The sequence below is a fragment of the Lissotriton vulgaris genome, chromosome 1_2 (genome assembly GCF_964263255.1).
Source record: "Lissotriton vulgaris chromosome 1_2, aLisVul1.2, whole genome shotgun sequence".
Lineage (NCBI taxonomy): Eukaryota > Metazoa > Chordata > Amphibia > Caudata > Salamandridae > Lissotriton > Lissotriton vulgaris.
Genome location: NC_141686.1, coordinates 337,477,272 through 337,765,629, shown reverse-complemented (window position 1 = coordinate 337,765,629; position 288,358 = coordinate 337,477,272). Strand labels below are relative to the sequence as shown.

General features: G+C 46.3%; 1 protein-coding gene across 1 annotated transcript; it reads right to left on the bottom strand.

The window, feature by feature from the left end:
• Positions 1-69,018: 69,018 nt before the first annotated feature.
• Positions 69,019-206,945, bottom strand: LOC147736700 (lectin-like). The gene is made up of 5 exons (XM_086952673.1): positions 206,858-206,945; positions 156,391-156,581; positions 70,629-70,769; positions 69,441-69,552; positions 69,019-69,122 (listed from the first exon to the last, which is right to left on the bottom strand). Exons 1-5 carry the CDS (start codon positions 206,937-206,939, stop codon positions 69,019-69,021), a joined length of 630 nt encoding a protein of 209 aa, XP_086808799.1. The 5' UTR covers positions 206,940-206,945.
• Positions 206,946-288,358: the final 81,413 nt, after the last annotated feature.

Genomic DNA, 288,358 nt, shown 5'->3' with positions numbered 1-288,358 from the left:
CACGTTTGGCACGTATCCCAGGTCCTGGAGAGACTCCAGGAGCACGCTCTATACACTAAGTTGGAGAAGTGTTTTTTCCACGTTCCTGAGGTTGAGTTCCTGGGTTACGTCATCAGCGCCAAAGGGATATGTATGGATACCCGGAAGGTGGAGGCCATAACTCAGTGGAAATCCCCCAAGAACCAGAAGGAACTGCAGAGCTTCATTGGCTTTGCCAATTTTTACCAGCGTTTCATTAAAGACTTTTCACTGGTTCTGCAGCCGCTGTCCTACCTCCTTAAGAAAGGAGTCAAGTTTTTTTGGTCTGCACAAGCCGAAGAGGCCTTTTAGGTTCTGAAGAACCGGTTCACGGAGGCTCCCATTTTGAGGCATCCAGATGTACAACAGCCTTTTATACTTGAAACCAACACCTTCTACCATGCCTTGGGTGGAATCCTTTCACAATGACACCCTGACACAGGACAGCTCCACCCTGTGGCTTATTTCTCCAGGAATTTGACGCCGTGTGAAGTCAACTATAGCATCTCAGACAAGGAACTGCTTGCCGTAAAAAGGGCCTGCGAAGAATGGAGACACCACCTGATGGGGGCTCGCCACACCGTGGAAATATTTATGGACCACAAAAACCTGCTGTTCCTGAAGACGGCCAGGGCTTTGACCTCTAGACAGTTGCGGTGGTCCCTCTTTTTCGCAGATTACGATTTTGTGATTAAGTACCGGCCTGGGAACAAACATGGCAAGGCGGACGCCTTGTCCCGGCCCAATGACATCGTACGGATGGAAGACATCACAAACATCGCCCCCCCCCCCCAGTGCTCACGAGGGCCGTATACCCTGCACAAGAGATTGCTCTGGTGACAGACTCCGACTTTCTGAGGGACCTTAGGGAAGAAGTGAGAGGGATGGACGCACTGGCCTGGATACAGGAGAACCCTGACGACAGACGCCAGGAAACAGCCCTTCTGTTCCATCAACAGGCCCTCTTCCTGCCGTCTACCGCCTTGCAAGAAAGGGCTATGAGGTGGGCTCATGATTCCTCTCTGGGGGGTCACATGGGAATACACAAGACCACCTCCCTGCTGGAAAGACACTTCTGGTTGCCCCGGCTGAAAGAACAAGTCCGTCTCTACATCTCTGGATGTGCTATATGCGCCCAAAGCAAGACTCGATACACCAAACCAGTGGGACTGCTGCGGCCCATTCCGGTGCCAGACACCCCTTGGCACACGGTCTCCATGGACTTCATCGTTGAGATGCCGTCCAGCAACGGACACACTGTAATTCTGGTCCTGGTGGATCACTTGACCAAAATGGGACACTTCGTGCCCTTGAAATCCATCCGTACGTCTGCCGAACTGGCCTTGTCGTTTTGCAAGATGTGGTGAGGGCTCATGGAATACCGGCAGTTCTCATCATGGACCGCGGTTCTAAGTTCACTTCTCGATTTTGAAAGGAGTTGTGTTCTATCATGAAAATAGACACCCGTCTCTCATCTAGTAACCATCCCCAAACGGACGGCAAGACGGAAAGACTCAACCAGACCCTGGAGCAGTACCTGCGGTGCTTCACCCTGTACCACGATAATGAGTGGAGTACCTTGCTGTGGACGGCGGAGTTCACCTATAATAACAGCGTGCATTCTACTCTAGGCTGCTCCCCCTTTTTCTGCGTGTATGGATATAATACGAATATGCTATCCTTCAGTTGGCCTGTAACCTCTAAGCACCCATCCATACAAGCACACCATGTGCATCTACGTGCAGTTCTCGAAGACGCTAAACAACATCTGTTAAAGGCTCAAGAGACTAGTAAGAGGTATGCAGATAAAAAGCGCACCCCGAACCCCCCTACCAGATAGGGGATAAGGTGTGGTTGTCTACGGCTCACCTGCACCTGAAAGGCTCCAAATGTCTGAAACCAAAGTACGTAGGGCCCTATGCCATTACAAAGATCGTCAATCCTGTGGCAGTCAAACGGCAACTCCCCCCTATGTGGAGAATACACCCCGTGTTCCACGTCTCCCTGTTACTTCCTTGTTCGCCAGGCTCAAGACTGACGGCTGGGCCTGACCCCATAGAGGTAGAGGGGGTGGAGGAGTACGAGGTGCAGGCTATCCTAGACTCCAAAAGAAGTAGGGGTAGGTTGTTTTATCTCATACACTGGAAAGGCTATTGCCCGAAGAACGCACTTGGGAGCCCCTAGCCAACCTACTTTGCCCCCGACTGTTGTGCCTATTCCATGCGCGGCACCCAACCAAGCTTGGCAGTCCGCCGGGGCGGCGGCCGCCGTTGCGGAGGGGTACTGTCATGGTCCGACGCGTGTAGTGGGGCTGTGAGGACTACGTCTCCCAGCATGCACACGGACATGCACCGGTTAATGCCTGGAGGACTGGCGACTATTTAATACCGGCCACCAGGGGGATCCAGTGCTTGTCACTCTTCTCGCCAGTGGAGCCGAAGGTGGCTCCTTGTGTACATGCCCCGTTCCTGCTCCTGTTTGCACTGAATGCCGACAGAAGACTCGTGTCCTCACGTCTCCTACGCCTGCCTACACCACGCCGACTGAAGTCTCGGCATCTACACACCTCCTGCTCCTGTCCGCACTGAACGCCGACAGAAGATTCGGTGTCTACGCGCCTCCTGCGACTTCCACATCTTCACACCTGAGTAGCGGACGTTACGCTACTGCCTGCTGCACTACGAAGAATACCAGGGCCGCTGAAGGAAGCGCCTCGAGGTACCGCTACACGCGCCAGCTAGGCGTGCCTGAATTGCCTGTTCCTTTGCAATATTGGAGGGGGCTCCTGCCTTGGTTGAAATCGCGGTAGGAACCGGGGAAACCTCACGGATGCCCAGCTCCCCGAGGTCCGGCTCTTCCCCAGCTCCGTATCCTGACAGAGGTATTTGTTTGTTACTTGATTTACTTACTAAGGTCCTTGCCGACCAAGGGGCGGGTCAACGGTAGGAACAGGGGGAAGCTCACGGATACCTTGCTCCCTGAGGTCCCGTTGGTTTCACGCCCCCACTCTGCGCATGTGTTCCAGCGCAAGAGGGTCGCAGAACACGCTCTCAGAAAAAGAGCTTTGCTATCCCTGAGTGAGTTCCACTGTAGGACGGCTGGTAGGGGGTTGTGGGGAGGTTTCTTTCTAATGCAGGGCTAGCTGGACTCACCTGTCTTTTGTGTTGCTTCCCCCCACCTGCAGGGACTGTCAGAGACGTGCTCCTGAGAAGTATCATGAAGGTGACGACAGACATTCCTTTTGAACTCTCCTACACTCCCTGTTTTGTGTTCCCCAGCCCCTCCGGCCCTGCTCTGCTGTAAGGAGTCTATATCTCCTCTGGTGGGACAGTGTGAGGGGGGGGCTTCGAGAACTAGTCATCACTCCCGCTGGATCTCGCTCCCAAGGGGACCACGACAAGGCCTACCTGTCCCACTCGGGTTGAAAAATGCAAAATAACAATTGATCGAAAGCATGCAGAACAATGTCGTACATTCAACCCATGAGGCACAGGGTTAAGACTGATTTGCATATGGCTTGGTCTAAACTCGGGGTGTCACAGTGAGAAAAAGAACGATGGATTTAACACAGATCGCTTGACTTTGGGTGAAGGTTTTGATTTGGCCTGCATTTCGTCCATCATTTGTATGTGTTTTACTATTTCGTCATAAGTGTGTCAGGTATGCCCACATGTGAGTCCTGTGCTCTCCATGTCACTGGAGTCAAGCTAGCCTGGCTGACGAGGGATGAAACTTTGAAACTTATCCTAGGATGCTTGTTTCTGGTCCATTGAGGATCTGGCTTGGCATTTCGGGCTGGACTGTTCCCATGAGGCGCAGGATCTAGACTGATTTGCATATGGATGGGTCTAATATTGGGTGGCATGGTGAGCAAAGGAACAATGGATTTAACCCAGATCTCTTAACTGGGGGTGAATGTTTTGATTTGTTCTACATTTCATCCGTCATGTGTGTGTCTTTTGCTATTTCGCCCTAAGTGCGCCAGGTATGCCGAGAACTGGGTACCAGGCTCACTGTGACACTGGATTCCAGCTAGCCTGGCTGATGAGATGGCTGTGACACTGGATTCCAGATAGCCTGGCTGATGAGGGGTGAAATCCTAAAACCAGTCCTAGGATTCTTGTTTCCTGTACAGGAATGGCCTAGTTTGGCAGTTCAGGCTGGAGTGTTCACATGAAGCACAGGGTCAAAACTGATTAGCATATGGCTGGGCCTAAACTAGGGTGGTATGGTGAGCAAAAGAACAATGAATTTAACTAAGATTTTTTGACTAAGCGTGAATGTTTTGATTTGTTCTGCATTTCATCTATCATTTGTATGTCTCATGCTTTCTCCCCCAAAGTGAACCGGTATGCCCAGAGGTGGGTCCTGGGGTCACTGTGCCTCTAAATTCAAGCTAGCCTGGATGATAAGGGGTGAAACCCTGAAACAAGTCCTAGGATGCTTGTTTCCAGCTCGGGAGGATTTGGCTTGACAGTTCGGGCTGGACTGTTCCCATGAGGCACAGGGTTAAGACTGATTTGTATATGGCTGGGTCTAAACTGGGGTGCCATGGTGGATTTAACCCAGATCTCTTGACTGGGGGTGTATGTTTTGATTTGTTCTGCAATTCGTCCATCATTTGTGTGCCTTTTGCTTTCTCTGAGAGCAGGCGGGAATACAAAGCTGACATCCCAGCTATTGTGGAAGTCCTGATGAGGGCTCATTTGCTTCCTCAAGCTCAGGCAGGGCTCCAGGAAGTTGGGAATGATTGTGCCGGCAAGTCCCTCTGTCACTGTTCCCCTGGGGCCTGGGTCTGTGTCTGCATCACAGCCCTGCCTAATGGTCCTTTCCTTCAAGTCTGCCTTCCCTAACAGCAGCAGGGACACAAAGCCAATAGCCCAGAGGAGGCTGGCCTGGCCAGCGCTGTATACTCTGATCGATTGGGCATGCTTGGTCTGTTTATGGATCGACTGCTTGGCGAGCCTCAGCCGTTGTGTGAAGCAAAGAGCTTCCACCCCACCAGGGATCTTGTGATTCAAGGGCCTGCCATTTGCGGAGGCCCTACCCATCAGTGCGAAGGCTGAGCAGCCTTGGCAGCTTGTGCCACTGTTCTGACTGACTTTTTTGGCCCTTCTTTGAGGGAAGGTGATTGGAGGTGACTTCAGTCTACTATCATTCTAGTGTAAGGATTAGAACCGTAAATAGGGCCTATTCACAAGGCATGTTGATATATTTCCGTACCCTTTTCTTTAGATCAGGGCTTATGAACTTATGTTAGGGGATAGATTCATTAGTATTAGTGATAATCCGTCCTTTTGTAAGGGTGTTAGTATACCTTCTATGGAGTTATGCTTATTTCGGGCCTTGTAGGCCTCAAATGGGAGAGACTCCATCTTTCTTTCTGCCCCGGCAGCTTGAGATGCTTCTAGGTCAAATGTAATGTTTTAGTTATGAGGTGTTGTTTGCTTGGAGAGAACCGGCTCAGGCTGGCCCTCATCGAAAGACTGTATTTTTCTCCACTCCGAAGACACAACATCAGGCCGGCCGGCTGGGAACGTGTCCTTGGTATGGGGAGGTACAAGAATTTGGTGGGCAGCAGGTTACTGGCCGTAACTTTCCATGAAGGAACAAGCTTCCATATTAGTGAAAGCATGAGGCAGTTAGTGAGTCAGTCCGTAGGCGGCAGTTAGCCGTTAGCATCAATGCCATTAATTATTTCAGGGCAGACAGTCGCCATTTTAAAGTCCGAGAAAGACCGAGGAGCTGATACTCTCCTAGAAAGTTTGAAGATACTTTAGCTGGAGCGGCTGGCGAGCTTTGACATTAAGATCAGAGCATAAAGAGTGAAGCAGTTAGTTAAGAGAACAAAGACCCGAGTGGCTGAAACTGAGTCATAAGATCGAAGCCGAGAAGTGAAGGTGGTCCGTGATTGAGAGGAGAGAGGAGTAGTGCAGAACAGCCAGAGAGAGAGAGAAAAAAAGAGCAGCTGATGAGAGGAAGGTTCCAGTGACTTAGAGGAAGGTGAAGAGAACAGAGCATAGCGGTGCAGACGTGTATCCGTGACTGCAGAGGTGTGACCTTGAGACGAGCCAAGCCACAGACAAGAAGGGAACCTAGATGACTGCTGAGTCCAGACTTCATATTAATAAGGTGACGTCGACCCTTCTTACTAGTGTGCACATTCTTACCTTTCATTTTCCTTTGCAGGCTATATGTTATAGTATAGTGTTATATTGCTATTGTTGTTTTGATAAATAAAGTACCCCAGTTCTTAGTGAACCGGCATGTGCCTCTTATTCTTGTACAATCAGGGTAACCTGTTCTTCTAGTCAGGCACTGTTTTTGGTGAACGGACGCAACCCCGATCAGGTAAGCAGTGGTTGAATAATGAGGGAGAGAGGGGCCCTTGAAGTGGAGGATAAGTTGTACATCATCTAATTTGACAATCATTGTGTGATCTATAATATTGTAGTAGCATATCCCTAGTAGATACTGAGAGATTCCTCAACATGAAGAACTAATGCTATTCATAGGAAAGTGATTGTCGTTGGTAGGCAGCGTTAATGAGAACACCAGGGGGGACACTGGTGCGTATACCCACAGGATTGTGGCTTGGTTTACCCACAGGATCGTGGCTTGGGTGAGCACTGATTGCGATCAGTGTGTAATGGTAGCTAATCAGAACTGCCCTAGGGTAGAATAGTCTGGGCCCGGGTTGCCGCGAGACTAGTTGGTGTGAGTGTGATATTGTAGAAAACGTAGGCATGTACATTGCTAATTCCCCATCCTTGGGTAGGAGACATAGATACCTGTTGTAAATAAGTCCTAAGGAGCGAGGTGGTTACGTTTCGGCTGGGTTGGTGGTGCTCTGATGAGCTGATTCTATCTGGTCTGAGAATCCGGTCATTACAGCCACTTCCCCTGTGGTCTGACCAGAGTGGAAGGGGGACGGCTGGTACCATGTCCCATATGCCTGCCTGGCAATCCAGACCACCACGTGCCATGCCATTGCCCTTCTCCACCTAGCATATTTATGCACAAGAAACCCCATGGAATGAATATTCCAAGGGGTACCCATAGCCGTCCAGGTCTGCACCCATGTGTCTCAGGCTGCACCTAGGTCTGCTTCTCCCTTCTGTGGAGATGGCTGGGCCTGCAGGTGCCCGTGTGACCAGACCTGTCACCCCAGGAAGCCCCGTAGGTGCTTGGGCTTCCCCAGTAGGCTTCCGAAGGGTGCAATGGTCGGTCTGAGATGGGCACACTGTTCCCAACATCTTTTCCAGCAGGTGTGGCTACCTGGTTGATTCTGCCAGTAGCATATGCCTGTCTCAAAGATTAAGCCGGCTGGATAACAACGCACACAACTGCAAGGAACTCTTCAACATCGTGAAAGAGCTCTCCAACCCCAACGCCGGAAACAACGACATCACCCCTTCGCAAGACCTCTGCAACTCCCTCGCCTCCTACTTCCACAACAAGATCGCGGACATACACAACAGCTTCAGCACCCATCCGACCCACGCCACGACCACAGCAACGCCGCCCACCACCACCCTCCGAGCCTGGACCCCGATCAGCACCGAAGACACCGTCCGCATGATGAACTCCGTCCACTCCGGATCTCCGACCGACCCCTGCCCTCACCACGTCTTCAACAAAGCCGACGCTGTCATCGCACCCCACCTGCGGGACATCATCAACACCTCATTCGACACCGCCACCTTCCCCGAGAGCTGGAAGCACGCCGAACTCAGCGCTCTACTCAAGAAACCTACGGCAGACCCCACCGAACTCAAGAATTACCGCCCCATCTCTCTACTCCCGTTTCCAGCCAAAGTCATCGAGAAGATCGTCAACAAACAGCTGGCCGCCTTCCTCGAGACGAATGGATCCCTCGACCCCTCGCAGTCCGGATTTCGTGCCAACCACAGCACCGAGACCGCCCTCATCGCCGCCACCGATGACATCCGAGCCCTGCTGGACAACGGAGAAACAGCGGCCCTCATCCTCCTAGACCTCTCCGCGGCTTTCGACACGGTCTGCCACCGCACCCTAGTGCAGCGCCTCTGCAACGTCGGAATCCAGGAGAAGGCACTGGAATGGATCGTCTCCTTCCTCGACGGAAGAACACAGAGAGTCCGCCTACCACCGTACAAGTCAGAGGCCACCGAAGTCATCTGCGGCGTCCCTCAAGGATCCTCGCTGAGCCCTACACTCTTCAACGTCTACATGAGTCCCCTCGCGGCCATCGCACGCCAACACAACCTCAACATAATCTCCTACGCCGACGACACCCAGCTGATCCTCTCCCTGACCAACGACCCCGCTGCCACCAGAGCCAACCTGCACGAAGGGATGAAAGAGGTAGCCGAGTGGATGACGACGAGCCGCCTGAAACTGAACTCAGACAAGACGGAGGTCCTCATCCTGGGCTCCTCGCCCTCCGCCTGGGACGACTCCTGGTGGCCCCCCGCCCTGGGCACCGCACCCAAACCGACGAACCACGCACGCAACCTGGGCTTCATCCTGGACTCCTCCCTCTCCATGACCAGGCAAGTCAACGCCGTCTCCTCGTCGTGCTTCAACATCCTGCGCATGCTTCGGAAGATCTTCTGGTGGATCCCCACGGAGACCAGGAAGACCGTCACCCAGGCCCTCGTCACCAGCCGACTGGACTACGGCAACGCCCTCTACGCCGGAACCACCGCCAAGCTCCAGAAGAGACTCCAGCGGATCCAGAACGCCTCAGCCAGACTCATCCTCGACATCCCACGGAACAGCCACATCTCCGGACACCTGAGAGACCTGCACTGGCTCCCCGTCAACAAAAGAATCACCTTCCGGCTCCTCACCCACGCACACAAAGCCCTTCACGATCAAGGCCCGAGCTACCTCAACAACCGAATCAACTTCTATGCTCCCAAACGCCACCTCCGATCTGCCAGCCACGCCCTCGCCGCCGTCCCACGCATCCGTAGAGCCACAACAGGAGGAAGGTCCTTCTCCTACCTGGCCGCCAAGACCTGGAACTCCCTCCCGGCCGACCTGCGCCTGACCCAAGACCACCTCTCCCTCAGGAAGAAGCTCAAGACCTGGCTGTTCGAGCGGTAACGGCACCCCCCCCCCCCCCCCCCCCCCCCAAGCGCCTTGAGACCCTATGGGTAGGTAGTGCGCTCTATAAATGTCTTTGATTGATTGATTAAGCCATGCAGATGTACGTACACACGGCTGGTACAGTGAAACTGTGGATGGCTCATTAAACCAGTTATGATTCCATTGATCGCTCCATTTGTTAATTTAATAACTGTGGTCATTCTAGCGCTAATACCTGCTGATGAGTACGCTGACCTCTTGCGTCCAATCCAGGCTTGCGGGCCATTTTTGTGACTCTAGATGACCTTGGGTCAATTGAACATCCCAGTGACTGCAACAATACATTTGTATGCCTACCCTATCAACTTACAATGGTACTTTCTGTGCCTACCATGGTGACCATGAGTAACAGGAATCAGGGTTCGATTCTAGAGAGTGAGCCTGAGAAACAGCTACCCTATTGAAGGAAGGCAGTCAGCGTGCAAATTAGCCGCCCCTCGATGCTCTTGACTCTGTTGTAGGAAGCTGGCTCTGTGTATACTATATCAAATGAGGTCTATTGTGCACAGAGTCCAGTGGATCCCCAGAGGCTTTACAGAGCCTCAAGTAGATAATACTAATGCTCTCCTTTGTTGTAGCGTCGGCGAGCAGTTAGGCTTATTCGAGGGCAGTGCTAAGAAATTGTTGTACACACGCAATGACTAAATCCAAAACCAAGGGTTTGTAAATATAATAATTTTAGTTTATTTATTCATAGAACCAGAGATACTTTGTTGCATGTAAAAAAGTTTAGCAGTTTCAATGTTTTTCAATGTAAAAAGTGGACACAGTGAATTTTTCAACCATACAATGTTATCCTATTGGAGGAAAGACAGTCAGCAACATGCAGGTGACTAAACAATTTACAATATTGAGTTTCTGGATTAAGAATCAGTACCGATCAGTTCCCAGTTTCATTTCCTCTTCTTGAGGGTAATACAACTTTAAGTGTAACCGGTCACGCCAAGCATTTGATTGCGGAACAGCTGCTCAACCGACCATTAACTATTGATGTCACTCCTATTATAACCCCAACGGAGTCTGGAACTTACATGTGTTACCCTCACTGTACTGGTACTGTACTGTATATACAATAATCTTCTAATAAAATACTTGAACTAAAAAAATAAAAAAATAAAAAGAATCAGTACGGAGAAAAGTTCAGGTAAATGACACAAGTGCACCACCAGTGGCACTGGGACGGCCGGGTACAGAGGTCAAACCCGGTATCTTGTGTAACCCTGGGCGAAGCACTACACTACGCTCACGGAGTTTGCAAAGTTTGCGCAACTTCGCACTACGGGAGCTGCACGTAGCACAGTGTGAACACGCGTAGTGCAGCGCTCATTTTTTGCTTGTTCGCGGTCCTGAACGTCACGTTTGCGACCGCGAGCAAGCAAAATGACATCCCGGCGAGATTCTCAATGCGGGGAGGTAAGGTTTCTCATTGTAAGTGGTTGTGCATGCTCGCGACCGCTCTCAATGAGAAACTTCCAGTTCGCGTTGAGAAAGCTGCAGCTCGAGTAATAATCTACTCAAGCAGCAGAAAACTACAGCTCGCACTGTGCAAGATGCCGTTTTCAATGATTGCACAGTGCCGGATGCTTGTCCGCACTGTGCAATCATTGAAAATACATCTTGCACAGTGCGAACATGCTACTACGCAGCTCGCGTAGTGCTACGTGAAGTTCGCGTAGTGCGAAGTGCACTTCGCGTAGCGCTACTTCGCGAACTACGCCCACCCTTAATCTTGTGCCAATGTTATCCAATGGAGAAAGGGGGCAATCAAAGTGGTACTACTTACAGGTAAGTACCACGGTTTGATAGCTTAGTCTCCATGGAGTTATGGTGAGCGCAGGATGGCCACAAGGCAGCACCAAACTTACACCTCCAGCGGCACAGTGGCAGCCGGGTACAGTGTGCCAGCACAGCGTTTGGCACCCAATACAAACCAATGGAGAATCTCGAAGTTTAAAAGGAGGGGGTCACTTCAGATTAGGGCATTTTAGGGGTGGGACTGACTTAGACGGGACACACCTGTCTTGTTTACAAACTGTCTTGCCAACCTTGCCACCAAAAATGTTATGTTAAACGTTATAGTTTTATTATGCACATGAATACCCGAGGGAGTCTTGGCTCTGGCTACAATGTGGCATGAAGTGTCAGGGTGGCAGAATTTATAAAGAATAGAACAACTAAGGGCCTCAATTATGAGGTTTTACCGTAGAGCAGCACCAAAGGCCTCCCTGGTGTGCTGCTGTATGGTAAGGGAAAATGGCTAGAATGCGCCATATCCATTAGAAACGGCACATTCCAGTCCTTTTTCCCAGTGCTGGTGCACAATGGGCTGCTGTGTACCAACATAGTAACCTTTACACCATGGTGCTAGGGAGCATGCTTTGAGGGGATGATTATTTTTGTACAGAAATCAATCAATCAATCATAGCATTTATAAAGTGCACTACATAACCGTGAGGGTCTCAAGGCGCTGGGGGGGGGGGGGCGGGGGGGGGGGGGGGAGGGTGCACTGCTACTGTTCGAAGAGCCAGGTCTTGAGAAGTTTCCTGAAGGTCTTCGGTCTGCCGCAGGTGTACGGGGAGGGTGTTCCATGTCTTGGCGGCGAGGTGGGATAATGATCTGCCGCCGGCAGTCACTCTTCAGATGCAGGGGATGGTGGCGAGGGCGAGGTCTGCAGAGCGGAGTTGGCGGTTGGGGATGTAGAGGCTGAGACGGCTGTTGAGGTACGCTGGCCCTGTGCTGTGGAGTGCCTTGTGTGCGTGGGTGCAGAGTTTAAAGGTTACCCTCTTGTTGATGGGGAGCCAGGCTGGGCTGAGGGATGAGCCTTGGGGTTCGCCGCAGATGATCTCGGTGGCTCGAAAGGGTGGGAGGCGGACGCTTTGTGTTCTGCTGGAGAGGAAGGAGGTGGTCCAGTCCAGGGCCTTCTCTTGGATTCCGGCGTCGTAGAGTTGTGTTCATAGTGTGCAGTGGCAGCCGTATCGAAGGCAGCTGATAGGTCAAGGAGAATGAGGGCTGCGGTTTCTCCGTTGTCAAGCAGGGCTGATGTCATCGGTGGCGGCAATGAGGGCAGTTTTGGTGCTGTGGTTGCTGCAAAACCCGGACAGGGACGGGTCCAGGATGTTGTTCTCCTCGAGAAAGCTGGCCAGTTGTTTGTTGACGCCCTTTTTGATGACCTTCGCCGGGAACGGTAGCAAAGAGATGGGTCGGAAGTTCTTGAGGTCCTTGGGGTCCGCCTTGGCTTTCTTGAGTAAGGTGTTGATCTCTGCGTGCTTCCAGCTCTCCGGGAAGGTTGCTGTCTCAAAGGAGATTTTGATGGTGTTCCGACATGGGGTGCGATGGTGCTGCTGGCTTTGTTGAATATGTGGTGTGGGCAGGGTCTTCCGGGGATCCGGAGTTGATGGTGTTCATGATCTTGATGGTGTTGTTGTTGTTGATGTTGTTTCAGGCGAGCAGGCGGTTGGTGCGGGTGGTGGTCGTGGGAGCCTTGGTCTCAGCAGTTGCCATGGTGGTGGCGGCGTCGAAGCTGTTGTGGATGTCTGCGATCTTGCGGTGGAAGAAGGTGGCCAGTGAGTCGCACAGGTCTTGTGAAGGTGGGATGTCGTTGGTGTTAGAGCTGGGGTTGGACAGTTCCTTTACGATGTTGAATATCTCTTTGCTGTTCTGTGTGTTGTTGTCTATGCGGTCTTTGAAGTAGGTCCTTTTGGGCGATCTGATGAGGTGGTGGTGTCTGCGGGTGGCATTCTTGTGGGCTGTGTAGCTTTCCGGTGTTTGTTCCCGGATCCAGTTTTTTTTTAGTTTTCGGCAGGTGCGCTTAGAGGCCTGAAGGTCTTTAGTGAACCAGCTGGTTCTCTTGCTGTTGTGGGTGCTGGAGGGCTTCTTGAGCGAGGGTGTTGGCGCACTCATCGATCCATTGTCTGAGGCTGCGGTGTTGGGGTCGGTCGGGCCTGCGGGTGGGTTCTTGGCGAGGGCGGTGGTTAGCTGGTCCTCGGTTACTATGCTCCAGCGGCTGCGAGGCATCTACTGGGTGCGGTGGTGTGTGGGGGTTTCCAGAAGGTGAAGTGGATGCAGCAGTGGTCGGTCCAGTGGAGTTCGGTGGTGTGGTCGAAGAAGAAGTGGTTGGTAGCTGAGAAAATGGGGTCTAGTGTGGGGAAACCTTACTGGAAAACGAAATCACAATCTGCTTTTCCCTGTTAAATGGGGAGAAACATAGATATTTCTCCTCATTGTGCCTCCCTTGCTCCTCCCCTGAGGCGATTTACAAAAGGGGGTGGTGATGAACAGAGTGTCTGAGTTAAACAGACCACTCTTACCCAGTCCAAAGATCAGGGCTTGATCCATCACCGTTATTTATCTCACTGCCCCATCCCAGCTCAGAACCTGGCTATATGCAAATCAGTCTGTCCCTGGCCCAGTGCATCATGGGAACAGGGCAGACTAAACTACCAAGCCAATTCTTCACCAGAAAGGAGACAAGCTACCGGGGACCGGTTTCTGGCATTTCAGCCTTCTTCGGCCCGGCTTGCTTGAATCCTGATGGAGCAGTGAGAAAGGGACTCATGTCTGAGTATACCCTGCCACACCTATAGTGGCCAAAAACGATTTACAAAAGGGGGTGGTGATGAACAGAGTGTCTGAGTTAAACAGACCACTCTTACCCAGTCCAAAGATCAGGGCTTGATCCATCACCGTTATTTATCTCACTGCCCCATCCCAGCTCAGAACCTGGCTATATGCAAATCAGTCTGTCCCTGGCCCAGTGCATCATGGGAACAGGGCAGACTAAACTACCAAGCCAATTCTTCACCAGAAAGGAGACAAGCTACGGGGGACCGGTTTCTGGCATTTCAGCCTTCTTCGGCCCGGCTTGCTTGAATCCTGATGGAGCAGTGAGAAAGGGACTCATGTCTGAGTATACCCTGCCACACCTATAGTGGCCAAAAACGATTTACAAAAGGGGGTGGTGATGAACAGAGTGTCTGAGTTAAACAGACCACTCTTACCCAGTCCAAAGATCAGGGCTTGATCCATCACCGTTATTTATCTCACTGCCCCATCCCAGCTCAGAACCTGGCTATATGCAAATCAGTCTGTCCCTGGCCCAGTGCATCATGGGAACAGGGCAGACTAAACTACCAAGCCAATTCTTCACCAGAAAGGAGACAAGCTACCGGGGACCGGTTTCTGGCATTTCAGCCTTCTTCGGCCCGGCTTGCTTGAATCCTGATGGAGCAGTGAGAAAGGGACTCATGTCTGAGTATACCCTGCCACACCTATAGTGGCCAAAAACGATTTACAAAAGGGGGTGGTGATGAACAGAGTGTCTGAGTTAAACAGACCACTCTTACCCAGTCCAAAGATCAGGGCTTGATCCATCACCGTTATTTATCTCACTGCCCCATCCCAGCTCAGAACCTGGCTATATGCAAATCAGTCTGTCCCTGGCCCAGTGCATCATGGGAACAGGGCAGACTAAACTACCAAGCCAATTCTTCACCAGAAAGGAGACAAGCTACCGGGGACCGGTTTCTGGCATTTCAGCCTTTTTCGGCCCGGCTTTCTTGAATCCTGATGGAGCAGTGAGAAAGGGACTCATGTCTGAGTATACCCTGCCACACCTATAGTGGCCAAAAACGATTTACAAAAGGGGGTGGTGATGAACAGAGTGCCTGAGTTAAACAGACCACTCTTACCCAGTCCAAAGATCAGGGCTTGATCCATCACCGTTATTTATCTCACTGCCCCATCCCAGCTCAGAACCTGGCTATATGCAAATCAGTCTGTCCCTGGCCCAGTGCATCATGGGAACAGGGCAGACTAAACTACCAAGCCAATTCTTCACCAGAAAGGAGACAAGCTACCGGGGACCGGTTTCTGGCATTTCAGCCTTCTTCGGCCCGGCTTGCTTGAATCCTGATGGAGCAGTGACAAAGGGACTCATGTCTGAGTATACCCTGCCACACCTATAATGGCCAAAAACGATTTACAAAAGGGGGTGGTGATGAACAGAGTGTCTGAGTTAAACAGACCACTCTTACCCAGTCCAAAGATCAGGGCTTGATCCATCACCGTTATTTATCTCACTGCCCCATCCCAGCTCAGAACCTGGCTATATGCAAATCAGTCTGTCCCTGGCCCAGTGCATCATGGGAACAGGGCAGACTAAACTACCAAGCCAATTCTTCACCAGAAAGGAGACAAGCTACCGGGGACCGGTTTCTGGCATTTCAGCCTTCTTCCCAGTGTAAGAATTGGCTTTTGTAGTTTGGTTTGCCCTGTTCCCATCATGCACTGGGACAGGAACAGACTAATTTGCATACAGCCAGGTTCTGAAACTGGGATGGTGCAGTGAGCTAGAAAACGGTGTTGGATCTAGCCCTGATCTCTTGACTGGGTGAGAGCTTTCTGCTTAATTTGGAGACTCTGTCCCTCACCACCCCTTGTTGTAAATATTTTTGTCCTCCCCTGAGGCGGCATACGTTTTTGGCGCTGGCTCAGATTAAAAATTTGTCATAAATCTGTGTCAGTGTCAAAATGCCATGGATGTGCCTTGAACGCCCCAAGCAACACCCATTGCTGGCCCTTTTAACGTGGAAAACTGCATTAAAGGGGACAATAATTTCTAGGCAGCATTAAGAAAAAGAAAGTGGCTTAGTGCTGTCTCGTAAATATGGAGCATGCTCCTGCGCCACGGAACATCAAAAAAAGTGATGTTCCGTGGTGCAAGGGGCCTCAGAAATGAGACCCTCAGCCTTGAGGGCCTTCCTAAACATCAGGAGATTAGAAGAAGTTTTAATGTGCAAAGGAAGCTAACTCTCGACTTTTGAAGCTACCAGTACTAAGCTGCGACCACCCAAAGCCACATGTTTAAATACAGGCACAATCAAAGATTTGGCAGATGAGGATCTTCAGGGTCTGTTAGCAGTATACCAGTTGAAATAATTTTTTAAGAAGACATGCCTTAGATTGTGTAATGCTTTGTACACGATGCACAGAGTCTTAAAAGAAATTCTTTGCCTGATGGGCAGCCAGTGCAATGTTCTCATGGGTTTGGACACAGAGTGGTGTTTAGAGACTTTGAGTAGGAGATGGGCAGGGGTGTTTTGTTATGTTATGTTATGTTATGTTATGTTATTATCATTTATTTTGCGCACAGATGCTCCAGCTAAGGAGCGTCCTGGCGCAAGGAAAAGGTGAACATAACACAACGCAAAAGAAAACAGAAAAGTGCAGACAGTCAATATAAGAAGAATTAAAACAGGTGAGTTTTCACGGGCCTACAGAATGCTAATAGATCCTCTAACAGGCGGATTTCCAAAGGGAGGGAGTTCCAGAGAGCCGCGGCTCTCACACGAAAAGAGCGACCGCCCATCCGGCTGAGCCTGAAACGCGGAATAACCGCAAGGGATTGCCCAAGAGATCTAAGGGAGCGAGTCGGGACATAGGCGGATAAGAGATTATTGAGAATCTCAGGTGCCGACCCTTTTAAAATTTTGAAGGCAAGGCTAAGGGCCTTAAAGTGGATTCGACTTTTGATCGGTAACCAATGTAGGGACCGCAGAGTGTTGGAAATGGGGCAGGACCTCGGCAGACCCACCACTGCTCTTGCAGCCGCGTTCTGTACGCGCTGCAAGCGAACAATCTCACATTGGTTAACTCCCAGCAGGAGCGAGCTGGCATAGTCCAGCCGGGAGATAATCGTCGCTTGGATAACCAACTGTCTCGTCGGAGCATCAAAAAATTTGAGCACCGGCCTTAGCCCACGCAGGACACCAAAACAGCATGCCGCCACTCTCTTAGTGTGGGTAGTGAAGCAGAGGGTGTGGTCTAACCACACTCCCAGGTTTCTGAGTTCCATCACTGGTGTAGGGGCCGGCCCTAACTCCAGAGGCCACCAGTTGTCCCCCCAGCGATCCGCTCCCCTTCCAACGATCATCACCTCATTTTTTTTCGCGTTCAGCTGGAGACAGTTGTTGTTCATCCAGCTGGCCACCTCTCTCAGCCCATCTCGGAACCTGGGGGCATCCTGTTCGACATCCCCGCTGATCGTGACCACTAGCTGTGTGTCTTCGGCATAGGAGACCATGGTTAGGCCCCTCTGCCTGGCGACATCAGCCAGCGGCCGCACGTACAAGTTGAAAAAAGTGGGACTCAGCGAGGAGCCCTGAGGGACCCCCAGGTCCAGCTGATGGAATTTGGGCTGAAAAGGAGGGGTGGCAACGCAGAAGGAGCGATCGCTAAGGAAGGAACGGAACCACTGCAGAGCAGAGCCACAGATGCCAATGTCTTCCAGGCGGTGCAGAAGGATGCGATGGGACACCGTGTCAAAGGCAGCGCTAAGGTCTAATAAGATGAGCGCTGCCGTTTGACCTGCATCCAACACACTCCACAGATGTTCTACCATTGCCAGAAGGGCGGTCTCCGTGCTGTGACCAGCACGGAACCCATTCTGCGTAGGGTCGAGGGCATTGGCCCGGGCCATATGCTCGGAAAGAGCCAGGTTGACGTGAGCCTCCATGACTTTGGCCGGCCAGGGAAGCAGTGAAATCGGGCGGTAGTTTTGCGGTTTTAAAGGATCCAATGATGGTTTTTTCAGGATCGGGGAGACCTCCGCCTGCTTCCACTTGGCAGGGACCGTACCTGAAGTCAAGCAAAGGTAAATCAGGGAACACACTACAGTGCGTCCCTGAAAAGCGGGATCTCTAATGAGGGCCGGTCTGAGCGGGTCCGTAGGAGAACCGGACTTGACTCGTTGTGCCAACTTGACAAACCCATCCCAGGACAAAGTAGGGAGAGAGTGTAGTGCCGGGCAGCTGCGAGGAACGACTGATAAATGGTCCCCCAATAAGCTGGGGAACGACTGATAAATGGTCTTGACTTTCTCCAAGAAGAAAGCGGCCAAGGTCTCACAGTGGGAGGTAGAACCGTCCACTTGCGGATCCGCTCTCCTAGCCATCAGATTTTTGAGGGCTTTGAAGATGGTCTTCGATGGATTATGGCTGTTACGGAATTCCGTCGCATAGAATGCCGCACGGGCTCTACAAATAGCTCGATGGTAGAGCTTGACGGAAGCCAAATACGCGGTTTTCTTGGCGACATCATACGTCTTCCTCCACTCCCTTTCTGCCCGTCTACATGAACGCTTCAGAGCGCGGAGGGCACTGTCATACCAAGAACTCGACTGCCTGGAGCTGGATTTACTTGAGATGATGGGCACCAATACGTCGAGCGCCTTGGTAATCCAGCTGCAGAATTGGTCGTAGCCCAAGGTGGCGTTGAGCAGAGGGCCTAATGGCTCTTCAGCCATGATGTAATGTAGGTCCTCTAGCCTAAGCTTATTCCAGTGCCGCCGAGGGATCCACTTAGGCGATGGAATAGTGGGGGTTTCGGGGAGCGGTAGCCAGACGGATACCAAAAAATTATCGGTCCAGCCCACGGGGGAGTTAGCCAGGACTTGGACATCCGGTAAGTTAGTGAAAAACGGGTCCAAAATTTGACCAGCCACATGTGTAGGTTGTGTGACAAGTTGGGTCAACTGAAGGGCCTCCAAATCCGCCAGAAAACCACTGATAGCCGAGGTCTGTTGATTGTCAAAGTGGAGGTTGAGGTCACCTAAGATGCAAAAATTGGCGCAGTCACTAGCTAGCGTACTAACCGCCTCAGGGAAAGCTCCCCTGAATGCGACATCACTGCCTGGGGGACGGTACACGACCATCCCAGACAGCGTGAACTGGGGACTGATGGTGATCTTAAACAGGGCGCTTTCGCACCCAGCAATATGCAGACCCGTCCAAGTGCACGCAAAAGTAGATTTTATAGCTAGGGCAATAAACTCCAATGAGTTTGGAGTTCATTGAGCACATGTTGAAGTGCATTCAAGTAAAGACCATTACAGTAGTCAAGCCTGGATAGCACAAGGAAGGTGACCACTGTTTTTTGAAGGTATGGTGGGATGAAAGAAAGTAACTTGAGGGTGCTTTTGCCCCTAAATTGACACAGTAAGTACTTTGGTACCTCCACAATAGGCTACCGGTGTACCCTTGTAAGTCCCTAGTATTTGATACTAAGGTACCCAGGGCATAAGTCTCATGGGCTGCAGCATGTATTGTACCACCAATAGGAGCCCACTTACACTGTGACTACAGTCCTGGTATTGCAGCATGTGTGAATTGTTGCTTGTACCTCTAACAACAGAAATAAGATTCCTGATATCTGAGCTCACTGCACTTAAAACCTATGTCACCTCTATGGCAGGCGCTTCAGTCCTGAGGGAAGAGAGCTTGGTTTAAGTGTGAGGGTGACCCTGGGTGAACATGACATCCCTACAAACCTCAGAGTCGATTCTCCAGGCTTTATTAGTGTGGTCAGTCATTTTTAGACATATAGAGGACATCAGTCATTATGAGATGTCTAACTATATAGTGGCTGCACCGAACTGAGTCATGTATGGTATCAAACCTGTTGGAATAATACCCCAACAGCGAGTCCAATGTTAAAAGTATGATCTCATGTACTGGGGATCCTTTAGGGACCCCTCTACTCCCTCTAAAAGCCTTTCAGGGTCTGCAGGCAAACTAGGGGTGCTGTCGACCACAGACATGATTCTGCCCGACTGCTGCTGAGCCAAGCTCGACCAGGGGAAGGCAGGACAATAAGTGTTTTGCCATTGGGAGGTGTGACCACCTCCCAGACAGGACTTGGGGTATTGGACTGGGGTGGAGGTTCTTGCCAGTGCCGCCAGACTGCTTTGAAGGGCACATTTGGTGCCCTTGAAGCATACTTCAGTTTTAACCAGTTTCAGGTTCCCTTGGCTCCCGCTGTCATTTGAAACTTGAGTAAGGACATGAGAATTTCCTCCCCTCTGTCTCACCCCTCATCTGGGAGGGACCCCCGATAACCCTAACCATTTTCTTAGGGTATCTAAGAGCTCCTCTGTGGGTGAGTCCTCAAATACGTCGTGGGACAAGACTCAACCCTGAAACTACGTTGCTCTTCAATCATCTGAACACTTGGACGTTGTTGAAAGTAGACTGGAACGGAGACTGCAACAATGAAAATTTCTGCTACTCCAGGTTTTGCTGTTCTTCAAGTCTTCTTCATCATTCGTCTGCAACTTCCAGGTTCCTCAACAGACCTGTGGTCATCAAGGACACCAGAAGAAATCTCCCTTGGAGTGAAGGAGTAACTACCCTACATCTGCAGGTACCGCAACAAAGATGAACATTATCAGGATCTATCACAGGAAATCAGAAAGCTCGCCAACAGTGCCACTGTGAAATTTCATGGATTTATTGTAGGATTTCTGGGTATTTGGTAGGCCTAGGCAGAATTCCGCAAAGGGGTTGAAAACTCCACAGCGCTAAGTGGAGTTCCCTGGAGTTACTTGCTGCTGACTTTCACGCGATACATGCAACGCGAAGGGCATTCTCGTACAGGATAACATCCACAAACTGCACCACACGGTTTGCATGGGTGTGGCAATCTCGTTTTGCTCTGTTTATGGCCTTTTGAATCCCTCTTTAGTCTAATCCTACCCTTCTGAAATGTATCTACCCGTCATTTTTATTTATTACCTAACCCAGTGTCTTTGAGCTTTTGTATTTCAAATAATAATTCTAAAACATTTTGGGGAACATTTACAAACCCAGATCGCCAAAGAAACATCACTTTTAGTTACGTTCCTGTGGCGATATGTGCTTCGCTTTATTTACAAGGCAGCATTAAGCCACTTAACATGGCTTAAAGCTGCCTTGTAAATAAGACAACCTTTCACGCTATGCTTAGCGTGAAAGGGGAGGTCAATGGGTGTTACATGGGCATTCTACCACAACATCCATTGATTTTGATGCTGCCCCATATTTACAAGCGTGGCGTAAATATAGGGCAGTGCCAAAATTAAGCCAGATAAAACCTGGTCCTAAACAGGCGTAACAAAGAGAAATGTTTAATTTCTCCTCGTTTTTGCTTTTTCCATGTGTGCTGCGTTGTGCAGCACACATAGAAAAAGTAAAAGTCCTTTGATTGTTTATGTGCAGGAAGGTGTCCCTTCCTGCACATAAACAATCAATAAAAAATTATGTTTTGCAATTTCTATATGTGCAGCATTAAGCAGCACACATAGAAGTTTCATAACACCATTTGGATATTGTTAATGTGCAGGGAGGGACACCGTCTTACTTTCTTCTCTTCTCCCTACCCAACGCCATGGCAGAGCAGGGGAACGGCAGCGCCAGCCCCCTCCTAACTAGTACCACCCACACCCGCCTACCAGTAGTCGGCCGCGCCATGAAGGGGTGCAGCCCGAACAATACCGTCAGAAGTAGAGGTGGCTGCACTAGTTTTTTATGAGCCGCGCCACCTCCACTCGACCCTGGCAGCAGGCCTGGGAGCGTGTATTTACTCTGGAGGCATAGGCAGGGGTGGGAGAGGGTGCACCGTGCTGTGCACCACTGCTCTGGGGTCCAGCGCACCCAATGACAGCTTGTTTACGCGAGGGCTGACATCTGGATTGCGACCAGGATCAGCTCGACTTTCTGGTTGTGGAGATTGCAGGGCTCAGTAAGCAATAATTATTTATTTGTTGTGTTCTATCAATGTTAAAAAAATACCAAATAATAAGAATGCTTCTCACACTCAGGTAAACTAAGTTTATGTTTCAATTCTATAGTGAAAATTGAAATGTCTTTATGGTTTCAATTAATAGACACCATAGAATATCGAAAATACCTATGCCCTCTATATCTCAAAAAAATTTTGCTGAAGATTTCATAAGAAAATTATTAAAAGGAGATTTCATAGGAAAATATACAATGTTGCTGATTTTCTAAATAAAAACAAGACATAACATCCTTTTAAAACCCATCTGACAACCCTACCTAACATAATAAAGCCAAAAACCTTGTCCAATTCAATTTTTCTGAGAAAAAAGAGCTTCCAATACTACTTAATCCAGGCCCAATATAGAAGACATTTGTAAAATTCCTGCTGCCGCTTCTTATTTGTTCATATCAAAGGGACTTAGCATTTTTAGGTACTTGCAATCACATCGGTCAATGGCATGGTGATTTTTCTGTTCAATTTCACTGTTATCTGATCGTACCGTATCAAAAATGTCATCACCTTACAGTTTAAATGGGGATCCGTTGAGTCCAAACCCTTGATTATTGCAGATCTAAAAGACCTAGGGCCCGATGTAGGTAATTCTAATTTACCACTTCTTAAATACCGAATCATACCGATTCGGTATTTAAGAAGTGGTAAATTAGAGGGGGGGAAATGTAGGTATTTCAGAATCGGGAAATACCGAATCGGTAAGATTCGGTATTTACCGATTCTGTAAATGCATGCCCTACATCTGAAAAACGTAATACCGGTCGGAAACGGCCGAATTCGGCCGTTTCCGACCGGTATTAGGGCACCTACATCGGGCCCTTAATGAGGTGTGAATCGGGGCTGCAGAGCCCCCAGGGCAAGGCCAGGCCCACCAGCAGCCGGACCCTGGAGCTCTTCCCAGAACCGGCGCTAATGGAATGAAGTCATGTGGAAATATATATATTTTTAAAGAATATATATACAAATATGTGTGGATTTAGGACTTTCCTGAATATTAACAGGACTCTGTGGGGCTAAAGTCTTTATTGTGAGCTCGGACACCATTACATTACAGTTGCCATTTGACTTGGTGTGTATTTAACGTTTTTCATGTGGGTACTTTGAGGCATTATGGGACTTGTAGTCCCGCTTGCTTTGACTTGCTGCTCCCGTGTGGACATCACAGTTTCACACCGCACATTATTGGTTTTCTACTATTGATTTTGACCTTTGGCCCCATTTGTGCCTGCATGTGTATATGGAGTTCAGCTTTGACCAGCTTTGCACTCCACTTTAACCATGTGGTGTTCACGGGCCCAGCCTCGAGTGGTTCACAGGTTATTAAAGGGATTAGGGGCCAGATGTAGGTAAATGAGATTTACCGATTTTTAATTACTGAATTTTACCGATTCGGTAATTAAAAATCGGTAAATCTGAGGGGTGGATATGTACGAACATCCAGATGTTCCTTTTACCGAATCGGTAAATATCTGTATTTACCGATTCGGTAAATACCGACCGGTAATGCCCCATTCATTCCTATGGGCTTTGAAGCCCATAGGAATGAATGGGGCATTACCGGTCGGTATTTACCGAATCGGTAAATACCGATTCTGACAAGGGTGCAGGGGGTGTCACTTTGACACCCTCTAGCACCCCCAAAAAAGGTTCGGGGGCCATGTGGCAGGCATACCTGCCCTAAGGGCAGGTCTGCCTCTCATATGGCACAGGTGTGCATGCACACATGTGCATGCACACCAGAATCGGTATTTTACCATCAAATAGTATTTGATGGTAAAATACCGATTCTGTAATGCTTGTGGGACTCAGAAGAGTCCCACCTACATATCAATTTTACCGAATCGGAAAAAATACCGATTCGGTATTTTACAGAATCGGTAAATTTACCGATCGGTAAATTTACAGATTCTGTAAAATACAGGGCCCTACATCTCAAATTGCATTTACCGGTAAATGCCTACCTACATCTGGCCCTAAGTGTATTCTTTTATTTGAGCTCATTGGCGTTCATATTCACACAGCATGCTTTCTGTTTTCAAGTAAGGCAAGAAGGAGGTTTGCGCCATTCCTTTTATCAGAGATAGCTATAGTAGATGTTCCAATACATGGAAATAAGGATAGATTTCCAATATAATCCCCAATTGTATTATTGTGAATGTATATTTGAGAGGTCTGACAATGTATTATGCATGTAATTGAATTATATTAATGCACATTACGTTTTTATATTGATTTTTTTCAGTTATATTTGTGACCACTAGGTATACCCAAGATACTAAGGGCCAGATGTAGGTAAATTAGATTTACCGATTTTTAATTACCGAATTTTACCGATTCGGTAATTAAAAATCGGTGAATCTAAAGGGTGGATATGTAGGTATTTCCAGATGTGGAAATACCGATTCCGATTGGTAAATACCGAATTTTGCAAGGGTGCAGGGGGTGTCACTTTGACATCCTCTGGCACCCCACAAATAGGCATGTGCGCCATGTGGCACACAGACATGCCCTAAGGGCATGTCTGTCTGTCACATGGCTAGGTGTGCATGCACACATGTGCATGCACACCTGAATTCGGTATTTTACCACCCAATAGGATTGTGTGGTAAAATACCGATTTTTTAGGGCCTTTGGGACTCAGAAGATTCCCACCTACATCTGAGATTTACCGAATCGGTAAAAATACCAATTCGGTATTGAACAGAATCGGTAAATTTACCGATTCTGTAAAAGTGTGCCCCTACATGCCAATTCTTGAATGCCGGTCGGAAACGGCCGAAAATACCGATTTTCGGCCGTTATCGACCGACCTACATCTGGTCCTAAATCCCTCTATCCTTCAATGCCTTTTTCAAAAACCACACACAAGTTGATTTTAAACAAGGACATATGCTAATAAGATGAATGAAGCCTTGCTTCTCTGCGCCACATAGTGTGCATAATATAGGACCATTGTATCTCCATTTCGGCTGATCCGTTAGACTTGGTAAGAGTCCAAACCTGGTGGCCATGAGTTTCTGTTTTAGGTAGTATGAATATGTTGTGTTCAGATATTCAGCTGGTCATAATTTTGTATAAGACTGCAGTACCATCTGGGTATGAGACCTCTTTGCAAATTTGTTTTTGTCCTCTAATTGTGAATGTAGTTTTGCCATTTTATTTGTCACCCTACAAAAAACAGGAAAAGAGGGGGACTGTGCCCAGAGATCTTTGGACTTTGTTTCTTCCAAGGCCAATTTTAAAAACTTTCCGTAACTAGACTGCTGATCTTCTTTCTGGGCCCGCCGCAAGGCATTGTGTAGGACATTCGCTCTCAATCCATTGCTGAGTAAGGCCAAATTACAGTCTCACCTGCACTGGAGACACATTCTGTGGTAAATTAATAACGGTTTTGTGTGCTTTCAGTTGTATCTTGTCCAACAGTTTTGATATGTACCATGTAGAACGATGCTTGCGTACTCAATTTCGGCATCAATTTGGCACCTACTACAGCTAACAGTGGCTTTAAGGATGGACCCTTTAACTTTTTTGAGAGGGCACAAAATGCGTAGATTAGGCCATTACATTTTGTTTCCAGATGGTGTTTATGTTTTTGGAAATTTAAACAGTCATCAATGTGCAGACCTATAAATTTGAAGTTATTAACAACACCTAATTTCTCCCAGCCTAACAGGGAATTTGCGTCCTGACCGCTTTTCAAAAGTCATTGTTTTTATTTTCTTTATGTTAATTTCCAAAGCATTGTCATTTGCAAATCTTGCTAACTCATTTAATGATCGTAGTAAGCCAATTCTTGTCAGGCTGCGTAAAACTATATCATTGGCGTAGGAGAGATGTGTTATCGGTAATGGGCCCAGACGTAGTGGATGAGAATTTGTCTCATTTAGTCTTATTGAGAGGTCCGCCATAAAGAGATTAAATAAATGGGGGGCTAATATACAGCCTTGATTTAGCCCTATCGATGTGTGGATTGCCCTTGAAATTCTAGTGCCATCTGCGACTTTTATTTGTAGCCAGGTTCTAGCATACAATTGGATTATGGCACGCAATATTAATTCTGGGAGACCCATCTTCTTTAATTTACACCACAGTAGACCTTGCTTCTAGCTGTAAAATGCTGCTTTAAAATCAATAAAACAAAGCTGTAATTTTCAATTAAAACGTTTCTACCTTTCTGCAAACATGGCCAAAGCAGGTATGTTAATTGTTGTTCCGAACCCCTTATGAAATCCTGTTTGGTTCATAGGAATCAACTTGTTTTTAGTAGACCATTTCACTAGGTGCTCCAAGATGCGTAATATTTTGCTTCCACGTCCATTCAGGCTATAAGCCTGTAATTTGCAGGATTCGATCTATCTCAACCCTTGAATATTTGGTTAAATATTGACTCTTTCCAGCTCATGGGCAGACTATTGAATATTTTGCCTCCATAAAGAGCCCTGACAATGGGATTGCCCAGTAGTCATGGTCACTTGAGAAAATGGCCTGAAGTATTCCATTCGGCACAGAGGCCCCATCCCTTCGACCTGATTTTAATATTTTCATTATCCTATTAGCTACATGAAGTTTGCAGTCCAACATTATTTGGCAAGCCATGATTTTAGACTGATCATTGGTTGTATCAGGAGGTTTAGATTCCAAGCCAATACAACTGTTTTTATTATCACGACCTTTCACTTTTTTAAAGGTGCCACTCAAGTAACTTACCATGGTCGACTCCGTCACACATGCGACGGTCCAATTATTACGTTTGATATTTTCCAAAATGCTTTTCTGTTCGATTGTTTAGTGCAGAAAAGAAGCTTTGTCCAGAACTTTTCCTGGTTCGATTTTTTTTATCCTTCCATATTTGTTTTTTATATATATTTTTCTAATTTTTTATATCATTCCAGGTGCTCACATCATTATTTATCCTATTCTTTCTGACCACCTTTCTAATTTCTTTCCTTAATGTTAACGCTTTGTTTGAAAGTCTTACGGTCTCATTTCTGTGTTATATAATCCTGTTTCTGTCCCAGCCTCATGAGCTTTGTAGTAAACGTTGTCCAGTTTGATAATTGACTGCTTTCTGTAGCTATATTAGTTTCTAATGAATATTTTGCTAACTTTGTTAGCTCTATTAAATTACCAGCCAAACATCTTTTTTTTTTAAAATCAATTTTATTGAGTTTTGAATGTAACAACAAACAGCACTGTTCAGAGTTACATTGTACACTGTCGGAGAAGGGAAAAAACACATCACAGTGACATCAAGGCTACACAAGTAACTCAATAATTACGTATCCACTTGTACCTGAAGAGCTGACCACTCCATATCAGTCTTCTATTACTCCAACCCATTTGCCCCACATGCAGCAAAATTTCTCAGGACATCCCCTGGCTGCATAAGGAGGCCGCTCCTGAGCAGCGCACCAGTCCACCCCCCTGCACCAGAGCCCTGGAGTGGGTGCGGTAGTGTCCAGCCAGTGAGCAGCTATGTCCCTTTTGGCAACCACCAACGCTGTATTGAGGAAGAGCTTCTCAGCCCTGGAGCCATCCAATCCGTTGGTGATGCCCATCAGAACACGTATTGGATCAAGAGGCACCTCCCAGCCCAGGGCCCTTGCCAGGTTTTGTGATAAAGATTCCCAATACCACTGTAACGCAGGACACAACCACACCATATAGTAGGTAGAGCGTGATTTTGGGCAGGCAGCCGCAGTGGGTGTTCTTCTGTTGCCCATGTCCATGCCTCCTAAGTAGTCTCAAAGAAGATGGATTTGTCCTGAAAGACCACACGCAGCCATGCCGGGAAGAGGAGCCTATACTGAATGTTAAGCGAGCGCAGCTTTTTGCTTGTGCTCACCAAAAGAACGATGTTGAGACTGGACTTCCCCGATATAGTCAGGAAAGACCATTATCATCAGGTTTTCATGCTTCAGAGGTTGTTTCTTCCAGGGGGAGAGCACGCCATCGGGCATCCAGAAGCGTATCCGGCGCCCCAAAGTCCGCTGCCCGACCCTGTTCCACGCCCTCAGAAAATCCAACCAGGCAAAGGTTGTTGCGGCGGGCACAGTCTTCTGTATCTTCAGCCCGCCGGTGGAGCTCCTGTTTGTGAGACTGGAGCTGGTTCATCTGAAGTTTGAGCTGCTGGACGTCGTCCTCTACAGCAAACACATAGGACTCCGCCTTCTTAATCAGGGTGTTAGCATTGCGAAGGTCCTGTCAGATCAGTGTTATGTTTTCACAGACCTCCGCAATCTTACCCTCAACCAAGGACTGTGATGTCTGGATCAAATGAAGGATGGTGAAGAGGTCAGGCGCGGTGGGGGTACCCGCACCCGCAGCACCACCGGCAGCCCCAGCCTCAGTGGTGGTAAACCTATCTATCTTGGTTTGGGTTGCAGTGGTCTTGGGTATCTTATCTCGGACCATGGTGACCCTCAGATAAGACGGAAATGAGGTACGGGCCCCCAAGGGTAGTCCTGCCAGCCGGGTGGCAGAGATAGAGGATATAAGACAGGGGCCCAGAGTGCAGCAAGACCTTGTTGCCCCAGGCCACTCTGATCGGACTCTGCGGGGGCCCCAGTGGACCACAGAACAGCACCAGGCTTACCAAATCACCGAGGATGGATGAAGGGGGTGGCGTCAGCCTCCGAGCCTGCATTGTAGGGGGCCAAGGTCAACCACTAAGGCATGAACAGGGCGTCGCAGGTGCAGAGGACAGGAGCCGGTGGTAGGGCCAACAACCAGGATCCCACCCCACCCGAGCCGTGCGGCCGATTCGAAACCCCAGTAAGCAGCTGCAGCCTAGGTTCACCACTCCAGGCGGGTGTACGGGGTCAGGAGAACTGGCCAAGGCAGTCCGGGCCCTCCCTCAGATGCAGAAAGAGAGCAGGTCTGTAGGGCCAGCCACAGGCCCTTGCCGGTCAGCCCAAGCGCCACTGCCCGAGGTGGCAGTCTAGGAACCCCCAACCCTCTGGGACTCTGAGGGCTCGGGAGAGGGAGGGTGAAGCCCAGGTGGACACGGATCAGACCCAGGGGTTATCCCTGCAGCCTGATCGATGGCTGATCCCGCCCTCAGAGGCCCTCAGTGACTTGGACACCTCCTCATCTCACAACTGCCATAGCTGATACCAGTGCAGCACGGCCCGGGCCCTCAGGAGGTCTCCACGGCCCCACCGTCACTTCCAAGAGCCACAGAGTGGTGCCTCAAGGCCTTCAGCTGGGCCACAGGCAGCAGCTCTCTACACAGCCCCGCCGACAGCCAGGCCAGCCTCTGGAGTCTCGGCAACTCGGGGGGCACACCAGAGCAAGGCGACGGCCCCTCCAGCAGGGAGGTGGGTTCACGGGCATGGCGGGGAGCAGCTGAGACAACATAGCTCCACCCCAAGGCCATGTGTTAAGTTTTAACGGGGTAAGCCCATAAAACTACCCGACCTGGGTCATAAAGCAGTACATTTAGATAGGGTCAAGGTAGTCCTTGTAACTTTATATTAGCATCAACAATTCACCACATGAAAAGTTTTTCATAAATTCATCAACAGATTTATTTACAAAACGTAAAAAACGTTAATTCAATGCTCTTGGAAATCATAGCATCCATGTTATTCCATGTATCTTCTTACGACCACAGATTTGTTACCAAAATAGAACATTCATTCTATGCTCATGTTAATCAAAGCATTAATGTAGATCCATGAAACTATGTTTGGTACATTTTATCGCATGTGATATTTACAGTGCTCTCAGTGAAAAATAGAAAAAGAAGGTTTTGAGGTAAATGGGGGTGATTGGATTGGTGGGGGACTGGGTAAAGGTAGTGTGACATAAACACAATTTTACTTATATACAGTTGAACCTTTACAGCCTTATTTTGGTCTTTAGTTCCCTATAATCATAACACATAGGTCAAGATAAATCAATTTCTTCCGTTCCTATGGTTTGAACGTGTGTGGTAGTCTACGTTTCGACCCCGGAGAGTGAAGGGTTAATGATTCCACATTGTGGGGTCTTCGTCAGCACAAGGTAGTATTGTAAAGCACCTGAAAAAATGAATTACGTTCAGTACGTGTGGTAGAGTGTGGTGAATCAGGCAGTCTGAAAATGGTACCTACTTCAGAAACGGCGGTGAATGCCTGTCTGGGGTGGGCAGCAGCTGCTCCTCAATCTCTGTAATCAAATATGTAATCATTGTGTTACACCCCAAGGCCAAGCGGTCAGGGCTCCAGAGCAGATCCAGGCAGGACCTGGGGCTCCCGAGAGGCAGGGGGAGCTCGCTGAGACAGGAGGGCCATCTCCCAAGCCACCACTGAGTCGGTGGTAGGCTGTACTGAACAGCAACAAACCAGGTCCACAGTCTGGCCGGCCGGAGACTCAGCACTCCTCAGCGACGCGGGCAGGGCCCAAGGCCGAGCAAGGAGCTGACGGCCGCTGCGGCAGCTGCCATCTTGAGGCCATGAGGCAGCTCGAGGATTGAAGGGCATCCGCCGCCCTGAGGATCGCAAGGCAGCACGTCAGTGGGGCCCTCCGGACTTCCAGGTGAGCCGGTCAAGGGTTTTAGGGGTCACTAGGGTCCCGATGGCAGGCGATTTCAGAGCTGATGACGGATGGGTCCGTAGCACTCCTGAGGTGCAACCACCATTTTTCACGCTCTTCGCCACGCCCATCAGCCGAACATCTTATACGCTTCAAATTAGTCGTAGTTAGGTAGCCTATCCTTGTGGGGGCTCCCTGGTACTCATGAAAATGTGTTCTTTTTTCCAGATGCTGATATGAATGATCGCTTTGTGTTGTATATTTAATTGTGAATTTCCTCACTTGATTCAATAAAGGGAAAGACAGGATTGTAAAGTCTATTATTGACTGAGAATTTATACCTTGATGTGTCCAACAGGAAGGCGTGTTGTCTTTCATTCTTCCTTTTAATATTCTCAGTCCTAAATGTTCCAAGGCCGTGACTGTTTTTTGTCCAGTTAGGCCCCGTTGTTTTGCCGTTGAGGGTGTTTGTACCGGTACAGACCAGAACACATTTTGTGTAGTATTTAACTCATCCTCCTCAGGGTTGTAAATGAGGTTGGTGTTAAAATCACCTGTTAATATGATTTCATCAATCTGTATTCTGTAATTATCAAGAGTAATTCATCCAACTGCAGTTGTTTTTTTCTTACATTTGGATGAAACTAGACATTTAATATTTTATTGTTGTTGTCATATTTTAACAAATTATCTAATTTGATAACTTGTATGTCTGAAGTTATTGAACTAAGCTGCTTCGAACATATGGCCACTGCAGTTGATATATGTACTCCTAGGCCTCCTTTTGCTCTCCCATGCCGATGGGCTCTTGTAACGTTAACATGATAAAGTTTATAGTTAGTTACTTCCTGCGTATTTATCAACCAGGTCTCTTGAAATGCAATGATTTCATATTTATTCCAGTGTATTGGTGGGACATCGCACTTATGGCCGGGATGCCTGTCACCCCCTCCCAACACAATCCCCAAGGATGGGAAGACGGACGCAGTTCTGAACTTTTGGAAGGCGGGAGGGAGTTACCCTCCCGGCCGTATTTATTAAAATATGAAACAAAATTAAAACATTAAAATAACAGTTTCATATAATGTACAATTTTTCATTTATAACATTATGATGCAGACACGTTTATTGGCTAACCTTAACAAATCTCTAATACAAAGGTTCTCCTAGCCGAGTCTAAACATCCTGCAAATGCATACTTTCTAAATAAAAATTGTACATCCTAACATTACGGGCCAACGGCAAGGTCGTAACCGGTGTCAGATCCCTACTACCAGAACTCCCCCCTCACGGTGTGAGGGGCGGGCGCACAGAGGACTGTACCTCTGTGCCAACTTCCAATTTCCCTTGTCTTAGCGGGGGCCCCTTATTTAACTCGACGCCATCTTAATGGTCGTCCGAGGACTCGTGTGAGGTGTCTAGAAGGTAGCGTGGACCCCCCTCCAAACCACACTGTTCATCACATCCTCCGTCGCGGATATCCTGGCCCCGGGAAATTCCTAGGAGGGGCATCGAGCCGCCTCCTCCCCTGGGAGGGGCCTATGACCGCCTTCCCTTAGGCGACCCCATACTTAGTGGGTGCCGCCTCCCCGTGTGAGGGGCCAATGGCCGCCTCCCCCCGGGCGCTCCCATCCATAATGGGTGGCGCCCCTCCTCTAGGGACCTTGAAATTACTGCTCACCGATCATGACCTTACCGCCCGACCAAAAATAAATACGACGTTTTATGAACCTATTGAAGAAAGCGATTATACTTAACATTGTAATATTTATATTCTTATCTACACATTCAACACATCTTTCAATTAGACTGTGATACTCCGCTCAACTGGGGGAGAAAAATGTTATGAAGCAAATCAATTTTTTTGCACTACTAACGTTGCCATTAGGGGCTGGTGGGTGGGTCAAAATTGCTCCTTGTTCCGTCGAGGGCTCACTTGCAAGGAGAGGGTGCAGCTTCCAAGCACAGGAACAAGAGGATGCTTCTTTGGATTGTTGCTCCTTTTATTCTTCTTCGGGAGGGCGTGTACCCTCCTCTGGTACGCCTACGGGGCGTGGCCAACGGTGTAGGTGTCTAGGACAACCCTTCTTGGGCGGGAAAAGGCGCGCCCCGGCTACGCCGCTTCGGGCATACCAGCCGAGACACGCCCCCCGCCCAAAATAGTTTCCCGGGGGGATCCGGGCCCCCTACCATACGTTCGGGGGGACCGAGTGGTCGCCCCTTTCCATATGGCCGGGATGCCTGTCACCCCCTCCCAACACAATCCCCAAGGATGGGAAGACGGACGCAGTTCTGAAATTTTGGAAGGCGGGAGGGAGTTACCCTCCCGGCCGTATTTATTAAAATATGAAACAAAATTAAAACATTAAAATAACAGTTTCATATCATGTACAATTTTTCATTTATAACATTATGATGCAGACACGTTTATTGGCTAACCTTAACAAATCTCTAATACAAAGGTTCTCCTAGCCGAGTCTAAACATCCTGCAAATGCATACTTTCTAAATAAAAATTGTACATTATACATTACGGGCCAACGGCAAGGTCGTAACCGGTGTCAGATCCCTACTACCAGAACTCCCCCCTCACGGTGTGAGGGGCGGGCGCACAGAGGACTGTACTCCTGTGCCAACTTCCAATTTCCCTTGTCTTAGCGGGGGCCCCTTATTTAACTCTACGCCATCTTAATGGTCGTCCGAGGACTCGTGTGAGGTGTCTAGAAGGTAGCGTGGACCCCCCTCCCACCCCACACTGTTCATCACATCCGCCGTCGCGGATATCCTGGCCCCGGGAAATTCCTAGGAGGGGCATCGAGCTGCCTCCTCCCCTGGGAGGGGCCTATGACCGCCTTCCCTTAGGCGACCCCATACTTAGTGGGTGCCGCCTCCCCGTGTGAGGGGCCAATGGCTGCCTCCCCCCGGGCGCTCCCATCCATAATGGGTGGCGTCCCCCTCTAGGGACCTTGAAATTACTGCTCACCGATCATGACCTTACCGCCACAGGCCGGATAGTTGACCGGCTATACGGCCCCCCCCACACTCCTACTAAAGGTCATGCTTATACAAACCCCTTAACCATGCTATGAAGTCTCCTATGAGTAAGACATTCCCCTCCCGGGACAAATGGACCCCATCTTCGAGATACATGTGATCCCCCCGAATACATCCATGCGGAATACTGTGCAACTGTGCCGAACGAAACAACCTACCAAGCTTGTTATTGACTTTCTTTACTGAATGATTCAAAGCTGATACAGAGAGGGCCCCCCGCCACACCTTCCTGGGAATCATGTGTGACCATGCTATCGTGCACCCCAAAATCCTTTTTGCCAACCAGCTAACAGTGGATAGAACCCGCTCAAGGAGTACTCGCCGACCGAGCGTCACCAAATCATTGCCTCCCAGGTGTACTATGATTATAGACGGCGGTGACCTTGTCCGCCCTAACAGTCCCTCGACAAAACATTGAAACTGGTCAATACAGAGCCCGCCCCTTCCGTGGAAGGTCACCCTGCACCCGTATTCCCCAGCTGCGTGAATCATGTCACCTGCTTTGAATACGTCCGCGGCACGCCTCACGTATGAGTGGCCCACGACCCACACCACTCTTTCCTCAGCCGGTGGTCTTTGACCGCTGGTCCCCAGGTGTTGGGTCGACTGCACAGTCCGCCCCACATCGCATGCTCGCGAAATTGTAAACCAAACAAAAGACAAGAAGCGTGAGTGCATGACATCGGCTTCACAACATGTGCAACCACACATAACTTTTATAACAGTTCGAGGACCATCGTCCCAATTGTTTCACCATTTCCACACTCTGACCCCTGGCTGTAGCTTCTGTAGCAGCCCCTATCCTAAAGGAATGGGTCCCAAAATTGCCCGGGTCCAAGCCCTCTGCCGCGATTGCCATTGTTAACACCCGCTGAAACTGAAACCTTGTCAGTGGGGTGGCGTTGGTGTGTCTCAGCAAGCTTCCCCCCATGCTACCGCCCTTTGCGCTAAATATTCCTCAACGCAGTGCACCGGGCACATGGGGGACCCTCGTATGCGCTGGACAACAATACTGTCCCCCATCGCACCCTGATCAGTCTTAGACCTGGCTATTGTGATTACCATTGAATCACCCTTGATCAGAACGTGTTCCCGACACAGACCTCCCCCATATCCTTCTTATTTTTTGCCACCAGCTCGCTCACCCGCATAGCCCCATGGAATGCTAATGCGAAAGCGGCCCGGAATAGCACTGCCTCGTACTGGGAGGAACATGTTGCGGGGAGTACCGACATCAACAGGGACAACCTTTCTAACCCAATCGGGAGCCTTTCGTCTACTCTATGACCATCGAGGCGTTGCCACCCACGCAGTGCCTTCTTTACCAAAAAGGACGATGTGGGGTCCTTGATGCCATGCGCCTGTGCCATGAATGCAATGGCAGCCCGGTGCCTATTGGCCGTTGCTGCTGATCGGCCTGCCTTGTGGAGTGCTACTAAAAACTTTAGCACATACTCCTCCTGCCCCCAATTATCCCCTCCTGCTGGACCCAAAAATGCACAATAGGAACGAAACGCTCCTTCGTACGCCTTCCATGTCCTGGGGGCTAGGCTTGCTCCCACGAGGTCCTGTAATCCGGGGCACCGAGTAACCAGAGAGCTTCGGGAAATGGTGCCGCCACTAGGTCCGCGGAAGGTAGATAACCCCTGAAGGCCTGCATGTGGGAACGAGAGAGTGCATCAGCCGCCTGGTTCAGCACACCCGGCACGTGCCTCGCCCTAAACTGAACGTTCAGTCTCATGCAAAGTAGTACAATTTCCTTCAATAATCTCAAAATCCACTTGCAGCGTGCTGCCTGGTTATTTATGCATTCAACTACGGTCATGTTATCGGACCAAAACACCACTGAGCGATCACAAAACTCATCCGGCCATGCTTTCAGAGCCACAAAAATGGGGAACAACTCAAGAAACCCAATGTTACCTGTGAGCCCACTGGTGTGCCACCACGTCGGCCATGTTTGCGCCGACCATCGATTACCAAAGATGGCGCCAAATCCTACGCTCCCTGCCGTGTCGATCCACAAACCCAGCTCGTCCGAGGATGCTGGTGGCTTGCACCACACCACTCGACCGTTGAAATCCGCCAGAAATGCCAACCATATGCGCATATCCTGGCGAACCTCTACAGACAGTCTCGTGCGGTGGTGTCCTTCTTTGAGACCGACCATGGCCTGTGCAATAGAGCGGGAAAAGGGGCGGGCCATTGGTATCACTCTAAGGGCAAAGTTAAGCTGGCCCACTGCTTGTTGCAACTGATGGAGAGTTACTTTTTCTTTGCTAATGCACAATTCTAGAGAGGCCCTAAATTTCATTACTTTGTCCCTGGGCAAACGGAAGCATCCCTCCACTGAATCGAGCTCAATTCCAAGAAACTCGAGTGAAGTAGATGGCCCCACCGTCTTCCCTGGTGCCAATGGCACGCCGAATCGTTTCATGAGATTGCAAAATTCCAGTAAAGCCTGTGCACATTCCGTGTCACCGGCTGGCCCCAAGAACAAAAAATCATCTAGGTAGTGCATAACCTGTGTATAGCCTGTAGCTCTGGTAAACGCCCATTGCAGAAAACAACTGAATTTCTCAAAATAAGCACAAGAGATGGAGCAACCCATTGGCATACATCTATCCATGTAGTAGCGTCCTTGAAACACAAAACCTAACAGACGCTGATCCTGAGGGTGTACCGGGAGCAACCGGAACGCTGATTCAATATCCGATTTAGCCATCAGCGCTCCGGGCCCCAGGCGATTCAACATGGCGACGGCCTCATCAAAGGATGCGTACCGCACCGAACAAACTCCTGGATCAGTCGCATCGTTCACCGAAAGACCCCTAGGAGCCGACAAGTTATGAATTAACCTAAACTCACCTGGGTCCTTCTTGGGGACTACTCCCAACGGTGAACAAATGAAGTTAGTGACTGGCGCATGCCCATATGGGCCAGCAACCCGGCCACGGGCAACCTCCTTTGCAATCTTAGTTTGCACCACCGCCGTATTCTGCCGAACCGACAGTTGGTTTTTACACAGTGATTCCCCCCGAAAATCCCCCACCGGGATGCGGAAACCATACGAGAAGCCGTCCCGCAACACCCCGGCGGAGACATGATCAGGGTATTCATTTAGCCAGGGGATCATTGCCAGGATATCTACGGGGGTAGGTAGCGGTACCCCGTGGTCGACATTAGACCTGTTTGGTCCCTCCTCTACCCCCTGTATCACCATTCTTGGCTCTGCACGAACTCTCAGGGTGTGAAGAGTGTCCGCACCCTGCACACTCATGCCTGAACTTACATGTCCCTTGTGGCCTTGTGCACTTGCCTCTGTTAAAGTTCCAACAAACCCCTTTTCTACCCCCGTTCCCACCACTCCTCGGTTGGTGGTCACCAGCGGGGCCTGCTCGAAAGGGCGCCGCCTATTGATGGCGGGAGGGCGCCAACCCATTCCCGCCAAGCGAAGACGACTTCGTCGCGCCCGGAAGGAGCTGCTTCTGCCAAGATATGGAGTCGAGACAATCCCACGTCAGAGATGAATCGTGCTCCTTGGCCTTACGAAACTTACTATCATAACCGAACCATTCATTGCCCTCATACGTTTCATAGAAATCCATTATACGTGTCTGATAGCAGGCTAATTCAGTCAAGACCTCGGGCCTACGTTCCCCCATGATCGCAGTAAACATCGCAAATGCCCTGGCCCAATTTGAGATTGTCTCATCAACCCTGAATCCCGCCATTTTTGCACGCCATACACTCGGGTGCCATAAATCCTTCTGAGATTTAACATACTCCACCTCGTGATGGTCAGTCAGGAGAGAAAACATATTCACATACTTATCAGCCCAAATCAATTCCTTCGTGGCCAGCGGAATATGTTGGACCACCTTTTCCCTTCTTGAAGGTAACACTCCCTCCCTTGCCATTGGCAATGGCTGCTTACCCTAATCCATAGCCAGTCCCACTGTTTTCTCAACGCCAGCCGCCGGTCGTTCTGAAGGAACCTGTGGGGGGACAAGAGGGACATTCGCCTTCGTGGCATCTCGCTATTGCCGCAACTGCTTCATTAGTAACCTGGCCTCTTCTGCCGTGTCTCCTGGTGCCGTAGCACCCTCGGTATTTTTGCCGAGCCATGCGGCTAACTGGGCGGCTAACTCCGGAGGCATATCCCCCTCGTTAGTGGGCGTAACTACAACGGGGATCGGTTGGCCCGCATCCGGGATCGGAACCGGGGCCTCCACCGGACTAACTGGGCTTGTCGGGGGTGACTCGGGAACCGGGGCCTCCCCCCCCTGCCGCCCTATTCCTGGCCCTTTTACCTCTGCCAGCGGGGACTACTCCCGGCAATGCTGGTCCGATGACTTTCTTCGGTCTGCCCGTATTGTTCATTGCCGCCATCTGTTTTTTCATGCTCGCCATATCCTTCATCAACATGCGAAGCATATGTTCAGTCCCTACCTTCTTTCCAGCCTTCTTGCCAGGCATCGTTGTCGGATATTCGATCCTTGCTGCTCAACGAGGTCCTGGATCCAAGGGTTCGGAGTCGCTGAAAGAGAAGCACAAAAATTACAAGTTCTCAAAATTGTTCCTTGTTCCGTCGAGGGCTCACGTGCAACGAGAGGGTGCAGCTTCTAAGCACAGGAACAAGAGGATGCTTCTTTGGATTGTTGCTCCTTTTATTCTTCTTCGGGAGGGCGTGTACCCTCCTCTGGTACGCCTACAGGGCGTGGCCAACAGTGTAGGTGTCTAGGACAACCCTTCTTGGGTGGAAAAAGGCGCGCCCCGGCTACGCCGCTTCGGGCATACCAGCTGAGACACGCCCCCCGCCCAAAATGGTTTCCCGGGGGGATCCGGGCCCCCTACCATACGTTCGGGGGGACCGAGTGGTCGCCCCTTTCCAGAATTCCACTTTTAGCCCCTGCTATGTTCCAGGAAAGAAGCTTTAGACAATAGTAATGAGGACTGTTAGCTTGGTATATTGTTACCATTACTAAAGCCACCCTTTTTACCTCTAGCATTTTGTAGTACCGAATGAACCTGTTTTTTTTCAGGGCCTTGGGAATGATTCTTCTTGGGAGCTTCATTAGTGGTGAGGGGCAACAAGGTCTTGAGGGTTTTTCCAGTATGATACCCCATGCTTCAAATTGTTGTCTGGCATTTATAATAGCTTTGTCTCACACTCAGGTAAGCTTAGTTTATGTTACACATAATATGATGTGATAATAGAAGATACAGGTGCTCTGCAGTGCTACCTATTCGTACTCGTTGGTGCTCGTTTGGCATGTTTATTTAAGATGTGACGCTGGGACTCCTCTGTTCTGTCACTAAGATAGTGGTAGTTATAAGTATTAGTGAGTTAGCATGTTCTCTCACTTCTCTGTGCCTTTATTTTTTTGTAGCTTGTACAGTCCCAACTCGAAGCAATTTCCCAGTGATGTGTACTATGCATGCATCTACACATTGAAAAACACATGCTGACTGAGGTGACCGTCAAATGGGGTTGAGATTGAAAGATTGAGAATGAGATGGGATTTAATAGCAGTTTCAAAATTTAGTTTAAGAAATTTGAAATAGGGTTAGGTTTAGGGAATTAGTAAATTAGGAATAGATCCACAATACTAGTAGTAATACAGGAAAGCTGATTTAGAAAAGTTCAGTGTTACCCTGTTTGCCTTTCCTTGTCAAAATATTTTTGGGGAGATTATTATAAGCTGAATCACTGATTTATTTTATGTATTTATTACATTAGCATCCATGGGCAAGAAGAGGGATGTGCCTAGAGGACCCAGCGAGGCCAATGAGGGAGCTGGAGGTGCCACTGCCTCTGCAAGGGCTTCAGCAGATGGTTCTGAGTCCTCCTGTTGTTAATATTATTATTTTTCTAACTTTTACCACTCCACATTTAGAATTATTTTGCTTTTTTGCTGTGCCTGTCCCCTAATTTTCTTTTAAACTCCTCTTCATTCTATTTGTTTACTTCCTGAATTATTATTATCACTGCATTATCATATTTACCTATTTTCTATAGATCAAGTTACTGTACTTGACATCAAGCTATCTCTATGAGTCTGTCTCCCATTCCCCGATACTCCTCCCTGATGCCTCTCTGATACCCCACCTAAGCCTCTCTTGTACCATTCCCCTGACACTATTCCTGACACCCTTCTTGATACACCACGAACATGGCCCTGTATCATTCCCTTGACACAATCCAATCAATGACACCCCAATACTCCACCTAACACACTCCTGATACTATCCCTGACAACCTCCCTGATACTCAACCCAACACTCCGCTGTACTATTCCCTTTAAGCTATCCCTGACACTCTCCCTGATACTCCACCCAATACTCCCCTGCACCATTCCTCTAACACTATCCCTGACAGCCCCCTATATCCCACCCAGCAATCCCCTGTATCATTTTCGTGACACTATCCCCAACACCCTCTCTTATACTCCACCCAGCACTCCACTGTACCAGTCTCCAAACACTTCCCTTACAACCTCCCTTGTAGCAGGGTTTCCGTTCTCCCACAGAACTCTGCACAGAGATCTAGAACCTGGGTGAGTTAGGGTGACCCAAATCTCACTGTAGTATCAGAAATCCCCTTACCAAGCTAGCTACAGTGTCTCATTGGTCCTAACAACTTCCCAATGACTTAGACAATCCAGAACATGAACTTAGGGTACCTCAGGTATCGTGGAACACATGAACACTCTTTCGCTCTATAATCATTTCAAACAAAAACTGGGAGTCAAAGAACACACGTGCAAGTTTGAAATATTTATTATTCAATGCAAGGTTCTCAAACGCAGTATCTTATATAATACCAGAATACATATTATAAAAATCAGAGTTATCAGCATAGTCACTAATCCATAGTAAGCAAAAGGTGATAGCATATTATAATACAAATTCTATAGAAATCTGTATCACCTATATTTCGCGCACCCTATTTAGCATACTAGATTATATCTAAGAAGGTCTCATTTGGGTTTTTAGCAGGGCGGGCCCATACCTCTAATGGTCAGTAGGAGAAGATCACATCAACAGCTACCAGCTCTCTGCATGCGAAGCATCAAGTGTGTTTTTGCATTCTCAGTAACTCTATCTTAAACTCTTTGTATTTCAGCTGCTAGGTCTTTTGAGGGGTCACCAGGTAGTTTCTTATAACTGATCCCATCATCCAGTTGTCTCATGATCTCTTCCTTATAGTTCCCAACATCTTGTATAACAATGGCTCCGCCTTTGTCTGCCGGCTTTACTATGATCTCGATATTGTCTTTCAGAGATGTCAGGGCCAGGCGTTCAGCTTTGCTGATGTTGTACTTAGTATATTTCTTGTCCTCTAGGGTTTTTATGACATCTTGAAGGACTAGGCTTTCATATGCCAGAATTCTACTAGTCATGGCATAGTTCGGAGGCACGAAAGTGGACGGTGTTCGTTGGCCAGTTGGTGTCCCCACTTTGGTTGGAGGTTTGTTTTTGAAAAAATATTTTAATCGGATTTTTTGAAAAAAATTGTGCAGTTCAGCAATAGTAGTGAAGACATTGGGTAAGGAAGTTGGTACAAAGGATAGCCCATGACTGAGTACTTTGATTTCTTCATCATTGAGGCTATGTGATGAGATGTTATTAACAGGACTGTTGGCTGGTCTCACCACCTGTAATTCTTCCGGCGGGTGGATCTCTCTCCATGTTCTTCCTGGAGGAAGTGGACTTGTTTGGTGCCCCTCCCTCTCCCGTTGTCCCAGGTCGCTTCCACGTTCTGTTGGCCCCTGCCCGTACCTTTGTTCCAGTTGTTCCCTCGTCCTCGTGGTGGTCTCCATCCTCCCCGTCCTAAAAAAGGTGGAGGGTATGCTGGGCCGTATGAATCTTGGTTCCCATAGCTTCCACTGGGTCCGGGTTGTTCAGAATCCTCTCCGGAACTGTAGGATGAATCAGAAAAGGTTGAGAAATTACGTCTGCCTCTGAAACCACCTCGTCCCCGGTTGGTGAACCGTCCTTGGGCGTCTTGTCGGAAGTAGTCCTCCTGTAGGTAGGGGTACGTTTTCTTTTTGTCGCATAATCGCACGTCCCTGGCGAGTTTCTCCAATTTCCTCTTGATAGTCACAGTTTCGAAGTCTTGGAGTGTCGCAACCAATTTTGTTAGGGCTTCCTTGGAGTTAGTGAGTGTGGTATCACCCGCAATTTCTGGTCCACTCAGGTTGGCAAAGCACCTTTAGCCCACTTCAAAGGGTACAGAACTGGGATGGCATGGCATGACTTGACAGGGTAGACTTACAGATGGCAGAGTCCATGTCCAGTTGCAGGACTGTAGGATGCATGTTATGTACCTAAGACTTCGGAGAAGGAGGCTAGCCAACTATCCCTTGGAGTTACTCTGAGGGGCTGGGTTCAAAAGATGCTTGTCCAGTCCTTCTTATCCAGGCAAGAGGGCAGCAGGTTGCAGGTCAGCACAGCAGAAAAGCAGTCCCTTCATGTCAGCAGTCCAGCAGAGTGGCATTCCTTTCAGAAGCACAGCAGCCCTTCTCCTTTGCAGAGTATCCACAGATTAAGAAGTGTACTGAAGAATTGGCATCTGAGGTCCAATATTTATACACAGTTCTGCCTTTGGAGTGGAGGAGACGTTTCTAGAGACACAATTCCCCTGCCTTCCCTGCCCTGGCTCAACACCATGGGTGGGCGGATTTGGAGGAGTGCCACTTTGTGGAATTCCAAGTAGTTTCCTACAAACTCTGTGGAATTCCGCTCTGCTCCACCCCCTGCCTGCATGCAGCATGATGCAGGCAGTCACCTGCACATCTTACCTGGTGCTTCACTACCACGCCATGCCCAGGCTGTCCTCCTCCTCCTGGCTGTCTCCCCTCCAGTCTCCATGCTCATCCAAGCAAAACAAAATGCCTATGATGTATGTCTTGGTCAGACTGGAATTGCGAGCGTGCACATGCGCAGTCCTGCCAAGACGCACAGTGTAGAGGTTTTGTTTTACATGGGCAAGCCTGGAGACTGGAGAGGTGACAGCCAGGAGGAAGAGGACAGTCCAGGCATGGCACAGAAGAGAAGCACCTTGACCAGGTAAGCCACAGCAGCTTTGGAGTGTGTGGCAGGGAAAACTCTGCTTTGCCACAGAATCAGAGCTTTTGCTGAACTCTGCATTCTCAGTGGAGCAGCGAGATAACAAAACTCTTAAAACTCCACTGGTGGAGTGGAGTTCGCCACCCACCCTTACTCCAGACTAACTACAGAGGTATTTAGTCCTTTGTATACGTTATCGTGTGGATTTCAATTTCAATTTATAATCTTTATTCGGTTCTTAAAAAGACACCATAAAAGCACAGATACAATATATATACACAAGATTAAAAAACGATATTAATGATATTCAGTTTAAAAAAGTGTAAATGTTAAAATTTTATGTACTTGAGGGGAGGGCCAGGGTAGTTTTAAGAAATTTAAATGTTCAAATACGTTAAGGGCCAATGTCTCTGGTAGTCCTCAGTCTTGTTGCGATCCGAATGAAGTTTATCGTGCAAAATAGGGTATAAGCGTCCTCGGCTTCCTGTAGGAATCTCAACGCCATTTTCGCGTGCTTGAATTTTAGCTCTTTCAGGATTCCCACCAGGAACTTGCGTCTTGGTATCGTGTAGAATGGACACAGTAAGACAAAATGAAGGGTATCCTGCGGAGATCTATGATCGCAGCCGCAGGTACCCTTCTCCTCCACTGTGTGGGTAAACCCAGATGGCACTGCAAGGATGTGGTGTAACATGTTAATTCTAAATCGGGTTATGAGGTAGCGATCCTGCGCATTGTACATGACCCTCAGGTAAGGTTCCATGCCTTGCTTCGGTGTGAGATTGTTGTAAGAAAGATTGGTAGGTTTATGCCTCTCTTTTTCTGCCCTTGTTGACTTCAGCTGTGTGAGGAAAAGTTTTTTGACCAAGGTTTTACACTCCGGAGTTAAAGAGTCGGGGGCTAGGAAGTATTTAGAGCAGCCAATCTCTGTTAACGACTCATTAACAAATTTCAGCCAGGGGATTGCATGGCCTTTGTCTCTTTTGAGGCAATCCTCGATAATTTGTCTGGTTAGGGCCGCCTCAGGGTTGGTCCATACCTTCACCCAAGCCAGAAGAGGTTTGGTTTTGATTTTGTCCTCTAGGAAGGGTTCTCCCAGCTCTTCATGTATGATGTGGGCCGAAACACTCTGTGGGACTTTTAATATTCTTCGTAAAAATTTGTTTTCTTCCGTCTGGAGTGACTGAGCTTTTTTACCCAGGAAGCCCCACACTTCCGCTCCGTAACTTATACTAGATTATATCTAAGAAGGTCTCATTTGGGTTTTTAGCAGGGCGGGCCCATACCTCTAATGGTCAGTAGGAGAAGATCACATCAACAGCTACCAGCTCTCTGCATGCGAAGCATCAAGTGTGTTTTTGCATTCTCAGTAACTCTATCTTAAACCCGCGTAGAGCCCAATGTTGGCAGCAACATTATTTGTGTTATGTCTAATGTGGTGCGAGGATCAGGCCTCCCAGCAACCTTGTGTTAGGTTATTCTTAGAGGCTATAGATCTCAGTGTGCAGACAGTGTACCAGGCACGACTGATATCAGAGCAATAACATATTATTCTCAATAAATCACATCTTTCGTCTCGGTTGAAAGCTACAATAATAATTATGTGCAGTGTGCAAACTGAAGCCGAAGGAAAATATGTTGTTTAAACATTTAATAAGCTCATGCTAACTCAATATATAGAAAAGCATTAACTATATGACACCCTGATACTTCACCCAACACTCCCCTGTACCATTCTCTTGAAACTTTCTCTCACTCTCCACCTAATACTCTACCCAATAATCCCATGTACCATTCCCTTGACACTGCCCTGACTCCCTCTCTGATACACCACCTAACACTTTACTGTACCATTCCCCTGAAACTATACCTAAGACTACCCCTGATACTACTCCCATTACTTCCCTGTACCATTCTCCTAACACAATCCCGGATACTCCCTCTGATTCTCTACCCAGCACTATCCTATTCCCTGGCACTATTGTGATACCCTCCATGATACTTCACCCAACACCCCCCTGAACCATTTCCCTGACACTATCCCTGACACCACCCCTGAAACTACTCCCAACGTTTCCCTGTACCATATCCTTGACACTATCCATAACACCCTTCCTGATTCTCCACCCAACACTCCCCTGTACCATCCCCTGACACAATCTGTATCACCATCCCTGACAATCCACCATGCACTCCCCTCTACCATTTCCCTGACACTATCCCTGACACACTCTCTGATACTCCACCCAACACTCCACTGTGCCATTTCCCCAACACTATCCATGACATTCCACCAGATAATCCACACAACACTCCTGTGACACTATCCCTGACACCCTCCCCAATACTCACTCAACAGTCCCCTACACCATTCCCTTTCCCTGACACCATCCCTGGCGCTCTCCCTGATACTCCACCCAGCACTCCCCTGTACCATCCCCTTGACACTATCCCTTAGACCATCCTTGATACTCTACCCACACTTCTGTGTACGATTCTTCTGACACTATCCCTGACACTGTCTCTGATACTCCACCCAACACTACCCTGTACTATTCCCTTGACACTTTCTCTGACACTCCCACTAATACTGCAACCAACACTGTCCCTGCTGCGTCTCCTGATATTACTCATAACACTCTCCTGACACTATCCCTGACATCTACCCTGATCTTCTACCCAACACTCACCTGTACCATTCCTCTGACACCATCCCTGACACCCTCCCTGACACTCCACCCAGCACTCCCCCTGTCTACTACTCCCAATGTTCCCCTGTACCATTCCCTTGACACTATCCGTTAGGCCCTCCCTGATACTCCTGCCAACGCTTCTGTGTACCATTCCACTGAGACTATCTCTGACACAGTCCCTGAAACTCCAGCCACCACTCCCTTGTAATGTTCCCTTGCCATTTTTCCTGACACCTCCACTAAAACTCCACCCAACGCTGTCTCTGACGCTTCTCTTTATACTACTCTTAACACTCTCCTGACACTATAACTGACACCCTCCTTGATACTCATCTCAACACTCTCCTTACACTATTCCTGACACCGTCCTTTATATTCCATCCACCATTCACCTGTATCATTCCCCTGACACTGTCCCTGATATTTAATCCAACACTTCCCTGCACCATTCCCCTCACACTATACCTGACACCCTTCCTCATACTTCCAACCCTCTCCATACATGTGTTTATAGCGCTTCGCCGTCAGGCTCACCAACAGTCTCCCTAATACACCAGCTGTAATAAACGGGGTTGGTGTTTGGCTGGGGTGGGAGCCCTGGTCAAGCAGTATTTCTTGTCAGGATAATGAAATGCAATGAATTTGTACTTGTATAGCACACTTATACCCTGAGGCCTTGGCGCTGTACGCATACCGCTGTGGAACCCTTCCTGGCTTTTCCCTGTGAAATGCCCTCTCCTGGGCACCCCCAAGGGCAAGCCAGGCACTCCATCGCTGTTGGGGCCGATGTGGAGATTAAGCAAGCTATTGCCCAGAGTTGCAGAGTGGGCTCCATGATTAGAATAGGCACCGAGGCGAGAATGATCAGGTCTGAGGAAATTGAGCCCAAGACCCGTTGAGGCGGGAATTGAACCCTGGTCCCGGGCCAGAGCTCTGCATCAGGGTCTGCCGCTCTAAACATTGAGCCACACTTCTCAAGGCACAAGCAAACCTCAAATTAAACTGTGTTTAAACCGCTATTATCTTGACACAGAGCAGTCAGGCATAATTTAGAGGCAATGGGGAAAGTATTTGTGCAATTCTTCAAATCAAATAGTAACACAGTAAAATACACCACAAAAGGATCCCACATAAGGTTAAAAAGCAGAGCAATGCTCAATAAATAAAACCAGACCTAAACAACAGAATTCCGATTAGTAGAAGTGGAGATATGCAATTTTTAATATTCCAATAAAATAGCACAAATAAGCACAAAGTGGCAAGTATGGGTATTTGGTTGGGCCGGACTGGGACAAAGTCACAAGTTCAGACGGACCGCAATGTAGTATGGGCCAGCTACAGGGGTCCAGTTAGGATTGCTTAACAAAGTACCTTCAATCCTGGTTTGTGGAGTTTTGCAAGGATCCGTGTTGAAGATTCACCACGCAGCTGAAGGGGTGAAACGCTTCCTAGCTGAGGCGAGGCTGCAATGCGAGCTCCTACATTATTATCAAGGATCCAGTCGACAAGGACTTGCAATGCGAAGTTTGGCATTGAGAATGCATCTTGCAGTTGGGGCCACACATCACTTCTAAGGAGCTGTGAGGCTGCGATGTGGAGTCTGGTGTCATTGTCAAGGCTGCCGTTGATGAGGAATATGAGGGCCTGTGATGAGGATGTGTTGTGCAGTGACATTTTGGAAGAGGCTGTGAACGTGATCCGGGTCCACCCAGCAGCGATACATCAGTTCTGCTCGGGGTGAAGCCACATTGTAGAGGAGATACGTTGGTTCTGCTGGGTCCACTCGGGTTGATATGGACAAAGGGGTCCCGGACTTGTGCAGTGATTTATATACAGTGAGAAACATAGAATAGGAAAAAGAATCAAAGAGGAACAAAAAATGAGGTTACGATGTTTTATTTCACAAAGTACCTATAGCAACCACTTCATGGTTACGTTGTTTTCAGCAAAGTTGTTTACGCTTTATAAAAACACTTGTGCCCACATGGGGTAGGGGGAGGGGAAAGTGCTGTGAGGGAGTTGAGTGAACAGAAATGAAAATGTATAAACAATCGTCAATTGTACATCATTGATAAGTAGTTTTGATACATTCTGAAATGGTCTCCCAAAGTCGGAGCCAAATAAAGGAATTTAATCACACTTTTTACAAAAAACAAAGCAATATCTCCTCTTTTAGGCTGGTCGAATCACGATTAACCTAGGGAGTAAGGTTCTGGAGAGCAGTCTACGTTTCGGCCCTAGCAAGCTGTAGGGTAGTTGGCCCTTACAGATGGGTCTTCATCAGGACAGGGAAGCAGTGGGCAGACCTCCTAGGGAAGAGAAGGGAAAGGAACTCAGAAGGGTATATATTACCCAATTACCTAAGCGTTGTAAACGCTTGGTCATGACATTTGGACATACACTGATAACAGGACTACATGATCACTAAAATTACCTTGGGAGTGGAGGACCGATAGAGTTGCCATCAGGTCGAATCCGTACACCTTTTTGGAATTTCTGAGTGTGAGAAAGACCGTGGTTTAGAAAAACCTGGTTCGAATTAACGATATGGTACACAGTGGGTATCACACGTAACAGATTACGCATTCAAAATTTACCTTTAGTTCCCGTTTGGGAGTCTTGATCGGTGTTTAGCAGATCGTATCTAGAGAAACAAGTGAAAAAAGGGGGGGGCCTCATGAGTATCTGGTCATAAGGGTAAGGGAGCATGTCATACTACTTCTCCTACAAAGTATTCCAGTAGGCTTACCTTGTTAAACACAAGGTCGCATCAGCGAGGTCTCGAGGCAGTCAATGACGCGGCTCTCGTGACCAGGAAGTAAGAGTCAGGGGCGTGGCTACGTTTATATAGCGAGTTACTGAAATCAAGAAAGGACTAAACTTCAGTGTTGCCAGGGAACCAAAGGACGCTGCGTGGTCATAGTTTGTGTGAAGCAGTAATCTATGGAAAGTTACCAAATACAACTTGTCCGCAGAAATTTGAGAATCATCTTGGTGTACCTGACCCACATGTCGGTAAAACCAATACACTTCACATATGCGTACATGCGTGAGCATCATCTTGCATGTACCTGCCATTCAAGGTGGTATAAATGCCTTTTCACACAGAATCGTTACAGTTACGTGAAAAAGACACGTGACAGATTTCAGAAAAATGAAAGAGGAAAGTCAAGATAGTATTGTTTAGAGGGTAGCTAGTTGTGCAAAACTACTCTCAGACTCATTCAATCCGGTTTGCACTGAATCAAAAAATTGCATCCATTTAAGTTCTCTGACGTTTAAGATCGGGCCAATGTTACCTCCCCTGGGACCAAGTCTTACTTGTTCAAGAACAACCCATTTCAGGGTTTCTGGGAGATGGTTCTCTTTCATGCAATGTTCAACTAGTGGTGCACCTGTTACTTTGCATCTTACTCGGCTACAATATTGTAGGAAGCGCATTTTAATGCGTTGTTGTGTCTGACCGACATAGATCAGGTCACATGGGCAGATTATGCAATAGATAACATTGTTGTGTTACAATTGGTGTGAGACTTTAATTTGACTCGATGGTGTTTGAAAATGAACTCCTTGGTTTGAATGGTTGATGGACACGCCTGCAGCTCCCACACTTGAAATGACCCAGGATGGGAGGGAGGTTCCAGAGTGAGGTAATGGTAGGGGAGGGTGCATTATCCAGAAATGAGCATACCACATAATCACGTATATTTTTGGCTTTTTTGAATGAATGTAAAGGAGGATTATGGCAACCCACATCTTCCGATATCATAGGCCAGTGCTTGTTCACAGCTTTCTTTATCATGTTGCTCTTTGTTGAGAACGTGGTTACGCATATGAGTCTTTGGTCTAGAGTGTTGGTGCGCTCATTGGGTTGTAGTAGTGCTTCTCGGGGGTAGAACCATGCTCTCTTACGAGCCATTTTTGTAAGTCTCTTATGATAGCCACTTTCAATGAGGCGGTTCATCAAGTTTTCTGACTGGGCCATGTAGTCCTCTTTCTTGCTACAATTTCTCATAAATTCTAATTCTCAAAAATTGTCCAAAGGGTAGGTTATCCCGGAGGCTCCTAGGGTGGTGGCTAGAATATTGTAGCAGAGAATTGCGTTCAGCAGGTTTTCTGAAGAGGTTGGTATGCAGGGCCCCATCCTCAGATATGATTGAAAGATCCAGGAAATCAATTTTGTTTTTGTCAAATTGTATTGTAAATTGGATGTCCTGGGATTTTGTATTGAGCCAGTTGAAGAAACTGTTAATGCCGATATCCGTGCCAGTCCAGACAAGGAGGATATTGTCTATGTACGCATCCATAGTCGTATATTCGGTCTGAAAGGATTCGAATCGCTGAAAATAAAGGTGGTTTCAAAGGTGGACATGAAGATTATGGCTAAGTCAGGAGCAAATGCAGCTCCCATTGCAACTCCTTTTGTTTGCAGGTAGAAGCAGTTCTGAAAAAGAAAGAAATTTCGCATCATTGCAATTTTCAACAATAAGATGATGAATGTAGTGGGAACACGCACAGGAGCCTCTCGTTTATCCAATGCCAAAGTGGCGACCACTAGTGCTTCTTCCTGAGGGATGCTTGTGTATAATGACACGATGTCACAAGTGGCCAATAGTTCTTTATTGGGATCAAATGGAAGATTGTCTACTATGTTAATAGTGTGGGTGGTATCGCGTTGATACGTACCGGTTTGTTCTGCCAATGGCTTCAAAAAGAAATCTATGTACCGGCATAGCGGTTCCAATATTGAGCCGCATCCTGACACTATAGGCCGCCCTGGAGGGTTCTGTAGGTTTTTGTGGACTTTAGGCAGGGTGTAGATAGTCGGTATACGTGGATTATTTTGGTTAAGATACTGGTACTCTTGGTCCGATAGAAAACCTTGATCCACGCCATCCTTGGTTACTCTTTGTATTTCAGCTGCTAGGTCTTTTGAGGGGTCACCAGGTAGTTTCTTATAACTGATCCCATCATCCAGTTGTCTCATGATCTCTTCCTTATAGTTCCCAACATCTTGTATAACAATGGCTCCGCCTTTGTCTGCCGGCTTTACTATGATCTCGATATTGTCTTTCAGAGATGTCAGGGCCAGGCGTTCAGCTTTGCTGATGTTGTACTTAGTATATTTCTTGTCCTCTAGGGTTTTTATGACATCTTGAAGGACTAGGCTTTCATATGCCAGAATTCTACTAGTCATGGCATAGTTCGGAGGCACGAAAGTGGACGGTGTTCGTTGGCCAGTTGGTGTCCCCACTTTGGTTGGAGGTTTGTTTTTGAAAAAATATTTTTATCGGATTTTTTGAAAAAAATTGTGCAGTTCAGCAATAGTAGTGAAGACATTGGGTAAGGAAGTTGGTACAAAGGATAGCCCATGACTGAGTACTTTGATTTCTTCATCATTGAGGCTATGTGATGAGATGTTATTAACAGGACTGTTGGCTGGTCTCACCACCTGTAATTCTTCCGGCGGGTGGATCTCTCTCCATGTTCTTCCTGGAGGAAGTGGACTTGTTTGGTGCCCCTCCCTCTCCCGTTGTCCCAGGTCGCTTCCACGTTCTGTTGGCCCCTGCCCGTACCTTTGTTCCAGTTGTTCCCTCGTCCTCGTGGTGGTCTCCATCCTCCCCGTCCTAAAAAAGGTGGAGGGTATGCTGGGCCGTATGAATCTTGGTTCCCATAGCTTCCACTGGGTCCGGGTTGTTCAGAATCCTCTCCGGAACTGTAGGATGAATCAGAAAAGGTTGAGAAATTACGTCTGCCTCTGAAACCACCTCGTCCCCGGTTGGTGAACCGTCCTTGGGCGTCTTGTCGGAAGTAGTCCTCCTGTAGGTAGGGGTACGTTTTCTTTTTGTCGCATAATCGCACGTCCCTGGCGAGTTTCTCCAATTTCCTCTTGATAGTCACAGTTTCGAAGTCTTGGAGTGTCGCAACCAATTTTGTTAGGGCTTCCTTGGAGTTAGTGAGTGTGGTATCACCCGCAATTTCTGGTCCACTCAGGTTGGCAAAGCACCTTTAGCCCACTTCAAAGGGTACAGAACTGGGATGGCATGGCATGACTTGACAGGGTAGACTTACAGATGGCAGAGTCCATGTCCAGTTGCAGGACTGTAGGATGCATGTTATGTACCTAAGACTTCGGAGAAGGAGGCTAGCCAACTATCCCTTGGAGTTACTCTGAGGGGCTGGGTTCAAAAGATGCTTGTCCAGTCCTTCTTATCCAGGCAAGAGGGCAGCAGGTTGCAGGTCAGCACAGCAGAAAAGCAGTCCCTTCATGTCAGCAGTCCAGCAGAGTGGCATTCCTTTCAGAAGCACAGCAGCCCTTCTCCTTTGCAGAGTATCCACAGATTAAGAAGTGTACTGAAGAATTGGCATCTGAGGTCCAATATTTATACACAGTTCTGCCTTTGGAGTGGAGGAGACGTTTCTAGAGACACAATTCCCCTGCCTTCCCTGCCCTGGCTCAACACCATGGGTGGGCGGATTTGGAGGAGTGCCACTTTGTGGAATTCCAAGTAGTTTCCTACAAACTCTGTGGAATTCCGCTCTGCTCCACCCCCTGCCTGCATGCAGCATGATGCAGGCAGTCACCTGCACATCTTACCTGGTGCTTCACTACCACGCCATGCCCAGGCTGTCCTCCTCCTCCTGGCTGTCTCCCCTCCAGTCTCCATGCTCATCCAAGCAAAACAAAATGCCTATGATGTATGTCTTGGTCAGACTGGAATTGCGAGCGTGCACATGCGCAGTCCTGCCAAGACGCACAGTGTAGAGGTTTTGTTTTACATGGGCAAGCCTGGAGACTGGAGAGGTGACAGCCAGGAGGAAGAGGACAGTCCAGGCATGGCACAGAAGAGAAGCACCTTGACCAGGTAAGCCACAGCAGCTTTGGAGTGTGTGGCAGGGAAAACTCTGCTTTGCCACAGAATCAGAGCTTTTGCTGAACTCTGCATTCTCAGTGGAGCAGCGAGATAACAAAACTCTTAAAACTCCACTGGTGGAGTGGAGTTCGCCACCCACCCTTACTCCAGACTAACTACAGAGGTATTTAGTCCTTTGTATACGTTATCGTGTGGATTTCAATTTCAATTTATAATCTTTATTCGGTTCTTAAAAAGACACCATAAAAGCACAGATACAATATATATACACAAGATTAAAAAACGATATTAATGATATTCAGTTTAAAAAAGTGTAAATGTTAAAATTTTATGTACTTGAGGGGAGGGCCAGGGTAGTTTTAAGAAATTTAAATGTTCAAATACGTTAAGGGCCAATGTCTCTGGTAGTCCTCAGTCTTGTTGCGATCCGAATGAAGTTTATCGTGCAAAATAGGGTATAAGCGTCCTTGGCTTCCTGTAGGAATCTCAACGCCATTTTCGCGTGCTTGAATTTTAGCTCTTTCAGGATTCCCACCAGGAACTTGCGTCTTGGTATCGTGTAGAATGGACACAGTAAGACAAAATGAAGGGTATCCTGCGGAGATCTATGATCGCAGCCGCAGGTACCCTTCTCCTCCACTGTGTGGGTAAACCCAGATGGCACTGCAAGGATGTGGTGTAACATGTTAATTCTAAATCGGGTTATGAGGTAGCGATCCTGCGCATTGTACATGACCCTCAGGTAAGGTTCCATGCCTTGCTTCGGTGTGAGATTGTTGTAAGAAAGATTGGTAGGTTTATGCCTCTCTTTTTCTGCCCTTGTTGACTTCAGCTGTGTGAGGAAAAGTTTTTTGACCAAGGTTTTACACTCCGGAGTTAAAGAGTCGGGGGCTAGGAAGTATTTAGAGCAGCCAATCTCTGTTAACGACTCATTAACAAATTTCAGCCAGGGGATTGCATGGCCTTTGTCTCTTTTGAGGCAATCCTCGATAATTTGTCTGGTTAGGGCCGCCTCAGGGTTGGTCCATACCTTCACCCAAGCCAGAAGAGGTTTGGTTTTGATTTTGTCCTCTAGGAAGGGTTCTCCCAGCTCTTCATGTATGATGTGGGCCGAAACACTCTGTGGGACTTTTAATATTCTTCGTAAAAATTTGTTTTCTTCCGTCTGGAGTGACTGAGCTTTTTTACCCAGGAAGCCCCACACTTCCGCTCCGTAACTTACTTTTGCACAGCAGATGGATCTGTATAAGGTCAGGATTTGTTCCGGGGACCATTTCCCTAGTCTCTGCCCATACCCCATGATAGCTCCTACTGCGGCCGCCAATTTTGTCGAGTGTTTTTCAATCAAGGGTTTGAACGATAGATCATGATCGAATAACACCCCCAGATATGTGAAAGACTTGACCTGGTCTATTTTGTGTGACCCGATGTTATATGTAAAAGATCCTTTTGTGGGTTTCCCTGATGTCATAATAAAGGACTTTTCCAGGTTTGTTGCCAGGTCCAATTTGTCCATGAATTTGACAAACCCGTCAATTAGTTTTTGCAGGCCCAGGGGTGTTCTCGAGAGCAAAACCGCATCATCGGCATAGAGTAGTACGGGTACAGCTCGATGACCGATTTGGGGTGAATCAACTTTAAGCTTAAGAAGGTCCTGTTCCAGTGCGTTAATGTAAATGGAGAAAAGGAATGGGGCGAGGATACATCCCTGCCTTACTCCACTATTGCAGATGAAGGGATCGGTCTTTTTTCCTTCCTGGCTGTATCTCACGCTTGCTGAGGTGTTGCGATGTAGATTTTGTAAGGTATCAACTAGTGAGTGATCCGCTCCTAAATCCATTAGCATAGCCCAGAGCTTTCTCCTGTTTACGCGGTCGAAGGCCGCTGAGAGGTCCATAAACCCCATGTGTATTGACCCCCTCCCGGCGATGGTGTATTTTGCAATCAGGAGGTATAAATTTAGGCATTGGTCGGTGGTAGATCTGCCTTTCCTGAAGCCGTATTGGATTTCGGAGAGGATTTGTTGCTCCTCTACCCAATCTTGCAATCTCGATAGGATGACTCGACCCAGGACCTTAGCTGTCACGTCGATGAGCGAGATGGGTCGGTAACATTGGGGGTCGTCCCGGTTGCCTTTTTTGTAAATGGGGACTATGGTCGCCGTTGACCAGGACTGGGGGAGGCCTAACTCCACTGCCTCGTTTAGCACCCTCGTGAGTAACAGAGCCCATAGATCTGGTTTGCTTAGGAATAGGTCTAGTGGTATTCCGTCCGGGCCCGGCGCCTTATTTTTGCTCAGTCCGGTTATTCCTAATTCGACCTCCTTTAAGGTGAAGTTTAGCTTAGCGGGCTGATGGGCCTTCGATAACTCCTCTTGGGGTGCCTGGTTTGAATGGTTATATAAACTCTGGAAATGTTTCTGCCATTGCTCCGGCAAGATGATGTTCATAATTTTTGGGGCCCCTTGGTCCTGGAAGCAGGGGGCATTGATCACTTTCCAGAAGGCAATAGAGTCTTTTCTTTCTGCGGCATCCCTTAGGTCTTCCCAAGCCTGATTTTGTATACTCTGCTTTCGTGCCTTCACGGCTTTTTTGTATTCGGCTCTGTTCCTTGCCACCTTCGTTTTATCCCTTGGTTGGGCGTGGAGACTAACCTTCAGGTTTTTCAGCGCCTTTGTGCATTTTGAATCAAACCAGCGGGGGTTTGGGGGAGTTTTGTTATTAACTCCTTTGGTTTGGAGGGAATTATTTACAACCTGCGCGATTTCTTCAAATGCCTTCACCACCGCACCTCCGGTTACGCAGGGGTTGAGACATTTATCGATCGCTGCTGAGGCTTCGAGTAAGAGTTTTTTATAAAAGCTGTTCCCATCAATTTTGGCCCATTTAATTCTTCTACCCTGGTCCACTGCTCTTTCCAGGATGGCAGGTCTCTTTTCAGCTGAAAAGACAAAACCTTCCATTTTAATAATCACCGGGTTGTGATCACTGAAGCTACTGGCCTCTATGAAGATTGTACTGATAAGTCTTTTTAAATTAGGAGAGACTAATGCAAAGTCGATATAAGAATGACAACCTCTGCCTTTGAATGTTGGAGTTAGTTCTCCTTTCTCATTTAAGATGGCAAGGTCCAGAGTTTGGGTAAGGTTGTGCCTTTTCATTAGTCTTTCTAGGTCCCAGCCCTCTGTTGAGTGGGTGAAGTGTGGGCCTTTCATGATCGTGCATTTTGACCAATCGTTATTAAAGGGTATCAGATTTTCGCAGAGGTGACAGTTAAAATCTCCCATTAGAATTAAACTCGTGGGCTTTGGTGTCTTGGCTAAAAAGTTCAAACAATTTTCAAGTTCTTTTATGGCTACGCCCTTCTCCGTTATAGCCGGTGTGTTATACCAGTTCATTAGCAGGAATGTTAAACTTGATGAGGTGAACCTTAGTACTTGAAGGTTACGTGTGACCCATTTGGTATTGGACCAGGTGCCATTAATATCTAAGTGGACGTAGATCGCGAGCCCCCCACTCGCTCTCCCTGAGGTAGCTTTTTTTGCAGGGACAAAGAAGCTTTTATAGCCCTCCATGCTATAATCATGCAGTTCGGTGGCCCAGGTCTCTTGGAGGCATAGAATGTGAAATTTCCTTATGTAGCTGAGCCAGTCCTGAGATGCGAACTTGGTCGCTAGCCCTGCGATGTTCCAGGTAGCTATTAGTAGGTTATCATGAATCATGACCTTGGGAGTGCTTCTTCCTACACCTGGCAAAGGATTTGGTTGTTTGTCCTTTGCAGGTACGGCGGCCCGGCTTGATTGCGGCCCGGGGGGGGGGTGGCGATTCTTCTGTCGGAATTTGTCCCCTCCCCTGTGCCCTGGGTGCTATTTGGTGGTGTGCTCCTACCTCCTGTGGTGTGCACTGGACCCGTAACATCAATTTGTCCATAGGCTGCTCCTTCTTCCGCCCCTAATGGTGGAAGACTTGGCTCATTCCTGTTTTGGATCTTTGGTGGAAAACGGTCCATTCTCTGTCAGTCCACCCCTTCGAGTGTGCTGAACCTGTTCCAATGGGCGTACTGCATTATTGAGGAGTCATAGGTAGGGAATACAGGGTTTAACCTTTGCCATTGGGGTGGGCCATATTGGAAACCCAAGTGCGGTGTTCTATTATGGCCAAAATTCTGCCTCGGCCTTTGAGGTGCCAGGGGGTAGAAATAATATAGATGGACCGGGTGAATTTGTGAACGGGTGTAACTCGGGGGGGCGTTGCAGATGAAGTTGACTGCTGCCATGTCTCTGAAATTCACCGTGATGATGTCCCCTGCGATGGTCTTGGTACCTTTGCCGATCCACTCGCCCCTTCTCACTGAGAGGATTTCCCCATAGATATTTGGGGGCAGGGGCCTATGTGTTTGCAGCCACTGTGCACATTTGTTTTTTAATTCAATTTGTGATTCCCTTTGGCCCTCCTTTAATGGGGGCACTCCTGTAAGGACAACTACAAATGGCAATGCCTCAGGTGGAATATTGATTGTCCTGAAGCGTGTAGCGGTTTTCTTTTCGTTGGTGGTTGTCACGGTAGGGGTGCGGAAGGTCTTAGGGTCCGCCTTCGGGGTTAAGGCCTTATTTTCTTCAAGCGTTTGTGAAAATCCGGGTGGAGGTTTATTGTTGCCGATCGGTGTTTGATTTTTATTTTTACCTGCTTGTGGGGTGGAGGCGACCTTCTGTTTTTCCTTAGCTCCTTTCTGCGTGACACTGGTGTTGTTGGTGTTGTTGAGTTTGGAAACCCCATTGTGTACTAAAGAGACCTTATCTTTTGGTAGGCTTGTTGTAGTAGGGACCTTTGGTTTTGTCGAATCTCGTTCCTGCACGGGATGAGTTTTCGGGCTGATCCCCTTGTTGTTAACCAGTGATGTTAGTCTATCTATTTTTGCTATGAGGGGTTTTAACAGCACCGTGATGGAATGCTCCAGGTCAGATTTAAGATCCGCCACCATGTTGGTTATCCAGCATGGTATTCCCGGTGTGGATGGGTTGATGGGCGTGATCAGATTTTGGTTGCTGGACTTTGCATGACCTTTTTTCCTCCCTTGTTTGCGGCCATCCCTGTGTGGCGTTTTCTCCTCAGGGAGTGCTTCTGTGTCCTTAGTGATTGTTTGAGTGCTTAATTGTGCACCAGGTCTGTCCCTGCTAGTATCGGCGGTCGCCTGGGCACAAGGAAGGTCAGCGAAAGATGGTGGGGTTATGGGCCGGCTAGTGTAGGTCTCCTCTACCAAGTCATCGGAGGCTTCTGAAAGGTTAAACAATGATTCCTGGGTATCTTGGATAATAGTTACCGGTGGTAGAGACATTCTTCTCTCGGTGTTAGCTATGGCATCGGAAACCGCCCCTATGGTCTGCTTGAGCATTTTGTCGATGGCAGTTAGGGTCGGTAAAGGTGGTGGATGATCCGATTTGGCTTTTGTACTCGATCTTAGGGTAGGCATCCTGGTCTTCTTAGCAGTTTTCCTCATTGCAGGGGGTACTGTGTTGGATAGTAACAGCCGGATATAGCTTGTGTCGATGAAGATGGCCAGTAGCCAGGCTAGGTGCCGAGAGACTGTTAACAACGGCTTTTAGAAGGGCAATTTTTAGGGGGCTGGCCCAGCCCGGCCTCTTCTGGCCCCTGAGGGCCACAGAGGGCCCCCCCTTTGCCCGGGCTTCGCTCGGCGTCCCGCTCGCGTCCCGCTACGCGTTGCCGCCCTCTATTTGTGGAGGGTGTTGCGGCCGGGGGCGTGGCTTGCTGGGGGCGCGGCCGTGCACACCTGTGCAGCGCGGGGACTCCTGGTCTATGGAGTCCCTGCCTCACGCGCCCCCAGTTACCTTTCTCCGTTCTTTATTCCTCCCGGGTGATGAGTGCTGGGTGAAGACCTGCAGCCTCGACCCCACACCTTGGCGCCGCGCAGCGGCACCCGCGAAGCGGGTGCTGCAAGATGTTGGCGCAGGCCTCAGGCGGTCAATCCCTCCTGGGACACGGGGAGGCCGCAGGGACGAGTAGCAGATCCCAGGTCAAGGCGTCGGCGAAGTCGGCGTTCTCGGCGTGCTGAAAAGGGTTAGCTCAGGTAAGACGATTTAATTCTCTTGACCTAGTTATGTGAAGGTAGGTCTGTGCTCAGCTCCGTCTTCCCATCCTACCAGTGATGGTTCATCTAGTCACACCCAAGCTCCCCATTGTGTGTGGCTGTCTAGGAGGAATAGACAACGTTCAACTGTCAGCTACACCCAGCTAATCAACCCAGGAACAGGCACCAAATGGATAAGGCAGGAAAATTACAACTTTCTAGCAGTAGCATTTTCAAAATTGTAAATAAAAATCCTATTCCACAGTAAGATGGAATTTTGCATTGGAATTCAAAGACACGAAACATGAACAAATAATCTACTCCCATGTGGAGATTACAGCTTAATAAATGTAAAAAGTTAACTCCAATGTTATCCTATGGGAGAGGAAGGTCTTGCAGTAGTTAAAAAACAAATTTAAGATTTAACATATAACATCCCGATACTGCTCCTTCTACATGCTTGTACATGTCCTTGTACAGCACATGTTTCATTGGTACACTCCGTCGAGATCCCTTCGCTCGGCTTCCGCTCATCTTGCTGTGGTGCCTAAAGTTTTGAGAGCTCGGCTGGGCGGACGATCTTTCAGCTTTACGGCAGCCAGATTATGGAACACTCTTCCGTTGGGATTGAGAAGTACGCAAGACCTTGTCTCTTTCAAGAAACTCTTAAAAACACATCTTTTTCCTAGGACTGCATCTTCTTAATTCCTAAATTCCAGTAGGATGTATAGCAGGATTTTCATCAGTCAAAGCGCCAGGATACCCGTGGGGTGACAGATACGCGCTATATAATAAGATTATAATTACATACATACATACATACATGCTGACACTCTCCCTGATATACTGTCATATATGCTACTTGTCACTCCTCCTGATACTCCCCCTAATACTCTGCCAGACACACCCTCCAGACATGTCCCCTGAAGGCAGTTCACATGGATTCGGTGCTCTACTCTTGATGCCCTTCCCTGTGCTTTGCTCCTTACTCTCCCATTAAAACACTTTCTAGTACCCCTCCTCCTGCTCCCTGAAACTCTCTCTGTTACCCCCTCTACTTAACATCTCCAGTTTCTATCCGTCCATCACCACCCTAGGATGCTTGTTTCCGGTCCAGGGAAGACATGGGTTGGAAGTTCGGGCTGGACTGCTCCCATGAGGCACAGGGTCAGACTGATTTGCATATGGCAATGTCTGAATTGGGATGGCAGAGTGGGCTAAAGAACGGTGATGGATTAAACCCAGATCTGTTGACTGGGTGTGAGTGTTTGATTGGTTCAGATGCTCCGTCCATCACCACCCTCTTTTGTACCACTTTGTTTGCCATAAGTTGGCAGGGTATGCTCAGGCGTGAGTCCCTTGCTCACTTTGCCACTGGGTTCAAGCAAGCCTGCCTGATGACGGCTGAAATGCCAGAAACTGGTCCTAGGATGCTTGTTTCTGGTCCTGGGAAGACATGGCTTGGCAGTTCAGGCTGGACTGTTCCCATGAGGCACAGGATCAGACTGATTTGCATATTGCCATGTCTGAACTGGGGTGACAGAATGGGCTAAAGAACGGTGATGGATTAAACCCAGATCTGTTGACTGGGTGTGAGTGTTTGATTGGTTCAGATGCTCCATCCATCACCGCCCCCTTTTGTACCAGTTTCTATCCCTGACATCCTTCCCAGGTGCTCTGTCGCAACCCTCTCCCAGATTCCCTCCATGAAATTCCATTTGAAACATGCCTAATACTCTCCCTGGAACTCTCCCTGGTGTTGTGCCTCTGATGCTCCCTTGATACTCTCCCTGATTCCCCCATTAGACCTTTCTCTCATAGGCTCTTTAATATCTACCTCATACTCCTCAAGAACTCCCCTGTTGCCCCTCATAACACTTCGCCTAGGGTCCAACGCAACATCTCCTCCACTCTCTGTGATACTTACATAACACTTTCTTGACACACACCCTGAGGCTCTAGAAGATACGCCCCTAACACTCTCCCAACACTCTCCCCAGTGCTCTGCCTCAGACAATGTGAGCATCTTCTCTGGTACTTTCCTTTATACATCACCCTGTGACCACAGCCAGGACACTATCAGACTGTAGGATCTCGGTGTTGTCAGATATACAATGTTGGCAATTCTGATCTGTTCAGATGCAAACCCACACACTCATTGTGTGGTATAAGAGATGGAGTACTACCAGACACTAAAACCTGATGATACACTCTTTGGGTGGTGTAAGAGAAGGAGTACTACTAGACACTAACCCTGATCATACACTCTTTGGGTGGTATAAGAGATGGAGTACTACCAGACACTAAACCTGATCACACACTCTTTTGGTGGTATAAGCGATGGAGTACTACCAGACACTAAACCCTGATGATACACTCTTTGGGTGGTATAAGAGATGGAGTACTACTAGACACTAACCCTGATCATACACTCTTTGGGTGGTATAAGAGATGGAGTACTACCAGACACTAACCCTGATCATACACTCTTTGGGTGGTATAAGAGATGGAGTACTACCAGACACTATACCTGATCACACACTCTTTGGGTGGTATAAGAGATGGAGTACGACCAGACACTAACCCTGATCATAAACTCTTTGGGTGGTATAAGAGAATGAGTACTACCAGACACCAAACCTGATCATACACTCTTTGGGTGGTATAAGTGATGGAGTACTACCAGACACTAAAACCTGATGATACACTCTTTGGGTGGTGTAAGAGAAGGAGTACTACTAGACACTAACCCTGATCATACACTCTTTGGGTGGTATAAGAGATGGAGTACTACCAGACACTAAACCTGATCACACACTCTTTTGGTGGTATAAGAGATGGAGTACTACCAGACACTAAACCCTGATGATACACTCTTTGGGTGGTATAAGAGATGGAGTACTACTAGACACTAACCCTGATCATACACTCTTTGGGTGGTATAAGAGATGGAGTACTACCAGACACTAACCCTGATCATACACTCTTTGGGTGGTATAAGAGATGGAGTACTACCAGACACTATACCTGATCACACACTCTTTGGGTGGTATAAGAGATGGAGTACGACCAGACACTAACCCTGATCATAAACTCTTTGGGTGGTATAAGAGAATGAGTACTACCAGACACTAAACCTGATCACACACTCTTTGGGTGGTGTAAGAGATGGAGTACTACCAGGCACTAACCCTGATCATACACTCTTTGGATGGTATAAGAGATGGAGTACTACCAGACACTATACCTGATCACACACTCTTTGGGTGGTGTAAGAGATGGAGTACTACCAGACACTAAACCTGATCACACACTCCTTGGTTGGTATAAGAGATGGAGTACTACCAGACACTAACCCTGATCATACACTCTTTGGGTGGTATAAGAGAAGGAGTACTACCAGACACTAAACCTGATCACACACTCTTTGGGTGGTGTAAGAGATGGAGTACTACCAGGCACTAACCCTGATCATACACTCTTTGGGTGGTATAAGAGATGGAGTACTACCAGACACTATACCTGATCACACACTCTTTGGGTGGTGTAAGAGATAGAGTACTACCAGACACTATACCTGATCACACACTCTTTGGGTGGTATAAGAGATGGAGTACTACCAGACACTAACCCTGATCACACACTCTTTGGGTGGTATAAGAGCATGAGAACTACCAGACACTAAACCTGATCACACACTCTTTGGGTGGTATAAGAGATGGAGTACTACCAGACACTAACGCTGATCATACACTCTTTGGGTGGTATAAGAGATGGAGTACTACCAGACACTATACCTGATCACACACTCTTTGGGTGGTGTAAGAGATGGAGTACTACCAGACACTAACCCTGATCATACACTCTTTGGGTGGTATAAGAGATGAAGTATTACCAGACACTAAACCTGATCACACACTCCTTGGTTCGTATAAGAGATGGAGTACTACCAGACACTAACCCTGATCATACGCTCTTTGGGTGGTATAAGAGATGGAGTACTACCAGACACTATACCTGATCACACACTCTTTGGGTGGTGTAAGAGATGGAGTATTACCAGACACTAACCCTGATCATAAACTCTTTGGGTGGTATAAGAGATGGAGTACTACCAGACACTATACCTGATCACACACTCTTTGGGTGGTGTAAGAGATGAAGTAGTATCAGACACTAACCCTGATCCCACACTCTTTGGTGGTGTAAGAGATGGAGTATTACCAGAGTACACATTCTCTGGGAAGCATCAGCCTAAGTTTAACATTTTTGGATCCAAAAGCTAGGATCAGTTTCACCAGGAGCAGCAGGTGGACGTGAAAGGATGGGTTATTTGTGACTCCAGTATTTATGCAGTAAGTACTCTCTGGGAACCTTTCTTTGAAGAAAAGATTAAACTATGTTTGAGCAATGCTATGAATTCCACATGACCCAAGTCTTGTCTTGTTATCCTAGTGCTTGGACCAGCCAGGTGAATACCTCATTTCTGAAGTCCAGGTCATCTTACAAGTTTCTTGCACAACTTTCCTTCCTTTAATTGTGGCTCTTCTTTTGCTGACGCCACAATTACCACCCACTCTATGGGATTAGGAAACTAAATTCCAAATCCTCTTCATCCTCGGCTCATATATTTACAGAGTCATTCTACTACTCTACTTTTGAGTAAGAGGAGACAGTATGCTCCTTCTTTTTATCCCACTCCCCGCTTGCGCTTCATGGATAGCTGCAGCATTAAGACACTCAACGGCTGCTCTACGCTGACAGCACTAATGGAGAACTCGCATCCAGGGTGGCAGAGAAGGGGTAAGTCACCTCTGAATCAGCCTTTTGTTCCACAGCTAGCGTGATCTCTGCCATCACCTAAGGGGTCATAAGCTTACCAAACTTAGGTTGGGTTTTAGATGTTCCCAAGTATACTTACTGTGAAGATTTGGTGGCATGATTGGGGCACCTTTTACCAATGCTGCCTACATTTTCCCTAATAGAAGAAGATTAGGTTTCATTTTTTGGTCCAGATCGATAGCGACACTTGAGGGAAAGAAATATGTTGACCTACACACACACTATTTTATGAGCTGGATAGAACCATTACTTCTACTTCAGTCAACCGTTGCCTTTTAATCATAACAAGAGAGCCCTCCTTTTAAATTTAATTGGGTATCTCTTAGCTATTTTTAAAACCACAGATTCACATCTCAACAATCTGCACCTAGAGAAACTCTACCCTACACCTCACATCAACATCTTATGCTCATAAGAACTCCTCGAATGGCCAGTAGGTCATTGCAGCACCGGCCCAACGAGGAGCTGCCCAGTGATAAAGCATTCAGAAAGGGGGTGGTGATGAACAGAGTGTCTGAATTGAGCAGACCACTCTTACCCAGTCAAAAGATCAGGGCTTGATCCATCACCGTTATTTATCTCACTGCCCCATCCCAGCTCAGAACCTGGCTATATGCAAATCAGTCTGTCCCTGGCCCAGTGCATCATGGGAACAGGGCAGACTAAACTACCAAGCCAATTCTTCACCAGAAAGGAGACAAGCTACCGGGGACCGGTTTCTGGCATTTCAGCCGTCTTCGGCCCGGCTTGCTTGAATCCTGATGGAGCAGTGAGAAAGGGACTCATGTCTGAGTATACCCTGCCACACCTATAGTGGCCAAAAACGATTCAGAAAGGGGGTGGTGATGAACAGAGTGTCTGAATTGAGCAGACCACTCTTACCCAGTCAAAAGATCAGGGCTTGATCCATCACCGTTATTTATCTCACTGCCCCATCCCAGCTCAGAACCTGGCTATATGCAAATCAGTCTGTCCCTGGCCCAGTGCATTATGGGAACAGGGCAGACTAAACTACCAAGCCAATTCTTCACCAGAAAGGAGACAAGCTACCGGGGACCGGTTTCTGGCATTTCAGCCGTCTTCGGCCCGGCTTGCTTGAATCCTGATGGAGCAGTGAGAAAGGGACTCATGTCTGAGTATACCCTGCCACACCTATAGTGGCCAAAAACGATTCAGAAAGGGGGTGGTGATGAACAGAGTGTCTGAATTGAGCAGACCACTCTTACCCAGTCAAAAGATCAGGGCTTGATCCATCACCGTTATTTATCTCACTGCCCCATCCCAGCTCAGAACCTGGCTATATGCAAATCAGTCTGTCCCTGGCCCAGTGCATCATGGGAACAGGGCAGACTAAACTACCAAGCCAATTCTTCACCAGAAAGGAGACAAGCTACCGGGGACCGGTTTCTGGCATTTCAGCCGTCTTCGGCCCGGCTTGCTTGAATCCTGATGGAGCAGTGAGAAAGGGACTCATGTCTGAGTATACCCTGCCACACCTATAGTGGCCAAAAACGATTCAGAAAGGGGGTGGTGATGAACAGAGTGTCTGAATTGAGCAGACCACTCTTACCCAGTCAAAAGATCAGGGCTTGATCCATCACCGTTATTTATCTCACTGCCCCATCCCAGCTCAGAACCTGGCTATATGCAAATCAGTCTGTCCCTGGCCCAGTGCATCATGGGAACAGGGCAGACTAAACTACCAAGCCAATTCTTCACCAGAAAGGAGACAAGCTACCGGGGACCGGTTTCTGGCATTTCAGCCGTCTTCGGCCCGGCTTGCTTGAATCCTGATGGAGCAGTGAGAAAGGGACTCATGTCTGAGTATACCCTGCCACACCTATAGTGGCCAAAAACGATTCAGAAAGGGGGTGGTGATGAACAGAGTGTCTGAATTGAGCAGACCACTCTTACCCAGTCAAAAGATCAGGGCTTGATCCATCACCGTTATTTATCTCACTGCCCCATCCCAGCTCAGAACCTGGCTATATGCAAATCAGTCTGTCCCTGGCCCAGTGCATCATGGGAACAGGGCAGACTAAACTACCAAGCCAATTCTTCACTAGAAAGGAGACAAGCTACCGGGGACCGGTTTCTGGCATTTCAGCCGTCTTCGGCCCGGCTTGCTTGAATCCTGATGGAGCAGTGAGAAAGGGACTCATGTCTGAGTATACCCTGCCACACCTATAGTGGCCAAAAACGATTCAGAAAGGGGGTGGTGATGAACAGAGTGTCTGAATTGAGCAGACCACTCTTACCCAGTCAAAAGATCAGGGCTTGATCCATCACCGTTATTTATCTCACTGCCCCATCCCAGCTCAGAACCTGGCTATATGCAAATCAGTCTGTCCCTGGCCCAGTGCATCATGGGAACAGGGCAGACTAAACTACCAAGCCAATTCTTCACCAGAAAGGAGACAAGCTACCGGGGACCGGTTTCTGGCATTTCAGCCGTCTTCGGCCCGGCTTGCTTGAATCCTGATGGAGCAGTGAGAAAGGGACTCATGTCTGAGTATACCCTGCCACACCTATAGTGGCCAAAAACGATTCAGAAAGGGGGTGGTGATGAACAGAGTGTCTGAATTGAGCAGACCACTCTTACCCAGTCAAAAGATCAGGGCTTGATCCATCACCGTTATTTATCTCACTGCCCCATCCCAGCTCAGAACCTGGCTATATGCAAATCAGTCTGTCCCTGGCCCAGTGCATCATGGGAACAGGGCAGACTAAACTACCAAGCCAATTCTTCACCAGAAAGGAGACAAGCTACCGGGGACCGGTTTCTGGCATTTCAGCCGTCTTCGGCCCGGCTTGCTTGAATCCTGATGGAGCAGTGAGAAAGGGACTCATGTCTGAGTATACCCTGCCACACCTATAGTGGCCAAAAACGATTCAGAAAGGGGGTGGTGATGAACAGAGTGTCTGAATTGAGCAGACCACTCTTACCCAGTCAAAAGATCAGGGCTTGATCCATCACCGTTATTTATCTCACTGCCCCATCCCAGCTCAGAACCTGGCTATATGCAAATCAGTCTGTCCCTGGCCCAGTGCATCATGGGAACAGGGCAGACTAAACTACCAAGCCAATTCTTCACCAGAAAGGAGACAAGCTACCGGGGACCGGTTTCTGGCATTTCAGCCGTCTTCGGCCCGGCTTGCTTGAATCCTGATGGAGCAGTGAGAAAGGGACTCATGTCTGAGTATACCCTGCCACACCTATAGTGGCCAAAAACGATTCAGAAAGGGGGTGGTGATGAACAGAGTGTCTGAATTGAGCAGACCACTCTTACCCAGTCAAAAGATCAGGGCTTGATCCATCACCGTTATTTATCTCACTGCCCCATCCCAGCTCAGAACCTGGCTATATGCAAATCAGTCTGTCCCTGGCCCAGTGCATCATGGGAACAGGGCAGACTAAACTACCAAGCCAATTCTTCACCAGAAAGGAGACAAGCTACCGGGGACCGGTTTCTGGCATTTCAGCCGTCTTCGGCCCGGCTTGCTTGAATCCTGATGGAGCAGTGAGAAAGGGACTCATGTCTGAGTATACCCTGCCACACCTATAGTGGCCAAAACGATTCAGAAAAGGGGGTGGTGATGAACAGAGTGTCTGAATTAAGCAGACCACTCTTACCCAGTCCAAAGATCAGGGCTTGATCCATCACCGTTATTTATCTCACTGCCCCATCCCAGCTCAGAACCTGGCTATATGCAAATCAGTCTGTCCCTGGCCCAGTGCATCATGGGAACAGGGCAGACTAAACTACCAAGCCAATTCTTCACCAGAAAGGAGACAAGCTACCGGGGACCGGTTTCTGGCATTTCAGCCGTCTTCGGCCCGGCTTGCTTGAATCCTGATGGAGCAGTGAGAAAGGGACTCATGTCTGAGTATACCCTGCCACACCTATAGTGGCCAAAAACGATTCAGAAAGGGGGTGGTGATGAACAGAGTGTCTGAATTGAGCAGACCACTCTTACCCAGTCAAAAGATCAGGGCTTGATCCATCACCGTTATTTATCTCACTGCCCCATCCCAGCTCAGAACCTGGCTATATGCAAATCAGTCTGTCCCTGGCCCAGTGCATCATGGGAACAGGGCAGACTAAACTACCAAGCCAATTCTTCACCAGAAAGGAGACAAGCTACCGGGGACCGGTTTCTGGCATTTCAGCCGTCTTCGGCCCGGCTTGCTTGAATCCTGATGGAGCAGTGAGAAAGGGACTCATGTCTGAGTATACCCTGCCACACCTATAGTGGCCAAAAACGATTCAGAAAGGGGGTGGTGATGGTGATGCAGTAAGTACTCTCTGGGAACCTTTCTTTGAAGAAAAGATTAAACTATGTTTGAGCAATGCTATGAATTCCACATGACCCAAGTCTTGTCTTGTTATCCTAGTGCTTGGACCAGCCAGGTGAATACCTCATTTCTGAAGTCCAGGTCATCTTACAAGTTTCTTGCACAACTTTCCTTCCTTTAATTGTGGCTCTTCTTTTGCTGACGCCACAATTACCGCCCACTCTATGGGATTAGGAAACTAAATTCCAAATCCTCTTCATCCTCGGCTCATATATTTACAGAGTCATTCTACTACTCTACTTTTGAGTAAGAGGAGACAGTATGCTCCTTCTTTTTATCCCACTCCCCGCTTGCGCTTCATGGATAGCTGCAGCATTAAGACACTCAACGGCTGCTCTACGCTGACAGCACTAATGGAGAACTCGCATCCAGGGTGGCAGAGAAGGGGTAAGTCACCTCTGAATCAGCCTTTTGTTCCACAGCTAGCGTGATCTCTGCCATCACCTAAGGGGTCATAAGCTTACCAAACTTAGGTTGGGTTTTAGATGTTCCCAAGTATACTTACTGTGAAGATTTGGTGGCATGATTGGGGCACCTTTTACCAATGCTGCCTACATTTTCCCTAATAGAAGAAGATTAGGTTTCATTTTTTGGTCCAGATCGATAGCGACACTTGAGGGAAAGAAATATGTTGACCTACACACACACTATTTTATGAGCTGGATAGAACCATTACTTCTACTTCAGTCAACCGTTGCCTTTTAATCATAACAAGAGAGCCCTCCTTTTAAATTTAATTGGGTATCTCTTAGCTATTTTTAAAACCACAGATTCACATCTCAACAATCTGCACCTAGAGAAACTCTACCCTACACCTCACATCAACATCTTATGCTCATAAGAACTCCTCGAATGGCCAGTAGGTCATTGCAGCACCGGCCCAACGAGGAGCTGCCCAGTGATAAAGCATGACACCCACATGGTTGTGTGAGGGCTCCTGCTTCTGAGCAATGAGATCCCTTGATCTGATGTCTCAGTTTCCCTAATCTAGATCCTCCTGTCCCCTCTACCCCCAGGAACTGCATACCTTTTGTATTACAAAGTATCCTATAAAGCCCGTATGCTGGACCTTTAAGTGCTCCTCGTCCTCCCTCTATGTTCAGAACTTACAAATGAGCCTGAATCTTTGTTGGACAAATTCCCATGGCTGTGATTTTGGTTTCACGAGGGCTCACAATGTATATGAAACCAGGAGGCCTTGGAAGAAGGAAGGAAAGCCAAGGATGTGGTTTGGTCAGATGTGGAGATCCTGTCACCAAGCACTGCACCCTTGGCACATCCTGGGTCCTGTACCCTGGGTCCTCTGCCCACCTCACAGGGGTGAACACCAAACCATGCAGCAGGTGCACTAGACACCCTAGATGTGAAAGGATCACTCCACCCGAGTAAGGGTTGTGTCTTTGTGACCAGTCAGCAGGCGACGCCCATTCTAGAGTTAGTCGGTGTTCACTGGGCTTCAAAGGAACACTCACACCCCACCTGCCACATTGTCACTCTTCTGCCTACAGTGGCACCTGCAGATCTTCACAAGCAACATTTATGATGGCAGAATTGAACAAATCCCAATTTTGTGGCCAGGGAAGGTAAAGATTGTATATTAAGCTGTGAGAGTTTAGAACACACATCATGGGTGAACAAAGTGACTTATTTATTTTTATGTCAAGTGCCATTCAAGAGCAAGGCCCTGAGGGTTCTTCCTAGCCTATCCCTGGCGTCTGTGCTTCTATCTCTTCGGAACGGATACCATTGGTTGCTCCACATCTTTACACTCCCTTCGAACATAAGGGCTTATCTTGAGAAGGGTTGGGGGCTTTACAGATGAAGGGGAGAGTGGTATCACACCTCACTTCCCCCCAGAGTCCTGGACCTACAAGAGAAGAAGCAAAAACATTCAGCCTCTGTATTGTACTCATTACAAATATATATTTATCAGTTCAGGAGTAAACCAGGAGTAACTCACACCTACTTCCAGAAACTTTGGCACATAGGGAAAGATAGAGTAGCTGCATTCTGCTTTTCAGAAATTTTTTTTGAATATGGGTCTAGTTTACCAAATTTCCATGAATATTTTAAAGAAAAGGAGAAATATATTCACAAAATGGGTGTGAGGTACTGAACTGCTTTTATGAGAACAAATTAAAGACTTACAGGAAAGAGGATTTAAATGTGGGAGACAAATACCTACCTTTATAGTTGGTGCAAACACAGTGTTCCTTTCCCCGTGTGCTGTAGGGCTCTCCCGGTAGCCAGTTTGTGAAGTTCATGGGACTCCCATCCGTCCACTTAAAGTACTTTATCTGGAAGAAAGAGAGCCATTGCTGTCAAAGAGCTATAGCTACTGGCCCCATGGCTCACCTCATTTGTGGGCTGTAAAGTAGAATAATATAATGCAGGATAGTATGTCAATGCTGGGGACAACATTGGGAAAATCAGCTAAAGATGGCATTTTACTCTTTTAAACATAGACCTTAAACCAGTGCTAGGAATGGAAAACTTAAAGTGAAGGTACCCTAAGCCAGAGTATCTACTTGCTTTTTTAATGTTTCCAATTCATTTCAAATTGAAGTTAAATTGTACAAGTTACAACAGAATATAACCCCCAGCCCTTGCATCTTGTAGGGCCTCAGCTCACTCAACTTGCATTGCTGGGGTGTAGACCCCCTTCCCCACCTGTTGTTGGGTCTCAGCTCACCCCACTTGCATTGATGGGGTGCAGCCTCCTTCCTCTTGCTGGGCCTCAGCTCATCCCACTTGCATTGATGGGAAGCAGCCCCTACCTCTTTTGTTGCCTCAGCCCACCTTGTTTGCACTGATGGGGTGCAGGCACCCCTACCCTGTCTCTTGTTGGGGTTCAACTTACCCTACTTGCAGTGACTGGGTACAGTCTGCCCCCTCCCCCTCTTGTTGTGGATCAGGTCACCCCATTTCCACTGATGGGGTGCAGGCGGCCAGTACTGTAAAATTATTTGCAAAATTCGGATGGACATTGCGTGGTATGTTTGCACCCATTTTTTGTAACAGACTTGAAGGCGGGACAGTTGGGCTGCCATGTGCTTTGTACAGGCAAGACAATTTGGACTTACTGTCAATTTGTAGAGCAGTGAAACAGAGCAATATTTGAGACCTCTTTGGCCCTTAAGACCGCTAGACTTGGGTGCCACTGCACCTGATGCACTACTGATAGCTAGTCCCCCTGCCCTGACTCTAAGCGATCATGTCACATTTGAATTTGTTTGGAGGTAAGTGAGAAGTGGTTGGGAATCTTTCCTTTTCCACATCATGTTTCTACCTCAAACTCCCTAATCCCTGCCCCATTTGTAGTTTTTCCCCCTGGCATCCATTTAAGACCATGTATTGGTACACACTAGCTTACCGAGAAAAGCTCTGATGCCCCCAACCAGTAGGCACGATGATGGTGTGTGTGCCTGTAGGTGAAGTCCTTCAGGTGCTCATTGTCCTCTTTACTGTGTGCAGACGCCAGGTGTGATCCTGGGGCGAGGCGTTGGCAGTACACCTGAAATTGAAAGAGGACAGGGTGAGTGTTGATTGAGCATCCGAGGGCATGTGAAGGAAATTCAAGGACTGGTCACCAGGACTCCTGTGTGCTTTATTGTGCAGTGACTCAGGACTCCTCTCCCAGAACACTCCTAATGGGGCTAGCGCTGCTTCCACACTCATGGCTTCATGGCACAAACACTGTGCGCCAAGTAAGAAGAGGAGCCCGTGTATCTGCACTAGGGTCACCAACTGACATGGAGGCACATTCTGGAGAGAACTGTAAAGAATTCAGGACAAAAGTTCAGTTTTACAGACTCATCGAAGAAGAGACCCTACCTCACTATTTTATCAGTGTATTTATTTACTATGTTCACTATGGTCTTTATGTGACTGCCTCTAGGTATGCCTCATACAGGTGGCACAATATGTCCTTGTTCAATGGGAAATTTATGACTTTGAGGATGGTGTCAAGGCCATCACCCCTATCTAAAATACTCAAACTTTCTTAGAGAAAAGCAACATCAAAATTGCAAACTTTGATTATGTTTCTAAACATTTTAAACTCTAACAGTCTGGGAAATAAGGTACGTGCCCATCTGCTAGTTTAGAAAAGTTGAACAAAAAACAAAAACCATCTGCCTCACCTCAACCTCCAGTCAACCTTAAACCCATAGACAATTCATGAGGAAGCACAGGCGGTGTGGTCGACAGTCTCACACCTTATGTCTGTATGTGATACCTACAGCTTATCTGTTGTCTCTTAGCACTATAGTCTGCATCCAGGTTTCTACATTTAGCTCAGAACTGGAATCCCAGAATACAAGACAAATAGAACTAAAGAGCACGATTAAATCAGGATTAGATGGAATATCCACAGTAACTGCACCAGATTGTTCTTGTGAAGGGTGAGCAGGGGTCAAACCCCTTGGAAGGTTGTGCCGGGCAATCACCCCCTCTGTCCATGTCTTAAAATGATTCTGCAGTCGAGCTGAGGCCAAACCAGTGATCTGGATCATCCTTACGTGCCACCGTCCATGCAGAATCTTCAGAATATTTGGGTAGTAAATTACACCAGCAAAATATCAGAACACGATAAAGGTTGCACATTGTTGGAAGTGTTTCTTTAAGGTATGGCAATGTGCTCCCCTTTCTGTACAATTAGACCCCAGATTGAACGGGGAATCAGTTAACTTCCAATACCTATACTTAGCTCTGTTTTCTTTTTGAACTTCTCTTTCACTTTCAACAATGAGTCACGTGGCGGTGGTGCTACCCCAATTATTGTATTATTCTGAAAACCATCCCCTTTTCATTCACGAGACTTCAACACATCCGACATTTGATTTGGGGACCAGGGAGCCGCCGGGTATCTCTTACCACTCTAAAGCTACCTGTGACTGCTGGCGGATTCGCCCTTCTGGACTTAAAATGCTATTATTTAGCTGCACAGCTCCTTTGGTGGCTCACTGGCTGTCTGGCCGCCCCCCCCTGCATAACACAGGGTTTACCCGTATAGACTGTAAGGCGTGATTACTGCACTACACATTGTTTCCTACTGACCATTCTACCGAACGCCACCCGGTGTTATCCCACACAGCCTCTGCATGATGGGGACTGGGCTAAAATATTTAAAAATCCGCATAAAGTATCCCACGCCTCCCATGTAAGTACATTCAATGTAATAATCTGAACTAAGCCTAACTTACACCTGCTTGAATTAACAAAATATGCCCGCGAGTCACAGCTGCAAGTCCCCCTAATTTTTAATTTGATGCCAATTAGCTTCATACTCTTTGGTCTTGTCACATACTGTCTTCACACTAGAAGAGAGTTCTGGAGGTGCTGTTGACCACAATGGGCAGAGTACTGACACATTCCCAAGGAGCAGTCCTATTGAGCGCATTCCTCCGCCTGAAGTCTGAGAAACCCTCCATCAAGTCCCTCGGCTTGGCTCTTCTGCTAGAAAAACACAATATTACTCTGCTCCTCTTAAGCCCTAGAGTGTATGTTGAAGATTGTCTTATGTATTCTTGCATAACACAAAGAATTAGAAAGATAAAGTGAGTGCTGTGAAAAGCTCCCACAACTAACTTTTGTGTTATAAATGTTGGCCTTCCGATCGTTAAATATCACCACAGATCTAGACTTATGTAAGAGGGGCTATAGTCATAGACAATTAATAGGTGCAGAGATCTTCACAAAGATAGGAAAGGCCATGTATGCAACATATTGCACCATCCGAACTGATACAGTGATCCCTGGATGCATAACACTTTGTGAGTCTCAAAGGGGCCATCCATGAAGGATGACACAATAGATCTTAAATCCCAGCCAAGGTCATCAAAAATTCATGGAAGCCCATCTTGCTGGCCATTGTTAGGGATGCAGGACTGGGCAAAGAGAGCAGTAATATTTTCCATACTACATGGTTCTCTTAAGAGAAGAGGATGGTGGAGTCATGAGGTGATGGGTATATAGTGAGGGAGGCCTGCATCAGAAATCAATGCGGCGAAAACATACATTCCTCCATTGAAAGATCAAAGCAGCGGCACTTTACTTCACCAACACCTGGAATGAACTCTAAGTACGTATTTATTATGCATGATTAATTAAAACCATTGCATTCATAACATTACAGGCTGATATCAAAAAGAATAGCATTAGATAAAACTGTTAAAAAAATTGATACAAGATAAAAAACCTTTGTTTTAGAATAAAGAGACATTAAATTAGTCCAATTGTGCTAGCACTGCTGGCTCAGGTTTGCAGGCCTGTTTGAAGTTATCAATTAAGCTGTATAATTTGAAGCCAATAAAGTGGTCCAGTTCAGTATCTACTGTAGTCTTTAATATGTCTCTACTGTGAAGAGCAAGAGTTTTTCAGTCTCAGTGCTATCAGATCAAAGAATTTTGTTAGACGACAGTTTAGTTGCACTAGGGAGGGTTAACTCACAGCATCCCTGCCTGCCTACAGGACCTTACACCATGCAAGTTAAATAGTGGTTTTAAAAGACTTTTCCGTATGTCATCTAGCTTCTTGCATATGCATATAATATGAATCAAAGTCTCTGTGTCATTCGCACACAAACGTCAAGAGTGAACGGCCCCTCTTCTTTCCCGTGGTGGCATAACGGGTTGATCGGGCCGAGACCCAGCCGTAGCCTTAAAAAAATGTTCTTTGGTCGCCAGCTTAGTTCCAATCTTGAGGTAGGGCTGAGGTTTTAGAACTGCATAGGTGTTCAGCATGATCCAGCCTTGAGCTCTCTGGGATACCGATTTCTTGTCCTCGTTAACCGATATGATTTTAGTAGATTTTGAGACGACCGAAAGGCCCCACCGCTCTTACCTGCAGCGGCTGGTTCAACGAGTCCAAGTTTATTTTCTTCAGTAATGGGCGTCTGTATGACTTTTTGAGTTCTTCTCGAAATATTCCAGTACTTAAGAAATTGAGGATGTTATACGAATTCTCTTGAAGACTTGCGGTGGACACGGGTCAAAAGGGCTGCCGGCAGGCCTGCTTGCTTTGACCAAGTCAATAAATTAATTATGTGAATTTGTTGGAATGAACAGAGATGCTGGGTTAGATAATTCTTGGATTGTTGTTTTGGAAAAGGTATGCGCTGGTGCCTTGTCTCTGATTTAAGTATGAGTCCAATATGTGTGCTATGGTCATGTAATGATTTGCCAGTTTGTCTGTGAAATCTTGAATAACAGGATGAGCTCCTTCTGGGCAATTTGGTTTAAGAAATTAATTGAGAATTTGATAGAATTCTTTAGTTGCACATTTAACCTTTTGAATTCTGTCTCTGAATAGTACCTTTTTCTTACCTATTTTGATGGCTGACTTATGTAATCTGTTAATTTTCTGTAGACAAAAATTGTCTTGATTGGTGTTTGTTTTTAGCCAGGCACTTGGTAGCTTTCTAATTTGTTGTGTTATCTCATTCTTCCCTTTTTTTCTAAAGAGTTCTTATTTTCTTTTGTTCTGTTGTGAAGTTTTTATTGCTATTAGGATATCAAAAGCTTCTTCTAGCCACTCATAGTGTTTTTGAACATTTGTTGTGTCTAGATCTGTACTGGATCTTAGTTGTTTTTTCATGTGTTCCAAATTGAGTTTGTTCCACGGCCGATAGGTGGATGCATGTAAGGTGGTTTTAGGTGCATTGCTTAGTGTTGTTTAATGATGGAAAGCAGGCAAATTGTAGTCTGACCATGTAACTGGAGTAATTGTTTGAAAGATAACTAGTTCTGTATTTGCAGAAATTACATCTAGGATGTGTCCAGAGATGTGTGTCAGTTTGTGGATGATTTGATGCAGGTTCAGTGCATCTAGGCCAGTGGTGATTATTTTCGGATGGGTAAATTCTGTTTATAAACCAAATGTTTAGGTCACCCAGAACGCATACGTTGGGGTGTAGTGTTACCAGGTTTGAAACCGTGTCTAGAAGTGTGTCTGAGAATGTTTTATTGCTAGGTGGAGGTCTGTAAAGACACACAAAGCTACAGGAGGAAGACGGTAGAGGATTTCATCTAGCGAAAAGGGCCTCACAATCTTTTATTGTGTCAGCTTTAGTGGTATGTAATATCCATCTGAACACAATTGCTAGGCCATCTCCTCATTTACCTATTTGATTATTTGTGATCATTTGATAGCCTAGAGGAATAGCTTCATGCAACACTGAAGCCATGTCATCTCCTAACTACGATTCACATATGAAGAGTAAGTCAGGCTGTGTGTCAGTGAGAAAGCTGAAGATGTGATGATTGTTTTTAGAGAGCGATCAAGCATTCATTAGTAGACAGTTTAGAGAATGTACTTTGGTTATAGTGTTGCTTTGTTTTATAGAAGAGTGAGCAGTATTTTGTGGGCTTTTAGCAGGTATGTCCTTAGTGTTGGTATTAGCTGTATGAGAACAATTGTGTAGCTGTTCTATTCTATTCTATTCTAAGGTTTTGGTAAAGCGCAAACAGGCTGCCCCAGCGAAGAGGCGTCCTGGCGCTAAGAAGAGTCACAGAATCCCACCAAGCAGGGGGGAGGGAGAAGGTGAACTAAACAGAGGGGAACAGGAGGGTCTTAATAGCCTTTCGGAAGGTGGGGAAGCTTTCTAGGGAACGGATATTAGGAGACAGAGCATTCCAACGCTTAGGTCCTAAGACCCTAAAGGAGCGCCCTCCAATGCGGCAAAGCTTTGTGCGGGGAACGCTCAAAAGGTACTAGTTGGAGGAATACAGATCACGTCCTGGAACGTAAGGAGTGAGGAGATTTTGTAGGAGAGTAGGACTTCCCAGTTTAAAGATTTTGAAGGTCATGATGAGGGCTTTGAATTGAATTCTGGAGTCAACGGGTAGCCAATGTAGTTTGCGGATGGTAGCTCTGGCTGAGCATCTGGGAGAAGGCCGACCAAAGCTCTTGCCACCGCATTTTGCACGCGTTGCAGTCTTGCAATTTCTCCTTTGTTAGCACCTAGGAGGAGGACATTAGCGTAGTCCAAGCGAGAAAGGATTGTCGCTTAGACGATAAGCTGGCGGACCTTCGAGTCAAAAAAGCCAAGTATAGGGCTGAGACTCCTCAATAGACCAATACAGGTGGCGGCCACTTTCTTGGTGTGAGTCTGATAGCTGAGTGAAGCGTCCATCCAGACTCCTAGATTTTTTACTAGAGACTTGGGGGGGGGAATGGGGCCTAGGGATGACGGCCACCAGTGCTCATTCCAATGGCTGGTATGTTTGCCAAGGAGCAGCACTTCCGTTTTTCCCGCGTTAAGCTGTAAATAGTTATCCGTCATCCATTGGGCCACTGCCGCAAGGCCGTTCCTGAATCTGGAGGCCGATATGGATGGGCTTTCCGTGAGGGTGATGGCCAGCTGGGTGTCGTCGGCATACAACACCAGCGTCAGACCTCACTCTTTGGCCACTGCTGCAAGTGGCTGCACGTAAAGGTTGAAGAGGGAAGGGCTCAGCGTGGAGCCCTGATGGACTCCCTGTGCAATGGGGCGGGGTTTGGATAGAAATGAAGGAGCTGACACCCGGAAGGATCTGTCCTCTAGGAAGGAGCGGAACCATGTCAAAGCAAGGCCAGAAACTCCGGTCATCTCCAGACGCTTAAGATGGATGTCTTGGAATACCGTGTCAAAGGCTGCGCTGAGGTCGAGAAGGATCAGCGCAGCACTTTGACCGGAATCTAAGATCGTCCGGAGATATTCGGAGGTAGCTAGTAGGGCAGACTCCGTACTGTGGCTAGGTCTGAACCCATTTTGGGATGGGTCCAGGATGTTATTCAGGTCCATATGTTGGAAAGGATGCTGTTTACGTGGGCCTATGCAATTTTGGACAGCCAAGGGAGCAGAGATATGGGTCGGAAGTTTTCCGGCTTAGATGGATCCAGGGTGGGTTTTTTGATAATGGGTGAAACCCACGCTTGTTTCCAGACTGTTGGAACCTTAGCGGAGGAGAAGGAGAGGTTGAGTATGGCAGCCATGGGAGGCAAGAAGAAATCGAGCGAGTCCATGAATGAAGTAGGGCTCATAGGATCCGCAGGGGAGCCTGATTTCACCTTTCTGCACAGTTTAATAAGGTCGTCAGGAGAAATATCAGGGATTTGAGTTAGAGGGGTATAGTTAGAGGTGGAATTTATGGGATTGATAGGGTTGAGGGGGTGCTGAGAGAAAGTTTTGTAAATATTTCGAACTTTCTCTATGAAGTACGTTGCGAGTTCCTCACATTGTTGCGCTGACGAAATATTGGGGGAAGGTGACCTAGTGCTCTGAAGTTCTTGAACCAGTTTGAAAACTATTTTCGCAGGGTTGGGACTCGAATTGATTTTGTCTGCGTAGAAAGCTGCGCGAGCCGTGCGGATAGCTTTATGGTACAATTTTTGTTTTGATATATAGTTAGTTTTGTCCTCACTGTCGAAATCTCTTCTCCAGAGACGCTCTGCTTTTTTACATTCCTTGCGCATGGATTTAAGGGTGTCATTGTACCAAGGGTTGGAAGGTGAGGTATGCCCTTTGGTCCATTTAGCTGGAATGAGAGCGTCTAGTCCTCCCGTAATCCAGTCATTAAAGGCGCTATAGGTCGTATTGATGTCTTGGTTGGCCCCCGAAGGAATTCACCAAGGGTGGCGTGGATGTCAGCGGTGGATAGTTTGTGCCATGGTCTTTTAAGGCGGCGGGTTGGTTCAATTTTATGCACTCGACCATTGACTAGGATAGTCAGTTTAATGAGGTAGTGGTCCGTCCATCCCATTGGTATAGGCATCTCTGTTGTGACCTCCTGGATGTTGGTAAAAACTGGGTCTAGAGTATGTCCGGCTAAATGAGCTGGGGCCTGAATAAGGGAATTAAGTTGTAGGGCAGAAAGATCTGCAAGAAGATTTTTAATAGTGGAGTCGCTAGACAGATCAAAGTGAAGGTTGAGGTCGCCTAGAATGGTGAAATTAGCAGATTTGGTCACAAGTGCGTTTGCTACCTTAAGAAGGGCTTCGATAAACCTGGAGGCAGATCCAGGTGGGCGGTAGATGTAAAGGCCAGACAAGGCAAAGTGTGGGCTAGTTATAATTTTAAAGCGGGCACATTCACAGCCAGGAAGATCTTCTTTCGTGAATGAGCAAGAGAATTGCTTTTTGTAAATTACCGCGATGCCACAGCCTCTCGCGCAACGATTTAAAGTTGATATGTGGTAGTTGGCTAGTAGGGTGAGATTGGGAATGGCGGATGTGCCGTCCCGTAGCCAGGTTTCACAGAGGAAAAGAATGTAAGGGTTCTCGTCCAGTATGAGGGAGTTAACCTCAAGATGATGTTTGACGAGTGACCTGACATTGAGTTGAAAAATCGTGAGGGGAGAAGTGGTAGGTGAGTATCGCTTTTCTTGAGTGCGACGAAGGCTAGCAGCGGTGAAATGGCAGGAATTACATTGGATGCTCGTGTGGCCAAGAATGCCTGAAACGTCAACACATCTCTGCCCGGGGTTTAAGGCAAGGAGGTGTTCTCTATCGTAATGAAGGGGTACCTGGGGCAGAGTTCGACCAGGGGGACTGGCGAAAGGCGATGTCGTGGCGATCACGGGCGCAGACGGGCTTGCCTTAGGCACGCCCGCTGCGCCCGTCCGCTTTGCGTACGGTACAAGCACATGTTAAATAAGGAGTGCTAGTGGCCTGGGGGCGTGGCCTCAGAGTGGGCTTGGCCTCGCGGCTCCCCGGCAGGAAATGTTTGTTTGCAAGGGTCCGCGAGCAGCGTTTACTCGGCTGTGCGGTGCGCTAGAGGACAGAGTCCTGAAGTTACAAACAAGTGAGTGCTTTTAAAATCAGCAATAAGTGACAGATAATTTTTAAAAAAACAACAGAGAAACTCCCGGCTTCCGCCTCAGGAGGATTCGTGCTTCTAACTGCAGGCGCAGGGATCGGTGCTTTTAAGCAGAGTGAGGGGGGCGTGGCCTCAGAGTGGGCGTGGCCTCGCGGCTCCCCGGCGGGAAATGTTTGTTTGCAAGGGTCCGCGACCAGCGTTTACTCGGCTGTGTGGTGCGCTAGAGGACAGAGTCCTGAAGTTACAAACAAGTGAGTGCTTTTAAAATCAGCAATAAGTGACAGATAATTTTTAAAAAAACAACAGAGAAACTCCCGGCTTCCGCCTCAGGAGGATTCGTGCTTCTGTAACTGTTTCACATCCAGCAGTCAAAGAAGGTATTTTGATGGATCTGCATGAGTAGGTGGTGGAGACAGTGTTTGAGGGTGAGTTGGTGCGCTGTGTTGTTTTTGTAGTGTAACCTTATTGTGCAGTAGTCCTGGAGAAGCATAGTTGTGATGTGTGGCACATTGCTTATATAATGCATTTGTTTAGGGTGGAAGGTGTATGAGTCAGTGGTGGAGGTGCAGCAGGTGGGTCATGTAGTAGGCTTCTGAATTGTCCAATGAATGAGAGGCGGTTAGAAGAGAGTTGCTGGGTTGCTCTATATGTGTTAGGTGTGGTGAAAGAGAGAAAGCTTTGCATTGGAGTTTGTTCATTTGTGTAGTATGAAAGGTGGGTGCATGTTTGTAGTTTGTGATGGAAAGTATTATGTGTTGCGCTTGAGAGATTTTATGTGCTGGCGTGCGTGTTATATTTTGTTTTTGAGGAGTAGTGCCATCAGTTACTACATGTATCACGGACGACTGACGTTAGGGCTAATGTATGGACTGTCTGTCAAAATTATTATGGGAGGGGAGATGATGTGGGCAGCGGCTAGAGCTGCTAACTAGAGAGCTGGTGTTGCGGTTGGAGTCTCGGCGGCGCAACATCCAGTGATTCTGGGCAAAGCAGTTAACCTCTCTGGACAAATTGTGCTATATAAATCTTCTGCAAGACGAAATAGCAGAAAGAGGCTAAACTTTCTGAAAACATGGTTCCACCAGCGCAGATGTTAGCAGTATTTCAGCTATGGAAAACTGACAGGAGAAGCAGACGAGGAACAAAGATTGGTATATGTACGAAAATATGCAACTGCCAATAGAAATGAAGGAAAAGAATGTGGCTAGCGTATGAACTATTGGAAAGCCAGGAAAGAGAGGGGTCAGGCGTTAAACCCCTTTAAAGTTTATATTAAAAATAGTAGATTTCACAAGCACAAACGCAAGCACTGTGCAGAGGAAACCTAACGAGCACAATGCAAGTGCAGGTGAAACCTAAAAATGATGTTTTGGTACAGTCTTCAGGGCACATCTGCCAAGAGAAAACCCTCTAGATGCAAAGTCAGCTTGTTGACTGTAACTCTGCATGCAGTGAGCTCACTGCAGCCACTGTAGGCAGAAACAGAGAAAGTTGGGCCTCATTTATGAGAAGTGTTGCATCACTGTGTGGAAGCTGCGATGGGACACTTCTCAGTGCGCCCCCCATGCAAAATGATGGGTGCGTCATATTTACTGTTTGACGCATCATGTCGCAAGGAATGACAGATACGTCAGTATTCCTGCTATATCTGTATGTGCAAAAGTGGTCCATTGCTGGGGTGTGTCTGAAAACAGATGCAACTCCAGCATTGAGTCCTCTCACAAGGAGCAAGCCCTGTGTAAAAGGGCCTGTATCACCCTTACACTTGCCATGAGGCAGGCGTAAGGTTTTGACGCTTTGGCGTCCTAGAAGAGGCGCAGTGAAATCTTATAGATTTCACTGCGCCACTCCTACAACCCTTTCTTGCGGGGAAACGCCCACCCTGCATACAATTATACCTGATGCAGGAATAATGTAGTGCAGGGGTTTACAAAGTGACGCATCTGCCTAGATGGGTCCCTTTGCAAATATGGCGTAACATGACACATTATTTATGGCACCACTGCATCACCAAAAGTGACACATTGGTTATTCTAAAATGATGAAGGGGCTCATAAATAAGGCCCTTCACTTCCACTGGATACTTTCGGAGATAAGCTATCTCTTCCAGCTCAAATAGCAACACAAACCTTGCCACTGATAGTGAGGTAATATGAATTTTCATGGTCAAGTTGTGTCCCCTATCGTAGACCCCACCGGCTCCATGTACGTGCTTTAAGTACATGTATGTTCCCTCCACTTCCAGCTATGAAGACGCAAATACATTTGCGTCCAACGTTAACATGTCCTCTTTCAGATCCACCATGAATGGGTCAGATATTCCGTTCCTAAGTGTGCCTTGCCAACGTCTTTATATGGTGCACTTTCATGTATTTCTAGCTCTGGCGAGTTAGGCCCTGATTTCTGCCATCAAGCCTTTTTCTGCCTTCTGTCTCTGAAAGCTGCAGTCTGCTGCTTCCTGACCCTTGACTTACTCCCTGCGTGGCGAGCGGTGCCTGGCTCGGCCTGCCTTGCCTGCCAAGACTGTATTCAACCTTCAAGTTATCTGCTCTGCTCCTCGAAAATACATTCCTGTCTAGTAGTTTACGAAAACATCCTTCCCAGCTGCAGAGCAAAGGGCCCGGCCTCACTGTCTCCATGCAAGTAATTCATAGCTCCCGTTACCATGGTAGGCCCATGGCCCCTCACATCTCATGTAGACACGTAGTCGCATATGCACGCACTAGCAGTCAGTATAGAATAGCCTCTGCCCAAGAGACCTTTCCTTCTAGATAATACAGTTCCTCAAACACAAGATATTAGATATGATTTGGGATTAGGTTGTTCTGACACCCCAGACTTCTGTCTCCTCATGTAGGGCTAAATGTCAAGTCCCCTTCACCCTCCAGTTCCACGTCAATCACACGTCATGCTGCTGCGCGCGCATCTCTGCCACATATTTCTGCTGACACTGCAGGATTCTTCTATGGATCTACCCACCTGTGATACGTTTCATGTGACGTTGTCTAGCACACACCTCCGTGTACGCCTTCATGCACGCCTTCTGTTACGTACATATGTCCTTATCTCGTTTCTCTCAGCTGTTACGCCTTCTGCATCTGCCATTACTGTAATGCATTGACTATATATATGATATCCTGTCAATAAAGTATTGTCTATCCCTTCCTGAACCTTCGTGGTGATGGAACATGATTGCCTGGTTCGAACCAATTCCTTTTTAAGGAATAAAACCCCTTTTAAAACCTCAAATACCACGGATTCTGTCTCTTATTTTTGACTGAGTTATTCTTATTGAACTTTACCGCATAAATTAAGTATAGGTAATTTAAATTTACCACATAATTGGCGCCCGAATAGGGACACCTCCCCCACCTTACGCGCCGGCGGTGCGTTGCAGGCCCGGTCCCCTGCCACAGCCGGACGGACAACTACGCGTACCCGCAGGATTTCCTGTATCTCCCTCAGGCCAACGGAGGTGACTGAGGCTGCGATCAACACCCAGACGAGGCGGTGAGGAGTGCGGAGGATCCCGACCAGAGCCTAGCTGAGAGAGCAAAGTCCGAGGTATTCAGAGGCCCACCAGGTTCCGAAGTTCCGAAGTATCTACGTCACGAGTCGAGTCCAGTCCAGTCCGGTCCAGTCCAGTGTCGAGTTTCCGAGGCCTTCTGTTCCGTGCTTCCCGGTGAGTATCGTTGCTGGGGACGTATCTAGACGAGCGCATTAATTTGTGCCGGTCAAGACGGGTTTGGGTACACAGACCCGGTCTGCACTGTTTTAGCGGTGTATCTGTACTGTTTAGCAGTATATCCGGTCTGCACTGTTTAGCGGTGTATCTGTACTGTTTAGCAGTATATCGAGTATGTAGGTAGCTAGTTTTATTCTAATTATTATTGTTCGTTTTTAAAATGTTTTAAATGTGTTTTAATGTTGTGGTATGAGTGATTGTTCGATCTACATTATCGTGTTTATTGTATTAATTGTGTCCAAGTCCAAGTAAGTATCAAGTAGTAAGGTTCAAGATGCCTTTATTTTCCAAACTAAGACAGATAAAAACTAGAAAAGGGATACTAGAGGAAGCTGTTCCCATTCCACCTAGGGACACTCCAGGGTACTTTATGTACCACAAACACGGCCTAGATGCCGTATTATATCTCGATTTATGGGTGGATTACACCAAAGATTTAGCAGAGAATCAGAGATGGCCCGCTGCTGGGACATGGGATGCTGATTGCATCATGAGAGTAGAAGAAGCATTATGGAAAAAGAAAGCCAGACAGTCACAGAAAGATGCCATTGAATTATGGCGTAAAGAATCGCATAGACGCACAGAGAAAGCACTCAGAAAAGCAGAGAAAAGTAGAGAGGATTCAGACAAAGCCCGAGGAAACGTATTAGTTGAGGAAGGTATACGAGTAAAAGCAGAACAAGTAGACCGACAACGAAACACTCTTATGAATGGTATGTATCCTCTTCTGGCCGAGGGTTTACCTAAGGCCACCCCGGAAGTACCAAAAGATCTGCCACCTCCATTGCTTCCGACTAAATTACACCACAAGACCGCAAAGGACATTTTCCTTTCTTCCTATTTAGACGATGTAGCCCCCGAATATGTTAATATTCCGCCGCCACGCACACCACCTGCTGACGGCACTCCACCCCGAGATAATCTACCGCCACCTCTGCAACAACATACTCCTCCTCCCGTTCCACATCTTCCGCCTGTTCCTCCACTCCTTCCCGCACCTATTCTCCCTACCATTCACCCAACAAATCCTTTTGGACCTGGCACCTCAGGAGGTGCGACAGGAGGTTTTCAGACCCCGCCACAAACACATCGATTGACCTATAGGGATTTAGCACAGCAACGTACACCTCAAACAGCGAGTTACGACATACTTAAAGAGCCTCTTGCAGACTGTAGATATGATCCAGTACCCGGTAAAGACGACAGAATGATGCTATCATCAGTACGTCTACGACGAGTTGCAAACTATTTAATGTTACTACCAGGAATGATTGATCATCTAGACAGAATATATCATTTTGTCCAAACAGGGCAAGGTCCTGAAAGTATTGGCGAGGCCATGGCATACCAGAAAGCTGACACTCAAAAAATGATATTACGTTTCTTCATAAACTGCTTGATAAGAAACCAAGATAGGCCTGGTGTAGACCAGGAGGAAATGAAAGCACTTAACAAATGGGGTCAGAATATAGCAGACGGAAAACATGATAAACAGAGTAGTATAGAAAATATGTACCGAAGGATCCGAAAAGCAGTAGAACAAATACATGAAAGAGCACAGCCTGAAAGAGAAGTAGATACAGACAAGAATGAATCCTCAGAGGAGGAGGAACAACCAGAAACGACAACAGGAACATTGCAGTTACCAGCTAGAGAAATGATAGCATATGTAGGTAAGGGAAGACCCTTCAATAATTCAATGCGTCCGGTACGTCCAGAAAGTAAGAGACTTTTTCAAGCTGCCATGTCAAACCCGAAGACGCCTGAACACCTATTTCAGGCTACCGATAAAATACTTCAAGAACGAATGGGGTACCATGTACTCAATTCTATGGATGAACAAGAATTAGCCAGGTCAGCAGTACAATGGGCTGACAGCTCTGATAAATATAGTGATGACGCATTAGCACAAACTTTTTTAAATCTTTCCCCAGATGAACAGCGTTTAGCTGGTATGTACATGATACAACACCTCCTTATATTGTATAAAAGCCAACATTCTGATCCAGGTCCCCTACCTGATATATTAATAGAACTACTCATGAATAAATGGAGAGGTCTAGGTACCGACTTAATTAAATTAATTCTAGAACATCGGCACAGATATAGTGCCTTCCTGTGTCCACAGTTTGAAACAGCTCCAACTGTTGAAAGAAAAATGTATTACATAGACAGACAGAATCCCTTGCGAGAAGTGCATCCAGTTAGGAATGATGATAATACTCTTAGACGCGTGTTTGTGTACACGCCTATAACTAAAATAGAACTATTAGAAATGAAGAAATTAGTGCCCAGCCATGACAAAGATCCAGCAGGTTTTCACCGTGAAATAAAAGACATGTTACTCATGGGGGATTACACCTATCCCGACATCATGAAAATATTAAAAGTATTATTGCCTGCCGGTATTTACGAGAAACTCAAAGAAAAAGAATGGGAGGTGGGAGAGCAAAAGATTGTTTGGGCTGAATTAGAGAACGAAGAAAATACTCGAACCCCAGGCCTAGGGCTTGGGGACAAAACTAAAGCATTACCAGGATTGTTAGTACAAGTATTGCCACGATTATTAGCAACGAAAAAGGAAGACTGGGGTGCAATCTCAGCCTGCAAACAGAAACCCGATGAAGACACTAGTGATTTTTATTCCCGATTTGAGAAATGTTTTGGTATTAATAGTGGCCTGAAAGCAAGTAGCGAGTCATATCCACATCTTTTTGTAACAAAATTAGTCGAGAATTCCCTGCCCCAGGTTAAGAATCGTGTTCTGAAAGTCGAGAGCACATGGCAAGCTAATACCCCTTCACAAATGTTACAAATGTTACAGTACCACCAGAACAGAATTAGAGAAGAACAAGAGCACGAACAAAGACGTATGAAAGACACGAAAATGAAAATGCTAGTTGCTCAGTCAGTTCCAGCTGACGGTCAGAAAAAGGGTATGACACAGTCCCATAATTCAGCAGCTCCTGTTAAAGGGATATGCAACTATTGTAAACAGCCAGGTCACTATATAAACGATTGTGCAGTTTTGAAACACAATATCTCTACAGGTAAAACTAAAGAGAGACCGCGTCCTCCTAGACAGGACCAGGTCCAACAACAAGTACCACAGAATATCCAGCCTATGCAAGCTTCACAACAGACAGTACAGACCGTAGCAGTCCCACAGCCACAACCCATTGCCGCAACACAAAACACGACACAACAGATGTACCAGTATGCACAGAATGACTATCCCGATTATCAGCGATACACATGAAACAGCCTAGAGAGGGAAGTTGGCTTGCCTCTTATTGAGGTTCCTGTAGATCAAGAAGGTCCTTATGTACATAGTCAAGTATTAGGGAAAGACAGAAAGTTTTTAATTGATACAGGGGCAAGCAGGACAACTATAAGTCACGACGAGGTTCCAGGGGCACCCCTCTCAGGCTCACAGAATGTTTCCCTTGGATTTTCAGGAAAGCCTATTATTAATGAAGTATCGCAACCACTTCCCCTTGCAGTTGGTCCATTGACACGTACTACAGATTTATTACTAACGAAATCATGTCCAGAAAACTTGTTAGGTATAAAGACATTGAAAGCTCTAGGAGCTGTTATTTGCTGTTCTCCGGAAGGAGTAAGACTGTTTCTACGAGACTTCAAAGGTCACTATGTGTTGAGAGATATTGATCCCAGATTACAGAATGTTCCTGCACATTTATGGGCACAAGGCCCCACTGATGTAGGTTGTATGCACATTACACCATATCGAGTCACACTCAGACCAGGAGTAGTCTTACCACGAATCCGACAATACAAGTTACCTTCAGATGCTGTAGCGGCTTTACTGAAAATCATTGACGAGCTCATTGCACAAGCAGTGGTTGTAGAAACCGACTCCAATGTATGTAATTCCCCCATCATTCCAATTCTTAAACGTACGGATCCAAATGCACCTCCTGTTTATCGATTAGTTATCGATTTGCGCGAATTGAATAAATGCATTGTACCACAATACCCCGTGGTCCCAGATATCTCGTCTCTATTGACTGCCATTGATTCCGAAGCAACGTTCTTTACTGTAATTGACCTGAAGAACGTCTTCTTTAGTGTCCCTATTGACCCGGAAAGCCAATACCTTTTCGGATTCTGTTTAAATGGTCGAAGCTTCAAATTTGCACGCGCACCTCAAGGATTCACAGAAAGCCCCAGCATCTATAGCCAAGCACTGAAAAGACAACTAGACAGTATACACATGCCTGATAACACTGCCCTGTTACAGTACGTCGATGATCTATTGATCACCGCCCGCAGCGTACCTGAATGTGAGCAAGCGTCACTGACGGTTTTGCATTTCCTGGCTGACAAGGGACACAAGGTGTCCCCTTCGAAGCTGCAATTCTGTGTTCAGCAAGTTGTTTACCTTGGGCACTTGCTGTCCAAAGGGGGGAGACAGCTAACACCTGACCGCATTCAGTTAATTGTAAACATGTCACAGCCCAAGACACAAAAGGAGGTACGAGCCTTTATAGGCCTCACTTCTTACTGTAGACAATGGATCCCTCAGTACGCATTTCTAGCAAAGCCACTTATACAGTTGACAACCCAGGAGGCAGCGTCTTCGACTGCCCTCCCTTGGACTCAGGAACATACACAAGCTTTTGACGACTTAAAGAAAGCCTTATGTCAAGCACCAGTTTTAGCGACACCATGTTACAGCAAGCCTTTTACACTTTTTGTCACAGAACGCGAAGGTACTGCATTGTCAGTGCTGACCCAAGAACAAGCAGGATCACACAAACTGTGTGCTTATTTTTCTAGTACATTGGCTCCAGTAGCCCAGGCTCTGCCTGCGTGCTTGAAATCAGTAGCAGCAACAGCTCTAGCGATCAGACAAAGTGATTCCATAGTGTTAGGACACCAATTGACAGTACAAGTTCCACACTCCGTGGAAGTTCTTTTAAATCGAACACAGACCCAGCACTTGACTATAGCACGACTGACAGGTTATGAATTGACATTGTTTCAGCCACACATAGAAATCAGACGTTGCAACACATTAAACCCTGCTACACTTTTGCCATTAAGTGAGACAGACCCATTGGCACATGATTGTATTGAAGTTATTACCATTACGACAAAACCTAGACAAGACTTGACAGACACTCCATTACCAGATCCAGACCTGACACTTTATGTGGATGGTTCATGCATGAGAACAAGTACAGGAGAATTAGTGGCCGCTTACGCAGTCACGACAGAAACTGAAGTCATAGAAACAAATTGTATTGACACCCTGTCAGCTCAAGCAGCAGAGCTCATCGCTCTGACTCAAGGCTGTATTCAAGCCAAGAACAAGAGAGTTAACATATACACAGATTCACGTTATGCATTCGGAGTTGTACACGACTTCGGTGTATTATGGCGAGAGAGAGGTTATTTGACTTCTCACGGTGCCAAAATTCAGCACGGTCCCCTCATTCAAACTCTGTTAGATGCAATACATCTGCCTACAGCGATATCGATCATGAAGTGCAAGGCACATACCAAAGTCACAGATATCATTTCCCAGGGTAACGACCTGGCAGACCGAACAGCCAAGTATACAGCTCAGACTCAGACTCACGCAACTGACTTGACAAAGACAATAGTCCAGACACCGACACATTGCATGACAGTTAGGGATCCCGCCCTTGATGTAATTGACATACAGACACATGTTACACCAGACGAAATCAAGAAATGGACTGAACTAGGAGGGGTCCAGACAGATCAAGGATGGATGACGAAGGGAAAATCTACATGGTTTCTCCCTGACTCTATGGTCCAAGTAATCATTAACACAGTACATAGTCCTGCACATTTAGGAGAAAAAGCCATGTTAGACAGTATTCAAAACATCTGGTTCAATAAACATTTACGAGCAGCAGCCAAACAGAAAGTGCGTACTTGCATGATTTGTTGTCAGTTCAACCCAGGTAAAAGCATTCCCGTAGAGCAAGGTGGATTTCATCCTCCCGATCACCCTTTTGAAGTCCTCCAGATGGATTATATCCAGATGGAACGTTGCCGAGGATTCAAATATGTCCTCGTAGTTGTATGTGCACTCTCCCGTTGGACAGAAGCATATCCAGTCCCAGATTACACTGCTCCGACCACTGCCAAGCAGCTGGTTCGTGAATTTTTCCCCAGATATGGTTTGCCCCGCATCGTATACTCCGATAATGGTCAGCCATTCTCCTCCGAGCTAATGAAGCAGGTATCTCTCCTGCTCGGCTACCAATGGAAGTTCCATTGTGTCTGACATCCCGAGGCAGCAGGCCTCGTGGAGCGTCATAATCAGACTCTGAAAATTCGCCTTGCCAAGATCTGTAGAGAGAAAGGAGTCGACTGGATAGTAGCTTTTCCGGTCGCACTCTTTTACATAAGAATGGTCGCACACTCCAGAACAGGGCTATCCCCGTATGAGGTGGTCTTTGGTAGGCCACCGAATATGTGGGGGACGCCTCTGCCTCGTAAAATTACCGATGTTGATTGTATTATGCTGACCGATTACCTTGCCTCCATGATGTCTGCACTACATACATGTCGTTCACAGGTTGCTGCAGCCTTTCCCGACAACACCGAGGTGAAGCCCCATGAAGTGGTTCCAGGAGAATTCGTCTTCATAAGGAATTTCGACCGAAGAAGTCCGCTGGAGCCCCGTTGGCAAGCACCAAGACTAGTACTTTTAACAACAAGGACAGCCGTAAAAGTGGAGGGCCGCAAGGGCTGGCTCCACTCGAGTCATATCAAGAAGTTTCATGGACTGCCTCCAGATTTGAACTCTCAGCCCGGCCCTCCTCCACAGACTGACTCAAAACTCCCCCTGGTCGAGAAAACTTCTTCCCAGGAATACAGACTGAAATTAAGGTCTAGCAAGTCAGACAGTTTAATTGTTTAAGTCCTCCCCTAGGTGAATCGGTTAGACGAGTTTCTGACATGTATCCCCTAGACCCCAATAGAGAGAGAGATAGACAGAAACAGCTCAAGAAACGTGAATATTGTAAATCTCTTCGCAGCCATTGCATCGTGACACTATTGATTATGCTTTTTCTAAGTCTTCTGATTATTGCTGCAAGTATACTGTTACATATCTACTACCCTATTTTCAAGCGTGCACATTCTCCCTTCAATGTCACTGCCGAGCACTCTTTCAGTGAACTGCCCCCGCGTGAATTGTCTTACCGACTTGCGCTGCGCAACAACACATTCATTAGTATGTTACATCACTCCCATCAGACCAGCAATGCTACCAATTGTTGGATATGTGGCCGACTCCCTCCCTATCAGAAATACAAGGGAGTTCTGCCCCTCTTCCCGTACCCGTTTACACACAATGGTTCCTGTGGGGCATGGTTTAGTTTAATAAACTCACTAGATTCCAATTCCGTAGTTTACCAGGGCAACTGGGTATGGGGAAATCTGAATACCGTTCTGCATAAAGTATGTTTCCCTGACAAGGAGGGTCTACCAAAAAGAACAGGAACTGATTTAGAAAATGAAGTATATGGATTAGGTAACTTTACACTTAACCTCATGATTCTGAATGTTGAATCCGAATCCGAACCAGTCTTGCCTGCTATGTCCGTATTACCAGTCAAAGGTGAATTATGTGTCAGAAAGAATGGTTCAGTACACCTGGGTCATAGTAAATGTACTACTGTGATCGAATTCAGTGATAAGGGCAAGTCTACATTTGAAGCTTCACGTCATTCCTACTTCATTTGTGGTCATACCGCATATATACGCTTACCTCTAGATTGGGATGGCACTTGTTACATTGCATTCCTTCTGCCACCTGTTTTCCTAGCCCCTCCTGATTATCATAGAAACACCCATCTAGTACACAATAGACCACAGAGAGATCTCCCGATTGTCGACTATACTGAAACGGCATGGGAACAATATACAGACTTCAATAAAGGTTTCTTTCCCTACTTAGGTGCTGTCTTTAATAGTAAACTGATACGTAAATTAACCAGAACCCTCGAAGCAGTAGTGCATGAAACTACTTCCGCCCTAGGTAACTTAACAGAGGAGCAGTCTGCTATGCGGATTGTTGTTCTTCAAAATCGTCTCGTCCTTGACGTCATCCTGGCCGATAGGGGCGGAGCCTGTAGAGTCATCGGGTCGAGCTGCTTTGTTTTCATTCCAGAAAACGCGCCATCAGTATATAGAGCCATAACCCGTCTTCACAAGATTGCAAGTCTGATACACCAGAATCCAGGCACCTGGACTTGGTCCGGTTGGTTCTGGACCACGTTGTCAGCCTGGGGATGGAAAGTCCTATCCTTCCTAGGTATTGCCCTTCTCATAGTATTCAGTTGCTGCCTATGTCTGCAATGTGGGCCAGCGATTTGCGGCTTGTGCGCCACATCATGTATTCCTCATTCAAGTCCTCATTCAAAACGCCGTAAGAAGAAAGAAGAGCAAATTATGTTACATGAACAGATTGATAGATTAATGAGGATTGATATATCATGAAGGGTCCGTAGGGGACAAGGAGGGAATGAGGTAATATGAATTTTCATGGTCAAGTTGTGTCCCCTATCGTAGACCCCACCGGCTCCATGTACGTGCTTTAAGTACATGTATGTTCCCTCCACTTCCAGCTATGAAGACGCAAATACATTTGCGTCCAACGTTAACATGTCCTCTTTCAGATCCACCATGAATGGGTCAGATATTCCGTTCCTAAGTGTGCCTTGCCAACGTCTTTATATGGTGCACTTTCATGTATTTCTAGCTCTGGCGAGTTAGGCCCTGATTTCTGCCATCGAGCCTTTTTCTGCCTTCTGTCTCTGAAAGCTGCAGTCTGCTGCTTCCTGACCCTTGACTTACTCCCTGCGCGGCGAGCGGTGCCTGGCTCGGCCTGCCTTGCCTGCCAAGACTGTATTCAACCTTCAAGTTATCTGCTCCGCTCCTCGAAAATACATTCCTGTCTAGTAGTTTACGAAAACATCCTTCCCAGCTGCAGAGCAAAGGGCCCGGCCTCACTGTCTCCATGCAAGTAATTCATAGCTCCCGTTACCATGGTAGGCCCATGGCCCCTCACATCTCATGTAGACACGTAGTCGCATATGCACGCACTAGCAGTCAGTATAGAATAGCCTCTGCCCGAGAGACCTTTCCTTCTAGATAATACAGTTCCTCAAACACAAGATATTAGATATGATTTGGGATTAGGTTGTTCTGACACCCCAGACTTCTGTCTCCTCATGTAGGGCTAAATGTCAAGTCCCCTTCACCCTCCAGTTCCACGTCAATCACACGTCATGCTGCTGCGCGCGCATCTCTGCCACATATTTCTGCTGACACTGCAGGATTCTTCTATGGATCTACCCACCTGTGATACGTTTCATGTGACGTTGTCTAGCACACACCTCCGTGTACGCCTTCATGCACGCCTTCTGTTACGTACATATGTCCTTATCTCGTTTCTCTCAGCTGTTACGCCTTCTGCATCTGCCATTACTGTAATGCATTGACTATATATATGATATCCTGTCAAAAAAGTATTGTCTATCCCTTCCTGAACCTTCGTGGTGATGGAACATGATTGCCTGGTTCGAACCAATTCCTTTTTAAGGAATAAAACCCCTTTTAAAACCTCAAATACCACGGATTCTGTCTCTTATTTTTGACTGAGTTATTCTTATTGAACTTTACCGCATAAATTAAGTATAGGTAATTTAAATTTACCACAATAGCCCAAGGATTAGGGAAGGAAACAATACTGTAACTGAAACAGAACGCTACGCGCCACACACATTTTCCATCCCACTTAAAGCACTGGGCACTGCTTTCATGCAGCTATGCAACACTTCTCAGTGCGCCCTCCTTGCGACATGATGGATGCGTTATATATACTGTATTACACATCATGTCTCAAGGAATGACAGATATGTCAGTTATCCTGACATATCTGTATGCACAAAAGTGGCGCACTGCTGGGGTGTGTCTGAAAACAGACGCAACTCCAGCAATTTGTCCTTTCACATGAGGCAAGCCCCATGTAAAAGGGCCTTCATCAACCTTACGCCTGCCGTGAGGCATGCGTAAGGTTTGATGCATTGGCGTCCTAGAAGTGGTGCAGTGAAATCCTATAGATTTCACTGCATCATTCCAACGACCCTTTCTTGCGGGGCAACGCCCATCCTGCATATATTATACCTAACACAGGTATAATGTAGTGCAGGGGCTTACGAAGTGGTGCAGTTGCTTAGATGGGTCACTTCATGAATATGGCACAACATGGTGCATTATTTACGCCGCTGCTGCGTCACAAAACGTAAGTCAAGGGAGGCGCAAAAGGGACGCAGGGGCTCATAAATAAGGCCCACTGTGTGCCATCCTTGGTTAGTTTGAAAGAGATCTAGCATTTTTTCAATGTGCATAATTAATTTTTTTATATTACTAAGAATACATAAAAACTGTAGTCTTGCACCACGCGTGGCACAGCCATTCAACTTAACAAAGCTGGACACTTGCCCTTAAAAACTGCTGAATTTTGGCAAAAGCAGGGCGTGTCAATATCACTTTCCTTTATCCCTGCATGGTACACTTCTACTAATGCTCAACATTAAACATGTCCCTTTTCAAAACACAATGAACCAGTTCCATCATAAACAAGACCTATTACGCGCCTCCCTTTGCACGTCTTCGTGGCTTCCTTTATGAGCAAGCATTGTACCACATAGGCTATCGTGTATAATTACCGTACCCGCCCATCTTCAGACATAATACCTTCAGTCGACTGAATAGACAGAAGCAGTAGAGCGCTCAAGTGTCAAAACAGTGATTTGTTGTTGTGCATAGCATTTTCTAATATTTACGCTTATTACCAGGCTATTAATGCATTTTATTTTGCGTTAAAGAACATACAAATCAAATATTTAAAGCTGGGTTTTCTGCTTGTAATGTTGACTAGGATGACAAGGATAACAAGCATCGCAGGAGTGGAGAGGATGTGGCGCAGTGGCCCGGGCTGCTGACTCGCGAAAAGGGATCGCCATTCGAGTCTCCGCGGTGCAAGATCCTGTGATTCTGGTCAAAACACTTAATCTTTCGGGTGATAAGTTGCCTATGTGAATCTGCTGCAAGCAGAAAGAGGCAAAACTTAAAAAAATTAGTTCCACCAAAGCATATTTTAATGGTATTTCAACTATGGGAAATTAATAAGCGAGGCAGTGGAAGAACAAGCATTGGTAAATGCTGGAAAATGTGGTACAGCCAATATAAATGGAGAAAATGTAAATGGCAAGCACAGGAACCAACCAAAAGCCAGGAAAGAGAAGGGGTGGGATGTAAGTTCCTTTTAAGTTTATATTAAAAACAATAGATTTGTCAAGCAAAGCACAAGTGCCTCGTAGGCGAAACCTACAAATGTACGCGGATTGTGAGTGTGGGGTCAGAGTCAAAGGTGTGGCTAAAAAACAAAATATTGTGGATGTTTTTTAAGTCTTTCATTGTCAGGTCATTACATGTAAAATGAGCGCAGCATAAATGAAATATGAATAAAAAAAATGTTGCTCAGTGAAAAATGCGCAATGCTACATTATGAAACCTCTAATATTCAGTGCACTCCAGAGGTCTGCGTGTAACTAGAGAGCCACAGAATTAAATCTTAGATGGTATAGTGGAGAATAGTGACTAGTGTATCTTTAGTGCTACGAGGTCACAGCCTATGACAGAAAGCACTGTGAATATCGCATGACACCCAGACTGTAAGTAATGCAACAGTTTTTTAATAACTTTCCCTGCAACACCTCTTCAGGGTCGTAAGTGCAATTTAAATACAATTACAATTAAAAGCCCACACTTCACAGCTCAGTTGTTACCTCTTTGCACTACCACTAAAAAATAAAAAGAAATCTTTGGCATCACAAAGCTTCGAGTGAATTGATCAATTAAAGCTTCCACGCATCCTTTATATTTGCAGAATTAACTTGTTGCGCAGATTTGCATTTCTTTCAGGTAAGCAGGCTCCTTCTCACAAAGGTTTGTTTAATTGTGGGCCCGGCTTTGGTTTCACAGCACAGAAGACTCCCTGCCTTACACTGCAGCTGAAGCATTTAAACTATTGCAATTAACCATCATGGGGCCGTATTAAACATGACTGCGCCATTGCTAGTTGTTGCTGTGCACCAGACTCCAGAGTATGTGCCCAATGGCAATACAGAGAATCGATTTGTAATGTGCTGTGATGTTGGGGAGACTTTGAACTCTGTGTTTATCTGTGTTTGCCTCTGTGCGCATATTGGGGCAGATTTATGTTAACTGGCGCATCTCGAGGGGTGCGCCACAGTGCGCCACAGCTACGCCACCCATGGTGCGCCGCATTTATAATGCGGCACACCATGGTGCAAAAACGGCACAGATGCGTGACGCATCTGTGCCGGAAATGTGGCGCATTGCTGGAGTTGCGTCTCAAGCGCGACGCAGCTCCAGCAAGGCTCGGGGGTGCCCCATTCTACTAATGCTGCATCAAGACCTACGCCTACTTCAAGCAGGCGCAGGGTTTTGTCGCAGCATTGCCCTGAATGTGACTGAGTGAAATCTCATAGATTTCACTCAACCACTTTCAGGAGGCATTCCTGCGCAGGAACGCCCCCCCCTGCACAGGAACGCCTCCTTATGGCGCAGTGCTTTACAACGTGACGCATCTCCTAGATGCGTCAGTTTGTAAATAGGGCGCATTGTTTGCGCCGCAGTTGCGTGAAATAAAGTGACGCAATTGCGGCACAAAGAGGCGCAACAGCCTCATAAATCTGCCCCATTGTATTAGCACACAGACGCAAATCCACATAAACACATTCATACTCCTGGCAAACAGAGACAAATAGCGCTGACAGAGTCATTTGTAATACGCGCCCTGGTTGTCTTTTTACAAAAAGTAGGGCAACGGTTTATGATAAATCAAAAAATCGTGCCCCTCTGATTTCACCCACTTGGACATTTGATCTGCACGCATTACACACCTCAGATTTTCACTGCGCTATGAAACAATAGCATTGTCAAGGTAAAAACTACAAGGGCATACCATGAAAAGTTACAACGGTGAGTTAAATAAACAGCTGCACAATGAAAAATTAATGCAAAACAATGTTAGCAGAAGTATAGTGCATGTACGGAAAGTGGCAGTAACATTGTTTACGAAAACAAACAGCAAGGGAAATTGTGAGTGCAGTTAAAACTGAAAGGCTGACAATGGGAACACAATACTAGCAGAGACAGAGGTTTTTGGGTTAAAGTGGGTGTCAGGACACAACTGTTAGTGAAGTAAGAACCCACAGTTAACAGCTGGACAGAGTTAACCATTGTAGGTTTTATTTATGACGCTGCACACTGTTTCTTGTGGGACCTATTCTACTCAGCAAGGGACTTAGAGGCCTCCCATTGCTTATCATTGGTTGGCTTCATTGTCAATCTCATGTGTTTCTTTCTGATTGGTCAGCTTCAGTGTGATTCTTTTCTCTTTGTGTGTTTGCCCCGCCCCTGGAGCATGGACGCATTACTTGTATCCTCCCACACCTCACATTTTCAGGTGCCAATTACTATTTTTGTTTGAGCACTCTATGAAAGTACATATTTTCAGTTATCTCCTTGCTTACCTTTCATCTCTCCCCCAAGTCCTTCCTGCCGTCAAACCTTCATTGTCCATCTGTTTCTCCCCGGACCCTTCCACACAGTTGTACATTGTTGCTTTCAGCGCCCTCTCTCCCTCTGTGTTGCCTCGGTCCCTCCATGGCTCTGTGTTGCCTCATTCCCTCCCTCCCTCTGTGTTGCGTCGTTTCTTTCTTCCCTCTGTTTTGCCTTGTTTCCTCCCTGGCTTTGTGTTGCCTTGTTCCCTCCCTCCCTCCCTCCCTCTGTGTTCTCTTGTTCTTGCCCTCTCTTTGTGTTACCTCGTTCCCTCCCCTCCTCTGTGTTGCCTCATTCCCTCCCTCCCTCTGTATTGCTTCATATCCTCACTCCCTCTGTGTTGCCTCATTTGGTCCCTCCCTCCCTCTGTGTTGCCTGGTTCCCTCTCTCCCTCTTTGTTGCCTCATTCCCTCCCTCCCTTTGTGTTGCCTCATTCCCTCCCTCCCTCTGTTTGACCTCCTTCCGTCTCTCCCGCCCTCTGCTTTGCCTTGTTCCCTCTCCCCTCTGTGTTGCCTCTCCCACTCCCTCCCTCCTTCTGTGTTGCCTTGTTCCCTCTCCCCATCTGTGTTGCCTTGTTCCCTCGCTCCCTCTTTGTTGCCTCATTCCCTCCCTCCCTTTGTGTTGCCTCATTCCCTCCCTCCCTCTGTGTGACCTCCTTCCGTCTCTCCCCCCCTCTGCTTTGCCTTGTTCCCTCTCCCCCTCTGTATTGCCTCTACCACTCCCTCCCTCATTCTGTGTTGCCTGGTTCCCTCCCTCCCTCTGTGTTGCCTCGTTCTTTCTCCTCATCTGTGTTGCCTCGTTCACTCTCCTCCTCTGTGTTGTCTCGTACCCTCCCTCCCTCTTTGGTGCCTCGTTCCCTCCCACTCTGTGTTGCCTTGTTTCCTCCCTCTGTGTTGCCTTGTTCCCTCACTCCCTACCTCTGTGTTGCCTCGTTCCCTCCCTCCCTCTGTTTTGCCTGATTTCCATCCTCTCCCTGTGGTGCCTTGTTCTCTCCCTCCCTCTGTGTTCCCTTGTTCTCTCTCTCTTTGTCAGGCACCACTACTGTACTCATAATCGTTTTCATAACCACAGGAGCAGAATGCAGAATTTTCACAATTCACCAAACAGACCTCCACCCCAGCCCTTATGTCACAAGTGCCCACGTGAACCCTGTCCAAGGTTGTCGTGTATGTTCTATATTACCCATACAGGACCTGCACGTTCGAACAACACAAAGATTGTGGGTTTGGTGGCAGACTGACTCTGAGCACCCCCACCGAGAAATGTTATCCTGTTTGCATTAGCAAGCTCACAGTGCCACTAGTGTCTCCTCTTATCGGGGAGAGAATAGTTTCTGGCAACCTTAGAACATAACAACCCTGATCCCTCAAGATTGTGGAAACAATATACTACTTTTCACTCAGTCACTCGTGCTCACTTATTCGGTCTCAGAGCGTTACATAGAAGAAACAGTCAGACGTGTTACAATAAGCATTTCTTGCACAGTTGTTCTTCTGGTGCAAAATAGATGTTCTGCAACAACCGTTAGACAATGGCAGATATATATGGTTAGCACTACGATGAATATAAAAGGATAGTACAGTTCTACCATTTTGCAATAGTCGCAAATACATACATGAATATAAAAGGCATGATAAAAGTAACCCTGGGCATAGTTTGCATAGCATCACTACACTTAGCTGCACATAGTATACTGTGAACTACACGTAGTATACAAACTGCGTAGAGTGTAGCTGATGGCACTGTGTACTTGTCTGCGCTGTGCAATAATTGAAAATAGCAACTTGCAAAATGCCAGTTATGATAAAATAAGCATCTCTATCTTTATATGCTAAAGAGCATATAGTACTTTCACAAAAGTGAAACAGAAAAATTAGCAAGATGTGCGAGAGGTGATGATTTTGGGATCCTCCCTAACCTAGGGAGAGTACCAAGCAGATGCCTTGAAAACAAAAATCACATCTTGTTGAACGATTCGGTGGTAGTCCTATCCTCTTGGGACCACCCCAAGCACAGTTATTGGCAAAAAAACAATCCCAACCAAAGGCTCTGCAAAGTATTATGGGACAAGATTAGCAGTAGGCAGTGAATATTATAGTATCCAACATCAAAGTAATTCTACAAAGAGCTGCAGTTCACCTAGTCGTTACTAGATGTCCCCCACGAGTCAAATGCAAAAGCATTGAAATTATTCTTTCATCAAGCTACAGTTCCACTAATCGTTTTTAGATGTCCCTCAAAATGTCCCTCAGGAGTCAAATGCAAAAGCTTCATCAAAGGGTTTCAATGCTTTTTAAGAGGAAGGAAGTGCTCTAGAGTTTCCAAATTCCTGTTCCTGTCTAGCTGGCTCGTCCGAGTGCTTTGTCCATATCCAATTCACTTTTCATTTGGAGCTGGAAGGATCATTTTGTGTGGCTGCTGCATCAAATATCATTGGATTTGAAGACTTTTGAAATTGAGATTTCACAATTAAGTTGGAAAATTGGTGTTGTTTCTTTGATTAGGGCATTGCACCTACATTTTTTGGTACTTTTCATAGTTTTTTAAAAATTGTTTGTGGTGGTTGACCTGTAGTTCAGTAGGAGCCTAATCTTTTCTTAGTAAGTAGCTGGCACAACTGCCACAAGATGGCGATGTGAGCGGACGCTTCTCCAGCTCGGCTCTGCCATGTGCCCCAAATATCCTGCTTCTAGCCACCGCAAACCTGCCAGCGGCCCATGAAATTTTTGCGGGACAAGCCCCGGGAGTCCAGCAAACCATTGGTGTGCTCCGGAGAAAAGCGCAGTCAATGGGACGCGAGACAGTGCGGCTGAGACCCGGGCTCCAGGTTGCGGCCATTCCCCCATCGGATCTCTGCTGTGGGCGTGCTCAGCTGAGGGCACCAGACCTGCTGTGAGCGGCCCCTTCCATCCTGATATCAAGCCCGCAGGATTGCAAGTGCAACAGAAGCATGACAAAGCCGGCACGGCTTGGCCGAGCTCCGCGCTGCCACATAGACAACACATTGGTCCTTCTGTGTTACTCCGGGATCAAGCCCACACACGGACCCAGGTAGGCTGTTTATTTTATTTATTTATTTATTTATTTTAAAAGTTTTATTTAGCGCTGGCTAGACCCGGAGGTATCAGAGCGCTTACATGAGTATCAGATCATAGCTACAGGTTATATCGTTACAAAGGTTACACAGTTATTAGAGCATGGCAACATAGTTGTAAGGCCTAGATTAATAATAAGCACAAATACGTAAGGGGAAAAGCAGGCAAGGGGAGAGATTCAGGGGAGGGGGTAGGAGCAGGGTAAGTAGGCAGATAATGAAGGTGGGAAAGAGGAGGGGAGGGTGAGAGACACAGCATGGAAAGAGGAGGGGAAGGGCGATGGGGAGAAATACCGGTAGACGAGTCAAAGCAACGTCCAAAGTCCAGTAAGCTGTGATCCCAGGGGAAGTGGTATCACTGCCCTATCTCTGTTGCGAGAGGCTCCATTTATGCAGTGGACTTTCTGGATCCTTCCCCAGAAAAGGGAGAGGGAGTGCTTTGGCAAGAGGTGCCATACCATACTTCAGCTATGAGGGGCTCCCTTGGTGCAGTGGACTCTCTCAGCGGGTTTGCTGAGACTCCAGAATATAAATATTGGATCTTTCCCCAACAAGGGGAGAATAAGTGCTTAGTCAAAGGGTACAAAGGACAGGGGGCTAGGCAGAGTAGCAGGCAAGGGGAGAGATTTAGGGGATAGAAGATTGGAGCTAGGGAAGTAGACAAAGCGAGAAAGAGTACTAAATGGGAACATGGTTAATTAATGAGTTTTAAATACGCTGGCTCAGTTAGAAGTTACGCAAGTATCAAGAAAAGCATTTAAATAACATGGGGAACAAGGTGGATGGAGCAAGGAAGGGTAAGGGGGACATAGGGGACAAGATGGATGGAGCAAGGAAGGGTAAAGGGCAGATTTGAAGGCATCACTAGAAGCGCTGATGTCGGCTTCAATGTTGTCGCACAGCTCTCTTTTAAAGTCCCTGAGTGTGGCCAGGAGATCATCGCAGGTCAGCCCCATATTCTCCTTTGGCTATTTATGCCCTAGTTCTTGTCCGTCTCCCGTGGCCTAATGTATACCACCGGGTGCTTAAGAGCTGGAGATATAAGGGATTGAGCCGCCATGTTAAGGTCAGGTGGCAAGGTCAGGCAGGCCTTTTCTGGGGGCTTCTTCCTTTGCTGCAGTATCCCTGCCTTCAACCCTGTTGCTAGTGGTTCCACTGGTTCCGTGGAAGAGGTGTGGCGCCGCAGCCAGGGTGCCTGACTCTGGACCACAGGGTTCACTGTTCGATCCCCGGCGCCGGTTGCAGGTCAGCCCAGCACCGTGTGACCCTGGGCAATAGCTCGCTTAGTCTTTCCGAGGGCCCCCAGCGCCGAGAAACCACTTCAGAGGTAGCTGTACGCTTTGCAAATTCCAGGTTATTAATATTATTTATTATTATATTATATTATATTATATTATATTATATTATATTATAATAATTATTATTAAATTATATTATTATTATTATTAATATTATTATTATTATTATACATTACTCAGGCTAGAGCGCCACAGATCGGGAGGTGGAAAGCTCTTGACAGCTAAGTGGGGGTTTATGCCTAATAATCCCCGGAACCCCTCAGGCAGTGTGCCTTATATTGGCAATGGCACTCAGAGTTCAGATCTTCATCCACAAGCACCTCCGCCCACAGAGATGGATCATTTGAACTGCCTCACAGTGGCCTGAGGCTCCATTCCTTGCAAAGCCAATATCCACACAGTGATTCCCATGAGTGCAGTGTCTGACCTTGAGATGGTGCCCGTGTTTTAGAACTTGACACATTTAACGAGTGATATGACCGTCCGTAACTATTTCTTACTTGGCACTGATTTATTGCTGATGCGGTGCCTGTTAATAATAAGGAACACTTCAGTATAAGGTCGAATTCACCATGGCGATCTTTATGAGATCAGTGCCTGTCCCCAAAATGTCGCCCGTGACTCAGACCCAAAACAGTCCCTCAAGACCAGGCCTTTCATCAGGGACGTACTCCATGACTGTGAGGTACATTAGACATTTGCAGCAGCTGCCCGCTGTCTCTCTGAATACAATACACCCATCTGAGCGAGATGACCCCTTACCATTCACCACCGGGGTATTTCTCCTATGCTGCCGCCAGCGATCTCCACATCTGACCTCTGCGAGCTCTGATCCCCATTTCACCAATCCCCCTCTAACTTTTCCCTCAGCATAAGACATGTGTAAGAACTAATTTCTCACATTATTGTGTAATCACATGTTTTTTTTCTCCTATATCTATACTTGGCTATGAAACTATGTAACTGTAACTCGCTGATCCTCATGTAAAGCGCACTTATACCTCTGTGTCTAGCGAGCACTATATAAAACTTTGCAAATAGAAATAAATAAAATAAATACATTTTCATGTTTTATAAAGCAAACATGCTGCACAGTTCACTGCATTTTCTACAACTTTTGAAATTTGCAAATTGTATTTAACTCACTAGCCCAGTAGTCTGCCAATAGGCCTTTCAGCCAGAGCTATACATGGGTGCATGAAACAACTGCTTCTGTTGTGTCTGTTGAATTGAAACATCATTTAGGGCATGGATGGCATTGGCTTGAATTACAAAATGTGCTTTTTTGGGTATTTCACTTTTTTCGTGTGTGTTAAATAAATGCCTTTGTTGGATATGTGTGGTGTGGTTGTTGTGTAATTTGAAAACCTTTTTTGGCCTGGGAAGTTTTGTTTTTGCATTGTTGCATTAACGCTGTGTTGTTTAGCATGCCTCCTTTGTCTGACCATATAGGCCTGCTTTAGTTCATTGGCTGGTGGCCATTTTGTGGTGGTAGTAAGTGTGCTGCTTTTGCCATAGGCCTACATGTCTTTCCTTTGTACCTCTTGGCTTACTGCTTCCATCACCCATTGCGAGCTGCTGCTCCCTAAATTTTGCATCCCACGTGATGCACAATGCTAAATAGGTTACATTACATTTCTATTTTTGTTTTTTTTCTTCTTCTTTCCTATCCTTCCTGAGTGTACAGAGTACACCATGAAAGCCTTTGTTGTCATAGTCCTACAAATGGCTACACTGTTGTTATGTTTTTTTAATAGCTGAGTTAATAACATTTAATAATATTAATAATAACACTAACAAGTGTGACCACACACTGAGTTAGATATTATATTTGTTTGTTTGTATTTGTAGTAATAAAACCACAACAATAAATGCCACATTTCACTGATGTTCTTCTTGCTTCTTTGCTTTTAGGTGCACAAAAGAGGAGGAGGTGTCATCAACCATTGTACCTCCATACAGAAGGCCTGCTGCGCACGACGTCATGTAATATGTGACCACAGACATATCTTCAACTTGTTTACAAGTCTTCTGTTCCTTCTTTATTGATTTCTTTTTTTCTTTCTTTTTAGAATACAGAGGCACAGCCAACGTGTTTCATTCCCTTTCGTGCCTTGGGAATTTCGTCAGGGCTAAAGTGACATCATACTTTTACCTTTATCCACAGGAACTGTTGGCGCGATGGACAAACCCCCCCCCCCCCCCCGGGGACAAGGACAACCTTTCGCTTTTTCTGCAAACATTACTATTCCCTATACACGGAGGAACGCATTTGGACTTCCTTCCAGAAAACTATTTAGAATAAAGGTACCGGATACTTGGGTCCTTGGCAATACATTTATCTTGTGCCTACGGTGAATGCGCAGTTTTTTCTTCGAATTAGTGGATTGAGATGACGTTACTTTAGCCCTGACGAAATTCCCAAGGCACGAAAGGGAATGAAACGCGTTGGCTGTGCCTCTGTATTCTAAAAAGAAAGAAATCAATAAAGAAGGAACAGAAGACTTGTAAACTCTATGAACTTTTTTTGCTAACTACACAATTGAGTGCACCTCTTAAAATCTTTGTAAACTCTTTGTATAACAGACATCCTTGGCAGCGGATGTGGAGAGTGGTTGCACCACAACAACCCACGAAACAGAGGAAGTTGATGTGCTAAACCTTAGTCTGCTGCTGTGTGCTTTTGTTTTGGATATCTTCAACTTGTGCCACTGCGTGCCGCTGACATCTGAAGAAGATGACCCCAAAGAAAGGTCTTCCAGTATCAAGAAAGCTGCCAGTGAGAAGAAAGAACTGCCACTTACCAAGACAGTGTGCCGCCCAAGATATTTTTTGGGAAACAAAAAATTGTGCATACAGCAGCGTTGTCAAGGCAGCAAGCTGGGAGTAGCACACCCGCATCAGTGGAACCACAATAGTAACCTTAGCCAAAGCCCATGTCTGTCACAGAGGCACCCAGTCTAATCACGCCAACAAGCAGTGATGTTGAAATTGACTTATTGTTATCGCAAAGTAGTACCCAATAAACGCAGGAAACTCAGAAAAGTGGCCAACAATGGCCTCAATCACTGCCCACAATAGTAGTTGTTCCTCCTGAAGTAGCGGCAGTTCAGGAACTTCCTGCTGAGGAAGAAGAAGGGCAAGCCACTCTTTTAGAAGATCCACTGTCTTCAGATCCTCAGCAAGGAAAAGGAGGGTTAGTCCATTAACTACTTCTGCAATTCACTCTTCTGATGATCTAGACAGCCACCATCTCAGTCTGAGAGTGAGACAAGGCTAGGGAAAAGGAAGGTTCCAGAAAGCCTTAGAGTATGGAGGTAGATGTTGAAGAAGAGGAGGATGATGATGAGGAGCCAGTCATCATGGACATTAGTCCTGCCACAGTGGAGACCGACATTACCCCATCTCAAATTGCTGTGTGGGATGGTGCACGGATACCACCAACACAGATAACATCAACACCACCTTCAGCTTCCATATTTGCATTTGCAAAGGTCCGGCAGCTACTTACATCCAGCACAACCAGCGCAGTAGAAGTAGGTACTGCAGAGTCAAACTCCATGCCCACCTAACAATTTCTCCAGCATTAAAAGTGCACCAGAAGCTCCAGAGAGTTGACCGTCCCAGTTTGAGACTTCTTTTTGGTTAGCAGGAAGGAGGTGAACATTGCGATGTGCTCCATTTATGCACAAGGTGTTAGTCGGGGTAAGCTTGGAAAAACGAAGTTATGGACTGATCTGAAAAAACACCATGTGATCCAGTGGGAAGCACACCTTAGCGGCCAAGAAACTGCACCCATTGTTGTTGGTAGGGATGAAGGAGTAGAAGATCCAATCAGAGTGAAAGGTGAACAAGAGGGAGACATTTCTCTGGTACCAAAGTAGGGCTGTACCCAGCAGTGCAGTGGTACCGACCAGATACACATCACAACATTGCAGTGGCACAAGAGTAAGAGTCAGGCTGAGAAACCAAGGTGTCCCAGGCAAGAAAGTACAACAACAAAATGTGTGTTGAGCCTAACAACATCTGGCATCAAGATGATGTCACCTACATCAGTGGCACCAGAAAAGAAAAAAATGCAGGCTTCCATTCTCAGCATGTTTAGATTGGAGGGCAGTACTTACACAACCACCCAACGGCACGTATGTACAATGCAAAGCTGACTAAAATTTAAAGGCTGGACCTTCTCCCTTTTTCTTTTGTGTGAAGGGGTGGGTATTACTGAATTGTGTCAAAATACATAGGAGGTGCCCTAATCCTTGGAAAAGGGATGGGTATATGTAAACAACCAACACAAAAGTTCCCTTTTCCTGAACTTGAACTAGTAAAATATCAATACAACTGGTACTATGACCCAACTGACTTACCAACAAAATCAATCAGTCCGTGATCTGAATAAGATGTATTAGAGAAGATTTCCAGGTCGCTGAATTACAAACTCATATAAAACAATAAAACAATAATGTCAAAATACATTATAAAATCTAAAAGGTATTGCTGTATAGAAAGATTTTTATTGTTATTGGCAAAGACAATATTTTATACACAAAAATACCATTGGCTTTGTGCATTTAGCCACATCACATTGGTTGTGCAAGTATTAAAAACACTTGTCAATTCATGAACATTTTAATAAAATACATTATTAAAAACAAGCAAAAGAAAGACAGTTTGTCTCTACACCCACCCACTCTGCCGGCCACACGCTTGACCCCATCTTCTCCGCAAGCTCCCACGTCTCCTTCAGCCACACCACCGAACTCCATTGGACTGACCATCGCTGCATCCACTTCACCTTCTGAAAACCCACCACACACCACCACTCTCAACAGATCCCCCGCTGCTGCTGCAACAAAGTCTACGAAGACCAGCTAAACACCACCCTGACTCAAAGCCCACCCGTCGACCCCACCGACCCCGAGACCGTCGCCCATAGCCTCAGACCGTGGATTGACAACAGTGCCAACACTCTCGCCCTGCTCACAAAACCCTCCAAAAGAAACACAAAAAAAAACCCCAGCTGGTTCACCGAGGACCTCCAGGCCTCCAAGCAAACCTGCCGAAAACTAGAGAGGAAATGGCACCGCAATCAGACACCGGACAGCTACGCAGCCCACAACAATGCCACCCGCAGACACCATCACCTCATCAGATCTGCCAAAAGGGCCTCCTTCAAAGACCGCCTAGACAACAATGCACACAACACCAAAGAGCTTTTTAACATCGTGAAGGAACTCTCCAACCCCAGCTCCAACGCCAATGACATCCCACCCTCACAAGACCTGTGCGACTCCCGGGCCACCTTCTTCCATCGCAAGATCACAGACATCCATGACAGCTTCAACACCACGACCGACCCGACAGCCCCTGAGACCTCCAACCTCACAGCCACCATTCACGCCGATCCCTTTCTCTCCTGGACCAACACCATCAAAATCATGAACACCATCCACTCCGGCTCTCCGTCAGACCCATGCCCACACCACATCTTCAACAAATTCCGAGCCACCATCGCACCCCATCTCCGCAAGGCCATAAACATCTCCTTCAAGACCGCGACCTTCCCAGAGAGCTGGAAGCACGCCGAGATCAACACCTTACTCAAAAAACCCAAGGCCAATTAAAGGACCTCATGAACTTCCAACCCATCTTCCTGCTCTGGTTCCTGGTGAAAGTTATCGAGAAGACTGTCAACAGACAACTGACCCCCTACCTTGAGAAGAATAGCATCCTGGACCCGTCCCAGTCTGGTTTCCACAGCAACCACAGCACTGAAACTGCCCTCATCGCCGCCACCGATGACATCAGGGCTCTGCTGGACAATGGCAAAACCACAGTCCTCATCCTCCTGGACCTATCAGCCGCCTTCAACACTGTCTGCCACCGCATTCTACGCACACACCTCCCCCCTTCCGCTCTCAAGCCACCGAGATCAACTGCGGCGTAACCCAGGGCTCATCCCTCAGCCGGACACTGTTCAACATTTACATGGCCCCCCTCATACACATCGCCTGACTACATAACCTCAACATCATCCCCTATGCCATCGACACCCAGCTAAGTCTCTCCCTCGCCAATGACCTCCTCACCGCCAAAACCAACCTCCACAGAGGAAAGAAAGCCATCGCTGAATGGATGAAGAACAGCTGTCTGAAGCTGAACTCAGACAAGACAGAGGTCCTCATCCTTGGCTCCACCCTGTCAGCCTGGGACGTCTCCTGGTGGCCGACGGCGCTGGGAGCAGCACCAACACCCACCGACCACACATGTGACCTGGGGTTCATCCTCAACTCAACACTCTCCATGACCAAACAGGTGAACGCTGTCTCATCCTCCTGCTTCAACACCCTCCACATGCTCCGCAAGATCTACAGGTGGATCCCCACCAAAACTAGAAGAACGGTCACCCAGGCCCTGGTCAGCAGCAGGCTGGACTACGGAAACGCCCTCTATGCCGGAGCCTTGGACAAACTCCTGAAATGACTACAACGCATACAGAACGCCTCTGCACGATTGATCCTCAATGTCTCCCGCTGTAGCCACATCACACCCCACCTGGAAGACCTGCACTGGCTTCCCGTCAACAAGAGGATCACCTTCAAGCTCTTCACCCATCCACACAAGGCACTCCACAACAGCAGACCGGCATACCTCAACAGAAAACTCACCCCCAACCACCAGCTCCGCTCCGCCAACCTCGCCACAGTCCCCCTCCAAGACTTATAATGCCTCCCCATCCTCCTACGGCAGACTAAGGACCTACTAACCTTCAGGAGACTACTCAAGACCTGGCTATTCGAGCGGTAGCAGCATCCCTTTCTCCCAGTGCTTTGAGACCCTCACGGGTGAGTAGTGCGCTTTACAAATGCCCTGATTGATTGATTGATTCGCTTATCAGAAAATACAAAGGTGCAAAGGGGCATTGTGTCATCCGACCATTACATTTATGGCACAATTCTGGATCCACGGTGCAAAGCTGTACTAAACACTAACACATTGATTCCTGTGGAAGCCAGTCTCTTAGAAAAAGATGACTGGGAATTAGAGGGCTGCTACTCCTACCCACAACAAGTACTCTAGGGCAGCCTGCGTCAAGTTCAACTTCAGACCCTGACGGCAGTGCGGTTGGCTTACAGCAGTCAAAACCACCCACAACACCAATAAAAAGAGCAAGAACAGGATCCTCAGCTCGGTAAAATCGGCACAGGAATAATATGTATGGCAAGGGCTTGTTAGGTCCAGTGCTGAGGCAAAGGCAAAAGAGGCAAAGCACCCTTGAGCATTGAGTGGATGGTCCAGACCTATCTGGATGACCCAACAGAGGTCTACATCGATCAAAACCCATTGGTGTATTGGTATGGGAAAAGGGGCCAATGGCCAGTGCTCAGCAGGCTGGCGATAAACTATCTGGCTTGCCCAGTTGCAAGTGTTTCTTCTGAGCGTGTTTTCAGTGCTACTGGTGCTGTTGTAACAGTGAAAAGGACCAGTCTCTTGCCCCAAAACATGAAGAGGTTAACCATGATCAAAATGAATCAGCACTTTATACCACTGAATTACACAATCTAGGAATGAACGCAGGAAGATGAGGACAGCGACTTAGGTGACGGAAGTAGTGTGCTAGACTACCTACTTCTGGGTGAACCACCAGAGTTTGAGGATGAGACATACTTCCCTCACAACTAGGCTTTCAACGTATTACTTTCTTTCTTCCTTATTTACTTTTATTATTTGTGTGCGTCTCTGTCTTTCTGGTTCGAATCACAACAAATCCATCACCATCTTACTCTTTTATTCCCAGATTAGAGTTACAACTGTGTGCAGTCATTAAAAAAGTAAGTCAACTCCTATGAGTCCTGCTCCAGTCCACTCTTCTTGACTCACCTTAAAGCCATTTCCCTCAAGCCAGACATTGGATGGAGTATAGTATAAGAAATGTGTGCCTGCCTAGTCGAGTCCCTCCAAACAACATGTCTATAGCTATTCTCTTTTCCGAGCCGAGATGGACTGCCCCTTAATAACAGGGCATGATGATGGCATGCATTGTACATTGACTCTGAGTGATTGCTGTTTGTGTTGTTGTTGTGCATAAAGTGTACTATTTAATCTACACACAAAAGTGACTCAAGTCAATGTTTCGCTTCTTGTTGCTAAATAACAAAATTGTACTTCTACTGCTAGTCGATCCATTGCATTTTTGAATATGGAATCTGGACTTACAGTATACACTTGAAAGTTGGACACCATGATTTCCAAACTATTCTTGTTGCAGTCAGTTAGTAGGATCGGAGATGATCGATGGAATAACTTGGGGCTTTTCATGAAGTGGCCTAAAAGGTAAACCAGTCAACAACAATCACAGCAGACCTACATATCTGTATAGTGGTGGAGGCGAGTGTAGAGTTAGTGTGCATTTATTCTACACAGGGAGTGGGAAACAAACTACTCATCCCTATTGTTCTGAAGAGTCAAATGTAGTGTTTTAGGAAGCAGTAATAATGGAATATACATGACAAATATAATGCAGAATGTTGCAATGCCAGAGAAGGAAAATGGTAAAATGAGTTGTGTCTAAGAAAGTGGTTGTGTGTAATAAAGGGATGGAGTTTGAAAATTATATAGAAAGTGTCTTTAATTAAGTGCCATAATTGGACCAACTGGTGCAAGAGCAAGGGTATCCAGCTGATGCAAAGTTGAACCCCTTTTGCTGTATTCAAACGTAAGCTCAGGCATCGGCGAATTGTATATTACATGTTACAGTTGCATGTGAAATAAACAATAGCTATTGCACTTGAATGATTCTACATTCCATAAGGAAAATAAAGGTAGGATACAATTACCACATGTATTGTTTAAGAAAAGAAAGAAATACAAAAGAAATTGAAAACTGTAGTCATCAGACTTTTTAGGTACCTTGGCAGTGCTTTTTTATAACAGAAAATTATCAACAGTGGTATAGTTAGCAATCTGTTGTACAGTAGATTAAATGTAGTGGGTGTCAGAATTGGTACTAGTTCTACCCACATTGAAACTTTTAGGATGAATACAAACATTCCGCTTCTGAGAAGCACATTCGGTACCTTTGTAGTCAAACCGTACATTATTGTCTTCAGCTGTTTCAAAAAAACATTCTTGTGTAGAGAACCAAGGTATCGAGCTGAGACAAACTCCAACCACTTCTGCTGTAGTCAAATTGAAGCTCCTGCATCAGTGAATTGCAAGTTATATGTTAGTTCTATGTGACCTACAGAATAGCTATTACACATGAATAAGTAAATTGTATAATGAAAATAAAGGTAGTTTGCAATTACCACACTGTGCCAACCAGTTCCTAAGCAAAGTTGTCTTTTTACATTTTGATCGTAAGGTTCTGAACAGCGGCTGACTTTTAGTCAAATTGTGTGAAAGGGCTTTGTGAATAACAGGCAGGCAGTTTCTAAATAGGAGTCGGGTTTAGGTTAATTTTGGAAGTAAATAGCATATTTGCATAGGCCATACATCACTGATTCCTGGTTAGAGTGGAGACATAAGGGCAATAATGAAGATAGAGTTCAAATGTTTGACTATACTTAGAAAGTAGAAAGTTATTATATCAAAGTAGTAGGATTGGAGTGTATTATAAAACATTTTAAGGAAAAAGTAAAAAAAGATGGAAAAAATCCATTCAAGAATAATGAGATTTTCTTACAAGTCTTGGAGATTCCAATCCAGAAGTTATTCAGCGGCTTGAGATGCGTAATGTTCCAAGAGGCTATTGTTGCCATCGTGTGAGAAAAGCGAAGCGATTCAATTCATATACTTGAAGGGACAGTAATATTCCTCGAATGTTAGAGCGGTAATTTGAATGGGCAGGCAATCTGCGATGTTGTGAAAGGTCGCACGTTGCAGGAGATCTTTCGCGACTGCGCAGAAGTCCCATTCTGCTGCGATTCCATTTTAAATTGCATTCACCATTTCTCCACTGCCAGAACAATCACGTTCATGGTTTTCAAGATACTCCGTTACTAGCTGGATATCGGGAGCAATTGTTGAGATGTTGGCAAGGCATACATCCATTCGCCAGTCGAATGGGCAAGATTTGCAATCAAACAATGGTTGTACGGATATTGCATAAGTTTAGATAAATGTTATGTTGTAGCTAGCTCCGATTATAGATAGAGGCAGGTAGTCGAAAGGTTTTTCCGTTTTCTTACAGTATTGATGTAGCTTGGCGTACAGGCGTATTCTGTCGGACATAGTTGTTACCATAGAGAGCGTAGCCATTTCTAGAAGTAGAATTAGTAGTATGATGGCCGCAAAGAGGGCGAGAATTATGGGCACTGTTCCTGTTATTCCAGAGATGATCAAATGAATGTCTGATTATAGTCTGGTATTAAAAGAAGAACAGTTTGAAACAGTGTTAGAAGGCTGAAGGAGTCCAACTTCAAAAAGTTTGCCAGACCTTGAGTGTGACATGTGTTAAAAATTGTGTAACAATTCACAAAGTGTAATTGGCAGTTTGTATTTAAAAGGTAGTGCATTTTATTTGAAGTTTGTGGTATCTGCAGTCGATAAATTTCTTTTGCAGAAGTGAGGGAGACTTCTGTTCTGAACAAAGGTGCTTTTAGGTTGGTTTGTTTCTTGAAATTTGTTTTCAAACTAGGATTGAAGGCCAATTTGAAGTTTGGGAGTTAGTTTGTGTGGGTGGGAATAGATATTGCCACAGGAAGTTACTGAGTTTGAAACAGTAAGGACATGCGGTATGCCAGCTCACATTTCGTAGGAGTGTATGTTATTGAGAAGCAGATAACTGTTATTACAAAGCTGTGTGAATGTTGGTGGGATTGTGGGTGTTGACATCCTTTTAAGAAAGGACTCAAGATTTGAGGCTGTAAGCTTAGAAGCGCTGTGTAGTTGGACCTTCTTTGATAGTAATGAATGACTGCCATTGTGGTTGCACTATTCACCTGTGAGAAAAACCTCTGTATGCTCTTTAAGACAGTGATATGTAAATGGGATAAGCCACTGCTCGTGAATAAAAGCGCTACCTTATATAAGGAAATTCAACATGACAAATAACGTGTGCACGTAGTAGACACAATGACATTACATACTGTGGGAACCGTGGCTAGCCATGTATACCAACTAAACATGGCATGGCACCTCTGCCTCATAATGCAGAATGCGGGGAGAGATGGGAGCAAATTATGTGCGAAGGTGGCAAGTAATTGTCGATTATAAAAGTATACAATGCAAAGTCTTGAGGGGATGTGCCGGACAGACTTGAGTATGCAGACATGTGCATGTCAACATACACTGATGTTATGTTATGTTATGTTATGTTATCCTGTATTTCTAAAGCGCACAGCTACTCAGAGTATCCCGGCGCTGCTACCCTGAAACCCTGCCCACCAACACGGCAGGCAAAGCCTCTAAAAGAATGGGCTCAGAAAAATAGTGTTTTTAGGCTCTTTTTAAAGACAGCCGGATCAGCAACCTTCCTGAGAGCAAGAGGAAGCTCATTCCAAGCTAAGCCGGCTTTACGGGTGAAAGAGCAGCCACCTAATCTATGGCGCAAAAAACGCGGATTCTGAATAAGGAGTTGGTCCGAAGATCGCAGAGTCCTGGTAGGGGAATAAAAATGAAAACGCTTCTGCAGATAGGGTGGGCCCAGTCCATACAAGGCCTGTTGAACAATGACCAACATTTTAAATTTCAAACGGGCCTCAACCTGGAGCCAATGAAGGTGGCGGAGATGGACCCGCACGCTCTGCCTGGAAGAGAGGCCCAGTAGGAGCCGAGCAGCCGCGTTCTGGACTACCTGTAACTTTTTTATCAAATAGCCTGGACAACCAACTAAAAGCGCGTTGGAATAATCCAACCGTGAGAGGATCAAAGCCCGGACTACTGTTTCTTTGGCCTCCACAGGCAGAAAGGGGAGGAATTTTCGCAGGGTTTTAAGTATACCAAAACATGTCCCTGTGAGTTTTTGGACATGTGTCGCAAAATTCAGATTTTCCTCAAACCACACCCCCAAGTTTTTTGCAAGGCCCTTTTCTGATTGAGGGGGCGGAAAGTCCGGAGGCCACAGTCTAGTTCTAAAGCCAGCAGTGGAGAAGTGTGGCTCACCGGTTAGAGGCGGCAGACCCAGAAGCAGAGGTCGGCCGGGGACCAGGGTTCAAGTCCCGACGTGGCAGAGTACGGAACCAATGTCAGCCGGCTCAATAAATCTCGCTTCGGTGCCTCTCTAACCATGGGTCCTACGCTGCAACTCTGGGCAATAGCTTGCTTAATCTCCACAACGGCCCCCTCACTGCCGGGGATGCCTGGCTTCACCTCGGGATGCCCAATAGGGACCATCTCACAGGGAAAGCCAGGACGGGTTCCCCAGCAGTACACAGCGCCAAGAAACCCCAGGGTGAACGTGCGCTCTACAAATTCATACTAACATAACATAACATAACAAATGCTCCAAACAGGAGCACCTCCGATTTCTCCTCGTTGCACTTAAGTTGTGCATTGGCCAGCCAGCGAAACACCGCAGAAAGACAACGCTGAGCCGTGATGACCGAATCCTCACCCCTTCTCCAGGTGAACAATAACTGCGTGTCATCCGCATATGCCATCACCTTAGCCCCCAATGACTCCGCGAGGTAAACCAGGGGAGTCATAAAGATGTTAAACAAAAGGGGGCTAAGGGAAGAGCCCTGCGGGACACCAGTGGAGAGAGGATAGGATGACGAGGAAAACGGAGGCAGCCAGACTAGCCCCCCCCGTCAGTTTGCTACGAACCTAGGGGTTCTGATGGATTCTGCACTTTCCTTTGATCGTCAGGTCAGTAGGAGGACCATTTCCACCTGTTGTGGTATCATCAGGGTTCTCAGAAAAATTGCTCACTACCTGTCTCCTGATGCCCGGAATCTGGCCACTGTGGCATTAGTCTCCTCAAGACTGGACTACTGTAATGCCCTCTATGGGGGCATTAATAAGAGTCTTATCCATTGCCTCCAGATGGTTCAGAACGCGGCTGCAAAGATGGTTCTTAACCTCCCTAGACTTGCCTCGGCATCAGCAGCCCAAAAAAGCCTAAATTGGCTTCCTATTCAGTCTAGGACTTCTTTTAAGATTCTCTGTCTTGCCCATTGGGCCTTCTATGGCATAGGTGCTGAGGGTCTCAGGTCACTTATTCATCTGTACGCTCCTAGCCGATCCCTTCGTTCCTCTAGCAAAAATCTCATTGAGGTACCTAGGTTCAAAAAGGCTAAATGGGGAGGTAGAGCTTTTTCCATGGTTGCACCCAGATTATGGAACTCTCTCCCCCCTGAGCTCCTGAGGCAACCCTCTCTTGCATTGTTTCGCAGAGCACTGAAAACGTGGCTTTTCTCTGAAGTGTATCTGTAAGATCCTCCCTGGTTACTACTCTCTACTTGACTAGCGTATGCGCCTTGACGCCCTTGGGCTAAGTTGCGCTTTAGAAGACTGCTTTCATTCATTCATTCAGGTCCCAACTGTGGAACGGTGTCTTGATTCCACAATGGATGATGTCCGATATTACCTGCTGCTTGCTTTTCTCAGAAGTTTGTGTGTTGAGGTGCATCACAGTCTGTGCTTCCATAGGTAACTGCTGCACATGATTATTGGGCTTGGTTGACACTAGTCGGTGGAGTATACTGTGGTACAGCAGGTGCAAACAGTGAAATGGGGTCTTGATTCTATGATTGAGGATGTCATAGGTTAAAGTCTGTGATGATTTCTGTGTACCTCTTCTGATCAGGTACAACCAACTTCGTGCTTTCGAATCCAACGGTAATTGGCTGTGAGTTTTGAATGACCACTGGATTTGGTCTAGACTGCGGTTCGCAGGGTTCACAATTTAGATTGAGTGGTGATTGTTTAATTACAGAATCCAGTAGTTGAGTAATTAGAACGTCTATTGAAACATACACAATATTTTTTTAGTATACTTGCTTCAAGAGGTTTTTTTATATGAGTTATAGCTCATCTTGCAAGTCCAAAGGAACAGTGAATAGTGTAGACTGTGGAGAGATGAAATGCCAATTCGAATTGTTTTAATTTATTCATTGTAGAGTTCTCTGTAATTTATGTTGTTTTATTTTGTAAAGAGGGAGTGAGAAAAAGTATTGATGGTTGTGTGTGTGAGTACTGCCTTCAATTAACAATGCAGACAGTAGTGTTCGCAATTCAGATTGAGTTTTTATTGGAGATGATGCAGTCCTCTAAGATAAGAGATTGATGTAGTGTGCTCTGTCTGCACCACTTATACGCATCATTGTAGGCTCCGCACATGTTTTCTTTGCTTTGCGTATTGCAAACTGTAGAGCTCAAGTCAATGCTACGTGACTGTGGGCGCTTGCTGAATGCTCTCTCTGGCCTATACTGCAGACTTCAGTGTCCACATTTGACATTGAGTCGGTATTATAGATGATGCAGTCTTGTAGGAAAAGACATTGCTCCAGTGCGCTCTGTCTGTACCACTCATATGCATCATTGCAGGTTCTGCACATGTTTCTTTTCTTCCTGTACTGCAGATGATTCAGTGTTAATGGCAACAGATATTGCTCCTAGTACGGGCTGTCTACAGCATGCATTATTGGCGGCTGTGCACATGCTGAATGCTATTGATGTGGTTATGTGAGTGCACTAGAACTGATGGAGCGTTTATGATATAATCTTTTTGTGTATTATTTCAAATCTATTGATTGTGTGTCAGTACACCACAAGTGTTGTTCTTTTACGATGGAATTATTTCTGTATTATTTCACATCTACAGTCCCTACCTTACTGCAGCATAATTTATTGATTCTTTTAATATTAAATCTCTGTGTGTGATCCAATGATTACTGTTGTAGTTGATGCTAGCAGCAACCATTCCCTGAAGGCTGGTTTACACTTACCGCTCACATATTCAGCACAGACGTCACTGGATATGTCACCATGGTAATAAAAGGAGTCAAGCGTACATGCCCGTATCCACTTCTACTAACTATCTGTGTCTGTATGTTCATTATCTATGCATGATACTGTCTCTGGGCCATACTATATTACGTTGTGTTGTGGACAGCGTATGCAACCATGTTACCTGTAGTATTGGAGAACATTTCAGTAATGTAACTTTTAGGTGTATGGCTATCAAAGGTGGAAGGCTACTTTACAGAGCATGAATATTGATGACAATGATGGTTGCATGTTGTATGTAGTGTACAATATGTGTATATTGAAAACATTTTAGAACAAAGCTCTCTAAGCAGAAGAGGTGTGTCTCATGAAATGCAGTACAGATATTGACAAAAATGGGAGGTGTTTTCTAACTGTTACAATGGGAAATGTTATGAAGTAATTAAATGATTTATTTTATCGTCACAGGGCAATCACGCAGCCAGTGCGCAATTCGACCGCACCCAATATGATTTTGAGAAAATATATGTACTATAATATAAGTTTATTGGAGTTAGAAATATATATCTGATTAAAATATTTTTAATTATCGCTTGCTCTCATATGCACTTTAAAGTTTTTTAGATATAGCTTTGAGACAAAAAAATGAGGGAATGGCATATGTGGCGTGACATCGTATGTCTATGACGTAACATAGGGCGTGGCAGCGTGTATTCATCGCAACTCGCAGTGGGTGCCACCCCACACGTACATGACGTGACGCGCCGCTTGGTAGTGTGTACCGGTCGAATACCACAGTAGCAGCTGGCACGACCTCATACGTACATGTTGTTAAGTGGGACGCGGTGTCACAAACCCGTTGGATACGAAATGTGCATCAATTAAATGTGGTGGATAGGATTTGAGTGTTGATCTAGCTTGGTAGACTACCGGTACAGGACTGTAGTTGTCTCAAAAAAAAAAGATATACATATTTTGTGGGGAAGATATAAAAGATTACACAATTTGTAAAGTTTAAGAAAAAGATGATAGAGTTGCAAAATATTAAAAAACAATTTGAACAAATATAGGTTTTATAAATATAAAAATATGAAATTAACATTTAAAAAACCTTCGAAATTCACTGAAAAAATCATAGGTTTTACAGACGTTATAGTTAGGAATTAGCATTTAAAAAACCTTAGGTAGGTAATATATATTCACTGAAAAAAAACATAGGTTTTAGGGACGTTATAGTTAGTTTGACATTTGACTCATATAAAACCAGAGAAAGGTGCCTGTTATAGTTAGTTGAGCTAACTATAACTTGCGTGCCTGCAATGCACTGCTGAAGACGTCGCATAGTACATCACTCATGACATGGTCAGTGACATCTCTCATGACATCACTGATGACATCTCAAATGACACCACTGATGACATCACTGATGGCATCATCCATGTGATAGTCTGACACACCTCTACAAACTCTAATATAACCTTTGATACACACACTCTAAAATACAGACTACCGTTTTGAAAAGCATAGACACACCAATAGCAGATACTAGCTATCCATCCACTGATTCCTATCTATAAATTGTGAGCCAGGTATACGCTGATACAGTCACTCATACATGGTGTCACTCATTGTTACATCAGTATTATATCCACTCATACACCTATATACATGTACACAGTGCTACTGATCCATAGAATTACTCACACATCAATTCAGTCATGCCAAAAATCAATCTTACACCCGTGCACTCTCCTATGCAGAAATATACACAACACCTGCCTTAGTTATACACACATTACTTTCCTTATTTATATAGATACTATCACATACTTACTCTCTTATACAATCACTAAAACATGTACACATTTGTGTATGTAGACACTCTTGCAATCATGTCTCTCACGTAGTCAATTATACACCCCAACACTCACATATACTGTGTAAAAACATATGTAGTTACTCACATATATACCACTGAGACATCAATTCACTAATCAACATACCTGTATACACAGTCAGCTATCTATACAGCCCTTCTGAGATACACTTTTGAATCTATAGAACCAGTGAAAAAATCCATTCAGACATGTAAGCAAAGAGTAAGACACCACCCACACCCCCACATAGACACTCAGACCCCCGTACAGATACTCATACAATTAATGAAAAACACATATACACACTGATGTAGCTACTCACTAACCCATGCACCTGCTTAAACACCAAGTGAGAGACTAAGAGAGACATTCATACAGTCTAGTCAGTAATCCATGCATTCAGTAACATACATCCAATCAGTGACTTTAATGAGTCAGTCATGCATCCCATAAATAATGTATTCGGACACTTTTACATCGACTTATTCTTGAATGGACCTTGGCATAGATATATATGAAAAATATTTAAACTTTACAGAAACACACATTCACTGGATGATGTTATCAGTGATGTCATGAGTGATGTCATTTTAGATGCCATCAGTGATGCCATGAGTGATGTCACTGACAATGTCATGAGTGATGTAATATGTGACATCATCATTGGTGCATTGCAAGAGTGCGAGTTATAGTTAGCTCAACTAACTATAACAGGCAAATTTCTCTGGTTTTATATGAGTCAAATGTCCAACTAACTATAACCTAACTATAACGTCCCTGAAACCTATGTTTTTTTCAGTGAATATATATATATATATATATATATATATATATATATATATATATATATATATATATATATATATATATATATATATATATATATATATATATATATATATTTATATATGAGACAGAACTCGTTCCGGCACAAGCCTGTGCCGCCAATTATATCCGACAATCAGCCAAGAAAGAACGAAGAGTTGAACCCAATTTCTGTGCAATAACAGGGTGTTTATTCAGGTGTCTTGCTGAGCCTGTCCGCCATAACGCGTTTCGACTGTTCCTACAGTCTTGATCACATGGTAAGGTCACATTACCTAGCAATGGATTTTATAATCAAAATAGAGGGTGGACAAATATTTACACGCCCTCTAAACCAATGTCATGAGCTTTTTACAAGAAAACAAACAAGGGACTTCATGTTAACGCCCCAAAGTCTATACAGTTAAAATGCAATTAAACTCATAGTGAGTATATACAACTGTACAGCTATAATACATTGAGTAAAGTATCATATATATAGACATTTACACATTTACAATGAATAAATAAATAAATAAATTCATTATGTTTACTATAAACTGATTTTTTAAGTTTATAGAATATTCTCACAATTTTTCTTTTACAAAAAGCTCAAAAAAATAGGAATATACCCCACAGTGGGGTTATAGTAAAGTGCTTAGTGCTAATGCATATATTCCACTTGCGAAAGATTTATGAAAAGCTAAAATCCAAAGCTAATAAGGTTAAGAGCAGCAATCACAGCATAGTGCAAATAATTAGATAAAGTGTCAGTGCTATTTTTCAGTGCAAAATATTTGGTAATTTTAAAAACATGTAACAAAATCCCAAAAGACATGTTCAATGCACAAAGACATATAGCGGGAGGCCCCACTAAAGTAAGAAATAGAAATCCTGAAATTGACTTGTACACCAAATAAATATAAACTTCTCAAAAACTATGTATGTATTCGTCATGGGATGCAGATCCATAAAGGGTAAAGAAAGTGAAATTACTATAAACATTTTATGAAGGACTGTAAACATCCCAAAAATATCATAGGTTGTTTTATCTAGTTTATACATATGAAGATGGAATTGTGTATAAAAATACAAATCATAAACAGGTATACAAGTCTTCACTCGCATTCACCCCCGCAGGAGTACGACTGTCTAATTCAAGAATATATCTTGTCTCTAGGACCCTTAGTAGTGCAACCCTATTTCCACCCCTTTTCAGGGGCAATACACTATCTATGACATAGTATGTTAAATGTCTAGGGTCACTATCATGCGTGCTTTCAAAATAGCGAGCTACGGGATAAGATTGGTCCCTCGTGCTAATAGCTCGTATGTGTTGCAAAATCCGCCTGTGAGCCGGCAGGCGGGTACTCCCCACATACCGTAGCTCACAGGGGCATTGCAACACATAAACTGCAAATTCTGTCTTGCAGGTGAGCTGTTTGTTGATAAGCTGAGGTTCTGTTTTGAAAGGGGTCATGTACTGTTTCTTACTACAGCCATGTCTGCAGGCCTTGCAGACCGAACATTTTTTGAAACCTTTACTGAGTGCCATAAAGGTTTTAGATGGTGGTTGGTCTAAATGGTTTTTGACCAGTTTATCGGCCATAGAAATAGATTTTCTAAATGAAAATTCGGGTTTTCTGCCAACTAGTCCCCCAATAACCGGATCCCCGGTTATCAGGTTCCAATTGCGACTGAAAATTGTCCGAATTTCCTTGTGCTGTTTGTTGTAAGAGATTATGACCCTGGAAGACTCAACTTTCTTTTGAGTGCTGGAAACAATAGTTTTAGCTCTAGGAATCAGTGCCTCAGTTCTCGTCAAGTTGTTCGAACGAGTAATGGCCTTGTCAACTGTTTTCGCAGAGTAACCCCTAGCCAGGAAGCGAAATTTACAAGCTTCCTGGGCTTTCAAACATTCATCTTCTGAACTACAGATTCTTCTAATACGCAACATCTCCCCAAAAGGGATGCTGCGTATTAGGTGGGGGGGATGTTGGCTTGCCGCGTGAAGAATGGTATTGCCGGCAGTCGGCTTCCTATACAACTTAGTTGCTATCATATCAGACTTTGTGTAAACCTCCAAATCCAGAAAACATACAGACGAAGCACTTATAGTTGAAGTAAATTCTAAATTTAAATCATTTAAATCATTTTTGTTAAGTTGGTTAACAAATGACTCAGCCTCAATCTCAGATCCCTGCCAAATCAAAAACAGATCGTCAATGTAACGAAGATACAGAGGAACATGTTTATCCATGACAGTGCGATGTTTTCCCCAGAGTACCTGTTCCTCCCACCAGCCCATGTGCAAGCACGCTAGGCTGGGGGAGAAACAGGCACCCATTGCTACTCCCTGTATCTGTTGATAGACTTGGTTATTAAACAAAAAATAATTTTGTTCCAAACATATTATATATATATATATATATATATATATATATATATATATATATATATATATATATATATATATATATATATATATATATATATATATATATATATATATATATATATATATATATATATATATATATAGAGATTCCTCCTCAGCTTGCTCTGCGCTCGCAGACACCGCCTCCACGCCAGCAAAGAATGAGGACCGGACCAGACCAGCAAAGTCAGCAAGATGGTAATTTATTGATTAAAACAGAACCAGCGACGCGTTTCGGGCGGAAAGCCCTTGATCACGCTGCAACATGTTTACAATCATTATGCTCTTTTATAAATGTATGCAGTGATATTGACGCCGCCCCCTGGTGGCGCCCACCATAATCACGTGACATGTAATAAACAGTGAAAACGCACTATCGCTGATACATTGTTGCCATTGCTGACTAGTATACAGAAAGTCATATCTGGTTAAATGCAGGAATTCATCCGAATCCATAAAAATATATTCAATTATATTAATATTCAAACACATTTCTTCCATGTTAAATACGAATGAAAAATATATCAATTCTGTGCAAATGAGCAATTTGGTATGTATAGCAGCAGAAATATAAAGTGCGTGAAGAAAAAGTGCATAAGTGATGAAGATGTGATAAAGTGCAGAGGTTAGCGGAAACATATGGAACTACCATTGGAATAGTAACCAGCAATTAAGCACCATATCTAGATGTTTACAAAAGTAAATTCATCAAAATAATCCTATTCCGTAATAAGTTCTATTGAAAAGTTCAAAATAGAAACGAAGAACCTTTTTTCCAAGAAGCTAAAAATGACAATATGTATAAATAAAACCATATTTCATATATATACACACACTCACCCACCACCCCACACAACCAGCCCATTATAACCATACAATAAGTCTGATTGGATTGCAAAGCATATTTTGTCAACCAGAAACGGTATATACACCCCTACTAGTTACTATTTACACACCCATACAAACATACAAACATTCAAAACCCTCCCATTTCTATTTACAAATGTTGGTATCTGTGCAACTCCATATATACACTCCATTGTACCATCTCAAGTTTTAAGTCAATATAATAACAAATCTATACAAATTACCCACATAATGAGATATCTGTACAATTAAAAATTACCTCAAGGTTAGCTATCATAGAACTCTTGTACATGATCTAGGAATAGGATTGTATAAAAATATTGATGCTATTTGCTTGATGATTGCAAAATAAAGTGCATGGATTGTGTCACCATAGGTGAGTATCGATATAAGCTTCACCAGTTGTTACAGCAAATCATGGGACAAGATATAAAAACAAGCACAAGGAACTTCTAATAGGGAACCTAACTAGAAGAACGAGTAGCTGTTGCACAGAAGAAAACAGAACGAGATACTTGGAATTCATATCTCAACTTACAGAAAATGATGCATTTCCTCAATATTGTTGAGCCCATTGGGCCAACGACTATCGAGTTCCAATATGAACCTAGACTCCATTTTTCTGAGCTCCGCCTCACGGTCACCTCCTCGTCTCAATTGGGGTACTGCCCCAATCACAAAGTAGCTCAGACAGTTAAGATCTTTATTATGTGCCCGCTTAAAGTGTCGGGCAACTGGGTAAGTGGGGTCACTGTGAAGAATTGCCCGCAGATGCTGCAGTATCCGGGCGTGCACCTGGAGCTTAGTGCTGCCAACATATCTAAGTCCATAGGTGCACGCCAGAACATACACAGCATGGTCAGTCTTGCAGTTGTAGTTGCCATTGATGGTTTTGGCAACTTTGCTAAACGGGGTAAGGTAGTGAGTGGTAGTGACTCCGAACTTACAAGCCCTACAACTGGAACATTTAAAAAATCCTCTGGAAGGGCGAAGCCATGGGACTTTAGTTTTTAATTCAGGGGCTGCTTTGTCCAGATAGTTGCCCATTGTTTTGGCTCGTCTAAAGGTTAATGTTGGGGAAGAAGGTAACCTGGTGTTTAAAATATGGTCGCTCATTATAATCGGCCAGTTTTTGTTGAGAATTGACCTGATTTTCCTATCTTCCCTACTAAAAGTAGTGATTAGACGTGGACACTCCAGTTGGGGTTCGATATTAAGAGGAGGTTCAGCTACTGGAGTAGAGTCAGGAAAGAGGCTCTCCCTGGATCTTGAAAGAGATTTAGTTATTGCTGCGTTCAATATCCGCTCGGAATACCCTCTAGCTCTTAATCTGATTAAGAGTTCTTCCAAGCAGGCATTAAAATCAGAGGGAGAACTGCAGATTCTCTTTAATCTGAGAATTTCCCCATAGGGGATACCAGAGATTGTGTGCTTAGGATGCATACTGGTTGCATGCAATGTGGCATTGCCAGCTGTCTGTTTTCTATGGAGGGTGGTGTTTAAAGTTCCATTGGAGACATATACCTCAACATCCAAAAATTGGATGCGATTTTTATCAATATGTGCCGTGAAATTGAGATTAAGCGAATTGTCATTAATATCATCAATAAACAACAACGCTTGCTCTTTGCTGCCCTTCCAGATGATGAAGACATCATCGATGTACCTTAAAAAGCACCGGACATACCCATCCATCCACGCCTTGTGGCGAACTTTGAGGACCTGCTCCTCCCACCAGCCAACGTGCAAGCACGCATAGCTGGGAGAGAAGCAGGCCCCCATTGCTACGCCTCTCAGTTGTTTATAAATCTCCTTACCAAAGGAAAAAAAGTTGTTGTAAAGGCACCATTCTATCAGGCCTACAATCACCTTATTGTGTTCATAGTATTGGATGGGTCTGCTTGAAAGGTAGTGTTGTACAGCAGATAAACCCCTGGCGTGATCTATGCTGGTGTACAGCGATTCAACGTCAAGAGAAATAAGCAACATATCACTCTCCCATACAAGTGTAGATATTTTAGATATAAAGTCACTGGTGTCCCGAGTGAAACTGGGGAGTTGTTTGACAAAGTCTTGGAGGAAAAAGTCTATGTATTCTCCAGCTTTTTCTCCTGCACTACCAATAGCCGAAACAATCGGCCTGCCCGGTATTGGTTGCACGGCCTTGTGCACTTTCGGAATGAGATAAAGAGAAGGCAAGATCGGAAAGTTCACATACATATATTTATGTTCTTCCGGTGATATTAAGCCTTCCCTTTTCCATTGGCTCAAAGACTTGTGTAAATGAGATATTGCTTTTTCATATTCCTTGTGAGTACTCTTTGCATAGCAGGCTGGGTCTTCAAGTTGGCGTTTGGCCTCAGCAATGTAGTCTTTTTTAGGCCAAATCACCAAATTGCCCCCCTTATCAGATTTCTTAATCACTATATCAGGGTTGTTATCAAGTTTCTTCATCAATTTGTTATAGGCAATCTTAGTGTATGTCTCCTTTTTGCAACGTTTATTGTTGGTATGGGTGTACAGCTTCTTGATGTCATTTGTGACACAATCGTGAAAAATGTCAATCGCATCTTTTGGCATCAGAGGTACGAATTTTGATTTACTGTGGAAAGGGCTCAAACCTGCTCCTTTGGGAGGAATAGGAATCTGTCTAAGACGATCTTGAGTAGAATCTATAGGATTCGGTTCCATATTATCATTAGAGTTAAGCGGATCATTGGCATCAAGGAAAACATGTGTGTCAGATGCCAATAAAGACGTAGTTTCATCAGATTCATTTCCTCTTATGTCGTCATTTTGGGTATCAAGGTCTTTAGCTGATTGTAAAGCAAAATGTTTTTTTAATTTAAGTTTTCTTATAAAGCAGAAGAGATCCACCCTGGTAGTGGTGTAATCGAAATGTTGGATTGGTGAAAAGTTTAATCCCAATGCAAGCAATTGCTCTTCAGCTTTATCAAGAACCACATCGGAGAGGTTGATAATAGTATTATTGCTTATCGTCGTTTCCCCCATGTTTTTTTCTTTTTCTTTTGCTGATGTTGTTCCCCGGCGTTGCTTCCTTCTGCGCCGTCGTTCCTTCCTACGTTTGTTCCTCCTTTGTTTGTTTGTGGATTGTGTTGCCATGATCTCAAGGTTTGGAGCCTCTCCTCCACTACAAAATCCATTTCCTGCTGGAGATTTAATGTTTCCAGTCCAATTGAGTTTAAATCACTATTGGTAGAGCCAGACGATAGTGATTCCATGCTGGATGCGCTTGTCACCGATGAGTCAGTTTGTTGTGCCATTCCGTTTGCATCAGTAGTGCTAGATGCTGTTAAACCAGAGCTGGTAGTTGGCATAATATTATTGGGATTAGAGGCAGAAGCATTTTTCTTTTTTGTGTATGCCTGCCTTTTAGCTGAATTGTACTTTCTGGAGAATGTAAATATCCTGCCTAAGCGATAATCGTCTGCATCACGGGTGAACTTTGATGCCTTGCGAGTTTTTATTTTTTCTTCATGTTTCCGCAATTGTTCATTCATGTTATCCGTGAGTTTTTTAGTTTCCGCAGCATTCTGGCAGGCGTCAATTTCCAATTCTAGTGCTTTGATTTTTTCCAACAATTTAGCTCGGTCACTAGCGGCATATTTTATTAATATACAAACTAAGTTCATTGATGCGGCCAAGTTACTTTCCCCCCATTCCTGAAGCATGGCTGGGTCTGGGTTGTCGAAACTAGGGGCCAGTAAAATCCTCAATCCTCGTGGTACACGTCCCACTTCTTCGTATTTACTGAGGGATTTGTGCTCCCACCATTTAGTACACTCGGCTTTGCGCAATTTCACTAGCTCTTTGAATAGTTGTTTTAAATCTTTCGTTTGCGATTTGCCATGTTCACCTTGTGTTTGTTCTGAATTACGGTTGGAAGATGTGTCTGTGGCATCGAAGAGTGACAGTGCGGCTTCTTCCCGCTGCTTGTCAATTTCGTCTTTGTCCATGTTGTTAAAGTTCTGTTTATTTTATATTCAATCTCGACGAGCACACATCAGACTCGTTTTCTACTGCTGCTTATTAACTTCGTCACCGGACGACATTGCCTTTGAAACGCACTCACCGTTGGTCAATGGCAGGAACTGCTCCGCGTCCCACGTCCTCCGACGCGAATCCTTGGGGCTGCTCAAACCGCCAAACCAGAGCGGCAGGGTCTCAGTACAACCGGGGACAGCTGCTGTGATTCCCAAACGAGATCCAAAAGAAGTGATTTGAAGCAGCTGTCAGCAATCGACGAAGGGGTCCGTTACGGAGGCAAATCAAACTCCGTCAACAAATGAAAAAGAGATTCCTCCTCAGCTTGCTCTGCGCTCGCAGACACCGCCTCCACGCCAGCAAAGAATGAGGACCGGACCAGACCAGCAAAGTCAGCAAGATGGTAATTTATTGATTAAAACAGAACCAGCGACGCGTTTCGGGCGGAAAGCCCTTGATCACGCTGCAACATGTTTACAATCATTATGCTCTTTTATAAATGTATGCAGTGATATTGACGCCGCCCCATGGTGGCGCCCACCATAATCACGTGACATGTAATAAACAGTGAAAACGCACTATCGCTGATACATTGTTGCCATTGCTGACTAGTATACAGATACTATATATTCACTGAAAAAACCATAGGTTATAGACCATATATAGTTAGGAATTAGCATTTACAAAACCTTATTTTACTCACACAAAACCATTGAAATTCGCATATATAGTTAGTTGCACTAACTATATATCGCGCACCCGCAATCCACTGCTGATCATGTCACATATTACATCATTCATGACATGGTCAGTGATATCACTGATGACATCACTGATGACATCTCAAATGACCTCACTGATGACATCACTGATGACATCTCAAGTTACATCACTGATGACATCACTGATGACATCTCATTTGACATTACTGATCACATCACTGATGACATCATTCATGTGATAATACGATGAACCTCTTCAGACTCTGATATAACCTTAGATACACTCAGTGTAAACAGACACTCATAGACTGTCACTCATCCATGGAGTTACTCACACACCTAGTCAGTCATGCAAAGAATCAATCACACCTCCATTTCCTCAACTATACAGTTATACACACCTTACTTATTCAAACATATACTAACACATATTTACTCTGTTATACAATCCCTGATACAAGTTCACAATGATCCATACAGCCAATCACACATTCACTGGCTCTTATGCACAGTTATTTATATATGTCAACTCTCACATGTACTGTGTTTTACATATGTACTTACTTTGACATGTAGCACTGAGATATCCATTCACTCAACAATACACTCATGCACACAGTCAACCGCCCATACAGCTGTTTCCACATGCACTTTTGAACCCATACATCTAGTGAATCAACTGCTCACACATCTATGCACAGAGTCATACACCTCCCAGCCACCCACACACACACTCAGTCTCCCATACAAATACTTGGGCAACCAATCAATAACCCATATAGTTACTCATATAGCTACTGATCAACACATGCAGCAGTTTACAGAACAACAGACATAATGATGCACAAATTAAGACAGTTTAGTCACTAACCCATGCACTCAGTGAGACACATTTAATCACTCACTCATACAGTCAGTCATGCACCTACTAAATCCTTCATCCAGACACTTATACATCCACTCATTCCTCAATATGTAAGACATATTTTAACTTTACAGAAACATACAGTCACTGGATGTTGTCATCAGTGATGTCATCAGTGATGTCATTTGAGATGTCATCAGTGATGTCACTGACCAAGTCATGAACGATGTAATATGTGACATGATCAGCAGTGGATTGCGGGTGCGCGATATATAGTTAGTGCAACTAACTATATATGCGAATTTCAATGGTTTTGTGTGAGTAAAATAAGGTTTTGTAAATGCTAATTCCTAACTATATATGGTCTATAACCTATGGTTTTTTCAGTGAATTTTCAAGGTTTTGTAAATGCTAACTCCTAACTATATATGGTCTATAACCTATGGTTTTTTCAGTGAATTTCAATGGTTTTTTAATAGCAAATATCAAAAGCTGTAAAATGTATTCTTTTAAAGGAAAAATATATTTTATATGTATTTAATATAATTTTTTTATGTATATACATTTTTTGAGGGAACGAATTTATCAACTATCATGCTGAAGAAGAGTGTGGGGGAAAAAAGAGGAGGACTAAGAGGAAAGAACAATCAGTTCATAAATACAATTGCTTTAAAGCATGAAGTGCTTTTCCACACATTTACATTTAAATAACCCATATTAGAACATACAAAATATCTACAGAGGAGACGGTGTACATTGAATTTTAGACTCTTAATTGGTACCTACATGTTGGTACTTACATCACCCACACAACACAACAGCTCTATTCAGAGCTACCCTACCTCAAAGCATTCTAAAATATTATTTTACTATTTCCCTTGGTTTTCCCCTTGTTACGCTTTCCGGAACGCTACCCGGTGCGCGGACCGAGCACTAACCGTGCGAAAATTTGAAAAAAAAGGTATTTTTTTTTACATGTATGGGCCTCCTCAGCCACCCTCAGAAAACCTAGGGGGTCAGGATATGTCTCCCGTGCCCCCTTATACCCATTCCCAACATTGTTTATCCTCCATCTTGTGACTAAATTCGTCCGAAACACAAGATGGCGGACTCCCGTTACGCTACCGGTGAGCTACCCGGTTGGCGTACCGGGTAGCGCTTCTATCGCGAAAAATCGAAAAAAAATGTATTTTATTTTTTTGCCCCACGGGGCCCTTTAATAGCCCCCACATCAGTCCTAGGGGGTCAGGAGGGGTCTACCTTGCCCCTTTCATTCATTTCCCCCTTTGTTTATTTCCACCTCTTGTCTCTCGATCCTACCGAGAGACAAGATGGCGGCCGCTCCGGACTGTTTAGAATGTTGAGAGTCACCGGAGAGCCAATCCGCTTCTCCTCGCGAAGTTCCGTTACGCGTCTGGTACGCGAACTGGGGCGCTAACCGGGACGCTGTCACAGATATATATATTTTTGAACGTTAATTTCTCAAAATCCACTGGAGCACATATCTTGAGACCTAGCAAAGGCACATTGGGCAAACAGTCTCTACAATTTTGCCAAGTTTCATAGAAATCCATTCAGCCGTTCGAGCTAAAAGTGAGTCCAACCGCCCTATGGAAAACTCAATGTTAAAAACACATTTTGGGACCCCCCTATTTTCTCGGCCCCCGCTTGACAAAACCCCCCCAGACTTTCTGGGGATGCTCAGAAACAAAATGTGCCATTTTCCTGAAAATTTCAGCCAATTCCGTCCATCGACGCCAAAGTTATTCAACATAGAATTTTCAGAAATCCCTATTCAAAAAAATCCTAACTATATATACCTACTGGCGACCGCTAGGAGGTAATATATATATATATATATATATATTCACAGAAAAAACCATAGGTTATAGTGGATATATAGTTAGGAATTTGCATTTACAAAACCTTGAAAATTCAATGAAAAAACCATTGGTTTTAGGCCATATATAGTTAGGGATTTGCATTTACAAAACCTTTTTTTACTCGCATAAAACCATTGAAATTCCATATATAGTTATAAGCGCTAACTATATATCGCGCACCCGCAATCCACTGCTGATGATGTCACATATTACATCATTCATGACATGGTTAGTGACATCACTGATGACATCACTGATGACATCTCAAATGACATCACTGATGACATCACTGATTACAACATCCAGTGACTGTATGTTTCTGTAAAGTTAAAATATGTTTTACATATTGAAGAATGAGTGGATGTATAAGTGTCTGGATGAAGGATTTACTAGGTGCATGACTGACTGTATGAGTGAGTGATTAAATGTGTCTCACTGAGTGCATGGGTTAGTGACTAAACTGTTTTAATTTGTGCATCATTATATCTGTTGTTCTACAAACTGCTGCATATGTTGATCAGTAGCTATATGAGTAACTGTATGGGTTATTGATTGGTTGTCCAAGTATTTGTATGGGAAACTGAGTGTGTGTGTATGGGTGGCTGGAAGGTGTGTGACTCTGTACATAGATGTGTGAGTAGTTGATTCACTATATGTATAGATTCAAAAGTGCATGTGCAAACAGCTGTATGGGCGGTTGACTGTGCATGAGTGTATTAGTGAGTGAATGGATATCTCAGTGCTACATGTCAAATTAAGTACATATGTAAAACACAGTACATGTGAGAGTTGACATCTATAAATAACTGTGCATAAGAGCCAGTGAATGTGTGAGTGGCTGTATGGATCATTGTGAACATGTATCAGAGATTGTATAAGAGAGTAAAGTAAATATGTGTTAGTATATGTTTGAATAAGTAAGGTGTGTATAACTGTATAGTTGAGAAAATGGAGGTGTGATTGATTTTTGGCATAACTGACTAGGTGTGTGAGTAACTCCATGGATGAGTGACAGTCTGTGAGTGTCTGTTTACACTGATTGTATCTAAGGTTATATTAGAGTCTGAAGAGGTTCATGGTATTATCACATGAATGATATCATCAGTGATGTTATCAGTCATGTCAAATGAGATGTTTTCAGTGATGTCATCAGTGATGTCATTTGAGATGTCATCAGTGATGTCATCAGTGATGTCACTAACCATGTCATGAATGATGTAATATGTGACATCATCAGCAGTGGATTGCGGGTGCGCGATATATAGTTAGCGCTTATAACTATATATGGAATTTCAATGGTTTTATGCGAGTAAAAAAAGGTTTTGTAAATGCAAATCCCTAACTATATATGGCCTAAAACCAATGGTTTTTTCATTGAATTTTCAAGGTTTTGTAAATGCAAATTCCTAACTATATATCCACTATAACCTATGGTTTTTTCTGTGAATTTCATTGGTTTTTTAATAGCAAATATGAAAAGCTTTAAAATGTCAAGTACGTGATAGATAAAAACATTTTCGTATTTATGCACGCTGATGTGCTTTGAACGCTGCCCCCCTCCCCTCTTTTCTCTTAGTAGTACTCTCTCTTTGCAGATAGTGAACGGTAGTTAACGCAGGCCTTTACCCCCGTTGTAATCCGTCCTGCCTGCTTGTCTCTCCATTTGATTGATTTCATGAGGGCTGCAAGACAGCTCGGCTCCGTCACCCATCCCGCCCAAAATAACGACAAACCCTATGCAAATATTAAAAATATAGACAACACACCAGCAAAGAAACAGGGTAAAACATTTTATTAAATAACTATTTACATAACGTTGGTTTATAAGATGATGTCAGTAGTGGACCGATGTGTGAATAGGTCGGAAGCAGCACAAGGCGCCAAGATCCGGATGGAAAGTCCTGGATATTCGGTGCCATAGTTCAGAGTTCTGAGTTTGAGCCTTTTTCAATGCCTGTGCTTTGTTGTTTCCCCTCCATCAAAAACAAAAAAAAAATATAAAACTGTGCAAAAATACAAAAAAAACAAAAAATGTTTACAAAAGCAGTGCTTGTAAGACTGTCTGAAGCTTATTTCCACCTACTGCAGCTTCACTATTCTCAAAGTAAGTGAGGGTCGTTTGTGGACCTGACTGCATTTGAAAACAATGTTATATGGTACCTCCCTAAACCGCTTGACGGAGGCCCCCGAGGGGCGGTGTGATGACACGGACTCAGAGAAGACGCTTGGCTCCGACCCCCTCCCCAAGTCTTATAGCACTGGTGTAGCCTGAGATCGCCCCCGACATAGGCGGCCGGCTCCCGGGGTCCGCAGAACTTTTTGCCTTTTGATGACTCCTCTATTCTGGACTTTGTCCCACAATCCGTTTGACCTGAAGACACGCTGTAGTGGGGCGCCCCTTTACCGTTTTAGTTGCCATTCCGCCCGCTTTTGCTACACTGTGCCTCTTCCGCCATTCAGCTGTTTACCGCCCGCTCTTGCGACTACAGCGTCTCGCTCACCATGTAGTTAAGTTGCTCCCGCTCTTGCGGTGCAGCGATAGGCGGCTGCCACAGGACTCTCAAAATGGCGGCCGGCTCTTCGGTTTTGGGCCTGGTCCACTAAAATGGCCCTGGGACACCTTGGAACTCGGACGCTTCCCTGATAGGGCTTGGGTCCCATTCTCGAAAGCGTCCCCTCAGCCGTGAAGATTCTATAAAAGTCTTGGGGGCCCCCGACTCCCGCAGGCTTCTGGTGGGGAGCGGCTGCCATGATTGCTCGTGGAATGGCCACGACGGAGCTACGAGATGGTAGTTGTGGTATGTAGTGCTCTCATGCTGACGCCAGCTTTAGTCTGAAACATCCAGAAACACTGTAGACTACCAATTCGATCAGTTCCGGTAGCGCCCCAACATGACCCGGAAGAGAAGAACTTGCCCTCCCCTCTTTGACTGATGGTTCTTGTTGCCTGTCCCCTCTGTTGTCATTTAACAGAACTTTTTGGACTGCTGAAAGGGGTTGTGTTCCGAACGCTGGTTGGTGGAGACATTTTGACTATATTCTTGACCTACGTTGTCGCGTAATGCGTTATATGACACGCCGCTTTAGCGCACCCGGAAGTGATCCGGGGCGCGGCGCGCAGCGCGTAACGTAAGCATAACAGGTCATGTGACTTGTTAATAAAACTTTTCATTGGTTCATTTTACTTTTGTTATTTTAATGATGAAAAGCTTGGTCATATGACCTAAAAATTACGCTTTTTATTTTTTTCGAACATTATTTTTTTTAAAACATATATGTTATAATATTCCAGGCTAATGTACTTTCCCGGAAAATTTACAACTGTCCTGCAAGTAAAATATATTCCTTTTTCGAGAAAAAGGGCGTTTCTTCATTGCATGACGGAGCCGTTGAGTAAAAGAGACTGGGCCTGCTGTCATAGTCGCCGATACGCCTGATTATCAGATTCTTATCGATCACTTTATGTTGCAGGAGTGGAAAACACAACTGCCCTTGACCATTTATCTTTACTACGTTCCTACATATTATACCTTTTATCCGTCATGTAATTGGACTGCTTTATTTCACTTGCCTTTTACTGATTCGAAAACAGTGACTAAAAGTAAAAACTTTACCAATGTAAATACTACTACCGTGTTTGATTTAAAAACCTTTATTGTGAAAATGTCAGTATACAAATACGGGCCTATAACCACCTGGGCCGGCCACGGAGCAAACTGAAATCGTATATGATGAGGAGACATTTACACTGTAGAGGAACGTAACGAGCGGGCCATTAGGTTGCAAGAACTAAGGTGTCTAACAGTTGCGGAATCGGTGGACGTACATTTTGTAATTAAAATAAGACAGGGCCACTTACAATAAAATTTTCTAGATATACATTTGCGGGCAAGGAGTTACGAGTCCCATTTATACCGGCGCCATTTTGGGCGAGGCCGGGCAGGTCCAAGATATAGTCAAAATGTCTCCACCAACAATCGGCCAGACCAGAACCCCTTTCGGCCCTTTATGCTACAAGATGGTGTCTTCCATTCAGAAAATATTGTTGGCAGCATTTTGAAAGGAAAGATAAACAGCCGTTCTCCTAGTGAGTCTCACATTGTTACATTTAGGAAGAATGTTGAAGAGTAATATGTGGAAAATCTGAAGCCATTTTTCTACAAACTCTCAATCAGCCGAAGTCATGGGCGATCTTTGTCCACACCAGGGCAATAGTGAAGCTGCAGCAGGTGCAAAAGAGCTTCAGACAGTCTTACAAGCACTGCTTTTCTAAACATTTTTTTGTATTTTTGCACAGTTTTATATATTTATTTATTTTTTTGATGGAGGGGAAACAACAAAAAACAGGCATTGAAAAAAGCTCAACCGTGCAGGGCGCCTTGTGCTGCTTCCGACCTATTCACACATCGGTCCACTACTGACATCACCTCATAAGCCAACGGGGCACCCCACACTGACTTTCGACGCAGCATTGTAGGATGGCCACACCAGTGCGGCAACTTGCTGGACACCACCTCGGTGCCATCCGGATCTCGGAGCGTTCGAGTCACTGTACCGCAAGAGTGACCGGAACTCAGCTGGTCACGCCGTCTTTCGGCGCAGCATTGTAGGATGGCCACACCAGTGCGGCAACTTGCTGGACACAACCTCGGTGCCATCCGGATCTCGGCGCGTTCGACTCACTGTACCGCAAGAGTGACCGGAACTCAGCTGGACACGCCGTCTTTCGGCGCAGCATTGTAGGATGGCCACACCACTGCAGCAATTTGCTGGACACCACCTTGGGCAACAGTGAAGCTGCAGCAGGTGCAAATAAGCTTCAGATAGTCTTACAAGCACTGCTCAGAACTCTCAACTATGGCACTCAATATCCAGAACTTGCCATTCGGATCTTGGCGCCTTGTGCTGGTTCCGACCTATTCACACATCGGTCCACTACTGACATCACCTCATAAGCCAACGGGGCACCCCACGCCGACTTTCGGCACAGCATTGTAGGATGGCCACACCAGTGCGGCAACTTGCTGGACACAACCTCGGTGCCATCCGGATCTCGGCACGTTCGACTCACTGTACCGCAAGAGTGACCGGAACTCAGCTGGACACGCCGTCTTTGGGCGCAGCATTGTAGGATGGCCACACCAGTGCGGCAATTTGCTTGACACCACCTCGGTGCCATCCGGATCTCAGCGCGTTGTGCTGCCTTCGGCCTATTGGCACATCGGTCCGCTACTGACGCCGCCTCACGTGCCAACGGATTTTCTACGCTTTTTGTAGCCCTATGCCGCATAACAGGTCATGTGACTTGTTTATAAAACTTTTCATTGGATCATTTTACTTTTGGTTTCCTAAAGATGGAAGGCTTGGTCATATGACCTAAAAATAACACTTTTCATTGGTTTAGAACATTTTTTTTTCCCAAACGATGAAAGCCCCACCTTGTTTCTGGATCATTCAGACTGAAGCTGGCGTCAGCATGAGAGCACCACCATCTCGTGGCTCCGTCGTGGTCATTCCGCGAGCAATCATGGCAGCCGCTCCCCACCGGAAGCCTGCGGGAGTCGGGGGCCCCCAAGACTTTTGTAGAATCTTCACGGCTGAGGGGACGCTTTTCGAGAATGGAGCCCAAGCCCTAGCAGGCAAACGTCCGAGTTCCAAGGTGTCCCAGGGCCATTTCAGTGGACCAGGCCCAAAACCGAAGAGCCGTCCGCCATTTTAAGAGTCATGTGGCAGGCGCCTATCGCTGCACTGCAAGAGTGGGAGCAACTCAACAACATGGTGAGCGAGACGCTGTAGCCGCAAGAGCGGGCGCAACTCAGCTGGATGGCCGCCACCTGGGGAGGCCCGTTCACGCCGCCTCCCCCACGCCCCCCCCCCCCCGGGCCGCCGCACGCAAATTTTCGGAGCAGCATTGTAGGATACCAAAACCAGTGCGGCAGTTTACTGGACATCACCTGGGTGCCATCAACATCTCAGCGCGTTCTGCTGCCTTGGGATTATTCGCACAACAGACCGCTACTGACGAGGCCTCCCCCCGCACCACCCGGGACGCCCCACGCCAATTTTCGGAGCAGCATTGTAGGATACCAAAACCAGTGCGGCACCCAGGCGACATGACCTGGGTGCCGTCCAGAACTCTGCACGTTGTGCTGCCTTGGGACTATTCGCACAAAAGACAGCTTCTGACCATTGTTGCTTTTTTGGGTGAAAAATGTTTAAATGTTTTTACAGTTTTTGTTCCGTTCATTATAGTTAAATGTTAATAAAGTTTTAAAATCTAACTTTGTTGGAGTGCTATATATGTTTAAAAAATCGGGTGAATGGGGCCTTGAATCGGATTATTGTCATGTGTGGGCTTTGCAAGTGTACTGCTACAAGATCGAACATTTCAAACTCAAATGCACGTTCTTTTTCTTACCTTTCCGAAGCATGGAGCGCAATAGCAGGCAGAGAAAGGGTGATGCACGTGTTGAACACTGCCTGGCCTGGCAAGTTGCTGGCAGTGCCCCCCCCGCCCGCTCCTGAAAGAGGGCACACACACACCGCCGCCCCGAGTACTTCATAAATCTTTAAAAGACCATGCGCTTGTTCATGAGGCTTAAATGGTTTATCACCCCTTCTAGAACCCCTGCATCGACCCTCTGACGTTTCCTGGAAGAATTAGCACGTAACACAATACCAAACCCTGTCAGCTGAAACCCCCGAGAAATCATGGGGCATATTATCAAGGGGGGTTATTTCCGCTTTTTTGGCTTTAAAAGCCAAAAAAAAAAAAAAAAAAATTATCTCCCTATTACCAAGCTGTCGCTAACACCAGTTAGTGACAGCTAAAAGGAGATAGCGACCATCTTGGGCCCCGCTTTGCATATCAGTGATATTTATCACTAATGACATGCAAAGTGGGCGTGCCAAAATTTTAGCGACTGGAAACAGTCCCTAACCATCGCTATCTCCTATTACCAACTTTTGGAGATATTCGCGCTAAGCGCGAATATCTCCAAAACCTAACACCTGCCCTGAGCAGTTTTAGCCATGTTATCCAATGGGAAGTGGATAACATGGCTAAGAGCATTTGCTGGATAATGCATGAATATCGCTGACTTTTCAACGATATTCATGCATTGCGGCCGTTTTTTATCGCATTTGCGATAAACCTTGCTAATAGCGAGGTTTATGTGCGATAAAATTCGCCGATGTGCGGCGATAATTTTTGTCTCTAAACAAGTTAGAGACAAAAATTATCGCTAGTTGTTGGTAATATGCCCCCGGGTTTTTGCTTGCAGGAATCGGGAGGCGGGAGACTAGCACTGAAATCAGTAGTCTCACGCCTGAATCGGGAAGGTTGGCATGTCTGGATACTCTACAGCTGGGGCCATAAACTACATCCACAGGGCTAGGTGATAGCCTAGGTCCGGCCTGGACAATCGGACACAGAGGAAGAGGAGTGTCAGAGGGTGCGGTAGTGAATAGGGTGAAAGGGAGGTGTCGGGCGGGCACAGGGTGTGATTCTCAGAGAAGAGCAGCGCAGATGGGGGGAAGTATATGGCCCATGCATGAGAGAAAGAGCGGGGGTGACCAGTGCGTGGGGGAGATGCTTGCGAGGGTGGGGAGCCATGCTGAGGATCGGCGGCGTGCAGAGAGTGGCCCTGGTCAAGGCATCTAAAATGGCTGCCGTGCACGACAAAATTGTGGCATTGGACAAAAACGCAAGATGGCGCAGACAATGTTTATCAATAAGGATTCATTTATAACAAAATATTTACTCGCAGTGACAAAATGGTGGTCAACACTTCCTGATTTCCATCGAATCGAACGTTAACAAACGTGACGCAGCAAAAAAAAAAAAAAAAAGCTCACGCACAGAGCAGTTTTTAGCCATGTTATCCAATGGAAGGTGGATAACATGGCTAAGAGCATTTGCTGGATAATGCATGAATATCGCTGACTTTTCAGCGATATTCATGCATTGTGGCCGATGTGCGGCGATAATTTTTGTCTCTAAACAATTAAAACGAAGCACAAAATGGCGAATTCCCGTTTCGCCACCAGTTTGCGGCCCAGTTCGCGGCCCGTGAAGCGCTTCTACCGTGAAAAATCATTTTTTTTTTATTTTCCCCACGGGACCCTTTAATAACCCCAACAACATTCCTAGGGGGTCAAGAGGGGTATACCTTGCCCCCTTTCAATAAATTCCCCCTTCGTTTTTCACCTCTTCTTCTCTCTCGATCCTACCGAGAGATAAGATGGCGGCCGCTCCGGACTGTTTAGAATGTTGACAGACACCGGAGAGCCAATCAGCTTTCTGTTATCCAATGGAAGGTGGATAACATGGCTAAGAGCATTTGCTGGATAATGCATGAATATCGCTGACTTTTCAGCGATATTCATGCATTGTGGCCAATGTGCGGCGATAATTTTTGTCTCTAAACAATTAAAACGAAGCACAAAATGGCGAATTCCCGTTTCGCTACCAGTTTGCGGCCCAGTTCGCGGCCCGTGAAGCGCTTCTACCGTGAAAAATCATTTTTTTTTTATTTTCCCCACGGGACCCTTTAATAACCCCAACAACATTCCTAGGGGGTCAAGAGGGGTATACCTTGCCCCCTTTCATTAAATTCCCCCTTCGTTTTTCACCTCTTCTTCTCTCTCGATCCTACCGAGAGATAAGATGGCGGCCGCTCCAGACTGTTTAGAATGTTGACAGACACCGGAGAGCCAATCAGCTTTCTGCGCGCAAAGTTCCGTTTCGCGAAAAGTAAGCGGACCGGATCGCTGCCCGGAGCGCTGTTACAGATATATATCTTGTTTTGAACGTTAATTTCTCAAAAACTACTGGAGCACATATATTGAGACCTAGCAAAGGCATATCGGGCTAACAGTCCCTACAATTTTGCCAAGTTTCGTGAAAATCCATTCAGCCGTTCGGGCTAAAAGTGAGTCCAACCGCCCTATGGAAATTAACATGGGAAAAACGCGTTTTGGGACCCCCCTTTTTTCTTGGCCCCCCCTTGACGACCCCCCCCCAAATTTCCAGGAGCTGCTCAGAAACAAAATGTGCCATTTTCCTGAAAATTGCAGCCAATTCCGTCCACAAACGCCAAAGTTATTAGACATAGAATTTTCAGAAATGCCATAGGGAAAAAATCCTAACTATATATACCTACTGGCGACCGCCAGTAGGTAATATATATATATATATATATATATATATATATATATATATATATATATATATATATATAACATTTCTATGGCAAAATGAAACCCCTCATTTTGTTCCTTTGCAAATTAAATGTTTTAAGTGTTAACACTTTATTCCAATCAAGATGACTTTAGGTGTGCCATACTTTTGTCATAAGTAAGACTGTTAGCGCTCTAGTTGTTCTTTAGAACACTCTGGGACATTCTGTCACTGGGCTATAGTTGGGCTACATCTGGCTGATATTTGGGCTACATTTGTTTTTTTTTGTCTCTGGTGGCCATCTTTGGGCTACATTGGGCTACATTTGGGCTCTAACATATATATAGCCCAATGTAGCCCAATATATATTTTTCAAAGGTAATTTTCGTAAAAACCACTGGAGCATATATCTTGAGACATAGCAAAGGCCCATCGGGCTATCAGTCCCTACGATTTTGCCAAGTTTTGTGGAAATCCATTCAGCCGTTGGAGCTAAAAGTGAGTCCAACCGCCCTATGGAAAACTCAATGTTAAAAACACGTTTTGGGACCCCCCTTTTTTCTCGGCCCCCGCTTGACGAAACCCCCCTAAACTTTCAGGGGACGCTCAAAAACAAAATGTGCCATTTTCCTGAAAATTTCAGCCAATTCCGTCCATCAACGCCAAAGTTATTCAACATAGAATTTTCAGAAATCCCTATTCAAAAAAATCCTAACTATTTATACCTAGGTAATATATATATATATATATATATATATATATATATATATATATATATATATATATATATATATATATATATATATATCTCACTCTGCAAAGCAAGAAAACGAGAACACAGACTCCACTTGTTGCTGTAGGTTAAATTTATTTGAAAGATTTGGATGGTAGGTTGACGCGCTTTACTCACCTTGTTGGGCTTGTTCACATATTGAGGTACACTTCCAGATCTGTGCTATATAGTGCCCTTAAAACTCACGTGATAAAACTTAGGGATGGACATGGAAAAAAGAGGCATTTTCAAATATAATGCACAGGACATGCTTCATAAATATTTGTCTTATTACACATAAATACATTGTAAAATACATGTATAAATAACAATATAAATATAAATGTAAAATATTTAATGCAATGTTATACAAAAAAATCATAATTTTGTATAAATCCTTCCTAAAATCATTGTAATTAATAAATCTTGGCTATTAATAATGTTAATATTGAAATTTCTGAACAGTTCTCTAAAATGTACAAATTTCATGTGTTTAGTACTTGCTTAAATGCTTTTACTTAAATCCTAACATATCATAGACTGATGGTATACTGATGGTATACTGGTACCAAACCTTTGTATGGATCCTAAAACTATAAACAGGTTTTCTATTAAAATTATTAAAGTGCAACGTGTGTGTAAACTAAATCAGAAACCTGAATATCATTTGATATTTTCTGTCATGTAATATTAAAGCCTGCAAATTGGATCATATACAAGGTTATAGCCAAGGCCTACTGTCAAGATGAGATGCCAAGAAATTACTAGCCTATAATTAAAGTTGCCTATTGCGAGTTTACTAAGAATAAAGTGCCTATGTGCCCCTAAAAGTGCAGCAGTCCTGTGGTTAAAAATCCCTAGTTGGCCCTGGGTTGGGGAAGCTAGCAGTAAAATAAATATATTAGTTCTGTTTTACCTTGATTCTGTATTGGTGACTAATTCCGTATATGGTCACGCATACTGGTGTATATACCATCACTGGATAATTGGAGGCATAGTTATTGGGGCAAACAAAATAGATAGCTACTAAATTCATAGGATATTCTTAAAAGGTTCATCTAGGATTTATAAAAAGTTGTGCAGTTCTTTCCCATTATTGAGTCTATTTGGTGTACGAGTATCTAACTCCAAGATGAAATTGGACTCTAGTCTCATCAAAAGTTTTTGTCTATTACCCCCTCTCTTGAAAGGAGTAACTGAACCAATGACAAAGTATTTGAGGCTGTTTAGGTCATTGTTATAGACCTTCTTAAGAAGCCTTGCCACTGGGTAGGTCATGTCGAAATTACCAATAGCCCTCAGTTGTTGCAGAATTTGCACATGCACCTGTAGTTTTGTACTGCCTACATATTGCAGGCCACAGGTACTTGTTAGAACGTAAACTGTGAATTCTGTATGGCAGTTGTATCTGCCTTTGAGAAGGTTCGTAGGGGGCCCGAAGACAGAAGCATATTTAATTGTTTTAATGCAGAACTTGCAAGCTTGGCAAGTTTTGCACTTGAAAAAAAGTTTATTGACTCAACCAATTTTTCTTTGATTTATTGTCCACCATGGATTGTTCCGGACTGCTTGAGTTGTGCATTGACCTGGCTCTTCTAAATGTAAAGGAAGGCTCTCCTGGAATGAGGTCACCTAGTAGTGCATCAGTTTTATTAATAGGCCAATTAGAATCAATGATGGTTCTGATGAGTTTGTGTTGACTACTATATGTAGGTATTAGTCTGGATCCCTGATTGATTGGCATGGCATTTTGCTTAACATGTCTCTGCCCATTCTTTCCAGAATCATATGTGTGTGATACTTCACTGTGTGAGACTCTATTGACTTTTTATAGTGCTGTGTGTATAATTTTCTCTCTATACCCTCTCTCTGTAAATCTGATAGTAGCATCTTTAATACAGACCTCAAAGGCTTGGTCTGTGCCACAGACTCTCCGGAGTCTGTGAAACTCCACTGGATGCTTTTAATCAGGTGGTGAGGGTGAAAGCTGGAGGCGTGAAAGGGGGTGTTGCCTGCCGTGCTTTTCCTGTATAGAGTGCTTCCCAGTTTGTTAACAATTACTTGACTTCGACATCTAGAGAGTTGATTACTGTATTGCTGATATCTGCTGTAAATTATAAGTTCAAATCATTGTGGTTAATGCTGTCAATGAAAGCCTGAGGTTGTGTTCCAGTACCATTCCATTCTATACCATAAAGACATCATCTATAAATCTCATCCAGCAAATGATATGGTTATCCCACACTTCTTTGTGTGTGGCCCTGAGTGCCCACTCCTCCCACCAACCTATGTGTAAACACGCATAGCTGGGGGAGAAGCAGGCTCCCATGGCAACACCTCTCGTCTGTTGGTATACTTCCTTATTGAACATGAAAAAGGTATTGTGTAAACAGAAGTCTATCATCTCCAGGATCATCTTACAGTGTCTGTACATTTCAATAGGAGCATTTTCTAAAAAGAAACCTGCTGCTTTGGCCCCATCAGCATGAGTAATGCTAGTGAATGGAGCAAAAACGCCGAGTGGTACTAGATAATACTGGTTAGACCAAGAGATTGTTTTAATTTTGTCCAGAAATTCATTTGTGTCCTTAATATGCAATGGTAGTGCTTTAATGAAATCCTGTAGATAGTAATCTAAGTATTGAGACACATTCCTTAATAGTCCCCTAGCTGATATAATAGGTCTTCCAGGGACTGGCAAGATTTTTTTTTTATAGATTTTGGGAATAAAATAGATTATTGGAGTGATTGAAAAATCTGTCTTTAAGAATTGGTATTCAACATTAGTCAGAAGGCCTTCCCTCTTCCATTTACTAAGATGTTGTTTTAGTTGTTCTTGTACCTCTTTTAGCTTTTGGTGATTGAATTTGGCGTAGCATGTTCTGTTGTCCAAATGTTTGTGGGCTTCTGCTAGATAGTCAACTTTTGGCCACAAGACAATGTTTCCCCCTTTATCTGCTTTGTTTATGGTGACATAATTTTGGTCCTATAATTTTTGGATGAGATCTTGATACTTTTTTGTTTATATCCTATTATTTTCTTTTTTTGTTGGACTTTGGACTGTAGATTTTTTATTTCATCTACTAGTACATCCTGAAAGATGTCGAAAGCATCAGAGGGCATGATGGGTATGATGGGCATGAAGTACGACGGAGGTTTAAAAGGACTGTGATCCAGTTTCCCAAGTCCAATTCCTGCATTCTGTAAGGTTTCTTGTTTATTGGGCAAGTGAATGCACTCACCACTTTTTGATGACAGGGTTGCGAATGTTCGCAGATCATGAATATCTGAAACTGTTAGTGAGGATTCATTTTTTGTTTCTTCTTCTTCTGTTAGTAATGTGGGATCTGAGTTGTTCTTAGATTGTTTAATAGCCTAATATTTTGTCAATTACATTTTTCGTATGAATTTGAAAATGTTCATGCAGGTTTGCACATAATTGAAACTACTCTCTGGACGCTAAGAGAGACCTAGAGATAACAATTGTAGTTCCGCCCTAGTTTATTGCGTTTAGGATATATTGATTATGCTAGTAGTATTAGGATTGATTTTTACTTCCTTTTGTTGTATTGATGTTGTCTGTTCCTTCCGTTTCCTGCAGTTCCTTCAGACACTCGTCCTTTGGTTCTATCTTTGTTTTGAGTCGATATTGGCTTACGGGGTCTATATATATATTGGCCACATTGGCAACAGATTAGATTGCCAAGTGCCCATCATTTCTCAGTAGTATTTGCTCTTCTATTTTTTTCCAGAGGAACATCATTATTAACCCATTATTAATTGGCGGCATTGATTATCATCCTTTCAGCACTAAAGGTTAACCTTATCCACTTCATAGGTCGAGTCAATGTCAGTTTTTTGTAACTTGTATTAGGCTATCCCTGTCACCATTATGTTTTATTTTACTTTAGCATTGCTTATCATTCTTCATTTGGTTTCTTGTTTGACAGTCTTCTTCTTGTATACTTACTGTACTTCTACTACTAGTTCCCTAGTCTACCTTAGGTGACTGACTGTCTATTTTTCTTTTTTTTTACAAATGCAACTGTCTACTTCTGCTACCATCACCCACCATGGCACCTTAGGAAATGAAACCATCAACATGCAGCCATCGCTTCACCTAAACATCAATCACATGTTAGAGAAGATGTGTGGGGGTGTCAATAATGTATATAATATGGGAATTAATTAAATCACACACCTACATCCTTCCAAGTACATACATCAAAAGGCGTTTTAGTTGCAGAATGCTTAGACTAGGAGGAGAGACTGACAGTAGTAGGACAAGTGAAGGTACTGCATCTATCTGTCGGTGTGTTACACTATTGGCAGACTTAAAAAAAACTGGCTGCAGCCCTACAGCAAAAGGAGGACACAAACAATTTGACGTAAAAGAGTAACCCCCAGAAAAGATTTGCATCATATTGTAAAACCAAAAATAATGTATTACCCTAGAAAATATAACCTAGAAGAAAAACCCACAACACCTGATCCACCCCTCTCCCTAACCACACCCAGTGTCCAGTAAATTAAATACATGTCCCTCTACCTTAAAGTTGAAGAAAAAAAAGTAAAACACAAGTTTCCCCAACTCCCAACATCCCACCCACCAAACAAAAGATAAAAAAAATGGCTAAGGGCCGACAACTGAGGTCTAGGGCGTGGGTGCCAGCAAGTTTGCTCCAGGACCTCCTCATGCTTGGCTTCTAGGCACGCCATCCAGAGGAGCATGCAGCGCAGAGAGTTCCCACAGGAACAACAGGGTTGGGCAGCAGTAGATGATGATAAAGTTGATGATTGGCGGGTGGCTGCCAGAACAGGGCGCCGTACCACTGGAGGCACAGGGGATGGCTGGGCCCCGGGCATTGGAGAAAGAAGCTGCAGCTACTGCCTCCTCCCCCACCAGATAAAGAAAAGGAAAAACAGTGGTCCAAAAACCAATTATTTGCACGGTTAAAAGTATACCAAATGAATGCTCTAATTTTGGAGCCAAAAATTAATAAAGCAGATGCTCCTTTGGGGTAACCTTATCCCAGTAATGTAATGTTAACAAATTCTATACATACAGTAAATGTAATAATGTAATCTTATTACATTTACTGTATATATAGAATTTGTTAACATTACATTACTGGGATAAGGTTACCCTAAAGGAGCATCTGCTTTATTAATTTTTGGCTACAAAACTAGAGAATGTATTTGGTATACTTTTAACTGTGCAAATAATTTGTTTTTGGACCATTGTTTTTCTTCATCGAACGTTACCCAGGTCCACAGACTTATTTGGGTCACCCCATACCTGTAACTCCTCCTCCGCCAGGGCAACCAGCAAGTAATATTCATCCTGGATGGCCTGCAGCTCCATTTGCCGGGCCCTGGCTGCTAACTCCTAGCTGGTGGGTTAGGAAGGAGTAGCTATATAAAGAAAGAAAAAAAAAAGACAATTATAACCAATGCTTTTAGCAAAACAGTAACACAAAATGACACCCATAAAAATGATAGTGGCAGGGTAGCACAAGCAATTGTGGTATCCTCCTCACTTCCATAACCCTTAAAATTTGGATGTGATGATTAGACTTTCAGACACTCTGGAGTAGAGTCTCTCTCTTGTTTAGCACAATTAATCTTGTAGGCATGCCAGCTCAGTCCGTTTGTGCCCTAGACAGACTTACTTGTGTCGCAGATTCATGTTACTTCACCACTGTCTGCATGTGGGGCAGCTACACTACACGATTATATATTTTACATTATTGCCATACTCTGTTAAATCAATGGCAAATGCTCAGACAATTTCACTTTCACCCTAACTACTACAATAAGGCACATGATGATGATGACATGCTTTTGAATGATGATATATTCTGTGGCACAACATCATGTCACTCATGTGATGATGGTGATGATGACATAAGTAGTGATTTGTAAGTATTAGTAGTTACCATGCAGCCTATAGGCCACCATGGCTGACACAGTAAAAAATTACATGGGTATGGATGGGAGCAGAAGTGGGACTCGGAGTCAGCGGGAGGTGATTAATGATGGGTGGGTAGGTTACATAATAGTCATGCACAATACATATGTTGTGCATGCAAACTACTGTTAGACAAGGGAGTATTCCATTCTGAAATACAGTACACCTCAGTCCTTTGAATCACAAACCTTGCTAAAAAACAATCCTTGTTCTTCCCAGGGCTTTTTTCATTCATCCTTTGCATTGCTCTTCTACAATTATTATTTTATTCTTCACCCTTGGCTATACTACTCTGGCCCAGTTTATTTTTCTTTTACATTCTCCTCATCTAGTCTGACTCTGTTTTCACCCACTGTATATGATACCCTCTAGGCATCCATTTATCCAAACATGGCTATCATGAACCGACTTTCACCGACAACATACATTTGTTATAGATATAACCAACCACCACCCATGCGTCCTTGCTTGCCCTAGAGTTCGACCCCTCAAACCTGCCAGAGGATTCCTTTCACCCATAAAGTTTCACCAACCCAGGCAGACATCCTTTCTGCTTTGTCTTTCACCTTTCACGCAACCTTCAACTACCCATTCATTCAATCATTTTCATCCACCACATATATGCATCCCGGTGCCCCTTCCTTCACCCACATATCCTTCTCTGCCAGTCACACATGTCGTCTGACTCTTTGTCTTCGTCATAAAACTGACTCCGCTGAGTTGAAGATAGAGTAGGCCATTAGTTATTCAAACCCCACTGCTAATGCTAATGTTAAGTTAAGGGTGTCTTCTTCACCTGTTCAGTGTTCACAACAACTTATTCTCAGCAGAAGTACTGCTGCTGGCTCACTCCCTGCAGTTGATGCATTAGCTCCCTCCGGAGTGGCATGGGCCTTACCGCTGGCCCCGGCACTGATGGTCGGTTGTCTGAAAACTATTTCGATTTTTTTTAGATGCCATATACACCTCCATTATTTTTTTTTCATTAGCAAGATTGAAAATAATACAATTCGGTAGAGTAGAGTAGACACTATTGTCCTGTCAAAAATAACAAAATAATATGGCAATTTTTGAAAAGCCTCTCTAAAAGAAGACAACCCAAAGGACTGGACTCAGTGACTAGAGCTATTGGTGCATCTAATTTTTTGAAAAGACGAAAGAGTGGCCAAGTGGGCCTACATGATGTTTCTCTTATTTGGAAAATAATGGTGCCATCCTTCTACTCCTCATACTTCCTTCCAGCCATGGTGCACGGTAATCAATTGTTCAGTGTTTACCATCAACTGCTCCTCCTAAAAAAAGTACAAGGCCTGGATTGGAAAAAGTAAAATACACCACTTTGGGGTGTCCAACGTGAGTGACCACCATTACTGATTGAGCATGAGGAGAAAGTAAAAGAAACCAAAGCCTTCTCATCTCACAAACCTGCAGAGAATACCTTACTTTGGCAAGCAATCTGCCCAGCAGATTAGTGCTACAAATACTAATAGTAGTAAGGAGTCCTTACTAGTACTAGTAGTAGCCTGCAACCAATGGGTTCTCTTATAGTACCATGTCTAGGCAATCCATATATAAGGGGAGAGGGAAAGGTGAGTGAAATCCAGAAGACAGCAAGACACAGACTAATACATAGTCAGAGCAGAGATTAGTCAGATGAAGTTTGATTTGATGTAAAAAAAACAGACACTAGAAACCAGGTTTAGGACTAGTAGTAGGAAATGGAGCAAAAACAAGAATTTAGAAACAGATTGATTTAAAAGGATTTTGGAAAAATGTAAATTAGGAAGTGGAAATAATGGAGCTGTAAAAGTTAGGGAAATAATATTAATATATAAAAACACTAGGAGGACTTACTAGGACCAGCAGCAGAGCCATCTGCACCTAAGGCTGCTTCCTGCTGCTCCAAGGAGGCCCCTCAAGCTCCCGCACCTGTTGCATTGCCAGCAGACCCAGTCTTCTTTTTGCCCCTGGATGCTGATCAGGTAAGACAAGATTGAAGAGACAAGTGACTTGCATTAAATAAATCAATGTAATTGCTCTAAAAATATTTTTAGAGGGAAATGGCAAATGCAATAACAATGACCTATCCTAAATCAGATCGGCTTATTCGACTAGTAGTAGTCGACTAATATGTATCACAGCCAAGTACCATCCGATCATTATTATTCCACAGTTCAATTCTGATTCCTTAATCCTAAACATACCTAGCCCGACTATTCCAGACTTTGAAAAGAATTGTAAAAATATTATGTGTGCTTCTACTTAGTTCCAATCTCATTACTTATCATCTCCCAGTTTCCAACTCAAACCCCCTTTGACGGGCCAATTACTAAGTCTGCATTTGTATTCTTCTTAATGCATAGATGGACGCATGCATATTGCATATACCAATTTAGTTGGTTGCTATTCTATTCACTCACTAGAAAAAAGAACTAGAAAAGGTAGTATTCGGACTGTATCATGTGAGAGGGTGTGTCACGCAGGCTGCTAAATTACAAAATAATACTAACGACTATCCCTATCTTAGTGGCAGGAGACAGTACAGCCTGACAGGACAAAGGAAAGGACAGGAGTCTTTCCTATATGCATTACCTAACTTAAATTCTCTAACCTCTCTTACATAACCAGCCAAGAGATCGCAAAGCTGCAAACAAGTACGATTAGTTATTAGCGCTGAGCATGAGCACATGTCTGGAAGTAACAATCACATAATAAAAGATTTTTAAACATGAGTTACCTGCATATCAGTAGCAACATCATATTAGCTATTTGCGAAAAAAAGAAATTTTGCAATAACACAGAACATAAGAACACAATAGCAACATAATTAGCAACTCACCAAGCCCCTTGACCTCAACACCTAGCAGGTCCAGAAGTTCATGCTCCCATTCCAGGAGGTCAGACCACTGGTGCATCAATTGGTTACAGGTATGCCATACCCTAGAGCAGTCAAACACACCTTGCTGCCCTGTCCGGCCGCCATTGGCGCTCCCGGAGCCTATACCCAGGCTTGCTGCCTGGTGCCAGGGTTAAGCGGAGGTAGCGTTGGCCAAACAAAAACAGTGCAGCCAACTCCGTCTCACTGAAAAAGGCCTATGGCTGTACCCCTTGTGGGTGTCACCTTCCGCAAGGAAGGCGGTCATAGCTCTCACTCCTCGGCCTTTTCCCCGGGCCCTAGTTGTTTTAAGGCTCTTCACCATGGTTCTGGGTAGGTGGGGGCCTGAAAAAAAAAGGTAGGAAGTAAAAAAGTAAGTAAAAGAAATTAAAAAAGCAAGTAATAGAAAAAGAGTGAAAAACGCACTAAAAACACACAAGAAGTAGGAAAAAACACAAAATATAAAATCAGGACTAGAGAGGGATAGATAATAAATAAAAAAGATTAAAAAAAAGTTTGTAGAAACAAAGAATCGAAAAGATATAGGGAGGATAGAAAACAGGCCCAGAACCATAGCAAAAAGTGAAAAACAAGTTGGCTGCGCCCATTGGCGACCGTGTGGAGAAGTTTGCACAATATTTCTCCCTGAGCACACAATAAGCTTCCCGAACATGCAATGCGCATCCCTGAACAGGAAAAAAAACATCCCGAATGGGCGAAACAAGATACTCAGTGTGCTTGCGGATCTCGCTGATTGCGACTTCACAGAATTCTACTAAGCGCGGCTACGCAAACTCCACCCAGGGTTACATATTGCATTATTTGGTATTCCAATAATCCATACTTGGTTCTAGGGCCGTCTTCCATTCATCTCTTTCACGTACACTAACGATATGATAGGCACCCTACAAATCCAATTTCGTAAAAATATTTGCACCTTTCAGTTGATTGAGACTGAGATCAAGGGTGAGGGATAGAGATTTTTTTCAGTTATACTGTTTAGTGCTCGATAGTCAATATAAGATCTCAACTCTCCCTGACTTTTGGAAACGAGGAAGAATGGCCAGGAGACTTCGAAGGTCGATTTAATCCATTTTCCAGAAATGTTCTTAAGATAATCCTTCAGATACTGATTCTCCACTTCGGTGAGGGAGTAGTTTCTACTACAAGGTAGATTTGCCCCTGGTTCTAGGGTGATTTTACAATCATAAGAACGATGTGGCGGGCATTTCTTCTCCTCCGTTTCATTGATCACATAGGTAAACTCTTGATATTCATCTGGAAGTTTTTGAGTCTTTACAACACACACCATCATCTTGTTCTCGCACAAGGAGTTGCCAGATGCAGGCCCAGTGAGGCATCCAGGCCCCGGGGACTGTCCACACTTTCATGGTTTTGGATGCTATGGTGTTGTAATGAGTGTGCAATGATAAGTGATGCATTACTGCTTTTGCCCAGGAATGTGCCTCTTTTTATGATTGTAGCCCTGAATTTTCTCTCCCCCTGGGACTCTGGCTGGTCATCCTGGCTGTTGGAGGGCTTGGAAGGTTGTTGATCTGTGCTGCACTTGACACTGGCTGCTTCATTCTGCTTTCCATTGGTTTTGTTTCCTATGTTTCATTGGAGGTGGACTTATAGGCTATTTTTGCCTCTAGAGGGAAACAAATCATGTTGGGATGCCTAACTTGAGTTTTTTTTGTCTCTAATGAGTCTTTTGTTAGTTTTCACCTGCTAACGTCAGAATTTGTATCATCATCACGCTATTGTTAGTAAACTATCGACATGTAGCGATGTATGGTAAATACATCGTCACCAGGGCAATAGTTTTTGGTGATAGGCCACGTTAAGAAAACTGCTGCTAACTAGCTTTAGCGTTAGTTAGTGGTAGTTCTTATACATATACCCCCTAGTGAGTTACATATACAACACCCAACAGTTCAAATAACATGTATAACAGTTACATCATCAGTGAGCCAAATCTAAACATTGCTCACCTGTGTGAAAGACCACCTGGTGCTCCTTGGAGCTGTGAACAATAAATCACTCCTGCGCACCAAGTAAGGAGTTCTGCATCACCTACCACATGCCACCACTACATCGGGGTGCACGGAGGAGATTACCAATAGTGGACTGCACCTCTCTGTATCACAGGCTGGAGAATGTTGTGCTGGGTGAGGCCCTTGAGCAGTGCTGAACTTGTATGGCAAGAGCCCGGCACCTTCATGTTTGAGGTAGCCCTGTTGCATCACCTGCATCAGGAGGTTTCCCCAGCAGACTTGGCGGCAACAGCTGTACCCAGGCTTGTGAAATCCCACCTGGTGGAGGCTCCTGGTACCTGAGTCACAGATTTGGAGAGAATGCAGTGGATTGTGCCACTTTGTCAATGTCCAGATGAGGAGAAAGTGGGATGTGTAGCGGAGGAGGCCAGGTGGTCAAGTTGGGCCCAGGCCTAGCACCTGTGTGTGATGCACCCCGAGTGGTGGCTCATCCACTATAGCTTTCAAGCAGTGCAAGAAGAGGAAACATAACATGATGATACCTTTCTGATGTACTCATGCTATGTTTCCTTTGTGGGCTGGTGGGTGGGTGGGGCTGCTCCACTCACGGAGCAGGGGCGGAGTGGTAAGTGCACAATGACTGTTTGGTCAGCCCTCTCAGGCCGTCCAAAGAAGTCATGCACACTTCCTTGTTTCCAATGCATGCTGCATTCCAGCCTGCATGGAGTACATGCCCACCACTCAAGCCCCTGGCTGAACTCATTGTCATGGCACTCAGGAACAATCACAATGCCGCATTGCAGCATTGGTATTGGCTTAGAGGAGGAAAACTGGCTGACTGCTTCCTGTTCCTGGAAGCAGACTCAGGAGAGCAGGAGCACAGAAGACGCAGTACCCTTCCTTGAGGTAAGAAAGTAAAAAATATATATTTATAACCCCTACTCCCCCATATTTCAGCCCCTCCAGGTTCCTTGCCAGTGTTTCCTGCCTCAAAGCTGTCCTGTCCCCACTGCAGCAGTATTTAATGGTGGCCGCTGTGCAGCCATGCACAGCGGGTGTTCCACTGGTATGCCAAATTCAAGCCTGTCTGCAACTGTACACTCCGGGACCTCACCCTGCACCTAGGGCCTTTCCTCTCAGACGCTACACTGCTACAACAACAGAACCCTTCTTTCCATCAATCCTAGATACCACACCACCTGCCAGCTAGCAAGACTGTAGAATTCTCTTGCACCATGCGCCTGTCAAAATTGCAAACGCATCTTCTGCCACATCAGAACACCAGCACCTCCCACAGCCCAGCCGACCAACAGTGCAACCAACAGACTCAATTGCATCCTCCTCAGTGTGTGGTCCCTCCACATACATGCAACAAAAATCTGGGAAATCCTCGACATCACCTCTTCAGACATCAACTTCATGGAAACATATACCAACCTCTGCTCTGGACCATACATCGTCATCACATCCACCTACAAATTCATGAGCACGGACCACCCAATGGGCCCAGGAGGAGGCATTGCCATTGTCTAAAAAAGCACACTTCGACTGACCATGCACTTTAATGACTCGAAGATGATAATGGAACACCTCCACTTCCAGCTCTGGACCAATCCCAACACCACCCTCTGTGGCACCATCATCTACAGACCTCCTGGGCCAGGAACCCCCATTAACTGATGGCATTGTAGACCTCATTGCACCCCAGGCCCTCCCATCCACTGATTACATCCTACTTGGAGACTTAAACTTCCACCTGAATAATCCCAGTGACCACAACACCACCCCCTTCCTGGAGAACCTCGTCAACATCGGACTCAAGCATCTAGTCAATGCACTTACCCTCATAGCCTGACAGTCACTCGAGCTGTCTTCTCCACCAGCAGGAACCTCAACTAAATCCAAAGCACTGGACTCTCCTGTATCGACCATCATTGTTTACATTATTCCTTCACCACGACCACCGTACACCATCGCCATCATTTCCCCTGTCGCAGCTAGATCCACCGAAGAACTTTCTGTCACATCCATCAGCTCTACCACTCCGCCAATGCTTACAGATGCCAACAATGCAGCACGCAACTTTCACCGAAGGATCTCTAAGTACACCGACACCCTGGTTCCCCTCAAGAAAAGACCAGGAAAACAACACTCCAAGAAGGCCAACTGGTTCATTCCCGCCCTCCACTAGTCTAGGCCCACCTGCAGAAGTCTTAAGAAGAGATGGAGCCACAACATCAATCAACTCCGCATCACAGTCATCTTTGCACCATGGAGCAAGGGTGCCTGAGCTTGTGAATGGCAACCATTGTGCACCAACGTAGGGAAAAAAGACAGGGGGCTTATTCATGAGCCCCTTCTGACTGATTCACCCCGCAGGTGCATCATTTTCTTGACGTACTTGCAGTGTCATGTAGATAGGCTTTGCCTTCACACTGTGTTAAGTTAGCATGAGCCTATTAGAAGTTTAAACGCCATTTTTCCTTTCCGGTGCTACTGCACACGGCACATATTGTTATTAATGCTTTGAGCCTAGTAGACAATTTTGCTTCACACAAGAATAATATGTGTTCCTATTGTATCAGCGTTGCTTGGTAAGCTATGTCTGAACAGTGAGTGCCGAGGCCTTCAAGGGTATTTCAACACAGTGGCTGGTGTTCGGTCGGATCAGCGCACGTCCTAGACATAACACATATGCAGCTGTGGCCAACTCTGTTTTTGGCGCGTTTAATAATGCACTACACAGAGCATACATACACACTTGATGAATATTCGCATGCAGAGAGCTGGTGTAGAAGATGATGCAATCCCTTTCTACTAAGACCAGAGGTATGGGGCCGCCCTTCTAAAACACAAAGAGACCTTCTGTAGATATAATATAATATACTAGCAAGGGAGGGTAAGACTGAGGTATCATTTAGCCTTCTTCCCTTTAGCATTTTAATATGCTTTCTCCTTTATATTTTATGGACTAGTATCTATGCTGATAACCTTGTTTCTTATAATATGTTTGCTTGTATTAGCTTAGATACTGCGCCTGAGAACACTTCATTAGAAATAAACATTTCAAACTTGCACGTGTTTTCATTTTCTCATCGTTTTGGACTGGTATGATAGTATAACGAAAGAGTGTTCATGTGTTCCACGTTACCTGAGGTGCTCTAAGTCCATGTTCTGGGTTGTCTAATCATTGGGGGTATTGAAGAACCAATGAGACACTGATTGCTAGTCTGGTGGGGGATTCTGGCTACTAACGTGAGTTTTGGTACACCCTAATTCACTAAGGTTCCAAGTCTCTATGCACAGTTCTGTGTAGGATCAGAATCCCTGCAACAGCAGTGTAATTCTGGCGCCACATTGTGCCGTATTTGCAAAGTGGCCCATCTAGGCATCTGCGTGACCTTGTGGACCCCTGTGCCACATTATACCTGCATTATACCTGCATAAAGTATGATGGATGCAGGGTGGGTGTTCCCAGCCAACTAAGTCTCATAGGAGTGGCACATTGAAATCCATAAGATTTCCCAGCAACAATGGTAGGACGCCACTGCATCAGTATCTTACGCATGCCTCATGGCAGGTGTAAAGGTAACCCAGTGTCATAGGGATAGGTTGGCCCCATGACTTGCTGGAGTTGCATCATGATTGTGACACAACTGCAGCAATGTGTGACTTTAGCACTGACAGATACATCAGGATTCCAGACGTATCTGTCATTAATTGCAACATGGAGCGCCATACAGTGAATACAGCACATCCAGGGTGTCGCAAGAAGGGCATAGTGAAAATTGTTGCAACGCTGTTTCGCCACAGCGATGCAACACTTTTCATGAATTAGGCCCAGGAATGCGCACTATGTTATTGATGGTGTTCATTCCTGCCCTGTAGTTTTGTCAAAGGGCGGCGCAGCAACATTCCTAGCACCATTTTTAAGACCAGCTATTTTCTGGTCTTAAAAAAGCTCCTCTAACTGGAGTTATAGGCAGTTTTTTGGGGATTTTTGTACCATACAAGGAATTCTTGTAAATATCCCAAAGTGGGGTTAGCAGCAGTTTTTGTCTTGGAAGGCCTACCATGCATCTCATTTTCGCTAAGTCCCGCTAACAGAAGTGGCGATCCTAAAAATTCACGTTAATGGCGGAAAACTGCTGTTAACTGCGGTTAGCAGCAACTTGTAAATCCGGCGATAAAAAGGGCACTGTAGATCACGATGAGAGCTTGGAGGCTTTACTGGTGCCTAGTTAGGTCCCTTGGAATCTTGGGGATCGGCCCTGAATTTAACATCAAGGCCAGAATTCCCTTGCCTGACCACAAGATGGCTGCCACAGTGGTGCACACCATATTGTGCTATTACTGTAGGACAAAAAACGGACATCTAACTGACCTTCACCTTTCCCCCAGCAAGACCTAGGATGTGCTGAACTTACCTGCGATCGCGGAGACCTAGCTATCTGGTCGATGCCCGGTGGAGCTACCTGATAGCTATAGAGGAGATGGGCTGTGGACTTCCCCTTTGACCTTCACCTACCCAGCCGGACTTTGGACAGTCTTACTTCGTCTCTCCGTCGTACCACCCTCTCACCTCTTTACACGAACCCCTACCACTCTACGCTCCTTTAATCTCATCTTCTATGCTCTTTAATTGTTTTTCTGAGGAGACCTTGCCATTTGGCCGATGCCCGGTGCAGCTATTGGATAGCTATAGAGGAGATGGGCTGCAGACTTCCCCCTCAGCCCTGACCTACCCAGCAGACTTTCCGTTTATCTCCGTCATATCTCCCTCCTACCCCTTTTACCATACCCCTTTCCCTTTCTTACACTGCATTTCCGAGTCTTCTATGCTCCTTAAATGTTTGTGTCTGTAACTAATGTAATTGCAACTGAATGCAACTCTGTAACATTGTTGAATCTCAAGTAAAGCGCTCTGATACCCTCGGGTCTAGCTAGCGCTATCTAAAACTCTTTAAATAAAATAAAATAAATAAATCGTAGCCTCAAAGAATTGATGCTACGGCACAGTTAACTTCTTCTACATATGCCCCAATATGCTGCTACTTGAACGCCTGGGGGTTGATCATTGTCATGTGAATTATGTGCATGCGAGCAAAAGAATATCCTGAGGGCATAATTAGAGGGGATTGAACTGAGGAATAAACATTTGGATCGTCTACACTGTGGGCTCATTCTTGCTGTGGGACCCTGACCTTTACCTCCTTTATTCTGGCGAAGATGATGGGTAATCACAGTCTTTAATTTTGAACCGAAATCAACTGCAGTGGAATAGTTGCTGGTATTCATCGTTGTAAACTGTTTTGGTTGCCAGATAGAGAGGAAAAGTGTTTGGGAGATGTGCTCCCGTCCTGGGTGGCAGCTGAACCAGATTTACTGTGCGGGTGTAGTGGGAACTCATTTCTGCATTTTCAAAATGAGCGGAGTAGCTTGGGCACGAAATTCCGTTTGCGTCATCTGCAGCAGTTGCCAGACGACAGTGGCGTTAGTGCATTTTGCCAAAAGCTTTTTGTGGACCGGTGTGATGTCATCACGCTGAGCATCAACAACATGGTGCTCATTTTGGGTTGCTTCCAGGTGTCTCGGAGAAGGAAGAGAGTGTCATGCTCCCAATTTATCTAGGGCATTGATGGTGAAGTGCACACCCAGGTGATTCATTTGTGCATTCACAGTGATGTGCACACCTAAGAACCCACTGTTTCCCATGTGTTCCACGTGCTGTGGAACCTTTCCTGCCAAAGCTCCGAGAAAATTTATTGGTTTGAAAGAAGTGGGGGCTGGGGAGAGAGCTGCAGCTGGAGGAAGCATGCTGAGGTGAGTGATCCATCCTCAAATAAAGTGGTTTCCTTTGTACTTCATCGGTGTTTGGTGCATCTGTAAATTCTACATCCACTATTGACATCAGATCTTTTGGAGAGAAATGGATTAGTTGGTATACTCGAGGATGGTGTCACGCCCTATATTGTTTTTAAATCTACGTGCCATGTTTGGTACATCACAAAATACTTGTATCACTTCCTCTACTTCCCACTTCATCCTCCCTTTGTCTTCCTTTTTCCTCTATTTCCCCTTTAAATAGGGAAACACGATTAAGATTCCACACTGCTCCATCGCCTACTCGCACAGCATTTATAAGCACTTCCACAACTTTCACCGCCTGAAACTGCTTCTACGTCATTACTAACCAATGGCATAAATCCCTCTGAATTATTTTTCAGACTCTCCCACTTACCTCTTCAAAATGTTGGCATGTGTGCAATCCAATAAGTATAAAGTAAACTACTGAGCTGTTTATTAGAGTGGAAACCCATTAAGGCAGATACCCTGCAGAAGGCTGGCACTGCAGAGACTAGGCATGTACCGAAACATTGCCCCATACCTCAGCCTCTCCCCAGGAGATCCGGTCAGTGATATATCGATAACAGGAATCATTATGAGGACGCCAGATGGTCTCGCCCTCCCAGCGTAGATCTCCATCAGAGACATTGCTCTTGTAGGTGACAGGGCTCTTGTAGGTGACAGGGCTCTTGTGGGTGGTCTTTCCCAAGGTCGGGGCCACTTCAGAGTCAACTAGGGAGACAAGTAATGCAAGCAATTTTAAAGCAGATTCTAATTATATGTACATTTCGTGGTCACAAAATATGACAAGAAATAAAACAATTTAATGGACTTTGACACGCTGATAAAATAAACGGCAAAAATAAGTATTATGTATGTTGCTAAATGAAGCAGTGTTTAATGTTTTTTATTGTCTGGAGGTGGGCAGCAGTGCAGATTTTATTTAAAAAAATAACAAGTTCTACTTTTTTCATTTCCATCATTATTATTTATAATTTTTTTAATTTATATCTAGGCGCAACAGCTACCCAAAAGGGTTTCCCGGCACCCGGCGGAAAATAGCGACAAAAAAGGGGAATGGAACTACTGATTAAAGAGCCAGGTTTTGAGGGACTAACGAAAGAGTGTGACGTTCATCTGAGTTTGAAGGTACAGCGGCAGAGTATTCCGTAAAACAGGGCCCAAATAAGAAAAAGAACGACCACCCATGCGGGATAGTCTAATCCTTGGCACCTGGAATTTAGCCTGGGTAATGGATCTAAGAGTACGGGAAGGTAAATAGAGATGGGCCTGATTTTGCACATACATAGGAGCCATACCGTACTGGATTCTGAACATATAGTTCAGAGCTGTGAACTTAATCCGATTCTCAATTCTCAACCAGTGAAGATCTCTCAAGGAAGCGGAAATAGAAGCAGTTCTCGGGGTTCGACAGAGCAATCTGGCCGCTGAGTTGTGTACTCTCTGAAGCTTTCAGATAACATATTTATTAGCTGCAAGATAGAGGATGTTACCATAGTCCAGTCTGGATGTAATAAGAGCCTGGACTACGGTACTCTGAGTCAGGCCAGGGAGCATCAACACCATTTTTCACCATTCAACTTGAGAATATTGGCATGCATCCAGGATGAAACTTTGGTGAACCCAGCCCGAAGATCAGAAGGCTCTGAATTATTTCTTGCAGACAGTGAAAAAATAATCTGAGTGTCGTGAGCGTATGAGAATAACGACAACCCCGCTTATTCAACCACCGTTGCCAGGGGTCTAACATATATGTTAAATAACAGCAGTTAAGAATAGATCCCTGGAGGACTCCATATGGGGATGAATGAGTCTTAGAATTAGCCACAGAAGAGAAAATCTGAAACGTGCGGTCCTTGAGAAAAGAGGTTAACCAGCCCAGATCAGAACCAGTAACCCCTATAGATTGTAGAGCATTTATCAACACGGCATGGGACACCGTATCAAACGCCGCACTTAAATCCAGTAGGACAAGTGTGACCGTGTTTCCTGCATCCAAGTTTTGGCGCAGCATTTCGGTTACGCCAAGGAGAGCCGTCTCAGTAGAGTCACCGGTACGAAAACCAGATAGAGAAGAGTGCAAAATCTTTTTCTTTTCCATGAACTGAGACAATTAACCATTGATATGTCTGTCCAAGATTTTAGAAAGTACAGGAAGCAGGGAAATTGCCCGATAGTTCGACAGCACCGTAGAATCAGCATTAGCCTTTTTCAATAATGGAATGACCATTGCATGTTTCCATTCCAGGGGAACAAAAGATTCCTTTAGAGAAGTATTTAGGAGTTCCATAATGATTGTAAGCATTGGCAGGTCAAGCTGCTGCAGCACAGAAATAGGAAGGAGATCGCAAGGAGAACCCGATTTAATGCAGCCCAGATGCAATTTAAGGGACGTCATGTCCAATAATGGCCAATTCTCTACTTTATTGATGGTATTTATATTAGGCAGATCTTTATCAACAGATGGCACTGTTAAATAACTGGAGACTAATGGTATTAACTCGTGGGATGATGGCAAATTCTCAGTCAGATTAATCAATCAATCAATCAATGACACTTGTAGAGCGCGTTACATACCCGTAGGGTCTCAAGGCGCTGGGGGGGGGGGGGTGCCGCTACTGCTCGAACAGCCAGGTCTTCAGCTTAGATTAGAGTATGTTGCTTCCACTTTATTAGTAAAGAATAGAGCAAGGTATTCGCATTGTGTTTTGTTCAGATTGGGGGGAGTAGGCTGTGTTGTGGCACCTGATCATGGTTCTCTATGAATTGTACAAGCTGTTCAAAAATACCGTAAGAAGCCTCGTCTACTGTGCTACCGTGCTGTACGCATATTGCAACACTCCTATGCACTGCTAGGTAGAAGAGAGTACATTTACTATGTTTACACTGATGTTGACTTAGTAAAAACTTGTCTGGGTCTATATAACAGAGGATAGACTTTTAATACACATATAACATTGTGGTAAATAAAAGATTTTAGGGGAAATATTTCCAAAGGATTGTTGCATTTAGGGCTCCTATATTGCTGAGCCTACAATGCTAAAGAATTAAACGCAGGCTTCCGGGAACTCTTGTTCAGCCTTCTTAATATTCTTTACAAGCCAGTTGAGGGCTCCTATCTATCCTGCAATCCTGAAGGCTTCAGTCTGCCTGCTGCATTGAGGACTTCAGTCCATTTATTACAATTTGGGCTTTTTGTCTACTCTACAGTGCTGAGGGTTCTTGTCTACACTGCAGCACAGATGACTCTTGTCAAACTGGCAGTGCTCTGGGTTCTTGTCTACCCTAGAGTGCTGAAGACTCATCCCTATCCTGGAGAGGTGAGGGCTCTTAACTACCCTGCAGATCCAAGGGCTCTTTTCTCCTCTGCAGTGGCAAAGGCTGTTATCTACTCTGGAGTTTCTAGGGCTGTTATCTACCCAGCAGTGCTGAGGGCTCCCGCCTACTCTGCAAAGTCAATGGCTCTTTTCAACCCTGCAACACAGAAGGCTCCTTTCCATCCTGCAGTACCAGGGGTCATGTCCACCCTTCAGTGTTGAGGGCTCTTATCTCCCTTGCAGCGCCAAGGACTCTTGTCCACACTGCAGCACTAAGGGCTCCTGTCTTGTTTAGAATGCAGAGGGCTCCTATTTAACCTGCAGTACGGAGAGCTCTTGCCAACCCTGCAGAGCAGAGGGCTATTCTCGACCCTAAAGTGCCCTGGCCTCTTGTCTACCTGGTGACGCTGAGTTCTCTGTTCTACCCTGCTGTGCTGATGGCCCCTGCATACCCTGCAGAGTCAATGGCTCTTTTCTACCCTACAATGCAGAAGGCGATTTTACATCCTGAAGTACCAAGAGCTCTTGCCTACCCTGCGGTGTCGAGAACTTTTGCCAACCCTGTAGTGCTGAGGGCTCTTGTCTACCATGCAGATCTAAAGGCTCTTGCTTACCCTGCAGTAATGAGGGCTCCTGCCAACCCTGCAGTGCTGAGGGCTCTTTTCTACTCTGCAGGACCAAGGGTTCTTACCTACTCTGCAGTGCCAAGGTCTCTTGTTAATCCAACAGTGCAGAGGGCTCCTGTCTTTCCTGCACTGCAGAGGTCTCTTATCTATTCGGCAGTGCTGAAGGCTCTTGTCTTCCCTGCAGTGCTGGGGGCTCTTGTCGACACTGCTTTGCTGAGTGCTCTTTTCTACCTGCAGGGCTGAGGGCTTTTGTCTACCCTACAGTGCTATTGCCTGCCCAGCAGTCAAGTCAAGTGAAGTTGATTTATATAGCGCACTACATACCCAGAGGGTCTCAAGGCGCTTGAGGAAGGGTGGGGAATTACTTGTCAAATATCCAAGTTTTAAGTTGCTTTCTGAATGCTAGGTGGTTCTGAGTGAGACGAAGGTGAGTGGGGAGTGAGTTCCAGGTTTTAGCTGCCAGGTAGGAGAAGGATCTACCTCCCATGGTGGTTTTATTGATGCGAGGTACGGTAGCAAGGGCTTGGTTGGAGGATCGTAGCTGGCGGGGGGGGGGGGGGGGGGTGTAGAAGGAAAGTCGTGTGTTGAGGCATTCGGGTCCAAGTTCGTAAAGTGCTTTGTGTGCGTGGGTTAGGAGGCGGAAAGTAATCCTCTTATTGACGGGGAGCCAGTGGAGTTTTTTCAGGTGATTGGAGATGTGGTCTTTACGCGGGATGTCTAGTATGAGTCTGGCTGATGCATTCTGGATGCGTTGGAGTTTTTTCTGGAGTTTTGCGGTGGTACCGGCGTATAGGGTGTTTCCGTAGTCCAGGCGGCTTGTAACCAGTGCATGGGTGACCGTTTTTCTGGTTTCGGTGGGGATCCAGCGAAATGTTTTTTTGAGCATGCGAAGAATGTTGAAGCAAGATGATGAGACGGCGCTGACCTGTCTGGTCATCGAGAGTGAGGAGTCCAGGATGACGCCCAGGTTCCGTGCGTGGTCCGTCGGGATGGGTGCTTTTCCAAAGGCCGCTGGCCACCAAGAGTCGTCCCAGGCAGAGGGGGAGGTTCCTAAGATAAGGACTTCTGTTTTGTCTGAGTTCAGTTTCAGACGGCTATGCTTCATCCACTCGGCTACTTCTTTCATTCCTTCATGTAGGTTGGTTTTGGCGGTGTTAGGGTCTTTGGTGAGTGAGAGGATCAGTTGGGTGTCATCATCGTAGGAGATGATGTTTAGGTTGTGTTGGCGTGCGATGGCCGCGAGGGGGCTCATGTATATGTTGAAGAGGGTGGGGCTGAGTGAGGATCCTTGTGGTACGCCGCAGATGACTTCAGAGGCCTCTGACTTGAATGGTGGGAGGCGGACTCTCTGGGTTCTTCCGGTGAGGAATGAGGTGATCCATTCCAGTGCTTTTCCTTGTATTCCGATGTTGCTGAGGCGTTGTATGAGGGTGCTGTGACAGACAGCGTCGAAGGCGGCGGAGAGGTCGAGTAGAATGAGGGCCACTGTTTCTCCGTTGTCCAGTAGTGTTCGAATGTCGTCTGTTGCTGCGAAGAGGGCGGTCTCTGTGCTGTGTTTGGCCCGGAAGCTGGACTGTGAGGAGTCGAGGGATTTGTTGGTTTCGAGGAAGGCGGAGAGCTGGTTGTTGACAGCTTTCTCGATGACTTTGGCTGGGAATGGAAGGAGCGAGATGGGGCGGTAGTTTTTGAGTTCAGTGGGGTCAGCTGTGGGTTTTTTCAGCTTTCCGGGAAGGTGGCGGAGTTGAGGGAGCAGTTGATGACGTCTCGGAGGTGTGGTGCTATGATGGAATCTGCCTTGTTGAAGATGTGGTGAGGGCATGGGTCAGTGGGGGATCCTGAGTGGATGGAGTTCATCAGGCGGATGGTGTCCTCAGTGGAGATTGGGTTCCAGTGGTTAAGGATGTTCAAGAGGGGTGCAGGTGCGGCAGAAGGTAGAGTGGGTTGGTCTCCGGATTGGTTGTCGAAGCTGTTGTGGATGTCTGCGATTTTGTTGTGGAAGAACGAAGCTAGGGAGTCGCAGAGGGCTTGAGAGGGGGTGATATCGTTGGAGTTGGCTGAGGGGTTGGTAAACTCTTTGACGACGTTGAATAATTCCTTGCTGTTGTGGGCGTTGTTGTCTAGTCGGTCTTTGAATGCAGCTTTCTTTGCAGTCCGGATCAGTTGGTGATGTATGCGGGTGGCGTTTTTGAAGGCGTCCTTGGTGCTGTTGTTGGGGTCTTTTTTCCAGGCCTTCTCGAGGGAGCGACAGAGTTTCTTCGATTTCTTAAGATCATCGTTGAACCAGGAAGCGTTTTTGCTGCCTAGTTTGATTTGATGTTTTTTCAACGGTGCTAGGAGGTCGGCGCTGTTGGATAGCCATTGGGTGAAGTTAATGGCTGCTTGGACGGTGTTTGAGGAGTGGACAATGGGGTTTTGAAGCAGCTATGAGGAGATCTGGTCGGTGGTGATTTTGTTCCAGTTTCTTCGTAGAGTAGGTTGAGGATGGTTGTGAGTTGTGGTCTTATTGTAGGTGAAGTGGACGCAGCTGTGGTCCGTCCAATGTAGAGTTGTTGTGTGACTGAAGGAGACATATTTGCTGGAGGAGAAGATAGGGTCGAGTGTGTGACCTGCGATGTGGGTGGAGGTAGTGACAAGTTGTTTGAGTCCGAGGTTGGCGAGATTGTCCAGAAGGGTGGTGGCGTTGCTGTCATTGCTCTTTTCCAGGTGAAAGTTGAGGTCTCCCAGAAGAATGTATTCCTCTGAGGGGAGGGCGTGTGGGGTGATAAAGTCAGTGATGTCGTCGCTGAATTGTGCACGGGATCCTGGAGGTCGGTAGAGGAGGGTGCCTCTGAGTGTGGTCTTGGGATCGGTGTGGATCTGGAAGTGAAGGTGTTCGGCGCTGGTAAGGTTGACGTCAGAGCTGGTAGAGATGCGGATGGAGTTCTTATGGACGATAGCGATGCCTCCTCCTGTTTGGTCGGTGCGGTCCTTACGGATGATTTTGTATCCTTCCGGGATGGCAATGGTGATGTCTGGGGCTGATGAGGCGTTCATCCATGTTTCTGTTAGGAAGGCGACGTCCGGAGCGATGGTGTCTAGCAGGTTCCAGAGGTCAATGGCGTGTCTGTGGATAGAGCGGGTGTTAAGCAGGATGCATTTTAGGTGGTTGGTGTCAGATCTCTGTTTGGTGTTCGTGGATGAGGAGTTGTTCTTGGTGCCGTCAAACTTGCAGGAGTAGCAGGAGAAGGGTCCATGGGTGAGTCCAGGAGCGGCTTGGGCGCAGTTGGGGAGACGGACGGGGTTTAGGGCTATGAGGGTGGTGGCGTCGTATGTAATGCGGGAGGGATGGGCATTGCGTGCACCAGGGGGTGGTATGTGACACTTACAACGCAACTTTTACGTCGTAATGCTGTTACAACGCAGCTATTACAACGCAGGATCCATTACATCGGATGCCATTACAATGCATGGCATTACATAGCAGATGCTATTACAACGCATACCATTACATCGTAAGTATTGGTAAGTATATAATTTTTTTTATTTTATTTAATATTATATAATTTATTTAATTATTATTAATTATAAATAAAAATATTTATTTATGTTTTTAAATATTATAAATTAAATATATTAATTTAAGTATTTTTGGGGTACATGGGTGTTTTTAGGTTTTAGGGCAGGGTTTGGGTTTTGGGGTACAGGGGTGTTTTTAGGTTTTAGGGCAGGGTTTGGGTTTTGGGGTACAGGGGTGTTTTTAGGTTTTAGGGTAGGGTTTGGGTTTTGGGGTACAGGGGTGTTTTTAGGTTTTAGGGCAGGGTTTGGGTTTTGGGGTACAGGGGTGTTTTTAGGGTTTAGGGCAGGGTTTGGGTTTTGGGGTACAGGGGTGTTTTTAGGTTTTAGGGCAGGGTAAGGGTTTTGGGGTACAGGGGTGTTTTTAGGTTTTAGGGCAGGGTTTGGGTTTTAGGGTACAGGGGTGTTTTTAGGTTTTAGGGTATGGTTTGGGTTTTGGGGTACAGGGGTGTTTTTAGGTTTTAGAGCAGGGTTTGGGTTTTGGGGTACAGGGGTGTTTTTAGGTTTCAGGGCAGGGTTTGGGTTTTGGGGTACAGGGGTGTTTTTAGGTTTTAGGGCAGGGTTTGAGTTTTGGGGTACAGGGGTGTTTTTAGGGTTTATTTTTTTAAAGTACGACTTTAATTAAATTAAATTAATTAAATAAATTAGAATTATTTAAATTTATTAAATCAAATTAATTACAATTTTAAGATTAATTCAATTATATTAATTAAATTAAATTAATTAAATTTAAATAACTACCATTATAAAATGTATTAAATTAAATTAATAAAATTATATAAATTTTATTAAATTACATTAATTCCTATTTATAATTAAATTAAACATATTTAATTAAATTATATTAATTACATTTTTACAATTATTTTAATTATATTAGTAAAATAAAATTAATTAAATTAACTTAATTACATTTTTAAAAAAAAGTTATACTTACCTATACTTACGATGTAATGGTATGCGTTGTAATAGCATCTGCTATGTAATATCCTGCGTTGTAATGGCATCCGTTGTAATGGAACCTGCGTTGTAAAAGTTGCGATGTTACAGCATGCGTTGTAAAATAACGCGTTGTAACATCATAGATCCCCAGGGGGTCTGGCACTGGGCGCGGTCCAGGCGTAGATGGGCTTACCTTTGGTGCACCTTCGGCGTGACCGCTGCGCGTAACCGCTGCGCGTAACCGCTGCGCGCAAATGCATCTGTCATATGTGGATGGTAGAAGGGGAGGGGCGAGGGCGGGTCAATTGGGAAGCCGGGAGCGGGGCGGAGACTCGTGCAGGGCGACAACAATAATAACAACAACAAAATGGCCGGCGGGACGGAGCAAGCAGGCAAAGTAATGCAAAGTGTGCAAAAAGGACACGAAATATAAAGTCAGTCAAGGCAACACAGCGATGGCACAATAATCTCAGCAGCTACCTAGCAGGCGGGCATTAATAATAAAATACACGATATTGCTATGTGAGTAGCCTAGATGAGTGAGATCTGAGTGAGATGAGTGAGAACAGTGGACTCTGGTCTGCCCTGCAGTACCTAGGGCTCTTGTCTACCCTGCAGAGCAGAAGGGTCTTCTCTACCTTGCTGTGCCAAGGGCTCTTGTCTTCCATGGAATGCTGATGTATATTGCCTAATGTACAGTACTGAGAGCTATTGTCTTTCCTGAGGTGCCAAGAGCTCTTGTCTACTCTGCAGTGCCAAGAATGCTTTCTATCCTGCAGCTCCATGGCCTGTTGTCTACCTGGCAACGTTGAGGTGTTTTGTCTCCCCTGCTGGGTTGAGGACTCTTGTGTACCCTGGAGCACCTTGAGCTCTTGTCTACCCTGAGACACCTTGAGCTCTTGTCTACCCTGCACCTTGAGCTCTTGTCTACCCTGAGACACCTTGAGCTCTTGTCTACCCTGCACCTTGAGCTCTTGTCTACCCAGTAGCACTGTATGCTCTTGTCTACCCTACTGTGCTGAGGCCTATTGTCTACAATGAAGCACCAAGGGCTCTTGTCTACCCTGCAGTGCCAAGGACTCTTGTTTATCCCAGAGGACATTGAGCTATTGTCTACCCTTGAGGGAGAACTGTGTGTTCTTTTCTTCCCTGCTGTGCTGAGGGCTCTTGTCAACCATGAATCACAGAGGGCCCTTGTCTACCCAGCAGTGCAGAGGACTATAATCTACCCTGCAGTGCTGAGGTCTTTGTGTAATCTAGCATGCCAAGGTATCTTGTCTACCCTGCACTGTTGAAGGCTCTTGTCTAAGCTGCAGCCCTGGGGTTCTTTACTACTCTGTAGTGCTGAGGTCCCTTGTCTACTCTACAAGGCTTAGAGTTTTGTCTACCCTCCAGTGCTAATGGATATTGTCTCCTCTGCCGCACTCAGGGCTCTTGTCAACCCTGCAATGCCGAGGGTTCTTGTCTACCCTGGAGCGCTGTGTGCTCTTGTCTACACTGCTGTGTTGAGGAGTCTGGTCATCCTGGCAGTGTTGAGGGCTCTTGTCTACACTGCAGCACTGAGGGCTGTCGTCTACCCCTCAGTGCTTTGGATTCTTATCTATCCTAGAATACTAAGGGCTCTTCACTACCCTGCAGTGCTGAGGGCTTTTGTCTACTAAGCAGCGTTTAGGTCTCTAGTCTACTTAAGAATGCTGAGGGCTCTTGTTTTCTCTAGAAGGCTGAGGGCTCTTCCTTTCCCTGTAGTGCAGAGGTCTCCTGTCTACGCTAAAATGCCATGGGCTCTTGTCTACCCTGTTGTGATGAGGACTCTTGTCTACCCTGCAGTGCCAAGGGCTCTTGTCTACCATGCAGTTCTGAGGGCTCTTGTCTACCCTGCAGTGCTGAGGGCTCTTGTCTACCCTGTAGTTCCAAGGGCTCTTGTCTACCCCAGAGCACTGTGGGTTCCTGTCTACCTTGAAGAGGCAAATGCTCTTGTCTACTCTTCAGCACCACGGGCTCATTTACCTTGGAGCACTGTGTGCTCTATTCTACCCTGCTGTGCAGAGGGCTTATATCTCCCCTGCAGTGCCAAGGACTCTTGTCTACCTTAAATCACTGATGGTTCGTGTCTACCCTGGAGTTGCGAGGGCTCTTGTCTACTAAAGAATGACAAGGGCTCTTGTCGAACCTGCAGCGCTGTGCACTCTTGTTTGCCCTGCATTGCTGAGGGCTATTGTCTCCCTAGCAGCACCAAAGGTTCTTTTTTCCCTAGAATGCTGATGGCTCTTGTCTAACCTGGAACACTGAAGTTTCTTGTCTACCCTGCAGCACTGAGGTCTCTAGTCCACTCTAAAATGCTCAGGGCTCCTGTCTACCCTATAGTGCATAGGGTTCTTGTCCACCCTGCAGCGTTGAGGGCTCATGTCTACCATGTAGTCCCGAGGGCTCTTGTCTACCCTGCAGTGCTGAGGGCTCCTATCTACCCTGCGGCACTGAGGGCTATTGTCAACACTGTATTTCAAAGGGCTCTTGTGTAGCCTGGAGCACTGTGGGCTCTCATCTACCCTGAAGAGCCGAATGCTCTTGTCTACTCTGCGGCAAAAGGGCTCTTCCATATCCTGCAGTGCTGAGGGCTATTGTGTGCTCCAGAATGCCAAGGGCTCTTGTCTATCCTGCACTATCAAATTCTCTTGTCCAATCTGCAGTCCTGAGGGCTCTTGTCTACCCTGCAGTACCAAGGTCTCCTGTCTACTTTAGAATGCAGTGGGCTCTTGTCTACTCTAGAATGCCGAAGGTCTTTGTCTAACTTACAGCGCTGATCGCTCTTGTCTACGCTACAATGCTCAGGGGTCTTGTCTACCCTGCAGCGCTGAGGGCTCTTGTCCACTCTAGAATGCTCAGGGCTCCTGTCCACACACTGCAGTGCTGAGGGCTCTTGTCCACTCTAGAATGCTCAGGGCTCCTGTCCACACACTGCAGTGCTGAGGGCTCTTGTCTACCCTGTAGCGCTGAGGGCTCTTGTCTACCTTGCCATACAGATGTCTCTTATCTACCCTAGAATGGTGAGGGCTCTTCCCTACCCTGCAGTTCTGAGGGATATTGTGTGCTCTAGAATGCCAAGGGCTTTTGTCTACCCTGCACTGTCGAAGGCTAAGGTATAATCTGCAGCCCTGAGGGCTCTTGTCTACCCTGCAGCACCAAGGTCTCATGTCTACTCCAGAATGCAAAGGGCTCTTCTCTACTCTAGAATGCAGAGGGCGTTCGTCTACTCTATAGTTCAGAGGGTTCTTCTCTGAGGTGCTGAGGGTTCTTGTCTACCCTGCAGCACTGAGGACTTTTGTCTATCCTGTATCAAAGGGCTCTTGTCTACCCTGGAGCACTGTGGGTTCCGGCTACTTTGCAGCCCCAAGGGCTAGTTTTCCCTGGAGAGATGTGTGCTTCTCTCTACCCAGCTGTACAGAGGGCACTTGTCCACCCTGCAGTGTCAAGAGTTCTTGTCTACCACAAAGCCTTGTGGACTCTTGTCTACCCTGGAGTGGTGAGGGCTCTTGTCTACTCTAGAATGCCATGGGCTCTTGTCCAACCCGCAGAGCTGAGGGCTCTTGTCTACCCTGCAGCACCAAACTTTATTGTCTACCCTAGAAGGCCGCAAGCTCTTTTCTAACCTGCAGTGGTTGCATGGGAATGCCAATGTCCCACACATGGAAGGTCCCCTTGAGGGTAACGCGTTACTTTCAAGCAACTTTCATGCTAGAAAGTAAATCCAATAAAAACATTCTGCACAGATTTGTGTCATTTTAATGATACAAGCCCAGAGCCAAATGTTTGTTAATCGGGACCCAAGTATTCACACCTTCTTCCATGGCAACTGCTGTTTGTAGTTTGACCATTTATTGTTTCAATCACAATATGTTTTGCATGATGTTGAAGGTACTTTTATGAAAAATCTGTTTAGTAGAAGTCAGAGAAGCAGGAAAAGGCACTAACAAAGAATTATCGGAAGCAGAAAGAGAAGCAGGAGAGGGAATTGTAATAAGAAGAGGAGCAGAACCAGCGGAAGAGGAAGGTGAAAGAGTGTTCTTGGGAGATCTCCTTAATTTACACTTTAAATACATATATGGTTTTAAATATTAATGTGTGTTAACTCATCATCCATTGCCTCGCCCCACTTCTTGATATCGTGAGGTGTGCTCACCTCTCTGAAAGGCACCCTGACGGCCATTTCACCTAAAATAAAATTAAAAAACAGATGGGCCTGTCATATAGCTACTTCTTTTCTACATACTGTGTTAAGTTAGCATGAGTTTATTAAATGTTTGCACGCCGTTTTCATTCTTACTTCACTTTTGCACACGACACATAAATGTTGTTTTAGCTTTCAACCCAGAAGAGCTTCGTGATTTACAAGAGAAATAATATGTTATTGCTCTGATATCAGTTTTGTTCTGCACTCTGTCTGCACAGCGAGTGCTGAAGGCTACACGGATAACTTAACCCAGTGTTGTTGTAAGGTCTGATCTTCGCACCCCTATAGCCATAACACACATGCTGCTGCCAAAATCTGGCTCTAGGCGAGTTTTATATTGTTGTGCTGAACGCACAAAAACACACTTGATATGCTTCACATGCAGAGAGCTGGTGGAAGGTCATGTGATCGTCCTGCCACTGAGATTTTAAGGTATGGGCTCGCCCTGCTAAAACCCAAATGAGACCTTCATAGATATAATATACTATGCTAAATAGGGAGAGTGTGAATTAGACATTGTTAATTTCTATTCATTTCAGCATATTAGTATGCTCTCACCATTCGCCTTTTATGGACTGATAACTATGCTGATAACTTTGTTGCTTATAATATGTTTGTTAGTATTATACAAGATACTGCGTTTGAGAACCTTGCATTAGTAAATAAATATTTCAAATATGCACGTGTCCTCTTTTACTCCACGTTCTGGTTTGTGATGATTATATAACGAAAGAGTGTTCATGTGTTCCACGATTCCTGAGGTACTCTAAGTTCATGTTCTGGTCTGTCTAAGCATTGGGAGTTTGTTATGATCAATGAGACACTGTAGCTAGCTCGGTAAGGGGATTTTGGGTACTGAGGTGAGTTTTGGGTCATCCTAATTCACCGAGGTTCCAGGTCTCTATTAACAGTTCTGTAGGAGAACGGAATTCCCGCAACATGGCGCCCAAACATTGTTGGCCTTATATCATGACACTTGAGTAGTATATCATTCAATCCTTAACCCCTTCACTAACGTTTCCGGTAAACGGTGGTGTTGAAAAAACCAACCTATTTTTGAAATAGGTCTTTTCAAGCTTGAATCTTTCTAAAAACGGTTTCCTTGAATTACTACCCAGTTGTGCTACAAAGTTTACTTTGTTTTTTCTAATTCCTGTGCTGTCATGGCCCAGCCCGTGGATATTCCGCTGCATAGTCGCATTGCGGTGCGAGATCATGTGCGGGCTTACAATGTACCTTTGGAGGGCTTGGCTGTGATTATGGTGGTGAGTGCGGAAGATGCTTACCCTTACAAACTTTTTTATTCGTGGGTGACATTTCCGGCAGTGGACGCTAATTCAGGCGTATTCCACACATACACTCCCACGGTTGTTCCTAATGAGTATACTCTGTACAGAGCACAGGAAGTACCTATTGATGTTTGCCCGCATGGAGTTTGGTTTGGTGGCGCCCTACCCCATTCTTTAACCGCTCCGAGGTTGGGTCCTTTGTCCATTCCAGGTGCTAGTTGGCCTGTTTTGGCTGGATTTACTCCTCATCCTCTACACAGCAATTGTAATTTGGCTGAAATCCGACGACTACATGTAGTCGCGATTGCCGTGATTAGAGCCTTAGTGCATTACACTAGCCGTAATCTTCCGGGTGGAGCCCCGGGGGGTGCGGCGCTTCCGGCAGGGCAGGGTGGATTGAAAATCAGCCCTGTCATGGTCTATGCCGTTATGGGCAAGAAGACCCAGGAAAAGGATGATTTTCCTTTCTGGCTTGCCGAGAAATTTGACCAGTTGGAAGCTGTATTTCCTAATACGACTCCTGGTGAAAAACACCGGATTCTTACTCTTAGTTTGCCGAAGGATTTGGCCCCTGAACTTGTTGACTGTGAAACATGGGGAAAGACTTTTGCGGCGGTCTATGCGCAGTGCTACGGCACCCAGTCTATGTCCGTGCTGTCTTCGGTCCTTAAACGTGTTCAAGATGATCACAGACCGGAATCTGCGGTTGAGTTGGGCATGCGCCTGTGGTGGAACCTTTGACGTAGTTTGCGATCTGATCCTTGCTAATGTCAAGGGAGATGCAGTGAACTTTCAGGTTGCTAACGCGTTAGCGGCGCTTCCCAAGGCCGAGAAACCCCGACAGTTAGCGAGAATTATTGTGGCAGCTTACAAAACCGTGGGTCGCAATTGTAAGGGCGTTAAGCCTTTTTCTGTTAAAGATAAAATGCAGCCCCAGGGACAAACTTCGGAGACGGAAGTTCAGCCCAAGTCTAAAAAACAAAATTGGCCTAAAAAACAACAGAAACAGGGAAAGCAACCGCAACAACAACAGACACAGGTTTCTCGCCCTGCGTCTCCGTTACCTACACAGTCGGAACGTGTTTATGACTTGCGCGACCGCGCGACGATTAAGACTCCTGATCGATTTCAGGCTTCTGACCAACGCTCTCCTCGTTCCTTTCAGGACTCATCAGCTCAGACGATCGGTGGTGGAGGGGGCGGCAGGGGTCGGGGTGGTCAGCAAGGACGTAACCAGCCCCGCCCGAGGAACGGTGCAGAAAAGCAGGAAGGCTCGTCTACGCCTAGGAGACCACAGTTTGCCAAGAAGAAAGGCGCAGCCTTAACAGCGCATTGATATGCCCCAGATAGTGAGAACGCGGCTTCGGAATCTGACGTGGGCTCTGACCTTGCTGGACAGAGTGGCGCGGCGGAGATTACCATAGTGAGAGAGGCGCTCCGTCCACTACTGAAGGTGACAGCGACTGATACTTATGTTGTCATTGAAACAGCTGACACCAGAGTTGCTCCCCCTGATAGACTTTTTGAAATTGTCCTGTTAATTGAGGGTGACATACAACGAACCATAAAAGGGGTATTTTGGGAAAATCTATCATCTACATATGACATTTTACTTTCGGAGGCTGACTGGCCCCCACCTTTTGTGCTCGCAGCTCCGCGGGGGGAGGAGGTGATCCTCCCCAGTTTCGCGAAGACAGTCTCGAAAAAGAATGCGCAGCATTTTGCAGAAGAGTGGGCTCTTAATCTGGCGCCGGCTGTATACCGCAATCAATGTGAGTGGGATAAATTGTCCGCACGCCACGAGATACCTTTACGGTCTCAGCCGCAGCCTGAACCTCAATATCCTATAAGACGTGAAGCAAAAGCTTCCGTCACAGCTATCCTTGAACAATTGGAATATCAAGGTGTAATTGAAACGTGTGTGTCACCAATGAATAACCCTCTTTTTACTGTAAACAAGCCTGACAGTTCCTATAGTTTGGTTTTGGATTACCGGCATTTAAACTCGCATTGCCGTAACTGTGCAGTACAGAATACTCACGGCTCTGCGTTGTGAATAGTCTTGTGCGTAAGCGGTTTAAGACCACGCTTGACATTTCTAATGGTTTCTATGCCCACCAATTGGATGCTATGAGTTCCCAATGGACCAGTTTTAAATGCAGCGGTGTCCAAAAACACTTTCAGCGTCTCCCTATGGGCTATAAGAATAGTCCTGGGGTTTTTTCCGCCCGCATAGTCTCTCTTTCGGAGAGAATCGACCCGGATGCTTGTTCGTATGTGGATGACATATATCTCACAGACGACGAACTTTGGGAGCATCTGTGTCGTGTAAACGGAATTATTTGTACCTTTGAAAACTGGGGTTACAAGTTCAACTTTGCAAAATCACACATTGCAGAGTACACAGTGTTGTTTCTGGGCTACGAGCTTAACAATGAAGGAAAGGGATTGGCTCCTCACTTCCTGGAGAAATGCGCACAATTGCGCGCTCCGACAATACTGAAAAAATTACAATCTTTACTGGGCTTTTGGAATTTCGGGAGAACATACATTCCGGAATATGCCCAGCGTATCAAGCCTTTGTATTCTTTGATACAACCATCTTTTTCCAAATCATGCTGGCTGCCTGAGCATTCGGCTATACTGCAGTCTTTGCAGGCTGATCTGCTCGCTTCTAAATTCTTACTGACTCGTGATAATCAGACCAACCTGGTGATAAGAATTATCCCTGGGACGGTAGGTTTCACGTACCTGACTTTTAATGAAGGAGACACAGTACCTATTGCTTACAAGTCACACTTGTACACTTCGGCTGAATTGCGCTTTTCCACTGTGGAGAAAGTTTTGACGGCTGTGCAGATGGCAATTCTTAAGGAACGTGCCCTGTCACAGGGAAAACGCATGTTGGTTGTTACCCCGTGTCCTGCCTTGGAGGCAGTCACAAAAGCCAGTGTACCGAATTCTAAGGCTTTGCACCCTCGGTGGATTCAATGGGCAGCGTCCTTGTCATCTCAGGATGTCACGTTTATTTTTGACGCCACATTAAGGTTGCAGGAGTACTTACAGTATGAATTTGTTCATCCTGCTCCTTTAGCAATGCGACCCCTGGAGGATTTCCATTGCATCATTTACACCGATGGTTCGGCGCAGGTTGCGCATGGCTCCAAACACGCCTACGTTTCCGCATGAGCCATTGTGGCCGGTGCCATGGTGAACGATGAGTTCAAGTCCAGTGTCGTGCACACGCAGACACTCGGAGACTGCACTGCACAATTCGCAGAGCTTCGTGCTTTGATGCTTGCGTTGGAGTACGCAGATCCTAGGGTGACTACTCTAATCGTAAGTGATTTTTACTACTGTGTCCAGTCTTACAATGAGAACTTAATCTATTGGATTCAGAATGAATTTCGTGATTCCAAGGGTAGTACAATAAAACATAAAATGATCTGGGTCCGAGTGGCTGAGCTTAAAGAGCAGTTGCCACTTGTGTTTGTGATTCATACTCTTGGCCATCAGCTTGTGGGAGTCCACGCTGTCGGTAATTCGCTTGCTGATGAAGCAGCGAAATCAGCAGTATCTAAATATTTAGTTGCAGCAGTTACACGGTCCAAAAGTAAAATAGATGATGACATCTTGGCGGCTGTTGCTGCCACTGAGAAGGGAGGTAAATATCCTGCGGGGTTCCCTTCAAAGTACACATACCACTTAAGGTTTCTTATGTGAAAATTCCTGATGTTGGCGAACGTTTAATTCCCAACTAGGATCGCAGTGCTACTTTGATTACAGCGGCTCATGAAGGTGTGGCGTCTGCGCATGCGGGCGTCTCAGCCACTGTAACTCAGCTACAACAGGGGTTCTGGTGGCGGGGACTGTACAAACAGATGCGTGATTATGTCTTTCAATGTGACATTTGCCAGCAGATCAAGCCTTCGACTGCTGCGCGTCCGCCACAGACACAGTTGTACATTTCTAATAAACCACTAGGATGCGTTTATTTAGATCACTGTGGTCCTTTTTCTTCTGATACTGCTTATAAGTACATCTTAGTAGCAGTTGATTCATGCACACGCTTTGTGTGGGTATGGCCCCATCGCAGCGCTGATTCACGGACTGTCATAAGAGATTTGCGTGTCTTTGTAGGGATTTTTGCCTGTGGTAGCTTCCATTCGGATCAGGGTCCGGCTTTCGCCTCAAAGGCGTATAAGGATGCTTTTGTTTCGTTGGGGGTCTAAGTCAAGTTTTCGTCTCCGTACAGACCTGAGGGTAACGAATGAACCGTGACTTAAAGCAATCTTTGACAGCTCGAGTTATAGGCACTGGCAGAAACTGGCTGGCCCACCTCAATGGCGTGCAGCGTGCTCTTAATAATCTCCCTAGAAGGTCTCTGGGTGGGCGGACCCCGTACGAAATGCTCTTTGGTATCAAGATGTACGTCCCTGACCTCGACTGCGTGGCTCAAGCCACAGCCTTTGACGTAGATGAACATTGTGCTGTTTTACAGGATCTACAAAAATCCAGAGACAGTCTTGCAAAAGAACATTTGCCCTCCACGTCGGATGATGCGTTGCAGATCCCGGTAGTTGCTTGGCTACCCAAAGTTGGAGAACTGGTTCGAGAGAAGATCAACAACAAGAAAGAATTTGGTCCTTCCTATCGAGCACCGGTCCCCGTTCTTGGAGTGAAGGGCACAAGAACAGTCATTTTACCACCACTTCCAGGTCGTAAGGAAAACAGGTTTATCTCAATTGACAATGTCAAGATACACAGGGTGGCCGATTCTTCATAGTATGACACCGGCAGTCTCCTGTCCTTCGATTGTGAGAAATTCTGTTTTGGACATTACTGCAGCTGCTGAGCCAGAAGTGGCCCTAGAGATGCCTGTCCTTTCCAATCCTATACTGAACACTTTCCCAGTTAATAACAATGATGACCTCGATTATTCCTTTCCTGCTGATTTATCGATGCGTGATTTACAAACACGTTTGGCCACAGACTCTAGATTCTCATTTGACTCTGCTTCAGTGACTTCAACAAAACCCTCACGTTGTGCAATCTATGCCTCTTTATTCAAAAAACATTTTTTGGTTCCCCCTTAGACATATATTTGGCTAATACTTTTTACAGTATACCTTTTTATGTCATTTGGTTTTTGTGTTTTATTTTTTCCGCCTCATGGATGGACACTATGTCGAGGAGAGAACATGCATTCGGCATCTTAATGGAACTTTGGCCCCCTTATCCTCTTCACATTCTTCACACAGACTGAAAAGAGACTTGAACTTTGTTAACATCACAGCATGGCCGGTTCTTGTTGGGATTGTGTGGGATGCAGTTAAATTTCAAATGTCCCAAATGTACTTAGAGTGAACATGGGGGATGTGGTTAAACAAAACATACGTTCTGATAGTTGGAATGTTCAGGCCGTAGAATCATTATTTACTGATTTAAAATATTATGCTGCCTTTGATGCTGAGGATTTATATTTAGAATCTGCTAATTATGGTGACTTATTTTGCTTTCAACATTATGGTAATCATTTCCTGCATAAAACAAGTTCCAGAAGGAGTACTGTAAATTACACACAGTGGGAACATTGCCCAGCACCATTACAAGGCAGCTCCGATACATTTTTGAAGAAGTACACTTACTTTACCAACTTTAATCAATCAAGTCCTGAGTCCTTTTATTTTAAGATGACACAGAAGCCCATGTCCAAAGTTAGACTTACCAATACTAAATTGTTGTATTCGAAGTCCTTTCTAGACAAATTAGCTGTAGAAGGCTATGAGCTATGAAAGGAAACCATTGACCTTAATTCGGTTTGGGGTTCTAAAAGTTGGCAGGTACAAGGCACTGAGGCTTTGCACCGTGCATGTCTCATCCCGAATCACATGTTGTTTTTGAATTCTACTATTTCTCAGACAATGTGCTTTGGATTGGCTACTTCAAAAAAGTTAAATACCCCTGCTGTCCCTGATTTGGAAGAATATCCTGGTTGGGATAATTACACAAAATTTTCCATTAGAAAATTGCAGACATTACTAGGTAATGCCTCATTTAATGTGTCCAGTTTTGATCCAAAGGGTTGGCTGCTATGGCACAGAATGTCTGACTCTTGCCAGCATCGCTTTCTGGGTTTAACTGAAGGTTTTACACGAATCAGGCCTGATCCACGTTTTGATCCTGACCACACTGTTACAACATATTCAGTTGGCAAATTATGTCAAAATTGTTTACAACATTCTACATTAGCTGCTGTTAAATTACATCTATCTGAGCTGACTGATGAGGTGGATATTAATGATTTCATTAAAGGCCCGGCAAGTGGTAGATCTAAACGTTGGATTTATTATTATTGAGTCTTGTATAGCGCGTGGTTACCCTTGGGCATCCCAGCGCTCGTTCAGAGTCCACACCATAGCAGAGAAAGCGTTAAGCAGGGAACAGATGGGTCTTTAGGAGTCTGCGAAATCGCAAGGTACCAGTTTCAGAGCGCAGGGCAGGCGGAAGAGAATTCCATAATGCTGCCACGTTGACGGAGAATCTTCTACCGCCAGTCCTGGCTTTTCTTACTCTCGCGACTTGCAAGAGATGTTGGTGGTCTGAGCGGAGGGCACGAGGGGCCTTGTAAGATTGAACCATACTCCGTAGGATAGGTGGCCCTTTCCCCTGCAAGATTTTATGGGCCATGCAGAGTGCTTTAAACTTCACCCTCTCTCACAGGGAGCCAGTGGAGCGCCTTCAGCGCGGGTCGGGCTGACTGCCGCCTGGGGAGGTCCGTCAAAAGCCTGGCGGCAGCGTTTTGCACTTGTTGCAATTTGTTTAGAGTTGATTCTGGAGCCCCCAGAAACAGCGCATTGCTGTAGTCCAGCCGTGAAATGATGAGCCCCTGGATTAGTAACCTCCTAGTGGCCATTGGGAGGAGGGGTAGGATCTTCCGGGCTGACCGGAGCAGGCCGAAACACACGCCTGCGGTCTTTTTTGCGTGTGTCTTAAAGGAGAGGTCCTGCTCCAACCACACCCCCAAGCTCTTAATCTCCTGTTTTGGGGTAGGTGGCGCTCCCAGACAGCTAGGCCAGCTACTTGGGGACAAGGAGGGAGGGGAGTTCCCCAGCATCATCAGTTCGGTTTTTGAACCGTTGAGTTTAAGTGCTGAGTTGCACATCCAGGTGAAGATCTTGGCTAAGCATGTGTGCAGCAGGTCGGGTTGGTTCGCCGGCTGGGGGAGCCCTACCACCAACTGGGTATCATCCGCGTAGCTGATGATATTAATACCCAGTGGCAGTACCACACTCTCCAGTGGGGCCATATAAATGTTAAACAATGTGGGGCTCAGCGATGAGCCCTGTGGCACACCACACTGGAGAGGAACCGATGTTGACTTCTCGTGGCCTTCCCAGACCTCAAACGTCCGATCTTCTAGGAAGGACGCGAGCCATTTCAGGGCCAGCCCGGAGACCCCTACCCCCGACAGCCGCTGGAGTAACACCTGATGGTCTACGGTGTCAAATGCTGCACTAAGGTCCAGGAGGATCACTGCCACCGATCCCCCTGAATCCAAAATGCTCCTGGCATTCTCCACGACTGCCAGCAGGGCAGTGTCCGTCCCCTGGCCAGGGCGAAAACCCGTTTGGGAATCACCCAAAAGGGAGTTGGATTCCAGAAAACCCGAAAGACGTCTATTCACAAGTTTCTCCGCCACCTTGCTAAGGCCGGGGAGCAGGGAAATAGGCCTAAAATTAGCAAGGTCGGCGTGATCCAGGCTGGGCTTCTTCAGGAGGGTCTTAACTACCGCTCCCTTCCAGCTGGGAGGCACCACTCCTTGGGTGAAGGATAGATTTATAAGGTCCGTCACTGGGCCGCCGATGGTAGAAGCTACGTGCTTCAGGTATTTCATCGGTACCGGATCTCTCGGAGACCCACTCTTCACGGTCGCCAGGACCCCAAGAGCTTCGTCCACAGTGACTGGTCCAAAAGAGTCCAGCTCTGCTGTCCTCACCCCAGGCTGAGACCCAGGGTTACATACAGAGGATGGCTCCTGAGCTAACCGGGGGAGGGACGCCAAGATGTTTTCTATCTTGGATTTAAAGAACGAGGCTAGTTCTGAGCATTTCTCACGCGGGTTGTCGTGAATGACCGGAGGTTCGGGAGTTTTCAAAAGTTCTCTAATGACCATAAACGACTCCTTCGAGGAGTTGGAAGGGAGATCTATCCTCTCCTCAAAGAACTTAGATTTCGCTACCCGGATGGCGGATTTGTAGGTATTAAGAGCTGCCCGATATTCTCTCCGGCTCACTTCGCCCCAGTCCTTCCTCCAAATCCGCTCCCGCCTCTTGCAGCCCTTCCTCAATGCTGCTTACAATGAAATTTGGAAGCTATCACAGATTGAAGCTGCTAAGCGCCTGAGAGCAATTGATCAAGCAAATTTAGAAAAGGTGCTTGCAGTTGTCGATAACAGTATTAACATGCTTTCTTCCCGCATATACACGTTGAATAACATTGTTTCCTCTGTAGTTGATATTGTAAATGATTAGGTCTCTGTTTTATACAATGGCCAAAATAAACTGCGTTCTGTAATGCAGTTTGCATGGACTCTGCAGCCTCTCAAATCTGGCCGTGTGCCCTGGAATTACATGAACGTTCCTCCCTCTTTGCCCCATTTAATTTGACTGACAAACAGCGCATGCTTTCAATGCGAAATGCATCATTTTCCATGTTACACATTGAGAGGTTGGAATCTTTACCGTTCTCTGTTGCTGAGGCCGCTGATGCAATGTGGCTTATCCATGGATTAATTACATTACCATTCGCGTTGTACAGATTCACTAGTTGTATGCGACATGTTGCAATAGGACGTTATGAACCGTTAGGAGGTACTTTCCTCCATGAAGCATGGTCTCTTCCCTTCACATATAGGTGCCTGAAAGACGGCAGAGAAGTTTATCTGAATGGGGAAGAATGCACCGAGTCCCCATACCATTCATTAATATGCAGACATATTCAATTGCATGGTTCCTGCAACCAGGGCCGGCCTAATCTGGTCTGTGTTTTGAAAGGGACTCCTGTACCCGCAATTGTTCCCACGTTTACACTTTTGGCAAATGGTAGTTATTTGCTGTTGAACAACGAGGAGTGTTGTGGTCTAATTGTCGGTATCGCTTATGTGGTAACTGTATCTGAACGTGTTCTGTGCTGCAAAAATGTAATGTATTCCCCTACGCATGGGAATTCAGATGTTTCCATATGGCCGCGCATCCCAACCTTGAAAGCGGAGTTCAATGGTATGACTAGAATAAGAGCCCTTTTGTCTCAGAAAGAAGTGGCCCTGAGTTCGGCCCGAGAAACATTCGTCCTTCACATAGCTAACACATGCACAGAAGTGCAAGCGCTTTTAAATACTGATTTACCGTTACATTTCAGCGAGTTGGTTCATCAAATCTTTAATGCCTCCTCCACTTCAGGCCTGGCTCACTTTTTTAAATTAGTTTGCAGCGGTCTCGTGACTTCATTTGAAAAAATATTTGGGGTCATCCCTGCCTTTTTTCATTCTATTTTTTCAAGTTTGTTCGGAGGCTTTCCTGTCTTGCTGGCTTTAGCTGCAGGCGTTTTGGTGATATTTTGCTTTATTACAAATGGATGCCCATCCTGCATTAAGAGCAGAAGAGCCCCTCCTGTCACTGTTGCGCAACCGGATGCTTGATTACTATGGCACCCTGCCGCTTGCGACTTTAAGTACGGCGTTTGGATTATCGTTTCGATTTTCCTATTTCACATGTGTCCAGCCTGTATTTCATTGCCTGAGCTGCGATTTCCACTGGGCCCTTGATTTGTGTCTCTGCTTGACGGTGTCTCCTGACGTCGACTTTAATCATCTGATGAGCCCCGTAGTTGCTCACGAGTTGGTTTGTTCTGGCGAAAGGATTATGGCCTTGGCAGCGATTCATGGACTAATGGGTTGTTGGGATGTAATCGCAGCAGCGCATGAGTTCTTGGCAAGAAGCTTTCTTGAGAACCCACTGAGTTGTCCTCTGATGTTTATAGAGGATCCAGTGACGGAGCTGAGGTTCCGTGACAATTGTAAGTGGTGTTTTCGACTCGTACGAATATGGTCGAGTCTGGTATCTATGAACCGCAAATGACGAGTTTAGTAAGCGTGCGCAGTTTCGCTGTGCTAACTTAAACCGTTCGTTTGTTATGTGGGTTTTTCATCTGTACCCACGGGTTCCATCTTAGATACGGCATCCATTTTGTCTCTTGCCCTCAAGTAGCCAGTGAACGGACGTTGTCCGCTTCGCGACCCTGGGACTCCCAAGATATTTGCGGAAGACACATGTCCTTTGTAAGTGTCTTTATGACGAGGGGGATGCTACTGTAAGGCAGATGGCGCCGCTCGAGGCTCATCTTGCCGCACGGACTTATTGTCTCAGCCGTGCATCTCATTAGGCACGTCCCTTTGATGCCTGTATCTCGTGTTTCCCGATACCTCCCCTTTTACACCCTTTCCGATCTCCCCACTGTCTCCGTCTTCCTCTACACCTGTCCTTGTTCCTATTTCGATCTGTTTTACTGCTGATTGGAATTCGCTAATGGTGGGAAGATGGGTTTTTACAGTTGGGAACCGCCAAATGTTTCCGCACTTATGTTCCGGACCTCATGTGTATCAAAGTGACCAAAGCGACCCCTCTGGGGGATAATGGTGGGAACCGGGTTGTAAACTTTTGTGTGCCATGTTGTCCTATGGGTAAAAACTGTATAAAAGGAGCGATCCACAGAACCAATTTGAAGCAGTCTCCCCAAGTTGCACGTGGTGTACTTGTCGTGACTTCTGTGTTCCCTGCAGCAAATAAACCTTGAATCTTTGACGCCGAAGGAAGTGTCCCGTGTCTCTGTGATTCGTACGCCGGAGCAGGTTACCCACGAAGGTTTCAGGTGTTGTGCCCTGGCACCGCTGGGTCTTAAAGAACCCAGTCCTTCAGTTGGCGCCCAACATGGGGCTGCATCAGTGGTACCGGTCCAAGCCCGACGATCGTGAGGAACTTCGTGGGAAATCTCCGAGGGAAGGTGCACTCCGCTTCATCGATCCTGTTGTCGAAACAAGTGGCCCGAAGACTTTTCCCGCGAAGATTCCCGCCTCCTGACGGCTGCGACGGACTGCTGCCCTGACTGTAGACCTGTTTTGGCGCCTGGCGTAGACCTTGGTAGAGCGAGACGACTGACGGGCCTTCCTGGTGACGCCATCGATCTTTGAGTTAAGTATTTGTGGGTCGCTCCCAGAGTTCTTGGTTGTTGACACTTTAGCGAGTGTTTTTGTTGTTAACGCTGTGTGAGTGTTTTTGTCGGTGACACTTTGCTAGCGTACTTTGTTGTGTTGTTTGACGACTGCAGCCGCCAAAAACCGATGGTTTTGTTCTTTGCTGGGACTTGGTCAATCCCGTAACCCTTGAAGTTTGTGAAACTCGGCTAGTGTGCAAGATGCCTGGTCGTAGTACTTTGTTTAGTTGTTTCAGACCTTGTGGTACGGATTCCCGACTGGAGGACTCGTGTCCGATACCTCCGGTTGGAACTCCCACTTATGAGCTATATAGTAAGCATGGGCTAGGCCCAATTACTTTTAACGATTATTGGATTAAATACACGAAGAAGGACGGCGACCTTCGTTGGCCACCTCATGGTAGCTTCGAGGCCCCGATCTTGGATAATCTAGAGATTAAATTGTTCGAAAGAAAGTCAAGGCCGGCCATGTTTGATGCCTTTCGGTTGTGGCGTAAGGAAGCCCGACAGAAAGACATCAGACAGACTAAACGTAATCAGCGAGATAATGTCGCTACCATAGTGAAGAAAGCAGAGCAATTTCAGCGAGATAAGGAGGTTAAGGATAAGGAAGTGTTTGATAGACTACAGCGTATGACTGTAGATAAATGTTATCCTGCTTTGCCTACGGAGTCGGAAAAGAAGGAAGAGCCAGTTGAGGATCCTTTAATGTCTTATCTCATGAAGTCACCACCTCCGTATGTACAGGGTACCGCAGCTCCTGTGGTCCCTGCCGTTCCTATTCTTCCGCCTATTCTTCCTCCGCCTGTTCCTCAACCTGCACCTGCCCTTCCGACTGTTCCTGTTCCTTTGCCTGTTTCTATTCCTACTGCTCCTCCGCTTCCACATACTCCTGCTCCCGCTACTGCTCCTGCTACTGCTCCTGTTTTGTTAACTCCTGCTGTTGCTACTGTTTCTACTCCTTCTCTTGTTAGTCCTGTATCGTATGCTTCTCCCTCTACTCGTTCTCGTACTACTCCTCTTGCGGCTAGCTTCTTTCATTCGCTCGGACCTGTTCATGGGTCCGCTGGTTCCGATGGTCCTCAGAGACGTAGTCAGCTTCCTGGAAATAGAGAACGCGTTGCGCTATATAATATGGCGATGGGTTGGATGGTAAATCCTCTTAGAAGTCCACCCCGTGTTGTCCTCGAAACATTTTGTCAATTCAATATACCAACCCAGAGATATGTGTTCAACGAAATGTGTAAGTTCCTTCATGATCAGATAGCGGCCGATGCGTCTGACGAGGTGCTCACCACTCTGTCTGATCTTCAGCTTCAGTTCGCAAATGGGCTGATAGTGGATACCAACGTTCGACGTGCTGTTGAGCGGTTGCTATCTTTTCATCCCGCTCCGATACCTCATGCATTGTTCGTTGAGGATATTGAAAAACAACCAAACGAGTCTGGCCAATTTCCCATGCGAGAAGTTCCATCGGTCTGGATACCACCTAATCCTAATGCTCAACCTCCGACGACAGTGGGGCATTTTGAGAGAGTATGGATACATCTCCCATGGAAACGCTCGGAAGTGTTACAGGTGAAGCAATCTTTGCCTGACCCTCGCAAAAATCCTACAGGGTATTACAAAGAATTATCGCAGCTCGTAGATGCTACGGTAATGAATCTTTCCGATATCGATATGTTGTTCGGCAATGTCGTACCGCAACCGGTATGGGCTAAGATTTGGCAGGAGAATCATCCGAATGAATTAGGCGGTGATTGGGCTGCCATTGTAGCGGCAGATGCCGGACAAGTTGGTGGTGCTAAACCCGACCAGATGATTACTGCTCTTCCCCAACGAATAATAACATTAATGAAAACTCTTATGCCAGCTATGAAGGTGAACTGGGACAAATTGTCAGCTTGTAAACAGAAGAAAGATGAGAGTGTTTCCGACTTCTTTACGAGGTTCGAGGAAGCATTCATTGATCATAGTGGACAGGATATGGGCACCGAGGGTGGTCAAAGATTGTTTGTGGACAAATTTGTTTCGAATTTATTGCCCTATCTGAGCAATAAGTTAAAGAATTCGGAAAGTGCATGGGCCATTTCTACTTCGGCTCAGATATTGGCTACGGCGCAATATTATGAGAATAGGGAGAAAGAGGAGAACGACCATGCTGACAAAAAGACGAAGGAACTGAAAACTAAAGTGTTGCTTCAGCAAGCGTATCCTCCACGTTCGAATCAGAATAATTCACAACAGAATAGATCGCAGCCGCAATCGAACAGATCCCAAACTCGTAATGACTCCTCCTCCCAAAGATCCTCGTTAGGGTACAATCAATGTGCTTATTGTAGACAGGAGGGACACATTAAATTCAATTGCCCTGTTTTGAATGAACGTAACAATGGTAACTCATCTAGAGGAGGTCGTGGTGGTTCGCAGCAGGCGTCACGTGGTAGAGGTCGTGGTGCTCAGAATGATCGCTCAGATAACTCATCTAATTCTAATAATTGTTTCGATCAACGTGGATCATCGCAAGGACGATCTGCGCAGTACAATGTAGACGATTATTACGTCGATCAGGGAACTGACGACTGTAATTACTAGGACAGCCATAGACAAGGAGAGGGAGTGGTATCAGTTCCGGTTGATCAGAGAGGGCCTTACGTCGCAGTTGCTACATCGGGCGTCGTTGAGCCTTTTCTGTTGGACACTGGTGCAGCGAAAAGTTCTATCATGCATTCGAAACTCCCTGGCGCACCTTTGTCTGGCTTAACAAATGTTTCCGTTGGATTCTCTGGCGCCCCTGTTAGCAATCCAGTTTCGCGCCCTTTGCCCCTCAAAATTGGGCCACGTGAGCTAGAAGCTCCGTTGATTTTGACTACGGGTTGTGGTGAAAATCTTTTGGGCCTCGATTTGCTTAAACGTTTGTACGCGACTTTGTATTGTTCTCCTGCGGGTGTAAAGCTTACGTTAGGAGAGAGGGTTGTCTCTCCTATGTATTTGTCCCTCGATAAGCTCCCACCGGAATTGAGTTCTCTTCCTGCGTCTTTGTGGGCAACGGGTCCAAATGACGTGGGCCTACTTGATATCTCCCCTTATGTTGTACAGTTGAAATCTAATGTGCGACTGCCACGTATTCCCCAATATCGTATCTCCCTTGATGGTGAACGAGCACTGTTAGCGATCATCTATGATTTGATCGAGAAAGATGTTATTGAAGAGACTCGGGGAAACGTGTGCAACAGCCCTGTGCTGCCCATTCTTAAACGTACTGATCCTTCAAAACCGCCTGTTTATCGCTTTGTTATCGATTTACGGGAGGTGAATAAAATTGTGGTTCCTCAATTTCCCGTTGTGCCTGACATCACGGCGCTACTGACTCTGATTCCAGCTTCTGCATCATGGTTTTTGGTGATTGACTTGAAAAATGCGTTTTTCAGCATCCCGATTGCCGAGGAGAGCAGGGACCTTTTCGGTTTCTCTCTTGGTGGACGCAGCTTCCGGTTCAAACGCGCTCCTCAGGGCTACTGTGAAAGTCCATCTATTTACAGCCAAGCCTTGAAGGGTCAACTGGATGCGTTTAGGTTGCCGGTCGGTGCGGCCTTGATCCAATACGTCGACGACTTATTGGTGGCTGCTGATACTCAGGACATTTGCAAAATTGCTACAGTGTCGTTGCTGCAACATCTCTGTGAGTTGAATCATAAGGTGTCCCCTTCTAAACTCCAATATTGTTGTCAAGAAGTAACCTACCTAGGTCACTTATTGTCAAAGGAGGGAAGGAGGTTGACCCCAGAGAGAATTGCAGCAATTGCGCGAATGGCTGTGCCAAAAACCCAAAGAGATGTGCGTGCCTTTCTAGGTATCACGTCGTACTGCAGGCAATGGATTCCTAATTTTTCATTGCTAGCGAAACCATTGGTGGCTCTTACGTGCAAGGATGTTTCAACTCCTTTACCATGGACGGAAGAATGTCAGAAAAGTTTTTCTGAACTGCGTGATTCATTGTGTTCGGCTCCTGTGTTAGGTACCCCTGACTACAGTAAGCCGTTTACATTATATGTTCACGAGAGGGAAGGTTGTGCTTTGAGTGTCTTAATGCAACCTTTTGGTGGTAAGCAACGTCCATGTGCATATTTTTCCTCGACCTTGGACCCGGTAGCTAGAGCATTGCCGAGTTGTTTGAGAGCAACTGCGGCAGCCGCGGTCTCCATCCGACAATCAGCAGGATTGGTCATGGATAATATGCTTACGGTGATGGTTCCGCATGCAGTCGATACTCTTTTGAATCGAACGAAAACTCAGCACTTGACGAGTGCGAGGTTGTCTGGGTACGAGTTGACGTTATTGGCAAGCCACATTCAAATAAAACGTTGTAATGTTCTGAACCCGGCAACTTTGTTACCAATTAGCACAGAGTCAGATGAAGTAGCAGAACATGATTGCTACTTGAGGACAGAGGAGGAAACAAAAGGTCGAGTGGACCTTAAAAACACCCCATTGGAAGATCCGGATGGTACATTGTATGTGGATGGGTCTTGTTTTAAGTTGCCGAATGGCGATGTGACTACTGCTTATGCTGTTGTAACATTGAATACTGTTGTTGAGACTGCGAGGTTGAATCAGAATTCTGCCCAAGCTGCAGAATTGATTGCTCTCACTAGAGCATGTGTGTTAGCGAAAGGGAAACGTGTGAATGTGTTTACCGACAGCCAATACGCATTTGGCGTCGCTCACAGTTTTGGACGATTGTGGAGAGAGAGAGGTTTCTTGACGTCGCACGGTACGAAGATTCAGCATGGCCAGCTTGTGAATGATCTTTTGGATGCATTGACGTTGCCTAAACAAGTAGCGATTGTTAAATGTAGTGCGCATCGTAAGGTGACGGATGATGTTGGTCGTGGTAATGCGTTTGCGGATGAGACTGCTAAGGAGACTGCCCGGAACCTTAGCACTCGGATGTATGTGACGAGTTCGGTTAGGTGGCCTACAGAATCGAGTATGTGTGAGGACACTGTCGAGAGTGTGAAAGCAATTCAGAATGAGGCCACCGAGACTGAAAAGGCGAAGTGGAAAGAAAGTACGGGAAAGTTGGATGCGAATGGTTGTTGGATTGATTTGTCTGATCAGAAAAGATGGATGTTACCGGATGCGTATGTGCTGGCCGTTGTGACAATGGCGCATGGGTTAGCACATATTAGCGCGAAAGGTATTTGCAAATTATTGTCTCCTGTGTGGAAGAATGATGGTATCACGAAATGTGCTGAACGTCTGGTGAAGAATTGTATGGTGTGTATGATGTACAATCCTGGCAAAGGAACCCCGACTCCTCCTGGCAGTTTTGCTCCCCCTTCATGTCCCTTTGAGGTGATTCAATTGGACTTCATCCATATGGAGCGATGAAATAACCTGAAATACGTTTTAGTTGTGGTTTGCGCATTCTCCCGATGGATCGAGGCCTATCCTCTCAAAGACAATACTGCTTTGTCTACTGCGAAAATCCTACTGAAGGAATATTTTCCTCGGTATGGAATGCCTAGAGTCGTGTGGTCAGATAACGGAAGTGAGTTTGTGGGTAGTGTGATGAAGAGTGTGTGTAAGGGCCTTGGAATTAATCAGAAATTCCACAGCGCCAATCATCCCCAGTCAGCTGGATTGGTTGAAGGGTACAACGGCACCCTCAAACTAAAGTTAGCGAAGATTCAGGCTACGACTGGTCTTTCGTGGCCTGACGCTTTACCTTTAGCATTACTGTCAACTAGGGCGACTGTACACTCCCGAGTAGGGCTTAGTCCCTATGAAATAGTGTTCGGCCGTCCTGCGAATGTGTGGGGGGTTCCTAGGCCAGGAATGTTCTGTGATCTTGAGTACCCAATGTTGATCGATTATCTACATGACTTGACTGCTAAACTGAGGTTAATTCACCAACAGGTTTACGACGCATTGCCGACGCAGACGGAGGGTCCAGGCCACCAGCTCCAGCCCGGAGACTGGGTGGTGACGAGAAATTTTTCACGCAAGAATAACCTGGACCCGAGGTTTACTGGACCCTACCAGGTGCTCCTTGCCACGAGGACTGCTGTTCGTCTCGAGGGACGTAAGAATTGGGTGCATGCCACCCATACCAAAAGAGTCCCCATCCCTTTGCCAGCAGACCCGTGGGTAAGGAGAGGCATTGCATCAACTGAAACAGAAACATTGTCGGCGTTTGTACCTTTCAGCGACGCACAGCCTGTTGGAGAATCCTCAGCGCAGCAGAAAGACACTGTTGAACAATTAGCATCGAAAGACTCAAGACCAGAACACTCAACTGATCAGCAGGACGCTGTCTCTTCAACGGATCCTTTGTTTGACGAGCAGACACGTCCTGGGAAAACCCGATACTTTCTACGATCTCGCACTAAAGACTAATAAAAGATCCTGCTTTTCTGTATTGACAACTGCATTATCCCGTTTTCCGTGATCAGTTTTGAATATTCATATTACTGTGATTATTTTGTACATATATTGAGCTTCATTCCTTATACTTTTGCTTTTACAGCTGAGAGACTTTGTTTTTGCATACATACATATTGTGCATTAAAGGCCGTAGGGCCGCGCGCGTACTTCCTTCTGGATAGTAGGTCTTGACGCTAGGTTAAAGGCCGTCGGTTCCTGGGAACTCCTAGGGATTGACTATTACTGCACAGAACGAAGTGCGTCAAGAAACGTTGCGGACGGTCATAGGGAATGGCATTCTCGAAGCTGAATGATTTGGAGGGAGCTCAGGTTCACAGATTCAAGCTGCAGCAACTCAGTCGTACCAAATGTTTTATATTCCAACTGTTTGTATTGTTCTTGACTGCTTCTGCATTATTGGCGGGTGGGGTGTATTATACGATGTCTTATTTCTTGCCCTCTGCTACACCTACTCCTACTCCTGACCCTAAACTTACCTCTACTGTTTCTCCCCATTCCTTTCATATGTTACCGGAACACGAGCAGGCTAGACGTGTAGAATTCCGCAACAATTCCTTTATTCAGCTCCTTCATCAGCATCAGTTAGTGGTTAACACTACTAATTGTTGGGTGTGTGGGTTGATGCCACATACTACGGATAAGGGAATTCCATATCTGGTGTTACCGTATAGTTCCCAAGGGTCAGCTCGAGCGTTTCAAACAATGTTTCGAAGCGCACTGGGTTTCCATCCCATTCGAGAACCACGTTCCCCCTACTCTGGTCCTACCTCGTATCAAAAACCTTTGTCGATAGCAATAGAGGATTTAGATAGTGATATCTATGATCCCTCGCTTATTCCCGAAGAAGAGGTACAGGCCTATAGGGTCCTAAGTAGAGGTGAATATAGTGCGTTCACTAGCGAAAAGCAGCTTAAAAGCTCGCCTCCGATATGGGTCGTACCCCACACTGGTAATTTTTGTCTCATGGGTCGTGGCCGAAGATCGCAAGCCCGACTTGGAGCAAGTGCTTGCACTGAAAATTACATTCTGCCGATGTTCTCGTCCCCTGTGTTTCTGGCTGCCAAGGGTACATACTTTATCTGCTATGATCGTGCATATGCATGGTTGCCCGCTGACTTCATGGGCTCATGCTTCATTGCAAATTTGTTGCCTCCGACGTTCACTGTAGATGCCGATTATCATAAGACTAGAGTTGTGCGAGGCGTAATTAGCGAAGAGGATACTGCCGGTCAAGAGGCAGGAGACTTTTTCAAGGGTTTCCTCCCGTTTTGGGGACCTATGGTCAATAGTAGGAACCTGAGACAGTTGACTCGAGTGGTAGAATCGACGGCTAATATTACTGCCAGTGCCCTTGGTAATATCACCACAGAACTTCAGGCGGATAGACTTATGACGTTACAAAACCGTATGGTTTTAGATGTCATCTTAGCAGATCGAGGTGGGGTATGTAAGGTGATCCATTCGAGCTGCTGCATTTTCATTCCAGATAACGCTCCTACTGTCTATCAAGCCATCTCGAGGTTGCATAAGATCTCCGAATCCATACACGTGGATGTAGGGGATTGGACGCTACTTGGGTGGTTTTGGGGCCTGATGTCGACTTGGGGTTGGAAGATTCTGATGATCATCGGAGTCGTTGTAGTGTTCCTGTTCACGTGTTGCCTTTGTGTGCAGTGTGGTCCTGCCTTATGTGGCCTCTGTGCTACAACGTGTATAAGACAACCACCTGTTACCAAGGGGACTCGGTTGGACAGAGCTATGCTACAGCAACATCTCGATGGTTTGATGAATATCGAATATGATTCCGACTAGTGCTTGCCTACATGAGGGCAAAAGGAGCGTCTGAGGTTCCGTGACAATTGTAAGTGGTGTTTTCGACTCGTACGAATATGGTCGAGTCTGGTATCTATGAACCGCAAATGACGAGTTTAGTAAGCGTGCGCAGTTTCGCTGTGCTAACTTAAACCGTTCGTTTGTTATGTGGGTTTTTCATCTGTACCCACGGGTTCCATCTTAGATACGGCATCCATTTTGTCTCTTGCCCTCAAGTAGCCAGCGAACGGACGTTGTCCGCTTCGCGACCCTGGGACTCCCAAGATATTTGCGGAAGACACATGTCCTTTGTAAGTGTCTTTATGACGAGGGGGATGCTACTGTAAGGCAGATGGCGCCGCTCGAGGCTCATCTTGCCGCACGGACTTATTGTCTCAGCCGTGCATCTCATTAGGCACGTCCCTTTGATGCCTGTATCTCGTGTTTCCCGATACCTCCCCTTTTACACCCTTTCCGATCTCCCCACTGTCTCCGTCTTCCTCTACACCTGTCCTTGTTCCTATTTCGATCTGTTTTACTGCTGATTGGAATTCGCTAATGGTGGGAAGATGGGTTTTTACAGTTGGGAACCGCCAAATGTTTCCGCACTTATGTTCCGGACCTCATGTGTATCAAAGTGACCAAAGCGACCCCTCTGGGGGATAATGGTGGGAACCGGGTTGTAAACTTTTGTGTGCCATGTTGTCCTATGGGTAAAAACTGTATAAAAGGAGCGATCCACAGAACCAATTTGAAGCAGTCTCCCCAAGTTGCACGTGGTGTACTTGTCGTGACTTCTGTGTTCCCTGCAGCAAATAAACCTTGAATCTTTGACGCCGAAGGAAGTGTCCCGTGTCTCTGTGATTCGTACGCCGGAGCAGGTTACCCACGAAGGTTTCAGGTGTTGTGCCCTGGCACCGCTGGGTCTTAAAGAACCCAGTCCTTCAGAGCAGCACGTATGTTCCTTCCCACTACTTAATTGGATGGCTGAACTGTTTTCAGATGATGACAGTGGGCCCGATTCACAGAATGAACTTAAGACTCAATCCTAAACTTACTACTATTTTGGTATTCACAGAATGCACTTACTACTTTTGGCATTCACAGAATGAACTTACTACTTTTGGTATTCACAGAAGTTAGGATTTTGTCTTAAGTCTGTCTTAAGTCTGTCTTAAGTTTGTCTTAAGACAAACTTAAGACAAAATCCTAACTTCTGTGAATACCAAAAGTAGTAAGTTTATTCTGTGAATGCCAAAATAGTAGTAAGTTTAGGATTGAGTCTTAAGTTCATTCTGTGAATCGGGCCCCTTGATTTCATATTGGAGGCTGTGGCTGCATATTTTGCATATTCAATTCTATCTAAGTGAAGTAGTGTGGCTCACTGGTTAGAGGCGGCAGACCCGAGAGCAGAGGACGGCCCGGGACCAGGGTTCGATTCCCGGCGCGGCAGGTTTCTGGACCAGGGTCAGCGGACTCGATAATTCTCTCGCCTCGGTGCCCACTCTGATCAGCGATCACACTCGGCAACTCTGGGCATTAGCTTGCCTCATCTTCACTAACGGCCCCACCAGACCGCCGGGGATGCCTGGTCTCACCCTGGAGATACCCATTAAGGGACCATCTCTCAGGGAAGCCAGGAAGGGTTTCGCAGTGGTCGAAGCGCCTTGGGACCCTACGGGTAAGTAGTGCGCTATATAAATGCCTATACATTTACATTTACATCGTGAGATGCCATGGAGTTTATTTTACTTATTTCGGCACGTGCTTTTTATATTTTTGGACAGTGCCTTTTTCATGTGGGAATTTTTTTTTATATACGCCCCAGACCTATTGACTTATATTTTTAAAGGTTGGAACAATTACGTTTGGCCACTATAGGCCGTCATATATACGTTTGGAGAATAGATTAACTCATTATTATTGAACTCTGTTTTCAGGTTAAACCCCTTCAATGTTCTGCCTTTACATGATTTTGACAGTGCTCTGATCATTGGGGGGGGGGGGTGTCATATAGCTACTTCTTTTCTACATACTGTGTTAAGTTAGCATGAGTTTATTAAATGTTTGCACGCCGTTTTCATTCTTACTTCACTTTTGCACACGACACATAATTGTTGTTTTAGCTTTCAACCCAGAAGAGCTTCGTGATTTACTAGAGAAATAATATGTTATTGCTCTGATATCAGTTTTGTTCTGCACTCTGTCTGCACAGCGAGTGCTGAAGGCTACACGGATAACTTAACCCAGTGTTGTTGTAAGGTCTGATCTTCGCACCCCTATAGCCATAACACACATGCTGCTGCCAAAATCTGGCTCTAGGCGAGTTTTATATTGTTGTGCTGAACGCACAAAAACACACTTGATGTGCTTCGCATGCAGAGAGCTGGTGGAAAGTGATGTGATCGTCCTGCCACTGAGATTTTAAGGTATGGGCCCGCCCTGCTAAAACCCAAATGAGACCTTCATAGATATAATATACTATGCTAAATAGGGAGAGTGTGAATTAGACATTGTTAATTTCTATTCATTTCAGCATATTAGTATGCTCTCACCATTCGCCTTTTATGGACTGATAACTATGCTGATAACTTTGTTGCTTATAATATGTTTGTTAGTATTATACAAGATACTGCGTTTGAGAACCTTGCATTAGTAAATAAATATTTCAAATATGCACGTGCCCTCTTTTACTTCACGTTCTGGTTTGTGATGATTATATAACGAAAGAGTGTTCATGTGTTCCACGATTCCTGAGGTACTCTAAGTTCATGTTCTGGTCTGTCTAAGCATTGGGAGTTTGTTATGACCAATGAGACACTGTAGCTAGCTCGGTAAGGGGATTTTGGGTACTGAGGTGAGTTTTGGGTCATCCTAATTCACCGAGGTTCCAGGTCTCTATGCACAAGTCTGTACGAGAACGGAATTCCCGCTACAGGCCTGGAACACCCTAAACAAAACCCCTCACCTCAAAAACATCTGGTTTTGTGTCTGTCCTGGGCTTATTTGATTACAATACTAGAGGCTACTATTATATAATAGTTTTTTTTTTGCTGCTCCAACGTGCAGCCCTTCAAAGAACATAAAAAACAACATAAACCAAAACTTCCAGTTTTAGAACTTTCAAGACAATATAAAGTCAATGTCACTAAGCACAGTCCTCTTGTATTCGCTGCTCCTTGACAAGTTAAGTACTAGGACATTGCTAATGCTTTTGTTTACAATTTTTGATTAATGTTTATAATGTTTTATAGGTTTGGAGACACCCTTATTTACTTCAGGTAGGTCGATGTCTTGTCACCCTTCCAATTTATGGTTGCACTTCTTTCTGCTGTTTTTATTTTGGAACATGCCATGCCTTTCCCCTTACTAGCGAGGGGATTGGCATCTCATCTACCAGGTGAGTGCTTGATCTTCCAATTGTTGAGCAGGCTGGGGCACTCCCAGCAGCCTGTGAATATTTAATCAGGGGATGCACATCTTTCGAAAGACGTGTGGGATTTCAGGCATCAGAGAAGAGCGTGTCTACCTGACAGACTGCAGGCATCAGAGATGCTCTTCCGTATTTCAAGAAGAGCGCCTATGCCTCTATTGGGCAGCTGTCTTTTCCTGACATCAGATACGAGCACTGCTGACAAGGCAGCAGGATCAGATTTCAGGGAGCTGGAGATCAAGGTAAGTTTCAACCCTCTAGTTGGTTCTTTTCACACAAAGGTGGGGCAAGGTTACGTTTTTTTTGCCTCAAAATTGGTCTGTCATATCCAAGGATTATTGGGTATTACTAATTGTGAGCAGGTTCAAAATACATTTTTGGAAGGTTCCTTACCAAAGGTGTCAGTCAAGGAAGTAGTCCTTAGATCAGTAGCAAATGATACTGGTAGATGCAGAACCTACCCAATTTTTGCTCAAGGGGACAATTTCCAAAGTCATCCACTCAGGAAAGGGTTTTGTGAGTAATGTTTTCCTTGTGAAGAAGAGAGACATTGGTTGGTGACCCTTAATAAACTTGAAGGAATTGAAAAGTTTTTCGGTTTCAGGCACTTCAAGATAGAAGGGATCCATCTTATGTGAGATATTTTACAAGAGAAAGACTGGCTTGTGAAGTTGGATCTGAATGACGCCTACTTCTTAATTTCCATGAATCTAGATTCACAGACTCATTTATGGTTTAGCTTGAAAGATATTTTGTAGCAGTTCCCCTGTCTTGCCTTTGGTCTGTCATGAGCCCTTTGGTGCGTCACCAAGGTACTGGACCCTGTAGTTGCTTTCTTGAGAAAGGAGGGAATACGTTTATTGATTTATCTAGACAACATATTACTGATAATTTAGGAATAGGGGGAATTGCTGAAGCACATGAAGTGGTCAACAGATCTCTTAGAGGCCTTAGGACTCATTATTAATGCGGAGAAGTCAATCATGACTCCTACACAGAATTTGGAATTTCTCGGCTTTCAGGTGGATACCGATCTGACCCAGCTTTATCTCCTTCAGATAAAACTTGACAAAGATCAAGTGCTGACTTTGATGGGTCTATGCAAAAACCACAGTTGATGGACAGAATGCAGAACAATGTCATACATTCACCCCAGTACAGAGATCTGGGCCTAAATCCATCGTTTTTTTGCACTCCACACCACTCCAGTTCAGACATGGCCATATGCAAATCTGTCTGACCCTGTGCCTCATGGGAACAGTCCAGCCCGAACTGCCAAGCCATGCCTTCCCTGGACCAGAAACAAGCTTCTGAAGACCGGTTTCTGGCATTTCAGCCGTCTTCAGCCCGGCTTGCTTGATTCCAATGGTGTGGAGAGCATGCGACTCACGTCTGAGCATACCCATCCCACTCGGGGTGACAAATGCAAAAACCACAGTTGATGGACAGAATGCAGAACAATGTCATACATTCACCCCAGTACAGAGATCTGGGCCTAAATCCATCGTTTTTTTGCACTCCACACCACCCCAGTTCAGACATGGCCATATGCAAATCAGTCCGACCCTGTGCCTCATGGGAACAGTCCAGCCCGAACTGCAAAGCCATGCCTTCCCTGGACCGGAAACAAGCTTCCAAAGAACCGGTTTCTGGCACTTCAGCCGTCTTCAGCCCGGCTTGCTTGAATCCAGTGGTGTGGAGAGCATGGGAGCATACCCATCCCACTCGGGGTGACAAATGCAAAAACCACAGTTGATGGACAGAATGCAGAACAATGTCATACATTCACTCCAGTACAGAGATCTGGGCCTAAATCCATTGTTTGTTTTGCACTCCACACCACCCCAGTTCAGACATGACCATAACTGTGGTTTTTGCATTTGATGGGTCTAGCAAGAGTGGTAGGAATTTTGTCATCCTCCATTTGGGCCATTTCGCAAGGCCCTTTGCATTATAGGGCTCTTTAGAGACTGAAATACATGAGTTTGAGGAACGGTCTAGAAAGTAGGGGGATATGGTCCAAAGAAGAGCTATCCTTACACATAAATTGTTTGGAGATGTTAGCAGGGCTGGACACTTTGGTGAGTTTCAGGTCTGATTTAGCAAACAGCGTGGTATTGATCCAGATGGACTATTTGACATGTGGGTATCCTATATAAATGGTTTAGGGAAAACAAGATGGAAACAACTTGAAGATCTAGCAAGGGAAATTTGATATTTTTGTTGGGAACAGAAAAATCCTTTGAAAGCAGAGTTTATCCCAGGTCATCAGAACAAACAAGCACATTGGATCTCAAGATTCTTGAGTGACACCAGGGGCTGAAATCTTAGTCTAGTGTATGTCATGCAGATTCAGGATTTGTGGGAACCCTTTCAGATAGACATGTTTGCCAGCAGATTGACATTTCAGGTGGAACGATATTAGACCTGGAGTCCAGATTGCAAGGCTTTGACAGTGGACAGGTTTGGAACGGTTTTGTTAAAGGTCCTGAGGTAACGATGCAGCATCATTCTGATAACTCCGCTTTGGAACTTTCAAGTCTGGTTCCCTGGAGTAATGGAGCTAGCTGTGGAAGTTCCCCTTTTGATTCTAGGGAGTCAACGCTTTTTGGAAGGTCAGGAAGGAGAGGAGCACCCTCTAGGGCTAGGAGGAACCAGGACCTTTTTGTTTGTAAGATTTCAGGAGATCTGTAGGATTCTATGGACTTTTGCGAGAGACTTAAAATCTATTGGTTGACTATGGGCACTGCCCAAAAACACAAACCCCCGGACAACACTAATTGCCTACATCCTCCCACTGCCCAAATAAACAAACTCCTAGACAACACTAACTACCTATCTCTGCCCACTGCCCAAATACACAGACCCCCAGACTACACTAACTCCCTACATCCTCCCACCGTCCAAATACAGAAACCCCCAGACTACACTCACAGCCTACATCCTCCTAATGCATAAATACACAACCTCCAGATGACACTAACTGCCTACATCCTCCCACTGCCCAAATACACAAACCTCTATACCTCTAGACAACACTAACTGCTTACTTCCTCACACTGACTCAATACCAAATGCCCATAATGCGCCAACTGCTTAAATCCTACCACTTCCCAACACAGAAAAACCCGGAATACATTAACTGCATACATCCACCTAGTGACTAAAAACAGAAATTTCCAGACGACACTAACTGTCTAAATACCCCCATTGCCCAAATACACAACCTCCCAGATTACACTAACTGCTGACATCCTGTGGATGCCGAAAACAGAAACCCACCAGACGTTATTAAAACGGTCTTCATACTCCCACTGTCCAAATATAGAAACCCCTGGATTACACTAACTGTCTACATCCTCCCATTGCCTGAAAACACAAAACTCCAAACTACACTAATTAACTACATCCTTCTACTGCCCAAATACAGAAATATCAAGATTACACTAACTGACAGAATTCTCCTACTGCCGAAATTCACAAATCTCCAGATGATACCAGCTGCCTACATCCTCCCACTGCCCGAATACAGAAACCCTGGAACTAAATTAACTTCCAACATCCTCCCGGTGACCAAATATATTAACCTCCTGATGACACTAACTGCTGACATCCTCACACTTTCTAAATACTAAAACCCCCAAATGATACTAATTGTTTACATCCTCCCAATGCCACAATACAGTAACCCCCAGACCTGTGAGTTGCGGTGGTGTTGTGGAGATTGCGAACGTCCCGTTGATCCTGGGACTGACTCCTGCGTTGCTGCCGCTGCCCCTCGCCGCACCCGCTCCGCGGGTGCCGCTTCGCGGCTTCAGGAAGTGGGAAGCTGTCCCCTAAGCACTGGGCTCTTGGAGGCGCTTGGGGAAAACATCGCGTTGGCGCTCTAGCAGGGACTCGGAGGTCCAGGAGTCCCTGCTCTACCAGGTGCAATAGCGGACGCACCCACCACCAGACACGCCCCCCGCCTGGCCAGTGAGAAAAGGCGCGTGTCTCCTCCTGTTTCCTGGGACCCACCTGTGAGTTGCGGTGGTGTTGTGGAGATTGCGAACGTCCCGTTGATTCTGGGACTGACTCCTGCATTGCTGCCGCTGCCCCTCGCCGCACCCGTCCGCGGGTGCCGCTTCGCGGCTTCAGGAAGTGGGAAGCTGTCCCCTAAGCGCTGGGCTCTTGGAGGCGCTTGGGGAAAACATCGCGTTGGCGCTCTAGCAGGGACTCGGAGGTCCAGGAGTCCCTGCTCTACCAGGTGCGATAGCGGACGCGCCCACCACCAGACACGCCCCCCGCCTGGCAAGTGAGAAAAGGCGCGTGTCTCCTCCTGTTTCCTGGGACCCACCTGTGAGTTGCGGTGGTGTTGTGGAGATTGCGAACGTCCCGTTGATCCTGGGACTGACTCCTGCGTTGCTGCCGCTGCCCCTCGCCGCACCCGCTCCGCGGGTGCTGCTTCGCGGCTTCAGGAAGTGGGAAGATGTCCCCTAAGCGCTGGGCTCTTGGAGGCGCTTGGGGAAAACATCGCGTTGGCGCTCTAGCAGGGACTCGGAGGTCCAGGAGTCCCTGCTCTACCAGGTGCGATAGCGGACGCGCCCACCACCAGACACGCCCCCGCCTGGCCAGTGAGAAAAGGCGCGTGTCTCCTCCTGTTTCCTGGGACCCACCTGTGAGTTGCGGTGGTGTTGTGGAGATTGCGAACGTCCCGTTGATCCTGGGACTGACTCCTGCGTTGCTGCCGCTGCCCCTCGCCGCACCCGCTCTGCGGGTGCCTCTTCGCGGCTTCAGGAAGTGGGAAGCTGTCCCCTAAGCGCTGGGCTCTTGGAGGCGCTTGGGGAAAACATCGCGTTGGCGCTCTAGCAGGGACTCGGAGGTCCAGGAGTCCCTGCTCTACCAGGTGCGATAGCGGACGCGCCCACCACCAGACACGCCCCCCGCCTGGCCAGTGAGAAAAGGCGCGTGTCTCCTCCTGTTTCCTGGGACCCACCTGTGAGTTGCGGTGGTGTTGTGGAGATTGCGAATGTCCCGTTGATCATGGGACTGACTCCTGCATTGCTGCCGCTGCCCCTCGCCGCACCCGCTCCGCGGGTGCCGCTTCGCGGCTTCAGGAAGTGGGAAGCTGTCCCCTAAGCGCTGGGCTCTTGGAGGCGCTTGGGGAAAACATCGTGTTGGCGCTCTAGCAGGGACTCGGAGGTCCAGGAGTCCCTGCTCTACCAGGTGCGATAGCGGACGCGCCCACCACCAGACACGCCCCCCGCCTGGCCAGTGAGAAAAGGCGCGTGTCTCCTCCTGTTTCCTGGGACCCACCTGTGAGTTGCGGTGGTGTTGTGGAGATTGCGAACGTCCCGTTGATCCTGGGACTGACTCCTGCGTTGCTGCTGCTACCCCTCGCCGCACCCGCTCCGCGGGTGCCGCTTCGCGGCTTCAGGAAGTGGGAAGCTGTCCCCTAAGCGCTGGGCTCTTGGAGGCGCTTGGGGAAAACATCGCGTTGGCGCTCTAGCAGGGACTCGGAAGTCCAGGAGTCCCTGCTCTACCAGGTGCGATAGCGGACGCGCCCACCACCAGACACGCCCCCCGCCTGGCCAGTGAGAAAAGGCGCGTGTCTCCTCCTGTTTCCTGGGACCCACCTGTGAGTTGCGGTGGTGTTGTGGAGATTGCGAACGTCCCGTTGATCCTGGGACTGACTCCTGCGTTGCTGCCGCTGCCCCTCGCCGCACCCGCTCCGCGGGTGCCTCTTCGCGGCTTCAGGAAGTGGGAAGCTGTCCCCTAAGCGCTGGGCTCTTGGAGGCGCTTGGGGAAAACATCGCGTTGGCGCTCTAGCAGGGACTCGGAGGTCCAGGAGTCCCTGCTCTACCAGGTGCGATAGCGGACGCGCCCACCACCAGACACGCCCCCCGCCTGGCCAGTGAGAAAAGGCGCGTGTCTCCTCCTGTTTCCTGGGACCCACCTGTGAGTTGTGGTGGTGTTGTGGAGATTGCGAATGTCCCGTTGATCCTGGGACTGACTCCTGCGTTGCTGCCGCTGCCCCTCGCCGCACCCGCTCCGCGGGTGCCGCTTCGCGGCTTCAGGAAGTGGGAAGCTGTCCCCTAAGCGCTGGGCTCTTAGAGGCGCTTGGGGAAAACATCGCGTTGGCGCTCTAGCAGGGACTCGGAGGTCCAGGAGTCCCTGCTCTACCAGGTGCGATAGCGGACGCGCCCACCACCAGACACGCCCCCCGCCTGGCCAGTGAGAAAAGGCGCGTGTCTCCTCCTGTTTCCTGGGACCCACCTGTGAGTTGCGGTGGTGTTGTGGAGATTGCGAACGTCCCGTTGATCCTGGGACTGACTCCTGCGTTGCTGCTGCTGCCCCTCGCCGCACCCGCTCCGCGGGTGCCGCTTCGCGGCTTCAGGAAGTGGGAAGCTGTCCCCTAAGCGCTGGGCTCTTGAAGGCGCTTGGGGAAAACATCGCGTTGGCGCTCTAGCAGGGACTCGGAGGTCCAGGAGTCCCTGCTCTACCAGGTGCGATAGCGGACGCGCCCACCACCAGACACGCCCCCCGCCTGGCCAGTGAGAAAAGGCGCGTGTCTCCTCCTGTTTCCGGGGACCCACCTGTGAGTTGCGGTGGTATTGTGGAGATTGCGAATGTCCCGTTGATCCTGGGACTGACTCCTGCGTTGCTGCCACTGCCCCTCGCCGCACCCGCTCCGCGGGTGCCACTTCGCGGCTTGAGGAAGTGGGAAGCTGTCCCCTAAGCGCTGGGCTCTTGGAAGCGCTTGGGGAAAACATCACGTTGGCGCTCTAGCAGGGACTCGGAGGTCCAGGAGTCCCTGCTCTACCAGGTGCGATAGCGGACGCGCCCACCACCAGACACGCCCCCCGCCTGGCCAGTGAGAAAAGGCGCGTGTCTCCTCCTGTTTCCTGGGACCCACCTGTGAGTTGTGGTGGTGTTGTGGAGATTGCGAATGTCCCGTTGATCCTGGGACTGACTCCTGCGTTGCTGCCGCTGCCCCTCGCCGCACCCGCTCCGCGGGTGCCGCTTCGCGGCTTCAGGAAGTGGGAAGCTGTCCCCTAAGCGCTGGGCTCTTAGAGGCGCTTGGGGAAAACATCGCGTTGGCGCTCTAGCAGGGACTCGGAGGTCCAGGAGTCCCTGCTCTACCAGGTGCGATAGCGGACGCGCCCACCACCAGACACGCCCCCCGCCTGGCCAGTGAGAAAAGGCGCGTGTCTCCTCCTGTTTCCTGGGACCCACCTGTGAGTTGCGGTGGTGTTGTGGAGATTGCGAACGTCCCGTTGATCCTGGGACTGACTCCTGCGTTGCTGCTGCTGCCCCTCGCCGCACCCGCTCCGCGGGTGCCGCTTCGCGGCTTCAGGAAGTGGGAAGCTGTCCCCTAAGCGCTGGGCTCTTGAAGGCGCTTGGGGAAAACATCGCGTTGGCGCTCTAGCAGGGACTCGGAGGTCCAGGAGTCCCTGCTCTACCAGGTGCGATAGCGGACGCGCCCACCACCAGACACGCCCCCCGCCTGGCCAGTGAGAAAAGGCGCGTGTCTCCTCCTGTTTCCGGGGACCCACCTGTGAGTTGCGGTGGTATTGTGGAGATTGCGAACGTCCCGTTGATCCTGGGACTGACTCCTGCGTTGCTGCCACTGCCCCTCGCCGCACCCGCTCCGCGGGTGCCACTTCGCGGCTTCAGGAAGTGGGAAGCTGTCCCCTAAGCGCTGGGCTCTTGGAAGCGCTTGGGGAAAACATCACGTTGGCGCTCTAGCAGGGACTCGGAGGTCCAGGAGTCCCTGCTCTACCAGGTGCGATAGCGGACGCGCCCACCACCAGACACGCCCCCCGCCTGCAACGTGCTTACGTAACGCCCCGCTAGGCGCTCAGCGGGACGCGAGCGGGACGCCGAGCGAAGCCCGAGCAAAGGGCGGGCAGTCTGTGGCAGTCAGGGGCTGTCAAGGCTGGGCTGGGCCACGTCCTTTTCCACTCCAACATCAGTGCATTGACGGTGTGTGTGAGGCCCCGTGGTGTTCTCTAAAATCATGTCCACCCGCTCTGGAAAACTTCTCCAGAGTGAAGGTGAGAGAGGAGCTATTGCCGGGAGCCCTGTTATTGGAACCATGGACCGCTTTATTACCAGGGTGGCGGCTGTAATTGAAAAGGAAATCGCCATGTCTGAGCGGCGCCTATCAGAGGTTTACCTCCCTGCAAGACGTTCTTCCCTGGGGGCTGCTGCTCAGGCGTTTACACCGGCCAGTGAGCGGGTTCACTCCGTTTCCTCCGCTATCGTTGCTGGAGACTCTACAGACCCCCCCCAGTTGCTTGAAATAGGGCAAAATATAGATAGGCTGGAACTCCTGGCCACGCTTCTCCCCAGTGGCACTGAGGAAGAGGGTGGTCCTAGTAAAGCATTGCCACTAGTATCACTTAAACCCTTAAACGTAACCAACAGCCAGCCTCTATCACCAATATTGCCCACTCCAATCATAGAAATACCAGATGAGGTGACAGAAGGGGTGTCCTCTAATATTCAAACTCCCGAAACTAGGCTGGATAAAAACATCGTAAACAAAAAGGCAGGAAAACGTAAACAGGGTAGGTTGGTGAGACAGGCCGCTCTTTACCAAAGAGCAAAAAAGTTCTCTGGACTTGGTGTGAAAAACCCAAGGGGCTTGTCAATAGAGAACAAAGTGGACACAGAAGGGGATGTTGTGGTCTCTCTAAAGGGGCCACTCATAAATGATAATTCCGCTAATCTTTCCAATGTTTCCAAGCCTACTAACCCGGTAACTATCGAAAATATCCTGGAGAATGTAAATAGTCTCTTGACGCCCCTACTAATACAGGTTAAGGAATTGGGGGCGAGGATAGATAAACTTGAACAATCAACCCTTGACGGGTTTCATTCACTCAAAACTACATTCAAACAACTAGCCAGAGCAAGTGGAAACCTAGATATGGGTGTAAAGGGGAATGAACTACCTCCACAGAAAGACCCTAAACCCACAAAATGTTTAAACAAGGCTAAAAGTAGTAGAGTACAAACTTCAGCTCCCAAAACTTCTTCCCCTTTGATAGTAGGGCCAAAACCTAAGGGACCTCCAGTACACGTAGAGGCTGTTACAAATAAGTCTAAGTCACTTCCACAAAAACAGCAGCAGACAGCTAGTGGTAAAGTGATAGGCATTCAAACATCGGGCACACGTGATAAAGCCCAAAAACTAGCACCAGGGAAAGTTACTAGACCTGTCCCCCAACCGACAGCTCCATCTACTACCCCATCGGTCAATAGAAAACCAGTACGTCGGGTCCCCCCAGTAAACCTCCCGCCAGACTGTCAACCTTTTGTTGCTGTTCTGGTAAATGTACCCCCTCTCAAAGAAGGCCAAATGGAAAACCACCAATCCCTCAAAAATAAGTGCATCCATTGGCTCAAGTCAAACAAGCCAATCCCTTTGGGTGTGGATGGGGTCATCCTAAGTGTTCGTAGGGTTGAGTGGGTAGGGCAGGGTAAAAAAACTCAGGAGGGGGATTGTATAATAATACATTTTCAAGACCCTAGAGTAGTGCCTTCCATCTGCACTCCAATTAGAAATATGGGGGCTCCGGGGGTTAAAGTAGTAGATTTATCCTACTTTTACCCAAGACATATTGTTAGTTCAATGGGAGAAAGTTTTTTTTTATATTCTAATAGGAACTACAATACACGCCATCATAAAGAGTAAGGTAGGATTATGCATGTCCTATACAGATCAGCTTCTCTTGCTCTCACATAATATAACCACGGTGTTGGGTCTATCTTTTCTCCGTCGCTCCACAGAACGTGTTTTGCAGACACTGGGTCTGATTCAACTTGGAATCTTTGACACCTTTTTTTCACATCACTTACCTTTTCCGTCTTCGCCCGTTGTTGTTTTGTACCCACAGGTATGTTTATATCATTAATCTTTATCTGTACATTTACATTCATTTTGTTAGACTTCTGAATCATCTTTTTGTGAATTCATAAAGAAACATGGACAACTATGTTGGCCACCAGTGAAGATTTATATAAAGGCTATAAAAGAAACGTCGCCGCAAATCGATCACACCGTCACTTTTCTACTGCATGGACTTGTCACATTCACAAGTGAAGATGCTTTTGCTGAATATCTATCTAATTGTCGACGGCATTGTACATAAACATTCATTGCTATGTAAACGTGGTGTGAGGAATCTGAACGATATAGGTTTAGAATGACATCGAATGAGATCCCTAAGTTCGACCCTCTTTTTTTGAACAATTTTTAAATATAACGGAATATAGGTATTGTTGCCTCTTCGTCCCCACCCCCTGCGCTATTGTGTGTTTGGGGATGTTAGAGACAGTCGTGAGGTACAAAGTGTGCCAATGTAAATATCTTGGGTATCAAATTACCTCCTTGTAAACTATTGTTACTTACATGTTAAGTGATATAACAAGAATACACAGCACAGGCATCAAGTATATTGTACATATTTTGTTTTATTTCCAGCCCTGAAGAGTCAGAGTGACTTGTACTCTGATGAAACACGTGTCGGCTGGCGTGGTGCAACTTGAGCAATAAAATGAAATTAATGCTCTAACAAGAAGAAGTGGATATCATTCCTTAAAGACTGTTATATACGATTTGTTAAATCACACAATTTTGTGTTTTAATTCAATTGGGTGTGTGCGTGGGATTTGGTTATTCACTAACTGCCTACATCCTCCCTCTGGCCAAATACATAAGACCCCAAATGACACTGACTGCCTACATCCTCCCACTGCCCAAATAAAAAAAAAACAAAGACAGTAACGGTTTACATACTCCCACTGCCTGAAAACACAAACCCCCAGTTGATGCTAATTGCCTATAGAATCCCCCTGCCTAAAAACACAACCCCCCAGATGACACTAACTTCCTACATCCTCCCCCTGCCCAAAGATACAAACCCCTAATGACAGTAACTGCCGACATCCTCTTACTGCCCAAATGTAAAAGCCCCCAGACAACTCTAACTTCCTACATCCTCCCACTGTCTGAATACACAAAGCCCCAGATGACACTGACTGTCTACATCCTCTGACTGCCTCCATACAGACCACACTAACTGTTTAAATTCTCCCGCTGCCTGAATACACAATCCCCCAGATGACAAAAACTGTGTACACCCTCCCACTGACTGAATAAACAAAGCTTCAGGGGACACTAACTGTTTACATCTTCCCACTGCCCGAAAACACAAACCCCCAGATGATACTAACTGCCCATATCATCCCTCTGCCTGAAGAGGCAAACCCCCAGATGACACTAACTTCCTATATCCTCCCCCTGCCCAAATGCACAAACCCTCAGATACCTCTTACTGCCTACATCCTCCCACTCCCCGAATACACAAACCCACAGACAACACTAACTGTTGACAGCCCCCTACTGCCCTAATACACAACCCCACAGCCGGCACTAACTGTTGACATCCTCCCACTACTCGAAAAGACAGACCCCCAGACAACATTTCCAGCCTACATCCTCCCAAGGCCCAAATACACAAACCTCCAGACAACAATAACTGCCCATATCCTCCTAATGTGCAAATACATAAACCCCCAGATGACACTAACTGTCAACATCCTCCCACTGCACAAATACACAAACCAAACCCAGTATTTCTCCAGACTCACAGTGGGAAGCTTCTTTGGAGCCGAATAGCGCATTGTGATGCACACACAGCACAAGGGTCAAAGGTCAGGGAAACTCTCCAAACACAAACAAGTTTTGGAAGGAGTCTGAAACTGAAGATGGACAGAGCAGCAAGGTGTCCTGGCAGGGATTTACAAAGAGGAGGTTTGGATGTGGTTCAGTCTTGGAAGGGCGCATTTCCCTGTTTATTGAGTCCACCAACGGTAGAGGCAACAACCACAACAGTGAGGGTTTGGCTTTTTGGGGGTTTGCTAATGGTCTGTGATTAGCGATCCCCACACTGTAGGTGCATCCACTGGCGGCCCCTCTGCCATGGCCGAAAAATAAAACAATACTATAACTTTGTTTTATTTTTTCTTTGCCGACTCCGGAGTCTGACCCAGGGGATGCTGGGACCAAGAAGAGGCCAGCAGGAGCGACGCAATGCAGGTGGCGGCCAGCAGTATCAGGTAAGTGTTTCTATCTATTATTTTTAACATGTGCTCCCCTGCGTACTCCTATTGGTTACCAACCTTTGTTAATGGTAGCCACCACTATGTACATACCAGATATTTAGACCATGTTCGCCAATGAGGTCCTCTTCCTGTTTGTACAGCCATGGTGGTCCAGGGCCCCACAATGTTGCAGGGATTCTGCACAAATACAGAACTATTAACAGGAAATGGGAACTTGGTATAGAGGAACTAAGTTTTTCTACCGCCTTAGTACCCACAAACCTAGGACCGACTAGCCATAGTGCCTCACTTGCTCTCCTACTCACTCACAGTGAAACAAATGATTAGGCACCCAGAACAGAACTCTCCCAGATCTCGCAGGAATCATGGTAACAAGACATACCCTTTACCTCACTCTTTTGTACTCATCCATAATAAGATCTGGTGGTGACAACTATTTATTTTAACTACCGAGCCCCAACGTGCAGTATATGTGTCACAACAAGCAGGAAAATTCATAGTACAAATATTTTTAGCATAGCAGTCAGTCAGTAAATCATGAAGGGAGATGTCATCATAAAAAGACAATGGAGAAAGGACTACAGTGCCGAATCTCCCTCCCCTTGCTAAGAAGAAGTATTATTGTATAATGGAAGATCTCACGGCTTTGGCAGCAGACCCCATACCTTAGCCTATAGATGATAGATCTACATCATGGGTGCTGTCTCCCTGGAAAGATATCTCTCCAAGTACCTAATTGTGTGCCCCACTAAAAACTCAGGTACGCGGTCCTAACAACAGCTGCATCAGTATGTTTTGTCTAATGGCTAAGGCCTAGCCAGAACAACATAACAAGGGGCACTGGTGGACCTTGCACATAATGTACAGTCAAGGCCAGAATGCTGTCACTCACACTGTCAGTAGACTATGGATGAAGTGGGCTCAACCAGTGACCCATGTTCAATGCTGTTGTGATCATAAGTGAGATGTAATTTGCACTAAAATAGACCAATGGATGAAGAAAAATGACAGAGGGCCACTCTGTATGTACGTATTTCTTTGTTTTTTTTTAATGAATTTTTTGGGGAAAAACATACTGTCTTTACTAATGCGAGACCTAAATAAATAGCACATGATCAAGACAAAGCATGTCTTCGAACAGCAAAGAAACAGGTGAACAGTTTTTGGAAATAAAAATGCAAATGCATCCCAGCGCTGAGAAGACCGTATCTGGGTAGCCGTGCGCTTTACAAGAAACGGTATAACAAAAATGATAATGTGAAACAGTGTTGGTAATAGGAGTGTAACCAATTAGCAAACCAAAGAACTATAAATACAGTTTTAGACAGAAATATGAGAGGCAATACGCATATTAAAACATGTTACGATGTTCAATAATGGTTTATGCTCTGAATTATTGTGTACGTAGAAAATTATTTATTTCTAAAATTTCATTGCAACGTGGACACAGCCAATGTGTTTCGCCCTAGCAAGGTCTTCTTCAGGGCAATCTGTTATTTAAGCACTTTCCAAGAAATACTGGAGAAAAGACCCACAAGCATTTAACTGTACTTGCACCGTTCCTTGATCATTTGTATCATCCCAGTAGCTCAGCATGTGTTGTACTTTCTTTACTCAAAAGAAGGTCATCATTGGATTTAAAGTGCACTACTTTATTGTTTCCGGCAAGTTTGAGTCCGTTGGTTTGAACAAATAAGTATCAGGAAAGTCCATGTCCGGAGAGTCATTGATCCGGTTTCCGTGTGTATTACTACCACTTTCTGTTTATGAAAAACTATAAATACAGCACTAAACCTACACCACAAATAAAAAGATGCAAATCTCAGGCCTCTATTTTATATTCACCAAAACAAAATGTGCGTGAATCACTGTGGAGTGTGGTCGGTGCACAATGGCCGGTTACAAACCGCCTAGAAGGAGAGCGGTGTGGTCAGGGCGCTGTCTTTTACTTACCCCATCCTACAGTGATGAAGAGGGTGACACAGAGCAGCAGAACCCTGGACCTGGCACCGCCCCTCGTCCTGGACTCTTCCATCCTCTGGGCCTGTAAGAATGAGTGGAGGGCACACTTCATGAATAGTAGAACACTCTGCAAGTCAGTATCACGTGTCACCCAATACACACTTCTTACATATCATTCTGACATGTTCTTCAAAACTGACAACCTGCCAAGTCCAAACGTTCAAAAAGTAGAAATAAATGTTGGAATAGAAAATTGAGGAAAACCAAAGAAATCTCCAATCACAACAGTTAATATATGCATTAATGTTTCTAAAAAATAAGTAACAATAAACTGCATTCACTCTGCTGTTTACTTTTAGTGTTTCTGGCCGGTTAAAAAACAAGTTTATTCAAGCATTATGGGGCAGATTTATGAGTTCTGGCAAATCAGCAGGGATGCGCCAGAACTGATGCGTCACGCAATTCCCTCCTTGCGGCACTTTAAATTTTTTTTTTTTTTATTAAAGATGTAGCTTTCTACCAAATCTGGTGTTCAGCTGTTTTTGCTGTGGGGCTTTCACAAATCCCTTTTTTTTTTCTTATACATTAATCAACAGGATAAAATCAGACATTGAAATTGCTATATACATCTTATAATGACAATTGTAAAAGACATAAACCCATGTTTGTTTCAGACAGTAGTACATAAGGGAGTCAATCAACATCGCCTATAAGTCTGCTTACTCTTATTCATCTGACTTCTCTCCAATTTCTAAGAGGAGCCCATATCTTCTTACCATATTCTCTCGACCTCTTTCCTTTAAAATCGTACAAACATTCCTCTATATTATGAGTTCCCAGAAGCCTAGTTACCCACATCTGAAAAGTGGGAGCTACAGAGTCTTTCCATCCAGCCGCAATTAAAATCCTAAAAACAGCCATAGATAGAAAAATAAATGCTTCGGCCTCTTGCTCAAGTTTAAGGTTTTCATCCCTGCCAATCAAAACAATTGTAGGGGATAGAGTGATCTGTTGCTCTAGCAGCCCCATTAGAAACCTTTCCATTTCTTTAAAAACTGGAGTAAGATTCTGACAATTATAGAACATATGGGCTAGATCTGCGGGGCCTTGGTCACATCTGGGACACCTATCATTTTCTCTCTTACCCCATTTGAACAGCTTGGCAGGCGTGTAATACAAGTTAAAAATAGTCTTATAGTGCTGTGCTTTTAGATTTGAAGCTCTTAATAATTTCTTATTCATTGCTAAGGCATAATCAATGTCTATATCTGGATCCCCAATTCTTTGGGCCCAAGCTGATTCGATTTGTCCGATGTCATCTCCCAAACCCTGCAAGAGATAGCTATACCCGATTTTAATCTTCTTGCCACCATTCCTTACATAGTTCACAATCGAATTAGGCTCCTGAATTGATATCCTGGGTCTGATTGACTTCACACTGTTTGCTCCAATTGTCTATATAAAAGCCATTGACTAGCAGGTATACCGAACTTTTGCTGAAGTGTGTCAAATCCCAGTAGTTCATCCTCAACCATGACGTCCCCCAAACAGCTAATACCCAGCTCCTTCCATAACCTACTATTACTATTCTGTCCAAGATGCACAAATGGGTTGGACCGCCACAGATCTAATGTACTATTAATCTTCGGGATCTTCAGGAATCTCTTTATTGACTTCCAGGTGCCCCAGGCACTGAGCATCACTTTACTTTTACTCCTTTTAAAATACCTAAAGATTATTTCTCGTGTTAGAAGCCCCAATGCTCTTCCTCCTACTAGCAATTCATAAATTGTGGGGGTTCTGTACAAACCAATCGGCACCGCTATATCATCATATTTAAATAGGACATTCATTGGCACCATTAAACAAACCCAGTGATACAGCCTCGGATTTGGTGCAGACACAGATGCAATCACCATGGTGCAAGGAAGGACAGATGCGTGACGCATCTTGTGGTGAACGGGCGGCGCATTGCTGGAGTAGCGTCGCAAGTGAGATGCAACTCCTGCAATGTACAGAGGCCACCCATACATAACGTGGTGCGTCACTCCTTACGCCTGCTTCAAGCAAGCGTAAGGATTTGATGCCGCAGCTTCGTAAAACTGACTCAGTGGAGTCTTGTAGATTTCACTGCGTCAGTTTTACGGGGCTTTCCTATGAGGGAACGCCCACCCTGCGACAGAACGCCGACATGAAACCTGATGCAGGTTTTTTTTGTTCAAATCTGTTTTTATTGTGAACACAGCGATAAGCCTACAACCCCTTTCCGGAGCCGGCCGCGCATAGAAGAGCCAGTAGGTAGCACCAGACAGGGGAGATGGAGTCGTTAACACAGCGCCCTGCCTACAACCCCCGGGGGGGGGGGGCCGGCCGCGTGGCTTAGAAGAAAGCATAGCAAGAGGTGGACATAAGCTGGCAATTCGTCGTTGTGTGGGGTAGGCTCGTATGTGAGGAACAGCAATGGTGTCACATTTTCAACAGGCCCAACAGGGACCTAACTGCCCCAGAGAGGGGTGGAAGCCAGAGTGGCAAGTAGGAAGGAAGTAAAGTCAGGAAAGGAGCTAGCAGTGACAAGATGAAGAGGAGGTAAAGGGGCGCACCAGTGACCATATACAAGGAGTGCAAAGCACAAAGTGGCGCTGGGGTTAGCGGTCAAAAGTCTAGTCTGCTGGGGTCGGCAGGGATGAGGGCGTCCTCGAATAATTGCAGAGCTCGGAGTCTGGGAGGCATGTGGCGGGCATAGCTAACCGAGCACAAGAGGCGCACTAGGGGTTCCCACACTGCCTTGAAGCGCACCCCCCTGAATTGTATCCGCGCTGTGAGTAGTTCCATAGTCAGGACCTGCCAGAGGCGCACGAACCAGGATGCTATCGGCGGCGCCTCTGCTCGCTTCCAGTACAGGGCAATGAGCTGTTTGGCAGCACCTAACATGTGAAGGGTGAGGATCCAGTCGCTGCGCGTGAGGGCCCTAAGTGTGGGGGGTCGGATGCCCAGTAGGAGTGTGCAAATCTCTTCAGGGAGGGGGAAACCCAACACCTTCTTGATGTGACTGAGGACCTCCTTCCAAAAGACAGCTAGGGCAGGGCAGGACCACCAGATGTGTATGAAGTCGCCAGTCGCAGTGCCACACCTCCAGCACAACGGCGAGGAAGCGGGGAACATTTTGCTGAGTCGCAGGGGGGTGTAGTACCATTGCGTCAGCATTTTGTATGCGTTTTCCCTTTGCGGGATGCTGCGGTAGGTTTTGGGGATGTCGTTCCAGAGCCGAGTCCATTGAGAGGGCGTGATGTCAGCGCCCGTCGCCGATTGCCACTGTTTCTGATAGGGGTGCGCAGGTGGGGCGGTGGGGTGTTGCAAGATGTTGTATATCTGGGAGATGAGCCGTTTCAGCCCCCCGAGGGATCGTGCCAGTTTCTCAAAGGGGGTATATGGCCTAGTAGCAGCTTGGTACATGTCCTCCCCCGAGGTCCAGTGACGCAGCTGTGTGTATTGTAAGTGGGCGGTGGGGGGGAGCCTAAACTCCTCTCTGCAGTCTAGCCATGTTTTAGGCGATCCGCCAAGAAAAAGGTCTCCCGCAACTCTGCAGTCGCCTCGCGTCCAGCTCTCAAAAGCTCGGGTCCGGGCGGCTGGGGGGAAGTGTGGATTATCCGCAATGGGAGTATGCGGGGAGGGAAACGTAGTGAGACCCTTGGCCACTGCCACCCTGTCCCATACCTCAAGGACCGTCCTCGTGGGGACCGCAAGATATGCGCTTCTGGAGCGCGCCACTCTCGGTAGCCAAGGCAGGTCCCATATGGTGCGCCCCGTGACCGATCGGTCCATGTGGAACCAGTGCTTGTCGCTTTCGCGTGCACCCCATTCGATCACGTACCGGAGGTGTGACGCCCAATAGTAGTGGAGGAGATTCGGGCAGGCAAGACCGCCCCTGTCTCTCGGTTCCATCAGGACCTTCTGCGAGAACCGGGGTTTTTTGCCCCCCCATATGAAGGACGTGAGGTCGCGTTGAAGGTGTCTGATGCAGTGGATCGGAATCGGGGTGGGAAGGCACTGGAAAACATACAGAATGCGGGGAAGGACGGACATCTTGACAGCGTTGAGCCGCCCTAGCCAGGAGACCATCAAGGGTTTCCATTTCCGCAGGTCAGCCAGGACTTCCTTGCGGCAAGAGGCCCAATTCCTCGAGGACCACGAGTCAAGGTGGGGCGCGAGATCCAGGCCCAGGTATTGAATATGGCTGTCCGCCCAGCGATAGGGCGTGACCCCCTGTAGGAAAGAGATCTCCTCGTCAGGGACGGTAAGGTTGAGCGCCCAAGACTTGGCATGATTGATTTTAAGACCGGACGCTTGCTCAAACAGGGAGAGGGCTTCGTGCACCGCTGGGAAGGAGATCCGAGGGTTCGTAAGAGTAAGAATCAGGTCGTCGGCGAAGAGCGCTACCTTATTCATGCGCCCTCCATGGGGGACACCATGAATATCGGGGGTACGCCTAATTAGCTCCGCCAGTGGCTCCACAGCGAGGGCGAACAAGAGCGGCGACAGTGGGCACCCCTGTCTCGTACCCCTGTGGACCGAAAGTGGCGATGTCAATTGGCCATTGACCCGAATCCGGGCATGAGGTCCTAGGTAGGGGGCCATACACCTGGAGATCATAATAGGGCCAAGACCTAGCCTCTTGAGGACCGCCCGGAGGAAGGTCCAATCGATCCGGTCGAAGGCTTTTTCTGCGTCCAACGAGAGGAGACAGGCCGGTATTTTCCAATGGTGCACCTTTCCCACCAAGTGTGCCAGCCTGCGGACGTTGTCAGCTCCCTGGCGGTCTCGAATAAATCCCACCTGGTCCGGGTTCACCAGGCCCGGCATGTGTGGGTCGAGACGTTTGGCCAAAACCTTGGTATAAATCTTAAGATCAGTGTTAAGGAGGGCGATGGGGCAGTAGGAGGCGCACAGGTCCGGGTCTTTCCCAGGTTTGGGGATCAGGGCAATTTCTGCCAGACCCATGTCAGGTGAGGGGCCGACGGTGTCAGAAAAGGAGCTGTATAGTCGCAGCAGATGCGGGCGGAGTTGGGTCAAGAACAGCCGATAGAAGGCCAATGGCAGGCCGTCTGGCCCCGGGGTTTTCCCCACGGGGAGATCCTTAACAGCCTCCGTAATTTCCTCCTCCTGTAAGGGGCTCTCCAGCGAGGCCGCACATGCCGGGGACAGGGTAGACCCCCCATAGTCTGCGAGGACGGCCTCACGGGCCTCCGGGGAGGTGGGCTCCTCGGCATATAGGGAGGAGTAGTAAGCAACAAAGGCGGCCTGCTTGGCCTTCTCGGAGGTGGCGCAAGTGCCGTCCTGCTGCTTGACGTTAGCGATGTGGGCTCTAGCGGTGCGTGCCCGCAGCCTGCCGGCCAGTAGTCGGCCAACCTTGTCCCCACCCTCGTAGTACCGTTGCTTGAGTGCTAGCAGGGAGTGTTCTGCCTTGTTGGTGCGTAGGGTGCGGAGTTGCCCCCGCAGGTTAGCTAGGGCTCTCATCGACGCCCGCGAGGGGGAAGTCCGGTCCCGGGCCTCCGCAAGCTTGATTTCGCTAGCCAGGTCGGTTTCCATCTTGGACTCAGCCTTCCTCCGCGCCGCCGCCAGGGAGGTGATGTGACCCCGAATGGTGGCCTTGAAGGCGTCCCAGACTGTCTGAAACGGCAGTTCGGGGGTGTCGTTAACAGCGAAATACGAGTCTATGGCGTCACGGATGCTGGCGACGTCGTCAGGGTCCCGAAGGATCCTCGGGGGGAGCGTCCAACGGCGTTCACGAACGGCTTGGGACAGGGGGTCCTGCAGTAGGAGCTCCACATGAGCGTGGTCTGACAGGGAGATGTCGGAGATAGCAGAAGCCAAGGAGTCACGGGCCACCTCAAGGGAGGCGAAGAGATAGTCGATTCGGGAGTACGTCCTATGGGAGTGCGAGTAGAAGGAGTAGTCCCGGGTCCCCGGGTTGTGGTAGCGCCACACGTCCACAAGTCCCAGGTCCCTGAGCTGTGTTTTAAGAGTGGAAGACATTGCTCCCGCTCCATTAAAGGGGGCTCCCGCCCGATCTAGCTCGGGGTCCCAAACAAGATTGAAATCGCCGCCCAGGATCACATTACTATCGCCCGAAGGGAACTGCTCCCGCAGGAGTGTCTGGAGGTATTTGTCCTGCGACTGGTTAGGGGCATAGACACACCCAAGCGTGAACTGCGCACGGCCCAGCTGCACCGTGGCTCGGAGGAAGCGCCCGTCAGCACTTTTGAAGGGTTTCACGGATCCCCGCCTAATGCCAGCCCTGCATAGGATTGCCACCCCCGCTGTCTTGGTGTCAGAGGATGCCCAGAACTGTGTAGGGTACCTAGGGTGGGCCATGCGTTTGGTGTCTCCCCTGAGAAGATGCGTCTCCTGAAGGAGGATAATGTCAGGGGCGTGGCGTAGGAGGTAGCGCCATACCTGCTGCCGCTTGTTGGGGGAGTTGAGCCCTTTGACGTTGAGAGATAGGATTTTCAAGGGTGTAGGGATGTTCGCTGTCATAGCATTAAGGGGGAGTGAAGTCGCGCATGACCCAGTGTAGCAGACCCTCCCGTAGACAATACAGCGGCAGTCACTTCTCGCCCCCAGCGCGGTGGCCCCCGCAGAACCCACCCCTCCATCCCACCGCAGGCGCGAAAGGGGAAGTGTAAAAGTGAAGTAGGAAGAGAAAGGTCAGAAAAAGGAAGAAAGGCACAAAAAAGAGATCGAACCAAACCAGGCCAACAGGGCCAGCATACAATGTCCCAGGTACCGAACATCCTCTACCCGAGGGTTTGGATGAATCCAGGAATGTCACTTCCTATAGGACAAGGGGAGGAAGCGGAGATCTGGGCAAGTAGAGTGAAAGTAAATCGTCTCGGAGCCCGTCCACCCCGCTGCTCAGAGGTAGTCCGGGGGTGTGTCAGGCTGCAGGGCCACTCGGTCCGTGAAGGCGCCAGTGGGGCGCAGGGGCTCTGCGGTGAAGTCCAAGATCTGAGGGAGGCAAAGGGCGTCGCCTTCACCACGGACATTGAGGACAGGCCACCATGAGGCAGGGGGACACGCTGAAGTGTCTAGAAGGCGAGCGTGTGTACGGGATAGCTGGAGTCACAGTGGCAACGCTCAGTGGGCATCTGGAGTCGAGGGGCGATCCCCACCCTCAGATCCTGAAGCAGGGGGCTGGGAGGCTCGCTCCTCGCGGTCGCCTTCGAGGGAGCGGATGTGGGCAATGATGTCCTGCTTAGTTTGCGAGGTAGAGAGTGCGTCCACCGGGGGGGAACGCCGTCGTCTGTGCACAGTGGACCATTCAGAGCGTGGAGGAGCCTTCTCCGAGGGGGGAGGACGCGTCGGGCTATGATCTGGTGATTCCGGCATGCCCAGCAGCTGTGCCGCCTCTCGGTAGGATCTGAGTGATCTGCGCTTGCCTTCCCACTTGAAGATGAGTGCAAAGGGATGCCCCCACTGGTAGGAGATGTTGAGGGCCCGGAGCTTCTCCGTGATCGGGCGGAACACTCGCCGTCTGTGGAGTGTGGTGGGGGCCAGGTCCTGGTAGATCTGAATCTTGTGGCCCTCGTATCGCAGGTCCGGGTTATCTCTAGCCGCCTTCAAGATGGCCTCCTTCTCGGTGAAGTAGTGGAGCCTGGTGACGATGTCGGGCAGGAGGCCCGCTTTACCCCCCGCTCCGAAGACACGGTGTGCGCGGTCCAGGCGTGGTGGGGGGGCGTCCTCTTCGCCCCACACTTCTTGCAAAAGTAGAGCCACATAGGCCATGATATTAGTCCCCTCTTCTCCGAGTGGCACACCCCGTATGCGGAGGTTGTTGCGGCGTCCCCTGTTTTCCAAATCTTCCTGTTTGATCTGGAGCTGGATATGTTGTTCCTCGAGGGTCGCCACTCGCCGCCAAATCTGTTCTAGGTCCTCCGTGCGGGAGTCGACCGTTCTTTCCAGGCCGTCGACGCGATCGCCAAGGTCGGTGACTTCCTTGCGCATTTCTTTGACGCAAGTGTGGACCTCCGTCCTGAGGGACCCAATTTCAGTCTTCAGATCGGCCATAAAGGAGGTCATGAAGGCCTGCGTCACCGGTGGGGAGTCGGGTGGCGGTGGGGGCTTCCCCCCTGACGATGCCGATAATCCACCGGAGGGTGATGGTGAGCCCGCCTTACCCCACATAGAGGCCACCGACGCCCCCCTGGTCGTCGCGGGCGTGGGGTCTGGCTTATTCCCCTTGCCGCGGGTCATGGTCCACGTGGGCCGCACTCAAAGAAGGGAGGTCCAGGCCGTGAAGGGGCCGCCGGAGCTAGGATGGGTAGCGCACCCGGGAGGATGGGGCAGCGCGGAGGCAGGAGAGGCAGCGGAGAGGTGAGGGCTGCAGAAGGGTCACAGCAGGCCGGGCCGGCGTCCGTAGGCGGGCGGTCTCTCGCAGTCTCGTGGTGTGGCACTGTACCCCGGCGCCGCCCAGGTCAGGGTCTCCTCCCAGCGTCGTGTCCAGCCGGGCCCACCGCAGCCGGCAGCAGGGTCATCCAGTCCGGGGCCCGCCAGGCGCGATAGGGCCGGGTCTCGGCGGCAAGGTGGCCAGGGGTCGGTTGCTGCAAGGTTAGGGCCCACCAGGGCTCAAGGGTCGCTAATGCACCGTGGGCAGCGGCGCGCCAGCCGCAGTCCACGTGTCCAGGGCGGCTGGGGGCGCTCAGGCTGGGTCCGTTGGCGCGTGGGGGTCGACCCACCGTCAGAGGTGGGGAGAGGCTGGGAGAGCAAGCGTCGGGCCCCCTCGGGGGATGGTAGGCAGGGGGGGCAGCGCGTGCAGCTCACCTCCTGGGCCCAGGACGGGCGATGGAGTTCCGACCAGGATTCGGGGGCCACCGGCAGTTCCACAATCCTGGGCCAGGCTGGATCGACCCACCGTCAGGGGTGGGGAGTGGCGGGAAGAGCAAGCGGCGGGCCCCCTCGGGAGGTGGCAGGCAGGGGGGGCAGCGCGTGCAGCTCACCGTCTGGGCCCAGGACGGGCGATGGAGTCCCGACCAGGACTCGGGGGCCACCGACGCTTCAACTGGTCCGGGCCTAGTTTTCCCGCCGAGACCGGGCCGCCGCCGCGCCTCTCGCTGGGGTCAGCCCGGCAATCCGGCTCCAACAGCCCCGGCGCGGTCCCGCCGGCGACAGGCTGAGTCTGCTGCTCCCGCACGGCCACAGGGGAGGCCAGGAGTGTTCCGGTGTCCCCTCCGGGCCGCAGTGTTGGACCCCTCCCCAGGGGCTCGTCCCGGCACCACAGCAGCAGCCCCAAGGCAAGATGGCGGTCAGCGACCGTTGGTGCAAGTCCCGCCGGCTGGCGGTGTGGCTGCGGGGGCTTTCTCGGTCGCGCCTCTCCGTCTAGAAGGGGCACCAGCAAGGACCTCGACGAGTGGGGGCCCCTCGGAGCGATCACACCCCCAGGGGCTATGCTGAAGCAGGCGGATTAAGCAGCGGGGCGGCGGAGCTCCAGTGAGACACGTCTGCTCACATCGCCGCCGTAGCCACGCCCTCCTGATGCAGGTTTCATGTGGCGCAGGGCTTTACAACATGACGCATCTGCCTAGATGCGTCACGTTGTAAATAGGTCGCAGGGATGCGACACGTTTCCGTGCCGTTGCGTCACGCAACGGCGGCGTAAACGTGGCGCAAGTCCATCATAAATCTGCCCCCTATGTGTCTGCGAGCATAACAAGCAAGTCTGAAGTGAAAAGGGCAAGTGAGAGTTTTCCCCCTCGTGGAATTTTGAGAAAATATGGGATTGATAGATTTACTAGCAAACATTTATGAACAGTTTTTGAAAAACTGAAATTCAAATGGGGCATTTTACAGCGCAAGTTTCAAGACAATTATCAAACCATTACATAAATTGCGAAGTATAATACCTAATTTGTCTGTCTGGGATATGCCCTCCGGCCCATAAACCGAACACATACCCACGCATGAAAATAGGCGCCACAAGTGTTTCCCACCTGGATGCCTCTTTCTACCTGTTTACCGTATTTTGTAGGTATGGACCTCTCAAAACAGATGGGTCGGAAAAAACGCTGCTCGAAGGCATAAAACACCACCTAACATGCATGGATAGGAAAGGCTCAAACATATGTGTGCAAATGCTATGAACAACCCAAGAACAAACATGCCTAGTATTCGGGTTGTTAGATTATTTTATGATTAGTGTTTCATCCTCCTGGGTGTAAAACTCCGCTCCGTTTGCAGAATTGGGCAACTCCGTGGGGAACACGGAGTTACCGTTTTGCTCCGCACTCGCAACTGAGCTGAGTTTGTTTCGGTCCGCGCGCTCTAAATATGCAATTTCGCACACACTGGAGTGACTTTGTGGGCGCATGCGATCGCCGAAGAGATTTTTAGCGCCGTTGTCAGGTGCCACGGGATTTGCAATAAGGCTGCATCCTCCAGCCGGATTTTGCGTGCGCCAACACGTCATTCGGGCGGCTCCCACTCTGCTGATCTTTAGGAAACTGCGTAAAAAAGACTCTTTAACATCTAGTCTTCGCCTCAGCACCAAGACACCCCAGGGTATTCATGCGCTTTAGAAATGTATTAACATAACATAACAAACAGGTACAGATGGGCATGAGGGGCCGCGGGGTTGGCTTGGAAAGCATTGCAAACAAGCATTGGTAAATGCATTAGGTTTCATAGTCTCCGAGAGTCCATACTGCAGTGTCAGCGCTGGCTCAAGCTGGCACTTCAGGGACAGACGTGCATGAGGGAGGGCGGGTCTAGCCTAGGTAACAATGCAAACAACCATTTGTAAATGCATTAGGTTTCCTAGTCTCTGAGGGTCCATACTGCAGTGTCAGCGCTGTTGCAGGCTGGCACTTCAGGTACAGAGTGGCATGAGGCAGAGCGAGGTCAACATGAGAAAAAATGAAGACAAGCATTGGCAAATGCATTAGGTTTCTTTGTCTTGGGGGGGGGGGGTCCGTATTGCAGTGTCAGTGCTTTAATTGGTTGTTCGCCACAGGGATCTTTCCTAACATGTGGAAAATTCATATTCATTCATTCATTCATTCATTCATTCATTCATTCATTCTCTTCTCAACAAGCCTAACCTGGACCCAGAAAACCCAGCAAACTAAAGTCTTATTTCTAGACTAAATTTCCCTTACAAAATCATAGAAAACGTAATAAATACTCAATTGACTCAATTTATTCAGTCAAGTCATTTATTGTACAGCACACAATTGGCTTCAGGGCTGAATATGGCACAAAGACTGCGTTAATATAAACCACTGATGAGTTAAGAACCATCCTGGATAGAGGAGGCTGGCAGCCCTTATCCTTCTCAACTTATCGGAAGCCTTTGATACAATGAACCATTCCACTCTGAACTCTCACCTTAAACAGCTCAGTATTAACAACAACGCTCTTGCTGATGCTGGAAAATGTCACATTCAAGCCTTTCTTTCTTGCTCTCGGGGTTCCACAGGGGTCCTCACTCAGCCCCTTACTTTTAATCATCTTGTAACAGAATTAGCATCTCTCATTAGATCTTTTGGTCTTTCACCCACATCGTACACTGACGATACCCAAATCATTGTGTCCGCTTCCGACAACCATAATGACACCAACCTCCAGCTTAACAACTGTATGAGAGCAGTAAGTAACTGGATGTGCAAACACTGCCTTACATTAAACTTTGACAAAACTGAAGTAATTCATTTTGGTAACCTACCACATTTCTGGTGCCCTAACTGTAGGCCCTCTGATCTAGGAGCAGAGCAGTCCCATCACCCGTTCCAAAAATAACAAATCTAGGAGTCCAAATAGAAGATTACTTACATTTTAGCAAACACATTAACTCAGTTAGTTCTACAAGTTTCAAAACCCTTAGAATCAGCATTAGCATTGTCTCTTTTATTCCCTTTAGTTCAAGGAAAATGGTCTTTACACTGTTGCTCCTACCAAATTGGACTACTGTAATGGACTATACTTAAATGTCCAGAAGCAATCCTTGAAAAAACTGCAGAATGTCCAGAACGCACCTGCTAGACTTCTTGTTGATCTTCCAAAATTCCAGGCACTTTGGCTTACCCAAAAAGTAACCCTGGGCAATGCACTACGCTACGCTCGCATGGTTTGCAAAGTTTGCGCAACTTCGCACTACGTGAACTGCACGTAGCACAGTGCAAACATGCGTAGAGTAGCGTAGTGCAGCGGTAATTTTTTGCTTGCTCACAGTCCTCAACGTCGAGTTGGCGACCGCGGACAAGCAAAATGACATTTTCGCAAGACTTTTTCCTTGTTCGTGATCAGCAACATCAATTGATGTTGCAGATCAGGAGCATGGAAAATAAACCTCCCGGCAAGATTCTAAACACGGGAAGGTCAGGTTTCTCATTGCGAGTGGTCGCGCATGCTCGCGACCGCTCACAATGAGAAACTACCAGTCGCGTTGAGAAAATTGCAGCTCGAGTAAAAATCTACTCGAGTGGCAGAAAAGAACAGCTCGCACTGTGTAAGATGCTGTTTTCAATGATTGCACAGTGCTGGATGCTTGTCCGCACTGTGCAATAATTGAAAACGACATCTTGCACAGTGCGTAGCTCAAATAGTGTGAAGTGCACTTCGAGTAGCTACCCGTAGCGCTACTTCGCGAACTACGCCTGTCATGAAGATAGGCCTTGCCTTCACACTGTGTTAAGTTAGCATGAGCTTATTAGAAGTTTAAACGCCATTTTTCCTTTCTGCTGTTTCTGCACACGGCACATATTGTTATTAATGCTTTGAGCCTAGTAGAATGTTTTGCTTCACACACGAATAATATGTTTTCCAATTGTATCAGCTTTGCTTGGTAAGCTATGTCTGTACAGTGAGTGCCGAGGCCTTCAAGGTTATTTCAGCACAGTGGTTGTTTCTCGGTCTGAACAGAGCCCGTTCTAGACATAACACAAATGCAGCTGGGGCCAACTTTGGCTTTTGGCACGTTTTAATACAGCACTGCGCAGAGCATGCTACACACTTGATGAATATTTGCATGCAGAGAACTGTCGTAGGAGATGATGTGATTCCTCTCCACTAAGACCAAGAGGTATGGGGCCGCCCTTCTAAACCCAAAAATAACTTCTTTAAATACAATATAATATACTAGCAAGGGAGGGTAAGACTGAGGTAACCTTTAGCCTTTATTCCCAGTAGCATTTTAACATGCTTTCTCCCTTTGTATTTTATGGACTAGTAACTATGCTGATAACTTTGTTGCTTATAATATGTTTGCTTGTATTAGCTAAGATACTGCACTTGAGAACACTGCCTCGGAAATAAATATTTCAAACTTGCACGTGTCTTCATTAACTTCTCATTCTGGACTGGTATGTTAGTATAAAGAAAGAGTGTTCATGTGTTCCACGTTACCTGAGGTGTTCTAAGTCCATGTTCTGGGTTGTCTAAACTTTGGGGGTATTGAAGAACCAATGAGACACTGATTGCTAGTCTGGTAAGGGATTTTGGATACTGAGGTGAGTTTTGGCACACCCTAATTAATTGAGGTTCTAAGTCTCTATGCACCGTTCTGTGTAAGAGCAGGATCCCTGCAACATGGCGCCCAACCGTTGGTGGTCTTATTACCTGACACTTGAGTAGTGCTAATATCAGTCCTTAACACCCTTCACTATTGTTTCTGGAAGCCACTGGTGTCGGACAAACCTACCTATATTTACATAGGTCTTTTTAAGCTTGAATCTTTTCAAACGGTTTCCTTTGGAATTACTACCCAGTTGTGCTACGTAGTTTTTTGTTGTACCTCTTTCTTGCTGTGTCATTATGGCAGACGTTGACACACCGCAACATAGTCGTATTGCGGTTCGTAATCATTTGCAAGCTTATGACGTCGGGTTGGAGGGCATGGAAGTTGTTCTGGTAGTGAGTGCGGAAGTGGCTTACCCTTACAAAATTTTCTATTCGTGGTTGACCTTTCCGGCTGTCAACGCAAATACTAATGTGTTCGACACTTATGATCCGACTGCCGTGCCGCAGGAATATGTTCCCTATAGGACACAGGAAGTTCCGATTTATGCTTGGCAGCATCAAGTTTGGTTTAATGGCGCCCTACCCCACTCTTTACTAATCTATAGGTTAGGTCCTTTGTCCATTACAGGCGCTACCTGGCCTGTTTTGGCTGGATTTACACTGCATCCTAGACATGGTGCAGTTCCCGTTGCAGTTACGACTGTTACATATAGTCGCAATTAGTGTAATTTGGTCATTAGTACAGTACATTACCCGCCACCCCCCGGGCGGGATCCCGGGTACAGCGGCGCTTCCAGCCGGACCGAGCGGTATGAAGCTTAGTCCTGTTATGTATGGTCAATGCTGTGATGGGCAAGCGCCCCTAGGATAAGGATGATATGCCTTTCTGGCTTGCCGAGAAGTTTGACCAGCTGGAAGCAGTATTTCCTAACACGACTCCTGTTGAGAAACACAGGATTCTGACAATTAGTTTGCCTAAAGACTTGATACCCAAAGCGGGTGACTGTGAATCTTGGGGTAAGATTTTTGCGGCAGTGTACACGAGGTGCTTTGGCACTCCATCAATGACCGTCCTCCCTGCGGTCATTAAGCGTGTTCAAGATGAGCACGGATCGGAGGCAGCGGTTGAATTGGGTATGCGGCTCTGCGGCAGTTTTGACATAGTTTCCGATCTCGTCCTTGCGAATGTCAAGGGAGATGCAGTGAGCTTTAAGGTGTCTAATGCTTTGCAGGCGGTTACCGATGCCTATAAACCCTGCCAGTTACCGAAAATTATTACGGCGGCTTATAAAACCATGGGCCGTAACAGTTTGGGTCTCAAGCCTTTCTCGACAAAAGAGAAAAAACAACCCCAATAGCAGAAGTCGGAAATAGACGACCAGCCCAAGGCTAAGAAGCAAAATTGGCCGAAAAAACAGAAACAGGGTGAACAACAACAGCAGCAGAAACAGGGGTCACGTCCGCCATCGCCTGTGTCTGCACCTACAGAACTTGTTTATGACTTGCGCAACCGCGCAACAATAAAATCTCCTGATGGTTTTCAGGTTTCTGAACAACGCTCTCCTCGTTCTTTTCAGGACTCATCGGCCTCATTGACCGGTGGTGGAGGAGGCGGCAGAGGTCGGGGTGGCCAGCAAGGACACGACCAGACCCACCAAAAGGACGGTAAAGGCAAGCAGGATGATTCAACACCGAAAAGACCCCAGTTTCAGAAAAAGAAAGTTGCAGCTTTAACAGCGAGATATGCCACAGATAGTGAGAACGCAGATTCGAATCAGACATGGGCACTGACCTTGCTGGACAGCGCAGCGGAGATTACCATAGTGCGAGAGGCCCTGCACCCACTACTAAAGGTGACAGCGACTGACCAGTATGATACCCCATAAAAGGGGTATTTTAGAAAAATCTTACGACTACCTATGACATTTTGTTAGTGGAGGCTGACTGGCCCCCACCTTTTGTTCTCGCAGCTCCGAGAGGGGAGGAGGTAATCCTCCCTAGTTTCGCACACACTGTCTCGAAGGAGCACAAGCTGAATTTTGTAGAAGAGTGGGCTAAGACTCTTGAGCCGGCTCTGTACTGTACACACTGTGGGTGGGATACATTTTCTCAACATCACAAGATTCCCTTGCGGTCTATGCCACAGCCTCAACCTCAATATCCCATCCGATGTGAAGCTAAGGCTTCCGTTGCGGAAATACTTGAACAGTTGGAATATCAAGGAGTAATTGAAACTTGTGTGTCACCGATGAATAACCCTATTTTTACTGTGACCAAGCCTGACGGATCATATAATTTGATATTGAATTACCGGCATTTGAACTCTCATGCCGTACCTGTGCAGTACAGAATACTCACGGCTCTGCCTTAGTGGATAGTCTTGTGCGTAAGCGGTTTTAAACCACGCTTGATATATCCAACGTTTTTTTTGCCCACCATTTGGATAGTCTAAGTTCCAAATGGACAAGTTTTACAAGCGGCAGCAAAGAAAGACATTTCAAACGTTTACCAATGGGCTATAATAATAGTCCTGGCATGTTTGCTGCCCGCATTGTCTCTCTCTAGGAGAGAGTAGACCCAGATGCGTGTTCGTATGCGGATGACATTTATCTCACAGACGACGAGCTTTGGGCGCATCTGTGTCAAGTTGGCCGCATAATTTGTAGCTTTGCGGACTTCGGTTACAAATTTAACTTTGCTAAGTCTCACATTGCAGAGTAAACATTGTTGTTTCTGGGCTACGAGCTCAACAATGAAGGTCGAGGATTGGCTCCTCACTTCTTGGAGAAATGCGCACAACTGTGCGTTCCGACAACTCTGAAAAAATTACAGTCCTTGCGGGGATTTTTAAATTTCGGGCGTACTTACATTCCTAAATATGCCCAGCGTATAAATTCTTTGTATGCTTTGATACAACCTACTTTTACCAAATCTTGCTGGCTGCCAAAACATACCGCTGTTTTGCAATCTTTGCAAGCGGATCTCCTAGAATCTAAATTCTTACTGACTCATGACAACCACACCAACCTGGTGATAAGAATCATCCCCGGGGCGGTGGGTTTCACGTACCTTACTTTTAACGAAGGAGACACAGTACCTATTGCTTACAAATCACACTTGTACACTTCATCGAAAATGAGGTTTTCCACAGTGGAAAATGTTTTGACAGCAGTGCAGATGGCGGTTCCTAAGGAATGTGCACTGTCGCAGGGAAGAAGCATGTTGGTTGTTACCCCGTGTCCTGCCTTGGAGGCAGTGATGAAAGCCAGTGTACATAATTCTAAAGCTTTGCACCTACGGTGGATACAATGGGCAGCATCATTGACGTCTCCGGATGTCACACTTATTTTTATGCCTCGCTCCAGTCGCAGGAGTTTTTTTCAGTATGAATTTGTTCATCCTGCGCCTTTGACTATGCGACCTTTGGAGGATTTCCATTGCATCATATACACTGATGGTTCAGCGCAAGTTGCACATGGGTCTAAACACGCATACGTTTCAGCTTGCGCCATTGTGGTCGGTGCCATGGTAAACAATGAGTTTTAGTCCAGGGTCGTGCACACGCAGACGTTAGGGGACTGCACTGCACAATCGGCAGAGCTTCATGCTCTGATGCTTGCATTGGAGTACACTGATCCTGACGACTCTTATTGTGAGTGATTCTTACTACTGTGTCCAGTCTTCCAATGAAAACCTGTTCTTTTGGATTCAGAATGATTTTCGTGATTCCAAGGGTAGCACAATAAAACATAAAATGATCTGAGTCCGAGTGCCTGAGCTTAAAGAGCAGTTGCCACTCGTGTTTGTAATTCATACTCTCGGTCATCAGCGCGTAGGAGTCCACACTGTTGGCAATTCATTAGCAGATGAAGCCACAAATTCAGCAGTATCGACATATTTGGTTGCAGCGGTTATATGTTCCAAAAGTAAGAGTGATGATGATATCTTGGCAGCTGTTGCTGCGACTGACAAGGGAAGTAAATATCCTAAGGGGTTCCCTTTGAAATACACATACCACTTAAGTCCTGATAAAGTACCTTATGTGAAAATACCTGACGTTGGTGAAAGGTTGATTCCCAACACGGACCGCAGGTCCACACTGGTTACAGTTGCCCATTAAGCTGTTGCCATTAAATCAATGGGGTTCACCCACAGAATCAAAGGACCTGGGTATGAATTGTATAAAGAAAACTGGTCCTTGACTATAGTTTAAGCAAGCACTTGAGTGAAAATCATTTGTTTTTCCTCTATGCAGTTCAATTTGCATATATTGATTCAATCAAAACAGTGGGAGAGATATATTCAGTTATAAACAAAAAGGTTTGACACAAAAGATTTAGGAAAACCCAAGAATTGCAATTGCAATCAAAGTATAACCACACTATGTATATTCGTTATATCAAAAATTCAAAAATTTATTTACAGTTATATAAAACGGTTATCTAAACGGCGCAATAGACTATCAAGAGTATAGTCAGTGAGGAAGGGAAAAGGGTGCTCAAGTGAAAAGGAAATTTGAAGGAAAAGAAACAAAGTTGATAAACAATTGTATTATTTACACAGAACAAAGCGGGATAGCCTCCGCTGTCTTATATGCCTGTCCCCTATAGTTGTTAATTGGGAGATATGGACACTGGGAGGGAGACAGGCAGGTCAATGGGTAAGCGTCGACGTTTCGACCCTGATGCTCTTGGGGTATTGGGGACCTCAGCTGCGGGTCTTCTTCAGGACACGGGGGGGTGGGAGGGGGGGAAAGGTTGATTGAGCAGCCAAGTTGCTGGGCCGTTATCCAACAGATCGTCTGGATAGAACACCTAGGGTACACGAATGAGATTGGATTTAGTGACTAAGTACAACTAGTTTACATGTGTGGTTGAGGTTGGGTATTGAGTACATTACCAATGAAGTGGCAGGAATATAGACCTCCGTCTATGCTTCTGTAGGAATGAGTCACCTAATGGGCAGAAAAAGAATACTGAGTCAAAACCCCTCTCCCAAGGGTAAATGACTCCTAGTAGGTCTTAGATCTGCATGTTAATAGACTCACCTAGTGTCTTGTGGTGGTCCAAGGCTGTAATGGCTTTAAAACAGGCTGATGTTCTGAGTTGGGCCTGTGGAGGAGTGAAAGATAGTGAGCTCCCTGTTATTTATAGACTGTACAATGTCTATTAAGTAAATTAGCTGCGGGCTTACCGCTATGAGCAGTGTTAGCGCGGTCCTACCGGCGCCCCCTCGGGCGTTCCGGTGGTCTTGGTCCGGTTTTGTGCTTTTGTCACAGGTCCAAATATCACCTGGTGAATGAAAACGGATTGGGCACAGTGAGGGAATAGTTCAAGTAGAGTATAATTCAATAGCTTAAAATGTTAATAATGGGGGGGTTGATACAGGAGAACTTCGGCCGAGTTCATACCTCGAGTGTTCGTATTAATTGAGCCTGGTACCGCCGGGGAATCCAAGGATTAGGTTGGGGTCCGCCAAGGAATTCGGAAGATTAAACTGCGTATCACAGGAGAGCCAGTCTTGTGCGGTAGCCTCGATCGGCGTTTGTCCGAAAGTGAGCACCGCTTGCAGGTTGCATGGATTACTTCCGTGTTGGATTAGTCACGTGTTAGCGTGTCGGCCTATCAGGGAGGATCGGGTGAAATGATGGACATTGAGGAAGGACTCTTTATTTATGTGAAACGCGAGTCTGGTGGAATGATTCCCTTATTCAAGTTCGATCTTTATTGACTACTAAATAGAAGACACATCTCCATTCCTGGTGTAAGGGTGCAACCAAGTGTCATACACACGTTTTTTCATCTAGATGGGGCTTATTGCGATTTAAAGGAATAGTGTGTGTTAGTTCATACATATTAATTAACCTTGGTTAGGTATGTTATTATACCATTTGGTTAGTAATGAAAACCAAAAAGGGATACATATGACACAGATGATGCAGCATTTTGATCCCACACTATTAGACTCATTCCTGGTATGTAGAGGCCTTAGTGATTACATACGATCTATAATTATTTGGCACATAATCTATAATTATTTAGCACATTGGGACAGATAAACAGAATGTACAACAACAGTTTGAACAAACAATATGTAAAACAGCATACAATTATGTAATGACTCATCAATGTCCATTCATTATATGATGAAAACGTGACATGTATGTACTGCTTATGCATGCAATATGTAAAATGACACACAATTCTCTGATGATACATGCATCATTACAGAACATGATGAACATGACATCTGATATGTCCAGTATTATGCTAAGTGTATTGACATTCTATTTCCTAAATAAAGGGTGCTGGATCGTCATGATGTATTTAAACAGGTCAAGTGTTGGGTAGCTGAGTTTGGTGGTCAACCATTGCGAATTGCCACCATTTGTCTTAGCACTTCCTCGCGATCATTGAGACCGCGATTGATAGTATCAAATAAGTGCATCCAGCGGCATTCTCTGGTACTGAGAACTTTGGCATAGTTGCCACCTCGTGGATTTTTAGCAATCTTCTCTATAATCCACCATTTGAAACTTTCCGGATGGTGATTAAAGTTGAGAAAATGATCTACCAGTGGGGCTCCTTGCACCTTACATCGTATTTTGCTACAGTGTTGTAGGATACGGGTCTTGGTTTTCTGGGTGGTTTGACCGATGTATAGGAAACCGCATGGGCACATTATAGCACAGATCACTCCCATGGTGTTGCAATTTGTATGATGTTGTAAAGTGTGGGTGTAGTTGTTGTAGGTGAACACTTTTGTCTCTGATACCATAGAGCACGCTTTACAGCTACCACATTTAAAGTGGCCTAACACAGGGGGGATATTCCACAGTGAGGTTTGACTTTCTGTGTTGTGCTGGCTGAGCATAGAATGCACTACATAGTCCTTAATACTCCTCCCTTTACGAAAGGCGTTCATTGGGGGTTAAGCTATTCCTATCTCCTCTGCTATTAGGTGCCAATGTGTGTTTATGGTTTATTTGATTTCCGTACTTCGTGTATTGAAGGTAGTCACACATATGAGTCTGTTTTCCGTGGAGTCAGATTTCTGTTTTGGTTCTAAGAGGGACTCCCTGTTACTGAACCATGCCCTTTTGCGTGCTTTTCTGGCTAGGCTTCTAGGGTATCCTCGCTCTATGAGTCTTTTGATGAGGATGTCGGATTCATTAAAATAATCACTTTTTTTGGTGCAGTTGCGGCGCAACCTCAGGAACTGCCCATAGGGTAGGTTGTCCCTGAGGTTGCGAGGGTGATGGCTTGTGTATCTAAGTAGTGTATTTTTTTCGGTAGTTTTCCTAAAGAGTGTGGTGTATAGGACACCATTTTCTTCTTTGATGGTCAAGTCAAGAAAGTTTATGGCCTTATTGGTACTCTCAATGGAAAATTGTATATTGTGATCTTTCTCATTCAACCAAGTGTGGAAAGCCATCCATTCCTCCTGTGTGCCCCTCCAAATGAGGAGCACGTCGTCGATGTATCGACGCCATTCTGCAATTTTTGCTCTGTGGGGATTGGTATTGTCTAGAATCCATTTATGTTCAAACTTATCCATAAATATAATGGCAAGGTTGGGAGCGAAGCTCGCCCCCATAGCTACCCCACTTGTTTGTTCATAGTATTGCCCGTCAAAGATGAAATAATTTCTTTTCATTGCCAATTCCAACAAGGATAAGCTGAAACTGGTGGGGACCCTGTGTGAACGTGGTCTGCTGTCTAAGACCTTTTCAATCTCAACCATAGCTGTTTGTTGGGGGATACTGGTGTACAGGAAAGTGATGTCAATGGTCACCAACAGTTCCTTAGTTGGATCAAATTTGCTCCCATCCATCAGTTGGATTACCTGCATGGTGTCTCGTAAATAGCAGGTTGTGTTTTCTGCAATAGGCTTTAAGAAAACGTCAATGAACTTGCACAGTGGTTCTAAGATGGAACCGCACCCCGAGATGATCGGTCTCCCTGGAGGTGCCGTTAGGCCCTTATGAATTTTAGGTACTGTATATATTATTGGAATACGGGGATGGGCATTATTTAGATATTCATTTTCCAACTTAGTGATTATGCCTTCCTGCTGTGCTGCATCGGTTAGCCTTCTGATTTGAGTGGCTATATCGTTGGTCGGGTCTTTAGGTAATTTTCTATAATTACCTTCTCTGGCTAACTGTGTAAGGATTTCTGCTTTGTATGCCTCTCTGCTTTGAATAACTATTGCTCCCCCCTTATCAGCAGGTTTTATTACTATCTCTTGGTTGTTATTTAGATTGTATAGTGCTTGTCGTTCAGGTTTAGTAATGTTGTATTTCACATACTTTCTATCATTTAGTAGTTTGGTAATGTCACCCATCACCATTTGTTCATATGCTAGAATCCTTGGTGGCATCATATGTGTTGGGGGGGTAAAGGTAGAGGGCGATCTTAGGCCTGTACTGCTGTTCGGGTTGGTATGGGGTAATTTATTGAAGTGATATTTGAGGCGAACCTTACGGAAGAATTGGAAAAGTTCTAATTTCAAATTGAAACTGTTGGGAAGATTAGTGGGTACAAAGAATAGTCCCTTTTCTAACACCTGTTGTTCCTCGCATGTCAGATTGTAGCTCGATAGGTTGATCAGGGGACTACTCTGTGTGGGTGCTGTGGTGGTATTTACCATCTGTAATGCGGTGATCATGTTCATATGTCGCCATGGGATTCCTGTCTGAAGTGTACTTGTTTCCCTGGTTTGTCTCTCCCTTGATTCCAACTTTGTTGTCCCCTGTTCTGTTTCCAAGATGCTTGGCCTCTCCCCCTGGGTCGCCCCCAGGGGCGTCCCCTCCCACGTTGATCCACCCATGGGTCCTGCTCTAAAAAATCTTGATCCCCTTCTTGTACTGCAGTGCTTGTGGATGGTTGTTCTGATTCGGAGCCACTGCTGACAGAGGAGTTGGAGAAGGTGTTGTACCTACGATAACCTCCCCTGCCTCTGGTTGTGTATGTGCCCCTCGAATCTTGATTATAATATCCGTCTGCTAAATAGGAGTAGACCTTCTTTTTGTCAAAGAATTTTATATTGTTGGATAATTTGTCCAATTTGGTAGTCTGAGTGAAGGTATCGAATTCCTTTAAAGTTTTTTCAAGTCTGTCTAATGCTTCCTTTGCGTTCTTTAGTGCAGTGTCATCCAAAATCTCCCTTCTCAAAACGGCTATTTCTTTAGTTAGACGAGTAACTTCTTCCAGAGCTGTTTCAACCCCAAGCACCATCCAGTGCCTGGAGCAATTATTGGATATGAAGCTAAATTTGCCTTTGAATACCGGGTTGTCAACGAATATAGCCGGTTCGTTGCGAACCTGTAGACCTACTAGGATCACGTTGGCTTGGAGGTATTGAGCCAATGCGTGTCCGTGGAGTCTGGTTCTAATGAGTTTCTTTTCTAGTCGTTCTAGTTTATTAACTTTGTCGTTTAATGTAGGATCTAGTGTACTGACTGATCTACCTAGAAAATTGCCTCCTCCCTGTTCGCCTATCAGGTTTTTGATGTAGTCTTCACTGTATGTTAGGATTTCATTATCAACCATGTCTGTGGAATACTGATGTAGATCTATGTACTCGCAAACACTCTACTACATATACTTGACATTTAAGGCACAAAGAAAACAATTAACAACAAACAACGACAACCCTCACAGGAATCCCTGCACAAAAGACCATTAAATCAATGGGGTTCACCCACAGAATCAAAGGACCTGGGTGTGAATTGTATAAAGAAAACTGGTCCTTGACTATAGTTTAAGCAAGCACTTGAGTGAAAATCATTTGTTTTTCCTCTATGCAGTTCAATTTGCATATATTGATTCAATCAAAACAGTGGGAGAGATATATTCAGTTATAAACAAAAAGGTTTGACACAAAAGATTTAGGAAAACCCAAGAATTGCAATTGCAATCAAAGTATAACCACACTATGTATATTCGTTATATCAAAAATTCAAATATTTATTTACAGTTATATAAAACGGTTATCTAAACGGCGCAATAGACTATCAAGAGTATAGTCAGTGAGGAAGGGAAAGTGTGCTCAAGTGAAAAGGAAATTTGAAGGAAAAGAAACAAAGTTGATAAACAATTGTATTATTTACACAGAACAAAGCGGGATAGCCTCCGCTGTCTTATATGCCTGTCCCCTATAGTTGTTAATTGGGGGATATGGACACTGGGAGGGAGACAGGCAGGTCAATGGGTAAGCGTCGACGTTTCGACCCTGATGCTCTTGGGGTATTGGGGACCTCAGCTGCGGGTCTTCTTCAGGACACGGGGGTGGGGGGCGGGGGGGGAAGGTTGATTGAGCAGCCAAGTTGCTGGGTCGTTATCCAACAGATCGTCTGGATAGAACACCTAGGGTACACGAATGAGATTGGATTTAGTTACTAAGTACAACTAGTTTACATGTGTGGTTGAGGTTGGGTATTGAGTACATTACCAATGAAGTGGCAGGAATATAGACCTCCGACTATGCTTGTGTAGGAATGAGTCACCTAATGGGCAGAAAAAGAATACTGAGTCAAAACCCCTCTCCCAAGGGTAAATGACTCCTAGTAGTTCTTAGATCTGCATGTTAATAGACTCACCTAGTGTCTTGTGGTGGTCCAAGGCTGTAATGGCTTTAAAACAGGCTCATGTTCTGAGTTGGGCCTGTGGAGGAGTGAAAGATAGGGAGCTCCCCGTTATTTATAGACTGTACAATGTCTATTAAGTAAATTAGCTGGGGGCTTACCGCTATGAGCAGTGTTAGCGCGGTCCTACCGGCGCCCCCTCGGGCGTTCCGGTGGTCTTGGTCCGGTTTTGTGCTTTTGTCACAGGTCCAATTATCACCTGGTGAATGAAAACGGATTGGGCACAATGAGGGAATAGTTCAAGTAGCGTATAATTCAATAGCTTAAAATGTTAATAATGGGGGGGGGTTGATACAGGGGAACTTCCGCCGAGTTCATACCTCGAGTGTTCGTATTAATTGAGCCTGGTACCGCCGGGGGAATCCAAGGATTAGGTTGGGTTCCGCCAAGGAATTCGGAAGATTAAACTGCGTATCACAGGAGAGCCAGTCTTGTGCGGTAGCCTCGATCGGCGTTTGTCCGAAAGTGAGCACCGCTTGCAGGTTGCATGGATTACTTCCGAGTTGGATTAGTCACGTGCTAGCGTGTCGGCCTATCATGGAGGATCGGGTGAAATGATGGACATTGAGGAAGGACTCTTTATTTATGTGAAACGCGTCTCTGGTGGAATGATTCCCTTATTCAAGTTCGATCTTTATTGACTACTAAATAGAAGACACATCTCCATTCCTGGTGTCAGGGTGCAACCAAGTGTCATACACACGTTTTTTCATCTAGATGGGGCTTATTGCGATTTAAAGGAATAGTGTGTGTTAGTTCATACATATTAATTAACCTTGGTTAGGTATGTTATTATACCATTTGGTTAGTAATGAAAACCAAAAAGGGATACATATGACACAGATGATGCAGCATTTTGATCCCACACTATTAGACTCACTCCTGGTATGTAGAGGCCTTAGTGATTACATACGATCTATAATTATTTGGCACATAATCTATAATTATTTAGCACATTGGGACAGATAAACAGAATATACAACAACAGTTTGAACAAACAATATGTAAAACAGCATACAATTATGTAATGACTCATCGATGTCCATTCATTATATGATGAAAACGTGACATGTATGTACTGCTTATGCATGCAATATGTAAAATGACACACAATTCTCTGATGATACATGTATCATTACAGAACATGATGAACATGACATCTGATATGTCCAGTATTATGCTAAGTGTATTGACATTCTATTTCCTAAATAAAGGGTGCTGGATCGTCATGATGTATTTAAACAGGTCAAGTGTTGGGTAGCTGAGTTTGGTGGTCAACCATTGCGAATTGCCACCATTTGTCTTAGCACTTCCTCGCGATCATTGAGACTGTGATTGATAGTATCAAATAAGTGCATCCAGCGGCATTCTCTGGTACTGAGAACTTTGGCATAGTTGCCACCTCGTGAATTTTTAGCAACCTTCTCTATAATCCACCATTTGAAACTTTCCGGATGGTGATTAAAGTTGAGAAAATGATCTACCAGTGGGGCTCCTTGCACCTTACATCGTATTTTGCTACAGTGTTGTAGGATACGGGTCTTGGTTTTCTGGGTGGTTTGACCGATGTATAGGAAACCGCATGGGCACATTATAGCACAGATCACTCCCATGGTGTTGCAATTTGTATGATGTTGTAAAGTGTGGGTGTAGTTGTTGTAGGTGAACACTTTTGTCTCTGATACCATAGAGCACGCTTTACAGCTACCACATTTAAAGTGGCCTAACACAGGGGGGATATTCCACAGTGAGGTTTGACTTTCTGTGTTGTGCTGGCTGAGCATAGAATGCACTACATAGTCCTTAATACTCCTCCCTTTACGAAAGGCGTGCATTGGGGGTTCAGCTATTCCTATCTCCTCTGCTATTAGGTGCCAATGTGTGTTGATGGTTTATTTGATTTCCGTACTTTGTGTATTGAAGGTAGTCACACATATGAGTCTGTTTTCCGTGGAGTCAGATTTCTGTTTTGGTTCTAAGAGGGACTCCCTGTTACTGAACCATGCCCTTTTGCGTGCTTTTCTGGCTAGGCTTCTAGGGTATCCTCGCTCTATGAGTCTTTTGATGAGGATGTCGGATTCATTAAAATAATCACTTTTCTTGGTGCAGTTGCGTCGCAACCTCAGGAACTGCCCATAGGGTAGGTTGTCCCTGAGGTTGCGAGGGTGATGGCTTGTGTATCTAAGTAGTGTATTTTTTTCGGTAGTTTTCCTAAAGAGTGTTGTGTATAGGACACCATTTTCTTCTTTGATGGTCAAGTCAAGAAAGTTTATGGCCTTATTGCTACTCTCAATGGAAAATTGTATATTGTGATCTTTCTCATTCAACCAAGTGTGGAAAGCCATCAATTCCTCCTGTGTGCCCCTCCAAATGAGTAGCACGTCGTCGATGTATCGACGCCATTCTGCAATTTTTGCTCTGTGGGGATTGGTATTGTCTAGAATCCATTTATGTTCAAACTTATCCATAAATATAATGGCAAGGTTGGGAGCGAAGCTCGCCCCCATAGCTACCCCACTTGTTTGTTCATAGTATTGCCCGTCAAAGATGAAATAATTTCTTTTCATTGCCAATTCAAACAAGGATAAAATGAAACTGGTGGGGACCCTGTGTGGATGTGGTCTGCTGTCTAAGACCTTTTCAATCTCAACCATAGCTGTTTGTTGGGAGATACTGGTGTACAGGGACGTGATGTCCATGGTCACCAACAGTTCCTTAGATGGATCAAATTTTCTCCCATCCATCAGTTGGATTACCTGCATGGTGTCTCGTAAATAGCAGGTTGTGTTTTCTGCAATAGGCTTTAAGAAAACGTCAATGAACTTGCACAGTGGTTCTAAGATGGAACCGCACCCCGAGATGATCGGTCTCCCTGGAGGTGCCGTTAGGCCCTTATGAACTTTAGGTACTGTATATATTGTTGGAATACGGGGATGGACATTATTTAGATATTCATTTTCCAACTTAGTGATTATACCTTCCTGCAGTGCTGCATCGGTTAGCCTTCTGATTTGAGTGGCTATATCGTTGGTCGGGTCTTTAGGTAATTTTCTATAATTACCTTCTCTGGCTAACTGTGTAAGGATTTCTGCTTTGTATGCCTCTCTGCTTTGAATAACTATTAGCTCCCCCCTTATCAGCAGGTTTTATTACTATCTCTTGGTTGTTATTTTGATTGTATAGTGCTTGTCGTTCAGGTTTAGTAATGTTGTATTTCGAATACTTTCTATCATTTAGTAGTTTAGTAATGTCACCCATCACCATTTGTTGATATGCTAGAATCCTTGGTGGCATCATATGTGTTGGGGGGGTAAAGGTAGAGGGCGATCTTAGGCCTGTACTGCTGTTCGGGTTGGTATGGGGTAATTTATTGAAGTGATATTTGAGGCGAACCTTACGGAAGAATTGGAAAAGTTCTAATTTCAAATTGAAACTGTTGGGAAGATTAGTGGGTACAAAGGATAGTCCCTTTTCTAACACCTGTTGTTCCTCGCATGTCAGATTGTAGCTCGATAGGTTGATCAGGGGACTACTCTGTGTGGGTGCTGTGGTGGTATTTACCATCTGCAATGCTGTGATCGTGTTCGTATGTCGCCATGGGATTCCTGTCTGAAGTGTACTTGTTTCCCTGGTTTGTCTCTCCCTTGATTCCAACTTTGCTGTCCCCTGTTCTGTTTCCAAGATGCTTGGCCTCTCCCCCTGGGTCGCCCCCAGGGGCGTCCCCTCCCACGTTGATCCACCCATGGGTCCTGCTCTAAAAAATCTTGATCCCCTTCTTGTACTGCAGTGTTTGTTCTGTGTAAATAATACAATTGTTTATCAACTTTGTTTCTTTTCCTTCAAATTTCCTTTTCACTTGAGCACACTTTCCCTTCCTCACTGACTATACTCTTGATAGTCTATTGCGCCGTTTAGATAACTGTTTTATATAACTGTAAATAAATATTTGAATTTTTGATATAACGAATATACATAGTGTGGTTATACTTTGATTGCAATTGCAATTCTTGGGTTTTCCTAAATCTTTTGTGTCAAACCTTTTTGTTTATAACTGAATATATCTATCCCACTGTTTTGATTGAATCAATATATGCGAATTGAACTGCATAGAGGAAAAACAAATGATTTTCACTCAAGTGCTTGCTTAAACTATAGTCAAGGACCAGTTTTCTTTATACATTAAGCTGTTGCGTCTGTGCATGCGGGCGTTTCGGCTACTGTTTCTGAGTTAAGACTACGTTTCTGGTGGTGGGGACTGTAGAAACAGACGCGCGATTATGTCCTTCAATGTGACATTTGCCAGCAGATTAAACCTTCAACTGCTGCGCGTCCGCCCCAGACACAGTTGTACATTTCTAATAGACCACTTGGTTGTGTTTACTTAGATCACTGCGGTCCTTTTTCTTCTGATACTGCGTATAAGTACATCTTAGTAGCAGTTGATTCATGTACACGCTTTGTGTGGGTCTGGCCGCACCATAGCGCTGATTCGCGAACTGTCATAAGAGACTTGCTTTTCTTTGTAGGGATTTTTGCCTGTGGTACCTTCCATGCGGATCAGGGTTCTTTCTCGCTTTTGAGGCGTATAAGGATGCCATGGCTTTGTTGGGGGTCCAAGTCAAGTTTTCGTATCATACAGACCTGAGGGTAATAGTGTTTTGAAGCGAATGAACCGAGATTTAAAGCATTCTTTGACAGCTAGTGTTATAGGCACTGGCAGGAACTGGCTGGCCCATCTCAATAGCGTGCAGCGTGCCCTAAATAATCTCCATAGAAGGTCTCTGGGTGGGTGGACCCCATATGAAATGCTCTTTGGTATCAAGATGTATGTCCCGGACCTTGACGGTCTAGACCAGGCGGCCGTTGCTGCCACCTTTGATGTCGATGAACATTGCAATGTTTTACAGAATCTACAAGGGACGAGAGACAGTATTGCAAAGGAACATTTGCCCTGCACATCTGAAGCTGTGTTGCAGATTCTGGTAGTTAGCTGGCTACCCCAAGTAGGAGAACTGGTTCGAGAGAAGATCAAAAATAAGAAAGAATTTGGTCCCTCTTATCGAGTTCCGGTTCTAGTGGTTTGAGTGAAGGGCACAAGAACAGTCATTTTACCACCACTTCCAGGTCGTAAGGAAAACAGGTATATCTCCATTGACAATGTCAAGATACACAGAGTGGCTGATTCTTCTTAGTATGATACCGGCAGTCTCATATCCTTCAGTTTTGAGAAATTCCATTTTGGCCCCGGCTTCTAATCCAGTGCCTGATGTTGACCTCGAGATGCCTGCAGTTTCTAGTCCATTATTGAGTATATTGCCTGGTGCTCAACTTGATGAAACTGACTACACTTACCCAACTGACTTATCGATGCCTGATTTGCAAATTTGTTTGGCTACAGAATCCAGATTTTCATTTGACACTGATCCTCTAACATCAAAGACACCCTCAAGGATCTCTGTTTGGGCGAAATAAAAAAAAGACATTTTTTAATTCCCCTTAAACCTACATTTGGTTGGTGCTTTTTTCAGTTTACCTTTTTATGTCAATTGGCTTTGTGGTATATTTTTGTCGACAGGTCAATGGACACTATGTCAAGGGGAGAACATGCATTCGACACATCAATGGAACATTGGCTCCCCACTCCTCATCACACAGATTGAAGAGGGACCTGGCCTTTGTTAATATCACTGCTTGGCCTGTCTTGGATATGATTGTATGGGATGTTGTTCAATTTCAAATTCATGAGCCCACTGAAGTTATTAATGTCCCTAATGTGCTTAGAGTTTCTATGGGGGATGTAGTTAAACAAAACATACGTTCTGATGATTGGGATGTTCAGGCAGTGTAAGCCTTGTTTTCTGATTTGAATTATTATGCTGCCTTTGATGCTGAAGATTTGTATTTGAAATCTGCTAATTATGGTGATTTGTACTGTTACCAACATTTTGGCAATCATTTCCTGCATAACACTAATATCAGGAGAGGTACTGTGAATTATACACAATGGGAACATTGTCCAGCGCCTCTACAGGGCAGTTTTACTACCTTTTTGAAAAGGTTCACTTATTTCACCGATTTCAATCAGTCAAATCTCAATGCATTTTATTTTAAGATGACTGAGAAGGCCACATCCAAGGTTAGACTTACCAACACAAAATTATTGTATTCGAAGATCTTTCTAGACCAGTTGGCTGTGGGTGGCTACGAGTTGTGAAAGGAAACCATTGACCTTAAATCAGTTTGGGGTTCTAAAAGCTGACAAGTGCAAGGCACTGAGGTTTTGCACTGTGCGTGCCCCATCCCGAACCATATGTTGTTTTTGAATTCTACCACTTCACAGACGACATGCTTTGGATTGGCTCCTTCTTTTCCTGACCTAGAGGAATATTCTGGTTGGGAGAATACTACTAAATTTTCGATCCGAGAATTGCAAACTCTGTTACTAAATTCTTCCTTTAAAATATCCAGTTTGGATCCCAAGGGTTGGTTACTCTGGCACAGGAGTGCTGATTCTTGTCAGCATCGGTTTCTGGCTTTGGCTCGAGGCTATACACAGGTCAGGGTGGATCCCCGTTTTGAAAGTGGCCATTCTGTAACTACCTATTCTGTAGGCAAATTATGTCAGAATTCGCTCAAACATTCCACTTTGACGTCAGTTAAGTTACATTTGTCTAAACTGACTGCCGATGTTGATCTGAATGATTTTATAAGAGGCCCGGCTAACGGCAGATCTAAAAGATGGATATATGCGGTTTACAACTAATTCTGGAAAACTTCCCAAATTGAGGCATCTACCCGCATTAGAACAATAGATCAAGCTAATTTAGAGAAAGTGCTGGCAGTTGTTGATAACAGCATTAACACGCTCTCTTCCCGCATTTACACTTTAGACAATATTGTGTCATCTGTTGTTGATATTGTGCAGGATGAAGTGTCTGCTTTGTACCATGGTTAAAATCAGTTGCGTTCCATCATGCAGATTGCTTGGACCTTGCAAACCTTAAAAGCTGGCAAAGTGCCATGGCACTACATGAATACGTCATCTTTGTTTGCCCCGTTTAATTTGACTGAGAAACAGCGCTTGCTGTCTATGAAAGATGCTTCTTTTTTTCTGTTACACATTGAAAAGTTAGAGTCCTTGCCGTTTTCGGTCACTGAGGCCAATACAGCAACGTGGTTTATGCACGGGTTAATCACTCTCCCGTTTCCTCTATTCAAGTTCGAAAATTGTATAAAGTACTTTGCAATTGGTAGATATGAACCTCTGGGAAGTGCATTTCTCCATGAAGCTTGGTCGCTTTCATTTACCTATAGATGCCTGAGGGAGGGTAAAGAGGTTTATTTGAATGGTAAAGATTGCACTGAAACGCCCGATCATTCATTGATGTGTAGACATTTCCAATTACATGGCTCTTGTAACCAGAATGAACCCAATTTGGCCTGTGTTTTAAAAGGTACGCCAGTCCCCGCTATTGTGCCTGCGTTCACTTTACTGGCAAATGGGAGTTATTTGCTTTTAAACAATGAAGATTGCTGTGGGTTAATTAGAGGTATTGCTTATGTGGTTACCGTCAGTGAGCGTGTAGTTTGCTGTAAGAATGTAATGTATCCACCCCCTTCTGGGAAGCTTGATGTTTCCATCTAGCCCTCACATCTGCTCGTGAGACATTTGTCCTTCACGAGGCAAACACCCGCACAGAGGTGCATGCTTTATTAAATACTGATTTGCCCTTGCATTTCGGTGAGCTAATTCATTCTATCTTTAATGCATCCTCCACCACGGGGCTGGCACACTTTTTTAAAGTAGTAAGCAGTGGCCTTGTGACTTCGTTTCAAGCTATATTAGGTATATTTCTGGCTTTCTTTCACTCAATTTTCTCCAGTCTATTTGGTGGATTTCCCTTTCTGCGGCTCTGGCTGCAGGCTTTCTTTAACTGTTTTGTTTTATTCAAAATGGATGCACGTCCTGTGCTTCAAGAAGAGCTGTCAGGTCTGGTGTTGTTAGGCAACAGAATGCTTGGGTACTATGGAGCGCTGCCTCTTGCTACTTTGAGTGCGACTTATGGATTATCGTTTCGATTTTCCTACTTTACATGCGTCCAGCCTGTCTTTTATTTCCTGAGTTGCGATTTCGACCGGGCCCTGGATTTGTGTCTCTGCAACATGGTGTCTCCCGATGTGGCTTATAATCAGCTCATGAGCCCCTTAGTTGCTCATGATTTGCTTTGTTCTGATGGAGCGATTATGGCGTTTGCAGCGATGCATGGAATTCTGGGTGGTTGGAATATATTTGCAGCGGCGCAAGATTTCTAGGCACACAGCTTCGTTGAGAACCCACCGAGCTGTCCTCTGATGGTGCTAGAGGCTCCAGTACTCGAGGAACATGTGTGCTCTTTTCCTTTATTAAACTGGATGGCTGACATGTTTTCGGATGCGAACAGTGACTTCCTGTTGGAGGCTGTTGCTGCATATTTTGCATATTCGTTGTCTGGATGAGATGGGACGATACGTATCTCTTCCCACACCTGAGGTCATTTATTAACTTCAAATCATTTTTATTTTTTTTCAAAATCTATACAAATTTTTTTTTTACCCCAGACCAATTGTCTTGGATATGCCCAATGCCAAACTATTTTGGAATTGAATTTTATAGTCTAACTATGAGGTTTTTTGTAACATTTTTTTGTTTTGTTTAGTACAAATTCGATACTGGCTCTGACTGTCGTTGTTGAACTCTGCATTCAAAATTTGCCCCTAATCTAAGCTAAATCTTATCTTATCCGTGTTCGATCGAGGGAGGGTGTCATGGAGATAGGCTTTGTCTTCACACTTGTTAAGTTACCATGAGCTTGTTAGAAGTTTAAACGCCATTTTTCCTTTCTGCTGTTTCTGCACACAGCACATATTGTTATTGGAGTTTTGGCCTAGTAGAATGTTTTGCTTCCCACACAAATAATATGTTTTCCAATTGTCTCAGCTTTGCTTGGTAAGCTATGTTTGTACAGTGAGTGCCGAGGCCTTCAAGGTTCTTTCAACACAGTGGTTGTTGTGAGGTCTGATTAGAGCCCGTTCTTGACATAACACATATGCAGCTGGGGCCAACTTTGGCTTTTGGCACGTTTTAAAACAGCACTGCGCAGAGCATGCTACACACTTGATGAATATTCGCATGCAGAAAATTGTCGTTTCAAGATGATGTGATCCCTCTCCACTAAGACCAAGAGGTATGGGGCCGCCCTTCTAAACCCAAAGAGACCTTCCTTACATATAATATATAATACTAGCCAGGGAGGGTAAGACTGAGGTAACCTTTAGCCTTTATTCCCTGTAGTATTTTAACATGCTTTCTCCCTTTGTATTTTATGGACTAGTATCTATGCTGATAACCTTGTTGCTTATGATATGTTTGCTTGTATTAGCTAAGATACTGCGCTTGAGAACACTGCATCAGAAATAAATATTTCAAACTTGCACGTGTCTTCATTAACTCCTCGTTCTGGACTGATATGTTACTATAACAAAAGAGTGTTCATGTGTTCCACGTTACCTGAGGTGTTCTAAGTCCATGTTCTGGGTTGTCCAAACATTGGGGGTATTGAAGAACCAACGAGACACTGATTGCTAGTCTGTTAGAGGATTTTGGATACTGAGGTGAGTTTTGGTACACCCTAATTCACTGAGGTTCTAAGTCTCTATGCATCGTTCTGTGTAAGAGCAGGATCCCTGTAACAGCCCACCCATACTAGAAAGTTCTTCAAGACACAGGCCCCGTCCATCTTAAACAATTCCTAGCATGGTGTGTACCCAGCAGGGATTTACGATCTAAAAGCTCCATGATGGTCACCTGACCCGGATTCAAAAGACTCAAATCGGGGGTAGTTGCTTTGCCTCAGAAGCCTCTAAACTCTGGAACAGCCTGCCTATAAACATCAGAGTGGCTCCCAACCTGCTGATCTTTAGGAAACTGCTTAAAACAGTGGTGAATGATAAGGTGTCACAGGAAGCACTGGGATGCTCTTGGGTAGCCATGCGCTATAAAAGTGCATATTCATTCTTCAACATCTAGTCTTCTCCTCAGCTCCGTGTTTGTTATGCTGAATCATGCGCTTTAAAAATTTATTAACATAGCATGACAAACAGCTATAGACTGGCATGAGGGACAGCGGGGTCGGCCTGGGCAACAATGCAAACAAGCCTTGGTAAATGCATTAGGTTTCTTTGTCTCGGTGGGTTCGTACTGCAGTTTTAGAGCTGTCGCAGCCTGGCACTTCAGGTACAGACTGGCATAAGGGAGAGCGAGGTCGTCCTGGGCAACAATGCAACAAGCATTGGAAAATGTATGCGGTTCCTTAGTCTTGGAGAGTCTGTACTGCAATGTCAGTGCTGGCTCAGGCAGACACTTCAGGTACAGGCTGTCATGAGGGAGAGCGAGATCGGCCTGAGTAACAATGCAAAAAGTTCAGAATTCAATTCGAGCTCACTTACTTGCTGTTCCATCTGGCGAACAGATTTCTGCTGTTTTCTCCTCCTCCGGGTAAGTTCAGCTACAATCTCCTACAAACCTCGAGTCCACATAGCAGCACACAGCAGACTCTTAAACGTTTTTCTACTCCTGGTGGGAGGGACAGAGGGACTGGGCAAATTTACCAAAGATTAATGACTGCTCAGATAAAAGGAACTGACATTCTGCTGTTTTGACTCAGGTAATATATTGCTGTCTTCTCTCATTTTGTGTGCACAAGAGCACTCTGCAAACTCAGTCATGTCTTCCTTGGAAAAAAATTGACTCAAGTTGGAGTAGAATAAACAAAAGTAAAACACTCAACATGCTCAGACCTGACTGCCTGACGTAGAAGGAGGCTCTACGTTTTCCAGGTCCTGCCATTCAGGATGACTATGAGCTGTTTCTGTCTGAATGCAGAGGTCAGTGACACACCCCACTCTTTCATCTCCTCAACAGGCCCCCGCCTCTCGCCATTTAGGTGAAAGGCCCTGCTCTAAACACGATTACAATAACACATAAAAAAGAAACTATATTTCAAAACTAACACACACCATGCCTACCACTAAGTCATCACACCCTTCACTTATGCTTACAGGGGGAGAAAGAGCTTGATCATCCACCACATGAGCCCTGTCAAGTGTCACTCATCAGGGGTCAAACTAACGCAAATGCGCCATCGCTACCGCATTACGGCACTGAAATCATTTGTCATGCAATTTGAAGTTCCACCAGATATCCTCTGGAATTGCTTGCACTGCATCTTTAAAAAGACATGCTGTCAGAGCAAACATTGTAAAGCTAAGGAGTTAGGTCCAAATAAGGTACGGGTAGGTTGGACCCTATTATATCACAAAATACAAAAATGCCTGCACCTAACCAATTTACACAAAATTATTCTTAGTAAATGGGACAAACGCAATTTTTTAATTTGACCCAGTATTTATATTTATACCTGTCTATTTTATACATTTGTAATGCTTTTTTTCAAATTTCGCAAAAAAGGAAAAACTGTACATTCATTGCATTTCAATTATAATACACAACTATTTACAACCACATATTTACAAGTATCATACATTCCTCAACAAATACATTATACAAACAACAAAACATTTAAAATGTTATCATTGAATTAATCTATATCCAAAGAAAAGACAAAGTCAATAAGAAGGAGCACAATCCAAAAGTGAAAACAACTTGACGGCCAGCCGTGGCTGGTCTAAACTCTTAATGAAATTGCTCGCTCCCTCAGGTGTGCCGACGCGTTTCTAGTCCAGGGAAACCCGTTCCCTGACTGTCCTCAGGGCTTTGTCAGTTTTCTGTATAGAATGCAGAAAAACATATAGGATTTATTCATTGATTACGACTTACTCCTATGGCTATTAGTGCACTGCAAAAAATTGATGAAATACCTGTCAATAACTGATGGCCTCACTCGATAATCAAAACGAGCTCCAATTGAGCCTATATTATTGTGATAAAGACTGACAATGGACTTAAGGGCAATTTCTCATTGTCTGGAATAAGAAACATTTTTATTATGCATGTTGACACCAGTTTATAGAAAGAAGATTCGAGATTGCGATGAAATGGGATTCTACTCGTACCTCTATTAAGCAAGTCGAGGTATCGCAAGTAGCCGCTGGTCTGCATATGTTCAAACACTGCTCGAAGATTCTAGCAGGAAGAATTTGAGTGTTTGTTACAAGACATATCATTGCCTAAATACATAAACGTATTGTGCTCACAGTAAAGCCAGCTACACCATGTACCTTTTGTCACGTGTTGCGGGGCAGATATTCAATGTCACTGATATGAATCACAAGCTGTCAAATGGCGTTCTCCACAGCATCTAGATACATTCAAAGGCGGGAGGAAAACCGATAATATTGAAATCGGCTTGGACTTCAAACTCGTTAAAAAATGACTAGCTAGCTAATCTGGCACAACATACCTGATTGTATGCTGACGCTCCCACCCAGTAAATGGGCTGGTACCCTCTCCTGCAATCGCTCGGCCCTATGGATGAGAAAGGGACGTTAAACTACTTTGCACATACGATTTTCAATGAGTTTAGGAAATAACAGCGCTATAGAAAAATATGAATTATAGCGTTACACAATGCTGCCACTCGCGTTTCAATCACTCCATCCTCCTACTCAGCAGAGGCGGTGGCCATTTTGGAACACTTAGCTTGGGTCATCTTTTATCTTGCAAGGGGTTATGGGAAACATAGTTTGCACTTGCTAAAACGACTAATGGCGAACGTTGGTTTAATCCAAATTGTGACTGTTGAAATTATTAAGGCATCAAACACTTGAATAATAGTGATACCTTGTACTACCATGTGTGTTTCCGAAAACTCTATCCTCTTACTCAGGAGAGGTGGCGGCCATTGTCGAACACCATCTTTTTAGATTAGCAATGAATTATGGGACACGTAGTTTGGAGTTGCTAAAGTGACTGTTATAGGCATTTGTCTTACACAGGTTTTGGCTACAGAAATTATGAAAGGGACAAGAAAAGAGGAACTCTTACTCAAACCATAGGCAATCCTGCATTTCCCAGACACAGGTTCTGAAAAGAACAATCATGGACAATTATTATGTTATCTATTTACAATTTTGATAGCTCAGTCAGGCTATTTAATCATGTCAATGTGCTCTTAAACTTAAGGATAAGATATGCCTCCTTTTGTAATAACACCCTGTCAACATCAGCGGGCGTTTTTCCTGATTCAGGGAGAATAGGATAGACCATTTAAAATCATTCTCATTATGGCCTTTCTCCACAAAGCGCTCAACCATGGGTGCTGGCATGACTTTCTTTTTAATGCGAGATCTATGTTGGCTGATTCTCAAATTGACCTGTTGATTGGTTTTGCCTATGTAGATTTTCTTACTACCACATACACTACGTTTTTTGTCCTGCAATTTGTAAAAGAAAGATGTTTCCACTTGACTCCAGAGTTCTGGAATTCATTACCTTCGATTGTACTTGGACAGGCCACAGAATTCCCACATTTGTGATGGCCTTCCACAGGTTTCATCTTCCATTGGGAAAGCAAGTCATTCTTTGTTTTTGGTGCAGTGATATCAGCCTAACAATCTCTTGGCCTATACTTAGTTTTTTTTTAAAGGCAAAGATAGGTCATGGAAATGCACATTCCAACCCTTCAAGAAGGTGCCAGTTCCAAAGTATAGCCTGCCTCCTTTTATGTGTCTCTGGTCCATACGTGGTCACACAGACCAGTCTGTCTAACTCTTTTTTCTGTTTAACTTCGAGTAGGCATTCACGTGGCGTGAATCTCGCCCTTTTAAAAGAATGTTTCAAACGTTTCTTAGGATATCCTCTCTGGATCATTTCACTACAGAAAGTTTTGGCATGTTCATCATAGTCACAGACCTCTGTGCAATTTCTCCTTATTCTTAGGAGCTGGCCATAAGGAAGATTTGTTTTTAAATTTCTCGGGTGGGCACTCCTATGATGTAAATAGTGTTCTTATCCATATCTTTTTTGTATAAGGATGCTTTAAGGTGTCCATCATCACTGCTAATTCCACATCAAGGAATGTCATTCTGGTTGTGCTGTGTGCAATGGAAAATTTGATGTCAGCATGTCTGGCATTCAGCCACCCATGGAACGCCAATAGGTCCACCTGGCTCCCCTGCCAAAGGAGCCAGATGTCATCTATATAGCGCAAGCATTGGTTTATGTGGTCTTTGAATGGGTTTCTGCATTCTATACAGAAAACTGACAAAGCTTTGAGGACAGTCCGGGAACTGGTTTCCCTGGACTAAAAACGCGTTGACACACCTGAGGGAGTGAGCAATATCATTAAGAGTTTAGACCAGCCACTGCTGGCCGTCAAGTTGTTTTCACTTTTGGATTGTGCTCCTTCTTATTGACTTTGTCTTTTCTTTGGATATAGATTAATTCAACAATAAAATGTTCAATGTTTTGTTGTTTGTATAATGTATTTGTTGTGGAATGTATGATAATTGTAAATATGTGGTTGTAAATAGTCGTGCATTATAATTGAAATGCAATGAATGTACAGTTTTTCCTTTTGAAAAAAAGTGTTAAAAATGTATAAAATAGACAGGTATAAATATAAATACCGGGTCAAATTAAAAAATTGCGTTTGTCCCATTTACTAGAATAATGTTGTGTAAATTGGTTGGGTGCAGGCACTTTTGTGTTTTGTGTCAGAGCAAACATGGCTCAAGCACATTGATCGTGCACTTAGAAAAACTGCTGCCCCTCTTGTATCACGATTGGGGTCAAGTAGGTCAGGCGTTGTCAGGTTGTGTTTGTGGCCTTTAGTCCCAAGGAGGATTTTTCTCGATTTGGTTGCAGAGACTTCATGGTTGCATTTACACTGCACGTGAATCACATCATTCTCCAGCCCTTTTGTTTCACTTTAGTCCCTTGCACAAGACGTCTCCTGAACCCAACTACTATGGGTATTCTGGCACCCAGGCACCTGTTAGGAACTATCGGTGTGTCATGACATGGTGCACCCACCTGCCACAATCCTGGACTTTAAAAGATCCCCTGTCAAGATTTGGTCTTTAGGACCCGAGTTATACAGCAACCCGTAAGCATCGAAGGCTTTGCAAGTTTGTGTGACTTGTGTCACACATGGCAATCAAATTTCACACATAAACTCGTTAAACACATGAAAATGTCACACAAATGCAGAGTGAGAACTTGGTAGCATGTGTAAGGCCTTAGTTCATTCCCCCAACCCCTCTCCTCTCCCGCCTAACAAAAAAAGTACAGAATCAAAGAGGTTTGGCCCAGAGGAGCAAATGCCATTTTAGGGATAATGACCCTCTCTGAAAGATTTCCCTAAATGTCTTTTCTCCCTCCTTCACGTTTTTTACCTTGTTTTGTCAGCCTAAGGACTCTGAGCACTTTACCAATCTAACCAGTGCTAAAGTGCATGTCTGTCGCATAATATTGACTCATATCCAATTGGTTTATTTATTCTACTTATGACTCCCCAATAAAGTGGCATTGTACATCCCCAGGGCCTATAAATTAAATGCTACTAGTAGGCCTACAGCACTGAATGTGCTACCCACTTAGGTAGCCCTCTAACCATGTCTCAGGCCTGCCATTGCAGAACCTGTATGTGTAGTTGCTATTTCAACCTGACAAAATAAAACTTTGGCCAGGCACCACCCTTACTTTTTAATACATATGTCATCCTTGGGGCAGGCACTGGACAGCCCAGAGGCTAGGGTTCAATGTCTGTAAAAAGTAGGACATGTACTTTCACTTTTTACATGTTTTGGTTGTGTAACACTCTTAAATTAGTTTTTCACTACGGCAAGGTATATAATAAATCCCTTAGTACAATATTGGGATTACCGCTTTACATTTTATGAGAGTAATCTCCAAATCGGAAGATATCACTGATTCAAGTTTGGTGTCTCTGGAATCCTAATTTAAAATCCTAATTAATGGTGAAGTTGAATTTTAAATTACAATTCTGAAAATCCCACTTTTAGAAAGTTGACATTTTCTTAACTTAGCCATTTGGTGTCTGCTGCCTGTCTGGCCACATGTCTGGGGTGGGTGACAGCTGGGCACTGTGTATTCCTCCTAAACAGCTACACACAATGAAAGCTTAGGTGTGACTCGATGGGCCATCCTGACAGGATGGGATGGAGAAGCTGGACACAGCCTCACTTACACCAACATAGGGTATGTTCTGTCCCCACATAAAGAGCTACACACCCCCTTTTCTGAATCCAACTTGGAGGGAAGGCAGGACCTCTGTACACTTCAAAGGCCTGTTATTTCAGTTTCCCCCACATCAAAGGCCAAACAGGGTATCAGTACTGGGTCTCTGACACTACCACTCTAGTATACTTCTGGACCTGTTAAGCCTCTGCCAGGAAGAAGGACTGCTGTGCTGCTGAAAGGACTGCCACTCTGCGGGACTTTTGTTTTACAGAACTCTTGCCTTGCTGACAGCTGCATGCTGCTCTCTTGCCTGGGGTAGGGTACTGGACCTGAATCACTTAAACCCAGAGTGACTGCTAGGCCTCCTGATCTGAAGTCTCACAGACATACAAGACTTCCAAACAACCTGCTTTTACACTTTTACTTTGCCATCTGTGAGTTTTCACTGCCACGTGGTACCACCCCAGTCCTTGACACTTGGAAGGAGTCCTAAGGTGTTTCTCCAGTGGAACCAAAGCCTCCTCTGCTGATTGATGCATCCCTGAGCAGAACCGCCTCATCTCCTTAGCTGAGCGGTGCATCCTTGAGCAGAACAGATACTTTACCACTGTTGTATGGATTGGACCAGTCACAAAAGACTCACATCTCCGCTGCATCCAGCATCTTGTAACTGACGCAACGCCTTGGGAACCACCACTACTTGATGCTTTTTGTGGTGCAATTTCCTCTTATCTCTTGTCAACTGCAGTCTCGGCAACAACGCCAAACATCCGCTTAGCATCTTCACTGTTCATCGGAACCTATGCATTCTGAAATTATCGGGCCGGAAGCAAGGAGTGCGTCGCGGATTTCGAATACTTGAATCCACTAGTCATTGTTGGAGCAAGAGTAATTGGAGCTAATTTTGATTGAAAATCATTGGTTTGTTTAATGGACACCTCAAAGGTCGTTGTATTGTCTGGATAAAAGGATTGTGAATAGAATTGAAGATTTAGTGAATAATCATTGTGGTTGCACTCCAGAAGGTTACAATAAGTTAATTTAAATAGAGATTTGGGTTTGTTTATGATGAAGGGTATTCACTGGGAAGATCATCGTTGAATATTGTGTGGATATTGAAGGATTGAATTGAGATTTTGATCTACGGGGATCGTTGAGGAAGAGCTGACGGATAACAGCATATGATTTGAATAAAGAAAACGAATTACGCAACGTCCGTCTGGAAAACTGTTTATGGAAACGATTCTATTAATGCTAATGTGATAGTTGAATTATATGAATCTGTTTTGTATTTGCATGTTCCTTCTTGATTGAGATTCTTGTCTCAGCTGTGCCTCGCACGGCTGACACATGCATTTGTCTTCACAAGCTCGGTCGACAGGATCCATGATGTCAAAGCATCAGGACCTCACAACGCAGCCTCATTGCATCTCAGAACAGATGCTTTGCCTCTGCTGCATGATGCATCTTCGACGCAGATCCATACAATGCTTCTTCAACCAGTATTGTAGGTACTTTGGTTCCACAGGCCTAACTGGGTCCATGTAGCCAGTCTGCGCTCCATCGTGCTCAGCTTAACTTTTGACTTTGTCTTGGTCTGGCGCTACTAGTTATCCTAAATAGCTCTTTTTGATTTTTATTTCTATTTTCAACTATAAATTTTAAAATTCAATATCTCAAGATCTACTTATTGGATGTTTGTCATTCTGGTCTTGTTTTATATACTAAATTAGGCTCTATGTTTGTAACCTGATGGGAACTATTTTATTCAGAAAAGTTACTGCTTTACTGTTTGAAGTGTTGTACAAATACCCTACACATTGCCTCTAAAGTTAAGCCTGACAGTTCTGTGCTAAGCTATCAGAGGGTGAGCAACGGTTAATGCGGTGTGTGCTTGTTGCTTACTTTAGCAGAGATGCTGGATACTGTAGAGAAGGCTGATACCCCAGGCAACCAAGAACCAAATTTCTAAAACATTCATTTTCAGCTGCACTGTGTTATCTTGTATCCCCTTTTCTTTCTCCCATAGGGTGGTAGGGCAATTTCCCTCTCTCCGATTAACACCAGCCAATCTTGCCATATGTTAATGCTGGCTCTCTCCTCACATCACTCTTCAGCCCACTGTGTATATCTTTATATTAAAGTCTGTTCTCATTTCACCTCCCTCTTCAGCCCCCTGTGAGGGTCCATATGATACCATCTGGTCTCCTCTCAGATCTCCTCAGCCTCTTGTGCATTTTTATGTTCATGTCTGTTCACTTCTCACATCTATCTTAAGCTCCTTGTGAGTATTCTTATGTAATGACTGTTATCGTCACATATCTCTTCAGCCCCCGTGAGTGTCCTTATGTTAATGTCTATTCACCTTAAATGTCTCTTCAGCCCCCCCATCAGTGTCCTCATGCAAACCTCTTTTCTCTTCTCACATCTCTCTTCACCCCCCTGTCTGTGTCCTTATGTTAATGGCTGATCCCCTCTCACATTTATATTCAGCCTCCTGCGTGTGGAATTATGTTAGTGTCTGCCCCTCTATTCAGCCTTCTCTATATGTCTTCATTTTACTGTCACTTCTGCTCTCACATTACTCTTCACCCCCTATGTGTGCACTTATATTTATGCCTCTTGGGTACAAGTTGTTGTAAATTAAAGAAGCATTGGCAAAGCTAATTGATCTTCTCTTTTGGACCTATTGGCTTTGCTGATGCTATCTAACATATATACTTCATTTACCACCACGCATATGTGCACCTACAAAATGGCATAAGTGCAATTTTCCTGTTTCTGTTGACTAATATAAGACAATGGATACCACTTGCATCAATATATACATGGTTTAGCATAATCTTTTGATGTAGCATAGCACTCAGTAGTAAATGGCAGATGGGCTGTGACGTCTGAGGATGAAGTTTAGCAACCTACCCTGGCAGCCAAGAATATCCCCAAAACTGGGAAATGTAATGTTGCCGTTAGCAGGTTGAGTTGGTCATTCAGGGTGATAACTGAGGGCCTTCGGTGACCTACAGTGGTACATTGAGAAGGATAGAGAGTGAGGCTAAAGCAGAGTGGAGCTCCACGGAATCGCACAGCGCTTTCATGCAACTCCACTGAATCCTGTGTAGTGCAACTCTGTGAACTCCGCTCACCCCTACTTCCTATTCTGCCTTAATACTTTTCTGCCACACAGTCAGTGCTTTGTGCATGTGTAGGTAAAACATAAAATTGTGATACTCCTAATAATAATCACTTCAAATTCCAATGGCCCTAGGAGACCAGCAACGTACTGCTACTGTACCACCCACTAAGTTAAAACAATTGTTTGCATAGTGTATTATTTACAGTTTGTCTTTTTTGTTTTTCTCAATACAGCTACTCCTGCTGGTCCACCCATATCACCTACCAGGCAAGAGATAGCGGCCCATCTTTGGCGGCTGAGTCTGTACTGTATTGAGCAGGAGGACCAGTGGCTGGGGGTCCTGGAGGAAGGAAAGTCAAAAACAGCTTCCTCTCAGTCTCAGCTGTGCTTCACTGCAACCGATACCCCTCAGCCTCCAGCTGCCACAACCTGGCAATAACTGCTGCTGCCCCATACTGCTCTGACAGGATTTTACTGCAACGCATCCTGCATTGGCTAGATGCTATGGAGAGCCAGATCTTCAGGATGGAGCAGAGCCTAGACCGGCCCTCCAAAGAGATAATGCCATCTTCTAGTTCTTTTTTTAATTTTCTGCTTCGGTAGGGACTTGTTGTGGGTGGAGAGAGTGGAAAGGGAGTTGGTACCAGGTTTTTTATTCATTGGACATTTCACTTTTTTGGACATTTGTGATTGGGACAATTTGTTTGGGGAGAGGGGTGCACCTGTTGTGTATGGGTTTGTTTATAAAAAAAAGTAAAGAGGAAAATTATTATATTTTATCGAAATGTATGCCTTAAGTCATATTTTTGTGTTTTACTTTTACGTTGTGTGAGAAGGTGGCCTGGTAGATGCTGTCCACTAATTAAAGTCGGTACCCTGTACCAGTCCACATGACCATTATGATGTATGAGGTCAAAGATAACCTTTAGAAAGCTATACTAGTGGTAGCTGTGGAGAGCAGCCTTCAGGCTTAATCTTGAAGGAATGTAAAGCAGCTTGTTTTGCCAGAATTTCACCTCTTAAAGGACTAAATGAAAGGAGAACTAACCAAATAGAATATACTGTTGTTTCCCTGTTTAAAGAAAGGTCAACATGTTTCTGCCCGTGGTATGTGTGACTTTACAGGGCTTTCTTCAGGACCAGTTTGCGAGTGTCACCTTAACAGGTGTGGGCACGCTAAGGCCCACCCTGCCAAAGGCGGTGAAAGTTAAAAATAGCACTATGTGTAAAAAAAAGTGCATTAAAAGAAACAAACTAATAAGTCTGGGGAATTACCTCTGTTACGAGGAACCTAGAAGTTTGTACAAAAAGTGAACCACGCCCCATAGAACTCAGGAGGGGGGTGGGAGCGACAATGGCACACCGCCCGCAACGCTCTGCACCCTCTCGGTACCTAGCTGATCCCTCGCTGGATCTCGTGGATCAACGAGATCCAGCGAGGGAACAGCTAGGTACTGAGAGGGTGCAGAGCGTTGCGGGCGGTGTGCCATTGAACTAACAGAACTAACAGAACGGCAGTGAGAAGAAATTATACACTGCCAATCCGGAAGACCCCTGGGGGAAAAGGTGATTGGGATAGGAGAAGAGTGACAAGACAACAAAGATATCGGAAGTATTCGCTGATCTGAAGGGAGACACTTCTTGGAACAGCTGGAAAGACCTGGAACATCATAATTCTGGGAGTTCTAGATGAGTGCAAGTGTTTGTTCAGTCACATGGTCTTCATTGAAAGCACTGGGTGATTAAAGAAACACATATGTATTACTAAAGTCACAAGCTATCTTGCGTATGTTAAATGTTTTCTTTAACCAATTACATAGCTTACCTAGTTTTACTAAGCTGGCACAACAGAGAGAAGTTATTCTTGAATCTGACTTCTGTACCCACTGGTAATAAAACCTTTTATGAGCACGTGAACATACTATGAAAACAGAATTAGCATAATAATGTATCTAGCAGAAGACTGTCCTTAATTAGTAATGGTTTTGCTAGTTGCACATATTTCACAGGTTTTCTTACTGAAGCTGTTCTGTCACCAGCTTCAGCTTACAATTTGTACAATAAAAGGAATAATGAAGACAAAATAAAAAAGGCAAACAGAACGAGTAATTTTATCCCATGTGAATGTCAATACTTGTCTTTCACTGACTCATCAACTTGCTAGTGTCAGGTTTTGTCTTGGTCCAATTTCCACAGTAATTACGGTTATCATTCAACGTAAATACAGAAACACCATTCGTGCCTTTAATCAAACCTTTCCTGCACCTTTTATTAGGTCACTGGACTCCAAAATATTCCTTGCTGGAACTCTGAAGGTCAGATGCTGTGCGCTTGTAAAGAAAGATAAGCTGACTCACCGATGGGACTGAAGGTCGTTTCACAGTTTTCATCTGAAATAACCATTTCTCTTGTGCTTGGTGGGATTCGTGGTGTGTTGAAGACGATGGAAGGAAAGGGAACCCCTGCCACTGGAGCCGAGGACCGAAGGACACGAAGGGGAGCAGGATACCCCTGGACACCGCCGAGGGGCTGGAGTCAGGTGAGACAGCGAGGCGCAGCAAAGCTGGCAGGTGCAGCGGTCCGGGTACCCTCGCCCCGGCGCTGCACGTCTGACAGCTTAAAGGGGCAGTGAGTCTGCCGGAAGTGATGCTGTTAGCATGCTCGGGTCTTTAACGTATGCGGAGCAGTGCTCTTACAGCACGTTGACATGCTCGTGTTTACAGGGTGCCTCATTAACATACTTGTCTACAATTCTACAAATGTGTAAAGTGAAAACATGAGAAAAGATCATGTAAAATGCACTTTACATTCTGCTTGCATTTGTTAATTTATAGTGTGCCTTCCGCATTACTGGAAATAACTGTGCAAACATTACTTTCTACTGCGAGGTGGATGATGTGCAGGTGCGGGTGTGGCCACGCCCATAACATTTCTTACAAATGAGGGAATGTTGGGGGCAAGAGAAGGGCATCCCTGGATTGACAGAGGACCCCAGGCTACATTCGTCTACGACATTGATCACTGAGATACAGAGCAGAGTAGATGGCGTAGCCGGGCTTGACGCTAATCTGTGCCACGAAATAAAGGCCCATATATTACATTATTATGAAAAAAAGATAAGAGAAGAATTGGGAAAAGCAGGAGCAAGCCCAAAGAGACACGTCAAACTGGTCCAAAAAAGTTTGAAAAAGACCGCCCTCGAGGGGGCCGCGTTGGCCATGAACAAATAAATAGAACCAGTCTTGAAGGGAGCTCCGCTTCCGAACCACAGAGGATATCCACCCAGTCCTAACGGCAAAGGTCAGGGACGCTGGCTGCAGCCAGGCCTCATAGTATTAATAATTTCTATTTGAAAAGTACGAACATATCACCCTCTAAGGGTTTCAAGTCACTGGGGGCAGTCTGGGAGATTAAGTGAGTTATTGTCCAGAGTCACACGATGCTGAGCTGCTGCCGTGTAATAAACAGTGAGCCCTGCGCTCTGGATTCAGCCGTTCTGACCACTGCACTACACCTCTCCTGGTGCTACTAGTTCCACAGAATAGTCTACACGGCTGACCAATGCTGCATAAAAACATCCCAGGACAGCCCCCAAAGAAAGCCCATCCCCAAACAAAGCCCAGAGCAAAGGAAATACAATCAGACTGAGGGAAATCAGACAACAACCACCTCGCCACAGCAGGCGTAAGCATGGGTGAAATTTGCGAATTCGCGATACGCGAATTCACTGATTCCAAGCGAAATCGCAAATAAAATCCACAAATTCAAGTACTTTCTACTAGCTAATCCAGTAGGTGCTCCCTCATTGGGTAAATGTATTGTGCTTTTACTACACTGCAGCTGCGTAAAGGGCCAGAAGATGTGTCTCCAGTGACCATGTGTGCCTGTAACACAGGCACAGGCACACATGGTCACTGGAGACACATCTTCTGGTCCTTTACGCAGCTACAGTAAAAGCACTATGGGGCAGATTTACATGCCGCTTGCGCCTCAGTTGCGTCACTTTTGTGATGCAGCGGCAGCACAAAAGATACGCCATGGTGCTGGGTATTAACAACGTGACGCATCTGAGAGATGCGTCACGTTGTAAAGCCCTGCGCCTTCAGGCGCAGGGGAGGGCGTTCCTGCGCAGGAACGTCTCCTAAAAGTGGCTGAGTGAAATCTATAAGATTTCACTCAGTCACTTTTAGGCCAATGCTGCGTCAAAACCCTGCATCTGCTTGAAGCAGGCGCAAGGCTTGACGCAGCATTTGGGAGATAGGGTGCTTGCGACGCAGCTCCAGCAATGCGCTGCTTTTACGGCACAGATGCGTGACACATCTGTGCTGTTTTTGCCACATGGTGCTCCGCAATGTAAATACGGCGGACCATGGGTGGCGGAGCTGCGGCGCACAATAACTGGCCAATCCCTGTGAATGCGCCAGTTATTGTAAATCTGCCCCTATACATTTAGCCAGCGAGGGAGCACTTACTGATTAGACAGTAGAAAGTACTCCAGTTGAGTAGAGGTATTGCACAGAACGGTGGCATCTTCGTGGACAAACACGCAGGGCGGGATTCATCTGCCCCCTGTTAGACTTGTTTATTTGTGCCCTTCTGCCCACTGTTAGACTCGTTTTTCCCTTGTTTTTCTGCCCTTCTGCCCCCTGTTAGACTCATTTTTTCTGCCCTTCTGCCCTCTGTTAGACTCGTTTTTCCCTTGTTTTTCTGCCCTTCTGCCCTGTTGGACAGGCCACATGAAGGGCCGCTCTCCCCCGGCTCAACCAGGCCCGAGCCCGGTCCCGCAAGCTCCACACACCACCATTGCACGTCCTCCGTCCCCTCAGGGACCCCTGCCCCCGAGCACGTTAACCTCGTGGATCCGATCCACTGCCGGCCCACGCGCCCAGCCCGGGCCGCCATCTTGGACACTTCACCACGAGGCCGCCTGGCCCCCGATCGACCTCAACCCGGGGCCTAGCCCGGCCTCAGACATTCCGGCACCACCCTCTACCCAGGAGGTGAGCGGGCTACTTGGCAAGTCAATGGGAGAAAGAGGTGCCGATGGCTCTCCCCCGCCAAGTGCCGCTCGCCCATCGCCTCCCCGGGCGCTGGCTCCACCCCCCTGCTGGGTGTCTGGACTCCCTCATCCCGGACCTCCCGACCTCCAAGTGCGAGGGTCCGGACATCAAAGCACACCAGCCCTATAACTGGGGCAGCTCCAGAGCAGGAAGGCAGTTGTATCTTGGAGTCGAGAGACGTAAAGAGGAACTCATCCTGGACGGACTACTGGCGCTGCCATAGCTCTGTCCTGTGCACCATCGTCCTGCCTGTTGGCGCTGCCACAGCCGTCGTAACCTTCATCCTTCATCGTCGTCGGGATCTGCTGGCGTGGCCGCGGACCGTTGTAACCGTCATCTTTTCACCGGGACCTGCAGGCTCCGCCGCGGACCGTCGTCCTTCCTTCACCCATCTCGGGACCTGCTTGGCTCCTCCACGGCCCGATCATCTAGAACGCCGAGCTCGAGGATTGAGAGCTATTTTGTACTCACTGGTAACTAAGACTGTCCCGCTACCCCTTTCCTCAACCAAAGACTAGAATCGAGGGGACCCCTGAGTCCAGACCTCCTTGTATCATACCAACGTAACTTAAGAATTGCATATAAAGTCTCGTTAACCTTCAGTCTTGTGTGGTGTCCGTCTGTGGGGGGGAAGTTACTTGTCTGTACAGTCGTTGGAGACGGCTCTCCCTGGAGACCTCTCCCCGTAATCTCGGCCGACCCTCCCGGTCCGTCTAACATTGGTGGCCAGCGGCGCGATCCGAATCACCGCATAACGTACAGAGAGTAGCTCACCCCACAACGAACCACAATGACAACTAAAGAGAGCGGATCAACTGAGAAGTTCCAAATGGAAAAACTAGAGGAATACAGCCATCGTGAACTAAAGCAGTTCTGCATCGAACTAGGTATCGCTACCACCGGACTAAGCACCAAGGACGATTTTAAGCATGCCCTAGAATCTTGGGCAGAGACCGGGGATGCCGAAACCCCTGAGCAAAGCACCGCGAAAAAAACCAACACGGCCCCTGAAGGGCAAAGAACCGGTCTCTCGCAAGACGAGATCCAAGAAAGAGAAAAAACCCGACTACACGAGCTAGAAATGGCCCGACTCAAGATGGACGTAGAACTCAAGTTGGCCGAACAAAAAATAAACTTAGAGCACCTACGTCTCCGAGAAGAAAGAGAGGAGAAACAGAGACAAAGGGAGCTCGAGGAAAAGAAACTAGCGTACGAGCACGAACGGAACCTAGCCGAGATCAACCTGCGCAAGCAGAATAAAGAGTTAGGGGTGCCCGAGAGACCACACACCCCAGGGACCACGGAGAAAAAAGTACACATCCCCAAGGATGTTGTCCGAGAATATTTTCGAGAGGACGACATCCAGCAATGGTTTAAGGCCTATGAAATCGCTATGACTGCGCACCGGATCGATAGAAACGATTGGGGAGCCGGCCTATGGGGCAGATTCCTCAATGAGGGCCGCGATACCCTGTTACAACTCCCAGACCACCAGATGACCTCCTACGACCATATGAAAGCGGCCCTCCTCACCCGCTATGGCCTCACGCCCGAGATGTACCGTCAGAGGTTCCGAGACTGCACACGCATCCCGGGTACAACTTGGGTGGACTATGTAACGTACTTTAGCCGAGCTTTCGAAGGCTGGGTCAGAGGGAACAACGTCACGACCTACGAGCAGCTGTTCAATCTGATGGTATGGGAGCATCTGTCCAACAATTGCTTCATTGAACTACGCCAACACCTCCTCGACAGCAAGTTAACCGATCCCCGGCAGCTCGCAGCCGAAGCTGACCGGTGGGAGATCACCAGAGTGGGCCGGAATGGGTCCTACGAGCAGAACAGGAACAACAATGGTCACCACCGACCCAGAGGAGGAGGAGGGGGCCAAGGACGAGGAAAAGACAACACTCCGGCCGCCCCCGTTACCAGCACCACCCCCCCGGCCAACCGGGGCAGCACCCCGGCGCGACCGGGGTACAGAGCCAATGTCACATGTCACCGATGCCAACGAGTCGGCCACTATGCAAACGACCCAAGCTGCCCGCAGTATCAGAGTCCAAAACCCCGCCATGTGGCCGCCGCGGCACTAGGGGAAGAACAGACCTCCGAGGAACAAGAAACAGACGAGCAAGAGTATCAAGAGTGGGAGCCAGCCGCCATGACTCTCGCGTGCTTAGGGGGAAGAGACATGGTCCCGCGGGTCCCCCTACCCGCTAACACCCAGAAGTACAGCCAATGGGTGAACATCAATGGACAACGGGCCGAAGCCCTTCGGGACACCGGGGCCAGTGTGACAGCCGTCCGCTGTCACCTGGTGACCCCAGAACAATATCTACCGAACATTCTCTGCCCTGTGCGATCAGCCGACAACTCGGAAAGTCTGTGTCGGATGGCCTGCGTCCCCTTTGAGTGGGGAGGGGTCTCCGGCATGTTGAAGGTGACGGTCCGAGACGACGCCCCCGTGGACTGCCTCCTCGGAAATGACCTGGAGAGCTCCCCGTGGGCAGCCGTGGAGCGAAAAGAACACTTGGGGATGTTGGGCGTCCCGGACTGGGCGTGCGTCACCACCCGGTCCATGGCCGCCCGTGCCAACCATCATCCGGAAGAACCAGAATGGCCGGCGCCACCGCCTCCGGTCGCCCCAGCCGAGACCCCCGACCATGACACCCCCCTCGAATCTGCTCAACCTTCCGACCTCGCTAACCTTGACCAGTGGGCCCAAGAGGGGGGACCCACACAAGAACAATTTCGCCAGGAACAGAAGACCTGTCCCTCCCTCGAGGGACTCCGCCAACAAGCGCTCGCCCAAAGCGCAGGGGATACCTCCGGAACTCATTGGGTCTACTGGGACAATGATCTGTTGTACAGCGAGCAACGAATCGCCGAGCTGGGGGCCAACCGGGTACTAGTAGTGCCCCTCCGCTTTAGAGACTTCCTGCTAAACCTGGCCCACGATGTCCCCCTGGCAGGGCACCTGGGACAAGATAAAACCTACAGTCGCCTAGTGACCCACTTCTTCTGGCCCAAAATGAGAAACGATGTGCACCAGCATTGCCGGTCTTGCCCCACGTGCCAAGCCAGTGGGAAGAGCGGCCGCAAACTAAAGGCCCCCTTGCAACCTTTTCCAGTAGTCACGACCCCATTTGAGAGGGTCGGAATAGACATTGTGGGACCCCTGGACCCGCGTACAAAACAAGGCCATCGCTTCATTCTGGTGCTAGTGGACCACGCCACCCGCTACCCTGAGGCTGTTCCTCTCCGGACCGTGACAGCCCCAGTGGTCGGCCGGGCCCTGATGGGTATCTTCTCCCGTGTGGGGTTCCCCCGAGAAGTCGTCAGCGACAGAGGCACGAACTTTATCTCTAAATACATGAAATCCCTCTGGCAACAGTGTGGGGTCACCTACCGGTTCACGACCCCCTATCACCCCCAAGGGAACGGACTTGTTGAGCGGTTCAACCGCACGCTAAAAGGGATGATCGGGGGATTGGAAGAGCCCCTCCGTCGCCAGTGGGATGTGCTGCTGCCGTGCCTCCTCTTCGCCTACCGAGAGGTCCCACAGAAATCCCTAGGCTTCAGCCCATTCGAACTGTTATATGGGCACCCAGTGCGGGGGCCGCTCAGCCTGATCAAAGAAGGCTGGGAGATGCCTCCGGCCAAGAGCCCTCCAGATGTCTTCCGGTACCTCCTCACCCTCCGCAACCAGTCCCGGCGGTTCAGAGACCTAGCAAAAGCCAACCTAGAGGCCAGTCAAGAGGACATGAAAAAATGGTATGACCAGAACGCCTCATCCATTGAATTCGAGCCGGGGCAACAGGTATGGGTAATGTCCCCCACGGAGCCATGCGCTCTCCAAGACAAATGGACGGGACCCTTCAAGGTAATCGAACGCAAGGGCCCTGCCACCTATCTGATCGATATGGAGTCCTCCCGGAACCCACTCCGAGTCCTCCACACCAACAGACTGAAACCCCACTTTGCACGAACAGAACTCAGCCTACTGATGGCCACAGACAATGGGGTTGAAGACGACTCCGAGCCTCTCCCCGACCTCCTGCGGACCCAGGAGCAAGACGGCTCCGTGGATGGGGTCCGACTCTCGGAGACCCTCACCAGAGAACAACGCCAAGAGTGCCAAGCCCTCCTGTCACGGTTCGCCAGTCTGTTCTCCCTCACCCCAGGTGTCACTTCCTGGTGTGTGCACGATGTGGACACCGGAGACAGCCCTCCTATCCGCCACCGGGCCTACCGCGTACCTGATCGGGTACGGGCCTGCATCCAGGCGGAAGTGGCTAAGATGCTCACGCTCGGGGTCATCGAGCCCTCAGACAGTCCATGGGCCAGCCCGGTCGTACTGGTCCCCAAAGCAGCCGCCCCCGGAACCACACCAGAACTCCGGTTCTGCGTCGACTACCGGGGCCTGAATGGAGTCACCAGAACGGACGCACATCCCATCCCCCGGGCAGATGAACTGGTCGACCGAATGGGAGCTGCCCGCTACCTCAGCATCTTCGACCTAACAGCAGGTTATTGGCAGATCGGCCTCACACCCCGAGCACAGGAACGTTCTGCCTTCTCCACCCCCGATGGCCACTACCATTTTACGGTCATGCCCTTCGGCATGAAGAATGCCCCAGCGACTTTCCAACGGCTCGTCAATCAGGTCCTGGCGGGGCTCGAAGGGTTCAGCGCCGCCTACCTAGACGACATCGCTGTGTACAGCCACCATTGGACCGAGCACCTCCACCACCTCCGAGCAGTGCTGCAAGCCCTTCAGCGAGCTGGCCTCACGATCAAGGCCAGCAAGTGTCAAATTGGACAAGGGTCTGTGACCTACCTCGGACACCAGGTGGGAAGCGGCCTAGTGGCCCCTCTACAGCTGAAAATTGCCGCCATCCAGGACTGGCAGCCCCCTATCACCCAAACCGAGGTACGAGCCTTCCTGGGCCTCACGGGCTATTACCGAAGATTCGTGAAAGACTATGGTACCATAGTGGGGCCTCTCACCGAACTCACGTCAAAGAATCAGCCCAAGAAGGTGAACTGGACCCCAGAGTGTCAAGCGGCATTCGAACAGTTGAAGGCCGCCATGTGTTCCGCTCCTGTGCTCCAGGCCCCAGACTACAGCCGGGAGTTCGTCGTCCAGACGGACGCCTCCGACCAGGGCATTGGAGCGGTCCTGTCTCAAGTGAACACCGAAGGCCTTGATCAACCGGTGGCCTTCATCAGCCGGAGACTCCTACCACGGGAGCAACGCTGGAGCACCATAGAGAGGGAAGCCTTCGCTGTGGTATGGGCCCTCAAGAAGCTCCGGCCCTACCTTTTTGGCACCCACTTTCGGGTGCAGACCGACCACCGACCCCTGCAGTGGCTGATGCATATGCGGGGGGAAAACCCAAGGTTGCTACGCTGGTCCATCTCCTTGCAAGGTATGGACTTCACAGTCGAACACCGGCCTGGGTCAGACCACGCCAACGCAGATGGCCTGTCCCGGTTTTTCCGCCTCGACGAGGAGAGTCCCCAAGAGGATGGGTAACTCTCCCCGCCTTCAGCTGGGGGGGACGCATGTTGGACAGGCCACATGAAGGGCCGCTCTCCCCCGGCTCAACCAGGCCCGAGCCCGGTCCCGCAAGCTCCACACACCACCATTGCACGTCCTCCGTCCCCTCAGGGACCCCTGCCCCCGAGCACGTTAACCTCGTGGATCCGATCCACTGCCGGCCCACGCGCCCAGCCCGGGCCGCCATCTTGGACACTTCACCACGAGGCCGCCTGGCCCCCGATCGACCTCAACCCGGGGCCTAGCCCGGCCTCAGACATTCCGGCACCACCCTCTACCCAGGAGGTGAGCGGGCTACTTGGCAAGTCAATGGGAGAAAGAGGTGCCGATGGCTCTCCCCCGCCAAGTGCCGCTCGCCCATCGCCTCCCCGGGCGCTGGCTCCACCCCCCTGCTGGGTGTCTGGACTCCCTCATCCCGGACCTCCCGACCTCCAAGTGCGAGGGTCCGGACATCAAAGCACACCAGCCCTATAACTGGGGCAGCTCCAGAGCAGGAAGGCAGTTGTATCTTGGAGTCGAGAGACGTAAAGAGGAACTCATCCTGGACGGACTACTGGCGCTGCCATAGCTCTGTCCTGTGCACCATCGTCCTGCCTGTTGGCGCTGCCACAGCCGTCGTAACCTTCATCCTTCATCGTCGTCGGGATCTGCTGGCGTGGCCGCGGACCGTTGTAACCGTCATCTTTTCACCGGGACCTGCAGGCTCCGCCGCGGACCGTCGTCCTTCCTTCACCCATCTCGGGACCTGCTTGGCTCCTCCACGGCCCGATCATCTAGAACGCCGAGCTCGAGGATTGAGAGCTATTTTGTACTCACTGGTAACTAAGACTGTCCCGCTACCCCTTTCCTCAACCAAAGACTAGAATCGAGGGGACCCCTGAGTCCAGACCTCCTTGTATCATACCAACGTAACTTAAGAATTGCATATAAAGTCTCGTTAACCTTCAGTCTTGTGTGGTGTCCGTCTGTGGGGGGGAAGTTACTTGTCTGTACAGTCGTTGGAGACGGCTCTCCCTGGAGACCTCTCCCCGTAATCTCGGCCGACCCTCCCGGTCCGTCTAACATGCCCCATGTTAGACTCATTTTTGTGCCCTTCTGCCCTCTGTTAGACTCGTTTTTTGTGCCCTTCTGCCCTCTGTTAGACTCGTTTATCCATTGTTTTTCTGCCCTTCTGCCCCCTGTTAGACTCGTTTTTTGTGCCCTTCTGCCCTCTTTTAGACTCGTTTTTCCCTTGTTTTTCTGCCCTTCTGCCCTTTGTTAGACTGCTTTTTGTGCCTTTCTGCCCTCTGCATCACCACATCATCACTCAGCGCTACCCAGCATCACTCAACACAACCACAGCACCATTCAGCACCACCACAGTATCACTCAGCACCACCACAGCACCACTCAGCACCACCACAGCATCACTCAGCGCCACCACAGCATCACTCAGCGCCACCATATTATCACTCAGCACCACCACAGCACAACTCAGCACCACCAAAGCATCACTCAGCACCACCACAGCATCACTCAGCACCACCACAACACCAATCAGCAGTACCACAGCACTACTCAGCGCCACCACAGCATCACTCAGCGCCACCACAGCATCACTCAGCGCCACCATATTATCACTCAGCACCACCACAGCACCACTCAGCACCACCAAAGCATCACTCAGCACCACCACAGCATCACTCAGCACCACCACAGCACCACTCAGCACCACCACAGCACCACTCAGCGCCACCTCGGCATCAATCTGCGCAACCATTCAACAACGGGTTCAAATATGTTCTCTCGATGTTTCAATCTTTATTACAAATGTCACAAAAAGATGTTAATATTTCACTTCTGTTCTTGGATTTTAAAATAAAATACACTGAACATAATCTTCACAAAAGTTATTTACAAAAGTTTAAGCTATTGCCATTATAAATTAAAATCCTTTTTATTTAAGTATTAATTATTTTAAAAAAAATTTAAAACAATTTTAAATTTTTATTATCAATACATCTAAGTCACGTAAATTCAAAACAAGTTGCATTACAAATGTTATAGGTGTAACATTTGCGAAAGTTATAACTATTGGCATTGTAAATGACAAAGCTAGTAAATTAGCTATTTTCAAATCCAACACATCAATAAAAATTGTCATTTACAAGACCAATAGCTCAAACTTTCCTAATGCGAGACCTATTGCATTCTTATTTTTATATCTGTCAGTGCTTCCTGTTGAGGTTTAATTTTCGTGACAGGCGCCTTATTGCCTACTTGTAACTATTCTCTGACCGTGCTTCAAGGGTCAGAGCAGGGTCAGAAAATAGTTGCAGGTAGGCAACGAGGTGCCAGGAAGCGCTTACAGGCTTACAGCTGTTATAGAACAGGGGTTGACCCAATGAAGTCAAAGGACCTGGGTATTCAGCAGTACAGACAACAAATGGTCCTCAACACAATTTTGCCAATAGGAAAAATCATAGAACTCAATCAAGTAAATTGACTTCACATTCAGAATAAATCTGTAGTCTTAGTGGTATAGAGGATAATAGCCCACACACTCAAAGGAATCTTATTACAACAAGTGCCAAATAACCAATGAAACCAAAGAAAGTGCAAATTGGACGGTTCATTTAATATACCATACAGTAATGATTGAGAATCAATATAACTATGTACATATATTTACAAAAATGTAAATGGTGTGTTATACATATTGTAAATGTCTCTCATGCACTATGTATTTGTTACCATTGGGTATGGATGTTTACATTTTGAATATTTGCAATGTCTATTTATGTTATTTTAAAGGTTCTGATGTATATGAATCACATTTATTCTGTCCTTTGTTTCATCTAACGATAATCTTTGATGTTACATTTGAGTACGCTTTAACATAGGCCATCTACTAACCTTACGTTCCAATGAGATATTCTGGGTTTTTTGTGTATAAAAACATACTAAATTATTAATGACATGGGTATCGGTGTAACCCTGGAGGCATTCGCGTAATTGAGGGAACCCCCTACTGGGGATGCTGAGTCATTTATGAATAGAGCATAACACCTTCTCGCTGTATTCACTTCCCGAGAATTCCCCTAGCAACGAGTTGGACGCCATGACGTAGGCGCACTGGTTGCTAGGTTACGTATACAAGCACGTCGCGCTCTGTTCCGGCTTCCGCATTCCATAACGCGAACCTGTGCGGGAAGCTGAACGCAACCTAGCGGAGATACCGAGAGAGGAGAAACACAATACCCCTCGCCCTGACGGAAGACACGGGGTAGGTAACATGTAGTAACCGCGCTCTTCAACCCAGGATCTCGAGCTGTTTGTGCTAAAAATAACGAGGGCATTGTCCTAACGAAGACACACTCTGTCTTCTTTCTTTCAGCACCGGGTGTCTGTATTAATTGAGACACAACGATACCGGCTAATGAATGCACTTTCAAACGGAGTCAGACTGGCTCTAGATATACTTTTGAATAACAGCTGTGAACTAACGCTGTGGGTAAGTGATTACTGTGAGCCTCCTGGCTAACAGTCTCTATGTAATAGTTAGACAGGGAACGTATGCACTTTTCCACGGAGTCAGATTGGCTCTGGAGACACTTTTGAATAAAAGCTGTGAATTAACGCTGTAGGCAAGTGATTATTGCAAGCTTTTTGGTTAACAGTATCTATGCAATAATTAGACAGGGAACAGTCTCTATGTAATAGTTAAATGGGACGAGGACCACAGTTGATTTTAATTTAAGATTCTATGAACATTCCTAAAAATCAATTGAGATATTGAACTATCAGGAAATTGGTAATCACTTGTTGGATTTTACCAACCTCCGTAATTGTAAATAACTCTCATGATTATGAATTTTAATAAGGAAGAATAGCTATGTAGCACTAATGGCTACCCCATTTTTCTTCTTTCTGTCCTTGCAGTATAACTTGGGATACTCTCACATTGTGGGTGCGGACTAATCGACGCACTTTGTCTTGACAAGGCACTACGGAAGGGTGAGTGCCTTTTTAAAAAGACCATTAGTGAACTTATTTGATATGATAGAGTGATAGTTAGCCCCACTATTCATTTATCTTTACAGGTGCCCAATGAATGTTTTTAATTGACGTGCACTCTGAAAGAAATTCTTCCCTATCACCCCGTCCTGATGAAGACCCGCCATTGAGGACTTGAACTACCCACTACATCTTTTGGGTCGAAACGTCGACGACATTCCCCCTTGGGAGCCTGTACCTAATAATCCCTGTCCCTTGTCCCCCCCCCCTCTCTTCATTGCCAATGGTGCAATTGAAGGACTAAGGAATTGTACATAGCAATTAGCGAGTAAAAAAGAAGTATTTTTTACAAGCAGTCCCTAGGACAGGCTCATCTTTCTTGTGTACATAAATCAACCACACTTTCTTCTGATCTTCTTGATCATTCACTTGAGCACTTACTTTATCTTTCTCTGTGCACGTTCTCTTTTTTAACAAAAAGTGTATTCTGCTTTATGTTTTTTTGTAAATATATGTACATAGTTATATTGATTCTCAATCATTACTGTATGGTATATTAAATGAACCGTCCAATTTGGACTTTCTTTGGTTTCATTGGTTATTTGGCACTTGTTGTAATAACATTCCTTTGAGTGTGTGGGCTATTATCCTCTATACCACTAAGACTACAGATTTATTCTGAATGTGAAGTCAATTTACTTGATTGAGTTCTATGATTTTTCCTATTGGCAAAATTGTGTCGAGGACCATTTGTTGTCTGTACTACAGGCTTACAGCAGCAGGTGCCCAAGTTGAAGTTAATTTCTTTGTAACCCTTTTGTAAAAGGTTACAAAAAATTAGCTTCAACTTTTGCACCTGCTGCTGTAACCCTGTAAGTGCTTGGCTGAAAATGTATCCCCGCTGATTCACGGATTTTACCGTGATTTCCCGAGATTCGCAGATCGCGAAATCGCGGAAAATCTGCAAATTCCGCAAGCGGAACGAATTTTCAGCCTATGCTTAAGCAGGCACTGGATTGTTTGTCACACACATGGCAACAGCTGCAGCCGACAGGGAACCCAGCCCGGCCGGCGCCACACCTACGGCAGGGAGTTATGTCTGGGAGGCAATGTTCTTGCACAATCTCAGAATGTAAATACTCAGTCCAAAACCATCCCCCAACATCACGTATCCCTTTCATACACTTTCCAGATACATTTCCTTACTTGCATTTGCAAACAACTGTTAGGGATGCAGTATACTATATTGATTGGGCATCCACGCTAGAGTTCTTCCGCTGTTGATCCCCGGTGCGGCATTGGCTGGCTAAGCACCTGGGGAAAAGGTAGTTCAATCTGGGGGCAGGGTAGCACCCCAACTGGTGCATAAAAAGCTGGCACCCGGGCTCACTCCTCCAAAACCTGCCTTGCACAAGCTTGTAGGTCTCAATAACTCTGGGGTTTCTACCAATGAAGGCCCTCTTAAAGTACCAAAATGAGGCAGTCGCTCCAGTGTTGGGAGACTGGTTTCCCACACACCTAGGACAAGGATGTACTTAAAACTCCAAAGCACGAACCACATGAAACCCACTCAGTAGAGTATCTATCAAAGTCATTAACATTACCACATTGGGCAGATCGCAACAAGTTATAACTCGACACCGACTCAAATGAAAGCACAGCAAATAAGCATAATCCCAGTCACTCCCCAGCAGAGCCACAGAGGAGCCACAAAGAACTCCCCTTCCATCTCCAGTGCACGTTAGAAGCAGCATCACCCAAAAGCACGGGTAAATGCCCAATGGAACCCGCACAAAAAAGCCCAAAAGCAGCCCAGAAAACCTGAACCTTACGGAAAAAGGGCATAACTCAAACACCCAACTCCATTAGGGGGACCTCATTACCCGCTACCTGCAGAGCCCAGAGGGAAATGCACATGACAACGGAAACATTGCCATTACCCATAAGGACTCTAAACATCATTGCATATCTGATTCCCTTCACATTGCACTAAACAGGTGCAAGTCAAAAGGATACCCCCGCACCGATAAAATGAGACACACACACATACATTTTAACGTAAGCAGCCCACAAAGTATAGTACTCTCCCTGGCAATAGCGAGTTGGGCAAAGTACCCACAGAATAACTCTAACGCGACCTAACCTTACCATTCCCCAAAGTACTGCACCCTCCTTACTATACCTCACTCAAAAGGTTTGGGCATAGTGAAGCTACAGAATATTCTGATGGGATGAAATCGATTCTCTCCATTTATCGTAATATTCCTGTAGGGAAGCCAGCTCTTCTCCAGCTTCAGACAGGTGTGCTTGGAGGTCTGGAGGTCTTCGGTGAACCATGCGGCATTCTTGTTGGAGTGATTGGTGGCAGAGGTCTTGAGTGGGGCGAGGATGTTGGCGCAGTCGTTGATTCACTGCTTGAGGTTGATGGCGGCGGTGTCGGGTCGGTGGGGCTGGCGGGTGATCCCAGGGCGAGGGTGGTGGTCAGTTGGTCCTCAGTGACCTTGCCCCAGCAGCGGCGTGGCATATGTTGGTTGCGGTGGTGTGTGGTGGGTTTCCTGAAGGTGAAGTGGACTCATCTGTGGTCTGTCTAGTGGGGTTCAGTGGTGTGGTTGAAGGAGACGTGGGGACTTGCAGAGAAGATGGGGTCCAGTGTGTGTCCAGTGGCGTGGGTGGTTGTCATCACGAGTTGTTTGGTTCTGAGGTTGGTGAGGTTGTCAATCAGAGCAGTGGAGTTGGCGTCGTTGTTGTTATCCAGGTTGAAGTTCAGGTCCCCAAGGAGGATGTAGTCCATGGAGGCGAATGCGTGCATGCTGATGAGGTGGGCGATGGAGTCGCTGAACTGTGGTCAGGGTCCGGGTGGTCTGTAGATGAGTATTCCTCTGATGGTGGTGTTGGGGTCGGTGTGGATCTGGAAGTGCTTGTGCTCGGTGGTGGTGAGGGTGTCGTTGGTGTTGGTTGAGACTCTGAGAGTGTCCTGGTGGATTATGGCGATTACCCCTCCCACTTCGTTGGTGCTGTCTCTGCGGGAGATCTTGTAGCCTTCTGGGATGGCTATGGCGATGTCTGGTGCCGAGGTGGTGTTCAGCCAGGTCTCCGTCAGGAAGGCGACATCGTGGGTGGTTGAGTCTAGGAGGTCCCAGAGTTCGATGACGTGCTTGCGAGCGGAGTGGGTGTTGCGGAGGATGCATCAGAGGTGGTTGGGTTCTCTTGCTAATGGTTTGACCGGCTGGATGCTGGTGAAGCTGCAGTTCCGGCAGGTGAAGGGCCCTTGAGTGCGCTTCAGTTTTGCCCGGTAGCAGGAGTGATCTCGTCCGGGGTTGAGTGCGTGGAGGGTGCTGGAGTAGTAGTGCAGTCTGGTGTTGTGGCGGCTTCGGAGTCCAGGGGTTATGGCTCTGGGCGCGGTGCAGGCACGGACGGGTGCAGACGGGCTTGCCTTTGGAGCGCCTTAGGCACGCCAGCGGTGCGGCCGCCTGATAAGAGGATGTGTGAGGGAGGGACAGCTGGGAGGTGGGAGCGGCGGGCGAATTGGAGCACTGGGGGGCGGGGCCACAGTGGGGCAGCGGCAGGAAGAGCGGAAGGCTGAAGGGGCCGGGCAGGGGTACTATATAGCGACGCAGGGCAACAGGAGCAGTGAGAAATACAGTGAAACACAAATGGCACAGTTACAGAAAGAAAAATAAAATGAAAAGGCACAGTACAAACTGTAGCGCAGAACGGGGGTAGCAGGCACAGAGCAGTGATACCAGCGGAGGGGGTGAGCGGCGAACACCCGAGGCGGCAGCAACTGGCTAGGAGGCAGGAGCACACAGGCGGAGCTGTGCAGTGTGGGGGGCAGCCTAACCTACCAGTAGGGTCAAGGGTCAAGGTAAACAAAATGCAGTGTTTTAGTAAAATATGTTTTGGATGTTGTTGCCACCGTAAGAGCGGACAATTGGATGAAAGCCAGCCTGCTCTTCCAGAGGGCAGCCCAAATTTTGATATGTATGTAAAACATGGCCTTATGCCTCTTTTGTTTAGTAATTTATGGCACAAATATACAAAGGATAATGTTGAATTGCAATGGCCCTTAACGGGATCATTCAATGAGAAAACGATACAGTATTTACAGGATCGATTGTTCGCCAAAAGAAGCCGGCAGGCAATGTTCGATTCTTTACCCCTCCGACGCTCATGACGAGCTCAGCTCATCATGAGCCACGGTTCTCGTGTGCTCATGACGAGCTGAGCTTGTCATGACTGTTAGAACGCTCAGGTGCAGGGCTAATTCCCCTGCTGTGCTGGGCGTTCTAAGGAAAGGGTGTGGTCAGGACAAGCTCAACTCGTCAGCACACGAGAAACGTGACATGAGCTCGTCATGAGCACCGGGGTGCTGTGCGCACCCCCCTGCCCCCAGCACAGCAGGATAATCGGCCCCGCAGCCAAGGGGTTAAAGCTGTGGCAGAAAGAGGTGAAACACCATTGCATAAGGGAGGAAAAATGGCTTAAAGTGATAAATGGTCAGACCATAACTCAGAAAGCTGTAGCATACGATAGGGAACAAACCGAGAAAAACATTGAATGTAAAGATAGACAGTTTAGGTTAGAGGTGGATAAAAGTTACACAGCTCGAACTGAGCTGGAAGATGAAATTGAGGACCTATTGGATGTGCGTCCTCCGCCTCCTTATGCCCCGCAACGAGTATACCCCGCAATACCATTTGTAATGGCCCCCGCCTCGTCCGTTCCACAAGCTACGGCCCCGGCTGTTACTACAGCCCCCGCCTCTTACGGGGCCAACTTTCACTCCCGTTTCACCAGTACCAGCTACGCTACATTATTGACTGGTGGCCTGTCACCTCCCATTATGTGCTCTGTAACATTAGCTTCACCGGCCTTGGCTTGACCTTCTTGTCATCCACGTTGACACCCGCAATGATTGATTCGACCCCCTCCCATGCCTCCAGGACTCTGGGCGCCCGACGGTTGTATACCTGTGCTACAGTGGGCTACAGGGAGAAACAGATGGTAATAGATCAAGCATCCCAATGGGTGTGGAACGCCATCTATACAATTACAGATATATGGGGGACCATGAAGGATTACGAACCAGTTATGCAGCAATATGCTTTAGAAACCATGGCCAATCGTTTAATTTCCCTATGGGAACAATTTTTTGCAGATGGGAGAGCCCCAAAGGTCCTATATGACATTGTGGACCGGGCACATAAATTTGAATTAGGATGTATATGGGAATCTGGTGACTATAATGAAGCATCCGGAAAGGCTGTTTACTAAATGCCCGAATTGGGATGCTCAGTATCCCATGCGGGAAGTTCATCCCATTTACCATCCGGATATCCCTGAGGTCAGGGACAATAGTAATCAAATAATTCAAACTTGCGTTGAAGCCCAGTTCCATGAACAATGGGCTTATACCCCTTGGAAAAGAAGCAAGGTTCTTTCCCTGAAGTCCTAGGTACCTGACCCTCTGAAAAATCCCACTGCTTACTATAAGGAACTTACTGAGGCCGCTTCGTTGGCCGTGATGACTTTAGCTGATATTGAATTATTTTTTGGGTTACTGGTCCCTGTCGATGTATAGCGACAGGTGCACGATCATCCTCACATTAACGAGTTGGGAGGAATTTGGGACCAAATTAAAGACTGGGAAAAGGATTGAAAATCCGGAGATAAACCAAAATCGGAAATTTTAGCTTTGTGGGTCGGATCATTACATATATGCATTCTTTAATCCCACCCCCGAAAGTGGATTGGGATAAATGAACCGCCTGCGAACAGAAGAAGGATGAGAGTGTGTCTGATTTCTTTCCTCAATTTGAGGGGGTGTTCATTGATTTTAGTGGGCAAGATTTGTCAGTGGAAGGTGGGATAAGATTATTTGGTAATTGTTTTGTTACTAATCTGTTGCCCGAAATACCTGCCCCGCCCCAGGCAGCAGAAAGTACTTGGACCACCTCTACTCCCTCTGGTATTTTGAGTATGGCCCATTATTATGAACATAGGGAAAATAAGAGCAAAGATAAGTCTAACAAGAAGACAAAGGATCTTAAGACTTGAGTGTTATTACAGCAAGTAGCCAGAGGACGGGGTAGAGACGGAGTGGGAAGAGGGTTTGTTCCAAGAGGGATGGGAACAGGACGTGGAGGAGGTCCAGCTGTTACTTTGGGAGCAAACCAATGTGCTTACTGTAAACAGGAAGGGCATTGGCGAGCTCAGTGTCCTTGCGCAAAACGGAGCCATGAGAGGCAGAGGAAGAGGACGAGGAGGAGTTGATCGGAGTGACATGAGAAAAGAAGAGGTGATACGAGGTGAGGCGGGGGAAATTGTTTTGATAATTCAAAAGGGAGACAGTACTCTAATGAAGATTATGGAACTGACGGGTCAGATAGGTATTGCTATGCGTAGGACAGCCACAAACAGAGTAGGGGCCAAGTGGCAGTACACGTCGATCAGAGAGGGCATATGTTAAAGGGCAATTAATGGGGACTGTTGAGGATTTTCGAGTAGACACGGGTGCAATGAATAGTTCGATTGCACGTTCACTGGTCCCAGGGGCTGCTCTGTCCGGCAAAATAATGTTTTAGTCGGGTTTTCTGGAATCTTGGTAGTAAGCCCCATTTCTAAACCTCTCCCATTTACCATAGGTCCAGTCACGGTGGATTCCCCATTTTTGTTGACGTCACATTGTGGGGAAAATGTTCCTTTCAGACAGCATTGCTCTTGAACAGGGGGTACCTCAGGGCTCTGCCCTGAGTCCGACCCTGTTCAATTTGTATATGGCTCCTCTGGCAGATGTGGTACAATCGTATGGCATAAATTTAGTATCGTATGCCGACGATACCCAACTGCTCATCTCGCTATCCCAAGCCCCGACCTTAGCTGCAACTAACTTCAAAAACTGCATGCAGGAGCTGGCAGGTTGGATGAACCAACACTGCCTAAAACTTAATGGCTCCAAAACAGAGGTTCTTGTAATAGGTGGTAGCGACACCAGCTGGACTCAGGAATGGTGGCCTTCCTGCTTGGGACCTTTACCCACTCCTGCCGTAGAAGCCAAGAACTTAGGGGTTTGGGTTGACCCTAGACTCTCTTTTGATAGTCATGTCCACAAAGTGGTAGGGAAATGTTTCGGGGTGTTAAAAACTCTAAATCGCACTCTTGACCTCCTCCCGCTAGAGGCCAGACGTACCTTGACCCAATCACTAGTCACCTCCCGTTTTGATTACGGCAATGTGCTCCTTTTAGGGACAACTGAAAAGAACAAGAAAAAGCTTCAAGTCCTACAAAATACGGCAGCACGGCTAGTCCTTAAATTACCCAAGAGAGCTCCTTCCAAATCCGCCTTGGATGCCCTTCATTGGCTCCCCATAAGAAAAAGAATTCTCTTCAAGGCACTGCTCATTAGCTACAGGATCATCTCCGGGACAGCTCCTGACTATCTCACAGACTTAGCCATACCCTATGAGCCAAATAGAGCTCTCCGCTCAATGGGGAAGGGTCTCCTTAAAATTCCTCGCGTAAAGAAGGCCAGGATGGGTGGTCGCTCTTTCCGCGCTCTGGCGGCCAAACACTGGAATACCCTTCCCACGCACATCAGATTAGCTGAAACAGAAACCAGTTTTAGGAAAAGCTTAAAAACCCACCTGTACACCCTATGATCTTGGCCTCTGCATCCAGCTACTCTCTCCACAGCGCGGGGACACGCCGGGAAGGCGTCACCAAGCGCTTTACAAACTCATTTATTATTATTATTATTATTATGTATTGGGATTGGACCTGCTGAAGAAATTGCATGCAAATATTTATTGTTCTCCTGATGCAGTGTAGTTAACTATTCAATCACCTGATCAGCACACTCTGCAGAGTTTTGCAAAAAACGAACCCTTCCCTCCTGAGTTTTCTATAATTCCATCTACATTGTGGGCGACTGGTGATACGGACGTTGGACGTCTAAATATTCTGCCAGTCTCTATCACTTTAAAACCAAATGCTCGATTTCCCCGTATTCCGCAGTATAAGATCTCACCAGCTGGTGAGAAGGCATTATTGACAATCATACAGGATTTAATCGACAAAGGCGTAGTGGAAGAAACCGTTTCTAATACCTGTAATAGCCCTATATTACCAATTTTGAAAAAGGCCTCACAGGAAGTGGCCCTGATTTTTCCGATACTTATCGCTTTGTAATTGACCTGCGCAAAATGAATAAAGTAGTAGTACATCAATATCCAGTGGTTTCAGATATCACAACAATTCTTACTATGATTCCCCCAACAGCCAAGTTTTTCTCCATTATAGACCTGAAATATGCCTTCTTTAGCATTCCAATACACCCGGATACATGTCATATTTTTGGCTTCTCGTTATCCGGGCGCAGAGAGAGTCCTAGTATTTATAGTCAAGCTTTGAAAGTACTTTTAGACGAATTAACTTTGCCCCAAGGAACATCCTCCTGCAATACGTGGACGATTTTATTAGTGGCATCAGACTCTGAGAAAGGCTGTAAGGAAGCCACAGTCAAATTATTGTCGCTTTGAGCAATTACAGAAAGAAGCTACCCCTGCTGAACTGTCCCGTTGGGGAAAATGAGGTGGGAGGTTGGATGATAATGGCTGTTAGATTGACTTAAGTGAGAAACAAAGGTGGATACTTCCCAATGCATTTGTTAATGCTGTAGTAATTATGGCTCATGGAACAGCGCAAGTTGCAGTAAAAAGCATTTGTGCTTTGTTAGATTCAGTTTGGAATAACCCTAATATTGCCAAAACTGCAACTCATTTAGTTCAGCATTGCATGGTTTGTTTACGACATAATCCAGGAGGGCGGGAATCTGTTCTCAGTGGAAATTTTGCACCCCGTCCCTACCTTTTGAAGTACTTCAGGCGGATTATATTCAGTTTGAAAGAGTGAATAATTTGAAGTATGTTCTGATGGTGGTTTGCACTTTCAGAAAATGGGTAGATGCCTACCCCACCAAGGAAAACACTGCTCTAGTGACAGCCAAAGCCTTGATTAAGGAGTTTTTCCCTAGATACAGATTACCTAGAGTGATCTGGTCAGATAACGGGGAGCACTTTAAAGCAGATCTTATCAAGCATATCTGTAATGGATTACACATAAAACAGAAATTTCATGCTGCTCGGCATCCCTAGTCTGCAGGGTTGGTTGAAAAATATAATGGAAGTTTGAAATTGAAAATAGCTAAAATTCAGGAAAGCACCGGGTTAAAGTTGGCAGACACTTTGCCTTTAGCTTTAATATCCTTACGTATGACCCCCCCATTCCTGATCAAGACTGTCGCCATATGAGGTTAATTTTGGATGGCCAGCTAATGGCTGGGGTGTTACACCACCAAGAAACTTTCGAGAAATTGATTATCCAATGATGTCAGATTACTTGTATACTTTGACTAAAGACCTTTGTTCTATTCATCAACCGGTGTCAGACACGCTGCAGCCCCTGCCGGAGGGTTCCGGACATTGTTTGGAACCCGGCCAGTGGGTGTTGGTGAGAAATTATCAACGGAAATCTAGCTTGGAGCCTAGGTGGACCAAACCAGTCCAAATCCTACTGGCTACTCGGACAGCGGTGAAGGTGAACGGTCAGAAACATTGGATCCACGTTTCCCACCTGAAGAAAATACCTTTCTTGCTTCCTTTTGATCAACAGAACCCGAAGGGAGTTTTGACCCAGGAGAGTGAAAGAGTTCCTTTTGTTGTTCCTTTTTCTGATGCCCAGGGAATTGAAAGGCAAGAGGAAGGAGCATCAGGCACGGAAGGGGTCTCGTCATCAACAGTGGGATTGGCCCCGGAATCTGTTGTCCCTGTTGTTGCACAAGGAGTTCATGACAAACCAGGCATCACGAATGCCACTTCATCTGTTTTGTTTGCTGACCAGGAGTCACCTGGTCATGTTCGCTACAACCTGCGGCCCAGAAAACAACACGGTACCCCCGACGAACACGGCAGGAGATAGGGAGAGACTTGAGTACTAGGGTATTGTTAGATTAGTTTGGGGGTGCTGAGTGAGGCACTGGACTGAACACGTTGAGAGCTGGAATATCGTATTGCTCTGTTCAGAAATAAAGACTAAGAGGCCGAAGAGGGGCCCAGGTTGCAACTGTATATAAAATCATTGCAAGGATTTGTCTTCTTTTTTTTGATGAACAATAGGAGCCTGTCTGTGAGGCTCTAGACGGACACAGGAAAGAAGAACCCTCTGGCAGGTTGGACTGCGTCGCTTAGTGTAGTTTGGACTTTTAGTAAGAATGTATCCCTTTGGTCGCTTTATTCCTGAAGAGGAACGCCCCCTTGCTCCTCGATATATGCCTACTAATGTACCCAGGTTTTCTTCTTGAACAACATGTGTGAAAGTCGCTTTTGTGATTACCATTGCAGCACTTTTTTATCATAATAATGAGTGTATTTTTATATTTAGAATTTCATCATCCTATGCATACTGTATTAGGAACTTCCACTCCACCGACTGAGCATTACTTTCTTACTTTGGCCCCTCATACAGAAAGGCATCGCCAGACCTATGTTAAAAATGTATTCGTAGAAATGTTGCATCAAACGCATAGTGCTACCAATACGACCAATTGTTGGGTTTGTGGTCTGCTACCCTCAGTAATGCATAGACATGATCTTTTTATTTCATTGCCTTTATCTTATTTGGGAAGTTGTGAGGCCTGGTTTAAATTACTGACTATGGTGTACCTGCATTATACGGTAGATTCATCTTGATACTCTGAACGTGATTATGAAATGATCCTGGCCTATACAGAGGTGCACCAGGGTTTTGACCCACAGGGTAATAACGAGGAAGGATCACTTGATCCGAATGCCTGCATGAATCTATATACAGAATATGAAAATGTTACATGGTTGAGAAGTTAAATTCTTGACTTTGCGGAATTTAATTTTACTCAGTACTTTCAGCAATTTCAGGATCGAAATGTTACTTATGACAAAGCTATCCCGGTACCTATATTAAATAGTACCTCTGTATTCTGTGTGCAGGGAACTGGGCACATTTCGGTAGGAGACAGTCGTTGTAATTATACTTATCGACTACGTACCTTTAGTAGCCCTCTGTTGTTAACCCCTCCAAATGTTTATTTCATGTGTGGCGAGAATGCCTATACATGGCTTCCCCGGGGATGGACAGGTAGTTGTTATTTATCTTTTATGTATCCACCTATCTATATAACTCCTTCCAATTATCATAAGGATCATCGGTTAGATGGACAAAGTTTGCCTGTAATACGAGATAAACGGGAATTGGAGACATCTGAGATAGATCAAACTGATACTCCTGAACAGCACTTTATCGACATTGTCAAGGGAGTATTTCCTATTTGGGGGCCAATCATCACTAGTAAAGAAGTAAGGCGCCTGTCTAGGGTAGTTGAGAGAGTTATAAATACCACAGCTGGTATATTAACTAATCTGATGGTAGAGCTTCAGGCTACAAGACTTGTTTCTCTTCAAAATCGTATGGTGCTAGACGTTATCTTAGCAGATCGAGGAGGAGCTTGTCGTGTGATCGGCAGCTTCTCTTGTGTGTATATCCCTGACTCTACCCCTCTGTCCATTTGGCTATTCAAAAGTTGCATCGTTTAGCGTCTGAAGTACATGCAGACAGTGGTACCTGGTCCCTTTCCGGATGGTTTTGGAGTTTTGGAGTTTTGGAGTTTATTTATTCTGATGGTATTAGCTGGCATAGCAGGTGTCATCTTTGCCTGTTGTCTCTGCATACACTGTGGACCTGCTTGTTGTTCTTACTGTGCATAAAAATGAACTTTCTCTGTGACAGAGCAATCCCCGACTAAAGTCAAAGCCAAAATGGTACAACAAGAAATACGAGAGATGATGCAGATTGACAAGGGTATTTTTGAGGACGGATTTTCTTGATTAGCTACATCATGCTAAATGGGTGGTTCTGATGGATGAAATCGATTCTCTGCATTTATCGTAAGATTCGTGTTAGCATAATGTATCTATATATACGTATATCATAGTCTAGACTAATTAGTTACGTCAATACAGGAACTTCTTTTCTGCTCCTGCATGATATTTCTTTGTACGCAGATTGAGAACCAAACAGACTCCATTTTGTTGTATGTGTATTAGACTTGGACGGTGGTCACGTGCCACCCTCCAGCAGCCGAGTAAGCCCTGTTAGTTGAGTTACACAGACAGCTGAATTCATACTATTCTTCCATGTTCAGAGACCCAAGGTCGCATCTGGTTTCAGAGGTGATAAGCGCTTTCCTGGAGGCCCCGTACCCGTGCTCCCAGGCACTGAGACGAAAGGGAGTCACCCCTCCTGATCCTCCCCAATAATAGCCGAAGCAGACTTCTAAACGAGCTTTGTGTGCCATATATGGTCTTTCCTTTAAGCTACCATGCCTACCAGTATTTTTCCATGGACGGTGATCTCATGTAATGCCATGAAAGTATATATGCCATGTATTGAGTGTGAATCGTCAGTCTTCTCCACGCACTGGCTAGGTGACGTTGGAGAGGCTCCTCTATAGAGTATGGGTTGTCTAATAAACTATTGACTTTCCTTCACTGTCAACTGACTGATTATTTGGTAAGACGATAATTGGGGGCTATTGGTAGGTATAGCCCCATATATTATTTTTATAATTACGACAATGCCCCTAAAAAGGATGTACAGGAACCATCCCCTTAGGACCACCCCAAGCACAGTTATCGGCAAAAAACCAATCCCAACCAAAGGCCCTGCAAAGCATTATAAGACGAGATTAGCAGTGGGCAGTGAATATTATAGTATCCAATATCAAAATAATTCTACATAAAGCTGCAGTTCAACTAGTCGTTACTAGATGTCTCTCACAAGTCAAATGCAAAGCATTGAAATTATTCTTACATCAAGCTGTAGTTCCACTAGTCGTTACTAGATCAATCAGTCATTTGTTGAGCGCACTACATACCAAAGTGGGTCCCAAGGTGCTGGGGGTAGAGGGTGGGGCGCTACTGATCGAACAGCCAGGTCTTAAGTGTCCTCCGGAAGGTCAGCAGATCTTGGGTCTGTCTTAGGCTCAGTGGGAGGGTGTTCCATGTCTTGGCGGCGAGGTGGGAGAAGGATCTCCCGCCGGTGGTTGTTCTTTGGATGCGTGTTACGGTGGCGAGTGAGAGGTCGGCGGAACGTAGCTGGCGGATGGGGGTGTAGAAGGAGAGCTCTCTGTTGAGGTAGGCTGGGCCGGTCTTGTGGAGTGCCTTGTGTGCGTGGATGAGGAGCTTGAAGGATATCCTCTTGTTGACGGGGAGCCAGTGCAGGTTTCTTAGGTGGGGTGTGATGTGGCCCTGTCGTGGTACATCGAGGATCAGTCATGCCGAGGCATTTTGGATTTGTTGTAGTCGATTGATGAGCTTGGTCTGGGCTTCCACGTAGAGGGCGTTTCCGTAGTCGAGTCTGCTGCAAAACCATTGAAACCCTTTCATCAAGCATTTGCATTTGACTCGTGAGGGACATCTAGTAGCCACCAGTTGAACTGTAGAATTATATTCATATTGGATACTATATAATATTCACTGCCCACTGCTAATCTCATCCCATAATGCTTTGCAGGGCCTTTGGTTGGGATTGTTTGTTTGCCAATAACTGTGCTTGGGGTGGTCCTAAGAGGATGGGACCACCACCAAATCGTTCAATAAGATGTGCTTTTTGTTTTCAAGGCATCTGCTTGGTACTCTCCCTAGGTTAGGGAGGATCCCAAAATCATCACCTCTCTCACTGCTTGCTAATTTTTCAGTTTCACTTTTGTGAAAGAACCATATGCTGTTTAGTATATAAAGATAGAGATACTTATTTTATCATAACTGGCACTGTGCAAGTTGCCATTTGCAATTATTTCACAGTCCCGACAAGTACACAATGCCATCAGCTATGCTACGCAGTACTACGTGTAGTTCAAAGTATACTATGAGAAGCTTTGTGCAGTCCTGCTACGCAAACTATGCCCAGGGTTACTATAGGGAAAGACAATGTTTGGCCCGAGACTTTGTAGAAAAGAGACTTTAAGAGGTAGTAAAAAAGCTATGCACCAGTGAACAAATATGTCCGCTCCCAATGTCTGTGGTCCCAGGATGGCCCTTAACATTTTTGGGGTAGCCATTCTGAATGACAAATCGACTCCTAAGTCCCATGGTATGGGGTCAAAAACAAGCACAGATGACCCATGCCAGGAAATCTGGGCTATTGACATCAATATGAACATGTGGTTGGAAGGAAGGGGGCAAACCCTAATCGTACGGAAACTTACACTGTATTGTTTGAGTTTCAGCGACAAGGAACAATACCGCTTGGTACCAACAAAACTGTGAAACAATATTGCACATACTAGACCTGCAATGGGGCACCTCCACTTTGATGGATTACTACTAGCAATGCAGATAATTTGCCTGTCCACAGGTCGGTCATCCCCACATGGCAGGACCTCTGCAACCTTGGTCATCTATGGAGAAGATCTGTTGGAGTTGTTCCATCATCTGCTACCGAAGATAACAACTCTGTTGCATTAGGCTCAAAGAAGAAAAACTGCTGACTGTTTTAGCTGGGCTCAGTACAAGCACATTTCAGCACAAATTCAGCCATTCAGGTGAACAGAGGTGTGTCCACACCATTCTTTGCTGTACAATCGAAGGCAAAGGCCCTGTGGTTGCAGAGAACCAGGTGGGATCTACTGAAGAAGATTAACGACTCTGAGCTTGGCCTAAATGCTATCAGGAAAGAACTAAGAGCCATCTGCCTCATGGTGATGTAACACTGGTATGTGTTGGACTTGATGACTTGATTAAGGGTTAGTTCTGGAAATGAACTCGAAAATGGAACTCCTGCAATTGCTATCCAAGCACTGCATCGTCTACAAGCTGGCTTGAAGCAGGAGGGAGGTGCCCCTGAGCAGGACTGGTTTCATATAATTTTTTCATGGATCCGCCTGTTGGTGACCAAACTGTGCATGTGATTTCTTTTGATTCCCATTTTTGTACTACTGTTGTTTGGTTTCCCACAAGTGGGGGTGCCCTGCTGTAACAAATGCAGTCCTTAAATTAGGTAGTATGCAAATAGCCAGAGAAAGGAAAGCAGAAACTACAGAAACACTTCCAACCTTGAGGAATAGGACTGTCATGACATATGAGAACAAGCATTTTGAATGCAATTGATCTCACCTTTGGGACCATATTAGTATTTACTAATGCCGCACATTATACTGGGTACTGCAATATCTACTGTTCTTTAACATTGAATTCTTTCCAAAGTTGGGGGTTGCCTAAAGCAACATATGTAAGGGGAGACTGAAGAATTAAAAAGGTATTGTTTTCTTTAACCTGTTCAAAATGTCGAGGGGCAATGGTGATGGAATGTATCAGATAGGGCAAGCTGAGAGTGTGCATGAGAGAGCTTTAGCGGGAGTAGGTCTGTGAGGGTGAAACTGTGGGTGAGAGGAGGGAGGCTTATCTGAAAGCATGTGCAAGAGAAATATGTCTGTGAGTTTAAATTGGGTGCATGCATTTTAGAGAAAATGTGTGCATGAGAATGTTTTTGATAAACAACTTAAGAAGCATTATATTTCAGTCCCTTTAAAAGCCCAGTTTGCTCTAAGAGAGACCTGAAGTTTTCTGAAATGTGGCAGCCCGTTTCTCGGTTATTCCACACCCAACGTTAGCAGCCCCCACTATAAATCTAGGAGACCCCAAATAAATCTTCTATGAATTTTCCAATATAAAGTTGGCAAGTAATTGGGAGAGATCGATTGCAGAGGCACAGAAGGGGGCCAAGGATTCCATTTTAAAGAAATTGAATCCTCGGAAGACAAGGTCAAGAAATCAGGCAAATGGCTCAGCACGAGACTGCAATTTACAGGCTCTGATGCCGGATGTCCAGATTTCATTAAATAAAGGGGCCGCTGAAAGACAAATGGACCCACTCGAGAGCGCAGATGAATACAGTGCACAGATGAGTACAGGGCACTAAGGGCCATATGTATCAACTTATTTCCCCATAGACACAGAATGGGCAAAACCCTTTGATACATCTGGCCCCAAGGGTTCCGGGCAGAAGCAAACAACGCTCCTACGGGATGTGCACATTCATAACAGTACCGTGAACCCCCTGCCCCAATCTGCCTTCAACACCCTGAAGCCACTGCATTTAACAGCTGCTAACCCATATGGAGTGGACACATAGGACTCATAGTTTTTGTGTATGAAAAATGCAATAAACGCACTATTATTGAGAATGTTTTTCCAGACCTTGTGTGGTATTGGGTTCTCCAGGCCTACATATTCTGCAAAACCCGCTACACCATAAAACAGATGTTGGCACGGAAACTGGAAATGCAAAGGACAAGTTTATTAGGACCCCATGGGGTGGTGGTACATTCCTACAGCACCCTTTGGTAATGCAAGAAGTATCACACCGAACATCAATGTGAGACCTCTTTTATTCAGTTTTACAGTAATAAAAAGAGTAGGCGGAACACATTTGCTCAGTTTAGGTACATATAAGGGCATTTTTGGAACACAGCCAACTCATGGGAGGGGTTACAACACCACTGGTCAGTTTGTAGTACATTCCTAAGCGATGACTGTCCACTAGTACAGAGGGTTTAACTGCGCATGTGCGAGCTTGACCAATACTTAAAATAGGCTGTTGCAGGGCAAGTTTAATTGGTCAGTGGGACGGAGAAAGTACAAAAGGGCATGCTGACCACGAGGCAACGCGTTCATATAAAATGGACGCCAGTGTTTCCAAAATGGCTTCCGAATACCATAGTCAAGTTAACGCTAACCCGATCACCGTCAAATTACGACAGACAACCCTTTTAGCGTTTAGCTGAAGCTACCTCATAGTGGACATAATCAGGGTATTCATCCTCAATATCAATGGACATAATATTTGCTACTTCTCTATGAATCATTTGTTCATTCTTGACATTAGCCCGGTTGGACGGGATACAAGCAGAAAGGCACATGGAACATAACATAGGGCCACATTGAATGCAGAGACATGGGAAGAACAATATCCCAATTATTACACATAGGATTGTCAACAACTTCCAACCCCTAGTACTAAGTAACGTCCAAAACCACCCCGAAAGTGTCCAAGTACCATTATCAGGATGTATCTCAGCAGCTATTTTATGAAACTTAGAAATTGCATCATATACAGAGGGTGAATTATCTGGCACATACACACAGCAACTACTTCCGATAATGCGGCATGCACCCCCACGATCAGCTAATACTACATCTAGAAGCATTCGGTTCTGGAGCGTTACAATTCTGGTAATTTGAAGTTCCTCAGTCAAATTCCGTAAAGCAAAAACTGTCTCATTAGCAACAGCTTCTACAACATGCGTCAGTCGTCTTATTTTTCGGCTGTTTAAAGCAGCTCCAACAAATGAGAAAATACCTAAATTACAATCAACATATTGCTGCAGAGAAGTATCAGTTTGGTCTATTTCATCGAGAGCTAATGCTCTCTTCACTCTATTCAGTATAAAATCATGGTACAGAACAAAGTCATTATGGTACATAGGTGGGGCAATAAACACGGGGGTAATACAAAGCATATATAGCATGTTCCTAACCATCCTATGGGGAGACAGTGATAACCTTTATTTCCACAGATAAAGTAAGTGTTTCGTGAAGTCACAAAAGTAATACCATTTGGTGTGTCAAAGGTGAGAGTAGTGTTACATTCACTTCTTCCTACTGGGATTGTACCTTTATTTCGGACACACAAATCGGCTTTCGTATCAATGACTCTGATTACATGCAGACTAGACATATTTACATTTCGTTGGTTACTGTAAATTCGAGGCGAGGATACATTATCGGGTCGATATTCTTCCCATTCGAATTTAGTTCCTTCAGCTTGTGGATAACCATCTTGGTCATTAAAACAGACCTTATTGAGTCACAAAAGTAATCCCCCTTTTGTCGGCCATCGCAAAGTGAATAAAAGAGTATACCAAGCATTACAAGAACCATTGTGAAAGAATGGGAGTGGGATAAGCAGAGTGCCTCCTTTCTTTTGATGTCCAGGCAACATCCCACATACCCAACAGTTTGAAGTGTTCGTCATATTATGGGTGTGATGCAGAATCTGAATAAAACTATTATTCAGATAAGTCTGTCTGTGTCGTTCTTCATGATAAGGCAAAGTAAAATGAAAATGTTCGGATGGAATTGGGGTAGTTGGCAATAAATGTTCTCTTGCCGGCACCAGTAGTTCTACCACCCAAGCTATTACTGCTATCACCACAATTGTTATAACAAAAAGTACTGCGCCAAGAATTCTCTTATTTCGCATTGTAGAAGATGCCATGGTTCAAAGTTCAAAGTGTCTCAAAAAGAAAGCAACTAAAAAAAAAAATATGAGTGCTGAGCTCCGAGGTAGTTGGTTTCTTCTCCGAGATTCAAGACGGGTGTCGCTACACTTGGCAGAACTGATCCCCCCCCTTGATATCCCAGCTTCCATTTCACAAACCTGGAGCGGTAACTCAACCAGTCTCGCACAAAACAACTGCTTCTCTTGGTCGTAGATTGTATCTCCCTCTTCCAGAGACGGTGTGGTCCGGGAAGGCTCCCTCCGATTCAGTAGACGTAACAGCTGGGCTCTTCTCCTCGTCCAAGATGTCTCGATAGTCAGACAGCACAGTTGGATTCACCAGATCCGGAGAGACACGGCGACAATGAGTGGAATGCACCCACCATTTCTTGTTCATAACTCTCACAGCCGTACGAGTCGCCAGCAGCACTTGCTCGGGTCCACGCCACCTCGGCTCCAAGCTGCTTGTTCTCTCAAAGGATCTGACTATCACGTAATCGCCAGGACGAAGATTGTGAGCCTCTCCAATAGAATTTGTCGGGGAGCGCTTCTCGAACCTGTTGATGAATGGAAAGTAAATCATTTGTTAATCGTGCCAAATAATCGTTCATCATTATACAAGGCACATCATGTAACAATCGAGGCTTAGGAACTCCCCATATATTCATAGGTCTTCCAAACACCGCTTCATAAGGTGTGAGGCCAGTTCGAGAATGGGGCACTGATCTGATAGATAGCAATGCCAGAGGCAGAGCATCCGGCCATTTCAAAGATGTGGATGCCACGATCATTGCTAGCTTCAATTTTAAAGTAGCGTTGTATCTTTCCACAAGACCTGCTGACTGCGGATGGAATACAGCATGAAATTTCTGCTGAATTGGCAATCCCTTCATCACGTATTCCACAATTTTCCCAAAAAAAGGACCATTATCGCTCCACAAAAATTTACAAACACCATAGCGGGGGAAGTACTCTTTGAGCAAAACCTTAGCCGTTGTCAATGCTGTATTATCCTTCGTGGGGAATGCCTCAATCCATTTACTGAAAGCACACACCACCACTAAGACATACTTAAGGTTATTGCAACGCTCAGGCTGGATGTAATCCATTTGTAGCACTTCAAATGGTGCAGTAGGTGGAACAAACCCTCCTTTCGGAGTATACGTCCCTTTAGCTGGATTGTGCTGCAGGCATATCAGACAGGTCTGCACTACTCTTTTGGCCGTATTGGCAATCTCAGGATGCTCCCAGACTTGCGTAAGCAATCTAGTAATTGCAAGAGCTCCAACATGTGCCAATCCATCTTTCCATACCTTTGCTTCTCCAACAACCCTCATCATCCAGCACTCCCTCCGTTGCCCAGGTTGCGAGTTCTGCTTCAGACGCTGATTTCTGAATGTCTAGTATCTCTTCTCTAGCATCATGCCATCGCTCAGCCTGCGATTTCACTACATACATTTGCGAGGCATTTCGTAAACATAGCAGTTTCCCTCGCTATGCAATCTGCAAAGGCGTTTCCTTGTCCTACTTTGTCTGGCACTTTCTTATGAGCACTGCATTTGATTATCGCCACTTTCTTTGGACAAAGTAGCGCATTCAGAAGATCACGCACTAGTTCTCCATGCATGATGGGCACTCCATGCGAAGTCAAAAACCCTCGCTCTCTCCAGAGTAGGGCAAAATCGTGCGCTACTCCAAAGGCGTACCGGCTATCAGTGTAGATGTTCACACACAAGCCAGCACTCTATTTGCATGCTCTTGTTAAGGCTATCAGTTCCGCTGCTTGGGCCGATTTCTGTGGTATTCATGCTGCTTCTACCACTGTATTAAGTGTCGTGATCGCATATGCTGCAGAAGTTGTACCATCTGGCAGCCTTAAACACGATCCATCAACCCACAGTTCCCCATCCACATCTGGAAGTGACGTATCCCGTAAGTCGACACGACCCTTTGTTTGTTCTTCAGTCAGGAAAACACAATCATGGTGTTCTTCCTCCTGGCCCTCAGCAACTGGATACGGCAATAAAGTAGCAGGGTTCAGAGTAGCAAATCTCTTTAATGTGATATGCGGCGCCAACAGTGTAAGCTCATATCCTGTTAAACGTGCACTCGTGAGGTACTGAGTTTTTGTTTGGTTTAACAGAGCGTCTACTGCATGGGGAACTAACACCAACAATTTGTGTGACAAAACTATTCCCTCACTCTGTCGTATGGCCACTGCAGTTGCTGCGACTGCTCGAAAACACCCAGGTAATCCTCGTGCTACGGGGTCGAGTACTGCCGAGAAATACGCGCAAGGTCTCTGTTTATCCCCGTGTGTCTGCACTAGGACTGACAATGCACACCCATCCTTCTCGTGTACATATAATGTGAAAATTTTCGTATAATCTGGTGTACCTAACACTGGTGCAGAACAAAAGGCTTGTTTCAATTGTTCAAAAGCATTCTGACATTCATCCCTCCATTCAAGGGGCATTGGTGTAGTCTTGGACGATAGTGCTAACAAAGGCTTTATAATATGTGAAAATCCCATTATCCACTGTCTACAAAAAGACGTTAAGCCTATAAAAGCGCGCACATCTCTCTGAGTACGGGGGACTGGTGTATCTAAAATCGCTTGGATTCGATCAGATGTCAATGCACGTCCCTCCTAAGACAAAAGATGACCGAGGTAGGTCACCTTTGGTCTACAATATTGAAGCTTTTTCCTAGAAACCTTGTGATTGTTCTGAGTAAGAAAGGAGAGCAAAGCAAGAGTACTCTCCTGACACTGTTCTTGCGTATCTGCTGCAAGTAGAATGTCATCGACATACTGGATGAGAACCACTCCAGACTGCAAATCGAAAGAATCAAGCTGTCTTTTTAAAGCCTGGCTATAAATGCCAGGACTTTCTGTATAGCCTTGAGGAACTCGACAAAATCTATACGATTTAATATTTAATGTGAAGCCAAATAGATATCTGCTATCAGGATGGATGGGAATGGAAAAGAAGGCATTTTTCAGGTCAATCACGGTAAACGTGGTTGCAGTGGGCGGAATCAAAGTAAGTAAAGTGGTAATATCAGACACCACCGGGTACTGGGGCACTACTATCTTGTTAATTTCTCTCAAATCAATAATACATCGATAGATTTTGTCATCAGTATCTTTCTTTAAAATCGGAAGAATAGGGCTGTTACAGACATTATAGGGAACTTCCTCCACAACGCCTGCAATAATCAAATCATGTACAATATGAGTTAAGGCAATTTCACCCTCCCTGGAGATTTTATACTGCGGTACACGAGGCAGAGGCACTCCCTCCTTGACAGTTATTCGAATAGGGGGAATAAGCATCTGTCCCACATCCGTGTCTGAAGTAGCCCATAATGTGTGTGGGAGAGAGGCCAACGCTTCAATTTCTCGCATAGTACACAATCTTTCTACATCTGGGTAATTGTCGTTCAGAATAACCCGCACTCCTTCAGGAGCGCAGCGTATTGTTGCTCGAAAGTATTTGAGCAAATCTATTCCCATAATATTGTCCGGAGTGTTTGGTGACAATAAGAACGGGCACGGACCAAAGAATCTATCAATGTAAAATGTAAGGGGTTGTGACAATGGGCTAAGAGAAGGTGTTCCATCGAACCCTATTGATGTAATCGTTTCGCCAGACAGGGGAGCCCTTGGAACCAAGTTTTTAGACAGAGCGCTACGAGTAGCTCCTATATCAACCAGGAACTGATCAATAGAACCCAAAACGCCCGCTGATACATATGGACCTCTTTGATCTACTGGTACTTCAACCAATTCCACACCCCATCCTACACAATCCTATGCATGTACATAGTCCTGAGACTCTGCAGCCTCACCCTCCGCTATCTGATACTGATTCCGTTGATCGAAAGTGTTATCGTCAACCTGACCATGACCCCTCGCTTCAAACCTGCCGCGATCACTTACTCCACCCCTCGCTCCTGAATAACTATTCCGTGTCTTTCCACCTCCTTGACCACGCTGATTATGTTGTTCAAGAAGCACCGGACAATCTGAGGCCCAATGTCCAAACTCTTTACAGTATGCACACTGATCCTCAGCAATGTCGGTACGACCCGAAGACGTACCATACGATCTACGCCTACCTCTATCTTTCCCTCTTGACTGAGTAGCATAAACCTGAGCTAACATCACTTTCGTCTTTAATTCCTTCGCTTTGTTATCAGTACTTTCTTTAGCCTCCAATTCCTGTTGCTCGTAATACTGAGCCATAGTCAATAAAGAAGCAGGGGTCGCAGTGGTCCAAGAACTTTCGCTAGTCTTTAAGCGTTTTGAAATCTCCGGTAGGAGATTCGCTACATACTTGTCAACGAACAAATGTCTACCCGTGTCTTCTGTTAGTAACTGCCCGCTATAGTCGTGAAATGCTTCTTCAAAACGTGAGAAGAAATCAGACACCGACTCATCCGCCTTCTGTTTGCAAGAGGCTAGCATGGTCCAGTCTAACTTTTTAGGGGGAACAAGCGTTTTTAATTTATTCAAAATAGCCGTCGGAAGATCTAGGATTAATTGACATGGCTTACGTGCAGGCTCCCTATTTAAATCAGCTTGGGCTAAAGTTTTCCAATCCCCCCCAGGATCACTTGATCATTGAACTTACGAATCGCCCTCCACATATCAGGAGGCAGTATTAACCCAAAGAAAAGGTCAATATCAACTAATGTCATAACACACGAAGAAATAGCCCCGTCCACTCCTTCATAAAAAGCTGCCGGATTCTTACGAGGGTCAGGCAAAGCAGTTTTCAGTGCCATAACATCTGCTCTATTCCAAGGTGTATAAACCCAATTATATATAAAATAACCCTTTGCATCCCCGGACAATTTGTCGTCACTTGTACCTTGCCCTTTAGGAGGGACATACAAAGGTGCAGCTTCACGCATAGGCATAATATGAACCGTAGAACTCTTATCTGCTCCAAAGATAGAACACTCTTTGGATATCTCCGTCGATCCCGGCGCAGGCGCCCCTGATGCTTT

Excerpts from the sequence above, each read along its gene's own strand:
- LOC147736700 (XM_086952673.1), bottom strand. The coding sequence starts at position 206,939 with ATGGAAGAGTCCAGGACGAGGGGCGGTGCCAGGTCCAGGGTTCTGCTG. Across the intron at positions 156,582-206,857 it reads CTTCATCACTGTAGGATGGG|TTGACTCTGAAGTGGCCCCG; the intron begins GTAAGTAAAAGA and ends TTGTCTCCCTAG. Across the intron at positions 69,123-69,440 it reads TGTTTGCACCAACTATAAAG|GTCCAGGACTCTGGGGGGAA; the intron begins GTAGGTATTTGT and ends CTTCTCTTGTAG.